Genomic DNA, 288,358 nt, shown 5'->3' on the forward strand with positions numbered 1-288,358 from the left:
AGGCCCGTGATTGCATTTGTGGGCCGCCAATGGGTGAGAGAGGGAGCTCCCTCACTCTGTAAACAAGCTAAATGCCACTGTCGTTATTGACCGCAGCATTTAACGGGTTAAACGGCTGCGATTTAAGTAAACTTCGATCACTACCATTGGAGCAGGAGCCGGGCTATCATCAGACAGCCGAGCACCCGCTCCAGCCTGCACGGGTCACCCGTGCAGGACTTAGACTAGGCTGCCGTGAAAATGTGGCGGCCTAGCCTAAGGCCCCTTAGTGACTGCCGTGAAAAGGCGTATGGTTGGTCACTAAGGAGTTAAATGTCCTGACAGTGTTAACATAGAAAGCATTTTTCCCCATATTGCAGATGGTGCTCCAAAATTACTTGATTTTTGTTATAAATTCAATTAATATTTTAGATAGATATTTATATTAACCATTGATGTAGTTATACACACTTAAAAGTTGGCTTCTAAGGGCGGGTTCACACATGGCGGAATTTCACTTAAATTCCGCTGCGGACACTCCGCAGCGTTATTCCGCAGCGGAGCCGTTTCTCCATTGACTTTCACTTTAATTTAGCAGTGTTCGTTTACACGATGCGTACAATTCCGCTGCGGAGCAGAGGCTGCGGAGCGGAATTTGGTGTCCGCAGCATGCTCTGTCTGTTGCGGAGCAGTGGCGGACTCATGGCGGAATTTCTCCATTGACTTCAATGGAGATTCAAAGTTCCGCAATGAAGTCCGCAGCTGTCATGCACATGTCATGTGTGCTGCGGATGCGTCTTGCTTTTTTAACTTGACATTTCTTCATTCTGGCTGGACCTATGTATTTCTAGGTCTACAGCCAGACTGAGGAAGTCAATGGGGCTCCCGTAATGACGGGAGCGTTGCTAGGAGACGTCAGTAAATAGTCACTGTCCAGGGTGCTGAAAGAGTTAAGCGATCGGCAGTAACTGTTTCTGCACCCGGGACAGTGACTACCGATCCCAATATACATGTATCTGTAAAAAAAAATGAAGTTCGTACTTACCGAGAACTCCCTGTTTCTGTCTCCAGTCCGGCCTCCCAGGATGACGTTTCAGTGTAAGTGACGGCTGCAGCCAATCACAGGCCAAGCACAGGCTGCAGCGGTCACATGGACTGGCGCGTCATCCAGGGAGGTCGGGCTGGATGCCGAAGGAGGGACGCGTCATAAAGACAACGGGCGGTAAGTATGAATTTCTTTTACTATCACTAGGGAAAGTGCTGTCCCTTCTCTCTATCCTGCACTGATAGGGAGAAGGGAAGCACTTTTCCCGCAGTCCGCAGCAGCTAGTCCGCATCAATTTTCTGCACATTTTGTGCAGATCCGCAGCCGTAATCCGCAACCCGGATTAGGTGCGGCATTGATGCGGACAGTTGCGGAGGAATTCCGCCATGTGTGGTCATGCCCTTACAGTTGGCTGCTGAAGGGGATATTTTTTACAGCAAAGCCTTTCCTAATAACTTAAACCTTGTTTTATTTTTTTGAAACCCTTTTGCTCACCTACATTCTTCTTATACCCTGGAATTTAAAAATGTATTTATCATGGCCAGAGAGCAAGTTCAGAGTCCAGCAGATGCAGCAATCACAAAAGATGATAATGGCGAAGCAAACAGGTGTGGATTAGCAGGCAACAACAGAAGCAAGATTGAAATGAAGTGCAAGAACAAAGCTTAAACTGGCCATACACATAAAATTATTTCTGGCAGATTTTGCTAAAATCCACCAATTATCTAATATTTATGGAAGCAGCCTGACTGTCCGCAGACGTCTGTCTACTGGAAACAAGAATGACCAAACTTGCCTGGTCGCTTGTCCCACCAGGAATTATGCAGTTTAGAAATCCCAAATTTCATATACCTATAAAAGGGACACTTGACTTAATAAAGGAGGGTCCTCTGTTTAGTTTTCTCATCTCTTGGCCAGCATGAAAAGTCTCTACAAAGAGCATCTGTCACTCTGGAGGACCTGTCCTGCATTACACAGACAACCCGTTAATTTGAATTTACTGTGTAATGCTTCATTTCCCCTGTGATGGCGCTACAGGGAAACTGAACACTTACTTAAAAGTTTCCTGACAGATAACAGCTGATCAATAGGGGACGACCCCTTTAAGCTTTGCTAGTAGTACACATGTATGCACAACACATCTGAGTAAGCATATTATGGCGGAGTCGGCTGACCACTAAGTTGTATGACTACCTTTAGAAATTAAGCCAGCTGGTGGAGCGAAACAGTCCTAGAACAAGGAGCCATTGGTATAATATAATACACTGGAACATGAGCTGTCCAGTATCCCATGTAGCTCAGCGGATAGGAGAGAAGCTACTTCTGTAGCAATTTAGCAGTCTTTCTATCAGTATACCAGAATCCTTTTCAATATCCGAGCTATTCAGATGTTTCCAATTTTATAATCATGTAGCAGCACAAACACTTTCGTTTTCTTTTTATTATTATTCTACTTCTGACTTCAAACCACTCCTCTGCTATCCCTAATCGTAATACTTATTTTACTTTTTTTTATATAATCCAGCCTCCAGCCACCATCTTGCTTACTGTAATCACTGTCTCCTTTAATGGCAGGAAACAGCTTGTAACGAAGAGCTAATATAGACCCACTAAAAGCAGAAACATAACTGTCTGTATGGTAATAATAATAATATGTCATTCGAAAGGGCCAGAAAATGACCTGGAAAAGTTCTCAGTGACAAAAGAAGATCCCATAGAACGAGGCAAATCTTCTGTTGTCACTCAATGATTATCTTGGCTGTTGTTATGCAAAACCCTAGGGAAATTCCAGCCGATATTTTATTATGGAGGGAGAAAAAGATACAATATATTCATGGGAATATTTGGCTTTTAACAGTTTTCATTTAATACATGTCCTGCTCTGTATCTACCATTTAAGAAATATTATATTCCGCTGCAAATATTTAAACATTGATTTCTACAATTTGTACCAGATGATGGTTAGTAGCAGAATGTTTTTCGTTATCCATTGACATTAAAAGTCTGTAGTTAAAGGCTATGTGCACCTTTGAAAACGTGTTTATTTATTGATTTTTAAATAAAAATGTGTATCAGTGTGATTGGTGCAACTTTCTAATTACTTTTTATTAAAAATTATTTTTCTTTTTTCAAATAATAATTGTAGACAGAGCAGCTGTATCTAGCGCTGAGACCTGAATCCTGCAGGTCAATGGCACTGACGGGTTCAGTGACAGCGGGTTCTGTGTGTCTCTGACACGTCGGTTCCACCTGTTATCGATCACATCTAAGTTATGAACTTAGATGTGATCGGTAACGGCTCGATACTACAGATTCAGCTCTCAGTGGTAGATACAGCTGCTCTGTATACAGGCTACAAAACAGCTGTATCACAAAAAGTAAATTACTGCCGCGATTTTTGCGGCATTACTCACTGCGTATTTCGGCCGTGGCCATTGTGCATCGCGGGCAAAAAACGCAGCGGAAAACGCTTTCTCTTCCTCCCGTTGATTTCAATGGGTGGCAGGAGGTGGAACCGCAGAAAGAGTAGGTTGCTTCTATTTCTCGCGAGCGGGAGGCCGTATCGGCCGTTTTTTGTGGCGCTGATTCATTTGCGGTTTCCGGGTCAAAATCAGCACAAAAATCTCTGTGTGAACTAACCCTTATACTTTCATAATTTTTCTGATTTATACTACATGAACCTAGACTAACATTTCTCTCCGACAAGAGGAACTGGATAGATGGCCGAGGGTTTTTCCTCTCCCTGCTGTATTGTTACAAACACACATATGCATAAGATTTTACAATGTAGTGAAACACACTGTAACCTGAAATAATAAGACACCAGCATTTTATGCATTTACTTTTTTTTTTTTAACTTTTATTAGAAACACTCAGGTAGAAAATAAAGAAAAGACATTTTCAAGACTCTCTGTGATTTTCATGCACACACAACTTTGCATAAACGCAGGCACCGCGCAAGGTATGCATGGGGTGAAGGGTGGAGGATCATTTTCAGACTCTCATAATAAATACATTGCAAACTGACCTTGGGAGGGGCACAGTTTGGGAACACACACCAAATAAAAACCAATAAGACATTTGTTTTTGTCAGTCAGCTTTGCAGCATAACATTTTTAAGGTACAAATGTAGCGGTACTTCTTACCACAAAGGTAATCAGTTAAAACAGTATTAACATGCAAGTGCTCCTGGAGGAGTCCAAGTGCTTGTGCAGTAACATTTCTACAATGAAGAGGTCGTTATAGGCTGGATCGACAGGAACTTTGTCTCTGGCATTTAACTGCTGCATTTTGTAACTGTAGCTACCAAATGTTTAATGTTTGCAATTTATGAAATTCCCATTGCCACAATTTTAGAACAGGCTTGATTCTCCAAAACTCCTTGTTGATGGGAAAATGGTAATGTATTTTTAGGAACTTCTGTATAAGTCTGATTATACATCCATTAGTTTGCCAGAGGTAGACTGACCTTACTGACCAATACAAAGCGGCAGAAATTAGTATGTCACAAGCATTCAGGCTCCGTATATGAGCATTTTATTTAACAAGGGCTTAATTGGTCCTTAGCGGTCTTAGAATTTGTTGTAGCAGAATTTCCCCAGGAGCCACACCACAATCTTGCCTATTTTTTCATATCTCCTCTATTCATATGTCACATGCCAAGTTAAGCAAGCACATCTGGTGCAGTTTAAAAAATATTTTTCTGTAAAATTACTTCTTAAAATTTGTACAAAAATCAATTTTGGGGTATTTTTAGGTGGTGAGGGAAAAAAAATACTTTTGCAAAATGTAAGCAAAACAGATCAATCAGATCAGAAATGGGAACTGTATGGCAGCATGAATGATCGAGCTACAGCTACAGTCCAGAGGAATACATAGAGTTGCATGCAAGTCAGCGCACTCCTGTGAACTGCAGCTGTCACTAGATAGTTCAAATTGAAAAATCTCTCTACAAAAAGTCTAGGTGTAGCCCTAGCTTTGCCTTGGACACTACATTTTACGTTTACATTTTTTTCTTTAAAAATAAATAAAAAATTATTTTTATCTTTCTTTAAATATATATTGATGCTATTTGGCCTTTTAGTCTAATAATTATGATTTCTACAAAATTGTTACAATCATCTCGATAAATGTACTTTAATTAGTCTATTACATTATACTCTTGCTCTTGTATGGGTCTCTTTTAGTTTCAGATATTTTAAGCCAGCAATTAAAATTGTATTTAAAACCAAATTATGGAACATATCAGAAATGAAACATTTGTTTAGCTTTGGGAAATTTTATGTAAAAAACAAATAAATCGCTACAATTAACAAGGGATCAGGCAAGACGAGAGGGTACAGAACAACTGTGCAGAAGTGCAAGAATATTTTCTTTTTTTAAATGAATGAGGGCACAAGTGAAAACTCTTGACTTAAACAACACAATAAGGAACAAAAATAACTTGTTTGTATCAAGTAGTAAGTAAAAAAATACTGAAATGCAATAAAACTGGCACACTCGAAATAGATGTGCTTATGTGAAATATAAACACAAGATCATTTAATTAATGTAAAAATCTAAACCAAGAATGAAAATTTATTAAAAAAAACAATGTCTTAAATCAATAAAATTGTATATTTTATCTGGACCAAAGTAACAAGTTATGATGTGTTCCTGATCCATTGCATGGACGGGAAGTTAATGTGCCAAGGTCTGTGGCTTATATAACATCTGCTTTTCTCCCGTCTGCGCCAGACGCGCTTCTCCGCCCCATGACGGGTCAACTAGTCACCCTGACTGATCCCGTTTTTTCAGTAGTGAGCGGCTTCTTATTTGACCAATAGTATGGCCCCTCCCATTGTTCAAGGGTAATCTCAATCAGTGCTGTCTATATAGCGTGGTTGCTGTAGCTGACGTATGTGGGTTTACTGGCCAGAGCTGTAAGAAAAACATAAAAATTTGCTTTGATTACTAAACCCACTCATGATCGCTGAATAAGGCCATGCAATAACATAACAGATGATCTCACATACATTGAAAAGACATGCAGTTTACAGTATTTGTTTACAGTCGGTGTCTACCATCAATCTTATATTTATTCATGTTGAAATAAGCAAAGTTGGTATGAAATTATTTTATTTCACTGAAGACACCCTTTACAGAAGTCACTGAAGTCATAAAAAAATCTAAAAAAATTAAATTTTTAAGTAATTCCAGGCCCACATTCTATGTTCTGTCCTTTAGTGCACACGTGTCAGAATTTATCCCATATTTCTATTTATGCAAGTATTTATAAAATTATGAGTAGAAAAAATGACTCGAAAATGTAAGCATCACCTATATAAGCCACAAGTATATTTCTGGATGCATTCATACTAGCATGTGTTTTAGACTGTTATGAAGGGATGTGTGAAGGGATGTTTTTTCTTTGCATTAGTTGTCCAGGCCATTCTGTATTAACTGCTGAAGACAAAAAACTTAAATAGTTGAAGGTATTCTACGAAATAAACTGCTAAATTATATCTGTGTTAGGCCCAATTCTTTCTAATCTGTTTATTAATGACCTTGTGGATGGGATTCAAAGTAAAATGTCAGTTTTTGCTGATGACACAAAACTTTGTAGGATACTTAAAACTCAGCTTGATTGTAAAATATTACAGTAAGACCTTGATAAGTTGGCTGCATGGGTAAAAAACCTGGCAGATGAAATTTAGTGTTGATAAATGTAAAGTAATGCACTTAGGCCGCAGTAATAGTATTAATACATATACAATACATGGAATAAAACTGTAGGATAATATTTTTGACAATCCGCTCCTGGCCTTGGCACAAAAACAAAAATGCATCAAAAATTGCCACAAAAACTGCTACGAAAACTGCATATGTGTTTCCAACCTTTCTCCTCTAAAACTGAAATTACCAAACAGATTCTGGAACGACACTTTCGTCCTAAAATTGTTAAAATGTCAAGGTTTGCCTTTAATGTAAGACCTACTTACTTAAATCAGATACATATATAATACATAAGCTACTGTATATGCAAAGTAAAATGGGCAGTCACAAAGAGCTGAAATTGCAAGTCAGAAAAGATATGCACAGGACTAAAAGGGATATAAATAAGTAAGTAATATGATAGCTTTCACAAAGGTGGCTTGTGGGTGCTGCAAATTTAAAAGGAGTATTCCTGAAATATGATTCAATGATAAATCAACCCGTCATGCCGTGAGTGGCATTAGTAGAGACAATTGTGACAGCCTGTAACATAGCAAATCGAACAATGCACTCAGATGCCACTTTTATACATGTGTCTCTAAGAGGTCATTCAGACGAGTGTGTTCCTCGTCTGTGTGCTGTCCGTTCAAATAACTGACAGCACACGGACCCATGCAAATCAATGGAGCTATTCGGACATGCATGGTTTTTCATGCAGCGTGTGTCCGTTGCGTGACACTCACTGCATGTCCTATATTAGTCCGTTTCTGCGGACCTCGTCGCCCATTGAAGTCTATGGGTGAGTGAAAAACACAGACAGCACACGGACGACATCCGTGTGCTGTCCATGTTTTGCACACATCAGTTGCTAGAGAAATAGAAAGAAAAAAAAGAAAGTGCTTGCCGAGGATAATCACAGATTTGAAAAACAGGTGCCATACGCAAAGCACACTGATGGCACACGGACATGAAATGCAGGAAATATGGTCCGTTTTTTACGCACGCAAATCGGACACGCTCGTGTGAATGTAGCCTTAATGTGCTCAATAACTTGCAACATACTTGCATACTACATAATGTGCTGGGCTGGGCTGCACGGGTCACCTCATTCCCAGTGGCATCGCCTACACCGGGCATCCAAGGCCCCGGGCGACTGCCATATTCAATTGTATCTGTGTCCGCAGGACGCAGATACAATTAAATACTATGGTGGAGCAAGGAGCTAGCTCCCTGCCCTGCCATTCACTAAGGCAATGGGACAGTATCCCTGCACACAGGGCCGCCATCAGGAATTTCAGGGCCCCCTACAGCTAAATTTTCGGGGCCCCCCTACCGTGGCACCGCCTGTTAACGGTACTCCGTCCAGCACTATATCATGGTACCCAGGGCCGCCATCAGGGGGGGGTATTAGGAGTACTGATGTGAGAGGCCCGGCCAAACCTAATTGAAAGGGGGGCCCGGCAAACTGCCGCGACTTGCCTTTGGTAGAAAAAAAACAGGCCCCTGCAATGGGGCCCGTTTTTTTCACCAAAAGAATGTCATGAGCTGCGGGCCCCCCTTTCAATTAGGTTTGGCCGGGCCTCTCACATCAGTACCCCTAATACCCCCCCTGATGGCGGCCCTGGGTAGCATGGGGGCCGTCAAACACCGCCGCCCGTGCGACCGATCATGCGCACCCGCAAACTCCCGCGCATGCGCACCGGCGACCGCCTGGAACCGCGCACCGAATTTTGACCTGCCCACACTATCTTGCCGCGTTTTTTGCCTGCGGCGATTGAGGACAGCAGACAGAAAACGCAGCGAAAAATGCATTTTCTGCCTCCCATTGATTTCGATGGGAGGTCAGAGGCGGAACCGCGGCAAGAAAGGACGTGCTGCTTTTTCTTTTTTCCGCGACTGGCTCCCATTGATTTCAGATTAAATCAATGGGAGGCGGTTTTGGAAGTTGTTTGGTGCTGATTCTGACGCAGTGTCCGAGTCAATATCAAGGCCCAAAAACTCTGTGAACTGGGCCTTATTGTTAGGGCTTATTCAGACGAACGTGTAATACATCCATGCAACGTGTGTGATTTTCACGCACCTCGCACGGACCTATGTTACTCTATGGGGCCGTTCAGACGGTCAGTGATTTTCACGCAGCGTGAGTCCGCTGCGTAAAACTCACGACATGTCCGATATTTGTGCATTGTTCGCACATCACGCACCCATTGAAGTCAATGGGTGCGTGAAAATCACGCCCAGCACTTCCGCAGCAGTATAAACTATGAATGAAAACAGAAAAGCACCACGTGCTACAAACAGAGTGTCATAATGATGGCGGCTGCGCGAAAATCACGCAGCCGCGCATCATACGCTGCTGACACACGGAGCTGTTATGGACCTTTTGCAAGCGCAAAACGCCACGTTTTTGCGCGTGCAAAAAGCACACGCTCGTGTAAATCCGGCCTTAGGGTAGGAACACACTAGGCATGAACGCTGCGGATTTTATGCAACACATTTTATTGTGGAAAATCCGCAGCGTATTACAGTCGCAGCCGAGTGGATGAGATATGAACAAATCTCATCCACACGCTGCAAAAATAATGGACCTGCAGTGCGGCTTTTGGCTTTTTAAGCCGCAGCGTGTCAATTTATGCTGTGGAATCGCTGCTCCTCTGTTGCGGAAATGCTGCGGTTCTGCCGCAAAAATCACACATGAGAAAAAAAAAAAAAGGCACTTTTTAAAATTTATAAAAAAGTTTAGACTTGCCCCGGCCGTAGTCCTGGTGACGCGATCCTCTATTCTTAGCGCAGCCCCGCCTCCTGTCATGACGTTTCATCCCATGTGACTGCTGCAGGTCACATGGTCTACAGCGTCATCCCAGGAGGCGGGGCTACGTTCAGAAGAGAGAGATGCGTCACCAGGACTACGGCCGGGGCAAGTCTAAACTTTTTTTTCCCTGCAGGATTCCCGCAGCGGACATGCCTCACCAAACCTGCGCCACTATTTGGTGCGGTTTTGCTGGCAGAATTCCCTGCGGCTACCGGGGCGGATAAGCTGTGTAGTTTTACTCAGCATATCCGCCTAGTGTGTCCCTTATGATGTCGCTCCTGGAGCTGCTGCCGGTCTCTAAATAGGCAATTGGTTCAGTAGAATTTGGAATTATTTTTTTTTGTGAACCAGCTTAAAAAAATACAAAACTTTTGTGTTAGGGCCTGTTCACATCACCGTTCGCTTCCGTTCCGTCTGAGGTTTCTGTCGGGTGAACCCCGCAACGGAAAGTGAAAGTGACAGCACAGCTTCCGTTTCAGTCACCATTGATCTCAATGGTGACGGAAACATCGCTAATGGTTTCCGTTCGTCACCATTCCGGCTGGTTTTCGGACGGAATCAATAGCGCAGTCGACTACGCTAATGGTGACGGAAACGGAAGCTGTGCTGTCACTTTCACTTTCCGTTGCGGGGTTCACCCGACAGAAACCTCAGACGGAACCCCGGAACGGAAGCGAACGGTGATGTGAACAGGCCCTAACACAAAAGTTTTGTATTTTTTTTAAGCTGGTTCCCAAAAAAAAATAATTCCAAATTCTACTGAACCAACTGCCTATTTAGAGACCGGCAGCAGCTCCAGGAGCGACATCATAAGGAACACACTAGGCGGATATGCGGAGTAAAACTACACAGCTTATCCCCCCCGGTAGCCGCAGGGAATTCTGCCAGCAAAACCGCACCAAATAGTGGCGCAGGTTTGGTGAGGCATGTCCGCTGCGGGAATCCTGCAGGGAAAAAAAAGTTTAGACTTGCCCCGGCCGTAGTCCTGGTGACGCGTCTCTCTCTTCTGAACGTAGCCCCGCCTCCTGGGATGACGCTGTAGACCATGTGACCGCTGCAGCAGTCACATGGGATGAAACGTCATGACAGGAGGCCGGGCTGCGCTAAGAATAGAGGATCGCGTCACCAGGACTACGGCCGGGGCAAGTCTAAACTTTTTATCAATTTAAAAAAGTACCTTTTTTTTTTCTCATTTGTGATTTTAGCGGCAGAACCGCAGCATTTCCGCAACAGAGGAGCAGCGATTCCACAGAATACATTGACACGCTGCGGCTTAAAAAGCCACACCGCAGGTCCATTATTTTTGCAGCGTGTGAATGAGATTTGTTTAAATCTCATCCACTCTGCTGCGACTGTAATACGCTGCGGATTATCCACAATAAAATGTGTTGCATAAAATCCGCAGCGTTCATGCCGAGTGTGTTCCTACCCTAAGGCCGGATTCACACGAGCATGTGCTTTTTGCACGCGCAAAAAACGTGGCGTTTTGCGCATGCAAAAGATCCATAACAGCTCCGTGTGTCAGCAGCGTATGATGCGCGGCTGCGTGATTTTTGCGCAGCCGCCATCATTATGACACTGTTGTATGTTTGTAGCTCGTGGTGCTTTTCTGTTTTCATTCATAGTTTATACTGCTGCGGAAGTGCTGGGCGGGATTTTCACGCACCCATTGACTTCAATGGGTGCGTGATGCGCGAACAATGCACAAATATAGGACATGTCGTGAGTTTTACGCAGCGGACACACGGACACACGCTGCGTGAAAATCACTGACAGTCCGCACGGCCCCATAGAGTAACATAGGTCCGTGCCAGGCGCGTGAAAATCACGCGCGTTGCACGGATGTATTCCACGTTCGTCTGAATAAGCCCTAACAATAAGGCCCAGTTCAGAGTTTTTGGGCCTTGATATTGACTCGGACACTGCGTCAGAATCAGCACCAAAAAACTTCCAAAACCGCCTCCCATTGATTTAATCTGAAATCAATGGGAGCCAGTCGCTGAAAAAAGAAAAAGCAGCACGTCCTTTCTTGCCGCGGTTCTGCCTCTGACCTCCCATCAAAATCAATGGGAGGCAGAAAATGCATTTTTCGCTGCATTTTTTGTCTGCTGTCCTCAATCGCCGCGAGCAAAAAACGCAGCAAAAAATCGCGGCAAGATAGTGTGGGCAGGTCAAAATCTGCCTCAAAATTCTTTAAGGAATTTTGAGGCAGATTTTTTTTTGCCTGCAAAATACTGTGTGAACAGGGCCATACATAAACAGCACTTTGAGATAATTTACTCACCGTGTCAGAAGAGCTGCTCCCACTCCAGGCCTCTTCAGGCGATGTCTTCCAGGCGAGGTCTTCGGTCCAGACGTCGAGTCCTTCACCTCCAGCCAGGCTCCAGGTAAGTTTTGTCCATGTGTGTCCGCGGCTGCGCGCGCTTCGTTCGCGGGTGCGCGCGCGGCCGATCGCGGGTGCGGGCGTTCGTGGGTGCGCGCTCGCGAGTGCGCATGCACGGGAGTTTCCTTGTGCGCGCGATCGGGTGCGCGCGCGCGGGCGGACTGTTTGACAGCCCCCCATGACGAGGGGAGGGGGCCCGCAGCACCAGCAGCAGCAGCAGCAGCTCACGACATTCTTTTGGTGAAAAAAACGGGCCCCATTACAGGCCCGTTTTTTCCTACCAAAAGAATGTTGCGGCAGTTGCCGGGCCCCCCTTTCAGTTAGGTTTGGCCGGGCCCCTCACACCACTACCCCTAATACCCCCCTGATGGCGGCCCTGCCTGCACAGGTCGGCGCGATGACGTTAATAGATCACGCGGTCCTATGCAAGGATACCGTCTCAAAGGCTGCTGAGGAGGCTGTGGAGCTGCTCTATTCATAGCGGGAATGGGGCTAGGTTAGTATAAGTTTTTTATTTGTTTGGTAGCTGTGTGTCACTATCTACAAGGGGGGCTGTGTGTCGCTATCTACAAGGGGGCTGTGTGTCGCTATCTACAAGGGGGGCTGTGTGAACTATTTACAAGGGGGTCTGTGTGGCACTAACTACAAGGGGGTATGTGTGGGTTTATCTACAGGGTGGTTGTGACACTATCTACAGGGGGGGTGTGGCACTATCTACAAGGGGGGCTATGTGGCTTATCTATAAGGGGGGATGTGTGGCACTATCTACAGGGGGGTCTGTTTGCCACTATCTACAAGGCGGGTGTGTGTGCCATAATTTACTAGGGGGGAGTGTGACAATATCTACAGGGGGGCTGTGTGGTGGGATCTAGGCGGCGGCACTATTTACAAGAGACGGCTGTTCATTATGTCACCATATAGTTTCATTAGCCTGACCTGACACTGACCTCTTTAATTTATTTTCTTTTAATTCATTGTTATTTTAATTATCTTATATATCTATATTTCTTGTAAAATATTTTTGAGTTCCATAAAAAATTTGAAATAAAAATGACACCTCATTGATTGGTAGAGAATGCAAACATAGCGAGAGGGAAGGAGATGACGGGAAAGACGTTGGGGGGGGAGGGGGTGGTGCGCCAAACTGAATCTTTGTCTCGGATGCAGGAGAACCTAGCTAGGCCTCCAGTTTCCATTACTACATCAAAGATGCTTGGTGTAGGGGCAGTTTTAGCATTCTATAATTCTTGCCCGGCGCTATATTATGGCCTAGATGTGTTGACTGTTTTGCCAAGCATTTATGAGAAAGCTAAAATCAACTTAGAATCTGTACTATAAGGGCATGACCACACATGGCGGAATTCCTCCGCAACTGTCCGCATCAATGCCGCACCTAATCCGGGTTGCGGATTACGGCTGCGGATCTGCACAAAATGTGCAGAAAATTGATGCGGACTAGCTGCTGCGGACTGCGGGAAAAGTGCTTCCCTTCTCCCTATCAGTGCAGGATAGAGAGAAGGGACAGCACTTTCCCTAGTGAAAGTAAAAGAAATTCATACTTACCGCCCGTTGTCTTTATGACGCGTCCCTCCTTCGGCATCCAGCCCGACCTCCCTGGATGACGCGCCAGTCCATGTGACCGCTGCAGCCTGTGCTTGGCCTGTGATTGGCTGCAGCCGTCACTTACACTGAAACGTCATCCTGGGAGGCCGGACTGGAGACAGAAACAGGGAGTTCTCGGTAAGTACGAACTTCATTTTTTTTTACAGATACATGTATATTGGGATCGGTAGTCACTGTCCCGGGTGCAGAAACAGTTACTGCCGATCGCTTAACTCTTTCAGCACCCTGGACAGTGACTATTTACAGACGTCTCCTAGCAACGCTCCCGTCATTACGGGAGCCCCATTGACTTCCTCAGTTTGGCTGTAGACCTAGAAATACATAGGTCCAGCCAGAATGAAGAAATGTCAAGTGAAAAAAGCAAGACGCATCCGCAGCACACATGACATGTGCATGACAGCTGCGGACTTCATGGCGGAACTTTGAATCTCCATTGAAGTCAATGGAGAAATTCCGCCATGAGTCCGCCACTGCTCCGCAACAGACAGAGCATGCTGCGGACACCAAATTCCGCTCCGCAGCCTATGCTCCGCAGCGGAATTGTACGCATCGTGTAAACGAACACTGCTAAATTAAAGTGAAAGTCAATGGAGAAACGGCTCCGCTGCGGATTAACGCTGCGGAGTGTCCGCAGCGGAATTTAAGTGAAATTCCGCCATGTGTGAACCCGCCCTTAAAATAACAGCTCATGCTGCTGTGTTCTGGGGAACAGTGACCAGGTTCCAGGAAGTGCAACAGAAGGTGGTAGTGGTATGTGGTAGTAGATTGTGGTTGTAAAGAAACATATGATGAACAATTATTATATTTATCTGTCATTAAACAAAAAAAGAAAAATGTCTCAAACGGACATAGAAGTTTATATGTGTTGGTCTGGGTTCTTAGACTGAGTTCTTCTATTAGACTACTGTAGGGGCTTTGCTTCCTCACCTCCTGTAAAAAATGTTTTCTCTATTCAGCCGTCTCAAGACTATAGCTCAAATACATGTTGTCCAACCTCTCTGAAGAGAGTCAGAAACTGTCATTTGAAGCAGCACAGTCAAAATCTCCTCTTATAAGGGTTGGCCACATAGCTTTATTTTAACCTTAGTGACTCTAATACAACAATGAATGTTACATTCTTAGAGTACCCACTTTTTTCTATTGTGTGAGCGTTGCTGAGAACAGGGGGGCAATGGATTTAAATAGTGCAGGATAGAAGCAATAGCCATCACACAACATCGTCAAGTAATCATGTCAGAATTTGAACTCTGATACTCCTGTGTCCAAAGAAGTAGCATTCACTCTTCTTATTGAGCTATTGATTATGCTGATGGACAGTGCCAATGCTGAATCTAGTGTCTAGCTTCTCTTGGTTCTTGCCTTGATTTCCTAATTAGTCTCCTCATTCTGTCTCCTATATAAGTCTGGCCCTGATTGTCAGTCTATTGAGCTTCCTGCCCTAGTCTAGTTCCTTGATGCCTCTTTACAAATTTATCTGTGTACTGAACTTGGACTGTTTCCTAACCACGTCTCTGCCTCACACTACAATCTGTTACCGCTTATCTGTGTGCTGAACTTGGACTGTTTCCTTACCACATCTCTGCCTCACATTACAACCTGTTGCCACTTATCTGTGTACCAAACCTGAACTGTTACTTGACTACTATTGTTAGCACCCACCAGTCTGATAATTTCAGCCAGACAGACTGGTTTGTCCATACTTCTCCTCACTCACAGCTGTGAACATACATGGAAGTCCATGTGCAGATCAGGTGACATTAATTATTATGTTTGGACCAATTAGTTTAATTAATAAAAAAGTGGCTATGTCTAATTATACCACATAAACTTCCCTATATCAACCTAACAAAACCCCTCACTCTATGCTCATTACTATTTTTATTATTACATGTCTACATTCCATCCTATAGTTCAAGCCAGAACCTCCAAACTGGATGGACTGGTAGCCCTCTTGCATAACTTCTTCTGTCTTGATGGGTAGAGCTTTCCTATCATGGTCTTTTCCAGGTTTGCATGATTGCTTGTGTCCACGGCAGATAAAGGTGTTGTCCAAAGATTAAATGTTATCCCCTTACCACAAGATAGGTTAAAACAAGCTGATCGTGGGGGTCCAACTGCTTGGACCCACACCGATCATAAGAACGGGGGTCATATTCATCCGAATAAATGGAGAGACAGGTTGCGCATGAGCACTGCCGCTCCATTCACTGTCTATGGGACAGAGCTCAGCTATCTCAGGCAGTGACACAGAGAATGGGACAACCCCTTTAAGTCTATTAGGAGATTAGACATGGTCCCTAAGACAGGAAGTGATGTTATTTGATTGACAAGTGCAGGTAGGAGGACACAATTTAAAGCAGAAGGGGGCATCACACAGTACAATGACTGCACTCATATAACATGGCATCTTGTATCTATTACATAAATCACAAATTACTTTGTCACTGAAGCTAGGCATTAATTCATCAGTACAGATTTATGTTAGAATTCTGGTGTTGTTTCCATCTCAATAGATTCTAATTCTAGGTGAAGAATAAGAGTGGGAATATTGAAAAAAACAAAATCATTTGTGAAGCAAATACTGCTCTACATACTGATTATTTCTTACACAGGACGGTGCGGAATCATAAAATGTTAATACATGGTAAAAGTGCAGCCTTTGCATTATTATGTTAAGAACATTGTGTGAATGTAATAAGCAGTATCAGGACCGAATATGTTTTATGCATGTACTTACCCTTTCACACCATGCACCTGCATACATTGAAGTGTGCTGGCAAAATATGCATCACTGCATTATGTTGCTTGGTAACATATATTACGCATACTTGGGTTATGAATCAATATAAAACATTTCTTTACAGTGATGGCGATAATGAATACACCGCATTGTGATAGGAATTGTGTGTTTGCGTTGAATGTTTTACATTCTGCTTGATGAAGCTTTGAAATGTGCAGAGTATGTGGAATCCATGCAGCGAACACCCCCAGGTTTCTGCAGGATGTCTAAGGCTGCAGCCTACGGGAGATGTCGCTTGACATTGAACCTGTGAATGAGAAGATGAATCCTGACAGCGTCATTAGCTGTATGCTGTGCTTTCTGAGCTTCGGCACCAGGAGGGGTTGGGGGTGCTATTGATATACAGCTGTTTATTTAAAAGATACGTGACCCAGACACAGTAACAAATCAGTGACAAGTATTTCTCAGTGGGTAGGCTAATCCTCTTTACCATTTTAGTCACATGTCTAGCTGTGGCTTTGTTAATTTAATGTCTTGGAGGCTTTTTTCTCATTCCTTGAACAAAGTGGTAGATTTTTGATTGACTAATAACCAAGTTTCTTTGACTTTCATGGATAAGATAATGTTTAGATTCTTTAATTGCATGTCATCCTGTAATGGATGTCTTTTGATAGCTGAAATAAATAAGTTATTTGATGCAACATGTTTAGTTCGTTCATAATATTACTTGCCTTGTGTCTCCATGCTGTCACACAGCTCAGTCTTGGCCTCACCATTTGGTCTGTAGCCTCCTTTTTGTGTGAATTTGTTGCTCATTGTTGCTGCAGTGACAACAGCCTTGAGGCTTCTTTTGCGCTTGGGGACATTCAGTTCTGGATGGAAAAGGATAACGTAGACCTTGGGCATGTAGAGCATACCTAAGGACACTGAGGCACTCAAACTCACTGAAATGGTCAGTGTTGTGGTCTGGATATGCATCTGTGGACAAAATTCAGATTTGAGTAAAATCATTCAGATTCAGTACTGCAGAACACACAATACAGATTTTCATGTAGTGAAACACTATTAGGCATTTCAATAGTTACATGCAGATACTGAAACTTGACTTTGAATATAAGAACACAACACTGCAACGTTGCTCATTTCTGTAAAGCTGGTCAACCTATATGGACGATTTTGTCGGCTGTGAATTGGCTCTATTCTTTTATGCAAATTACCTATAACTTAACAGACAGATAATCTGTTGCCAATGTTTCTAATGCTATCAGTAAAATGCAAAGTGGGACAATGGCTCAGTCTTGGGATAAGTTATATTCAAAGCTCAATACAACCATTGCTCACCATTCAAGCTTTAGCAAAAATAAACATATTAATATGTAACCATTGAACAGGCAATTTGGCTGCTTTTAAACACAGAGATTTCGGAAAAATTGCTGAACAATGAGATCAATGCCAATCTAAAACAAAAGAACAACAAAGCTATGAATATTAATAGACAATTTCTGTCAATAACTAAAGGTAATTATCCTTCCCAACTGGTGCAGGACCCAACTAGAGGGAGACTCCTATTGGGATAAAATATTAAACCAATAGACCTGACAGAATAACAAAAGTGAAGCTTACGGGGCACCTAGGAAGTAGTGACCATAACAAAATAAACTTCCACTTGTGATTCAATAGGATGTATTGTCGAGGAGCCACAAATACACTGAACTTCTGGAAGTCAAAGTTCAATCAACCTCATTGACTGGGGCATTGTCTTCAAAAATAAATGTAAAGATATTAAGTGGGTTATTTTTAAATTCTTTTTAAATGTTATTGTCAGAGATGTATACCTTATGAGAATAAAGTTGTTAGGAAAAGGAGAAAATCAATGTGAATAAATACAAATGAATTGGGGTAATAAATAATAAAAAGAAAACATTTAAACCACTGAAACAGGAATACAGTAAAGAAGCGCTAGAAAGCTAGAGAAAAAATATAAATTATGTAAAAAACACATACTGTATAGGCAGCGAACTTGGAGATAGGGAGACTCATTGCCAAAACTAACCCTAAAATGTTCTTCAATTATACAAATAATAAAAAGGCCCTTTAAAAAGTGTTGGCTCTTTAAAAAATAAAATAAAAAATAGTAAAAAAAAGAAGACATTGTGGAGGGTGATGAGGAAAAAGCACATTTATTACAAACAATTCTCTGCTGTTTTCACAGAGAAGAATGAAATGTCAGGTGAAATACAGAGGAGTAAAGTGAATTCTACATAAAATTTCACCTGTCTAACCCAGGAAGATGTGCAGCGCCGCTTAAAAAAAACCCTAAAATAGACAAATCACCGGGTCCAGATGGTATACACCCCCAAGTTCTAAGGGACTTAAGTTCAGTTATAAACAGACCATTATATCTGATATTTAAGAATTCTATAGTAGACGGGGGTTGTTTCACTTGACTGGTGCATAGCAAATGTGGTGTTAATATTGAAAAGGAGATCAAAAAGTGAGCCTGGAATCTATAGGTCTATAAGTTTAACCCATATTGTGGGTAAAAAGTTTGAAGGTTTTCTAAGATATGCTATCCTGTATCTCATTGACAATAAAGGTATAACCCCATATCAGCATGGGTTTATGAAGGATCGGTCCTGTCAAACTAATCTGACCAGCTTCTATGAGGAGGCAAGCTCTAGACTGGACTGGGGTAAGTCATTAGCTGTCACAAATCTTGATTTTTTTCAAAGCATTTGATACTGTGCCACATAAAAGATTGGTACATAAAATGGCGATTCTGGAACTGGGGGAAAAAGTGTGTCAGTGGGTAAGTAACTGGCTCAATCATAGTAAAAAGAGGGTGGTTATTGACGGTACATACTAAGATTGGGTCACCGTTACTAGTGGGGTACCACAGGGTCAGTATTGGGCCCTATGCTGATTGGAAGTTTTCATTTTTGCAGACAATAGTAAACTGTGTAAAGTAATTAAAGGCTATGTACGCCTTTGAAAGCTATATTTAAATTTTTTATTTTTTTTTTAAAGTGTGTCCGTTTGTTTGGTGCAACTTTGTAATTACTTTTTATTAAAAATTATTTTGACTTTTTTAGCAACAGCTGCTTTGTATCTGTAACGTCCATTGTTGCGGACCGTCGTTCAGACCTACCATCTGACGGCTCCGGCCATGGATGTCTGTGTTCTCGGCGGCATCTCCCTCCAGGGAGACACCGGAATTCACTTCCGGGGTCCTGTGACTGTTTCCCGCAGGGCGCGCGTGCCGACATGTGCATGGCCTTAAAGGGCCAGTACGCGTCCATTTGTCTGCTGGGCTATAAAAAGTGTTCTGCCCACTTGTTCCTTGCCTGAACGTTGTATACCTAAAGTTTGTCTTGCAAATGGTCTCCCAGTGTTTTCTAGTTCCCAGTGTTACACGTTCCTGCTGCCTGTACCCTGTATCACGTCCTATCGTGCCTCTGTGCCATCTACAGTGAAAGTGAAGTCGTGTCTTCCACTGCATCTACTGTGCCATCTACGGAGAAAGTCAAGTTGTGTCTCCGCCACTGTCTACATTGCCTCAGGTACCCTTTCTGGACTATAGACTTTGTTAAGGACCTAGTTGGCCAGCTGCTATCCCCATGTCGTGACAGTATGCTCAGTCCATGGACCCCGCTGGTCAATTCAAGGGCATGTCACCCTCCCAAGCCATGCAGGTGGACCTGCAAGTTCTGCAAGCACGACAGGATCAACTTCTTGTGGCAGTAGATCCATTCTCTGCTCCTATGCAACCTCCTCCGATCGACACTCCTGCTACACCACCTGGCAGCTCCAGTTCGGATCCTCGGTTCTCGCTGCCATTGCCACCTCGGTTCTATGGAGACGCAAGTTCGTGCAGGGGGTTTCTGAACCAATGCCATATCCACTTCACTCTGCACGCCTGAGCATTTCCTTCAGACGGAGCCAGGATCACCTTCATTATGTCTCTACTTGCTGGCAAGGCCCTGGCGTCGGTGAATCCAAACTGGGAACGACAGGGACCCGATACTTCCAGGGGTTCGTGCGGTTGTTCCGTACCGTATTCGAAGAGCCTTGACGAGTCTCGTCGGCAGCCACTGCTATCTTTAACCTTTGCCAGGAGGACGCCTCCGTGGGCGAATACACCATCCAGTTCCGGACCCTGGCAGGAGAATTGTCCTGGAACAATGAGGCCTTGGTAGCATCCTTCTGGGATGGCCTATCGCCTGAGATCAAGGACGAACTTGCTGCTCGAGATCTACCAGCTGCCTTGGATTACCTGATTCTACTTACTACTCGAGTGGACATTAGGCTCAGAGAGAGATCTCAAGAGGTTCGACAGGAGAGACGGCTTCCTAGACTGGCGCGCAACTTCCAGCAACCCCTCTTGCCTTCTTCTTCTGCTCCGCCCGAGGTTCCGATGTAGGTGTATCGGCTTAAACTGTCCATTCAAGAGAAACAGCGCAGGCGCACCTCTGGACTCTGTTTATATTGCGGCCTCGCTGGCCATGTCGTGCGTCTGTGTCCTCAGAAGCCAAAAAACCCCAATGCCTAGGATTGGTTGGAGGGACAACCCTGGGCGATACTGCATTTAATAGAGACCTCTCCTCCAAACTGTTCATTCCTGTGACGATCATCGCCGGCGAGAGACCCCATCCAGTCTCTGCCTACCTGGACTCTGGCGCTGCAGCCAATTTTATCTGACAAGACCTTGTGGATCTTCTTCAGTTGCCCACTGTTCTGCTGGAAAAGCCGTTGATCATTGCCTCGTTAGATGGACTGCCTTTGCCTCACCCAGTTTTTTCTGTGACCAAGCCGTTAAGACTCCAAGTGGGAGTTCTTCACTCTGAACTCATCTCCCTGTTTGTCCTGCAAAAGGCCGTCAACCCCGAGCTGCTGGGTTTGCCTTGGCTCCGTTTACACGCCCCAGTCCTGGATTGGAACACTGGAGAGGTTCTCCAGTGGGGTCCCAAGTGTCTCGACTGCTGTCTGGTGCATGTCCATCCGCCTCAGTCTCCTCCGCATCAGTAACTGGCAGGGTTGCCTCCTTATTACTCTCTGTTCTCAGATGTCTTCAACAAGAAGGAAGCAGAGACATTGCCTCCACATATGATTGCCCTAACGACTTGGTTCCTGAATCGTCCCCTCCTTGCAGTAGAGTATACCCTCTCTCCTTGCCTGAAACCCAGTCTATGTCAGCCTATATTAAGGAGAATCTGCAGAGGGGCTTCATACGTAAATCCTCAACCCCGGCCGGAGCCGGGTTTTTCTTTGTCAACAAGAAAGATGGATCCCTCCGACCCTGCATTGACTACCGAGGCCTCAACCAGATCACGATGAAGAACAGGTACCCATTGCCTTTGATTTCAGAAGTGTTTGATCACATACGGGAGGCAATTTGTTTTTCTAAACTAGACCTGCGGGGGGCTTGCAATCTAATCCGGATTCGTCAGGGTGACGAGTGGAAGACTGCATTTAATACACGTTATGGACACTACGAATATCTGGTCATGCCCTTTTTCAATGACATTTTTCGTGATCTCCTCTATGTCTGTGTCGTGGTGTATCTCGATGACATTTAGATTTTTTCCCCAGAACTTGTGACTCATCAGGGTCATGTCCGCCAGGTGTTGCTTCGATTAAGGGAGAACCATCTTTATGCCAAGCTGGAGAAGTGCTCCGATCAGGGTCTCAAAATGGACCCTGAGAAGGTAAGAGCTGTCCTGGAATGGCCACGCCCCCAAGGCTTAAGGGCCATATAACGCTTCCTGGGATTCGCCAACTTCTACCGGCTCTTCATTCCCAACTTCTCTTCATTGACAGCTCCCATCTACACCCTCACTAAAAAGGGCATGAATGCCAAGGTGTGGACTCCAGAAGCAGAAGTCGCATTTAAAACCTTAAAGAGGCTCTGTCACCACATTATAAGTGGCCTATATTGTACATGATATGCTCGGCGCTGTAATGTAGATTACAGTAGTGTTTTTTATTTAGAAAAACGATAATTTTTGACGGAGTTATGACCTATATTAGCTTTATGCTAATGAGCTTCTCAATGGACAACTGGACGTGTTTTACTATATGACCAAGTGGGCGTTGTACAGAGGAGTGTATGACGCTGACCAATCAGCGTCATACACTCCTCTCCATTCATTTACACTGCAGATAGTGATATAGCTATATCGCTATATGCAGTCATATAAACACACTATAATGCTTCTCATGTGTCATGACAATGAATATACATTACCTCCAGCCAGAACGTGATGTGTATTCATTCTCCTGACCACTTCTGTAGCGTCTCTGTGAGTTACAGCATAGCAGGTGTAGTCTTGCGAGATTATGCTGTAAGCTGTCATTCACAGCGAGATCTCGCTGTGCTGTGCTGTAAATCACAGAGACGCTACAGAAGTGGTCAGGATTCTGAATACACATCACGTCCTGGCTGGAAGTAATGTATATTCATTGTCAGGACACTGCAGTAATGTTAGTGTTTGTGTATGTGGCTGCACATAGCGATATAGCTATATCGCTATGTGCAGAGTGAATGAATGGAGAGAAGATTGGTCAGCGTCATACACTTCTCTCCACAACGCCCACTTGGTCATATAGTAAAACACGCTCAGTTGTCCATTGAGAAACTCATTAGCATAAAGCTAATATAGGTCATAACTCCGTAAAAAATGATCATGTTTCTAAATAAAAAAACACTGCTGTAATCTACATTACAGCGCCGATCATATCATGTACAATATAGGTCACTTATAATGTGGTGACAGAGCCTCTTTAAAAAAGGCCTTCATGTCTATTCTTCATCAGCTTGATGTATCCCTACAGTTTTCATTAGAGGTGGACGCTTCCTCTTTTGGTGCCGGTGCACTTTTGTTCCAGAGAGGTTCGAAAGGCAATGCTGTGGTATTTGGCTACTATTCTAAGCTGTTTTCTCCCGCAGAGCGCAACTACTCGATTGGGGATCGGGACTTACTGGCCATCAAGCTGGCCTTGCAGGAGTGGAGACACCTACTGGAAGGCGCAGCTCATCCTATCCTGGTTTTCACGGACCAGAAGAACCTGACCTATCTACAGACGGCTCAATGGCTGAATCCTCGCCAAGCCAGGTGGTCGTTGTTCTTTGCTCGGTTCCGGTTCAAGCTCCACTACTGACCTGCCGACAAGAGGGCCGATGCCTTGTCTAGGTCGTTTGAAACAGAGGACACTGTGGAGTCCCCATAGACTATTATTGATCCTTCCTGCATCTTCTCTGTTAACCCTCTGCAAGTAAGAGACATTCCTCCGGGAAGAACTTTTGTACGTCTGGCAGACAGAGGAAGGATCCTTCACTGGGGTCACAGTTCCAAGCTGGCAGGTCATGCGGGTGCCCATAAGACCCGAGACCTAAGTGCCTGTCAGTTCTGGTGGCCCATGCTGCCCAAAGACGTCATGGACTTTGTCTCCTCCAGTACGGTGTGCGCAGCAAACAAAGTTGCCCACTCCAGACCAGCCAGTCTGCTCCAACCACTGCCTGTGCCCAATGCCCCCTGGCAGCATGTTGCTATGGACGTTGTCACAGATCTGCCTCTCTCTGCGGGATGCACTGTGATCTGGGTGGTGGTGGTGGATCGATTTTGTAAAATGGCTCATTTTGTTCCCCTGACTGGTCTGCCTTCTGCTGCTCGACTGGCCGACCTCTTTGTTCAACACATCTTCCGTCTGCACAGCTTGCATTTGCATATTGTCTCGGATCAAGGGGCCCAGTTCACCTCGAAGTTCTGGAGAGCACTCTGCGGCCTCCTCGGTGTAAAGTTGGAATTCTCCTCGGCTTATCATCCTCAGTCCAATGGACTAGTCGAAAGGGTTAACCAGATTATGGAGAACTATCTGCGGCACTTTGTCTACAGACGGCATGATGACTGGGTGCAACTGCTCCCGTGGGCTGAGTTCTCCTATAATAACCATACTAGTGAGTCCACCACCTCCAGTCCGTTCTGCATTGTCTACGGCCAACATCCTCATATACCTATTTCTGTTTCTACTATGTCCCAGGTGCCTGCAGCTGACTCTACCTTCAGGTACTTTCTGCAGATATGGCAACAGACACGATCTTCTATTCTGCTGGCGGTGGACCACATGAAGAGAAAGGCAGACACTAGAAGACGAGAACCTCCCCAGTTTCTTCCTGGTATGAAGGTCTGGCTGTCTTCCAGGAATATCCGGCTGAGGGTGCCGTCTTGCAAGTTTGCTCCCAGGTTCCTCGGACCCTTCGAGATTCTGCTACAAATCAATCATCAATCCTGTGTCTTACAATATTCGGCTGCCTCCTACCCTCAAGATCCCTAACTCCTTCCATGTCTCCTTGCTGAAGCCTGTGGTCCTGAACCGATACTCCAGAACTCCTAGTTCCGCAGTGGCTCCTGGCGGCTCGTCAGGGACTCTCGAAGTGAGGGAGATCCTGGCCACCAAGAGAGTGGGAGGAAGGACGTTTTATTTGGTGGATTGGAGAGGATTTGGTCCAGAAGAGAGGTCTTGGGAGCCAGAGGAGAACATCGATGCCCCTGTTCTCGTGAAGAGATTTCCCTCCCGCTCTGGCCCCAAGAAGAGGGGGCGTAAGAGGGGGGAAACTGTAACGTCCATGGCTGCGGACTGTCATTCAGACTTACCATCTGACGGCTCTGGCCATGGACTTCTGTGTTCTCGGTGGCATCTCCCCACCATTATCTAGGGAGACACCAGCACTCACTTCTGGGTTCTGTGACTATTTCCCGCAGGCCGCACGGCCTTAAAGGGTGAGTATGCGTCCAATTGTCTATAACCAGTAATTAGCCCAGAATGCTGCTGGGCTATAAAAAGGGCTCTGCCCACTTGTTCCTTGCCTGAGCGTTGTTGTATGCCTAAAGTTTGTCTTGCAAATGGTCTCCCAGTGTTTGCTAGTTCCCAGTGTTATTCATTCCTGCTGCCTGTACCCTGTATCCCGTGCTATCGTGCCTCTGTGCCATCTACAGAGAAAGTCAAGTCGTGTCTTTCGCTGCATCTACTGTGCCATCTACGGAGAAAGTCAAGTTGTGTCTCCGCCACTGTCTACATTGCCTCAGGTACCCTTTCTGGACTATAGACTTTGTTTTGTACCTGGTTGGCCAGGTGCTATCCCGCTACGCGGTACGGCCCAGTGGGTCCACACCCCCGTCGTGACAGTATCCTGTACAAAGAGCAGATGTATCTTGCGCTGGGACCTGAATCTGTCAGGTTAGCAGGATCGACGGGTTCAGTGTCTCTGATCGAGCTGTTATCAATCACATCTAAGTTTAACACTGATAAATGTAAGGTTATGCACTTGGGAAAGGAAAATACATGTCACCATTACACACTAAATGGGAAAACACTGGGTAATACTGACATGGAAAAAGAATTAGGAATTTTAGTTAATAGTAAACTTAACTGTAGCAAACAGTGTCAGGCAGCTGCTTCCAAAGCAAATAAGATTATGGAGTGCATCAAAAAGGGCATAGATGCACATAGCAAGAACATAGTTCTACCACTTCTTAAATCTGTAGTCAGACCACACATGGAATATTGCATGAAGTTTTGGGAGCCAGTGCACAACAGAGAAAAGGTAGAGCGGGTTTAAATGCAGACATCTAAAGTAATGAATGAATTGGCGGACGACAGTACCCAGAAATATGATCAAAATTATGGTTATTTAGTTTAGAGAAAAGACGGCTTAAGTGTGACCTAATAACTATGTATAAATGTATCAAAGCTCAATACAGAGGTTTCTTCCATGGTCTATTCATAGGGCTCTAACTATAAGAATGGGACATCCTCTACGTCTAGAGGAAAAAAAGTTTCTACACAAACATAGAAGAGGATTTATATGTAGGAGGTATCCTCCAGCTCACCTTCGGCAGAATCGCGCTGCTAGCTGCGCCCAATATCGATGTGTCGGTACACGGTGCAATGGACGAACAGGAATACAAGGAAAAGGATCCAGCGCCAAAAATGTAGTAAACTTTTAAAAGGAAACTGAGTTCAAATTTTATTTGGAAAATATTTAAAAATAAGAACGACTGTCCAGGTGCAAGGGTGGATTGAGAGGTAAGCACGCTGCCTACGTGATTCAGACGACCACAGCGTCCCTAATCAAGCCATGATTAAGGACGATGTGGTCGTCTGAAACGCGTAGGCAGCGTGCTTAACTCTCAATCCACCCTTGCACCTGGACAGTCGTTCTTATTTTTAAAAATTTTCCAAATAAAATTGGAACTCAGTTTCCTTTTTAAAGTTTACTACATTTTTGGATCCTTTTCCTTGTATTCCTGTTCATAGAAGAGGATTCTTTACTGTAAGGTCAGTGAGACTATGGCACTTTCTGCTAGAGAAAGTTGCCATGCTGAATTAACTGAACGAGTTCAAAAGGAGACTGTGTAGCGGCCATCACTACCCGCTGTCGTATACTTACCGACGTCCTCTGCTCTTGGCTGGTGCCGCTCCCCTCCTTCGGTCACCAGAAGTCCTGACCTGGCTTCTGTGACTCCTAGTGCATGCATGCCAAATTCCACCCAGCTTTCCTGGTTATAAAAAGAGATTCTCCCATATTGCTCCTGTGTCGAAGCAATTAGGTTCTACACTAGCTTACTAGTTGTACCTTGCATTGTTGTATATTTGGATTACCTGTTACTGACCTCTTGCCTGAACTTTGATCATTCCTGACTTTCATTTTCGTTTTTTCCTCCCCACATTCCAAAAGCCATAACTTTTTTATTTTTACGTCTATATAGTCCTATGAGGGCTTGATTTTTGCGGAACAAGTTGTAGTTTTCAGTAGCACCATTTATTGTGCCATATAATGTATTAGGAAACAGGAAAAATTGTTTGTGGGGTAGAAAATGAAAAAAACAGCGATTCCTCCATTGTTTTTTGCGCGTCGTTTGTACGGAATTCACGGTGCAATTAAAACAGCATGTTAACTTTATTCTGTGGGTCAATACGATTATGGCGATACCAAATATATATAGTTTTTTTTATATTTTACTACTTTTACAAGTAAAAACCTAAGTGTAAAAAATAAAATTTATTTTGTGTCGCCAAATTCCGAGAGCCATAACTTTTTTATTGTTCCGTCGATTAAGTGGTATGAGGGCTTATTTTTTTGCGGGATAAGCTGTCGTTTTTAATGATACAATTTTGGGGTACATGCAACATTTTAATCACTTGTAATTTAATTTTTTGTAGGAGATGAGGTGACCACAAAATAGAGATTCTGCTGTTTACAATTTTTTTTTTTTTACGGTGTTCACTGTGCGGGTTAAATAATGAAATATTGTAATAGTTCAGACTTTTACGGACGCGGCGATACCAGTTATGTTTATTTATTATTTTTTTTTACTATGCTCTAGAGGGAAAATGGGAAAAGGTTTTTTTTTTTAACTTTTAATTGAAAAAAATTTTTACATAAAAAAACCCTTTATTTTACTCATTTTCACTTTTTTTATTAGTCCCCCTAGGGAACTTCAACCAGCGATCATTAGATCGCTTGCACGATATACTGCAATACGAATATATTACAGTATATTGTGATTCTGACAGTCATCTATTAAGCCCTGCCAATAGGCCCCCAGGCAGCCATAGCAACCATCGCCCCCCAGCGATTGCGTTGCGGGGGGTGTGATGAGCTGCTAGAGGGGCTCGCTCCCCTCTTTCTAACTATTTAAATGCTGCGGTCGCTACTGACCGCAGCATTTAACGAGTTAAACTAGCAAGATTGCGTTCGAGTGCGATGCCGCTCGTTACTCTGAAGTGTTGGCTGTAACAAACAGCCGACACCGGCATCGTATGGAGCGGGTTCACTTCATGAGCCCGTTCCATACTTCCCCTAGCCGACTTTGGCGTATGGATACGTCAAATGTCGGGAAGGGGTTAAAGGGTGAACACCTAGTTATTGTAACGTCTATGGCCACGGTCCGTCGTTCGGTCATTAACCTCGACGGCCGTGGCCATGGACATCTTACCTCGCTGCAGCGTCGTCCTCCTGTGAGGCACCGGCACTCATTTCCGTACTTCGAGTGTCTCCCTGGGCTATAAAAAGGGCTCTGTCCTCTTGCTCTTTGCCAGGGCGTTGTTTGTTACCCATCCTTTGTCGTGCTTATGGTCTCCCAGTGTCTTCCAGTTTCCCAGTGTACCTTGCTCCTATATCCCGTATTCTGTTTCCGTGCTACCTAGTTCTAGTGCCGTGCTGTGCTATTGCCGTGCAGTGCTACAGTCTACGCTTGATTTGCTACGCCTCACCTGACGAATTCCTGCCGCCTGGTCCTGGACGTGCCTGCCTCGCTACTGCCTCAGGTACCCTCACTGAACTAATTGAACTCTGTACTTACCTATTTGGCCAGCTGCCATCCCGCTACGCGGTACGGCCCAGTGGGTCCACACCCCGCATCGTGACAGTACGCTCTGGCCATGAACTCCGCTGGTCAATTCAAGGGCTTTGCACCCTCCCAAGCCATGCAGGCGGATCTGCTGGATCTCCGAGCTAGGCAAGATAAGCCCCTCGTTGCAGTGGACTCTATGGCGCAGCAGCTAGGGGCGCTAGTCACTTCTCTTCCTGACTCTATGCAAGTCCTTCAAGCCGATCCTCCTGTTACTCCTCCTGGCAGTTCCTGTCCGGATCCTCGGTTCTCGCTGCCATTGCCCTCTCGGTTCGATCGAGATGCCAGTGCTTGTCGGGGGTTTCTGAACCAATGCCACATTCATTTTACACTGCACTCTCGAGCATTTCCGTCAGATGGAGCCAAGATTGCATTCATCATATCCCTCCTGACTGGCAAGGCCCTGGCATGGGCTAATCCTATCTGGGAACATCAGGGACCCGAGACTCGAGATTTCCAAGAGTTTGTGCGAATATTCCGACCTTCGCCAAGGACACCTCCGTGGGCGAGTATACGATCCAGTTCCGAATTCTGGCAGGAGAGCTATCCTGGAACAATGAGGCCTTCGTGGCATCCTATTGGCATGGCCTGTCATCCGAGATCAAGGATGAACTGGCTGCTCGAGACCTGCCTTCTGCCTTGGACGACTTGATTCTGCTTGCCACTCGGGTAGACATAAGGCTGAGGGAAAGATCTCATGAGGTTCGTCAGGAGCGTCGGCGCCCTAGACTGGCGCCCAACTTTCAGCAACCCCTCTTGCCTGCTTCTATTGCTTTTCCCGAGGTCCCGATGCAAGTAGACCAACTAAAATTATCGGTCCAGGAGAAACAGCGCAGGCGCACCTCTGGACTTAGCTTATATTGTGGCCTCGCTGACCATGTAGTGTGTCTGTGTCCTCACAAGCCAAAAAACCCAGCGCCTAGTTTTGGTTGGAGACACAACCCTGGGCGTCAACACATTGAATCAAGAACGCTCTTCCAAACTATTCATTCCCGTAACCATCATTGCTGGTGAGAGGTCCCATCAGGTCTCCGCATATCTGGACTCCGGCTCTGCAGCCAACTTCGTCTGCCAGGACCTTGTGGATCTCCTACAGTTGCCTACTATCCCGCTTGAAAGGCCATTAATCGTTGCCTCGTGGAAGGACTGCCATTGCCTGACCCAGTTGTGTCCGTAACCAAACCCTTGAGACTCCAAGTGGGAGCCCTTCATGCTGAACTCGTCTCCCTGTTCGTCCTGTCCAAGGCCATCAACGCCGTGCTGCTGGGTTTGCCTTGGCTTTGTCTGCACGCCCCCGTCCAGGATTGGAACTCTGGAGAGGTCCTCCAGTGGGGCTCGAAGTGTCTTGACCGCTGTCTGGGCCATATTCAGTCACCACAGCCTGCTCCTCTTCAGTCTTTGACAGGGTTGCCTTCTTGTTTCTCCATGTTCTGCGATGTCTTCAATAAAAAGGAGGCTGAGACCTTGCCGCCACACCTGGCATATGACTGTCCGATCAACCTGGTTCCTGAATCGTCTCCTCCTCGTGGTAGAGTGTAACCTCTCTTCCTGCCATAGACCCAGTCCATGTCGGCCTAAATTAAGGAGAACCTGGAGAGGGGTTTAATTCGTAAATCCTCATCCCCGGCCGGAGCGGGGTTCTTCTTTGACTACCAAGGCCTAAACCAGATCACGGTGAAGAACAGGGCCTTTGATTTCTGAACTGTTTGATCGCATACGGGGGGCAAAAATTTTTTCTAAGCTAGACCTGCGGGGGGCCTACGATCTGATTCGGATTAGTCGAGGTGATGAATGGAAGACTGCCTTTAATACTCGTGATGGGCACTACGAATACTTAGTTATGCCCTTCGGCCTGTGTAACGCCCCCGCAGAATTTCAAGTATTTGTCAATTACATTTTTCGTGATCTCCTTTATGTTTGTGTTGTGGTGTATCTCTATGACATTTCGATTTTTTCCCCAGATCCAGTAACTCATCAGAGTCATGTCTGCCAGGTGTTGCTCTGTCTTAGAGAGAATCGCCTTTATGCCAAGTTGGAGAAGTGTGTTTTTGAGAAGTCTCTATCCTTCCTGGGCTATATTATCTCCGATCAGGGCCACAAGATGGACCCCCAGAAGATAAAGGCTGTCCTGGAGTGGCCACGCACCCAAGGCTTAAAGGAACAGTGTCATCACAAATAATTTTTTGATATGTTAAAGATGTTAGTGCTTTAATAAAAACGTTTATATTCATTTGTGTGTTTGTGTTTTACTGTTTCTTATTTTTACACTTTTTCTTCCCTATGGGGGCTGCCATTTTTTGTTCCATTTCTGTGTGTGTCGATTAACGACACACACAGACATGGAGTACGGCAGCCACAGTCCCATAGGGACTGTGAACGGCTCCCGTCCCATTCACGTCCGTGTACGGCGTCTGTGTGGGAACTGCGCATGCGCCGCTCCCACACAGTCCTATTCGAAATTGGCGCCGTCCGGCGCCATTTTCCTGTGGACCGGAAGTCGCGGCCGGACAGTAATATTACTACTTCCGGTCGCGGCTTCCGGACTTGTGCACATGGAACAGCGGCAGCAAAGGGAGCGGACGGGCCGGAGGGAGCCGCGGCGGCAGGAGCAGGTAAGAGATTTCAATGTATGTTAGTGTTTGTGTGTGTTTACTACTGTATGTAAACCTACTACACTGTGGGTTACCTCAAAAAATGGCGACACACAGTGTAGGAGGTTAAACCTTTCAAACCCCTCGTTTATCCCGGCACTAGCCAGGATAAAGGAGGGGGGGATGCTGATAGCTCACTAGAGCGAGAGCTTTTAACCCAATGTTGCAATGCTGCAATTTTGGGAACTAGCTCCATCTAGTGACCAAAAATGGGTAGTATTATAAATTAGAAAAAATTTATAATATTTCCTGACTCGCGAAAAAAATAAAAAAAATTTGAACAATGTTTAATCACCCACACACTAAATGTTTAAATTTTTAAAAAAAAACATGTTTTTCCGGCAACACCATGCCTTTAAGGGCCATACAACGCTTCCTAGGATTCGCCAACTTCTACCGACTGTTCATCCCCAACTTCTCATCTCTGACTGCTCCTATCTCCACCCTCACTAAGAAGGGTATGAATGCCAAGATGTGGACATCGGAGGCTGAAGCCGCATTTGAATCCTTAAAGAAAGCCTTCACGTCTGCCTCCATTCTGCACCATCCTGATGTATCCCTACAGTTTTCGTTAGAGGTGGACGCTTCCTCGGTTGGTGCTGGTGCACTGTTGTTCCAGAAAAGATCGAAAGGCAAGGCTGTGGTATGTGGCTACTATTCCAAGCTGTTTTCTTCCGCAGAGCGCAACTACTCGATTGGGGACCGGGAGTTACTGGCCATCAAGCTGGCTCTGCAGGAGTGGAGACATCTACTGGAAGGCGCGATTCATCCTATCCTGATCTTCACGGATCACAAGAATTTGACCTACCTACCTACAGACGGCCCAGCGGTTGAATCCTCGTCAAGCCAGGTGGTCGTTGTTCTTTGTTCGGTTTCGGTTCGAACTCCACTACCGACCCACCGACAAGAATGTGAAGGCCGATGCCTTGTCTAGATCTTTTGAAACCGAAGACGCCATGGAATCTCCACAGAATATTGTTGACCCATCCTGCATCTTCTCTGTGAATCCCCTGCAAGTTAGAGACATTCCTCCGGGTAGGACTTTTGTACGTCTGGCTGACCGAGGAAGAATTCTTCGCTGGGGTCACAGTTCTAAGCTGGCAGGTCATGCGGCTGCTCGTAAGACCCAAGATCTAATCACCCATCAGTTCTGGTGGCCCACGCTGCCCAAAGACGTTATGGACTTTGTCTCCTCTTGCACAGTATGTGCATCAAATAAAGTTGCTCACTCCAGACCTGCTGGCCTGCTCCAACCACTGCCTGTGCCCGTTGCCCCGTGGCAACATGTCGCTATGGACTTTGTCAAGGATCTTCCTTCTTCTGCGAGTTGCAGTGTGATCTGGGTGGTGGTGGATCGATTTTCCAAAATGGCTCACTCCATTCCGTTGACCGCTCTGCCGTCTGCTACGCGATTAGCTGACCTCTTCATACAACACATCTTCCGTCTGCACGGCTTGCCCCTGCATATTGTCTCGGACCGAGGGGTCCAGTTCACCTCAAAGTTTTGGAGAGCACTCTGCGGCCTCCTCGGTGTAAAATTGGACTTCTCTTCGGCCTATCATCCCCAGTCCAATGGGCAAGTTGAGAGAGTTAACCAGATTATGGAGAACTATCTACGTCACTTTGTTTCCAGGCGCCATGATGATTGGGTGCAGTTGCTCCCGTGGGCAGAGTTCTCTTATAACAATAACAACCACACCAGTGAGTCGACCACTTCCAGTCCATTCTCCATTGTCTACGGCCAACATCCTCGGATACCTCTTCCTGTTTCTACTATGTGGCAGGTGCCTGCAGCCGATTCTAACTTCAGGGACTTTCTACAGATATGGCAACAGACCCGATCTTCTATCCTGCTGGCAGTGGACCGCATGAAGAGAAAGGCAGATACAAGAAGACGGGCACCTCCGCAGTTCCTTCCAGGGACTAAAGTCAGGTTGTCTTCTAGGAATATTCGGCTGAAGGTGCCATCGTGCAAATTTGCTCGATTCCTCGGACCCTTTGAAATCCTGCTACAGATCAACCCGGTACACTACAAGCTGCGGCTGTCCCCTACCCTCAAGATTCCTAACTCCTTTCACGTCTCCTTGCTGAAACCCATGGTCCTGAACTGCTACTCCTAGCTCCACAGTGGCCCCTGGCGGCTCATCGGGGACTTTCGAAGAAAAGGAGATTCTGGCTACCAAGAAGGTGGGAGGAAGGACATTTAATTTAGTGGATTGGAGGGGGTTCGGCCCAGAGGAGAGGTCTTGGGAGCCAGAGGAGAACATCGATGCTCCTCTCCTCATGAGAGGTGGGATACTGTAATGTCTATGGCCATGGTCCGTCTTCGGTCGTTAACCTCGACAGCCGTGGCCATGGACATCTTACCTCGCTGCAGCGTTGTCCTCTTGTGAGGCGCCGGCACTTAAAGGGCCAGTGCGCACATTTTTGCAGAAAGTCTGCAATCTAGCCCAGGATGCCCTGGACTATAAAAATGGCTCTGTCCTCTTGCTCTTTGCCATAGTGTCTTTGCCATAGTTCTAGTGCCGTGCTGTGCTATTGCCGTGCTGTGCTACAGTCTACGCTTGATCTGCTTCACCTCTCCTGACGACTTTCCGCCGCCTGGTCCTGGATGTGCCTGCCTCTCTACTGCCTACGATTGCCTCAGGTACCCTCGCTGAACTAATTGAACTCTGTACTTACCTGTTTGGCCAGCTGCCATCCCGCTACGCGGTACGGCCCAGTGTCTCCACACCCCGCATCGTGACAGTTATCCCTTGGACTCTGTTTCCTAGTTTAGCACTATGCCCAATCCCTTAGCAACACAGGTGGTTCCAGACGATTCTCTGTTGGCTTCGTGACAGTCACTACTAAGTTATGGGCACTAGATTACTGTAGATGGGTTATTGATCCATGGATTTATTCTGATTGCCATATTGGAGTCGGGGAAATATTTTTCTCTAAAATGAGGAAATTGGCCTTGTGTGGGTTTTTTTCTCCTCTGGATCAACATTGAAGAATGATAAGCTGCACTGGATGGACGTATGTCTTTTTTTGGCTTTACAAACTTTGATATCATGATAATTAAATATTAACCCTTTAACTGCCATTGTGGTAGGAGTGGTTCTCAGTGGCCAATAACATACTTCAAAAGTGTTGCATTAAAATATTGCAACATGTAAAAGATAACTTTGGCTTTCCTTGGTACACTGTCACACTGAACTGTACCATATGATGTAACTCAGTCCAGTACAATACTAGAGTCACAAAAATCATGTCTGCAGATGCAGGTCATAATTTCACATCTGGTGTTACAGTTTATATGGGCACAAAAGGGTTTTTGTTATGCTATGGGTGGAGGTGGATTATTACAGTAGTATAATGTTCACAGTAATCCACATAGGCACAATTTACCATGGGTAACGCACATTGTACATCTCTTTGGTAGGGAGCTTGTCAGAGTACACTCTCTGCCAATTGTTCAAATTAAAATCTGCAGTCTGCAATAGGTATCACCATTTTCAGATTTAGTTGCAACATACCAAAGAAAGCTGTACCAAAGCTCGTACCAAAACACTATTAAATGACACATACATAAATAAGCAGAAATACACAAATCAAACACACACACGTGTGTGTGTGTGTGTGTGTGTGTGTGTGTGTGTGTGTGTGTGTGTGTGTGTGTCTGTTTGAACACACAGTGTTGCATTAAGGTAGGCATAATGGTAAACAACTGGTTGGTGCGTAAACAGTGTTTCAGGTGGAAAATGTATATGTAATCTCACAAATATGAAAATATTTGACATTTTTTCAAAAGTCACGACTTTTACCACAGCTTAATGTTGCAGAAAAGCAGTGATTTGTGTGAACCATTGGCTGTTACATTGACAATCGGCATACCGTCTCCGGGCAGGAAATATATGGGTTGGAAAGGAGGGGGAAGCGGGATCAGAGCCTTTTATTATCTAAATTTTTCTTTACAAATTCTCTGGTTTGCTGACAGATTTAATCACAAACTGGAGGTTTTATGCATTTTTGGCCACAAAAATATCACAATTTGATACAAAATTGTACTTTTACAATCTGTAGGGCCTCATGGCAGCTGTCATGCTTGATACGCTCGTAGTTATGACTATGTATGTGCCCTTTAACCAACAAATATTTTTTAGGACAATAAATGTATAGTACAAAAAATAATATGTATACTTTTTGGATGGATTTGTTATACAGATCGTTTAAAAGGTTGGTAAAGAGTTTGTATACAGATGTATTCAATTGGCCATAGTTTCACGAATACATGGGCTTTTTTTTTTATACAAGAAGTCAACTTTAAACGTATCTAAACATATTGTTAGGAAACACCTGTCTAGCTTCTGGGCGGTTCTTCTTTTACCTTGAACTTATCTCTCTTCTCTGTCCTTCTGACAATCAGCTGTAGTGTTTTATTTATACCTGTCTTTTCCCACCTGTTTTTGATTGTGAATTTTCCTATCTCCTTGTTTCTGATCAAGCTGCTGACTGCTCCTGCACTTCTATTTTCTGACCTCGTGTATACTGACCTCGGCTTGTCTCACGTTAAGCCTCTGTGCTCCTGGGTTGGTTTTGACCGTGGCTTGTCTGATTACCTCTACCCCATTTCTGGACTTTCAGTTAATCTATTGGCTGTCTGGTTTCCAGCTCAGGTTTGCCTGCATTGCACCTCTTATCCAAAACTACACTCTGTTAAGTCAACGTGGGTTCTAAGCAGCAAATTTCATCCCACCCTGCAGTCGGCTCTGGTGAACACGTTAGAGTAGCCTTAGACACTGTCGATCAGAGTGGTTACGGATTTGAGGTTGCGGGTTTACGTGCACGCTCTTTCCCGGCAGACTCCAGCAGCCTTGAGGTATCGCTCCACTTGCATTTCCATAACACATATACTGTGCAAACGTAAACGCCTTTGTTTGGATATGTCTGTAATTGGCCTCCATTTTTTTTTAAAAATACTTAACATCATTTTTTTTAAAGGTTTTCCACGGTTTTTAAAAAAAAGTGTAGCAGCCTACACTTTTCTGTACTTTCAATAAGGGGTATCCAGTCATAAACCTGCCCCATAGAAGCCTATGGATACTGTACATACTGCCAACTGCATGGCCAAATATTGTGTAAATAGAGCATTACAGAAACATCTGGCAGCGAAAAGAGGTCAATAAAATACACTAACAGACGACCATAAAATATACAATTCACTCATATACATGCACACTTGGTCAATGCACCGATGAGGAGAGGGGAATCACCCGTTGCCACACAATTCAGGGAGCAGCTTATTTCCTGTGGAGACAAAGTATTCGGTTGAAATCAAACATGCCCAATCTTACTTTCACTTGACTTCTGCTGTCAGGGGAGAGTTGTTAGGCCCCCATACATATTATATTGTCGTCAAATCTTGCCGAAATCAGCCGGTTTAGCCAAGTTTCATCTAGTGTGTATGGGCACCTTAAGACACTGCCATATACTCACTGACTTATCGTCTGTGAGAACAAAAGACTAAGCATCCGATAAATCTGATATGCCTGATCCCTCCTTCTTCGAATATCTGCTGACGAGGAATAGACAGAAGGCCTGCATACACATTAGATTGTAGGCCGATCCTGGTCATTCAGCGATCCTATTAAGCCGATGAGAGGTGGTCATACATGCATGTTGTATCTCTCTTTTAAAGTCTAAAGAAATCATTGGCTTGGCTGCTTCCATAACTTCTATAGACGTCTGTGGGATGGGTGCAGTAACCAATTTTTTTGCCATGCGGCCTCCACTAACCTTAATCCAAACCTGTAAACCTGTATGCAATAAAGGTTGTCTTTTGTTCAGATCTTGAGTTATTTGTATTAATATTACTGTATTATAGTCAAAGCAGCAGGCACTAAAGCACTGAACATGCTGAGCATACAGTGGTAGTGGTTTAAGCTCTCTGCACTTACTTATATAGTTCTGCTGCCAAATGGAAGGAGCATCCTGCAGTATCACTGAGAACAGGCTCAAAGTACAGCCAGTGCTTTCATTTATGATTATAATACAGTAAACTTAAGAGCTGTGCTGCCTGCTTCCCTTGGTAAAATAAAGAGAAACCAGCTGTTCTTAGGATTATAATGTAGTGACTTTAATAAGATTGCTCCTGCATTGAAAAATATTCTGCTCTTCATGATAGCAAAAGCTTCTGGCAACATTTGGGCAGAATAACTAATACGTTTTAGACAACTTAAACTTAGACAATGCAGTCAGAACATGCGACAAATTTATCACAGTAATGCATGCTGTTTGATAAATATGGCGCATCTAGCTAAACACTTTTCTCTTCTTTATGCCAACTCTTGAATGGCTTAGTTTACGCTGGTCTTGCACATGGCGACTTATCTCAAGCCATGCCTCTTTCTGATAGACCTTGCCCAATTTTGTCTAGGCTACGCATCCTTATCGAGCGAGGCACAAAAAGTATCTAAAAGAGTTAATAAATGTGGTGCACTGCATGTGCGCTAAAATTCTGGCTCAATTTGAGCCAGAATGTTGGTGCATTTTGAATTGTAAATCTGCCCTATTGTGTTTTATGTACCAGGTAGAAAGTTTTCTATGACCATTCATGCATAGTCACTTGGGGTAATAATGCCATGCATTACTAAAGTTCTAAAGGATGAATATGGCAATATGTGGCGGAATTGCTCTGGAATTCCGCTGCGGACACTCCCCAGCGGAAATCCGCATTGACCCGTTTCTCCATTGCCTTCCACGGCTTTTTAGTAGGGTTCGTTTGCACGTTGCGGACAATTCCGCTGCGGAGCATAGGCTGCGGTGTGGAATTTGGTGTCCGCAGCATACAATGGTTGTTGCGGACATGTGGCGGACTGTTTGCGGACTCATTGCGGAATTTCTCCATTGACTTCAATGGAGATTCAAAATTCCGCAATAAAGTCCGCAGATTTTATGTAGATGTTATGTGTGCTGCGGAGCGTATTGGTTTTACTAACATGACATTTCTTCATTCTGGCTGGACCTATGTATTTCTAGGTCTACAGCCAGACTGAGGAAGTCAATGGGGCTCCCGTAATTACGGGTGACTACGTGTGTGCACCCATAATTACGGGTGACTACGTGTGTGCACCCATAATTACGGGTGACTACGTGTGTGTACCCGTAATTACGGGAGCGTTGCTAGGCGATGTCAGTAAATAGTCACTGTCCAGGGTGCTGAAAGAGTTAAGCGATCGGCAGTAACTGTTTCTGCATCCTGAACAGTGACTACCGATCACAATATACATCAACCTGTAAAAAAAAATAGAAGTTCATACTTACCGATAACTCCTTGCTTCTTCCTCCAGTCCGGCTTCCCAGGATGACGTTTCAGTCTAAGTGACGGCTGCAGCCAATCACAGGCTGCAGCGGTCACATGGACTGCCACGTCATCCAGAGAGTTCGGGCTGGATGCCGAAAGAGGGACACGTCACCAAGACAACGGCCGGTAAGTATGAAATTCTTTTACTTTCACTAGGGAAAGTGCTGTCCCTTCTCTCTATTCTCCACTGATAGAGAGAAGGGAAGTACTTTCACCTCAATATGCAACGGCTAGTCCGCATCAATTTAATGCCCATTTTGGGCAGAGCCGCAACAGAATCTGCAACGCACATTCTGTGCGGCATTGATGCGGACAGTTGCGGAAGAAATACGCCACGTCTGGGCATGTCCTTAGAGAAAAAAAAGATGGGAATTTATAACTACTTTTAGGTGCAAGTGACACTTACTAAGTCACCACAAGATCAACACAGATGACCAGTGGATGGAGGCTAAAGTGCTCAATTACATAATATGGAAATTAAGCTACTTGACAAGAGGCAGGACACTGCATCAATAGACTATCAAGGACTGGACTTTGTACCAATGGGTCAGCAAGGATGATCCTCTAGATCAATAGGTGCTACTGTGCATTATATTTCACATGCTAAGAGGAAGGGGGAAAGGGATAGTTTGTGACATCAAGGAGCAAGGTAATAATTTGAAAGAGGACCGTAGTGTTAGCAATTCAGCATTAAAATGGATAAACAATGCAATTATGCGTGAATGATTTAACAATAACCATAAATAAAACAACTATTCATAACAATACGTTTGATCGTTAAATCACATTGCGAGTATGTCCAATCTGCTTTACAGTGAAATTTCATTGACAATAATAACATAATAGTTACACAAAACGGATCAACAGTCATTAAAACCAAGCACAAAAAAGTTTTAGTCAAAATACATATCCATTATCTTTATGTTCCCAGTTTCAAGCATGCCTTGAAGACTTATTTCTTCAAGGAGACTTATGTCACATAGTCCATGGCCCATAGCGAAACTGACCTGGTCACAAATGTCTACACTTTCTTCAACCAGCTACCCTTGTTGCATCCCTCTGCAGCTCTATTCATATTCCTCTTGCCAACATAGGGGGCAGGACCCCTGTACAAAATCAGCACCTTGTACCTATTGTGATAGTCCTCCCATTCCATTTAGATTGGAAGCTCATTAGTCAGAGACCTCTCTCCTTTTGTCTCATTGTTTGTTCATTTGTTGGTTTTATATAAATAAAGATTATTATTATTATTATTATGTAACCATCAGATGGCTAAGAATATAATTTTGTGTATATCACATTATTAACATTATTCATTCGATACTACTGTATTTTTTAATGAAATTATGAAATCACTAATGTTATATTAACAGGACAGTTAAAAAGGTTGTGTGATGGCTGTTGTTTTATCGGCTGTCACACGGTTAATTCAGAACAATGAAGTTCTATGGGTGTATTCACACAGCAGTTTTTTTAATGGCCTGTAAATACTGGCCATCAAAAAATACAGCATGTTCTATTTTCACGGCATGATGGCCACCATAGAAATCAATGGATCCGTTTTTAATGGCTGTTCTTCAGAAAACGATCCGTGTGACAGCCGTTAAAAACTAATCCTGACCCTCAGAAGGGCTCCGGCAGGAAACTAATGTCTTGGAAAAGCTCTTGACATCACTGTCTATAAATGGACAGTGATGTAATAGGCTTTGTAATGCGAGAATTCCCAGCCAGATTTGCGACAACGCTCTGGCCGGGGATTCCATTTATGAACAGTGACATTAGGGGCTTTGCCTTGGTCTCAGAGCTTTGGTAATGCTATGGTCGTGGATTCTGCTCCTAGTGACGTCAGGGGCTCCCCCAGTAAGAGCGTTGCCGACGCTCTGGCTGGGGATTTCCGCATATGAAAGCCCCTAATGTCACTGTCCATATATGGGGCTTCTAAGAGGAGCGGAATCCACGGCCAGAGAGTCGGCAACGCTCTGCCCATGGATTCCACTCCTGTGGTGCTTTCTACAGAGGGGTGGGGGGGTTTGGCGCTATCTACATGGGCACTGTGGCACTAAGTAGGTACTATATACAGGGGGCGCTGTGGCGGTATCTACATGGGAACTGTGTTTGGCACGATCTACATTGGCACTGTGGCACTATCTACATGGGCACTGCAGGGTTTTCAGGGCAAACAACCCTGAAACAGTCAGACAGCCAGGAAATTAAGTATAAAAAAAATATAACAACTAACAAACAGGGCTATATTAGCAACAACAAAAAAATATTGTATCCACATCCTTGTCTGCAGTCTTTATCAAACTACATTCTTTAAAAATCTCTTGGGAACAATACCTCATGCACAACATCTCAGAGACACAGATTAAAAACTCTGTTGAAGACTTCTTGAGCTAAATGATACATCTCTAAAACATCAAACCAATTAGCTCAAGAAACCAGCAGATGATTTTACTCCATTATAATAAGTCACAATAAATGTCAAAAATAAATGCTCATGACCAACAACAAAACCACACTGTTACATGCTTGTTATTTGCATGCACCACAATTATAAATAAAAAGACATGCATTAAATTGTGCCATCTTCTATTCTTTACCTTTTCAGCAGACTGAGCAGTGCCAAAGAAAATTGGAATGAAGGCCAGCCAAACAATGCAGGTTGTATACATGGTGAAACCAATAGGCTTTGCCTCGTTAAATGTCTCAGGAACTCCACGGGTTTTGATAGCATAAACAGTGCAGGTTACCATAAGAAGCATGCTGTAGCCCAAAAGGCAAATGAGGGAAAGGTCCGAAATATCACATTTGAGCACTCCTCGTGCAAGTTGTGGATCTGGTGTGCGCTGGTTCTCATAATCCACGACAGGTCGAGATGGGTCCACAAAAAACCATACAAGCACACCCAGTAATTGGACAGAAGAAAGACTAGCAGTAATTACTAGCTGGGAAGATGGGCTGATATATTTCGGAGCACTGACTGATCTTTTACCCTGTTCAAAAATACGGTAGATTCGGTTGGTTTTTGTGAGCAGTGCAGCATAGCTAATGCTCATTCCCAGTCCCAAAAAGACCCTTCGTAGTGAGCAGGTTCCATAACCAGGCTGGGCCACCATAATAAAAGTGTTGATATAACACAAGAAAATACCAGTGAGAAGGACATAACTTAGTTCTCGACCAGAGGCCTTAACAATAGGAGTATCATTGTATCTCATGAAAGTGCCCACCACTATCAGAGTTGCCAAAATGCCCAGCACAGCAAGAAGTAACGGCACTACAGCCCAAGGAGAACTCCACTCAAGCTTGATCACAGGAATGGAAGTGCAAAATGTATGGTTCTCATTTGGTCTCATGTGGATGGGACATCTCTTGCAGGTGTAGGCATCAAGTTGATACTGATAACCTTCACATTTTTCACAATGCCAACAGCAGGGCATTCCTTTTACCACCTTCTTCCGCTCACCTGGAAGGCAAGGCTGACTGCAGACAGAGGGGGGGATCAGAGGGAAGTGAGAAGAGGAAGGATGTGTACCCGGCCAGTGCATGCGATCAATCTTGCAGACAATGCAATGGTAAAGAAAGAGGAAACAAAAGAATAAGTTAGTGTATGAGTAAAATACTATGCATTCTTTGAAAATATAATAAAAAGCGTAAAAATTATAGAATAATAAGATACAATTATTAAGTCCTTACTGCATTGTAAAAAAAATTATACACATTATCTGTTTACATGTCATTGCTAAACATTTCACAAATTGTAGACTTCTCTATTAATTTGTACATCTAATACATTTGTAATGATTCTCTGCTACACTATCTAACCAAAAATATGTGGACATCATACCTACATGAGCTTGTTGAGGCAGTTATCAGGCACTGGTGGATTATTGGACGAGAAGGTCAGGCTCCCAATTGGTGTCACCAATTCATCCCAAAGGTTATTGATGGGATTTAGACAGTGCTCTGTGCAAACCACTCGAGTTCCACCACACCAAACTTGTCAAACCATGTTATTATGGACCTTTCTTTTTGCACAGGGGGACAGTAATGCTGGGACAGACAGAAAAAGGACCTTTCCCGAACTGTTGCCACAAAGTTGGAAGAATTAAATTGTCCTAAAGGTCTTTGTATGTTATAACATTATCCTTCACTGGAAATATTGGGCCTTAAAAATCAGCCCCAGACCAATATTCCTCCTCCACCAAATTTTACAATAGGCAAATTGCATTCCAGTAGGTAGCATTTTGCAGGCATTCACCAAACCAGCATTCGTCTATAAGACTGCCAGATAGTGAAACTTGTTTCATCACTCAAGAGAACATGTTTTCACTGCTCTGGAGAGCTTTACACAATTCCAGTTGAAGCAACTTGGCATTTGTGCATATGGCCATTTTAGGCATTATGCATGGTGTTCTTAGGCTTGTGTTCAGCTGCTCGACCTTAAAAACCAAATTCATGAAGCTGCAGATACACAGTTCTTTGCGGATGTCACTTCCAGAGGAAGTTTGGAACTCTATACTAACTGATGCAACAGAACTTAGGCGATTTTCATGCACCCCGCTCTGTGAGTTTGTGTGGTCTACCGATTCGTAGATGAGCTGTTGTTACTCCTAGAAAGGAAAGACCTAGCAGATCAGACATTTTGTGAACTCACTTGTGGCCTGACTTGTGGCGAAGGTGGCATCATAGGACAGTGCCACGTTTTAAAGTCACAAACCTTTTCAGTACAAACCATGCTACTAGCCGTGTTTGTCTATAGGCATTGCATGGCTTTTATGTACTTGTTTGCAATGGGTGTGTCTGAAACACCTGAACTCAATAAATAGGAGTGGTGTCCACATAATTGTGGCCATATAGTGTATTTCATGCCTTCTCCACAATTTAGCTAATACATCCCTTGACTTCTCTTACTTTAAGATGAAGATGATCCGCCCACTGTCCAATCACTTTGTATTCAGGGGTGCCATTGTGCATCTGGTACTGGTAGATTTCGTAGCGACCTGGAGCATCGCCATTCTCATTAAATGTTACTGGTGTGCCAGCAATTCCTGCAAAGTGATATCTGCTTGAGTTACAAGTAGTATGTGAGGAACAATAAATCCACATTGACATGTCAAGACACTGTGCAATATTTATGGTCACTGCAAGTTAAATACAATTATGTTTATTAACCTAACAATGTATCTTGTATAAAATCTCTCAGAATTTAAAATTTTTGTGACACTAGACTGATAAAACAGTCAATGCCTTTGCTAAACTGTATACAGTACATTCGGAAATTCTTCAGACCCTTTCACTTTTTTCCCATTTTGATATTCTGATGCCTGGTGTTAAAATAAAAAAAATATATGGTTTTTCCCCCATCATTCTGCACTTTATACTCCATAATGTAAAAGCCGAATTTTAGAATTCTGTGCAAATTTATTAAAACTGAAAAACTCAAACTTCGCATGGAAATAAGTATTCAGACCCTTTGCTATGACACTTGAACTTTAGCTCTTGGGGCCTCCCATTTCTCTAGATCATCTTTGTAATGTTTCTAGACCTTGATTGGAGTTCACCTGTGGTAAATTCATTTGATTGGACATGATTTGGAAGGACACACCCCGGTCTATATAAGGTCTCACAGCTGACAATGCATATCAGAGCAAAAAACAAGCCATGAGGAGGAAAGAACTGCCTGTAGAGCTCAAAGACAGGATTGGTGGAGGCACAGATCTGGAGATGGGTACAAAAAAATATATGCTGCACTGAAAGTTCCCAAGAGCACAGTGGCCTCCTTAAATGGGAAAAGTTTGGAACAACCAGGACTTTTCCTAGAGCTGTCCGCCCCACCAAACTAAGTAATCGGGGGAGAAGGGCCTTGGTAGGAGAGGTGACCAAGAACCCAATGTTCACTCTGGCTCAGCTCCAAAGATCTTGCGTGCAGACGGGTAAAACTTCCTTAAGGTCAACCATCAATTCAGCACTCCACCCATCTGGGCTTTATGGCAGAGTGGCCAGAAAGAAGTCTCTCATCAGTAAAAGACACATGAAAGCCGCCTGGAGTTTGCAAAAAAGCCCCTAAAGGACTCTCAGACTATGAGAAACAATATTCTGTGGTGTGATGAAACCGAGATTGAGATTTTGGCCTCAATTCTAAGTGTCATGTCTGGAGGAAACCAGGCACTGCTCATCACCAGCCCAATACCATCCCTACAGTGAAGCATGGTGATGGCAGCATCATGTTGTGGGGGTGTTTTTCAGTGTTTGGGACAGAGAGGCTGGTCAGGGTTGAGGTAAACATGAATGGAGAAAAGTACAGAGATACTCGTAATGAAAACCTGATCCAGAGTACTTTGGAGCTCTGACTGGGCCGAAGGTCTACCTTTCAACAAGACAATGACCCTAAGCACCCAGCCAAGTGTAAATGTGAATGTGATTGAGGGGCCCAGCCAGAGCCCTGACTTGAACCCAATTGAACATCTCTGGAGCCCATCCAACCTGACAGAGCTTGAGATGATCTGCAGAGAAGAATGGCAGAAAATCCCCAAATCCAGGTGTGCAAACCTTGTGGCATCATACCCAAGAAGACTGCAGGTGGTTATCACTGCCAAAGGTGCTTCAACTAAGTACTGAGTAAAGGGTCTGAATACTTATGTCAATGCAATATTTTAGTTTTTCCGTTTCAATAAACTAGCAAAGATTATTAAAATTCTGTTTTCACTTTGTCGTTATGGGGTATTGAGTGCAGAAAGATGGGGAAAAACTTTTTATTTTTTTTTATTTTAGCACAAGGCCTCAACATAACAAAATGTGAAAAAATGTTAATGACCTGAAGACTTTCCAAATGCATTGTATAGTTGTTGATGTACACATTTCAGTATCTTTGCCAAGACAAGATGACCACTTCACATGTAATTAAAACACTACTTAAAAGTGAAGGTTCACCTTTGCAACCATTTTTTTTATTGTTCCAATGCATTGAAAATGAAGCAACTTTGCAAATAGTCTTAATTAAAAAAGATATAATTTTGTGTCTACAGCTCCTATGCAGACTTATGTGTCTCCATGGTAAAAGAATACAAAGAAGCTTTGTGTAGTTTGATCTTGCAACTATACTCTCTTCCGTCTGTCCTCTACTTTATAAGGCAACGATGCAACATGACTTCATAATGGCGTCTGTTTGTAGTCTGTTACCATGAAAATACATAGGTCTGCATAGGAAATTTATATTTCTGATGCAATTTCTCAAGCATAAACAAACATTGCATATATGATTTAGTTGCGTTTACATCAACAATCACCAGTCAACATCTTAGGAGTGCATTCACACGATACAACAATTGTAAGATATAATCAGAAATGGTCATATTGTATGAAAAATCTGTACGTGTCAAGCCACCCTTAGTAACAATGCAATCTACCTGTCATAAATCAAAGAAGCTGTGGGTATTAAATCTGATTCGATTTACCCAATTGCTACATATTTTTCTTCTTGGACATAAGCCTCCAATACAACTCTGTCTTACTATACTAATTTATTTTAAAAGAGATTTAAAGAGGCTCTGTCACCACATTATAAGTGCCCTATCTCCTACATAATCTGATTGCCGCTGTAATGTAGATAAGTGTTTTTTATTTTGAAAAGCGATCATTTTTTAGCAAGTTATGAGCAATTTCAGATTTATGCTAATTAGTTTCTTAATAGACAACTGGGCATGTTTTTACTTTTTACCAACTGAGCGTTGTGGAGAGACGTGTATGACGCTGACCAATCAGTGACCAATTAGCGTCATACACTTCTCATTGTTCCAGCCCATTGTTACAGTGTGATTGTGCAGCGAAAGAAGCTAGGCTGAAACAATGAGAAGTGTATGACGCTGATTGGTCACTGATTGGTCAGCGTTATACACGTCTCTCCACAACGCCCAGTTGGTCAAAAAGTTAAATACGCCCAGTTGTCTATTAAGAAACTAATTAGTATAAATCTAAAATTGTTTATAACTTTGTCAAAAATGATCGTTTTTCAAAATAAAAACCACTGTTATCTACATTACAGCGCCGATAACATTACGTAGGAGATGGGGCACTTTTAATCTGGTGACAGAGCCTCTTTAACCCCTTAACGCACCATGACGTAACTGTACGTCATGGTGAGCAGTAATTTCGCGCACCTTGACGTACAGTTACGTCAGTGCTTTGACAGTTAACCGCCGCGCGGCGCTACACCGCAGCGGCGGTTAACTGTGCAGGGTGTCAGCCCTGCTCTCCCCGTTGCCGATCAGCGGCCTGTCGCCGCTGATATCGGCAGTTAATCCCTTAATTGCGGCGCTCGATTTTGAACGCCACAATTAAGGTCTTTAGCGCCGATCGGCAGCCCCCATGTGAAATCACGGGGGCTGGCGATGGTACCCATGGCAACCGGACGCCAGACAATGGCTTCCGGGTTGCCATGTACAGAAGCCTATGAGGACCACCCCGAGGGTGGTCGTCTTAGGCTTCCTGTCAGTGTGACTGTCACGTCACAATGACAGTTGAAATGCATTACACTACGTGTGTAGTGTAATGTATTCCAGCAGCGATCAGAGCTGCAAGTCTAAGTGTCCCCTAGTGGGACAAGTGAACAAAGTAAAAAAAAGAATAAAAATGTTTTAAAAAAAGTGTAAAAATAAAAGTTATAAGTGATATAAACAAGAACTGCTTTTTTTCCATAATAAGTCTTTCATTATAGGAAAAAAAATGAACACGTAAAAAAAAATTACACATATTTGGTATCACCGCGTTCGTAACGACCCCAACTATAAAACTATAATATTATTTTTCCCGCACAGTGAACGCCGCAAAAAAAATAAACGAAAAACTATGCCAGAATCACTATTTTTTGGTCACCACCCCTCACAAAATATGTAATAAAAAGTGATCAAAAAGTCGCATGTACGCCAAAATAGTACCGATACAAACTACAACCCGTCCCGCAAAAAACAAGCCCTTACACAGCTTTTTTGACTGAAAAATAAAAAAGTTATGGCTCTCAGAATACGGTGACAGAAAATACATTATTTTCTAAATAAGTTATTTTATTGCTCAAACGCTGCAAAACATAAAAAAACGTATATACAAATGGTATAGCCGTAATCGTAACGACCCGCAGAATAAAGTATAATAGTCATTTATAGCCCAGGGTAAACGCCGTCAAAAATAAATAAAAATCATTGTCAGAATTGATGGTTTTTGGTCACCTGGCTTGCCGAAAAATTTAATAAAAAGTGATCAACAAAATCGCATGTACCCCAAAATGGTACCAATGAAAATTACAGATTGTCCCGCAACAAATAAGCCCTCACACGGCTCCGGTGGTGAAAAAATAAAAAAAGTTCCGGCTCCCAGATTATGGCGATGCAAAATGTGCAGAGTGTTCCAAAAGCGGATAAGATCGGGCACCATTTATCAGTGCGACACCGGCCACATATCTGTGGATTATTATTAATTTACCCCATTATTATACCCTCTTATTATGCCCTGATGTACTCTGCCCAGCCTACATGTGCCCCAACATTATAAACTGAAATACCAGCAAAACGCCAGAGCTACTACAAAGCAAAATATGCGCTCCAAAAGCCAAATGGCGTCACTCCCTTCTGAGCCCTACAGCATGCCCAAACAGCCGTTTATGTCCACCGATATGGCATCGTACCAAAAAATGGTACCAATAAAAACGACAGCTCGTCCCGCAAAAAATAAGCCCCCACACCGCTCTATTGACAGAAAAATAAAAAAGTAGTGGTTCTTGGAAAGCGGGGAGGAAAAACGAAAAAGCAAAACATGAATCAGTTCGTAAAGGGTTAATTACTTTCTAATGAAAAAACATTTATGACCACATGTGGGGTATTGCCGTACTCGGGAGAAATTGCTTTACAAACGTTGGGGTGCATTTTCTCGTTTATCCTTTGTGAAATTGAAAAAATTCAACATTTTAGTGGAAATAATGTTGATATTAATTTTCACGGCCTAATTCTAATAAATTCTGCAAAAGACGTGTGGGGCCTAAATGCTCACTATACCCCTAGATAGATTCCTTAAGTGGTGTAGTTTCCCAAATGGGGTTACTTTTGGGGGGCTTCCACTGTTTCGGTCTCTCAGGGGCTTTGCAAATTCGACATGACACCCAAAAACATTCCAGCTAAATTTGAGCTCCAAAAGCCAAATAGCGCTCCTTCCCTTCTAAGCCCCGGTGTGGGTCCAAACAGTAGTTTATTACCACATATGGGGTATTTACGTAATCAGGAGAAATTGTTTTACAAATGTTGGGGCGCTTTTTCTCCTTTATTCCTTGTAAAAATTAAAAATGGCTACCTTTTTTCAGAAAAAAAGTAGATTTTCATCTTCACATACTAATTCAAATAAATTTAGCAAAAAAACTGTGGGTTCAAAATGCTAACTATACCCATAGATAAATTCCTTGAGGGGTATAGTTTCCAAAATGGGGTCACTTTTGGGGTGTTTCCACTGTTTTGGCAGCACAAGGCCTCCTCACACCTGACATTGTACCTAAAATATATTCTAATAAAATAGAGGCCCAAAATCCACTAGGTGCTCCTTTGCTTCTGAGGCTGGTGTTTCAGTCCATGACCGAACTAGGGCCACATGTGGGGTATTTCTAAAAACTGCAGAATCTGGGCAATAAATATTGAGTTGCATTTCTTGGGTAAAACCTTCTGTGGTACAGAAAAAATTTATTACAAATGAATTTTTGAAGAAAAAAAATGAAATTTTTAAATTTCACCTCTACTTTGCTTTAATTCCTGTGAAACGCCTAAAGGGCTAAAATACTTTGTGAATGCTGTTTTGAATACTTTGATGGGTGCAGTTTTCAAAATGGGGTGATTTATGGTGACTTTCTAATATATAAGGCACTCAAAGCCACTTCAGAACTGAACTGGTCCCTGAAAAAATAGCCTTTTGAAATTTTCTTGAAAATATGAGAAATTGCTGCTAAAGTTCTAAGCCTTGTGACGTCCTAGAGAAATAAAAGAATGTTCAAAAAATGACGCAAACATAAAGTAGACATATGGGAAATATAAACTAGTATGTATTTTGTGTGGTATTACTATCTGTTTTACAAGTAAATACATTAAAATTTAGAAAAATGCTAATTTTTGCTAATTTTCTCTAAATCTTGGCGTTTCTTACAAATAAATATTGAATTTAATGACAAAATTTTTTCAGTATCATAAAGTACAACATGTCACGAGAAAACAATCCCAGAATCGCTTGGATAGGTAAAAGCATTCTGGAGTTATTACCACATAAAGTGACACATGTCAGATTTGCAAAAATGGGGCTGGTCCTGAAGGCCAAAACAGGCTTAGACACTAAGGGGTTAAGTTGCTTAGTGATATTGACCAGGAAAGTGAATCACTATATTATGACTTCTATATAGATGCTATTCCAATCAAAGATGAACATTTTGGCCTGACTGACTAAATTTACATGTTGTATCTGGTTTCACCTCATGTGACTGTAATCTGAACTGATGAGCTCTGAAGACTATTTTATAGTCACTTGGTTATGACCTATTATAAGTAGTTCAGTCAGAAAAAAATCCCATAAATATTAAGTGAAAAAATGTGATATCTTGCAGTTCTGTTCACCCAGGTGTACTTATGTAATAAATCATTCTCTGATAGGATAACTTGGAAGCTTCTTGGCTGGATCTCCAGCTATGAAGACTTAAAGAGGCTCTGTCATCACATTATAAGTGGCCTATATTGTACATGATGTGATCGGCGCTGTAATGTAGATTACAGCAGTGTTCTTTATTTAGAAAAATGATCATTTTTGATGGAGTTATGACCTATATTAGATGTATGCTAATTACTTTCTTAATGGACAACTGGGGGTGTTTTACTTTTTGACCAAGTGGGCGTTGTGGAGAGAAGTGTATGACGCTGACCAATCAGCGTCATACACTTCTCTCCATTCATTTATTCAGCACATAGTGCTCTTATTACATCACTATGTGCAGCCACATAAATACACTATAACGTTACTCAAGTGTCCTGACAGTGAATATACATTACCTCCAGCCAGGACGTGATGTCTATTCAGAATCCTGACACTTCTGTAGAGTCTGTGTGATATTTACAGCAGGGCAAGCGTAATCTCGTTTTAAATGATAGGTTACATCGTAATCTCGCGAGATTACGCTTGCCTTGCTGTAAATCTCACACAAACGTTAGCGAAGTGTCAGGATTCTGAACAGACATCACATCCTGGCTGGAGGTGATGCCTATTCATTGTCAGGACACTTGAGTAACGTTAATGTGTGTGTATTAGGCTGCACATAGTGATCTAGCAAGATTACTATATGCTGTGTAAATGAATGGGGAGAAGTGTATGACGCTGATTGGTCACTGATTGGTCAGCATTATACACTTCCCTCCACAACGCCCACTTGGCCAAAAAGTAAAACACGCTCAGTTGTCCATTAAGAAACTCAAGCTAAAATAGGTGATAACTCCATCAAAAATGATCTACATTACAGCGCCAATCACATTATGTAGAAGATAGGCCACTTATAATGTGGTCCAGTATAAGGAAAAAAAAAAATCGGGGAAATCCAAGGGCGCAGCCGTATCCAGATAAAATTGTTTTTATTTTGTACATAGAACAACAACAAAAAGGATTGTGTTTCGAAGCCGTACCGGCCTCTTCGTCAGGTCAGAGTACAAGTGATTGTCCTACGAAAGCACACAGTTTATATAATCCAAAAAACAGATGACTACCGGGTTAAGTGAGAGGTCAGATTAAAAGGCGGGTTCAAACAGGTTGTTCTCAATGAAATAGGCCTGTTAACCCCTTATAAACTTGTATATATACATAAACACATATATATATGTATTGATAAATATCAACCAAGTTTATATAGAATTAAAAAATAGTAATAAAAGTTTATATATATACACAGAGAAAAAATTACATTAGAAATTGTTAAAACAATTGCATTCGAAAGAATATATCTAAAAGACATGGAGCATATACATATATATACACACACACATACGTCTATCTTAAAAAACACGTGAAAAGACTATCCAAAAAGATGTAACTTCCTATATGCGCTAATTGGAAATATACAAATAAATAAATAAATAAATGAATGCCTGGACATAAAAACAAATTAGTGCAGAAAATAAAAATGACATTAGGAATGATCACATCATATATCTATATCCACTATATAAAAAGACAAAACGTGTTATGTAATGGTCTACTTGAATTCATTCAGAAATGTCGGTTTTTGTGTTTTTAGTTTGAAGATGGTTTTACTATATACATTCAGACCTGTCAGTTTTAGTGTTTTTAATTTGTGGATAGAAAAATATATTGTGACAATCTGAGTAACTAAGGTCTAATCAATAGGGATAATGACTAGAAACAGCTCTCTTAAAATCACGGACAAAGACCATCCAAAAAGGAATATGAATGAGATACTCTATATATACACTGGATGAGAACATATAAGCACCTAAAAGAATACATATCTAGACATAGAAAAAAGTATTATGAAATTTATAAAGATATTTGGAAAGATCCCATTTCATGTCTACATACATTATATATGGAGCCAAAAAACTGCATTAAATAATGGTCTCATTGAGTTCGTTCAGACCTGCCGGTTTCAGTGTTTTTAATTTATAAATCCAAAATATTTCTTTTTTACAAAGAACGTTAAAACGGTCAGGGTAACTTACTGAGATCTGGTCGATTGGGGTGATAGTAAAACATGCAAAATTTCCCTCATGTGCTATAGTACAATGTCTGGAGACACTATGGAGCAAAAATTTATTTTTACAATTAAACCTATGTTTATTCAATCTACAATGTAGGGGCTGAATTGTCCTTCCTACATATTGAATACCACATATACAGTTTATAAGATAGATCACAAAGCTAGATCGACAGTTTAGCTTCGTTTCAATGTTAAATAATTTTTCTGTTTGGTGTGATCTAAAAGTATATGTTTTGTCCGTAATTGATTTACAACAAAGACATCTATTTTGTCCACATTTAAAGCTCCCCTTTTCTAATAGTGGGTCGTATAGTTGTATTTTTTGTGGTTGATTTATTTAAAGAATTTGAAGATTTCTCTAGGGTGGAATTACAACACCACATTGATGTAATTTTTCTTACGATTTATCTGTCAGAAAAAATATCTCCAAGGGGTTTACGCATGCCTTTTTCGTCCACCTTTAAGGACGACCCAATCTTTACCTCAGATTGGGAGTCCTTTATGGAGGAATGCACTAAGGGGATGATGAACCGTCTATTGATTAAGAGACAAACTCTATGTGAAACATTAACTATTAAAATAGAAAGCCTAATGGAATCATTAAAAGTATATTCTCTACATCATGACTTTCACACTATAAACCATAGGATTACTAATCGTATATTCAGACTAGAACAAGACCTCATTGAAAGAAAGGCTAATAAATTAGCAAGAGATAGATTGGACTATCTTTCCAATCAAATTAGAACCTGGAATGTACCCATAGTACAACCCCAAAAAGCAGAAACCCTGAAAAGTATTCAGCAACGGGTAATGCCTACTCTAATACCAAGTATAAATCACAATAAAAATAATAATGAGGAATTAAGAACAGCTTATAATAAATCCAATAGACTTTTTTTGAACAGCAAATATATTAGATCTAACAATAATAAAAAAATGCGACAACCTATGAATGAGCCTTTTATAAGACCCCATGGGGATACACCAAATAAGAAAGGTATGGGCAATAAAGATGTGATCTCCACCCCTATTCATGTTTTCAAAGAAACCAATGAACGAGCCAAGAGTTTTATATCAGATGGAGATATGGATTTATCGATATTAACCACGCATGACACCTCTAATGACCAACTATCTAATACTGTAATTAATACTGAAGACTTTAATGGGGAAATACTCTTCCTAGATAGCCCTGATCTGTCAAAAGTTACGACTACTATTGACAATACAAGAAAAGGTTCTACTATGTCAGTTCCATTTCTTACCCCGGCATTATGTGTCACACCTATAGGAGAGCGAAATCTCAGACCTGTAGAGAATATATTATCTCCCTCTTCCCCCTCTCCCTCCTCATCATCTTTTTTAGAGATACCACCTTGCCAAAATTCCCAACAGTTGGCTATAAGCGAATTTTTCCGCCCGAAAAAAAGAAAAAATCTTATAGAGGAACCAGGGGAGGCAAAAAGAAAAAGAGAGTAAAAGTCTCTTCGCCCCCCACCTCTGTGTTACCACTTGTATCAATTTTTAACCTTTCCGATTACATTTTAAACAAATCTGAAATTTCTCTCCTGGAAAAGGGTCTCGCTTTTTGCCCTACTTCTGGTATAAATGGGTTTGATGTATTTATTGATCTACATCGGTTCATTAGGAAATTAACATTAAAAAGATACTTCCAACTAACATCTTATAAATCACGGGTTGATAAAGACCAATCTGGTCTAGATAATATTCAACAGAATGAATCACCCCCTATCTTTAAACACACCAGTCTGAAAGCACCCTCAAAGTTCTATCCTGTAGCCCATCAGGGTAATTTTATCAATACTTTTTATCATCTAGTGGGTAGAGATTTGGAAGACGTAGAATCGCAATATCTTCCACATAAGAACAATTTATCTTATAGTGAAAAACAAGCTCTGAAGAACCTTAAAGCTAATACATCAATTGTAATAAGATCGGCAGACAAAGGTGGTGGCACAGTAATCCAGAATACGGTGGATTATTTTAATGAAGCTTCAAATATTCTATCGGACACAAATTATTATGTCTGTCTTGATTACAATCCCATCGAGAACATCATTAAAAATCTTAGATCACTGATAGATCAAGCTTTCTCAGATAGGGTTCTCAACAAGAATGAAAGGAAATACCTTACCCCACAAAACTCTAATCTACCATTTTATTACCACCTGCCAAAAATACACAAAGACCCCAACAATCCACCTGGTAGACCTATTATTTCTGGTATTCAGTCACCCACCTGTCATTTGTCTCATTATTTAGACCTGATTTTACAAAAATATGTCGTAAATCTGCCCAGTTTTTTGAAAGACTCAACACAGCTCATTAATGAACTGCGTTTAGTTTCACCGAAAAATAATCCACTTCTGATTACTTTGGACGTGAGTGCACTATATAGCAATATTGAGCACTCTTTAGGAATAAGAACCCTCAAAAATATGTTTGAAAAAGACAAAGATCTCCAACCAATTCAAATAAAATTTTACCTTGAGAGTATGGAATTCATTTTAAAAAATAATATTTTTTCGTTCGATAATAATATATACCATCAAGTTAAGGGCACAGCGATGGGCACCAGAGTAGCACCGAGCTACGCTAATATTTTTATGGGGGCTTTTGAAGACTTATTTATATGGAATCACCCATGGGCTAGGAAACATATTCTCTTATACAAAAGATATATAGACGATTTGATTTTTATATGGAATGGCGACCTGAGAAGTGCCACCAATTTTTGTAATTCATTAAATGAAAACCTATGGGGTATCAATTTCACCTATAATATTCAAGAAAAAGAAATTGACTATCTGGATTTGACAATTACCTATTCAGGTGACAAGTTTTTAACATGCAATTTTTTTAAGAAAGTGGACATTAATAGTTACTTAAATTTTAACAGTGGCCACTACTCGAAATGGCTCAAAAATATTCCATATAGCCAATATAAGAGAATTAGGAAAAACTGTACCCTTAGGTGTGATTTTAAAAAACAAAGCAAAATATTATACAAACGTTTTAAAGATAAAGGGTATCCAGATACACTATTAACCGATGCATATAAGAAAACCTCTGCATTGTCCCAAGAAGACTGCTTAATAAAATATACCAATAATGTACTAGAATATGGCAGTGTACCTAAAGAACAAAATGATGAGAAGAATCGAGATGATTTCGGTTTTAATTTTATTACACAATATAATACAGCGAATAAGAAAATAGGAGAGATATTAAAAAGGCATTGGCATATACTACAAAATGACCCGTTTTTACAAAAAACCTTACCTCCAAAACCACATGTAACGTTCAAAAGAGCTAGAACAATAAAAAATATTCTTGCTCCAAGTCGGGTGAATCTGTCTTTTTTAAAAGACTCGTCACAAAAAATACAACTATACGACCCACTATTAGAAAAGGGGAGCTTTAAATGTGGACAAAATAGATGTCTTTGTTGTAAATCAATTACGGACAAAACATATACTTTTAGATCACACCAAACAGAAAAATTATTTAACATTGAAACGAAGCTAAACTGTCGATCTAGCTTTGTGATCTATCTTATAAACTGTATATGTGGTATTCAATATGTAGGAAGGACAATTCAGCCCCTACATTGTAGATTGAATAAACATAGGTTTAATTGTAAAAATAAATTTTTGCTCCATAGTGTCTCCAGACATTGTACTATAGCACATGAGGGAAATTTTGCATGTTTTACTATCACCCCAATCGACCAGATCTCAGTAAGTTACCCTGACCGTTTTAACGTTCTTTGTAAAAAAGAAATATTTTGGATTTATAAATTAAAAACACTGAAACCGGCAGGTCTGAACGAACTCAATGAGACCATTATTTAATGCAGTTTTTTGGCTCCATATATAATGTATGTAGACATGAAATGGGATCTTTCCAAATATCTTTATAAATTTCATAATACTTTTTTCTATGTCTAGATATGTATTCTTTTAGGTGCTTATATGTTCTCATCCAGTGTATATATAGAGTATCTCATTCATATTCCTTTTTGGATGGTCTTTGTCCGTGATTTTAAGAGAGCTGTTTCTAGTCATTATCCCTATTGATTAGACCTTAGTTACTCAGATTGTCACAATATATTTTTCTATCCACAAATTAAAAACACTAAAACTGACAGGTCTGAATGTATATAGTAAAACCATCTTCAAACTAAAAACACAAAAACCGACATTTCTGAATGAATTCAAGTAGACCATTACATAACACGTTTTGTCTTTTTATATAGTGGATATAGATATATGATGTGATCATTCCTAATGTCATTTTTATTTTCTGCACTAATTTGTTTTTATGTCCAGGCATTCATTTATTTATTTATTTATTTGTATATTTCCAATTAGCGCATATAGGAAGTTACATCTTTTTGGATAGTCTTTTCACGTGTTTTTTAAGATAGACGTATGTGTGTGTGTATATATATGTATATGCTCCATGTCTTTTAGATATATTCTTTCGAATGCAATTGTTTTAACAATTTCTAATGTAATTTTTTCTCTGTGTATATATATACACTTTTATTACTATTTTTTAATTCTATATAAACTTGGTTGATATTTATCAATACATATATATATGTGTTTATGTATATATACAAGTTTATAAGGGGTTAACAGGCCTATTTCATTGAGAACAACCTGTTTGAACCCGCCTTTTAATCTGACCTCTCACTTAACCCGGTAGTCATCTGTTTTTTGGATTATATAAACTGTGTGCTTTCGTAGGACAATCACTTGTACTCTGACCTGACGAAGAGGCCGGTACGGCTTCGAAACACAATCCTTTTTGTTGTTGTTCTATGTACAAAATAAAAACAATTTTATCTGGATACGGCTGCGCCCTTGGATTTCCCCGATTTTTTTTTCCTTATACTGGATTTATTCAGCGGATATTGAACCTCAAATCTCCGGACTGGGAACTGTGGCTGCAACCGACTCTGACAGAGCTACCTCTGAATGCACGTGTGGGATGTTGTGCTCCTAGCATAACATCACCAGGTCAGTACCCTTGACCATATACATTTTTTCGTTATACATACAAATTCAGGCACGATGTGCGCTTTGTTTTTATCTTTATTTCCATAGCGTGATACTTATAATGTGGTGACAGAGCCTCTTTAAGTGGGCCTTGCATGGAACATTCCAAAGGTTTCTAAATTGAACAATGCTTCTAGGAGAGAATACCTCCATACATACGGAGCTCGACGGAGCATGCCACCATTTTCTTTCAGGTTGATATAGTAACCAACAGAGACAACCTCTATATGGCTTTGTATAAAAAGTGGAGATACAGAAAAGGAGTCATTCACCACTATATCAGCTCTATTACAGTTCCGTAAAAAAGGGAGCCACAATACAGCTATGAGCCCTAATAAATTTTTGAAAACAAAAATAAACCTAGTGCTTGAAATACTTGCTATTCAAATTTAACCAGAGAATACCGCACTTGAACTAGTCATAAAACAATCTGAAACTAGCAAATTTTAGCTGTCAAGTTTAAAAGGCTCTAAGCAGGAATGTCTTTCAAGTTATCTGGCTATTTTTGTGGTTGCCTATTGACCCCATCTTCTTTAGTGTTTTTGTTATATCTATACTCTGTGAAATTTCTACCGGTCTACACACTTCTTGTGTTCAAGTGTTTTAGAGTATCCACATACAGTATGTATGTCTGTGGCATTTGTAATCTACTTAAGTAATTACGTCTATTTGTCCTGTTTACCTGTCTATGAATTTGTCTGACTGACCCATTTATGTCTAGTTATGTAATCATCATAAGTGCCTGCCTGCCTACATTTATGTCTCTGTCCAATTTATTTATCTCGTTTTCTTTGCATACATCTGTACTTCCAGTACAACTATATCTGCCTCAGGGGTAGAACTAACAAGAGCAATATTTGGATCAAGCATTGTAAGGGGACTTACAATATCAATATATTACAACATCAATATTATTTTAGTTTCCTACAAGTTGGTAGGAACAGTTAATGGCCAATCAGGAATGAAAGATGGTGAATGACCTCGGGAAGCTTTACACAGGAGAATACGTACTTTGCATTAACTTCTGAAGAACACAGATATTGCACTTGCACATGTCTAAACATTTATACTAGCCCTAGTCATGTATTAGCTTATAGCAATCTGACATAGTTGTCTTTACCTGTAAAGTTGACATTACGAATGTACTTCAATAGTTCAGCGCCATCAACTGGGTCCATGCGACTGCATAATCCAACACTCCCAGGACACACAGCTTTGTGCATATTATGAAGAGCATGGGCCATTGCATACACTGCATCGATGACAAATTGTACCTTGCCTTCCTGTTCATATGCAGACCCCACACCAATTCTCTCCTGATCTGTGCAAAAGGGAACCATAAAAAAGTCACTTTTTTATTTCTGTGACATATGGAAAACCTAGACAATACATCTAAAGCCTATATATATATATATATATATATATATATATATATACAGATAGGTCCAGAATTATTTGGACAGTGACACAAGTTTTGCCATTTTAGCTGTCTACCAACACGTATTGAATATACAGTTATATAGTCAATATCGGCTTAAAATGAAGACTCACAGCATTAATTTCAGGCTATTCATATCCTAATTTGAGAAAGGGTTTAGGAATTACAGCACTTTAATATGTAGCTGCCTCTTTTTTAAGGGACCAAAGGTAATTGGACAGTTATCTCAAAAGCTATTTAATGGGGCTGCATGGGCCATTCCCTCGTTAATCCATCATCAATTAAGCAGGTGAAATATTTGGAGTTGATTCCAGGTGTGGCTTTTGCATTTGGAAGCTGTTGCTGTGAAGTGTCAAGATGAGATTATCACATTCTTGGACCTTGTGATAAGTAAGTCAGAGTCTGGCAAACTAAGGACGCAGATACATAGGAAACCAACTGCCACAAACACCCTGTTGAGGTGGGATATTTGGCATCCTAAACCCCTTCGTAAAGGGATTCCCCAGTGGCAGTATCTGCGCACTCTGAGAAATTGTACAGACTTCTCTGACTATCAAAGAGCAGCGTCAGAGCTGAAATGGAGGTTTAGGAGTAGGGGATACCCAGAGTGGGTCCTCAGAGATGTGCATCAGCATGCTCTCTCAACAAATAGGAATGACTTACTGAATCTAAGAGTTCGGGAGACCCAGGAAATGGGTGTAAGGATCATAGGGACCTATGATTCTCAACACCAGCAAGTTTGACGGATACTTAATACCTTCTGGGGGATTTTGAAAGCTGATCCAGATATAGGAGAACTGTTGGATGATGACATGGTTGCCAAGGGCCCCAACATTGACCTATCGCTGTGGGTCATGTAAAGCCTGTGAATTCATAACAGTAGGCAGGAGATTTTCTAACACGACCACAGGACGTGTGTATAAAAATTATGACTTTGTGAACTGTAAGATGAAAGGGATCATATATCTAATGACGTGTAGCTGCGGTATCCAATATGTGGGTACGACCATTAGGGAATTCCGCAGACGTGTCAGATACCATGTTAATGATATGGCAAAACAAGTGGAGACCCCAATTTTCCGTCTTATGTAGGAAAAGCATCAGAGCAATTCAAATCATCTGAGCTTTTTGGGGATCGAGAGGGTTCGTCCCCCACTGCGTGGTGAGAATTGGGACAAACGCATTTTGCAGAGGGAGGCACGTTGGATATTTGCCATGGGCACGGTTAAGCCAGTTGGACTCAATTACAATATTTACTTCACTTGTTTTCTTTAATAGCTCTATTGTCTGGGTGTTAATAAGGGTCAAAGGTGACTCTACCTGGCAGTTAATTTAGTTCATACTTGCCCAGAGGGTTTCCCCAATTGCTATATTGGTACATTTCAGTCTAATATTTATTCAACAGTTCCATGTTTCTCTTATCTATATCATAGAATAGTCACACTCTATCTGTTAAGTATTGCGGTGGATAAGGGTAGTCGATAGAGGACTTATCCATTACTGTTTTACTTTCTGGGTGATAGTTCCGAATATATCACTCTAATTTAAAAAGATAAATTGTCTTTTATGTCCCAGTTCTCTTTGTATTTGAGAGATTCATCTGGTTTTCTTTCATTCTCTGATCTAAAGTCCTTACTTGTGTCTTGTAGTGCGCTGCTACTTGTTGGCCGCTTTTAGTTCCCATAGTTATTTGATGCTTTGCGTCTATTGGTTGACCCAAGGGGGCAGAGTTTAGGACTAGCCCGCAGCAATGGACAAGTGTCATGTCGATGTGACGCTGTCTGATTGGGCAGTGAAAAGGGCTCGTTCTGCCCTGGGTGGGAGGGGCTAAAACTATAAATAGCCGGCATCTAACGGCGCGCATTGCGGTCAGACACCAGTGCCGTCACTGATATCTACACAACAGGCGGGCTTGATAGAAACACTGAGCTGTGTCTCAGCTACCCCTGTTGTGAATGAATTTACACCTCTGATGAAACATCCGAGTGATAGTAGGATGTAGAAACGTGTTAGATGTTCTACTAATGTTCTATTTTGTTTGACTCTTAACTACTATCCCAGGCAGGCATCAGTTACATTTGTTTTAACTCGATAGGGAAATTGTTAGTTTGTAACAGAAGGGTGTGCAGTGCTACAGCTGATTGCCCTCTGTTGCCACTCTATCCTGGTCGCGCTCTGCATGGCAGCCTGTTATCAGATATTTTGGCTAGTTTAGCCAAAACCCCAGGTTTTAATAAGTTGATTTAATAAAATATTTTTAAGCATTCTTATTCAAGCGGATTTATTTGAATTTACAAGTGGACGCAAAAGCCACTATCTTTGATATATATAAATTTTGTTCCCCAGCTAGAATGGCTGATTAAGGGCAGGTCATTTATTTTCTCTACAAGAGACCAATTTGTAATTGATTAATAGGGAAATATTCACTGCTATAATTTATCATTTAGGACATGGATTCAGAAGTTGGTGCAAATTAGACATTGGTTAGCTAATAAATTACTCAAGCATACTCATCAAGGAGTTGTTCAATCTTTTTAATACTATGTTTAATACAAAGTACTTATTGAAGATCTGTCAGGGCGAACAAAATCTATTCGTAACTTTTAGTTAGTGATGAAGTATATGCCCCCAAGGCTTGGGAACATTTACTTCTAATTTCACTACTAGTCCAGGTCGAAGAAATCTATTTCAACAATCTCAACATTTTTACAGGTTATATACATTCAAGGTACCTGAGGTCTACACCAGTTGACTGTTCCTATGTTTTACTTACTGGTGCACTTTTTTCCATGACCACCTCTGCGTAGTGCATTTCGGCTCAGTCTGCAGTGAAAATTGTCTTCCCAGAATTCAGCAAACCAGACATTCCTCCTATTATTATCTAGTGTCCGACTAGTAAAATACCGGTCAAACCCTATAATAAGTTGAAAACCAACACATAATAGTATATTAGAGGATAAAAAAGAAAGACCAAGAAACTTGGAAAAAGATTTATCATATAAGGCAAAATGTATGGGCACGTTAGTAAACCTCTGACTGAAGCCCGTCTGGGTAGTATAGTAACCGCTCCTTCTGCCACTTCCTCCTGCTGAAGTACTGGAGAGATCTTTGAACCCCAACTGTCAGAGCCAACCCACATGAAGTGTCCTGTTTGATTTGCCCGCTTAGCTGCTGCAAGCACCCGCCTGTGGAAAGTAACATATCAAAAGAAAAAGGAATATAAATAAGATTGGTAAATTAATTTCAACTACAAGGACCAATGTTACAAGGTGAAATCTATTCTAAAAATTACATTTAAAAAGTTTTTTCCCCCATGAGATTTTTGTCAAACTAATTGCCATAAGTCCCAAATCGTGGGGATCAGGTACCTATAGGAAGCGAAGAGGCTACATTCTCACTAGGGCCCTAAAGTCTGTGGGAGCCAAAAAGGTCCCACTGCTCATGAAGAGACTGATATTATAAATGACAAGTGATAGTTTGGGCCCTGTTTGACAGATTTTGTATTAGGGGCAAGGAGCTCTGAGTTACGCCTCTGACTGGACTGGCCCTTATTTTATCTATAATATAGATTTTATAATGACTTTCCTGAATACATAATTTTCAGTAAATTTTGAAATACCCACAATGTCTACCAAATTATTACTTCCCTAAGACTTAGTATAAAAATACACACAAATTGTGACTAAATTTGTTTATACAGTAATCTCAAAGTGTTTAGGCCTCATGCACACGGCTGTGCCCATAATCACCGTCCGTGATTATGGGCACGGCCGGCTGCTGGCAGCCGCCGACAGCCACCCGCATTTTCGACCCGTGATCCCAAATAAAGTATGGGAGTACGGTCCGTAAAAAGCAAAAGATAGGACATGTCCTATCTCTTGCGGAGGCTTTCTACGGCCCGGAAACCTTCCCGCAAATATACGGGAAGGTGTCCGTGGTCAATAGAAATGAATGGGTCCGTAATTGCGGACAGTAGTCTACAGTCGTGTGCATGGGACCTTAAAGTCCTTACTGGAATTTTCTGAAAATGTATCAGACATAACACACAACAGTTAAACCTCACAATGCAACAGCAGTTTTATTTGTGCGCACCTTTGTGCAACATTACATAGTTCAGAAATAGAAGTAATCCGTATGTCAGTAGTAAATTTTGAACAATTAAACAATTTAAATTGGAGTGTAAATTAGGAAGTGGGGAAATCTGGACAAACATCTCCTGGCTCAAGTACAAATAGTTTGAGATGGCCATCAATCAGCAGAAAGTTTTGTAGCTCATGTCTAACAACTCATGCACACTGTCACATGGAATTCTATGAGCCCATGCGAAACCTCTGTGTGTGTATGATTTTACATGGAGGCACACAGAGGTTTTTTCTCACAGTAAGAAAAAAATCACGAAAAAAAATTGTAGCATGATAACACCGAGGTACTTTCTCTTGGAATCATTGCTACTAGGGAAAAATATGGTGCCTCTATATGGGTTTATACGCACAGCATAAACTGATACAAAAAAATAATAATAATTAGAATATAGATGACATAGGAAATAACAACATGGGTTGAAGTAACAACTCTCCAAATTCCTTATGCGTCAGCTCACTTTTTGTTAACCAACAGCATTAACCTAATGAGAACACTTTTGTCAGCCGGCTTGAATAGTGAAGGTGTGACAAACAAGGTAAGCAAATCCTGACAATAATTAAACCTGTAAGGGTAGCACACAAAGGATCACACAGTGCTATATATAGAAGCTACAAGAGCATAGACAAATGTGTTATATAGGTGCCCTAGAAAAGATTTAGATGTAGAATTACAAAAATCTGAAAGACTATGATGATTCACCATCTCCTGCTGTCTATAAATTGTACTACAGCTGCTGTAATTTTTTCCCATCATCCACAATAGAAATTCATGGTTAGATTTTCAATATGCCTAAAGGGAATCTTAGATTAAACCGCGTTATAATTTTTAATCCAATTTTTTGGATGCTTCGGAATCCTGGTAAAGTAGGAGGTATAATTCAATGTAGACACTGGCAAATCAACAGAAGGATAAAATAATTACGGCACGCCAGCCACTTCAGTGCTGCTGACTGCTAATAACGCACCATGGAACTAATTTCCCTCCACGATACCACTCTATATAAATGTGTATAGTTTCAAATATATGAAGCCAAATGATACAATTAATATAGTAAAAAATATTTGATGCTCAAAAATTACAACTTTCAACACATGAATGGTTGGCATAGAATATAAATCATCATTTTTCACCTGATATCATCTTCACTTGCAAAAATGATGACAGCCCGGGCATTGGATGTCTCCAGAAGGCGCCGAATTATCTTATCAAATTCTCCTGCTTTTGGCTCTCGAGGAATTTTCACTGATTGTGCTACACACAAACCTCCTGTAAATACAAGGCAAATAACCTTTTTTTTTTATTGTGGTTTTGAAATTTACCATAATTGAACTAGAACACTAATAGACAATGCATTCTCATTTTCACTTCATTATGCTTTTTACATAATTAATAAAGGTGTTGATGGGTTTTTCCTTATTGAATCAGAGGTCAGCTGAAATCTCACATATTTACAGAACCTAATAATATGCATTTATTCTAAGAAACCCCAAACAAATATACAAAGTATCAGAAAAATAATTAAATTCAGTAAATTGCAGATATTGTGGATTCACTAAAATGATCCTATTTTAATTAGATTGGCCGAATCTAGCCAGTAGTCATTCTGAAATACTCTACCATGTAAATTAGTCTTAAAACCGGAGAATATAAGTTCTATTAGACAGTAAATGAGTGTCGATCAATATAGGGACGCGTCGAGACACGGAGCAAATATTGCTTACATGTAGGGACAAGCGATCTTTACTCGGATCGCTCATCAACATATGTTTTCATCACGTCGACAGCGCATCTCCCTGATTACACAGGGAGATGTGCTGCCGACAACGATGATTTTGAATTCTGCATAAAATAGCAGATCAGCCTATGAACGAGCATTTGCTCGTTCATTGGCTGATCGTTACCCTTAATACACAGGGCAATGATCAGGAACAAGCATTTATATGAACGCTCGTTTGTCCGATCATTGGCCCATGTAATAGGGCCTTAAGGAGTATATTACTTTCTATGCAGACAGTTGTTCTACTTGCAACATCTGAATTGTTCACTGGCAGCTATCTTACCATCCTCCCTGGATTTTTGGATAAATGCTTCTACTCCACTTTCACCGTAGCTGCCTTCAGATGCAAGCGTTGAAACATAACTCCACTTTAAGGCCTTGACAATATCCACCATGGTATGAGCTTGATAGGTGTCAGATGGAACCACTCGAGAAAAAAAGTCATATCGACTGTTGTCACTAAGCTCTGGAGCAGTGGAGGCATAGCTCACTTGTGGAATCTGAGGGGAATAGGAGATTAAGAAAGTGAAGATAATGTAACAATAATGATAGAAGGCAGGAGAATATAAGAAAGTAAGTAATGAAATAAGATCCGGGTAAATCGATCATACACAGAAACACTTTTACAATTGTCAATAATAATTGAGTTTAATTCAAAACTGAATTACCAACAAATGCGTAGAGATACTTCATGTAAATTCAGGATTCATGCTTTATATGTAGTATAAAAGTAACATTCCTTGACATATCTTAAAGAATAACTCTGCATTTACTGAGGGTTACCACATGGTATTTAAAATTGCTTCTAAGCAAAAGACTACAAACTGTCATGCTGTCAAAGGGTTGGTTTGTGGTCTGTTGCTTAGGAGCAAGTTAGCAACTGATAGAATTTTGCATGTGGCAACTTTCAACAAGAGGGGAGCTTTAAAGATAACCTGTCATGTAGAACATGATGTCTTATCTGCAGACAGCATTTTATTGAGCAGGAGGAGCTGAGCAGATCAATGTATAGTTGTATGCAAAAAGTAATTTAAAATAATCTGTAATTTATTCATTTAAATCCCTGCTCACTGTGTTCTAAAGAGTCCAGTGGGCGGTCTCAACTATTGACTGACAGCCTTCCCTGTCTGAAAACAGAAATAGCTGTCAATCATTGAGTACGACCACCCACTGGACTCTTATGTCCAGAGTTAGCATGGATTTTAATCAATAAATTACAGGTTATCCTGAATCTTTCTGCACAAAACAATATATCAATACTGTATTTAAAGGAGCCTCTGTTACTGTTAATTTTATGGCCTGATGAAGATGCTAGTCCAGCATTGAAACACGTAGCCTTATCCTAATAAACGTAATAATTATTATATCTTTTACCTGGACTTGGAATTATTACTGACCAGCAACGCCAATTTATGGTCCACTTTTGCCTACAAACCCTAAACCTCTATACCTGGCGGTAACAGTTTCTGTTGCCAGTTTGGACCGTGGCTGCCCCTGACCATACGGATTTTCGTACTTTGCTGACATCAGATTTGTGCATGAATTAGCACAACCATCATAGGTGAGCACATTACTGTTCTCATCTTTTAAACATCCCTCCTTAGGTGACCTGCACCATGTGGCATCGTGCATCTCCATTTTCTCGCTTTTAGATTAGAACTGTACCTTAGCAGATAATAATCTTATATAAAATAGTAATTCCTATACTGAAAGGCAGATTATGCATTTGCTTACATATGCAGGGATTGGTTCAAGAAAAAAATAGAACAGCTTTGTTTTTTTAAGCTTGTTAGGATATATAACTAAATAGGGACAGCCACCAAAGAACTGTACATAGTGCTGCACAGACTATCACTTCATTATCAATATATCTAAGGGCCCTTTTACACAGGCAAATTATAGGGAAAATGAGCGTTCATTGAATGCTCGTTCCCGATCATTGCACTGTGTAAACAGGGCAACGATCAGCCCATAAACGATCAAACGATCGTTCATCGACTGATAGTATCGTTTTAAATTCCTTAAATATTACCGTTGTCAGCAGCACATCTGACTGTGTAAACAGGGATACGTGCTGCTGCCATAATAAAAATGTATGGGGTTGAGCGATCGTAGTAATGAGCGCTCGTCGAGATACTAGCGCCTTCTGAAAGGAGTAAACGAGCGCCGATCAGCGAGCTGTCTCGTTGATCGTCGCTCGTTTACACGGCCCAGGTCAGCCCGTGTACGACCACATTAAGTGGCTAGTTATCCGGTTAATAAGTAATGTTATAGAAAACAAAAGAACTCAACAGGTCAGCACTACTCACAGTCCTCACTTATCCTGTGAGCGTGTATGTCTCTGGGGGTTAATATATAAAACAGATCACGGTGGTGATCAGCTAAAAGATAAATATCCAGCTATCCAACAATCCAGAGAAGAACGAAAAGCAAAAAGCAGCAACTCACCATCCTGTATTAAAATCCTTTTATTTCAGCTCCCAAAACATCCATGGACATGGGTGAGGGAGGATGCTCCCAGCAGGCAACAGCCTGTCTCGTGCAATAACACTTCCCCTGGCCAGATCAACTCGGACCAGGGGAGGTGTTATTGCATGAAATAGGCTGTTGCCTGCTGGGAAAATTCTCCCTCACCCCATGTCCATGGAGTTTTGTGAGCTGAAATAAAAGGATTTTAATGCAGGATGGTGAGTTGCCGCTTTTTGCTTTTCGTTCTTCTCTGGTTTGTTTGATTAAGTAATGTTACCCTGGTTTACAGATTTTTACAAAGCAGAGCTCTGATAACTGGTGGTGTACCTACGGTCGGCATGAGTGGGGGCAGACTGGGCACATGCCTAGGGCCCCTATCCCCAAACAAGCCCCCTGCTTTCAGCGCCACCACTGCTGTTTAACTGCCCGCCCGCCTGTCTGTCCGTGGAAGTACATCAGATTGCGAGAGAGAGAGAAGCAGTGGGCCCAGGCGCCGAGCTGCAACTCTCTCAAGCCGCGGGGCAGAGAGCCATTGGCTCACTGCCCTGCTGCTTACCCTTGTAGGCCACATGTGTAAGGTCTGTGGCCTACTAGAGGTCGGGAGGACGTCGGCGTCCCGGCACTGGTGACGCGATGACGCCACGACACCAGTGGCGCAACGATATCACGACACTGGGCTATGGAAGAGGACCTATCGTGGGAGCGGGGTTAAGAGGGTTTTTCTTTTATTGGCGCGAAAAGGCCTAACTACTAAATGGATGATGCAGAGGTGGCCTAACTAGTAAACGGAGGGCATAAGCGGGCCTAACTACTGCATGGAGGGCACAAGGGGCCTAACTAGTATACGGAGGTCACAAGGGGGATTAACTATTATATGGAGGGCACAAGGGGGCCTAACTACAATATAGAGGGCACAAGGGGACCTAACTACTGTATAGGGAGCACAAAGGGGCCTAACTATTATATGGAGGGTATAAGGGGGAATAACTACCATATAAAGGGCACAAGGCGCCTAACTACTGTATGGAGGGCACAAGGGGGCCTAACTACTATAAGGAGGTTGCAAGGAGGCCTTACCATTATATGGAGGACACAAGGGGGCCTAACTACTATATGGAGGGCACAAGAGGGCCTAACTACTACATGGAGGATGCAGAGGGGGCCTAACTACTACATGGAGGGCACAAGGGGGCCTAACTATTTTATGGAGGGCACAAGGGGGCCTAACTATTATTTGGAGGGCACAAGGGGGCTTAACTACTGTATGGAGGGCACAAGGGGGCCGAACTACTGTATGGAGGGCACAAGGGGGCCTAACTACTATAAGGAGAGTGTAAGGAGGCCTTACTATTAAATGGAGGGCATAAGGGGGCCTAACTACTAAATGGAGGGCATAAGAGGGGCTAACAAATATATGGAGGGTACAAGGGGGCCTAACTACAATATGGAGGGCAGAAGTGGGCCTAACTATTGTATGGATGGCACAAAGGGAATAACTACTATAAAAAACCCGTAAGGAGGCCTTACTATTATACGAAAGACACAAGGGGACCTAGCTACTATTTGGAGGGCACAAGAGGGTCTAACTACTACATGAAGGGGACAGAGGGGGCCTAACTACTACATGGAGAGCACAAAGGAGCCTAACTACTACATGGAGGGCACAAGGGGGCCTAACAAATATATTGAGGGCACAAGGGGGCCTAACAAATATATTGAGGGCACAAGGGGGCCTAACTACTATAAGGACGGCACAAGGGGGGGTCTAACAAATATATAGGGTGCACAAAGCTGCCTAACTACTATATGGAGGGCACAAAGGGGCCTAACTACTTTGGAGGGCACAAAGGGAGCCTAACTGCTGTATATGGACATAAGGGGCCCTAACTACTATATCAGAGCACCAAAATGATCTAAATACTATATTGTGATGCAAAGGGGGCCTAACTACTATATAGGGGCACCAAGGGACCATAACTGTTATATACCGGCACAAAGGGGGACCTAACTAACATGGGGACACAAAAGAGTCCTAAATATTTTATAGGGTACAAAGGGGACCTAACCACTATATAGGGGCACCAAAGGGGACCTAACTAACTTGGGGACACAAAGCTGTCCTAACTACTATATGGGAGCCCAAAGGGAGACCTAACTACTCTATGAGGACACAATGGAGGGCCTAACTACTAGGAAAGCATTCCTGTGTAGAGAGGGCATTATTACAGTGTGTGGGCACTATTATTGTGTCAAGCACAAAGGGGACACTATTACTCTGCTGGGGTACTATTAATGTGTGGGGCAACAAGAGTGGGCATTATTTCCATCTGGGGCACTATAAATGTGAGTTTTTTGCAGAGGATGGGGAATATGTGGGGAGGGTGCTGGAAAAGTGAGGAGCCAAAAACATTTGTGTCGCAAATTCTGCAGAGGCAATTAGTGGCTGGAAGAAGTTGCCATGGTGTTTTGGCCCAAATGAAGAAGAATAGGGAAAGTGAATGACTCCAATGTGAGAAGACGTCACCGGTGAGTCACTGTATATCCCTCTACTGTAATCACTTATATGGTCTACAGAGCGCCTGTATAGGACTGGTATCTGCCACTATATGGTCACTATATACTGGTAATGTTGATACTTGGTTTACTACACACGTTTTACTACACAATCAAGAGTGGTCGCATTATTTCTATATAGCTGAAGGGTGGGCCCCGAAAACACACATCTTCATACGTCCATGTGAATCCAGCCTTTAGGATGCAGAATTTAAAGTTGTATTAATAGTGTCTGGTTTATTTTCAATTTAATTTGTTTAATGTAATAATATATATATTTTCACATGAGCATATTTGTTTTCATTTACCGAATTGACTGAATGTGAGTATGTTGTTGGTGCAATATTTTATATTTTAAAATTTGGGGCCCTAATTGTAATTTTTTCCAGGGCCACACTTTGCCTAAAACAACATGTTAACTTTACTCTACGGTTTGATATGATTATCGCAATACCAAATAAAATAAAAATTCTGTTTTACCACTGATACACAGAAAAAAATATTTGTTAAAAAATAATTATTTTTTTGTCGCCACATTTTGAGAGCCATAACTCTTTTAATTTTCTCCTCGATTGAGAGGTATAAGGGTTTTTTTTTTACGTGGGGAAACTGTAGTTTTTATTGGTAACATTTTGGGGTAAATGCAACTTTTTGTACACTTTTTATTTCATTTTTCTGGGGAGCTAAGGTGACCAAAACAGCAATTCCGTCATTTTAATATATATATATTTTTTTACAACTTTCACCATGCGGCATAAATAACGTTATATTGTAATAGTTTGGATGGAGACGGGGCCTAAAAGGCTTCTGTAGCCGTCGGCAAGATGGCGCCGCCTCAGGAAATGAGCCGGCGTCATCAGCGGTAGATGTCAGCTGTATGTTACAGCTGAAATCGACCTGTAACAGCAAGAACCAGAATTAGCTCAGATCCCTGCCATTAACAACTTAAATACAGCGATCTAAAGTGTAAAAAAAAGTGAAAAAAAGTTGTAAAAAGTATAATAAAAGTTTAAAGTAATAAAATAAAACACAATCACCCTTTTTCCCTTATTGAAAAAGTGTAATGATGGGGGTAGGGAAACGGACAAGTGAGCCCTAATCCACCCACCACTCTGTCCCTGCCTACTTGCAACGACCTGCCCTAGGCGACGGGGTACAACTGGGCGGCGGTCCCTACGCTCAGTAAGTGCACGAGACAAACAGACAACGGAACACAAAGCTAAGGGAAATGGGGCAGTTGCCCACGGCGACACCGTGAGCAACAAGTGGTGAACGAGCCGAGTCAAACCAGGAGTGCACGAGGTACCAAACGCAGAGCAGGAGAGTAGTCAGTAAGCCGGGGTCAGTATGGAGCAGGATCAAATAGTCAGAAGCTGTAGCTGGGCCAGGAAACCACACAAGAAGAATCACAAGCAAAGGAGGAACAGGAAAGTCAGGTATAAATAGACAGAGGGCGGGAGCTAGCTCCGTCTGGCCAGGCTGCGATAGGCTCTCCCACTCCTAAGCCTGCCATCCTGAGTGGTGGAAGATGGAGTCAGTCTCAGAGACATAGACTCAGGTGCAGACTGATTACCTATGGGCGTATCCCCAGAAGTTGTGCCTGGCAGATCCTTTACAGTACCCCCCCTTTTATGAGGGCCACCGGACCCTTTCTAAGTGGACCTGGTTTATTGGGGAAACGAAGGTGGAACTTCCTGACCAATACCCCAGCGTGAACATCCCGGGCGGGTACCCAAGTCCTCTCCTCAGGCCCGTATCCTCTCCAATGGACCAGGGAGCCTTGGACCATCTTGCTGTCCACAATCTTGGCCACCTCGAATTCCACCCCCTCAGGGGTGAGAACGGGAACAGGAGGTTTCCTCGAGGGAGCCGAGGACGGGGAGCAGCGTTTAAGGAAGGAGGCATGAAACACGTTGTGTATTCGAAAAGATGGGGGCAACTCCAGTCGGAAGGAGACAGGATTGAGGACTTCAATGACCTTATACGGCCCAATAAACCGGGGAGCAAACTTCTTGGACGGGACCTTAAGGCGCAAGTTCCTAGACGATAACCACACCAGATCCCCGACCATAAACAAGGGGTTAGCAGAACGTCTTCTATCAGCCTGAGTTTTTTGTACGCTCTGGGACGCCTCTAGGTTCTTCTAAACCTGTGCCCAGACTGTGCACAGTTCCCGATGAACGACCTCTACCTCGGGATTGTTGGAACTACCAGGTGAAACGGAAGAGAACCGTGGATTAAACCCAAAATTACAGAAAAAAGGGGAGACCCCTGATGAGTTACTGACCCGGTTATTAAGGGAAAATTCGGCGAGGGGAATGAATGAGACCCAATCAAATTGACAGTCAGAGATAAAACACCTTAAATATTGTTCTAGAGATTGATTAGTCGTCTCAGTTTGGCCATTAGTTTCAGGATGGAAGGCAGAGGAGAAGGACAGATCAATCTCCAACTTTTTACAGAAGGTTCTCCAAAACAATGAAACAAATTGTACCCCTCTGTCCGAAACAATATTGACAGGGACCCCATGGAGACGCAGGATGTGTTTGACAAACAAGGTAGCTAACGTCTTGGCATTGGGTAGTTTCTTGAGGGGCACAAAGTGGCACATCTTACTGAAGCGATCTACTACAACCCACACCACCAACTTGCCTTGAGATGGAGGCAAATCGGTGATAAAATCCATGGAGATATGGGTCCAAGGTCTCTGGGGAATAGGCAAAGAATGTAGTAAGCCCGCTGGTCGGGACCTGGGAGTCTTGGACCTAGCACAAACCTCACAAGCGGCGACGTAGGCCTTAACGTCTTTAGGCAACCCAGGCCACCAATAGTTTCTGGCAATGAGGTGTTTGGTACCCAGGACGCCTGGATGACCAGATAGTGCGGAGTCATGATTTTCCCTAAGTACCCTTAGCCGGAATTGTAGGGGAACAAACAGCTTGTCCTCAGGAAGGTTCCCGGGAGCTGAACCTTGATCAGCCGCAATTTCAGAGACTAAATCAGAATCAATAGAAGAAATGATTATACCAGGAGGAAAAATACAAGCAGGATCTTCCTCCGAAGGAGGGCTGGCCATGAAGCTATGCGACAGTGCATCGGCCTTAATATTTTTAGACCCAGCCCTATAAGTAACCAAAAAGTTGAATCTGGTAAAAAATAGCGCCCATCGAGCTTGTCTCGGATTTAGCCTCCGGGCAGATTCTTGGAAAACCAGATTCTTGTGGTCGGTAAGGACCGTTACCTGGTGCCTAGCCCCCTCCAGGAAGTGGCACCACTCTTCAAATGCCCATTTAATGGCTAAGAGTTTGCGGTTGCCAATATCATAGTTACTCTCAGTGGGCGAAAACTTCCTGGAGAAGTAGGCACAGGGACGGAGATGGGTGAGGGACCTGGTACCCTGGGACAAGACAGCCCCCACTCCCACCTCGGATGCGTCAACTTCCACGATAAATGGCTCCATTTGGTTGGGCTGAACCAGCACCGGGGCCGAGATAAAGCACTTCTTAAGGACCTCAAAAGCCTGGACAGCCTCAGGAGTCCAGTGGAGGAGATCAGCACCTTTGCGAGTGAGGTCCGTAAGAGGCTTAGCGATGACCGAGAAGTTAGCAATAAATCTCCTGTAATAATTAGCGAACACCAAGAAACACTGTAAGGCCTTCAGGGAGGCAGGTTGGACCCATTCCGCCACAGCCTGGACCTTGGCGGGGTCCATGCGGAATTCATGAGGAGTGAGGATTTGACCCAAAAATGGTATCTCCTGTACCCCAAACACACATTTTTCGGTTTTCGCAAACAGTTTGTTTTCCCGAAGGACCTGGAGCACCTTCCTGACATGCTCAATGTGGGAGGACCAGTCCTTGGAAAACACCAGTATGTCATCAAGGTACACTACAAGAAATACCCCAAGGTAATCTCTTAAAATCACATTTATGAAATTCTGGAAGACCGCAGGAGCATTACACAACCCAAAAGGCATGACGAGGTATTCGAAATGACCTTCGGGCGTGTTAAACGCAGTCTTCCACTCATCCCCCTCTTTGATGCGGATAAGGTTATACGCCCCCCGTAGATCAAACTTAGAGAACCATTGGGCCCCCTGAACCTGATTAAAGAGATCAGGAATCAAAGGAAGGGGATACTGGTTCCTTACAGTGACCTTATTCAAGTTACGGTAGTCAATGCATGGCCTAAGACCACCATCCTTCTTCCCTACGAAGAAGAATCCAGCACCTACCGGAGAAGTAGAGGGGCGAATGTAACCCTTGGCCAGGCATTCCTGGATATACTCTCTCATGGTTCACGTTCGGAACAAGAAAGATTAAATATCCTACCCTTAGGGAGCTTAGTTCCTGGTACCAATTCGATAGCGCAATCGTATTCTCTATGAGGAGGTAACACTTCGGAGGCCTCCTTAGAGAAAACATCAGCGAAGTCCTGAACAAACTCAGGTAGCGTGTTCACCTCCTCAGGGGGAGAAATAGAATTAACAGAAAAGCATGACGTCAAGCATTCATTACCCCAATTGGTAAGCTCCCCAGTATTCCAGTCAAACGTGGGATTATGCAACTGCAACCAGGGAAGGCCTAAAACCAAATCGGACGATAATCCCTGCATCAACAGTACAGAGCACTGATCCAAATGCATGGAGCCAACAAGGAGTTCAAAAACAGGGGTATGCTGTGTAAAATCAACATTAGCAAGAGGAGTGGAGTCGATACCCACTACCGGGACAGGTTTAGGCAAATCAATCAAAGGCATAGCTAGAGACATAGCAAATTCCACAGACATGATATTAGCAGAAGACCCTGAATCCACGAAGGCACTGCCGGTAGCAGACCTACCACCAAAAGAGACCTGAAAGGGAAGCAAGATTTATTACGTTTCATATTTACGGGAAATACCTGTGCGCCCAAGTGACCTCCCCGATGATCACTTAGGCGCGGAAGTTTTCCGGCTGCTTATTCTTACGCCTAGGACAGGTGTTCACTTGATGCTTGTCATCCCCACAATAGAAGCAGAGACCATTTTTCCTGCAGAACTCTCTACGTTGTCGGGGGGACACGGAGGCCCCGAATTGCATAGGTACCTCCGAGTCTTCCGTGGAAGAGCGAAGCAACGGGACCTCGGGAGGCATCATGGGGGAGTCAGAGGGGAAAACACAAAAACATTCAAGTTGTCGTTCCCTGAGACGTCGGTCAAGTTGTACCGCTAACGCCATAACCTGGTCTAGGGAGTCAGAAGAGGGATAGCTAACTAGCAGGTCTTTCAGGGCGTTCGACAGACCCAACCTAAACTGGCACCTTAAGGCAGGGTCATTCCACCGAGAAGCTATGCACCACTTCCTAAAGTCAGAACAATACTCCTCAACAGGTCTCTTACCCTGACGTAAGGTCACCAGCTGACTCTCGGCAAAGGCAGTCCTGTCAGTCTCGTCAGTCTCCTCCGAGAAACGATCAACGGAGGAAAGTTCAGGGGCGTCAGGAGCCAAGGAGAAGGCCCACTCTTGGAGCCCTTCCTGGAGCCGGGACATAATTATACCCACCCGCTGGCTCTCAGAACCTGAGGAGTGAGGCTTTAAGCGAAAGTAAAGCCTACAACTCTCCCGAAAGGAGAGAAAAGTCCTCCGGTCCCCTGAGAACCGGTCAGGCAGCTTGAGGTGGGGTTCAAGAGGTGAGGTGAGGGGCACTACCATGGTAGCGTCAGGCTGGTTGACCCTCTGAGCCAGGGCCTGGACCTGTAGAGAGAGACCCTGCATTTGCTGTGCCAGGGTCTCAAGGGGGTCCATAGTAGTGACAGGGACCAAGGTAGACTAGGTATATGGGCTTGTGATTATGTAATGATGGGGGTAGGGAAACGGACAAGTGAGCCCTAATCCACCCACCACTCTGTCCCTGCCTACTTGCAACGACCCGCTCTAGGCGACGGGGTACAACTGGGCGGCGGTCCCTACGCTCAGTAAGTGCAGGAGACAAACAGACAAGGGAACACAAAGCTAAGGGAAATGGGGCAGTTGCCCACGGAGACACCGTGAGCAACAAGAGTGGTGAACGAGCCGAGTCAAGCCAGGAGTGCACGAGGTACCAAACACAGAGCAGGAGAGTAGTCAGTAAGCCGGGGTCAGTATGGAGCAGGATCAAATAGTCAGAAGCTGTAGCTGGGCCAGGAAACCACACAAGAAGAATCACAAGCAAAGGAGGAACAGGAAAGGCAGGTATAAATAGACAGAGGGCGGGAGCTAGCTCCGTCTGGCCAGGCTGCAATAGGCTCTCCCACTCCTAAGCCTGCCATCCTGAGTGGTGGAAGATGGAGTCAGTCTCAGAGACATAGACTCAGGTGCAGACTGATTACCTATGGGCGTATCCACAGAAGTTGTGCCTGGCAGATCCTTTACAAAAAGAAACAAAAAACATACATATTTGGTATCACCATGACCGTAACTGCCTGATCTATAAAAATATAATGTTATTTATTCCATGTGGTGAACGGCGTAAAAAAAATTGTAAAGAACAATGTCACAATTTCTGGTTTTTGGTCACTTTGCCCTACAAAAATTGAAATAAAAAGTGATCAAAAAGTGGAATTTGTATAAAAAAATGGTACCTATAAACACTAAAGCTCGTCTCGAAAAAAACAAGCCCTCATACAGCTCCGTCGATGAAAAAATTAAAAAATTATGGTTCCCACATGTCGACAGAAAAAAATACATTATTTTTACAAAAGTTATTTTATTGTAATGTCAGTGTAGGGAGACAGACTGGTGAGCCCAGTCCCTGCCTACTTGCATGGCCTGTCCTAGGCGACGGCGTACAACTGGGCGATGGTCCCTACGCTCAATAAGTGAACGACAGACAAACAGACAAGGGTACACAGAAGCTAAGGGAAATGGGGCTTTTGCCCACGGCAACACCGTGAGCAACAAGTGTAGTGAACGAGCCGAGTCAAACCAGGAGTGTACGAGGTACCAAACGCAGCGCAGGAGAGTAGGCAGTAAAGCCAGGGTCAATTTGAATCAGAGGTCAATAGTACTAGCAGGAACAGCAGAGCCAAGAAACCAGACAGAATCACAGGCAAAGGAAGAGCAGGAAATAAAGGTATAAATAGAACGAGGGCGGGAGCTAGCTCCGTCTGGCCAGGCTGTGATAGGTTCTCCCACTCCTCAGCCTACCAGCCTGAGTAGTAGCAGATCGAGTCACTCTATCAGACCTAGGAGCAGATGCAGACTGATTAGCCACGGGCGTCGACACAGAAGCTGTGTCTTGCAGATCCTTTACATTTATTGTGCAAAAAGTTGTAAAACATTTGATAAATTTGGTATCACCGGAATTGTACTGACCCACAGAATACACTTAACATTGAATTTATAAGGAATGGTGATTGCTGTATAAAAAAACGAAAAAAACTATGCTAGAATTAGTGTTTTTTGGTCACCTTGCCTCCCAAAAAATAGGATAAAAATTGATCAAAAAGTCGCATGTACCCCAAAATGGTACGAATAAAACAAAAACTCTTACCGCAAAAAAACAGCCCTCGTACCACTACGCCTATGAAAAAAAAAAGTTAAGGCTCCAATAAGTCAGGAAAGAAAAATATGCAGTTGTGCAGGCCCGAGGGGAACATTTCTCCTTTTTCAAGCAGCGATTTATCAAGGCCCTAAAATTAGGGAACCAGGAAGGGGAGGACTCAAACATATCTGCTGGAAGCGAGGGTGCCCGTATTATACCAGGACAACACTTTCCCAGCAAAATTCCCCAAACTGCAAAGGTGCAGAGTGTGTACCACAAGGGGGATAAGAAAGGACACCATTTATCAGTGCGACACTGGCCTGTGCAGAAAGGATTGTTTCACAGCGTAACACGCATCTATGGATTATTTTATTGTTTTTTTACCCCATTATTATACCACCTGACTATGCCCCTGATGTACTCTGCCCGGCTTAGATGTACCCCCACATTATAAACTAAAATACCAGTAATACCCCAAACAAAACTACTACCAAGCAAAATCCATACTCCAAAAGCCAAATGGCGCTGCCACCCTACTGAGCCCTACAGTGTGCCCAAACAGCTGTTTACTTCCACATATATGGCATCGCCATACCCGAGAGAACCATTATAACAATTTTTGGGGTGTGTGTCTCCAGTGGCCTAAGCTGGGCACAACATATTTGCCACTGAAATGGCATATCTGGGGAAAAATTGCAATTTTTACTTTGCACCATCCGCAGCGCATTCATTTATGTAAAAGACCTGTGGTGTCAAAATGCTCACTACACCCCTTAATAAATGCCTTGAGGGGTGTAGTTTCCAAAATGGGGTCACTTCTCAGGGGTTTCTTTTATTACTTCTCATCAGAGCCTCTGCAATTGGAAACCAATACTTTGTAAGTCGCCAAATTAGGCCTCAATTTTGCATGGTACTCTTTCACTCCTGAGCCCCGTCAAATGTCCAGGCAAAAGATTTGGCCACATGTAGAGTGTTTTTAAAACTGGGAAACATAGCATAAAAATTAGAGAGCTGTCTTGTTATGGTGGCACAAGCTGGGCACCACATATTGGCATATCTATGGAAAAATTCCCATTTTCACTCTGCAACATCGAGTGCACACTAATTACTGAAAAACACCTGCGGGGTTAACATGCTCACTACACCCCTAGGTGAATACCTTGAGGGGTGTAGTTTCCAAAATGGGGTCACTTCTGTGTGGTTTCCACTGTTTTGGTCCCACAGGGGCTTTGCAAATGCGACATAGCGCCCAGAAACTAATTCTGCAAAATCTGAGGCATACTGTTCATCAAAACAGCAGTTTATGACCATATACAGGGTATTGCCGGACTCGGGAGAAATTGCTTTACAAATGTTGGGGTGCTTTCTCTCCTTTATTTGTTGAGAAAATGAAAAATGTTAAGCTAAAGCTACGTCTTATTGGAGAAAAATTATTTTTTTCATTTTAACTGCCCCAATTCTAATAAAATCTTTGAAACACCTGTAGGGTCAAAATGCTCACTACACCCCTAGATGAATTCCTCAAGGGATGTAGTTTCGTAAATGGAGTCACTTTTGGGTAGTTTCCACTGTACTGGTACCTCAGTGGCTTTTTCTAAAGCGACATGGTGGCAAGAAACCAATCCAGCAAAATCTGTACTCCAAAAGCCAAGTGGCGCTCCTTCTCTTCTGAGCCTTGCTGTGAGCCCAAACAGCAGTATATGTCCACATATTGGGTATTTCTGTATTACAGAGAAGTTGCTTTACAAATAATTTTTTTTTCTTTATTCCTTGTGGACATTGTTGTTTTTTTTAGCTAATACTACATCTTACTGAAAAAAATTTAAATTTTTAATTTTCACGTCCAAATTCTAAAAAAAATCTATACAACACATGTGGGGTCAAAATGCTCACTACACACCTATGTGAATTCCTTGTGGGGGTAGTTTCCAAAATGGAGTATTTTTTGGGGTGTTTCCTTTGTTTTGGCATTTCAAGTCCTCTTCAATCCTGACATGGTGCCTAAAATATATTCTAATAAAAAGAAGGACTCAAAATCCACTAGGTGCTCCTTTGCTTCTGAGGCCGATGCTTCAGTGAATTAGCACACTAGGGCCACATGTGGGATATTTCTAAAAACTGCAGAAACTGGGCAATAAATATTGAGTTGTGTTTCTCTGTTAAAACCTGCTTTGCTACAGAAAAAAAATTGATTAAATACGAATTTCTGCAAAAACAAATAAAGCGGAAAAACTGTCTCGCAGGAAAAAGAAAGGACATGCCCTATCTTCGGGCGTTTACGCCTCTGACCTCCCATTGACATCAGTGGGAGGCAGAGAAAGCATATTTTGTAGCGTTTCTTGCCCGCGGCGCTCAATGGCCGCAGGCGAAAAGCGCCGCGAAAAACGCAGCGAAAATTGATGTGCAGGCAGAGCAAAATCTGCCTCAAAATCCCGAATGGGGATTTTGCCCGAACGGGGCAAAAAACTCTGTGTGAACCCAGCCTAATACTTCTACTAAGAAATGCTTGCGTTTTCCCTATCCAAATAATACAAAAATTTATAATGATAATATAACATAAAAAATATATACTTTTTTTTAATATATCAGCTATATTTTTGCACATAACGAGAAACCAAAAGCTAAACAGAACATTTGGCAATAAATTACACCCTACAAGAAATCAAAAACCGTGTTGGGATTCGAGACAGAGCTAATTATGGGACACATTCCTTTGTGTGTGTGTGTGTTGCGCAACACACACGTCAGTCTGTGAAAATGATGGGTTAGAGGATGTGTGCAGTGATTTCCCAGCACGTGACAAAACCTTTAGGGTAGGAACACACACAGCGTAAACACTGTGGATTTTCCACAATGGATAAATTGCGGAAAATCTGCATCGTATTACAGTAGCAGCAGTGTGGGTAAGATTTCAACAAATCTCGCCCCCACACTGCGGTAAATTTCCGCCCAAAAAAACACACACAAATTGACCGGCGGTGCGGTTACTTCAACCGCAGCACGTCAATTAATTCTGCGGATAGGCAACTCTAATGTTGCGGGTTTACCCATTGAATTCAATGGGGTGCTTAAACCCGCAACAAAGCAGTGTGTGTTGCGATATTTGCGGCGGAATCACAGCGATGCGCAGCAAAAATCGCAAGTAAGAAAAAAATAATAATAAAGTTATACTTACCCGGAGTTCCCTGCTTCTTCTCCAGTCTGATCTCCCGGGATGACGTTGCAGGTCGTTTGACCGCTGCAGCCAATCACAGGTTGCAGCGTCACATGGCCTGCAACGTCATCCCAGGAGGCCGGACTACGAGCCGAGAAGAGGGAGGGGGTAAGTATGAACGGGTTTTTTTAAATGAATTTTCCGGTGCCCCTTCGCAGCAGAAATTCCGCCTGAAAAACGCATCACAATGTGGTGCCATTCTCTAGACGGCATTCCCTGTGTTGTTCAGGGCGGATACGCTGCGCAGCTTAAGGCAGTGTATCTGCACTGAATACATTGTGTGTGTTCTTACCCTAAAACAGAGTTGTCGATCAAACTACAGTCCAAGCCATCTTCAGCTATTTACACTGTAAGCATTATGGGTAACACACCAATAATCAGAACCCAAAAAAAAAACTTTTTTTTTTTTTTAGCATTTGCTCAGTTGTCCTCTTTTACTATAGTGTGCACCTTTACATAAATCCACTTCTGGTAGCTGGAGATGATTTATTCATTATTTGCTGTTAAGCTATGGGTGGCAGTGGATGTAAAGTGGTGGATACACTTTAATTTGATACATACTAAGCAGTACTTTCATATCCATTATTTATGTGGCAACATTTTCCACAACAATTTATACATTGACATTATTCCCTCACTGTTGAGTTTATTCTGCCAACCAAACACACTACAGCCATTTGTTTTTATGAGATGCCTGTTACCATACATTGGTAGCTTCATAGCCTTGCTTTTGGCTTGGGATATTTGAGACATTTCCAAGATACAATACTGTGACTGCTTACACTAAAACCATCTTGCTAGATTTCTGATTCCTGATTTTTGTATTATTAGATTGCACTAAAAACCTGTACCAGAAAATATGTCTGCAATATATTCCTTAATATATTTCAGGAGTATGATACTGCAGTGTGCCATTTACCTACATAATGTGCAGTAATGTACTGGCTGAATAGTGAGAGCAGATTTAATGTATTCCCTTTGGTTTTGCACAGGATCTTGATAGGTTAATGTAATAGAGCTATCTATACACTCTTCAAAGTGCCTCATATACAGATGCTATATCCCTACAACAGCCTCACCACAAGTGTTCACATGAAATCTATAAAAGAATAAGGAGATAAATGAGACATTCAAAAGACCTTTACAAATGGCATAGTAGCAATAATTTTTTCACAGCAGTCTACCTACCAGATTATTATCTTTGCTTACATTTCTTCAATATTTCTTTGTATATTTAAAGACAAAATAAGGCATTACAGCAAATGTTATTCATAAAGAACTGTGTTACGTAAATGCCAGAGATGACAATACAGAAGAAGTAACTGTGTATTAAAGCAGAGAAATTGATACCATAATTGATGGCAAGAAACAAATACAAATTTGGGTGAAGGTACACAAATCTATCTGCAGATCTCCAACAAATCATGATGCCTATCTGCACATTGCAACCACCGCTCGTCTGTATCAAAATTCGAAGTTTGGTTCATTAGAACCACGGGGATCCGTTGTTCTTGTCCCTAGCTTGTGGCTTTTTTATAGCTATTTGAAATGGGCCTATGTTGGGTTTCTACACCACAATTGCTGTGTGGTGCTGTTATCTAAGAATCTGCCTTTTGGATATGACACTAGTTTTGACAATAAATAGGCGACATTCAACCACCCTATTTCCTACATTTCTAGTGATTAGCATATTTCAGCATGTCATATGAAATATTGTATTTACACAATGCTTGGACCCCCACCAATACAGACTTCTGACATGTCACTATGACATGTCAGACGTTTGTCAAACCTTTAGCTACACTTTAATTATAGTAAGTCTCATCTGTATATAACCCATTAATGACTACTCTTTGAATAAAGACTTTTGGCTAACTTTGTATCTAATCATTATCTGTGGATAAGGAATTATTATTCTTATAGTTATTTTTTTTCATCATAACTTGAAAGAACAAGAGAACCATGGGAGCAGAAAATTTCTGTTTTTATTCTGATTTCTATCTTGGTACATCTTTACCAGGCTACAGCTACAGCTTTCAGACGGGTTCCTTTAATATTTTGAAATACAAAGTTGTTAACATGCTGCCTTTTAATCTGACTATGATGATTGTACAAAAATGAAATTTGCGGGGGTGGGGGCATGGTTTAGACATGGCAGAGTGAGGGAGCTCCAGGAAAGCGGCTTTACACAAGGCTGATTATAGGCCGACTTTTGCCTACTTTTGATATGCCAAGAGGGAAGAAGGCCATGGTGAGATGCCCAGTTACCCCAATGAGCTCCCTGACGTGCTTTGTGAGCACATCGAAGGCAGAAGGCAGAAGCCCGCATCCCACAGAAAGCAGACATGGCAGCCACACCGACACTGAGTGGCATTTGGGCCGCAAGTCATTTACTCAGTCTGAATGGGACGACAAACCTGAAAACAATGGCTGCTTCCATCCAAAAGGTCAGAGACATTTCGTGGGGGAAGAGCCCAGTTCCTAAAACCAAAACCTAAAACCAAAAGTACAAATACAGTAGCAAAGCAAGGGGATGGCTACTAAAATAACTAGCCTCTCTGCCATGATGAGGATACATGATCACATGTTAAGTGAGATTTCTCTGCAGATAGATGACTTTGAGAACCGGGGACAGCGGAACAACATTAAAGTTCACGGCCTCACAGAATCAGTCAATGCAGATAATATTACCCAAGTTATCACTACATTATTCAATCATCTGCAGGGGCAGAAAGAGGATGCCTATTTGGAACCTGATAGAACGCCTTGGGTATTTGGAATACGGCAACAAGAGTGAAATTATCCGAGAGATGTGCACTTCTTCCAGAAAAAGAGATCACTATACAGTAAGCATGGGAATCCGGTCCTATACCATATGATGGATCATCTGTTATTCTATTACCCGACCTGTCCTGGCATACCTAAGCTATGAGAAGGATGGTGAAACCATTGCTGGAGAAGACACAAGAAAGTGGGACTACTTATAGCTGGGGACATCCCTTCCACATTATCCTGCGTAAAGATGGTAATGAATCTATGGCCCAGAAGATCTGCAGGAGGCATTTGTTTTCCTAGGGACAGCAGCAATACCCGTTCCTAATTGGACTATATCTAAAAAAAACAGTAACTAACACCTCATATAAAAGGAGAAAAACCATACAGAATACAAATTCTGTTGCCCCTGTTGGGTGTAATCATTAGAGGCAGTTGACATCGTATTAAAAGGAACTGACGTTCGTTTATTCCTATGACAAGTGGGACTGGCTTTAAATGAGAGGTTGCGAGTAACAGAGTGGATATCTACGAAGTTATTGTATAAATTTGAAAAAGGAAAGAAAAGAAAAGAAAAAAAAAAGTAACATGTAGGGCATTTAAGATAACATTTACTTTATGTCTGTTTTGCCACATAATGCCCTTGGACTATAAACAAAGAGCTGCTCTGTCGAATCTATGCTGGTACGCTTAAAATTTATACGAGTAAACTAAGGGTCCCTTTCAGTATCTTTGGCATTGCTATTTCTCTTTGTAAGCGGGACCAGACTGATTGTGTATCAACTTGTTTCAAAGAGAACATTCACTACCCATCTCTGATGCCCCTCAGTATGTTATGATGGTAGAGCAGGGGGTTATGGGGAAGTCATGTAAAGGAGGGGTATTTTAGTATCCTGTTATAGGATAAAAACTGTTAAACTGTTCCAGCTTATGTGTTGCAATATGGAGTAAAAGTGATGCATCATGGGATTAGTGTAAAGTTAATTATGTTCTCTTTATTTTTCCTTCCTGTTTTTGTTTTTTCTCTCTAGCAGGGTCTTGTCACACACACACACACACACACACACACACACGCACACACACACACACGCACACACACACACTTTCTTGGGGGGAAGTTATTCCGATCTTCGCTGCAGCACTTTGGACTAGGGGTGGACCTAACAAGAATGTGTTGAATATGTTCCCCCTTTTACGTTTATATCTTTCCCAGATCAGTGTTTACCATTGGGAGTTCACAGTCATCATTAACGTGGCGTTGTAATTACCACAGTGGTGATGTCGCGGCAGCCACGGTTGGGTTGTTACAATGATCACTATTTTGAGGATGGAATACATTTATTTTTTTATTACTTTTTGGGCTCACCCTGAGTTTTGACTAGGAACGCTGCTTTGAAGATTAAGGGGGTGTCTCTTAGGGGTTATAGAGTATGAAATACCCTCAAGTAGGTAACAACTACATGTTAATAGGATACTTCGGCTTTCTGTCCCTGTAAAATGTTGCTGCCTGTATGTTCTGGTAATCTGGGCTGTAAGAATATGTCATATGGTGGATACACTCTGGTGGAATTTGGGACATAAAACTAGGGTTCCATCAAGATGAGATGGCCCTATAGAAAAATATACAGATAAGAAACAGCACCGCTGGAGATTGACAGAAGGCTTTTGCAAACAATAGCGTTTTTTCTGCGCCCCCGCAGGATCTGGTAAGAGTAGGAGCTTACCTGCCCAAATTTGGGGTCACTTGTGGTCACTTCTTACATAGGTAAATTTAACTTGTGGGTTTGTTTTTCCTCTCTCATCCTCCCTTCTTTATCCCTCTTTCCATGGCGCTTGGTCCTCCTTTTAACTAAAATAAATTAGTGTAATTACTACAGTCTCCCTGAATGTCCAGGGACTGAATATCCCTGAGAAAAGATCCTTCCTGCTCCAGTTCCTCTAGAAAAATAGAGCATCTATCACCTTTTTGGAAAAAACTTATGTTCGTAGGGGCCAAGTCTCCAAACTTACTAATAAAAGGTTCTCAGATGCGTATCACAGTTGCTCAGTAGATACAAAATCAAAAGGAGTGTTGATTGCTCAATCATTACAATGGGAATACTTAGACAGATAGATGAACAGGGGCAATATATATATTTGTAAATACACTTAGCACATTAGGGTCAGTATATGCTCCAAATAGGGGACAACCAACCTTCCTGGACTATACTCCCCTGGAAAGTGGAGGATTTCTTGGAGGGAATGGTGATTTTGGGGGGGTCTCAACATGGCATTGTACCCGCTGTAGGACACCTCTTATCTTTCTTATGCTTTATGACGGAAAGCTAAACGTACACTATTAGAATTTGAATTAACGGACACATGACATGCCCTTGGCCCATCCGCAAGGGACTACACATTCTATTCGCACCCTCATAATAATTACTCACGTATCAATTATATATTGGCATATGCACTTATTACAATCAGCACATAGACCCGAACACTTTTTCAAATCACCCTTTGGTTAGTATAAAATTTTCTCTTCCAACAGCCCAGCTCGAGGATGAAAATGGCATCTCAATGAATGTCTAATCAAAGACCCAGTAGTGATTGGGGAGATCGAAGGGTAATTAAAGGAATTCTTTGAAAGAAATACAACACTAGACCTTTCCCCAACTACTATTTGAGAAGCCCATAAATGTTTTATTCATGGAATATTTATTAAGATTGGATCTCGCCTCAAGAAGGAAAGAAGCGCTCAGACTGCGGCCCTAATAGTACATATTCGGGAGATGGAATAAGAACTATGTAATCTGAGGGAAATACTTAAAGATATAACTCTTCTACAGGCTAAAATATCCTTAATGACGTGTCCTCGTAATTTTTTTAGAATCTGGGAACAAGCCTAGTAAAACATTAGCAAGGACCCTGAGGACTCAAAGAGTTAAATACTTTGTTCCATACGTTCAAGGCTGGTCAGACCAGAAGTTGTCAATGTCCAATCAGATAGCGGACCTATTTCGTACATACTATCACTCCCTGTAAATCTCAATCCCCTTATAAGAGATGATGCTCTGGAACAACAGAGTCAAAGTATAGATCAGTATTTGCTGCGATCTGGTCTGCCAAAATTACCCCAAGAGGATCTATCCGTCCTAGAAATGCCAATTTCACAGAACAAACTATATATAGCACTTAAGGAGTCCCAAAGGGGAAAGGCACCAGGCCCAGATAGGTTTACATTACAGTACTGTAGGGTAATTTGCTCAATATTACAGGGCAACCTTGTGGTAGCCTTTAATTCCATCACGACAGGTCATCTCCTTCCAAAGGACTCCTAAGGGCATGGCCCCACGTGGCGTATTTCTTCCGCAACTATCCGCATCAATGCCGCACAGAATCTGCGTTGCAGATTCTGTTGCGGATCTGCCCAAAATGTGCAGTAAATTGATGCGGACTGGCCGTTGCGTATTGAGGTGAAAGTACTTCCCTTCTCTCTATCAGTGCAGGATAGAGAGAAGGGACAGCACTTTCCCTAGTGAAAGTAAAAGAATTTCATACTTACCGGCCGTTGTCTTGGTGACGCGTCCCTCTTTTGGCATCCAGCCCGACCTCCCTGGATGACGCGGCAGTCCATGTGACCGCTGCAGCCTGTGATTGGCTGCAGCCGTCACTTAGACTGAAACGTCATCCTGGGAAGCCGGACTGGAGAAAGAAGCAGGGAGTTCTCGGTAAGTATGAACTTCTATTTTTTGTACAGGTTGATGTATATTGTGATCGGTAGTAACTGTCCAGGGTGCTGAAACAGTTACTGCCGATCGCTTAACTCTGGACAGTGACTATTTACTGACGTCGCCTAGCAACACTCCCATAATTACGGGTGCACACACGTAATCACCCGTAATTATGGGTGCACACACGTAGTCACCCGTAATTACGGGAGCCCCATTGACTTCCTCAGTCTGGCTGTAGACCTAGAAATACATAGGTCGAGCCAGAATGAAGAAATGTTATGTTAAAAAACCAATACGCTCCGCAGCACACATAACATGTACATGACATCTGCGGACTTCATTGCGGAATTTAGAATCTCCATTGAAGTCAATGGAGAACTTCCGCAATGAGTCCGCAACCAGTCCGCCACACGTCCGCAACATCCATTGTATGCTGCGGACACCAAATTCCGCACCGCGCCTATGCTCTGCAGCGGAATTTTCCGCATCGTCTAAACGAACCCTACTAAAAAGCAGTGGAAGGCAATGGAGAAACGGGTCCGCTGCGGATTAACGCTGCGGAGTGTCCGCAGCGGAATTCCAGAGCAATTCCGTCTCGTGGGGCTTTGCCCTTAAGGGTTCATATATTGGTAATCCCAAAGGAGGATAATGATCATTCGCAATACCCAAACTTTAGACCGACCTCCATTCTTAACGTCGATCTGAAACTATAAAATCTTAGATAAACGCCTTATCCCATTAGTACAACTTATTATACATAGAGACTAGATAGGATTTATCCCAACTAGGGAGGCAAGAGATAATACTATTAGAGCAATCAATGTTGCCCATTTTATTTCTACCTCAAGAACTCCAGACATTTTTCTATCCACCGATGCGGAAAAGGCAATAGATCGGGTAAATTGCGTTTTTTAAGATAAAACCTTGCGATATATAGGGACAGGTCCCATAATGTTATCCTGGGTAAATAGCCTATATTCACAACCTCAAGCACCAGTTAATATTAACGGAGTATTATTAGAGTAGTTTCCAATAAATAATGAAACACAACAGGGCTGTCCTCTCTCTCCTCTTATTTTCATACTTTGCCTAGAATCCCTGTTGTGTACCACACGACGTAATAAGGACATCTCAGAGATAATCATGAAAAAGGCCAAACATAAAGCGGCAGAATATGCGGATGATGTATTGATCTTCATTTCAAACCTGTTTATTTCGATTCCTAACCTTTTAGCTGAATTATCCAGATATGGTGCCATTTTTAATTATAAAATTTATGTACAAAAATCTGAGGCTCTGAATATCTCGCTATCCCAAAGAACAGTGGAAGCATTATCTGCGTCTTTCACGTCGTTTCGTTGGTCCTCCCCCTTAAGAAAATGTTTAGGTGTACACTTACACTTACGCCCCAAGTATCAGGTTTATACCAAACGTATTTCCCCCTACTCCTAACTGTAAGTAAGAGAGACTTGCACAGATGGGAGAAGGGCACGTTTAGCTGGTTTGGCTGTTGTGCGATATTTAGGATTAATATCCTCCCAAGGGTGTTATATTCGCTGCAAGCTTTGGCAGTTCACATACCCAGATTCTTCTTCTATAAATGCCCAGTCTTTCTCACTAAATTTATTTGGAATAATAAGTAACCCAGAATTGCCAAGACAATATTGTTTCAACCAAAGGAATCGGGGGGTATAGGCTTGCCAAATTTATATACATATTATTAGCCTCCCTCCTGCAAAAGTTGTGGTTGGCAACATTATGCAGAGACTAAAATATTGGTAAATATGGAGACATCTTTTGAGCTCCCGTTGACAGTATTACCTTGGTTAGACGGGATACCACAACCAGTAAATTTACACGCTACTATTACACCTACATTAACAATGGTAAAGGTGTTGTCCAGTCCTTAAAAATTGATGGTCTGTCCTCAGGATAGGCCATCAATAGCTGATCGTTCAGGGTCCAACTCCCGGGACTCCCGCCGATCAGCTGTTTTGAAGGCAGCGCTCGTACAAGGGATGCTTCTCCTTCATTTCTACTTGCTCACTGTTAATCGTCAACACACATGTAGCAGGTATTCATAGGTATTGCAGCCTTCTTCTCCCATTCACCTTGAAGAAGAAGGCTGCAATACCTGTGAATCGCTGCTACATCCGTGTCGACGATTCACAGTGAGCAAATAGAAATGAGGGGGAAGTAGCGCTCGTACAGTGTTGTTCAAAACAGCTGAACGTTGGGGGTCCCGGGAGTTTGACACCGACTCATCAGCTATTGATGGCCAATTTTTAGGGACTGGAAAACCCCTTTAATCAAAAGTTATTTATCCCCCCGCCCAACCCTGATGTTTCCAGTTTTGAAAAAAACAGCATTTACACCAGGGGTTAAAGATTGGATTTTTCACCAATGGTATGGCAATAGCAGATTTCGTGCTATGGATTTTATAGAGAACGGTCATTGGCAGTCTGTTTATGTATTAAACTCTGTTTTGGAACCATGTGTGTTGGGCTTCTGGAGATCAATTTAAAACCATCATTCTTGTGCTTCGCTAGCCCCTGCTATAGCCTATCTTTGCCCAAAAACACAAATGGAAGTACTATGTTCAGGAACGGGCCCTATTAGACACTCACTGTCTTTAATATATGCCATGTTGGGGTCCCCGAATTCTCAAGTCCGCCCTTCATTTATAAATAGGTGGGAGAGTGACTTATATGTATCTTTTTCTGAGACTCAGAGGGGAAGACTGCAGAAAATGGCCCATAGTTCCTTGATCTCAAGTCACATTCAAGAGCCAAGTTATAGAATACTCTCAAAGTGGTATCAACAAGTCCTGCAACATGTTGGCATTGTTATAAATCTGAAGGGACCATTTGGAATATTTTTGGGGAATGCTCTAAGTTATTATCTTGCTGGAGAGAGGTTTGTAGCAGGTTTTTCAGAGTACCCCATTCCTAATACACCAGGATTTTTCTTATTACATCATAGTGATAACCCAATGAAACATTATCAAAAATCTATGGTAAGACACCTGGTAAATGCTGCCAGACCTTGTATTCCAGTACTGTGGAAACAACTAGAACCTCCCTCTGTGAAGATGTGGTTTTAGAAAATAGATGAGCTGAAGCGGGTGGAGGATTTAGCATCTCAAATATATAATATTCAAGAGAGTTTTGAATAAATCTGGGAAAAATGGGCGGAATTTCAGCAAACGAATGAATACAAGAGGAGGATGGTATAGGGTCGGGCAGGTCGTTAGGTAGGGAGAGATAATTGATTCCTATAACAAACAGGCAATATTTTAAAGATTTTGTTTTTTATATGTCTTTGATAAATGTGTGCTCTTATTAGTAATTGTGTTGGTATTTTTTCTTTTTTTTGTAATAAGCATTTATAAGTAGATCATGTATGGTCCCTATGGAAGAGAGAAAGAAAAAAGAAAAAGTGGAAAATTATAAATGAAGACTTTAACAAAAATGAAATTTGCTTTAGTTTTATAAATAAAGTGCTAAAAACAGTTTTTCCAGGAGGAGCCCCACATGGACAGTGACACCGGGGCTTCTCCAGGAGCAGAATCCCCGGCCAGACCGTCAGCAATGCTTTGGCTGGGGGTTCCACTCCAGGACTACCCCTGACGTCACTGTCCATGTATGTCAAGTGCTACCCCGAGCACAGCGCTTAAAGTAGCGCTGTGCCCGGGGAATCCTCTACTAGTGGACAGTGAATGCTATAAACAGGAAGCTGACGGTTCCTTGCTTCAGCAATAGATTCAACTCTATCTGCCTCCTGTGGACGCAGATACGGTTGAAACGGGGACATAACCCCGGCCACCTGGGACAGCGGGACACCGCTGAATCCCGGATGGTTGGGATATATATATATATACATGTGTGTGTGTGTATATGTATGTATATATATATATATATATATATGTATATATAAAAAAAATAAATATATATATATATATGTGTACATATATATATATATATATATATATATATATATATATATATATATATATATATATATATATATGTGTATATATATATATATATATATATACACACACACTACCGTTCAAAAGTTTAGGGTCACTTAGAAATTTCCTTATTTTTGCAAGAACAGCACAGTTTTTTTCAATGAAGATAACATTAAATTAATCAGAAATACACTCTATACATTGTTAATGTGCTAAATGACTATTCTAGCTGCAAACGTCTGTTTTTTAATGCAATATCTACATAGGTGTATAGAGGCCCATTTTCAGCAACCATCACTCCAGTGTTCTAATGGTACAATGTGTTTGCTAACTGTGTTAGAAGGCTAATGGATGATTAGAAAACACTTCAAAACCCTTGTGCAATTATGTTAGCACCGCTGTAAACAGTTTTGCTGTTTAGAGGAGTTATAAAACTGACCTTCCTTTGAGCTAGTTGAGAATCTGGAGCATTACATTTGTGGGTTCGATTAAACTCTCAAAATGGCTAGAAAAAGAGAGCTTTCATGTGAAACTTGACAGTCTATTCTTGTTCTTAGAAATGAAGGCTATTCCATGCGAGAAATTGCCAAGAAACTGAAGATTTCCTACAACGGTGTGTACTACTCCCTCCAGAGGACAGCACAAACAGCCTCTATCCAGAGTACAAATAGAAGTGGGAGGCCCCGCTGCACAACTGAGCAACAAGACAAGTACATTAGAGTCTCTAGTTTGAGAAATAGACGCCTCACAGGTCCTCAACTGGCAGCTTCATTAAATAGTACCCGCAAAACGCCAGTGTCAACGTCTACAGTGAAGAGGCGACTCCGGGATGCTGGCCTTCAGGGCAGAGTGGCAAAGAAAAAGCCATATCTGAGACTGGCTAATAAAAGGAAAAGATTAATATGGGCAAAAGCACACAGACATTGGACAGAGGAAGATTGGAAAAAAGTGTTATGGACAGACGAATCGAAATTTGAGGTGTTTGGATCACACAGAAGAACATTTGTAAGATGCAGAACAACTGAAAAGATGCTGGAAGAGTGCCTGACGCCATCTGTCAAGCATGGTGGAGGTAATGTGATGGTCTGGGGTTGCTTTGGTGCTGGTAAAGTGGGAGATTTGTACAAGGTAAAAGGGATTTTGAATAAGGAAGGCTATCACTCCATTTTGCAACGCCATGCCATACCCTGTGGACAGCGCTTGATTGGAGCCAATTTCATCCTACAACAGGACAATGACCCAAAGCACACCTCCAAATTATGCAAGAACTATTTAGGGAAGAAGCAGGCAGCTGGTATTCTATCTGTAATGGAGTGGCCAGCGCAGTCACCAGATCTCAACCCCATAGAGCTGTTGTGGGAGCAGCTTGACCGTATGGTACGCAAGAAGTGCCCATCAAGCCAATCCAACTTGTGGGAGGGGCTTCTGGAAGCATGGGGTGAAATTTCTCCCGATTACCTCAGCAAATTAACAGCTAGAATGCCAAAGGTCTGCAATGCTGTAATTGCTGCAAATGGAGCATTCTTTGACGAAAGCAAAGTTTGAAGGAGAAAATTATTATTTCAAATAAAAATCATTATTTCTAACCTTGTCAATGTCTTGACTATATTTTCTAGTCATGTTGCAACTCATTTGATAAATATCAGTGTGAGTTTTCATGGAAAACACAAAATTGTCTAGGTGACACAAAACTTTTGAACGGTAGTATATATATATATATATATATATATATATATATATATAATATGATATATGAATATTATAATTTACTTTAGACCACCAGGATCATTAAATTGAAACTCTGGAATACAAAATACAAATTAAGCCTGGAGTTATGGTGCCTAGAATCCTACTAAAGCCTTACAGCAGAAATCTGGATTTGAGTGGTGTAAGGCTGGATTCACGCACAGCATTTTGCAGTGTTTTTGATGGCGTTTTTAATGGTGTTTTTTGTGTGTATTAGTGGTGCTTTTTTTGTGCGGATAGATGTTACATTAAAGTCTATAGTAAAATATCAAATGTAATACACATAACTGTGTTTTGGTTTGTGGCGTTCTTGAGGCAATTTTATGGTCAGTGGCATTTTTTTTTCCAATTGCAGTATGCTCTGGGTATGGAGTTTTTTTAAGCGATTTTCCAATAGGCTTCTCTATAGGACCTCAAACACTAAAAACGCCTTAAAAACGCATGTTACATAGCGTTTTTAGAAGCGTTTTTTGCTGCAGTTTAATGAAGGTGATCATACTGGACAACATATACTTGGGGTTTACTAGATACACATATTCACATTCACCATATCTGTGTAGCATTAAAGAATAAGTGTAGATGGTCCAGTAAGATATTAGTGTAACTATTGTTAAATATCAAATGTTATCTTATTGGGTCTGTATTTGGTCAACCTTAGCAGTTCCGTCTATTTAAAACACATGAAGGCCACTATCACACACACAGTTTTGATGCAGTTTTTTTGGACAGATTATGGCTTCGTTTTTTTAGCCAAAGCCAGAAGTGGATCCAATAGGAAGGAAAGGTTCAAAGAAAAGACTGATGCATCTCCTTTCTTTGGTGTCCACTTCTGTGTTTGGCTTAAAAAAAACTGATTCACAAACACTGCATCAAAATTGTGTGTGTATGATCCTGGCCAAAGACAGCATATAAATGTATTAAAATTACCATTAGTAAAAAATGAAGCATGGTGAGCTCCTGATTCTTGAAAATGAAGGTAAGGTCATAATCCTCTTAAAGTGAGAAGTTTAGAGCTTGGTATAAATTATCTTTAGCATTAGAATTTAACTGCTTAGACCAGAGTTTCCCAACCTTTTCAGGATCGAGGCACCCCTGGAAAAAAAAAACATTTCCTCAGGGCACCCCTACCAAAAATTGTTTACAAAACAACCAAAAAATGCTAAAAACAAGCACTACACTCTTAGGGTATGTTCACACTGTGTTTTTTGTAAGGTAGAAAAAAATATCTGCCTCAAAATTCCTTTAGAATTAGACATTTTGAATTGACAACGTTGTTTGACGCTTTTTTTTTCGCAATGTTTTTTTGCCCACATTTTTTTAAGCCATTGAAGCTAATGCAAAGAACGCAGGCAAAAAAAAATACTCCAAATGAGCGCCGTAGGTTTTTTCTGCTTCCTATTAATTTCAATGGGGGGGAGTCAGGGGCGGAAACCACCCAAAGACCATCAGGCCCCACTCACAGTAAAATACCCATCAGCCCCCACTCACAGTAAAATGACCATCAGCCCCCCTCACAGTAAAATGACCATCAGCTCCCGACTCACAGTAAAATGACCATCAGCCCCCACTCACAGTAAAATTGCCATCAGCCCCCACTCACAGTAAAATGACCATCAGCCCCCCTCACAGTAAAATGACCATCAGCCCCCACTCACAGTAAAATGACCATCAGCTCCCCACTCACAGTAAAATGACCATCAGCCCCCACTCACAGTAAAATGGCCATCAGCCCCCAGTCACAGTAAAATGGCCATCAGCCCCCACTCACAGTAAAATGACCATCAGCCCTTACTCACAGTAAAATGACCATCAGCCCCCACTCACAGTAAAATTACCATCAGCCCTTAACTCACAGTAAAATGGCCATCAGCCCCCACTCACAGTAAAATGACCGCCAGCCCCTCACTCACAGTAAAATGACCCTCCGCCCCCCCACTCACAGTGAAATGACCATCAGCCTCCTCCAGTAAAATGACCATCAGCACCCACTCTCACTAAAATGACCATCAGCCCCCCTCACAGTAAAATGACCATCAGCCCCTATCACAGTAAAGTGACCATCAGACCCCTCTAGTAAAGTAACCATCAACCCCCTCCAGTAAATTAACCATCAGCCTGACCATCAGCCTCAGCCCCCCCCCTGTAAAGTGACCATCAGCCTGATCATCAGCCTCAGTCCCCCCAGTAAAGTGACCATCAGCCTCAGTACCCCCAGTAAAGAGACCATAAGACCCCTTCAGTAAAGTGACCAACAGCCTCAGCTCCCCCCCAGTAAAGTGAGCATCAGCCTCAGCCCCCCCAGCAAAGAGACAATAAGCCCCCTCCAGTAAAGTGACCATCAGCCTCAGCCCCCCCGCAGTAAAGTGACCATCAGCCCCCTCCAGTAAAGTGACCATCAGCCCCCTCCAGTAAAGTGACCATCAGCCCCCTCCAGTAAAGTGACCATCAACCCCTCCAGTAAAGTAACCATCACCCTGATCATCAGCCTCAGCCCCCCCAGTAAAGTGACCATCAGCCTGACCATCATCCTCAGCCTCCCCCCCGTAAAGTGACCATCAGCCTGACCATCAGCCTCAGCCCCCCCAGTAAAGACACCATAAGCCCCCTCCAGTAAAGTGACCATCAGCCTCAGCCCCCTCCAGTAAAGTGACCATCAGTCCCCTTCAGTAAAGTGACCATCAGCCCCCTCCAGTAAAGTGACCATCAGCCACCTCCACTAAAATGACCATCAGTCCGCCTTCACAGTAAAATGACCATCAGCCCCCACTCACAGTAAAATGACCATCAGCCCCCCTTCACAGTAAAATGACCATCAGCCCGCCACTCACAGTAAAATGACCATCAGTCCCCATCACAGTAAAATGACCATCAGCCCCCACTCACAGTAAAATGACCATCAGCCCACCACACACAGCAAAATAACCATCATCCCCTCACTCAAAGTAAAATGACCATCAGCCCCTCTATTAAAAAGTGACCATCACAGACAGAAAGTGTGCTTACTCCTGGGGAAGGAATAAATAAAAAGGTATAAAAGGGGAGAACTACAAGTCCCAGCATGTCCAGGCTCTTATTATGGGATATCAGAGGACATTACAGGGAGGAGGTATAAGAGGAGAGAACAACTACCAGCATGTCCAGTCTTATTATGTGATATCAGAGGACATTACAAGGAGGAGGTATAAGAGGAGAGAACTACAACTTCCAGCATTCTCCTGGCTCCAGTTCTCAAACAACTGCTAACAAATTATGGAAAAAATACTTACCCTGCCCAGCGTTAATGGCTCCTCTCCCTCCGTCAGGCTCTTCTAGTGGGAAGTGGTGTGCGGTACTTGTAGCAGACGTGCGGGCGTTACGTCTGCTACAAGCATAGTTGGAGTAAGCATCGGGGGCAGAGCTTTTTTTGTAAAATTTTTGTTTTGCTGCTGTGGATGAGCGGAGTGTGGCGGCACCCCTGGACGGTTCTCGTGGCACCCCGGTTGGAAACCACTGTCTTAGACAATGGTTGTAGCCAACTATAATGAAACATTATGGAAGTTTTATCATATAAGTGATCTTCAGCAACACAGCTAACCTGCTGGAAGAATTGTTTTAGCTAATGCATCTAAGGGTCCTCCTACACAGCCCAATATGGGCCATGTAAATGAGCGCCAAACAATGATTTTTACTACGATTGCTCAACCTCATACATTTCTATCATGTTGGCAGCACACCTCCCGGTTTATACAGGGAGATGTGCTGCAGACAACAATATTTCTTGAAGCATAAACGATACAATCAGCTGACGAACAAGCGTTTCCTAGTTTGTCGGCTGATCGTTTCCCTGATCGGGTATGAGCGTTCACAAGAATGCCACTGCAGGGGTAACGGATAGCCATCTAAATATTACTCTGCAAAATCAGCTGTATGCCGGGCTCTTGGTAGCCATACTGCAGCATTCGGATTAAAGAGGTTGTCTGTGATGAGAAAATCTCTTTAGGCCAGGATCATAGAAACAGCTTTGATGCCATTTTTTGTGCAGTTTTTTAAGCCATAGCCAGAAGGGATTCAAAAGGGAAGAAATGTATATTAAAAAAAAAAAAAAATCTGATGCACCTCATTTCATTTTTGTCCACTCCTGTCACAAAAACTGCATCAAAACAGTGTGTGTGTGTGTGTGTGTGTGTGTGTGATCAGGGCCAGTATCAGCACCCGGCTAACCCAGGCAAGTGCCTGGCCCACTACCCTTCGGGGAGCCCACTCGGCCGCCGGGTGCTGACGCTGCCCTAATGGCTCCTCCAGGAGTGGAATCCCCGGCAAGAGTGTTGCCGACGGGATTCTGCTTCTAGGAGGAAGCCGCTGTTTAAGAGGCGGCGTAACTACCGATGTAGCAGCCATAGTGGCTGCTACGGGGCCTGCAGAATGAGGGGGCCCGTGCCGCCCGCCGTCATGGGCCCCCCCCCCAAGCCCAGTGGCCTTGCTTGACGCAGATACTATTGAATGCTATGGAAGTGCAGGGAGGCTCCCTACTCTGCTATTTACCAGGCTACAGACTCCTAAGCAGAGAGCTAATAGCGCTCCATCCGGGTCTCCAGCTCTGGGGTTGCCCATGACATCACTGTCCATATATGGACAGTGATGAATGTCCATATATGGACAGTGATTCCAGGAGGAGAGGAGTCCCAGGCAGAGCGCTAGTAGTGGCTTTGCCCAGGACATCGTCTCTGGGGAAACGTCTGACATCACTGTCCATATATTGACAGTGATGTCAGGAGCAGAGCAGTGTCCCAGGCAGAGTGCTAGTAGCGCTCTGTCTAGGACTTTGGCTTTGGTATTGCCCCTGACATTACTATCCATATATTGACAGTGATGTCAGGGGCTTCCCCAGAGCCGGAGTACTGGAGCAGTGCCTTTGCTAGCGCTCTGCCCGGGACTTCAGCTCTGCTCCAGAAATCACTATCCATATATGGACAGTGATGTCAGGAGCAGATCAAGAGTCCCAGGCATAGTGCTAGTAACGCTCTGCCCGGGACTATGGCTCTGGGGTTGACCTTGACATCACTGTCCATATATGGATAGTAACGTCAGGGGCTCCATCTGAAGCAGAATCCCCGGCCAGAGCGTTGACAATGCTCTGGTTGGGGATTCCACTCCTAGAGGGAGGGGGCCATGTGGCACTACCAGGGAGGGGGCTGTGTGGCACTACCAGGGTGGGGGGCTGTGTGGCACTACCTGGGGGAGGTGCTGTGTGGCGCTACTTGGGAGGGGGAGCTGTTTGGCACTACCTGGGAGAGGGGGCTGTGTGGCACTACCAGGGAGTGGGGCTGCGTGGCACTATCTACAGTGGGCACTAAATTGATGGGGGCACAAACAGGAGGCCTAATTTCTTTATGGGGGCATAAATAAGGCATATGGAGGCACAAAGTGACGTTTTCTGCCATTTTACTGCTGCCGTGAGTTCCCCTGCAAAGAGGCCCACTAAGTGAGTGCGCCCAAGGGCCCACATAAACCTGGAGCCGGCCCTGTGTGTGATCCTGGCCTTATGCAAGTTGTTTATCCAATTCTTTACTCATGTCACTCTTGATGTCTTTAAAAATACCATTATAATTCTGTATGTAATATTCTGTATTAATTACTAATACTTTAAGCTATTTTAGCTACATTTAAATTATTGGGGCAGATTTACTATTCAAAGTGAGCCAGAATTATGACGCACATGCCGTGCTCCACATTTATTAACTATTTTGGACTCTTTTTGTGCCACGTCCAACAAGTGGTGGGCATAGACGTAAAAGGGTAATGTTCTAGTGAAAATGGGTGTTGCTCAAACATGCCAATGTGTGCCAAAACTGCGCAAAAATTATGGCACAAAAAACTGGAGCAAACTAAGCCAACCAAGAGGTAGTATAACGAAGAGAAAAGTGTCTAACATGTCTAGCAAGATTTATCATATGTGCGGGTTAAATAATGTTATAATAGAATAGTTCCGACTTTTACGGACCCGGCGATACCAATTATAAAATTCATTTTTTCTACAGTACTAGAGGGGGAAATGGGAAAAGGTTTTCTTTTTATCTTTTAATATTTTTTTTGTACATTAAAAAAAACTTTCTTCAACTGCTTTTTACTTTTTTTTATTAGTCCCCTTATGGAACTTGAACTAGCTATTATTGGATCACTTGCACAATATACTGCAATACTTATGTATTTCAGTATATTGTGTTTTTTACCATCTTCTACTAAGCTACCTATGGAGCACAAAGATGGAAGGCATGGGGGACTTCATTAGGCCCCCAGGCTGCCATGTCAATCATTGACATCCTGGGATCATGTCACAGGGTAGGGGGGTGACAGGCTGTCGGAGGGGGCCACCCCTTCTTTCTACTGTCTTATATGTCACGGTCACTATTGATCGCGGCATCTAAGTGGGTTAATGGTCGTTGCAGTGTGGTGTCGGCTATATGTTACGTGACTTTCACAATCTACATTTTACCATGCTCACGAAGTTGTCAAAAACATCTCATATCAACATTGCAAAATTGCTTCATAAACTTCTTCTTTGCAGAACAGAAGAGGACATCTTGCAAGAATTCTGCTTGTCTTTCTATATAGTAGTCAGAAGTTATATGCCCCACTTTTAAATACCAGCCAGTTGGCCAATGACCTAATTCTAGCATGATAATATGATATAAAAATATACATGTATTTTCTGATTGGAAGGCTTGAATACATGAACATAGTTAATATTTTGGTAAAGGATGATGATTCTAATAAGTCTTGGTTGCTTTTGGCACACAGTCCCTACTATTTAGCTGTTGACATTACATTCGAGTGAAGTGTAGCAGTAATGAAATATAGAAATTATTGCTATTATATAATCATTTTTAATTTGATAAAGCAACAACATATTATGCAGCACTTTACAGAGAATTTATTAATCCCCTGTCCCACTACAGTTTACATTCCGACATAGTCACAAATCACGGACTGCAGTTCCTAAAGTTCGATAACTATAACAGATCCTTAGTTAAAGTATTATCTTTGTATAGACTTTTATTAGCCCCTCAGGTCGCAGCTACTTTGGGCCTTGAGGATGCAGTGATTTTTTTTTTCAGAATTTTTCGTCACTGCACTCGGAGGGTCATAACTTTAAAAATTTTCTGTCAGCGTAGCATTATGAGGGCTTGTTTTTTTGCAGGAGGAGTTGTATAGTTTTAATAAGACCATTGTGGGCCACATTATGTATTAACAAACTTTTATAAAAAAAATTTGGTGGAATGGAAAAAAAACACCATAGGTTTTTTGGGTTTCGTTTTTTACAGCAGTCACTGTGTGGCAAAAATGACATGTTAAATTTATTTTGCTGGTTGTTACAATAGTAGCGATACCAGAGTCATATATTTATTTTTTATGTTTTACTACTTTTGCACAAAACAAAACACTTATTTTTGTATCGCCACATTCTACTTCCAATTCCGTCCATTGCAGCGGGATGTCGACTGTATATTACAGCCGGAGCCCGCAGCCGAGTAATGGTACACCTATTTGTGAAAACTGGTTAAAAGAAAACATAATTGCATTGTGATATACAGAGAAAGAATATTTTACTTGATGTCAAGAGAGTCATGACATTAACCTGCTCAATGACAAATGTTTTACATTTTGCTGCGTCATGTAGCATTGTTATCTCTATCACTATTAGGCCGAGTTCACACGAAGCGGATATGCTGCGTAAAAGCACACAGTGCATCCACCCTGTGCGCCGCAGGGAATTCCGGCCGTAAAACCGCACCAAACTGTGGTGCAATTTTTCGCCCAGAATGTCCCTTGTGGAAAACTGCAGCACTTAGCCGGTGTACTAGCAGGCCGGCCTCCTGGGATGAGGTTTCATGCCAGGGGACCGCTGCGGCGGTGGTCACATGGGATTAAGCGGCATCCCAGGAGGCCGGCCCTCTGACGTCATCCCATGTCATCCCATGTGACTGCCGCTATAGCCTGTGATTGGCTGCAGCGGTCACATGGGATGAAACCTCATCCCAGGAGGCCGCACTTGAGGGATGAACACAGACTTCTGGGTAAGTATGAGATTTTTTTTTTCCTGGGATGCGTCTCCTGGGGAAAACCTGCAACAAATAAGCAGCGTTTTTTACGCAAATCCAATTGACATGCAGGTCAATTTCTGCGCGGTTTTTCCACTCAGTATTTACGCAGCGTGTGGATGAGATTTGTTTTATCTCATCCACTTTTCTACTACTGTATTTGCTGTGGATTTTCTGCAACTAATTTAGTTGCGGAAAAACCGCAGTTCTTTTTGAGGCAGATTTTGACCTGCCTGCCCGTTTTTCTCAGCGTTCTTTGGCTGTGACCATTGAGCACTGCGAGCAAAAAACGCAGCAAAAAACGCTTCCTCTGCCCCCCATTGATTTCACTGGGAGGTCAGAGACGGAACCGCGGGAAGAAAGAGCATGTTGCTTCAATCGGAGGCGACTTCGGACATTTTTTGACGCAGTTTCACGTCAAAAACGGCGAGAAATAACTCAGTTTGAACTAGGCCTTAGAGACCTTCTGACTCAGTATTGCTATAAGCCAGTGAGATCTAAGTTGAAACTTTCTTTGAAGTAATTTGTTATTGTGAAAATATTCATTTTGTCCAGTCATTTGTCCAACCTAGAATCCGTAGAGAATTCTGGCCAAAAAAAACGCAACAAATTGTGGTGCAGATTTTCTGCCAGAATCGCTGCTGCTGAAAGCAGAGCTGGGAAGAAAACCCAAAAACAATACTTACCTCAATGATGTTGCCATAGCGACACATCCCTCTGTTCTAGGTGCAGCCCGGCCTACTGTAATGATGCTGCCACCCATGTGACCGCTACAGCCTGTGATTGGCTGCAGCGGTCACATGGGATAAAACGTCATCTCAGGAGGCCGGTGTTAGGGATCTGCCAGGTACTTCATCTAGCTATACTCCTGGGATTAATCAATCCACACCTGAGGCCAGACCTGTTCGACTGACACCATCTCCCACCAACCAGGGTGGCAGGCTCAGGAGTGGGAGAGCCTATCGCGGCCTGGTCTGTCGGAGTTAGCTCCGCCCCCTGCCCTTTATTACCTGCCCTGTGCTCTCCCTCAGTGCTTGTAATTCTTTTGGATTCCTGGCCCCACTGCTGCTTGCTCCAGCCTGCTTCTGCCGTGCTTCTGCCTTGCTGCAGTTCTGCTTGACCTGCTTTGCTTTGCCCCTGGCTTGCTTCTGTCTCCGTGCCCGCTCGGGTGTACTCACTTCGTCCTGGTCCTGACTGTTCGTTCGCCGCACCGTTTCCTCGTGGCGTTCCGTGGCTACTGCCCCTTCCCTTGCGTGTTCCCTGTTTGTCTTCCTGTGCACTTAGCCAGCGTAGGGACCGCCGCCCAGTTGTACCTCGTCGCCTAGGGCGGGTCGTTGCAAGTAGGCAGGGACAGGGCGGTGGGTAGATTAGGGCTCACTTTCCCTTCACCTCCTTCCTGCCATTACATAATTACAAGCCCTTACCTAGTCTACCCTTTCTCCTACGCTGACGCTGTCATGGACCCCCTTGAGACCCTGACCCAGCAGATGCAGGGCCTCTCCCTACAGGTCCAGGCCCTGGCCCAAAGGGTCAATCAGGGTGACGCTGTTTTAGTAGTACCCCTCACCTCACCTCTAGAACCCGACCTCAAGTTACCTGACCGGTTTTCAGGGGACCGTAAGACGTTTCTCTCCTTCCGGGAGAGTTGCAGACTGTATTTCCGCCTAAAGCCCCACTCCTCAGGCTCCGAGAACCAGCGGGTGGGTATCATCATATCCCGACTCCAGGAAGGGCCCCAAGAGTGGGCCTTCTCCTTGGCTCCTGACGCCCCTGAACTTTCCTCTGTTGATCGTTTTTTCTCTGCCCTCGGACTCATTTACGACGAGACTGACAGGACTGCTTTAGCCGAGAGTCAGCTGGTGACCTTACGTCAGGGTAGGAGACCGGTTGAGGAATACTGTTCTGATTTTAGGAAGTGGTGCGTAGCTTCTCAGTGGAACGATCCGGCCCTAAGGTGCCAGTTTAGGTTAGGATTATCTGACGCCCTGAAGGATCTGCTGGTTAGCTACCCCTCGCCTGACTCCCTTGACCAGGTTATGGCCCTAGCAGTACGACTTGACCGACGTCTCAGGGAACGTCAGCTAGAACGCTTCAGTGTGCTCCCCTCTGACTTTTCTGCGATCCCCCCCGAGGTCCCGTCTCCTCGCCCCTCCACGGAGGACTCGGAGGTACCTATGCAACTCGGGGCCTCCATGTCCCCTCGACAACGTAGGGAGTTTCGCAGAATGAATGGTCTCTGCTTCTACTGTGGGGACGACAAGCATCTACTGAACACCTGTCCCAGGCGCAAGAATAAGAAGCCGGAAAACTTCCGCGCCTAAGTGATCATCGGGGAGGTCACTTGGGCGCACAGGTATTTCCCGTTAATGTGAAACGCAATAAAATTTTGCTTCCCTTTCAGGTCTCGTTTGCTGGCCGGGCTGCCACGGGCAGTGCTTTCGTGGATTCTGGCTCATCTGCTAATATCATGTCTGTGGAATTTGCTATGTCTCTAAAGATGCCTTTTATTGATTTACCTTATCCTATCCCTGTAGTAGGTATCGACTCAACCCCCCTTGCTAATGGTTATTTTACTCAGCATACTCCTGTTTTTGAACTCCTGGTTGGCTCCATGCATTTGGAGCAGTGCTCTGTACTGGTGATGCAGGGATTATCGTCTGATCTGGTTTTAGGCCTTCCCTGGTTGCAGTTGCATAATCCCACATTTGATTGGAATACTGGGGATCTCACCAAATGGGGTAATGAATGTCTTATATCATGTCTTTCTGTTAACTCTATTTCTCCCCGGGAGGAGGTAAACACGCTTCCTGAGTTTGTTCAGGACTTCGCCGATGTGTTTTCTAAGGAGGCCTCCGAGGTGTTGCCCCCCCATAGAGATTACGATTGCGCTATCGATTTGGTGCCTGGTGCCAAGCTTCCTAAGGGTAGGATATTTAATCTTTCATGTCCTGAACGTGAAGCTATGAGGGAGTATATCCAAGAATGCCTGGCCAAGGGTTTCATTCGCCCCTCGACTTCTCCTGTAGGTGCTGGCTTCTTCTTCGTGGGGAAGAAGGATGGTGGTCTTAGGCCGTGCATTGATTATCGTAACCTGAATAAGGTCACCGTAAGGAACCAGTACCCACTTCCTTTGATTCCGGATCTTTTTAATCAGGTTCAGGGAGCCCAATGGTTTTCTAAGTTCGATCTACGGGGGGCATATAACCTTATCCGCATCAAAGAGGGGGATGAGTGGAAAACTGCGTTCAACACACCCGAGGGTCATTTCGAATACCTGGTCATGCCCTTTGGGTTGTGTAATGCCCCTGCTGTGTTCCAGAATTTTATTAATGAAATCCTGAGAGAGTACCTGGGTAATTTTCTTGTTGTGTACCTTGATGACATACTGGTGTTTTCCAAGGACTGGTCCTCCCACGTGGAGCATGTCAGGAAGGTGCTCCAGGTCCTTCGGGAGAATAATCTGTTTGCTAAGACTGAAAAATGTGTCTTTGGGGTACAGGAGATACCATTTTTAGGGCAAATCCTCACTCCTCATGAATTCCGCATGGACCCTGCCAAGGTTCAGGCTGTGGCGGAATGGGTCCAACCTGCCTCCCTTAAGGCGTTACAGTGTTTTTTAGGGTTCGCCAACTATTACAGGAGATTTATTGCCAACTTCTCGGTCGTCGCTAAGCCTCTTACGGACCTTACCCGCAAGGGTGCCGATGTCCTCCATTGGCCCCCTGAGGCCGTCCAGGCCTTTGAGACTCTCAAGAAGTGCTTTATCTCGGCCCCCGTGCTGATTCAGCCCAACCAAGAGGAGCCATTTATTGTGGAGGTTGACGCTTCCGAGGTGGGAGTGGGGGCCGTCTTGTCCCAGGGTACCAGCTCCCTCACCCATCTCCGCCCCTGTGCTTACTTCTCTAGGAAGTTTTCGCCCACGGAGAGTAACTATGATATTGGCAACCGCGAACTTCTAGCCATTAAATGGGCTTTTGAGGAGTGGCGGCACTTCCTGGAGGGGGCCAGACACCAGGTAACGGTCCTTACGGATCACAAGAATCTGGTTTTCCTAGAATCGGCCCGGAGGCTTAATCCTAGACAAGCTCGGTGGGCACTATTCTTTACCAGATTTAATTTCTTGGTTACCTATAGGGCTGGGTCCAAGAATATTAAGGCTGACGCTCTGTCACGTAGTTTCATGGCCAATCCTCCTTCCGAGAAGGATCCTGCTTGTATTTTACCCCCTGGTATAATCGTCTCTGCCACGGATTCTGATTTAGCTTCTGATATCGCGGCTGATCAGGGTGCAGCTCCCGGGAACGTCCCTGGGGACAAACTGTTTGTTCCCCTGCAATACCGGCTGAGGGTACTCAGGGAAAACCATGACTCCGCTCTATCTGGTCATCCTGGCATCTTGGGCACCAAACACCTCATTACCAAAAACTATTGGTGGCCTGGGTTGCCTAAAGATGTTAGGGCTTACGTCGCCGCTTGTGAGGTTTGCGCTAGGTCCAAAACCCCTAGGTCCCGACCTGCGGGCCTACTACGTTCCTTGCCCATTCCCCAGAGACCTTGGACCCATATCTCCATGGATTTTATCACCGATTTGCCTCCATCTCAGGGCAAGTCGGTGGTGTGGGTGGTAGTCGACCGCTTCAGCAAGATGTGCCACTTTGTGCCCCTTAAGAAGCTACCTAACGCCAAGACGTTAGCTTCTTTGTTTGTGAAACACATCCTGCGTCTCCATGGGGCCCCAGTCAATATCGTTTCTGACAGAGGGGTACAATTTGTTTCCTTATTTTGGAGAGCTTTTTGTAAAAAGTTGGAGATTGATCTGTCCTTCTCCTCCGCCTTCCATCCCGAAACTAATGGCCAAACGGAAAGGACCAACCAATCCCTGGAACAATATTTAAGGTGCTTCATCTCTGACTGTCAATTCGATTGGGTCTCATTCCTTCCCCTTGCTGAATTTTCCCTGAATAACCGGGTCAGTAACTCGTCAGGGGTCTCCCCGTTTTTCTGTAATTTCGGGTTTAACCCAAGGTTCTCCTCCGTCTCCCCTGGTTGTTCCAATAATCCTGAGGTAGAGGAGGTTCATCGGGAACTGTGCACTGTCTGGGCCCAGGTTCAGAAGAACCTAGAGGCGTCCCAGAGCGCACAAAAGATTCAGGCGGATAGTAGACGTTCTGCTAACCCCCGGTTTGTCGTCGGGGATTTGGTCTGGTTGTCGTCCAGGAACTTGCGCCTTAAGGTCCCGTCCAGGAAGTTTGCTCCCCGATTTATTGGACCTTATAAGATCATTGAAGTCCTCAACCCTGTATCCTTCCGTCTGGAGCTCCCCCCATCCTTTCGCATACATGACGTCTTCCATGCCTCCCTCCTTAAACGCTGCTCCCCGTCCTGGTCCCCCTCGAGGATACCTCCTGTCCCCGTTCTCACCCCTGAGGGGGTGGAATTCGAGGTGGCCAAGATTATGGACAGTAGGATGGTCCAGGGCTCCCTCCAGTACCTGGTCCATTGGAGAGGATACGGGCCGGAGGAGAGGACTTGGGTACCTGCCCGTGATGTTCACGCTGGGGTATTGATCAGGAGGTTCCACCTCCTCTTCCCCACTAAACCGGGTCCCCTTAGTAAGGGTCCGGTGGCCCCTCATAAAAGGGGGAGTACTGTTAGGGATCTGCCAGGTACTTCATCTAGCTATACTCCTGGGATTAATCAATCCACACCTGAGGCCAGACCTGTTCGACTGACACCATCTCCCACCAACCAGGGTGGCAGGCTCAGGAGTGGGAGAGCCTATCGCGGCCTGGTCTGTCGGAGTTAGCTCCGCCCCCTGCCCTTTATTACCTGCCCTGTGCTCTCCCTCAGTGCTTGTAATTCTTTTGGATTCCTGGCCCCACTGCTGCTTGCTCCAGCCTGCTTCTGCCGTGCTTCTGCCTTGCTGCAGTTCTGCTTGACCTGCTTTGCTTTGCCCCTGGCTTGCTTCTGTCTCCGTGCCCGCTCGGGTGTACTCACTTCGTCCTGGTCCTGACTGTTCGTTCGCCGCACCGTTTCCTCGTGGCGTTCCGTGGCTACTGCCCCTTCCCTTGCGTGTTCCCTGTTTGTCTTCCTGTGCACTTAGCCAGCGTAGGGACCGCCGCCCAGTTGTACCTCGTCGCCTAGGGCGGGTCGTTGCAAGTAGGCAGGGACAGGGCGGTGGGTAGATTAGGGCTCACTTTCCCTTCACCTCCTTCCTGCCATTACAGCCGGCTACATGGAGTTCAGCCAGGAAAACAAGTCTCTATGACAACGTTACGGGGTAAGTACACACTTTTTTAGATTAAATTGAAACAAAAAAAGTATGTTGTTTTTCTTAGATTTGCGATTTTTGCCGCGGAATCACAACTTTTCCGCTGCAAAAATAACATTTGCTATTTGATGGGGCATTTACCTCCCCATTGAATTCAATGGAGAAAAACTGCAATAAAAGTGCAATGATTCTGCAGCATAAAGTAACATGCTGCGAATTAAAAAAAAACACACAGCATGTCAATTTATGAACATTTTCTCAGCAGATTTTTTCTGCAGCTTGTTGATGGGATTAGTTCAATATTCACTCTGCTGGTACCATAACACGCTGCAGATTTTCCGCAGAAAATTTTCAGAAAATCCGCAGCTAATCCGCCCACAGTGTGAACATCCCTTTAAGGTCATAGGCAACCAAATTATGAAAACACATTCAGAACAAAATGATTCAATGTGATAAATTGGTACATTATTGTTCAGTTGCTATAGTGCTAACGTTAAAACTGACAGATATAATGTTGTTTCATAATTTGTACTTTTCAGTATCTGTGTGCTCTTAAGGAGATTCTTAAAATAAAAGAATGTAAATTCTGTGACGTAGTGCTCTAGGATAGAAATACTTTAAGAGAAAATAGAGGGTGGTTTGAACATACTCAGATTGGGTCACCGTTACCAGTGGGGTAACTCAGGGTTCAGTATTGGATCCTGTTCTTTTTTCTGTATTTATTAATGACATTCTGGAGGGATTGCACTAGACGTTTTTGCAGATTATAGTAAACTGTATAAAGTAATGAACACAGAAGTGGACAGTATTATGTTACAAGTGGATTTGGATAAATTGGACCGTTGGCATAAAAGTGGTAATTGAGATCTAACACGGACACATTTAAGGTTATGCACTTGGGAAGAGGAAATACATGCCACCATGGGAAAACAACGGGTTAAATCCATGGGAGAATTGCGGCCCCATTCATCTCTATGGGCCCATGCACACGACCATGGTTTCCACGGTCCGTGCATGGCCCGGGAGCCCGCACCGCAGAAAGAACGGACATGCCTTATTACGGCCGTGTTCTGCGGTCCAGGCTCATTGAAAATAATGGCCGGGTCCATGTGCATGGCCCACGATTTGTGGGCGGCTCGCGGCTGACACTCCGCAGCCGTCCGACCCGAAAATCATGGCCGTGCACATGGCTACAGTCATGTGCATGAGACCTTAGGGATATTACGAACAAAAACAAATAGCAATAGAAGCTGCAGGTGTGCTCATCCAATAGGTTGTCCTGGGATCTGTAGTTCCTCAGTTAGAGTGTAGTCGGAAGAAGGGGGCTTGCAGGCAGGCAAGGATCCGATAAATAGAAGAGTTTTTGGAAGAAAATCCTCAGCACATCCACATTTGGAAAGATATAAAAAGGGATTATTACGACATAAATTAAAAGTCAATGGGACACAGGTGGGACGTGTTACTGCTAGCAATGTCGTAGTAAAGCTGTTTTTATATCTTTCCAAATGTGGATGTGCTGAGGATTTTCTTCCAAAAACTCTTCTCCTTAGGGATATTGGTCAACCCTAAACTTAACTGTAGCAACCAATGTCAGTCAGTTGCTGCCAAGTTAAATAAGATGATAGGATGTACCAGAAGGGGCACTGCTGTCCCAGCTTAGGGCTTCCCACCTGGAATATGCTTAGTGCGCTTTGCCACCTTGTGGTCATTGTTATATTTGCTTTATGTAAGTTATCTGTGGCTGTAATTTACTATTTGACTTTCTTTCTGTCACTCCTCCTGTTCTGTGAGGTCATATCCTGTGTCCTGCAGTCCTTCCTGTTTGCCAGATATGTATCACAAAGCTGAAGAGAGGATTTTCCTTTGAAGGTCCGGCCTCAGGGGTGTGCGACCTGTGCCACTGCACAGGGTGCATCACTCCAGCAGGTGGAAGGGGGCGCTGCGCTCTCTCCCTTCCCCTGCTTGTTTCAGAAGCGCCCGGGCTCGGCGACTCAGCAGCCACCTTTCCGCCCAGTCGCTTCTTCACTCAGTGTCGTCACTACTGCTGTAGCAGCCTTAGCGGCTGCTAGCGGCGGCACCTGGAATAAGTGCGCCCGTGCCGCCCGTCGGGACGGGGCTCCCATGACCGGCGGCGCTATCCCTGCTCTGCTATCTACTAGCGCCTCTGTAGCTCCCTGAAGGAGCGGAATACTCGTGGGCCTGGGATCCCACTACTGGACGGAGCGCTTGATATCTCTGTCCATATATGGACAGTGACATCAGGAGCAACTCCTGAAGTGGAATCCTCGTCCACAGCGTTGCCGACTCTGTGACCGGGGATTCCACTCCAGAAGAAAGGCCTTGATGTCACTGTCCATAAATGGACAGAGACATCACGGGCTTCTCCTGGAGTGAAATCCCCAACGCTGTGACCGGGCATTCCACTCCAAGAGAAGCCAGTAACGTCACTGTCCATAAATGGACACAGACGACAGGGGCTTCTCCTGAAGTGGAATCCCCAGTCACAGCATCGGCAACGCTGTGGATGGGGATTCCACTTTAGGAGTTGCCCCTGATGTCACTGTCCATATATGGACAGTGACATCAAGCGCTCCATCCAGGAGCGGAATCCCCGGCCACGGGGGGATTCTGCTCCTACAGGCAGCTACATTGGTGCTATCTACAGGAAAGAGGGTGTGCTATCTACAAGGGGGCTGTGGGCTGTGTGGTACTACCTACAGGGGGACTGTGTGGCACTACCTACAAGGGGGCTGTGTGGCACTACCTACAAGGGGGCTGTGTGGCACTACCTACCAGAGGGCTGCGTGGCACTACCTACCAAGGGGCAGTATGGCACTACCTACAAGGGGGCTGTGTCACTACCTACAGGGTGCTGTGTGGCACTACCTACAGGGGCTGTGTGGCACTATCTTCAGGGGATGTGTGGCACACTTTTTAGGGGGCTGTGTGGCACAACCTACAAGGGGGCTGTGTGGCACTACCTACAAGGGGGCTGTGTGGCACTACCTACAAGGGGGCTGTGTGGCACTACCTACCAGAGGGCTGCGTGGCACTACCTACCAAGGGGCAGTATGGCACTACCTACAAGGGGGCTGTGTCACTACCTACAGGGTGCTGTGTGGCACTACCTACAGGGGCTGTGTGGCACTATCTTCAGGGGACTGTGTGGCACTACCTACAATGGGGCTGTGTGGCACTACCTACAGAGGGCTGGATGGCACTACCTACAAGAGGCTGTGTGGCATTATCTACAAGGTGCTATGGGGCACTATCTACAGGGGGCTGTGTGACACTACCTACAAGGGGGCTGTGTGGCACTACCTACAATGGGCTGTGTGGCACTATCTAAAGGGGGAATCTGTGAGTGGCGGGCTGATAGTCATTTTACTGTGAGTGGTCGGCTGCTGGTCATTTTACTGTGAGTGGAGGGCTGCTGGTCATTTTACTGTGAGTGGGGGGGGGCTGATGGTTATTTTATTGTGAGAGGGGGATGATAATTATTTTACTGTGAGTGGGGGCCTGATGGTCATTTTACTGTGAGTGGGGGACTGATGGTCTTCAAGTGGTTTCCACCTCTGACCTCCAATTGAAATTAATAGGAGGGAGAAAATACCTGTGGCACTCGTTTGGTGCTTTTTGCCTGCGTCTTTTGCATTAGCTTCAACGGCTTAAAAAAAACGCAAAAAAAAGGTCAAACAACACTGTCAATTCCAGAAGGAATTTTGAGGCAGATTTTTTTTGCCTTACAAAAAACGCTGTGTGAACACACCCTACGAGTCTAATGCTTGTTATGTTCTGTCTTTCTCGAAACATTTTTGGTCGGGGTGCCCTGAGGAAATTTTATTTTTACAGTGGTGCCTCGAGTCCGAAAAGGTTGAGAAACTCTGTACTAGGCTACAGGATCACGCCGGCCTATGCAAGGATCCCATCGTGGAGCAGATCAGTTTGTCGTGGTAACGTGGCACTTAGGGGGCATAATACTGTGTCGGCACCATTAGAGGACAAAATACTGTGTCCTTGAAGGGGTTATAGTATATTATTAAATATTATTATTATACTTTATGGGGGGCACTAAAGGGCATTATACTGTGTCGGGCACTATATAGAGCATTATACTGTGGGGGGCATTATCCTTTTTTTATGGGGCATTTTTTTATGATGGGGTGAGGCGCCGAAAGATAATTTCGCACGAGGCGCCATCTATTATAAGGCTCTGTTCCTTTGACACCTATCACATCATTTTTCAATGTACATTTCAATAAACTACCTAAACGCATATCTATTGCATCTCCCTCACTGGATTTCTACATGCAACTGGTGTCGCTAAGGGAATGAGTATAGCGAGTTCACTATCTTCCATTGCTTGTACAAGAGATTGCCACTCACACTCATCAGACATTTCTCTCACGTAGATTGGTGGCAGAATAGGCACAGATGCACATGACGATAGCATAGTTTTACTAGTTTACATATCACTAGTCAGATCGCATATGAAATATTGTGTTTTGGGTACCAATGTACAAGAAAGACATACTAGACCTTGAATATCTTCCGGGGTGGGCAACCAAATAAATTAATAAGTATAAATATAGTTGACAGATTACAGTACCCAGAAAAATTATCAAAATTGGAGTATTTAATTTGGAAAATAGATGGCTAAGGGCTGACCTAATAACTATGTATAAATATTGAAGTGCCCATGGCCGCGCGCCGCCAGGTTCACTCACCTCATGATGGCCGCAGCCATGGATCAGTGAGCGCTGGCCCGCATCTCCTCCTTATGAGATACCAGAGCTCCCTTCGACTTCACTCAGCTGGGTCCCGTAGGGTACGCACACACGCTCGTGCCCACTCTTAAAGGGCCAGCGTGCGCACCTGAGTTAAAGTACCAAATTAGCCCATGAGCACCCTGGACTATAAGAAGGGCCCAGCCCCTTCCTGCATTACCTGAGCGTTGTTGTAATTTCCTATGTTCGTCTCTGCAAATGGTCCCTTAGTGTTTCCTAGTTCCCAGTGTTCCCGTTCCTGCTTCCTGTATCCTGTGTCCCACGCTATTCAGAACCAAGTGCCGTATAGAGTCGGAGTGGTGCTGCGCTGAGTAGAACGCCTCTCCTGTTACAACGTTCCTGGTGTCTGCCTGCTGCCAAAGTCTCATCCGAGCATGTCTTGCTGCTGTCCGAAGTTGCCACAGGTACACCTATTGAACTTTAGACTTTGACCTGTGTCCTGTTGGCCAGCTGCCATACCGTTAAGGCGGTACGGCCTTGTGGGTCCACGCACCCAAAGTGACAAATATATCAGTTTAAAGAGATCTCTCTCATGATCTATTTATAAGCAGGAATTTAACTATAAGGCTACGTTCATATGTAACGAATTTGCTGCAGATTTACTGTACGGATTTGCGAATTTGAACTAATCTCATCCACATGCTGTAGAAATTTCCTGCGCACAAATTTACCTGCAGTGCTAATTTTTACATCCGCAGCATGTCAATTTTTGCTGCAGAACGTGCATGGATTTGTTGTGGATTTTTCCTTATTAAATTCAATGGGGAAGAAGAAATCAAATCTTATTGTTAATTGTTAAAAAACCTTTAAAATAAAGAAAAACTATACTTACCGCCGGCGCTCCCATGGCATTGCTTCCTTGCTTCCCCGCTGGTCACCCAGCCTTAAGCTTTGACGTGTTATGTCTGCACTTGACACCTACAGCCAATTCTTTGGATGCTCTGCTGTTCTTCACAGGGAAAAGCGCATAATTTGTATCAGATTTGCTGCTGCGTATTTCTCTGTGGCTGTTAGCCGAGTTGCTGCGGAAAGTAATAGTAGGACTATGGAACTCTCTGCCAGAGGAAGTTTATTCATTGAAAGGTTTAAAAGGGGCCTAAAAGTTATGTGTACTAGATTGACAGAAATGAACCATTAGACAAGGGATTTTTTCAGAATGCCATATTTGGAGTCAGAACTTTTTTTTCCCAAGTTGAGAAAAATTGGCTTCTGTCTCATGGTGGTTTTTGCCTTCATCTTGCTCAACATTGCAGGAGATTGAACTTAATGAACGTCCTTACAGTGTCATAATATTCATGTTAACTTTTCCTTTAAATAATATCCATATTTTTACTTTAAGTGCCTCGCACAAATACGTAATATGTGCTGTCATTATGATGACATTAAAGGGGTTGTCCGAGATAAATTTTTATTTAAAAGTTAAACACACAATACACACATTAAATATTCCCTAATATACTTACCTGTGCAATCTTGCTTCTGTTCTCCGTTCTGGCAGCTCTTTTCTTCCGATCACCTGTCTTCTGACGTCACGTTTTCTTCCTCCTCCACTGTCGTGTCGTGTCCCGATCACATGGTCTCGCCCCAGCGAGACCTCGGATGGGATACGACACGTCACTGGAGACGTGTCGTTTCTGCGGGTGCCCGCCCAGCCTATGCAGCTTTTTTTCACTGTGAGCGCGCCTATGCGTGTTCACAATGAAAAAAGTGAAGAGGGACGGCACCTGCGGGAATGTCGGGTCTCCGGCTGTCAGTGACTGCCGGGGACCCGGAGGAGAAGATAGAAGCAGCTTTCGCTGCTTCTGTCTTCTCCGATGTCTTCTTACACAGCGTTCAATGAACGCTGTGTATAGGAATAGAGACAGCAGCAGCGGCGCTGTCTCTATTCTTCCCGGTGATCATGTGACTGGTCACATGATCACCGGGTACCGTTAGTGGCAGACTGCTGCTGGGTCTAATCAGACCCAGCACAGCCCTATTAGTGACAATCGTCACTATGAGAGGGCTGATTTCCCCTGTAACTGGGGCTGCTGTGCAGCTCCAGTTACAGTGGAAAAGATGGTGTAAAAAAAAATATATAATGTTCCCCAAAGGTCTTTTTTGACCTTTGAGGGACAGACCATAGTAATAAAAAAAATAGTAAAGTACAAAAAAAAATTAAATAATAAATACACATAAAATACCCCCCCAAAAAAAACCGTTCCCCCTGTCAATCATTTTTGTAACGCTAGCGCTGACCCAATTACCCTAATATAGACATGTAATATATAGAAATTTACGGTAGACAATGACGATCACAAATAAAAGGTCTATTTTAGGGTACAACTATGTTATTACCAAAAAAAATAGCTGAAACGTAAAAAAGCTTATTTTTTTACTATTTTCAAACTTTATGAATGAAAATTCTAAAATGGCAAAAAAGGTGTGTATAAAAACGATAAAAAATGAAACCTGCATTGTCTACGGAAAAAACGCCGCAAAAATAACGTCGTTAGCCCAAAAAATAAAAAAGTTATAGCCATTTAACTAACGCGTGCTAAAAATGGCTAAACGGTGCCCCGTCCTGAACTAGATAAGATCTTCTGGGGTCCTGTATCTAAGCCTACATTGTTAGGCTTAGATACAGGGTCTAACAAACAGTGTCACACATGGAGCCTGTATCTAAGCCTAACACAATGTAGGCTTAGATACAGGACCCCAGATGACATTCTTTTTATTCCTGTATAAGGGTATGTTCACACGGCCTATTTACGGACGTAATTCGAGCATATTAACCCCCGAATTACGTCCGAAATTACGGCTTGAAATCGTTGGCAAACATCTGCCCATTGAAAGCAATGGGCAGACGTTTGTCTGTTCACACGAGGCGTATATTTACGCGTCGCTGTCAAAAGACGGCGCGTAAATAGACGCCCGCGCCAAAGAAGTGTCATGTCACTTCTTCAGACGTAAATGGAGCCGTTTTCCATGGACTACATGGAAAACCAGCTACAGTTACGTCCGTAATGGACGCGGCGCTCAAGCGCCTGCACATGCCGTTACGGCTGAAACGACAGGGCTGTTTTCTCCTGAAAACAGCCCCGTAATTTCGGCCGTTACGGACGCTGCCGTGTGAACATACCCTAAGATTAGTGTTTTGGGGCCCTGTATCTAAGCCTAACATGTGGTATTCTTAGATACATGGCCCATGTGTGACACTGTCTGCTTGGGTAATGTTACTAAGGCTACCTTGTGGTAGGCTTAGATACATGGTCTAACAGTATCACACATGAGCAGTGTATCTAAGCATCCCTCTTTTTTTTTTTTTCTTAGTTATTAGGTGTTTTTTACAGGTTGGGTCCTTGGTACTACATCAAGTTCAAGGACTACTTCAATGACACCTTTTTTATTTTTAATAAAATCGTTAACCAGTGTTGTGTGTGTTATTTTATTACAATATTTTTTCTATGTCCTTCTCATTTATTTAAAAATTTATTATTAGTTCATTATTAATGGCCACTGTCTAACAGCGTCCATTAGTAAGGCTTCATGCACACTAGCGTGTGTATTTTCCGCGCGTGAAAAACTTGCGTCAATCCCATCCGTGTGTTTGCGTTAGGGCGGATTAACACGAACGTGCTATACGTCCGTGCAACCCACGTGGTATTCACGCGGGTCGCACAGACCTATGCAAGTCTATGGGGCAGTGCAGACAGTCCGTGAATTTTACGCAGCGTGAGTCCGCTGCGTAAACTTGCGACATGTTCTATATTTCTGCGTTTTTCGAGCATCACGCACCCATTGAAGTCAATAGGTGCGTGAAAATCAGGCGCACCCCATGGAAGCACTTCCGTGGGATGCGCGTGATTCGCGCAACAGCAGTAAAATAATGAATGTAAACAGAAAAGCACCACGTGCTACAAACATCCAGAGTGTCATAATGATGGTGGCTGCGCGAAAACCGCAGCTGCGCATCCGTATGAACATGACACGGAGCTGTCAAGTGCATTTTGCGCACGCAAAACGCCACCGTATTTGTGTGCGCAAAACGCACACGCTCGTTTAAATCCGCCCTTATGCATCAGTGTGCTTTTCGATTGTCATGTTTTATTCACGCACTCACAAAGCCAGCCCATTTTTTTCTTCTTTTTTACAACAAATTGCTGTGTAAATCACGCACCAAACACGTGTGTGCTGTTTGTGGTTTTCACGCATGCATTGACTTCAATGTGAGTGTAGGTGCATGATAACGCACCAATAGAGGACATGCAGTATGTTTCACGCAGCGGACTCTCGCTGCGTGAAAAGTCACACGTGTGAACGGCCCCATTGAAATAAATGGGTTGCGTGTGTTGTGCGTTTTTTCAAAGCACAGCACACAGACTTGATTCACGCTAGTGTAAATCGTGCCTAAGGCCCCATTCACACCACGTCGAAACCACGCACAGCACACGCGACCCATTTATTTCAATGGGGCCGTTTTCACGTAGCGAGAGTCCGCTGCGTGAAACATACTGCATGTCCTCTATTGGTGCGTTATCATGCACCTACACTCAAGTAGATGCATGCGTAAAAAACCACGCACCAAACAAGCGTGTTTGGTGCGTGATTTATGCTGCAATTTGTTGTAACAAGCATTAAAATCGAGCATTAAAACTGCCTTGAGGGAAAAAGAAGCGACATGCTCCATCTTCGGGCGTTTACGCCTCTGACCTCCCATTGACTTCAATGGGAGGCAGAGAAAGCGTATTTCGCGTTGTTTTATGCCTGCGGCGCTCAATTGCCGCGGGCGAAAAACGCCACGGAAAACGACGCAAAAAACGCAGCAAAAAAAGCCACAAATGCCGCAAAAAACAGACGCAAAAAAAAAACGCCGAAAAGGCTACTATAAATGCCGCGAAAAACATCACAAATAAAGCCGCGAAAAAAGCCCCAAACAAAGAGGCAAAGAACGCCACGAAAAACGACAGGGAAAACGACACGAAAGATGCAATGAAAAACGCAGAAAAAAAAACGCAAAAAAAAAAGACGCGAAAAACGATAAACGCCACGGAAAAAGCTGCGAAAAACATAGCGGAAAAAGACGCGAGAAACGCCGCAAACAGAGGCAAAGAACGCAGCGAAAATCAACTGGGAAAACGCCACGAAAGACGCAATGAAAAACGCAGCAAAAATAGGCGCAAACAACGACGCAAAAAAAGAAATGATAAACGACGTGAAAAAGGCTACGATAAACGCAATGGAAAACACAGCAAAAAACATCGCAAAAAAAGACGCAAACAAACAAGCAAAAAACGCCAAGATAAACGAAGCGAAAAACGCCCCGAACAAAGCGGCAAACAAATACGCAAACAGCGCACAAAAAACGCCGGGAAAAATGACGCAAAAATCAACGTGCAGGGAGAGGTAAATCTGCCGCAAACTTCAATACGGAATTTTGAGGCAGATATTCCTCTTGCAAAAAAACTCTGTGTGAACATGGCCTTAGTGGAGAGAGACATGAGATAGAAGAGGGTGGGCGAGGGTGAGGGTGGACACGAAGAGGTTTATAGACCTGAAAAGAGAAAGAAAACATAAATGTGAAAAACAGAATGGGGGGGGGGGTAACATTTGCTCATCATCCTTCAAGAATGTCAGCAAGGAGACAAGTCCAGTGAAGGAGGTCAGCGGGGAGGAGCAAGGACAGCTCACGTGAACTCTTGGAAGGTACGTGCACGCTCATTGCAGCCTGCAATGAGCGTGCACGGGAAAAAAGTTTCATAACAAGGAAAGATCAACAAACCAGACCTGAACTGCATGTAAACAAGCTGTGCTAAATTCAAAGAAGAAATGTGCTAAGTAGATTTTTTTTTAAAAATAATGCTTTATTTAGGTTGTCTGTATAAGGGGTAATGTATGACACAGTTTTTGAAAAAATGTTGGTATCTCGGACAACCCCTTTAATGCTCAGTAGGCTCTACAGAAAAAGCTTAGCCATCTTCTCTTATGCACTCCCAGTCAATACAGAAATAATGCAAGACAACCAAGGTCTTCTATTAAAGCCTTATTGTATCTCTTGAGTATGAAAGGCCCAAACTTCTATAAAAAAAAAAAAAAGATCTCATTTGTATTTTGAAAATTGCAATATTTAAAAATGCATGGCAAAAAAAACAAATAGGTAGATATACGGCAAAATGTATTCGTACGGATGGTAAATATAACAACCAGAAATGTAACCCTACATAGTTTACTTTAGAATATGTCATCAATAAGAGATCGTGGGTCTGCGGGACTTCCGCCACTCAGCTGACTAAAGGGGCTGCAGTAATCACTGCGGCCTCTTCAATGTTTACCAGGCACAGCGCCATACACATCCATTGCGGCTGTGACTGGTATTGATTTCCAGTCCTATTAGATACAATACCAGGACCAAGCCATGCTGTGTCATGCTTAATTTCTCCTGCAGCCTAAGGGCTCATTCAGACGAGCATGTAACTTGTTAGTGTGGCGGCTGTTAAAACAACGGCAGTCACACGGAAACATATATTTCAATGGGGCCGTTCACACAGCCGCTGTTTTAACAGAGCGTGTGAAGGGTACATGGAAAAATAATGAGAGGCGGTTTCGGACGTTTTTAACGCTCATTTCGACGTGGTTTTTGTGTCAAAATTAGCGTCTTAAAACTCATTGTGAACTGGGCCTAACAGCACAAAAAAACAGTATAAGCTTGGAAAACTCTAAGAATCGACATTGCTAGGGGTAAGAATGTAGAGTTATTAAACAGCTTTCATAACTCTGTGTGTATAAAAGAGTATAGAGAAGTTGATGTTGTAAAATTACTACTAAAAAAGACGCAGGTCCAGATGGATGACACCCAAGAGTTTTTAAAGAGCTACTTTACCACTCTTTCTAATACTCACATAAAGTCAATGGACTGGTGCAAAACCACGGTCAATGATTCCTACTCTGAATGGTCTACAGTTATAAGCAGTATATACCTTGGTTCAGTTTTAAAAGACTGTTTAACTTTAGATACGTAACATATATTCACATTTGTGTATTCATATATTTATATTTAGAGTACAGGAATAATAGCATTCTGACTGCCTTTGCAGAATATATCAAGCTGGCTATGAAAAATGCTTTTTTTTGGCATCCACATATGAAAAACATCCTGCAACTTAAAAATGGGATAATGTATAATCGAGAAAGATCTGGAGGTTCTTATAGATCATAGACTAAATAAGAGAATACAATGCCAATATGCTGCTTCAAAGGCAATCATTGTACTTTCATGTATTAAAAAGGGCATAGACTCTAAAATTAAAAGGGCTCTATATTGAGCTTTGCAAATCATTAGTGTGGCCTCACCTAAAATAGTTCAGTTCTGGACGCTTTATCTGGGGTTGGAGAAAGTGCAAAGTAGTGCAAACGTATGAAAATTTATAAGGGGCATGGAGAATCTTAGTTATTAACAAATACATTAATTTCATGTGATTGGGAAAGGGGAGAAAGGGGCATAGCAGTCGCACCTAGGCCCTGGTGCCTGAGGGAGCCCAATGGCCCCTCTGCCACATAAGAAGGCATTGGTATTATAGATATGGGGCCCTTGTTCAGATTTTGCATTGGGGCCTAAGAGATTTAAGTTACACCTATGGGAGGGAATTATCCCCATATACAAATATATAGCAAATTACAACAAAATATTGATGTAGGATCACCCCAAAATACAAGAGTCACCCTCTATGGCTAAAAAGAATGTCTTCAAAATTGAATGGGCAATAGTATGATTTGATTTCCTAAGTTTTTATTTACAAGTTGACTAATAAAATTCTATATGGATTCTTGTCATATTACATTAGTCTGGAAAGACAAGCTATTTGATTAAAAGAATGAGCGTTTACTCTATACACACATCAGAATTATACCGGATGTATTAGTTTGTCAATGTCATGTAATTTTTCTTGAAGTCATATGTCATAATTTTTCAAGTGCCAAGTGTAATGTATGGGAGCCAGAAATGATAGGTAATGAATGATGCATGATATATGATGAGAGTGATACATGATGCGTGAGTATTACTGTATCGCTTCTAAAATTGCTACCCCACATTATACTGTATTTCCAAACTCAAAAGTTTTTTTTAAGGCAATAAAATGTTGAGTAGTAATTTAACCACATAAAATGCAACACTTCATTGTTGCGGCAAAAAGTGGTACATAGTCTAATACAGGCAGTGCATCATCAGTTACCCACAGTACAGCAAAGTTAAGAATTTTCTACACAACAGTTTTGCTGGGTTTGCCAATAGTTATGCTTAATTTAACTATAAAGAAAGCCTCATGTAATGGAATAAGTTAATTATAATCTATCGAATACCATCAAGTGCCTCAGATAATCTAATGACAGCTGTGATTTTTATCCATTATTTTGCACCCCACAATTTATTTAAAAATATAGACGTGGAATGATTATAAACTGACAAAAATGTGACTTTAAAGGGGTTGTGCAGTCTCTAAAAATTGATGGCCTATCTCAGGATAGGCCATCAATTGCTAATGGGTCGGGGTCCGACTCCTTGGACCCCCGCCGGTAAGCTGTTTTGATGGGGGTACAGCCCTCGTACGAGCACTGCTTCCCCTTCATTTCGACTTGCTCACTGTGAATTGTCGACACAGATGTAGCAGCGATTCACAGTGTTACAGTCTTCTCACATTGAAGTGAATGGGAGTGGAAGGCTGTAATACTGTGAATTGCCGCTACATGTGTGTCGACGATTCACAGTGAGCAAGTAGAAATGAAAGGGAAGCAGCACTCAGGGCCGGCCTTAGGATAGATGGTGCACTGTGCGAAATTATCTTTCTGCGCCCCTCTCCCATCATTAAAAAAAATGCCCCATAAAAAATTATAATGCCCCTTTAGTGCCCCCATACAGTATATTAATAATATTTAATAATATATTACAATCCCTTCAAGGACACAGTATTTTGTCCTCTAATTGTGCCCACAGTATTATGCCACCTGTAGTACCCCTACACAGTATAATGTCTGCTTAGTGGCCCCCACACAGTATAGTGCCCCCCTGTAGATTTTGCCATACAGCCTCCCTGTAGGCAGTGCCATAATCCCCCACCTCCTCCTTGTAGATCCTGCCATACAGCCCCCCCACCTCCCCCTTGTAGACAGTGCCCCCAAACAAAAACAAAACTTGTACTCACCTAGGCCCCGGTCCCATGACGAACTGAGCTGCTCCACGACGGGATCCTGTAGCCTGGTACAGAGTTTCCCAACTTTTTTAGACTCGTGGCAGCACTGGAAAAATAAAATTTCCTCAGGGACCCTACCAAAAATTGTTTCGAGAAAGACAGAAACTGACAGCGTTGTTTGACCTTTTTTTTGTGTTTTTTCTTAAGCCGTTGAAGCAAATGCAAAAGACGCAGTTGGAGGTTAGAGGCGGAAACCACTTGAAGACCATCAGCCCCCACTCACAGTAAAATAACCATCAGCCCGCCACTCACAGTAAAATGACCATCAGCCCACCACTCACAGTTTCCCCCAGTAGGTAGCGCCACACAGCCCCTTGCAGGTAGCGCCACACAGCTCCCTGGTAGGGAGTGCCACACAGCCCCCTGGTTTGTAGTGCCACACAGTCCCCTGATTGGTAGTGCCACACAGCCCACTGGTTGGTAATGCCACACAGCCCCCTGGTTGGTAGTGCCACACAGCCACCCAGTTGGTAGTGCCACACAGCCCCCTGGTTGGTAGTGCCACACAGCCCACAGCCCCCTGGTTGGTAGTGCCACACAGGCCACAGCCCTCTGGTAGGTTGTGCCACACAGCCCACAGCCCCCTTGTAGATAGAAAAACCCCCCTTTCCTGTAGATAGTGCCACGATAGCTCCCTGAAGGAGCGGAATCCCTACGTGGCCGGGGATTCCGCTCCTGGAGCGCTCCTTGATGTGTCTGTCCATATATGGACAGTGACATCAGGGGAAACTCCTGAAGCGGAATCCCCATCCACAGCGTTTCCGACGCTGTGACCGGGGATTCCACTCCAGGAAAAGCTCCATTCGTCTTTGTCCATTTATGGACAATGACGTCATTGGCTTCTCCTGGAGTGGAATCCCCGGTTACGGTGTCTGCAATGCTGTGGATGGGGATTCCGCTGCAGGAGTTTCCCCTGATGTCACTGTCCATATATGGACAGAGACATCGAGGAGCGCTCCAGGAGAAGAATCCCCAGCCACATGGGGATTCTGCTCCTTCAGGGAGCTACAGTAGCGCTAATAGATAGCAGAGCAGGGAGATACCTCCCTGCTCTGCTATAGTGCCATCGCTACCGGTGTAGCAGCCGCAGCGGCTGCTAGCGGCGCCACCACCCTCATGCCCGGTGTCACCACTAGCAGCCGCTGTGTCTGCTACAGCTGTAGTAACGGACACTAAGTGAAGAAAGGCCCGGGTAGAGAGGCGACTGCTGAGTCGCCGGGCCCGGGTGTTTCTGAAACAAGCAGGGGAAGGGAGCCAGCGCAGTGCCCCCTTCCACCTGCTGGAGCTATGCGAAGGCACAGGTCGCACACCCCTAAGGCCGGCCCATGTCAGCACTCGTACGAGTGCTGCACCCCGTTCAAAATAGCTGATTGGCGGGGGCCGCCGGGAGTCGGACCCAGACCCATCAGCTAATAGGCCATCAATTTTTAAGGACTGAACAACCCCTTTAATTCACAGTTACAAAACAAAATGGTGTCTCATATGGGAAAAGAGCAAAGGTCTATAGAAGTCTAAAGCTAAATATACACATAAACGTCAGGTGAACCCAACAACTTCTGGACAACGATATTATGTGCATGGGGGCCTCCCGACTTTCCCTTATTGACAGATGTTGAGGGAAAGAGGGGTTGGGCGTGTAAGATACCAACATGCCCGATGCTTTGCTCCTGCAGGAGCAGCAGCCCTTCTGACAGCAGCTTGACCCCACCAAAAGCCGCGTGCATGTTTATAGTGTATGGCAGGCTTAACCCTGACTAATACTAACAAAGCCAAGCACATTAGATAGCTATTCTCCCTGACTTTCCCATACACATGCATGCTCGGCTCAGCAAACAAGCCAGGGGAATAGACCGCTACCACTGCCAGCCCCATACACATTACATAGCCCTTTCGGTTTTGTCGAAATCAAGCACCATTAGACATACACCAATAAGTGTTTGCTTCATGCTGTAGTGACTCCTGTTAAGATATGTAAACTCCCAGTGGGTTATCTTAAACTCCCTGGTAACCAAGTGAAATAACACTAATTTCTGTGATTCAGTGAGCTAGAGTCCACTGCCTGTGGGCCCAACGTTCATTCTGTTGTAAACTGGTGGTGAAATGTCTTGCCCCAGAATATCTAATACATAATACTGTGCGTAACCCACATGCTAAAAATAAAAAGTAGCTCATCACATCAAGCTTTTTATTTTTGTACCACTCTCAGCTGTAAGAAATTGGTGCAGGACAGAGGGAACAGTACTGCTCTCTAACAACAGTTCTTCCTAATAAACAGGATCCTGTCAGAATCTTCCTCAGGGTCCTCTTACACCGCCCGATATAGGCCGTGTAAACGAGCGCCGATCAACAAGACAACAACTGCTACTGTAATCCCTCAATTACAAGGAGCAATGTATGAGGACGAGCGATCATTACTACGATCGCTTGACCCCATACATATCTATCATGTCGGAAGCGCATCTCCCTGTTTACACAGGGAGATGTGCTGCCGACAACGATAATAGTTTCTGCTGCATAAATGATACAATCAGTGGATGAACGTTCATATAAACATTCGTTGCCTGATAATTGGGCCGTGTAAAAGGGCCTTAAAGGGGTTTTCCACCTTCTGACAATGGATGAACTATCCACCAGATAGGTCATTAGTGCATGATCTGTGGGGGTCCAACACCCGGGCCCCGCACAGATAAGCTGGTCCAGTGCCTTCGTGCACCGGATTTACAAGCAGGAAGCAGTTAGCTCTGGCCATGGAATAGCGGCCGCTATGCTATGTATGGAACCAACTGCTTCCGGGCTCCATACATAACATTATGTGCCACAACATCCGGTGCCCGCAGGCCACCGGAGCGGCTTATCGGTGCGGGGTCCGGGTGTCGGACCTGCACCGATGACATACTGATGACCTATCCGGTGGATCGGTCATCAGTTGTCAGAAGGTGGACAACCCCTTTAAGACAATTCTGAAGGCTTTCTAGGACAGAAGGACAGCACTTAAAATCTGGGACTATTTCACAAAAGTGAAGGCCTTGGAGGTTGAAAGGTGTGTTTTCTAGCCAACCTGCTTAGCTAGATGATACTAAAGGCATCTCTATGACAGTGCAATTGATATTATTGGAGTAATCAAAATCATTAAAATGCAAGCAAGTAGATTTGTCATAAAACAAGTATATACTGTGTTTATACTTCTACTGATATACCAGCAACTGTATAATGCCTTCATTATATATGTGTTTAATCCACTACCAGAAACTATTTTACAACGTACAGTGCCACAAAAGATAAAAATATTACACATTGTTCCATGTTTTCAACACTGGCAACTTTATGGATTTCTTGTTAGCCAGGACGATTATAATTTTTCCATTTTTTTAAATGTTCTCTGCAATGTCATAATTAGACCCTTCCTCAACAACCTACCCTCCAGATATTCTATGAAACCTTCAGCTTCCCCACCACTTTTCCATTTTAATTTCCTGTCACCAGATTAAGCCCTTCCCTTCATATTTTTCATTTCCGCTTTTTCCTCCCCACCTTCCAAAAGCTTTAACTTTTTTATTTTTTTGTTGATATAGTCATCTAAGGCCCCAGGCACACGACCTTGCCCATAATCACGGTCAGTGATTACAGGCACGGCCGGCTGCAGGCAGCCGTCCACATTTGCGGGTCCTGCTCATATTATAAAGTATGGGAGCATGGTCCGTAAAATAAAAAAATGGTTTCTACGGCATGGACACCTTCCCGTAAATATACGGGAAGGTGTCCGTTGGCCATAGAAATAAATGGGTCCGTAATTACGGACGAAATCTACTGTCATGTGTATGGGGCCTTAAGAGCTTTTTTTTGCTGGACAAGGTGTAGTTTTTCAAAGCACCATTTATTGTACCATATAGGGTACTGGGAAACTGGAAAAAATAGTGCATAATTTTTTTAAGTTTCATTACTGTTACAAGGAAAAAACGAACCGTTAAATATCAAATTTATTTTTCCGTCGATTGAGTGGTGTGAGGGCTTTGTTTTTTATGGGGCGAGCTGTAGTTTTTACTGATCACTTTTTATTCAATTTCTTGTGAGAGTGGAGTCAAACAAAAAAACAGCGAATCTGTCGTTTTAAATTTATATATTTACTTCGTTCACAATGGGGGTTAAATAATGTTATATTGTAATAGTTCAGACTTACAGACACTGCAATACCAACTAAGCAAATTCATGAAATTTTTTTAAATTCTTTTTATTACTTCACATCAGAGCCTCTGCAATTGTGAACCAATACTTTGTAAATCGCCAAATTAGGCCTCAATTTTACATGGTACTCTTTCACTCCTGAGCCCTGTCAAATGCCCAGGCAAAAGATTAGGGCCACATGTAGGGTGTTTCTAAAACCGGGAAACACAGCATAATAATTAGAGAGCTGTCTTGTTATGGTGGCACAAGCTGGGCACCACATATTGGCATATGGAAAAAATGCCATTTTCACTCTGCAACATCAAGTGCACACTAATTTCTGCAAAACACCTGCGGGGTTAACATGCTCACTACACGCCTAGGTGAATACCTTGAGGGGTGTAGTTTCCAAAATGGGGTCACTTCTGCGAGGTTTCTACTATTTTGGTCCCTCAGGAGCTTTGCAAATGTGACATAGCGACCAGAAACCAAATCCAGCAAAATCTGCGCTCCAAAAGCCAAATGCCGCTCGTTCCCTTCTGAGCCCTGCCATGTGCCCAAACAGCAGTTTATGACCACATATTGGGTATTGCCGAACTCGGGAGAAATTGCTTTACAAATGTTGGGGTTCTTTTTTTCCTTTATTTGTTGAGAAAATGAAAAACTTTGAGCTAAAGCTACGTCTTATTGAAGAACAGGGATTGTTTTTATTTTCACTGCCCAATTCTAATAAATTCTATGAAACACCTGTGGGGTAAAAATGCTCACTACACCCCTAGATGAATTCCTCAAGGGGTGTAGTTTCATAAATGGAGTCACTTTTTGAGCGTTTTCAATGTTTTGTCCCCTCTGGGGCTTGCAAATGCCACATGGCCTCCGCAAACCATTCCTGCTAAATGTGATCTCCAAAAGCCAAATAGCACTCTTTCCCTTCTAAGTCCTGCCGTGTGTACAAAAAGCCATTTTTGACCACATGTGGGGTAACGTTTTACTTGGGAGAAATTGCTTTACAAATTTTGTTGTGTTTTTTCCCCTTTTAGTCCTTGTGGAAATGAAAAAAAAAATAGCTAAACCTACATTCTCTTTGAAAAAATGTAGATTTTAATTTTTACAGCCTAATTCTAATAAATTCTACAAAAAAACCTGTGCGGTAAAAATGCTCAGTATACCTCTAGATAATTTCCTCAATGGGTGTAGTTTGTAAAATGGGGTCTCTTGCCGGGGGTTTCCACTGTTTTATCCCCTCAGGGGCTTTGCAAATCTGACATGGCCTCCGCAAAACATTCCTGCTAAATTTGAGTACCAAAAGCCTAGTAGCGCTCTTTCCCTTCTATTCCCTGCTGTGTGTACAAACAGCTGTTTATGACCACATATGGGATATTGTTTTACTCGGGGGAAATTGCTTTACAAATGTTGCAGTGCATTTTCCCCTTTAGTCCCTGTGGAAATGAAAAAACTGGCCTACTTCCAATAATTTCTGCAATAAACTTGTGTGGTCAAAATGCTCACTATACCCCTAGATCATTTCCTTGAGGTGTGTAGTTTCTCAAATGGTGTCACTTTTGGGAGATTTCCACTGTTTTGGCACCGCAAGAGCCCTTCAAACCTGACATGGTGCCTAAAATATATTCTAATAAAAATAAGGCCCCAAAATCCGCTAGGTGCTCCTTTGCTTCTGAGGCCTGTGCTTCAGTCCAGTAGCACACTCGGGCCACATGTGGGATATTTCCTCAAACTGAAGAATCTGGGCAATAAATATTGAGTTGCATTTCTCTGGTATAACTTTCTGTGTTACAAGAATAATGGATTAAAAATGAATTTCTGCAAAAACAAAATTACATTTGTAAATTTCACCTCTACATTGTTATAATTCCTGTGAAACGTCTAAAGGGTTAAGAAACTTTCTAAATGCTGTTTGCAATACTTTGAGGGGTGAAGTTTTTAACATGGGGTGACTTATCTGGGGTTTCTAATATATAAGACAAAGCCACTTCACAACTGAACTGGACCCTGCAAAAATAGCCTTTTGAAATTTCCTTGAAAATTTGAGAAATTGCTGCTAAAGTTCTAAGCCTTGTAACGTCCTAGAACAATAAAAGGATATTCAAAAAACGATGTAAATCTAAAGTAGATATATGGGGGATGTTAATTGGCAACAATTATGTGTGGTATAACTGCCTGTCTTACAATCAGGTACATTTAAATTTAGAATAATGCAAATTTTCGTAATTTTTCGCTACATTTTGGTGTTTTTCACAATTAAATACTGAACGTATTGAGCAAATTTTTCCGGTAACATAAAGTACAATGTGTCACGAGAAAACAGTCTCAGAATCGCTTTGATAGGTAAAAGCATTACGAAGTTATTACCAGATAAAGTGAAACATGTCGGATTTAAAAAATGAGGCTCTGTCAGGAAAGTCAAAAGTGGCCAAGGCGGGAAGGGGTTAAAGCCTTTTCAGGCCTGGTCATAAAGGGGTTAAACCCAGGGCAGGCCTTAGATTGGATGGCGCCCTGTGCGGGACCCTCTATTGCCGCCCCCTACACAAACCAAAAATCAACTACATATATAGACATGCACATACTGGAACATATATACTGTACATACATAAAGACAAATATTTAGACATACAGGCAAATATACATACACACATCTGGAATATATACATACAGGTAAATATATAGACGTACAAACACATATACACACACACACACACACACACACACACCGGCGGATAAATACACAGACAGGTACATATACAAATACATAAAAGGCACATATAATCAGATAATGTAGTAGATTTCACATGCAGTCCTATGTAACACCACAGATAACACACAGTGATAACTCTCTGAGTACAGATAATGTCGTAGATTTCACGTGCAGCCCTATGTAACACCCCAGATAACACACAGTAATAACTGAGTACAGATAATGTAGTAGATGTTACCTGCAGTCCTATGTAACACCACAGACAACACAGTGATAACTCTTGGAGGACAAATAATGTAGTAGATGTTACCTGCAGTCCTATGTAACACCACTGATAACACAGTGATAACTCTCTGAGTACAGATAATGTTGTAGATGATAACTATACACACAGACACATATAAACACACACAGAGGCATATATATATATATATATATATATATATAAGGGCAGCAGAGTATATAAGGGAAGCAGGGTATATAAAGGGCAGAGGGGTATATAAGGGGCAGCAGAGTATATAAGGGGCAGCAGGGTATATAGGGGACAGCAGGGTATATAAAGGGAAGCAGGGTATAAATGGGGCAGCAGGGTATATAAGGCTCAGCAGGGTATATATGGGCAGCAGGGTACATAAGGGGCAGAAGAGTAAATAAAGGCAGCAGCGTATATAGGGGGCAGCAGGGTATATAGGGGCTGCATGGTATATAGTGGGCTGCAGGGTATATAGGGGCAGCAAGGTATATAGGGGCAAGGTATATAGGGGCAGCAGGGTATATAGGGGCAGCAGAGTATATAAGGGGCAGCAGGGTATATAGGGGCAGCAAGGTATAAAGGGCAGCAGGGTATATAGGGGGCAGCAAGGTATATTGGGGCAGCAGGGTATATAGGGGTAGCAAGGTATATAAGGGGCAGCAGGGTATATAGGGGCAGCATATCTTCGTTTTATCTGTTCTACTTTAATATTGAACACACACTTTTACAAAGAGGCATAAACACATGCAGACACACACACACACACACACACACACACACACACACACACACACACACACACACACACTGTAACATATACACATACAAACACAAAGACACATGCTGTATACACACAGAGACACATACTGCATACACACAGAGACACATACTGTATACACACACAAATACACACACAGAGACACTTACCATCTCTCCTTGCTGACAGGATCCCAAAAATTTTGCAGGACAGGCTGTGGGCGGAGCTTCCTCCTCTTGTCTTGCTCCTCGGCTCTTATTTATTCCATGTGTGTGTAACTAAGAGCAGAGCACAGAGTAGAGGCAGAGCCCAGTGGTGCCCCCTACATGCTGGGAGGGTGCAGCGCCCTGTGCACTCGCACAGGTCACACACCCCTAGGGCCGGCCCTTGTTAAATCCCACTGGGGTAAGATGCGACAAATTTATTAAGATGCTCTCGCATCATAATAAATTTGTTGCAACTTCGTCTGTCCATGCGCCACAGAGTTAAATCCACACCAGCTACCAGCTTTCCGATATAATTAATGCCTGTTCTGGCGAAAATTATAGTAAATATGTTGGGCAGCGGATCTCCCCGCCCCTCCCACTTAGTCCTACCCACTTTTTCTAAAATTGTGCAATGAGTGGTGGAATGTGACAGTCGCAAATTATTGCGCAAATAAGGCAAGAAATATATGCATCTTTTTAACGCTAGTAAAGTCTTTCATAAACTCCTGCAGTATATTCAGAACGTGTCTCAGTTCATCAAAGCCTTAGTTAAGAGACCACTACATCTAAAAATCAAGGAAACATTTCAACCGTATAGACAAGCCAGTATTCACATCATCAACTCCACTACACATATGTATATCCTTCTAATTAATAGCCCCGGACACCCAATCCCATTTCTATCTGCAAATGTAATTAGATTAGAAACTATTAGTTTATTCAAATAGGCAATTAAGGTGGTTAAACAATGAAGTTAAACAAATTATCTAGAGGTCTGATATTAAATAAACTGTATTCTAAGATGTTTGCAGAACTTCATTAAAACACAGACTCCATTATCAGACCCAGGGGTAAGTTTCTGACATCAAGTGTTCTGTGTCGCATCATAAATATTATATTTAAAACTTGAATTTCAATAACCTTTTCAGCATTTTGTAAACTGGTACCAGGTTATTAACCTGGATGACCAATATCAGTGATTATCAAATGCTTAACGTGCAAAGAAGGCTTAGAACATTACACTATACAGGCATCTAGAGTGTATAACATCAGACTGCACAGAAAGCTAGCGCTTAGAACATTATACAGGACAAAAAGCTACCGCTTAGAACATTATACTGCACAGAAAGCTAGCGCATAGAACATTATACAGGACAGAAAGCTAGAGCTTAGAACATTATGCTGGGCAGAAAGCTAGCGCTTAGAACATTATACTGCATGGAAAGCTAGCGCTTAGAACATTACACTGGACAGAAAGCTACCACTTAGAACACTAGACTGCATAGAAAGCTGGCACTTAGAACATTACAATACACAGACATCTAGAGTGTATAACATCAGACTGCACAGAAAGTTAGCGCTTAGAACATTATACTGCACAGAAAGCTAGCGCTTAGAGCATTATACTGAACCGAAAGCTAGGACTTAGAACATTATTCTAGACAGAAATCTAGCGCTTAGAACATTAGACTGCATAGAAAGCTAGAGCTTAGAACATTATACTAGACAGAAAGCTAGCGCTTAGAACATTATACTGGATAGAAAGCAAGCACGTAAAACATTAGACTGCACATTATACTAGACAGAAAGCTAGCATTTAGAACATTATACTGGACAGAAAGCAAGCACGTAGAACATTCGACTGCATAGAAAGCTAGAGCTTAAAACATTATACTGCAAAGATACCTAGAGCTTAGAACAATAGACTGAGCAAATAGCAAGAGCTTAGAACATTATACTGCACAGAAACCTGGAGCTTAGAATATTATACTGCACAGAAAGGTAGAGCTTAGAAAAATAGACTGCACAGGAAGCTAGAGCTTAGAATATTATACTGCATAGACAGGTAGAGCTTAGAACAATAAACTGCACAGGAAGCTAGAGCTTAGCATATTACACTGCAAAGAAATCTAGCGCTTAGAACATTATACTGGACAGAAAGCAAGCATGTAGAACATTAGACTGCATAGAAAGCTAGAGCTTAGAACATTATACTGCAAGAAAAACCCTAGAGCTTAGAACATTATACTGCAAAGAAACCTAGAGCTTAGAACATTAGATTGCACAGAAAGCTAGAGCTTAGAAATTTAGTCTGGGTTCCACAGGGCGAATACACTGCGTAAAAATCATGCAGCATGTCCGACCTGGAACCGCAGTACATTCCGTCTGAAAAATCGCCATATTCTTACACCTTCCCTCCTCTGATGTCCGCCCTGGCCTCCCTAGATGACTTTACAGGCCATGTGACGCTGCAGCCTGTGATTGGCTGCAGCGGTAACATGGGATGCAACGTCATCCCAGGAGACTAGACTGCAGGAAGAAGGAGAGCGTTCTGGGTAAGTATGATTTTTTTTCCGCAGTTGCAATTTTTGCAGCGTAATAGCTATGAATACGCTGCAAAATTTGCAACACTGGGCTCTCTGTTGCGGGTTTTTCATCCCCATTGAATTCAATGGGAAAACCTGCAATGGAAAATCAACAAAAACGCAGCAATTGAATACAATTCCGCACCGCAGGTCAATTTATTAACATTTACGCTGCTGTGTTTTTCCGCAGCGTGGGCATGAGATTTTCTGAATCTCATCCACTTTGCTGCTACTGTAAATGCTGCGGAATTTCCACACACAATTCCGTTGCGGAAATTCCGCAGCATTTACGCTACGTGGGAACCTGGCCTTAGGCTGCAAAGAAAGCTAGAGCTTAGAACATTATACTTGTCAGAAAGCTAGAGCCTAGAACATCATACTGGACAGACAGCTAGAGCTTAGAACATTATACTGGGCAGAAAGCTAGAGCTTAGAACATTATACTGGACAGAAAGTTAGAGCTTAGAACATTATAATGGACAGAAAGCTAGAGCTTAGAACATTATACTAGACAGAAAGATAGAGCTTAGAACATTATAATGGACAAAAATCTAGAGCTTAGAACATTATACTGGTCGGAAAGCTAGAGCTTAGAACATTATACAGGACAGAAAGCTAGAGCTTAGAACATTATACTGGACAGAAAGCTAGGGCTTAGAACATTATACAGGACAGAAAGCTAGAGCTTGGAACATTATACTGGACAGAAAGCTAGGGCTTAGAACATTATACAGAACAGAAAGCTAGAGCTTAGAACATTATACAGGACAGAAAGCTAGAGCTTAGATCATTATACTGGACAGAAAGCTAGAGCTTAGAACATTATACAGGACAGAAAGCTACTGCTTAGAACATTATACTGGACAGAAAGTTAGAGCTTAGAACATTATAATGGACAGAAAGCTAGAGCTTAGAACATTATACTGGACAGAAAGATAGAGCTTAGAACATTATGCTGGGCAGAAATCTAGAGCTTAGAACATTATACTGGTCGGAAAGCTAGAGCTTAGAACATTATACAGGACAGAAAGCTAGAGCTTAGAATATTATACTGGACAGAAAGCTAGGGCTTAGAACATTATACAGAACAGAAAGCTAGAGCTTAGAACATTATACAGGACAGAAAGCTGGAGCTTAGAACATTATACAGGACATAAAGCTAGAGCTTAGAACATTATACAGGACAGAAAGCTAGAGCTTGGAACATTATACTGGACAGAAAGCTAGGGCTTAGAACATTATACAGAACAGAAAGCTAGAGCTTAGAACATTATACAGGACAGAAAGCTAGAGCTTAGAACATTATACAGGACAGAAAGCTAGAGCTTAGAACATTATACAGGACAGAAAGCTAGAGCTTAGATCATTATACTGGACAGAAAGCTAGAGCTTAGAACATTATACTGGGCAGAAAGCTAGAGCTTAGAACATTATACAGGACAGAAAGCTACTGCTTAGAACATTATACTGGACAGAAAGCTAGAGCTTAGAACATTATAATGGACAGAAAGCTAGAGCTTAGAACATTATACTGGACAGAAAGATAGAGCTTAGAACATTATAATGGACAAAAATCTAGAGCTTAGAACATTATACTGGTCGGAAAGCTAGAGCTTAGAACATTATACAGGACAGAAAGCTAGAGTTTAGAACATTATACTGGACAGAAAGCTAGGGCTTAGAACATTATACAGAACAGAAAGTTAGAGCTTAGAACATTATACAGGACAGAAAGCTGGAGCTTAGAACATTATACAGGACATAAAGCTAGAGCTTAGAACATTATACTGGACAGAAAGCTAGAGCTTGGAACATTATACAGGACAGAAAGCTAGGGCTTAGAACATTATACAGAACAGAAAGCTAGAGCTTAGAACATTATACAGGACAGAAAGCTAGAGCTTAGAACATTATACAGGACAGAAAGCTAGAGCTTAGAACATTATACAGGACAGAAAGCTAGAGCTTAGATCATTATACTGGACAGAAAGCTAGAGCTTAGAACATTATACTGGGCAGAAAGCTAGAGCTTAGAACATTATACAGGACAGAAAGCTACTGCTTAGAACATTATACTGGACAGAAAGCTAGAGCTTAGAACATTATAATGGACAGAAAGCTAGAGCTTAGAACATTATACTGGACAGAAAGATAGAGCTTAGAACATTATAATGGACAAAAATCTAGAGCTTAGAACATTATACTGGTCGGAAAGCTAGAGCTTAGAACATTATACAGGACAGAAAGCTAGAGCTTAGAACATTATACTGGATAGAAAGCTAGGGCTTAGAACATTATACAGAACAGAAAGCTAGAGCTTAGAACATTATACAAGACAGAAAGCTGGAGCTTAGAACATTATACTGGACAGAAAGATAGAGCTTAAAACATTATTTTGGGCAGAAAGCTAGGGCTTAGAACATTATACAGAACAGAAAGCTAGAGCTTAGAACATTATACAGGACAGAAAGCTAGAGCTTAGTACATTATACAGGACAGAAAGCTAGAGCTTAGTACATTATATTGGGCAAAAAGCTAGAGCTTAGAACATTATACTGGGCAGAAAGCTAGGGCTTAGAACATTATACAGTACAGAAAGCTAGAGCTTAGAACATTATACAGGACAGAAAGCTGGAGCTTAGAACATTATACAGGACATAAAGCTAGAGCTTAGAACATTATACATGACAGAAAGCTAGAGCTTGGAACATTATACTGGACAGAAAGCTAGGGCTTAGAACATTATACAGAACAGAAAGCTAGAGCTTAGAACATTATACAGGACAGAAAGCTAGAGCTTAGATCATTATACTGGACAGAAAGCTAGAGCTTAGAACATTATACAGGACAGAAAGCTACTGCTTAGAACATTATACTGGACAGAAAGTTAGAGCTTAGAACATTATAATGGACAGAAAGCTAGAGCTTAGAACATTATACAGGACAGAAAGCTACTGCTTAGAACATTATACTGGACAGAAAGTTAGAGCTTAGAACATTATAATGGACAAAAATCTAGAGCTTAGAACATTATACTGGTCGGAAAGCTAGAGCTTAGAACATTATACAGGACAGAAAGCTAGAGCTTAGAACATTATACTGGACAGAAAGCTAGGGCTTAGAACATTATACAGAACAGAAAGCTAGAGCTTAAAACATTATACAGGACAGAAAGCTGGAGCTTAGAACATTATACAGGACATAAAGCTAGAGCTTAGAACATTATACATGACAGAAAGCTAGAGCTTGGAACATTATACTGGACAGAAAGCTAGGGCTTAGAACATTATACAGAACAGAAAGCTAGAGCTTAGAACATTATACAGGACAGAAAGCTAGAGCTTAGATCATTATACTGGACAGAAAGCTAGAGCTTAGAACATTATACAGGACAGAAAGCTACTGCTTAGAACATTATACTGGACAGAAAGTTAGAGCTTAGAACATTATAATGGACAGAAAGCTAGAGCTTAGAACATTATACTGGACAGAAAGATAGAGCTTAGAACATTATACTGGACAGAAAGCTAGAGCTTAGAACATTATACTGGACAGAAAGCTAGGGCTTAGAACATTATACAGAACAGAAAGCTAGAGCTTAGAACATTATACAGGACAGAAAGCTAGAGCTTAGAACATTATACTGGACAGAAAGCTAGGGCTTAGAACATTATACAGAACAGAAAGCTAGAGCTTAGAACATTATACAGAACAGAAAGTTAGAGCTTAGAACATTATACAGGACAGAAAGCTGGAGCTTAGAACATTATACAGGACATAAAGCTAGAGCTTAGAACATTATACAGGACAGAAAGCTAGAGCTTGGAACATTATACAGGACAGAAAGCTAGGGCTTAGAACATTATACAGAACAGAAAGCTAGAGCTTAGAACATTATACAGGACAGAAAGCTAGAGCTTAGAACATTATACAGGACAGAAAGCTAGAGCTTAGAACATTATACAGGACAGAAAGCTAGATCTTAGATCATTATACTGGACAGAAAGCTAGAGCTTAGAACATTATACTGGGCAGAAAGCTAGAGCTTAGAACATTATACAGGACAGAAAGCTACTGCTTAGAACATTATACTGGACAGAAAGCTAGAGCTTAGAACATTATAATGGACAGAAAGCTAGAGCTTATAACATTATACTGGACAGAAAGATAGAGCTTAGAACATTATAATGGACAAAAATCTAGAGCTTAGAACATTATACTGGTCGGAAAGCTAGAGCTTAGAACATTATACAGGACAGAAAGCTAGAGCTTAGAACATTATACTGGATAGAAAGCTAGGGCTTAGAACATTATACAGAACAGAAAGCTAGAGCTTAGAACATTATACAAGACAGAAAGCTGGAGCTTAGAACATTATACTGGACAGAAAGATAGAGCTTAAAACATTATTTTGGGCAGAAAGCTAGGGCTTAGATCATTATACTGGACAGAAAGCTAGAGCTTAGAACATTATACAAGACAGAAAGCTGGAGCTTAGAACATTATACTGGACAGAAAGATAGAGCTTAAAACATTATTTTGGGCAGAAAGCTAGGGCTTAGATCATTATACTGGACAGAAAGCTAGAGCTTAGAACATTATACAGGACAGAAAGCTACTGCTTAGAACATTATACTGGACAGAAAGTTAGAGCTTAGAACATTATAATGGACAGAAAGCTAGAGCTTAGAACATTATACTGGACAGAAAGATAGAGCTTAGAACATTATAATGGACAAAAATCTAGAGCTTAGAACATTATACTGGTCGGAAAGCTAGAGCTTAGAACATTATACAGGACAGAAAGCTAGAGCTTAGAACATTATACTGGACAGAAAGCTAGGGCTTAGAACATTATACAGAACAGAAAGCTAGAGCTTAGAACATTATACAGGACAGAAAGCTGGAGCTTAGAACATTATACAGGACATAAAGCTAGAGCTTAGAACATTATACATGACAGAAAGCTAGAGCTTGGAACATTATACTGGACAGAAAGCTAGGGCTTAGAACATTATACAGAACAGAAAGCTAGAGCTTAGAACATTATACAGGACAGAAAGCTAGAGCTTAGATCATTATACTGGACAGAAAGCTAGAGCTTAGAACATTATACAGGACAGAAAGCTACTGCTTAGAACATTATACTGGACAGAAAGTTAGAGCTTAGAACATTATAATGGACAGAAAGCTAGAGCTTAGAACATTATACTGGACAGAAAGATAGAGCTTAGAACATTATAATGGACAAAAATCTAGAGCTTAGAACATTATACTGGTCGGAAAGCTAGAGCTTAGAACATTATACAGGACAGAAAGCTAGAGCTTAGAACATTATACTGGACAGAAAGCTAGGGCTTAGAACATTATACAGAACAGAAAGCTAGAGCTTAGAACATTATACAGGACAGAAAGCTGGAGCTTAGAACATTATACAGGACATAAAGCTAGAGCTTAGAACATTATACAGGACAGAAAGCTAGAGCTTGGAACATTATACTGGACAGAAAGCTAGGGCTTAGAACATTATACAGAACAGAAAGCTAGAGCTTAGAACATTATACAGGACAGAAAGCTAGAGCTTAGAACATTATACAGGACAGAAAGCTAGAGCTTAGAACATTATACAGGACAGAAAGCTAGAGCTTAGATCATTATACTGGACAGAAAGCTAGAGCTTAGAACATTATACTGGGCAGAAAGCTAGAGCTTAGAACATTATACAGGACAGAAAGCTACTGCTTAGAACATTATACTGGACAGAAAGCTAGAGCTTAGAACATTATAATGGACAGAAAGCTAGAGCTTAGAACATTATACTGGACAGAAAGATAGAGCTTAGAACATTATAATGGACAAAAATCTAGAGCTTAGAACATTATACTGGTCGGAAAGCTAGAGCTTAGAACATTATACAGGACAGAAAGCTAGAGTTTAGAACATTATACTGGACAGAAAGCTAGGGCTTAGAACATTATACAGAACAGAAAGTTAGAGCTTAGAACATTATACAGGACAGAAAGCTGGAGCTTAGAACATTATACAGGACATAAAGCTAGAGCTTAGAACATTATACAGGACAGAAAGCTAGAGCTTGGAACATTATACAGGACAGAAAGCTAGGGCTTAGAACATTATACAGAACAGAAAGCTAGAGCTTAGAACATTATACAGGACAGAAAGCTAGAGCTTAGAACATTATACAGGACAGAAAGCTAGAGCTTAGAACATTATACAGGACAGAAAGCTAGAGCTTAGATCATTATACTGGACAGAAAGCTAGAGCTTAGAACATTATACTGGGCAGAAAGCTAGAGCTTAGAACATTATACAGGACAGAAAGCTACTGCTTAGAACATTATACTGGACAGAAAGCTAGAGCTTAGAACATTATAATGGACAGAAAGCTAGAGCTTAGAACATTATACTGGACAGAAAGATAGAGCTTAGAACATTATAATGGACAAAAATCTAGAGCTTAGAACATTATACTGGTCGGAAAGCTAGAGCTTAGAACATTATACAGGACAGAAAGCTAGAGCTTAGAACATTATACTGGATAGAAAGCTAGGGCTTAGAACATTATACAGAACAGAAAGCTAGAGCTTAGAACATTATACAAGACAGAAAGCTGGAGCTTAGAACATTATACTGGACAGAAAGATAGAGCTTAAAACATTATTTTGGGCAGAAAGCTAGGGCTTAGAACATTATACAGAACAGAAAGCTAGAGCTTAGAACATTATACAGGACAGAAAGCTAGAGCTTAGTACATTATACAGGACAGAAAGCTAGAGCTTAGTACATTATATTGGGCAAAAAGCTAGAGCTTAGAACATTATACTGGGCAGAAAGCTAGGGCTTAGAACATTATACAGAACAGAAAGCTAGAGCTTAGAACATTATACAGGACAGAAAGCTGGAGCTTAGAACATTATACAGGACATAAAGCTAGAGCTTAGAACATTATACATGACAGAAAGCTAGAGCTTGGAACATTATACTGGACAGAAAGCTAGGGCTTAGAACATTATACAGAACAGAAAGCTAGAGCTTAGAACATTATACAGGACAGAAAGCTAGAGCTTAGATCATTATACTGGACAGAAAGCTAGAGCTTAGAACATTATACAGGACAGAAAGCTACTGCTTAGAACATTATACTGGACAGAAAGTTAGAGCTTAGAACATTATAATGGACAGAAAGCTAGAGCTTAGAACATTATACTGGACAGAAAGATAGAGCTTAGAACATTATAATGGACAAAAATCTAGAGCTTAGAACATTATACTGGTCGGAAAGCTAGAGCTTAGAACATTATACAGGACAGAAAGCTAGAGCTTAGAACATTATACTGGACAGAAAGCTAGGGCTTAGAACATTATACAGAACAGAAAGCTAGAGCTTAAAACATTATACAGGACAGAAAGCTGGAGCTTAGAACATTATACAGGACATAAAGCTAGAGCTTAGAACATTATACATGACAGAAAGCTAGAGCTTGGAACATTATACTGGACAGAAAGCTAGGGCTTAGAACATTATACAGAACAGAAAGCTAGAGCTTAGAACATTATACAGGACAGAAAGCTAGAGCTTAGATCATTATACTGGACAGAAAGCTAGAGCTTAGAACATTATACAGGACAGAAAGCTACTGCTTAGAACATTATACTGGACAGAAAGTTAGAGCTTAGAACATTATAATGGACAGAAAGCTAGAGCTTAGAACATTATACTGGACAGAAAGATAGAGCTTAGAACATTATACTGGACAGAAAGCTAGAGCTTAGAACATTATACTGGACAGAAAGCTAGGGCTTAGAACATTATACAGAACAGAAAGCTAGAGCTTAGAACATTATACAGGACAGAAAGCTAGAGCTTAGAACATTATACTGGACAGAAAGCTAGGGCTTAGAACATTATACAGAACAGAAAGCTAGAGCTTAGAACATTATACAGAACAGAAAGTTAGAGCTTAGAACATTATACAGGACAGAAAGCTGGAGCTTAGAACATTATACAGGACATAAAGCTAGAGCTTAGAACATTATACAGGACAGAAAGCTAGAGCTTGGAACATTATACAGGACAGAAAGCTAGGGCTTAGAACATTATACAGAACAGAAAGCTAGAGCTTAGAACATTATACAGGACAGAAAGCTAGAGCTTAGAACATTATACAGGACAGAAAGCTAGAGCTTAGAACATTATACAGGACAGAAAGCTAGATCTTAGATCATTATACTGGACAGAAAGCTAGAGCTTAGAACATTATACTGGGCAGAAAGCTAGAGCTTAGAACATTATACAGGACAGAAAGCTACTGCTTAGAACATTATACTGGACAGAAAGCTAGAGCTTAGAACATTATAATGGACAGAAAGCTAGAGCTTATAACATTATACTGGACAGAAAGATAGAGCTTAGAACATTATAATGGACAAAAATCTAGAGCTTAGAACATTATACTGGTCGGAAAGCTAGAGCTTAGAACATTATACAGGACAGAAAGCTAGAGCTTAGAACATTATACTGGATAGAAAGCTAGGGCTTAGAACATTATACAGAACAGAAAGCTAGAGCTTAGAACATTATACAAGACAGAAAGCTGGAGCTTAGAACATTATACTGGACAGAAAGATAGAGCTTAAAACATTATTTTGGGCAGAAAGCTAGGGCTTAGATCATTATACTGGACAGAAAGCTAGAGCTTAGAACATTATACAAGACAGAAAGCTGGAGCTTAGAACATTATACTGGACAGAAAGATAGAGCTTAAAACATTATTTTGGGCAGAAAGCTAGGGCTTAGATCATTATACTGGACAGAAAGCTAGAGCTTAGAACATTATACAGGACAGAAAGCTACTGCTTAGAACATTATACTGGACAGAAAGTTAGAGCTTAGAACATTATAATGGACAGAAAGCTAGAGCTTAGAACATTATACTGGACAGAAAGATAGAGCTTAGAACATTATAATGGACAAAAATCTAGAGCTTAGAACATTATACTGGTCGGAAAGCTAGAGCTTAGAACATTATACAGGACAGAAAGCTAGAGCTTAGAACATTATACTGGACAGAAAGCTAGGGCTTAGAACATTATACAGAACAGAAAGCTAGAGCTTAGAACATTATACAGGACAGAAAGCTGGAGCTTAGAACATTATACAGGACATAAAGCTAGAGCTTAGAACATTATACATGACAGAAAGCTAGAGCTTGGAACATTATACTGGACAGAAAGCTAGGGCTTAGAACATTATACAGAACAGAAAGCTAGAGCTTAGAACATTATACAGGACAGAAAGCTAGAGCTTAGATCATTATACTGGACAGAAAGCTAGAGCTTAGAACATTATACAGGACAGAAAGCTACTGCTTAGAACATTATACTGGACAGAAAGTTAGAGCTTAGAACATTATAATGGACAGAAAGCTAGAGCTTAGAACATTATACTGGACAGAAAGATAGAGCTTAGAACATTATAATGGACAAAAATCTAGAGCTTAGAACATTATACTGGTCGGAAAGCTAGAGCTTAGAACATTATACAGGACAGAAAGACAGAGCTTAGAACATTATACTGGACAGAAAGCTAGGGCTTAGAACATTATACAGAACAGAGAGCTAGAGCTTAGAACATTATACAGGACAGAAAGCTGGAGCTTAGAACATTATACAGGACATAAAGCTAGAGCTTAGAACATTATACAGGACAGAAAGCTAGAGCTTGGAACATTATACTGGACAGAAAGCTAGGGCTTAGAACATTATACAGAACAGAAAGCTAGAGCTTAGAACATTATACAGGACAGAAAGCTAGAGCTTAGAACATTATACAGGACAGAAAGCTAGAGCTTAGAACATTATACAGGACAGAAAGCTAGAGCTTAGATCATTATACTGGACAGAAAGCTAGAGCTTAGAACATTATACTGGGCAGAAAGCTAGAGCTTAGAACATTATACAGGACAGAAAGCTACTGCTTAGAACATTATACTGGACAGAAAGCTAGAGCTTAGAACATTATAATGGACAGAAAGCTAGAGCTTAGAACATTATACTGGACAGAAAGATAGAGCTTAGAACATTATAATGGACAAAAATCTAGAGCTTAGAACATTATACTGGTCGGAAAGCTAGAGCTTAGAACATTATACAGGACAGAAAGCTAGAGTTTAGAACATTATACTGGACAGAAAGCTAGGGCTTAGAACATTATACAGAACAGAAAGTTAGAGCTTAGAACATTATACAGGACAGAAAGCTGGAGCTTAGAACATTATACAGGACATAAAGCTAGAGCTTAGAACATTATACAGGACAGAAATCTAGAGCTTGGAACATTATACAGGACAGAAAGCTAGGGCTTAGAACATTATACAGAACAGAAAGCTAGAGCTTAGAACATTATACAGGACAGAAAGCTAGAGCTTAGAACATTATACAGGACAGAAAGCTAGAGCTTAGAACATTATACAGGACAGAAAGCTAGAGCTTAGATCATTATACTGGACAGAAAGCTAGAGCTTAGAACATTATACTGGGCAGAAAGCTAGAGCTTAGAACATTATACAGGACAGAAAGCTACTGCTTAGAACATTATACTGGACAGAAAGCTAGAGCTTAGAACATTATAATGGACAGAAAGCTAGAGCTTAGAACATTATACTGGACAGAAAGATAGAGCTTAGAACATTATAATGGACAAAAATCTAGAGCTTAGAACATTATACTGGTCGGAAAGCTAGAGCTTAGAACATTATACAGGACAGAAAGCTAGAGCTTAGAACATTATACTGGATAGAAAGCTAGGGCTTAGAACATTATACAGAACAGAAAGCTAGAGCTTAGAACATTATACAAGACAGAAAGCTAGAGCTTAGTACATTATACAGGACAGAAAGCTAGAGCTTAGTACATTATATTGGGCAAAAAGCTAGAGCTTAGAACATTATACTGGGCAGAAAGCTAGAGCTTAGAACATTATACAGGACAGAAAGCTGCTGCTTAGAACATTATACTGGACAGAAAGCTAGAGCTTAGAACATTATAATGGACAGAAAGCTAGAGCTTAGAACATTATACTGGACAGAAAGATAGAGCTTAGAACATTATAATGGACAAAAATCTAGAGCTTAGAACATTATACTGGTCGGAAAGCTAGAGCTTAGAACATTATACAGGACAGAAAGCTAGAGCTTAGAACATTATACTGGATAGAAAGCTAGGGCTTAGAACATTATACAGAACAGAAAGCTAGAGCTTAGAACATTATACAAGACAGAAAGCTGGAGCTTAGAACATTATACTGGACAGAAAGATAGAGCTTAAAACATTATTTTGGGCAGAAAGCTAGGGCTTAGAACATTATACAGAACAGAAAGCTAGAGCTTAGAACATTATACAGGACAGAAAGCTAGAGCTTAGATCATTATACTGGACAGAAAGCTAGAGCTTAGAACATTATACAGGACAGAAAGCTACTGCTTAGAACATTATACAGGACAGAAAGCTAGAGCTTAGTACATTATATTGGGCAAAAAGCTAGAGCTTAGAACATTATACTGGGCAGAAAGCTAGGGCTTAGAACATTATACAGGACAGAAAGCTAGAGCTTGGAACATTATACAGGACAGAAAGCTAGGGCTTAGAACATTATACAGAACAGAAAGCTAGAGCTTAGAACATTATACAGGACAGAAAGCTAGAGCTTAGAACATTATACAGGACAGAAAGCTAGAGCTTAGAACATTATACAGGACAGAAAGCTAGAGCTTAGATCATTATACTGGACAGAAAGCTAGAGCTTAGAACATTATACTGGGCAGAAAGCTAGAGCTTAGAACATTATACAGGACAGAAAGCTACTGCTTAGAACATTATACTGGACAGAAAGCTAGAGCTTAGAACATTATAATGGACAGAAAGCTAGAGCTTAGAACATTATACTGGACAGAAAGATAGAGCTTAGAACATTATAATGGACAAAAATCTAGAGCTTAGAACATTATACTGGTCGGAAAGCTAGAGCTTAGAACATTATACAGGACAGAAAGCTAGAGCTTAGAACATTATACTGGATAGAAAGCTAGGGCTTAGAACATTATACAGAACAGAAAGCTAGAGCTTAGAACATTATACAAGACAGAAAGCTGGAGCTTAGAACATTATACTGGACAGAAAGATAGAGCTTAAAACATTATTTTGGGCAGAAAGCTAGGGCTTAGAACATTATACAGAACAGAAAGCTAGAGCTTAGAACATTATACAGGACAGAAAGCTAGAGCTTAGTACATTATACAGGACAGAAAGCTAGAGCTTAGTACATTATATTGGGCAAAAAGCTAGAGCTTAGAACATTATACTGGGCAGAAAGCTAGGGCTTAGAACATTATACAGAACAGAAAGCTAGAGCTTAGAACATTATACAGGACAGAAAGCTGGAGCTTAGAACATTATACAGGACATAAAGCTAGAGCTTAGAACATTATACATGACAGAAAGCTAGAGCTTGGAACATTATACTGGACAGAAAGCTAGGGCTTAGAACATTATACAGAACAGAAAGCTAGAGCTTAGAACATTATACAGGACAGAAAGCTAGAGCTTAGATCATTATACTGGACAGAAAGCTAGAGCTTAGAACATTATACAGGACAGAAAGCTACTGCTTAGAACATTATACTGGACAGAAAGTTAGAGCTTAGAACATTATAATGGACAGAAAGCTAGAGCTTAGAACATTATACTGGACAGAAAGATAGAGCTTAGAACATTATAATGGACAAAAATCTAGAGCTTAGAACATTATACTGGTCGGAAAGCTAGAGCTTAGAACATTATACAGGACAGAAAGCTAGAGCTTAGAACATTATACTGGACAGAAAGCTAGGGCTTAGAACATTATACAGAACAGAAAGCTAGAGCTTAAAACATTATACAGGACAGAAAGCTGGAGCTTAGAACATTATACAGGACATAAAGCTAGAGCTTAGAACATTATACATGACAGAAAGCTAGAGCTTGGAACATTATACTGGACAGAAAGCTAGGGCTTAGAACATTATACAGAACAGAAAGCTAGAGCTTAGAACATTATACAGGACAGAAAGCTAGAGCTTAGATCATTATACTGGACAGAAAGCTAGAGCTTAGAACATTATACAGGACAGAAAGCTACTGCTTAGAACATTATACTGGACAGAAAGTTAGAGCTTAGAACATTATAATGGACAGAAAGCTAGAGCTTAGAACATTATACTGGACAGAAAGATAGAGCTTAGAACATTATACTGGACAGAAAGCTAGAGCTTAGAACATTATACTGGACAGAAAGCTAGGGCTTAGAACATTATACAGAACAGAAAGCTAGAGCTTAGAACATTATACAGGACAGAAAGCTAGAGCTTAGAACATTATACTGGACAGAAAGCTAGGGCTTAGAACATTATACAGAACAGAAAGCTAGAGCTTAGAACATTATACAGAACAGAAAGTTAGAGCTTAGAACATTATACAGGACAGAAAGCTGGAGCTTAGAACATTATACAGGACATAAAGCTAGAGCTTAGAACATTATACAGGACAGAAAGCTAGAGCTTGGAACATTATACAGGACAGAAAGCTAGGGCTTAGAACATTATACAGAACAGAAAGCTAGAGCTTAGAACATTATACAGGACAGAAAGCTAGAGCTTAGAACATTATACAGGACAGAAAGCTAGAGCTTAGAACATTATACAGGACAGAAAGCTAGATCTTAGATCATTATACTGGACAGAAAGCTAGAGCTTAGAACATTATACTGGGCAGAAAGCTAGAGCTTAGAACATTATACAGGACAGAAAGCTACTGCTTAGAACATTATACTGGACAGAAAGTTAGAGCTTAGAACATTATAATGGACAGAAAGCTAGAGCTTATAACATTATACTGGACAGAAAGATAGAGCTTAGAACATTATAATGGACAAAAATCTAGAGCTTAGAACATTATACTGGTCGGAAAGCTAGAGCTTAGAACATTATACAGGACAGAAAGCTAGAGCTTAGAACATTATACTGGATAGAAAGCTAGGGCTTAGAACATTATACAGAACAGAAAGCTAGAGCTTAGAACATTATACAAGACAGAAAGCTGGAGCTTAGAACATTATACTGGACAGAAAGATAGAGCTTAAAACATTATTTTGGGCAGAAAGCTAGGGCTTAGATCATTATACTGGACAGAAAGCTAGAGCTTAGAACATTATACAAGACAGAAAGCTGGAGCTTAGAACATTATACTGGACAGAAAGATAGAGCTTAAAACATTATTTTGGGCAGAAAGCTAGGGCTTAGATCATTATACTGGACAGAAAGCTAGAGCTTAGAACATTATACAGGACAGAAAGCTACTGCTTAGAACATTATACTGGACAGAAAGTTAGAGCTTAGAACATTATAATGGACAGAAAGCTAGAGCTTAGAACATTATACTGGACAGAAAGATAGAGCTTAGAACATTATAATGGACAAAAATCTAGAGCTTAGAACATTATACTGGTCGGAAAGCTAGAGCTTAGAACATTATACAGGACAGAAAGCTAGAGCTTAGAACATTATACTGGACAGAAAGCTAGGGCTTAGAACATTATACAGAACAGAAAGCTAGAGCTTAGAACATTATACAGGACAGAAAGCTGGAGCTTAGAACATTATACAGGACATAAAGCTAGAGCTTAGAACATTATACATGACAGAAAGCTAGAGCTTGGAACATTATACTGGACAGAAAGCTAGGGCTTAGAACATTATACAGAACAGAAAGCTAGAGCTTAGAACATTATACAGGACAGAAAGCTAGAGCTTAGATCATTATACTGGACAGAAAGCTAGAGCTTAGAACATTATACAGGACAGAAAGCTACTGCTTAGAACATTATACTGGACAGAAAGTTAGAGCTTAGAACATTATAATGGACAGAAAGCTAGAGCTTAGAACATTATACTGGACAGAAAGATAGAGCTTAGAACATTATAATGGACAAAAATCTAGAGCTTAGAACATTATACTGGTCGGAAAGCTAGAGCTTAGAACATTATACAGAACAGAAAGCTAGAGCTTAGAACATTATACTGGACAGAAAGCTAGGGCTTAGAACATTATACAGAACAGAGAGCTAGAGCTTAGAACATTATACAGGACAGAAAGCTGGAGCTTAGAACATTATACAGGACATAAAGCTAGAGCTTAGAACATTATACAGGACAGAAAGCTAGAGCTTGGAACATTATACTGGACAGAAAGCTAGGGCTTAGAACATTATACAGAACAGAAAGCTAGAGCTTAGAACATTATACAGGACAGAAAGCTAGAGCTTAGAACATTATACAGGACAGAAAGCTAGAGCTTAGAACATTATACAGGACAGAAAGCTAGAGCTTAGATCATTATACTGGACAGAAAGCTAGAGCTTAGAACATTATACTGGGCAGAAAGCTAGAGCTTAGAACATTATACAGGACAGAAAGCTACTGCTTAGAACATTATACTGGACAGAAAGCTAGAGCTTAGAACATTATAATGGACAGAAAGCTAGAGCTTAGAACATTATACTGGACAGAAAGATAGAGCTTAGAACATTATAATGGACAAAAATCTAGAGCTTAGAACATTATACTGGTCGGAAAGCTAGAGCTTAGAACATTATACAGGACAGAAAGCTAGAGCTTAGAACATTATACTGGATAGAAAGCTAGGGCTTAGAACATTATACAGAACAGAAAGCTAGAGCTTAGAACATTATACAAGACAGAAAGCTAGAGCTTAGTACATTATACAGGACAGAAAGCTAGAGCTTAGTACATTATATTGGGCAAAAAGCTAGAGCTTAGAACATTATACTGGGCAGAAAGCTAGAGCTTAGAACATTATACAGGACAGAAAGCTGCTGCTTAGAACATTATACTGGACAGAAAGCTAGAGCTTAGAACATTATAATGGACAGAAAGCTAGAGCTTAGAACATTATACTGGACAGAAAGATAGAGCTTAGAACATTATAATGGACAAAAATCTAGAGCTTAGAACATTATACTGGTCGGAAAGCTAGAGCTTAGAACATTATACAGGACAGAAAGCTAGAGCTTAGAACATTATACTGGATAGAAAGCTAGGGCTTAGAACATTATACAGAACAGAAAGCTAGAGCTTAGAACATTATACAAGACAGAAAGCTGGAGCTTAGAACATTATACTGGACAGAAAGATAGAGCTTAAAACATTATTTTGGGCAGAAAGCTAGGGCTTAGAACATTATACAGAACAGAAAGCTAGAGCTTAGAACATTATACAGGACAGAAAGCTAGAGCTTAGATCATTATACTGGACAGAAAGCTAGAGCTTAGAACATTATACAGGACAGAAAGCTACTGCTTAGAACATTATACAGGACAGAAAGCTAGAGCTTAGTACATTATATTGGGCAAAAAGCTAGAGCTTAGAACATTATACTGGGCAGAAAGCTAGGGCTTAGAACATTATACAGAACAGAAAGCTAGAGCTTAGAACATTATACAGGACAGAAAGCTGGAGCTTAGAACATTATACAGGACATAAAGCTAGAGCTTAGAACATTATACATGACAGAAAGCTAGAGCTTGGAACATTATACTGGACAGAAAGCTAGGGCTTAGAACATTATACAGAACAGAAAGCTAGAGCTTAGAACATTATACAGGACAGAAAGCTAGAGCTTAGATCATTATACTGGACAGAAAGCTAGAGCTTAGAACATTATACAGGACAGAAAGCTACTGCTTAGAACATTATACTGGACAGAAAGTTAGAGCTTAGAACATTATAATGGACAGAAAGCTAGAGCTTAGAACATTATACTGGACAGAAAGATAGAGCTTAGAACATTATAATGGACAAAAATCTAGAGCTTAGAACATTATACTGGTCGGAAAGCTAGAGCTTAGAACATTATACAGGACAGAAAGCTAGAGCTTAGAACATTATACTGGACAGAAAGCTAGGGCTTAGAACATTATACAGAACAGAAAGCTAGAGCTTAAAACATTATACAGGACAGAAAGCTGGAGCTTAGAACATTATACAGGACATAAAGCTAGAGCTTAGAACATTATACATGACAGAAAGCTAGAGCTTGGAACATTATACTGGACAGAAAGCTAGGGCTTAGAACATTATACAGAACAGAAAGCTAGAGCTTAGAACATTATACAGGACAGAAAGCTAGAGCTTAGATCATTATACTGGACAGAAAGCTAGAGCTTAGAACATTATACAGGACAGAAAGCTACTGCTTAGAACATTATACTGGACAGAAAGTTAGAGCTTAGAACATTATAATGGACAGAAAGCTAGAGCTTAGAACATTATACTGGACAGAAAGATAGAGCTTAGAACATTATACTGGACAGAAAGCTAGAGCTTAGAACATTATACTGGACAGAAAGCTAGGACTTAGAACATTATACAGAACAGAAAGCTAGAGCTTAGAACATTATACAGGACAGAAAGCTAGAGCTTAGAACATTATACTGGACAGAAAGCTAGGGCTTAGAACATTATACAGAACAGAAAGCTAGAGCTTAGAACATTATACAGAACAGAAAGTTAGAGCTTAGAACATTATACAGGACAGAAAGCTGGAGCTTAGAACATTATACAGGACATAAAGCTAGAGCTTAGAACATTATACAGGACAGAAAGCTAGAGCTTGGAACATTATACAGGACAGAAAGCTAGGGCTTAGAACATTATACAGAACAGAAAGCTAGAGCTTAGAACATTATACAGGACAGAAAGCTAGAGCTTAGAACATTATACAGGACAGAAAGCTAGAGCTTAGAACATTATACAGGACAGAAAGCTAGATCTTAGATCATTATACTGGACAGAAAGCTAGAGCTTAGAACATTATACTGGGCAGAAAGCTAGAGCTTAGAACATTATACAGGACAGAAAGCTACTGCTTAGAACATTATACTGGACAGAAAGCTAGAGCTTAGAACATTATAATGGACAGAAAGCTAGAGCTTATAACATTATACTGGACAGAAAGATAGAGCTTAGAACATTATAATGGACAAAAATCTAGAGCTTAGAACATTATACTGGTCGGAAAGCTAGAGCTTAGAACATTATACAGGACAGAAAGCTAGAGCTTAGAACATTATACTGGATAGAAAGCTAGGGCTTAGAACATTATACAGAACAGAAAGCTAGAGCTTAGAACATTATACAAGACAGAAAGCTGGAGCTTAGAACATTATACTGGACAGAAAGATAGAGCTTAAAACATTATTTTGGGCAGAAAGCTAGGGCTTAGATCATTATACTGGACAGAAAGCTAGAGCTTAGAACATTATACAAGACAGAAAGCTGGAGCTTAGAACATTATACTGGACAGAAAGCTAGAGCTTAGAACATTATACAGGACAGAAAGCTACTGCTTAGAACATTATACTGGACAGAAAGTTAGAGCTTAGAACATTATAATGGACAGAAAGCTAGAGCTTAGAACATTATACTGGACAGAAAGATAGAGCTTAGAACATTATAATGGACAAAAATCTAGAGCTTAGAACATTATACTGGTCGGAAAGCTAGAGCTTAGAACATTATACAGGACAGAAAGCTAGAGCTTAGAACATTATACTGGACAGAAAGCTAGGGCTTAGAACATTATACAGAACAGAAAGCTAGAGCTTAAAACATTATACAGGACAGAAAGCTGGAGCTTAGAACATTATACAGGACATAAAGCTAGAGCTTAGAACATTATACATGACAGAAAGCTAGAGCTTGGAACATTATACTGGACAGAAAGCTAGGGCTTAGAACATTATACAGAACAGAAAGCTAGAGCTTAGAACATTATACAGGACAGAAAGCTAGAGCTTAGATCATTATACTGGACAGAAAGCTAGAGCTTAGAACATTATACAGGACAGAAAGCTACTGCTTAGAACATTATACTGGACAGAAAGTTAGAGCTTAGAACATTATAATGGACAGAAAGCTAGAGCTTAGAACATTATACTGGACAGAAAGATAGAGCTTAGAACATTATACTGGACAGAAAGCTAGAGCTTAGAACATTATACTGGACAGAAAGCTAGGGCTTAGAACATTATACAGAACAGAAAGCTAGAGCTTAGAACATTATACAGGACAGAAAGCTAGAGCTTAGAACATTATACTGGACAGAAAGCTAGGGCTTAGAACATTATACAGAACAGAAAGCTAGAGCTTAGAACATTATACAGAACAGAAAGTTAGAGCTTAGAACATTATACAGGACAGAAAGCTGGAGCTTAGAACATTATACAGGACATAAAGCTAGAGCTTAGAACATTATACAGGACAGAAAGCTAGAGCTTGGAACATTATACAGGACAGAAAGCTAGGGCTTAGAACATTATACAGAACAGAAAGCTAGAGCTTAGAACATTATACAGGACAGAAAGCTAGAGCTTAGAACATTATACAGGACAGAAAGCTAGAGCTTAGAACATTATACAGGACAGAAAGCTAGATCTTAGATCATTATACTGGACAGAAAGCTAGAGCTTAGAACATTATACTGGGCAGAAAGCTAGAGCTTAGAACATTATACAGGACAGAAAGCTACTGCTTAGAACATTATACTGGACAGAAAGCTAGAGCTTAGAACATTATAATGGACAGAAAGCTAGAGCTTATAACATTATACTGGACAGAAAGATAGAGCTTAGAACATTATAATGGACAAAAATCTAGAGCTTAGAACATTATACTGGTCGGAAAGCTAGAGCTTAGAACATTATACAGGACAGAAAGCTAGAGCTTAGAACATTATACTGGATAGAAAGCTAGGGCTTAGAACATTATACAGAACAGAAAGCTAGAGCTTAGAACATTATACAAGACAGAAAGATGGAGCTTAGAACATTATACTGGACAGAAAGATAGAGCTTAAAACATTATTTTGGGCAGAAAGCTAGGGCTTAGATCATTATACTGGACAGAAAGCTAGAGCTTAGAACATTATACAAGACAGAAAGCTGGAGCTTAGAACATTATACTGGACAGAAAGATAGAGCTTAAAACATTATTTTGGGCAGAAAGCTAGGGCTTAGATCATTATACTGGACAGAAAGCTAGAGCTTAGAACATTATACAGTACAGAAAGCTACTGCTTAGAACATTATACTGGACAGAAAGTTAGAGCTTAGAACATTATAATGGACAGAAAGCTAGAGCTTAGAACATTATACTGGACAGAAAGATAGAGCTTAGAACATTATAATGGACAAAAATCTAGAGCTTAGAACATTATACTGGTCGGAAAGCTAGAGCTTAGAACATTATACAGGACAGAAAGCTAGAGCTTAGAACATTATACTGGACAGAAAGCTAGGGCTTAGAACATTATACAGAACAGAAAGCTAGAGCTTAGAACATTATACAGGACAGAAAGCTGGAGCTTAGAACATTATACAGGACATAAAGCTAGAGCTTAGAACATTATACATGACAGAAAGCTAGAGCTTGGAACATTATACTGGACAGAAAGCTAGGGCTTAGAACATTATACAGAACAGAAAGCTAGAGCTTAGAACATTATACAGGACAGAAAGCTAGAGCTTAGATCATTATACTGGACAGAAAGCTAGAGCTTAGAACATTATACAGGACAGAAAGCTACTGCTTAGAACATTATACTGGACAGAAAGTTAGAGCTTAGAACATTATAATGGACAGAAAGCTAGAGCTTAGAACATTATACTGGACAGAAAGATAGAGCTTAGAACATTATAATGGACAAAAATCTAGAGCTTAGAACATTATACTGGTCGGAAAGCTAGAGCTTAGAACATTATACAGGACAGAAAGCTAGAGCTTAGAACATTATACTGGACAGAAAGCTAGGGCTTAGAACATTATACAGAACAGAGAGCTAGAGCTTAGAACATTATACAGGACAGAAAGCTGGAGCTTAGAACATTATACAGGACATAAAGCTAGAGCTTAGAACATTATACAGGACAGAAAGCTAGAGCTTGGAACATTATACTGGACAGAAAGCTAGGGCTTAGAACATTATACAGAACAGAAAGCTAGAGCTTAGAACATTATACAGGACAGAAAGCTAGAGCTTAGAACATTATACAGGACAGAAAGCTAGAGCTTAGAACATTATACAGGACAGAAAGCTAGAGCTTAGATCATTATACTGGACAGAAAGCTAGAGCTTAGAACATTATACTGGGCAGAAAGCTAGAGCTTAGAACATTATACAGGACAGAAAGCTACTGCTTAGAACATTATACTGGACAGAAAGCTAGAGCTTAGAACATTATAATGGACAGAAAGCTAGAGCTTAGAACATTATACTGGACAGAAAGATAGAGCTTAGAACATTATAATGGACAAAAATCTAGAGCTTAGAACATTATACTGGTCGGAAAGCTAGAGCTTAGAACATTATACAGGACAGAAAGCTAGAGTTTAGAACATTATACTGGACAGAAAGCTAGGGCTTAGAACATTATACAGAACAGAAAGTTAGAGCTTAGAACATTATACAGGACAGAAAGCTGGAGCTTAGAACATTATACAGGACATAAAGCTAGAGCTTAGAACATTATACAGGACAGAAATCTAGAGCTTGGAACATTATACAGGACAGAAAGCTAGGGCTTAGAACATTATACAGAACAGAAAGCTAGAGCTTAGAACATTATACAGGACAGAAAGCTAGAGCTTAGAACATTATACAGGACAGAAAGCTAGAGCTTAGAACATTATACAGGACAGAAAGCTAGAGCTTAGATCATTATACTGGACAGAAAGCTAGAGCTTAGAACATTATACTGGGCAGAAAGCTAGAGCTTAGAACATTATACAGGACAGAAAGCTACTGCTTAGAACATTATACTGGACAGAAAGCTAGAGCTTAGAACATTATAATGGACAGAAAGCTAGAGCTTAGAACATTATACTGGACAGAAAGATAGAGCTTAGAACATTATAATGGACAAAAATCTAGAGCTTAGAACATTATACTGGTCGGAAAGCTAGAGCTTAGAACATTATACAGGACAGAAAGCTAGAGCTTAGAACATTATACTGGATAGAAAGCTAGGGCTTAGAACATTATACAGAACAGAAAGCTAGAGCTTAGAACATTATACAAGACAGAAAGCTAGAGCTTAGTACATTATACAGGACAGAAAGCTAGAGCTTAGTACATTATATTGGGCAAAAAGCTAGAGCTTAGAACATTATACTGGGCAGAAAGCTAGAGCTTAGAACATTATACAGGACAGAAAGCTGCTGCTTAGAACATTATACTGGACAGAAAGCTAGAGCTTAGAACATTATAATGGACAGAAAGCTAGAGCTTAGAACATTATACTGGACAGAAAGATAGAGCTTAGAACATTATAATGGACAAAAATCTAGAGCTTAGAACATTATACTGGTCGGAAAGCTAGAGCTTAGAACATTATACAGGACAGAAAGCTAGAGCTTAGAACATTATACTGGATAGAAAGCTAGGGCTTAGAACATTATACAGAACAGAAAGCTAGAGCTTAGAACATTATACAAGACAGAAAGCTGGAGCTTAGAACATTATACTGGACAGAAAGATAGAGCTTAAAACATTATTTTGGGCAGAAAGCTAGGGCTTAGAACATTATACAGAACAGAAAGCTAGAGCTTAGAACATTATACAGGACAGAAAGCTAGAGCTTAGATCATTATACTGGACAGAAAGCTAGAGCTTAGAACATTATACAGGACAGAAAGCTACTGCTTAGAACATTATACAGGACAGAAAGCTAGAGCTTAGTACATTATATTGGGCAAAAAGCTAGAGCTTAGAACATTATACTGGGCAGAAAGCTAGGGCTTAGAACATTATACAGAACAGAAAGCTAGAGCTTAGAACATTATACAGGACAGAAAGCTGGAGCTTAGAACATTATACAGGACATAAAGCTAGAGCTTAGAACATTATACATGACAGAAAGCTAGAGCTTGGAACATTATACTGGACAGAAAGCTAGGGCTTAGAACATTATACAGAACAGAAAGCTAGAGCTTAGAACATTATACAGGACAGAAAGCTAGAGCTTAGATCATTATACTGGACAGAAAGCTAGAGCTTAGAACATTATACAGGACAGAAAGCTACTGCTTAGAACATTATACTGGACAGAAAGTTAGAGCTTAGAACATTATAATGGACAGAAAGCTAGAGCTTAGAACATTATACTGGACAGAAAGATAGAGCTTAGAACATTATAATGGACAAAAATCTAGAGCTTAGAACATTATACTGGTCGGAAAGCTAGAGCTTAGAACATTATACAGGACAGAAAGCTAGAGCTTAGAACATTATACTGGACAGAAAGCTAGGGCTTAGAACATTATACAGAACAGAAAGCTAGAGCTTAAAACATTATACAGGACAGAAAGCTGGAGCTTAGAACATTATACAGGACATAAAGCTAGAGCTTAGAACATTATACATGACAGAAAGCTAGAGCTTGGAACATTATACTGGACAGAAAGCTAGGGCTTAGAACATTATACAGAACAGAAAGCTAGAGCTTAGAACATTATACAGGACAGAAAGCTAGAGCTTAGATCATTATACTGGACAGAAAGCTAGAGCTTAGAACATTATACAGGACAGAAAGCTACTGCTTAGAACATTATACTGGACAGAAAGTTAGAGCTTAGAACATTATAATGGACAGAAAGCTAGAGCTTAGAACATTATACTGGACAGAAAGATAGAGCTTAGAACATTATACTGGACAGAAAGCTAGAGCTTAGAACATTATACTGGACAGAAAGCTAGGGCTTAGAACATTATACAGAACAGAAAGCTAGAGCTTAGAACATTATACAGGACAGAAAGCTAGAGCTTAGAACATTATACTGGACAGAAAGCTAGGGCTTAGAACATTATACAGAACAGAAAGCTAGAGCTTAGAACATTATACAGAACAGAAAGTTAGAGCTTAGAACATTATACAGGACAGAAAGCTGGAGCTTAGAACATTATACAGGACATAAAGCTAGAGCTTAGAACATTATACAGGACAGAAAGCTAGAGCTTGGAACATTATACAGGACAGAAAGCTAGGGCTTAGAACATTATACAGAACAGAAAGCTAGAGCTTAGAACATTATACAGGACAGAAAGCTAGAGCTTAGAACATTATACAGGACAGAAAGCTAGAGCTTAGAACATTATACAGGACAGAAAGCTAGATCTTAGATCATTATACTGGACAGAAAGCTAGAGCTTAGAACATTATACTGGGCAGAAAGCTAGAGCTTAGAACATTATACAGGACAGAAAGCTACTGCTTAGAACATTATACTGGACAGAAAGCTAGAGCTTAGAACATTATAATGGACAGAAAGCTAGAGCTTATAACATTATTTTGGGCAGAAAGCTAGGGCTTAGATCATTATACTGGACAGAAAGCTAGAGCTTAGAACATTATACAAGACAGAAAGCTGGAGCTTAGAACATTATACTGGACAGAAAGATAGAGCTTAAAACATTATTTTGGGCAGAAAGCTAGGGCTTAGATCATTATACTGGACAGAAAGCTAGAGCTTAGAACATTATACAGGACAGAAAGCTACTGCTTAGAACATTATACTGGACAGAAAGTTAGAGCTTAGAACATTATAATGGACAGAAAGCTAGAGCTTAGAACATTATACTGGACAGAAAGATAGAGCTTAGAACATTATAATGGACAAAAATCTAGAGCTTAGAACATTATACTGGTCGGAAAGCTAGAGCTTAGAACATTATACAGGACAGAAAGCTAGAGCTTAGAACATTATACTGGACAGAAAGCTAGGGCTTAGAACATTATACAGAACAGAAAGCTAGAGCTTAGAACATTATACAGGACAGAAAGCTGGAGCTTAGAACATTATACAGGACATAAAGCTAGAGCTTAGAACATTATACATGACAGAAAGCTAGAGCTTGGAACATTATACTGGACAGAAAGCTAGGGCTTAGAACATTATACAGAACAGAAAGCTAGAGCTTAGAACATTATACAGGACAGAAAGCTAGAGCTTAGATCATTATACTGGACAGAAAGCTAGAGCTTAGAACATTATACAGGACAGAAAGCTACTGCTTAGAACATTATACTGGACAGAAAGTTAGAGCTTAGAACATTATAATGGACAGAAAGCTAGAGCTTAGAACATTATACTGGACAGAAAGATAGAGCTTAGAACATTATAATGGACAAAAATCTAGAGCTTAGAACATTATACTGGTCGGAAAGCTAGAGCTTAGAACATTATACAGGACAGAAAGCTAGAGCTTAGAACATTATACTGGACAGAAAGCTAGGGCTTAGAACATTATACAGAACAGAGAGCTAGAGCTTAGAACATTATACAGGACAGAAAGCTGGAGCTTAGAACATTATACAGGACATAAAGCTAGAGCTTAGAACATTATACAGGACAGAAAGCTAGAGCTTGGAACATTATACTGGACAGAAAGCTAGGGCTTAGAACATTATACAGAACAGAAAGCTAGAGCTTAGAACATTATACAGGACAGAAAGCTAGAGCTTAGAACATTATACAGGACAGAAAGCTAGAGCTTAGAACATTATACAGGACAGAAAGCTAGAGCTTAGATCATTATACTGGACAGAAAGCTAGAGCTTAGAACATTATACTGGGCAGAAAGCTAGAGCTTAGAACATTATACAGGACAGAAAGCTACTGCTTAGAACATTATACTGGACAGAAAGCTAGAGCTTAGAACATTATAATGGACAGAAAGCTAGAGCTTAGAACATTATACTGGACAGAAAGATAGAGCTTAGAACATTATAATGGACAAAAATCTAGAGCTTAGAACATTATACTGGTCGGAAAGCTAGAGCTTAGAACATTATACAGGACAGAAAGCTAGAGTTTAGAACATTATACTGGACAGAAAGCTAGGGCTTAGAACATTATACAGAACAGAAAGTTAGAGCTTAGAACATTATACAGGACAGAAAGCTGGAGCTTAGAACATTATACAGGACATAAAGCTAGAGCTTAGAACATTATACAGGACAGAAATCTAGAGCTTGGAACATTATACAGGACAGAAAGCTAGGGCTTAGAACATTATACAGAACAGAAAGCTAGAGCTTAGAACATTATACAGGACAGAAAGCTAGAGCTTAGAACATTATACAGGACAGAAAGCTAGAGCTTAGAACATTATACAGGACAGAAAGCTAGAGCTTAGATCATTATACTGGACAGAAAGCTAGAGCTTAGAACATTATACTGGGCAGAAAGCTAGAGCTTAGAACATTATACAGGACAGAAAGCTACTGCTTAGAACATTATACTGGACAGAAAGCTAGAGCTTAGAACATTATAATGGACAGAAAGCTAGAGCTTAGAACATTATACTGGACAGAAAGATAGAGCTTAGAACATTATAATGGACAAAAATCTAGAGCTTAGAACATTATACTGGTCGGAAAGCTAGAGCTTAGAACATTATACAGGACAGAAAGCTAGAGCTTAGAACATTATACTGGATAGAAAGCTAGGGCTTAGAACATTATACAGAACAGAAAGCTAGAGCTTAGAACATTATACAAGACAGAAAGCTAGAGCTTAGTACATTATACAGGACAGAAAGCTAGAGCTTAGTACATTATATTGGGCAAAAAGCTAGAGCTTAGAACATTATACTGGGCAGAAAGCTAGAGCTTAGAACATTATACAGGACAGAAAGCTGCTGCTTAGAACATTATACTGGACAGAAAGCTAGAGCTTAGAACATTATAATGGACAGAAAGCTAGAGCTTAGAACATTATACTGGACAGAAAGATAGAGCTTAGAACATTATAATGGACAAAAATCTAGAGCTTAGAACATTATACTGGTCGGAAAGCTAGAGCTTAGAACATTATACAGGACAGAAAGCTAGAGCTTAGAACATTATACTGGATAGAAAGCTAGGGCTTAGAACATTATACAGAACAGAAAGCTAGAGCTTAGAACATTATACAAGACAGAAAGCTGGAGCTTAGAACATTATACTGGACAGAAAGATAGAGCTTAAAACATTATTTTGGGCAGAAAGCTAGGGCTTAGAACATTATACAGAACAGAAAGCTAGAGCTTAGAACATTATACAGGACAGAAAGCTAGAGCTTAGATCATTATACTGGACAGAAAGCTAGAGCTTAGAACATTATACAGGACAGAAAGCTACTGCTTAGAACATTATACAGGACAGAAAGCTAGAGCTTAGTACATTATATTGGGCAAAAAGCTAGAGCTTAGAACATTATACTGGGCAGAAAGCTAGGGCTTAGAACATTATACAGAACAGAAAGCTAGAGCTTAGAACATTATACAGGACAGAAAGCTGGAGCTTAGAACATTATACAGGACATAAAGCTAGAGCTTAGAACATTATACATGACAGAAAGCTAGAGCTTGGAACATTATACTGGACAGAAAGCTAGGGCTTAGAACATTATACAGAACAGAAAGCTAGAGCTTAGAACATTATACAGGACAGAAAGCTAGAGCTTAGATCATTATACTGGACAGAAAGCTAGAGCTTAGAACATTATACAGGACAGAAAGCTACTGCTTAGAACATTATACTGGACAGAAAGTTAGAGCTTAGAACATTATAATGGACAGAAAGCTAGAGCTTAGAACATTATACTGGACAGAAAGATAGAGCTTAGAACATTATAATGGACAAAAATCTAGAGCTTAGAACATTATACTGGTCGGAAAGCTAGAGCTTAGAACATTATACAGGACAGAAAGCTAGAGCTTAGAACATTATACTGGACAGAAAGCTAGGGCTTAGAACATTATACAGAACAGAAAGCTAGAGCTTAAAACATTATACAGGACAGAAAGCTGGAGCTTAGAACATTATACAGGACATAAAGCTAGAGCTTAGAACATTATACATGACAGAAAGCTAGAGCTTGGAACATTATACTGGACAGAAAGCTAGGGCTTAGAACATTATACAGAACAGAAAGCTAGAGCTTAGAACATTATACAGGACAGAAAGCTAGAGCTTAGATCATTATACTGGACAGAAAGCTAGAGCTTAGAACATTATACAGGACAGAAAGCTACTGCTTAGAACATTATACTGGACAGAAAGTTAGAGCTTAGAACATTATAATGGACAGAAAGCTAGAGCTTAGAACATTATACTGGACAGAAAGATAGAGCTTAGAACATTATACTGGACAGAAAGCTAGAGCTTAGAACATTATACTGGACAGAAAGCTAGGGCTTAGAACATTATACAGAACAGAAAGCTAGAGCTTAGAACATTATACAGGACAGAAAGCTAGAGCTTAGAACATTATACTGGACAGAAAGCTAGGGCTTAGAACATTATACAGAACAGAAAGCTAGAGCTTAGAACATTATACAGAACAGAAAGTTAGAGCTTAGAACATTATACAGGACAGAAAGCTGGAGCTTAGAACATTATACAGGACATAAAGCTAGAGCTTAGAACATTATACAGGACAGAAAGCTAGAGCTTGGAACATTATACAGGACAGAAAGCTAGGGCTTAGAACATTATACAGAACAGAAAGCTAGAGCTTAGAACATTATACAGGACAGAAAGCTAGAGCTTAGAACATTATACAGGACAGAAAGCTAGAGCTTAGAACATTATACAGGACAGAAAGCTAGATCTTAGATCATTATACTGGACAGAAAGCTAGAGCTTAGAACATTATACTGGGCAGAAAGCTAGAGCTTAGAACATTATACAGGACAGAAAGCTACTGCTTAGAACATTATACTGGACAGAAAGCTAGAGCTTAGAACATTATAATGGACAGAAAGCTAGAGCTTATAACATTATACTGGACAGAAAGATAGAGCTTAGAACATTATAATGGACAAAAATCTAGAGCTTAGAACATTATACTGGTCGGAAAGCTAGAGCTTAGAACATTATACAGGACAGAAAGCTAGAGCTTAGAACATTATACTGGATAGAAAGCTAGGGCTTAGAACATTATACAGAACAGAAAGCTAGAGCTTAGAACATTATACAAGACAGAAAGCTGGAGCTTAGAACATTATACTGGACAGAAAGATAGAGCTTAAAACATTATTTTGGGCAGAAAGCTAGGGCTTAGATCATTATACTGGACAGAAAGCTAGAGCTTAGAACATTATACAAGACAGAAAGCTGGAGCTTAGAACATTATACTGGACAGAAAGATAGAGCTTAAAACATTATTTTGGGCAGAAAGCTAGGGCTTAGATCATTATACTGGACAGAAAGCTAGAGCTTAGAACATTATACAGGACAGAAAGCTACTGCTTAGAACATTATACTGGACAGAAAGTTAGAGCTTAGAACATTATAATGGACAGAAAGCTAGAGCTTAGAACATTATACTGGACAGAAAGATAGAGCTTAGAACATTATAATGGACAAAAATCTAGAGCTTAGAACATTATACTGGTCGGAAAGCTAGAGCTTAGAACATTATACAGGACAGAAAGCTAGAGCTTAGAACATTATACTGGACAGAAAGCTAGGGCTTAGAACATTATACAGAACAGAAAGCTAGAGCTTAGAACATTATACAGGACAGAAAGCTGGAGCTTAGAACATTATACAGGACATAAAGCTAGAGCTTAGAACATTATACATGACAGAAAGCTAGAGCTTGGAACATTATACTGGACAGAAAGCTAGGGCTTAGAACATTATACAGAACAGAAAGCTAGAGCTTAGAACATTATACAGGACAGAAAGCTAGAGCTTAGATCATTATACTGGACAGAAAGCTAGAGCTTAGAACATTATACAGGACAGAAAGCTACTGCTTAGAACATTATACTGGACAGAAAGTTAGAGCTTAGAACATTATAATGGACAGAAAGCTAGAGCTTAGAACATTATACTGGACAGAAAGATAGAGCTTAGAACATTATAATGGACAAAAATCTAGAGCTTAGAACATTATACTGGTCGGAAAGCTAGAGCTTAGAACATTATACAGGACAGAAAGCTAGAGCTTAGAACATTATACTGGACAGAAAGCTAGGGCTTAGAACATTATACAGAACAGAGAGCTAGAGCTTAGAACATTATACAGGACAGAAAGCTGGAGCTTAGAACATTATACAGGACATAAAGCTAGAGCTTAGAACATTATACAGGACAGAAAGCTAGAGCTTGGAACATTATACTGGACAGAAAGCTAGGGCTTAGAACATTATACAGAACAGAAAGCTAGAGCTTAGAACATTATACAGGACAGAAAGCTAGAGCTTAGAACATTATACAGGACAGAAAGCTAGAGCTTAGAACATTATACAGGACAGAAAGCTAGAGCTTAGATCATTATACTGGACAGAAAGCTAGAGCTTAGAACATTATACTGGGCAGAAAGCTAGAGCTTAGAACATTATACAGGACAGAAAGCTACTGCTTAGAACATTATACTGGACAGAAAGCTAGAGCTTAGAACATTATAATGGACAGAAAGCTAGAGCTTAGAACATTATACTGGACAGAAAGATAGAGCTTAGAACATTATAATGGACAAAAATCTAGAGCTTAGAACATTATACTGGTCGGAAAGCTAGAGCTTAGAACATTATACAGGACAGAAAGCTAGAGTTTAGAACATTATACTGGACAGAAAGCTAGGGCTTAGAACATTATACAGAACAGAAAGTTAGAGCTTAGAACATTATACAGGACAGAAAGCTGGAGCTTAGAACATTATACAGGACATAAAGCTAGAGCTTAGAACATTATACAGGACAGAAATCTAGAGCTTGGAACATTATACAGGACAGAAAGCTAGGGCTTAGAACATTATACAGAACAGAAAGCTAGAGCTTAGAACATTATACAGGACAGAAAGCTAGAGCTTAGAACATTATACAGGACAGAAAGCTAGAGCTTAGAACATTATACAGGACAGAAAGCTAGAGCTTAGATCATTATACTGGACAGAAAGCTAGAGCTTAGAACATTATACTGGGCAGAAAGCTAGAGCTTAGAACATTATACAGGACAGAAAGCTACTGCTTAGAACATTATACTGGACAGAAAGCTAGAGCTTAGAACATTATAATGGACAGAAAGCTAGAGCTTAGAACATTATACTGGACAGAAAGATAGAGCTTAGAACATTATAATGGACAAAAATCTAGAGCTTAGAACATTATACTGGTCGGAAAGCTAGAGCTTAGAACATTATACAGGACAGAAAGCTAGAGCTTAGAACATTATACTGGATAGAAAGCTAGGGCTTAGAACATTATACAGAACAGAAAGCTAGAGCTTAGAACATTATACAAGACAGAAAGCTAGAGCTTAGTACATTATACAGGACAGAAAGCTAGAGCTTAGTACATTATATTGGGCAAAAAGCTAGAGCTTAGAACATTATACTGGGCAGAAAGCTAGAGCTTAGAACATTATACAGGACAGAAAGCTGCTGCTTAGAACATTATACTGGACAGAAAGCTAGAGCTTAGAACATTATAATGGACAGAAAGCTAGAGCTTAGAACATTATACTGGACAGAAAGATAGAGCTTAGAACATTATTTTGTGCAGAAAGCTAGGGCTTAGAACATTATACAGAATAGAAAGCTAGAGCTTAGAACATTATACAGGACAGAAAGCTAGAGCTTAGTACATTATACAGGACAGAAAGCTAGAGCTTAGTACATTATATTGGGCAAAAAGCTAGGGCTTAGAACATTATACAGAACAGAAAGCTAGAGCTTAGAACATTATACAGGACAGAAAGCTAGAGCTTAGAACATTTTACTGGACAGAAAGCAAGCAGGTAGAACATTGGACTGCATAAAAGGTAGAGCCTGGAACATCATACTGCAGAGAAACCTAGAGCTTAAAATTGGGCTCATTCAGACGAGAGTGTATCTCGTCCGTGTGACGGACGTTAAAACAACGGACGTCACACGGACTCATGTATTTTAATGGGGCCGTTCACACTACTCTAGTCTATTGGGGGGTCAGTGACAACGCGTCCTGCACGGTTGTACCTCGGACGTGAAAAAATGCCGTTTTTTACGTCCGAGGTTGGCTACGTTCTTGTGAATGTAGCCTTATACTGGACAGAAAGCAAGCACTTAGAAACCAGATAAGCAATATTTCTATAACATACAGTATGTAATATAATGGTTCCATCAAATCCATTAGGTAACGCAATGTAGCCATTGTAGCCATGCTCTTATAGAGTTCCACATAGCAGTGCTGCACACATGCTTCATAGTGCACAGCAGAGCCACATTACAGACTGTACCAGACTGTTCTAACTGCTCATACAGTAAGTTGCAATGTTTCTTATAATGTAGTGTTCCAGCGATGTCAGCAAAAAACAGTCAGATCCTCTCTAATAATTGTATAATGAAATGTATGTAACCTTCTACTGTTTGCTGTCAGTGAATGGGAACATTTTTGTTTACAAATAGAGACTGAAAACCAATACTGACCTAATACTTCTCACAGATGAGATGTTTCTACAATCCTCTATTATCAAAATACATCATCAGCACAAATTTCTCTCCTTTGTTATTTTAACCCCTTCGCGTCGCAGCCACTTTTGGACTAAATGAGTCCCATTTTTAAAATCTGACATGTCATTTTATGTGGTAATAACTTTGAAGTTCTTTCACCTAGCCAAGCGATTCTGAGATTGTTTTCTCATGACAAATTTTACTTTATGTCAGGGGTAAAATTTGGTCGATAAATTCATTGCTTATTTGTGGAAAAACAACAAAATTTTGAGAAAAATTGCACAGAAAATAGTTACTAGTTCACATATCCCATATATCTACTTTATGTTTGCATCGTTTTTTGAACATCATTTTATTTTTCTAGGACGTTACATGGCTTATAAGTTTAGGAGCAATTTCTCACATTTTCAAGAAAATTTCAAAAGCCTATTTTTATAGGGTCCACTTCAGTTCTGAAGTAGTATTCAAAACCGCATTTAGAAAGTTTCTTAACCCTTTAGGCGAAACGCAAGAATTGAAGCAAAGGGGAGGGGAAATTTACAAATTTCATTTTTATTTTTTTTGCAGAAATTCAATTTGAATCCATTTTTTCTATAACACAGAGGGTTTTACTAGGAAAACACAACTCAATATTTATTGCACTATTGAGTTGTGTTTTCCTAGGATTATGCAGTTTTTAGAAATATCCCACATGTGGCCCTAGTCAGGTTTGAAGAGTTCTTCTGATGCCAAAACAAAGGAAATACCTAAAAAAGACCCCACAAGGAATTCATCTAGGGGTGTAGTGAGCATTTTGACCCCACAGGTGATCTATAGATTTTATTAGAATTGGGCAGCGAAAATGAAAAATGTTTTTTTTTTTTCCACTAAGACTTAGCTTTAGCTCAAAATGTTTCATTTTCTCATCAAATAAAGGAGAAAAAGCACCCTAACTTCTCCAGAGTACGTAAATACCCCATATGTGGTAATAAACTACTGTATGAATAGACAGCCGGGCTCAGAAGAGAAGGAGCACCATTTGGCTTTTGGAGCGCATATTTTGCTTGATTGGTTTCTCTGCACCATGTCATTTTTGCAAAGCCCCTAAGGTACCAGTACAGTGGAAATTTCCCAAAAGTGACTCCATTTGTCAAACTACACCCATTGAGAAATTTATCTAGTGGTAGAGTGAGCATTTTGACTCCACAGGTGTCTCATAGATTTTATTAGAAATTGGCAGTGAAAATGAAAAAATTGTTTTTTTCCGATAACACGTAACTGTAGTTTAACATTTTTCATTTTCTCAACAAATTAAGGAGAAAAAGCACCCCAACATTTGTAAAGCAACTTCTTCAGAGTACGGCAATACACCATATGCGGTCATAAACTGTTGTTTGGGTACACAGCAGGACTCAGAAGGGAAGGAGGTACTAGTACAGTAAAAATTCTCCAATGTGACCACATTTTTGAGACTTTACCCCTCAAGAAATTAAATTAGGGTTGTAATGAATATTTTGTCCCCCACAAGTGTTTTATAGATTTGATTAGAATTGGGCCATGAAAATTTAAATCTAAATTTTTTATAATAATATGTCGTTTTAGCTGAACATTTTTTCTTTTTACAAGGAATACAGAAGAAAAGACACCCCAAAATTTGTCCCGCAAGTTCTCCTGAGTAAGGTAATACCCCATATGTGGTCATAAACTGCTATTTTGACACACAGCAAGGCCCTAAGGGTATGTTCACACGTAGTCAACAAAAACGTCTGAAAATCCAGAGCTGTTTTCAAGGGAAAACAGACCCTGCTTTTCAGACGTTTTTTTACCAACTCGCATTTTTCGCGGCGTTTTCACACCGTTTTCGCTGCGTTTTTTACGTCCGTTTTTGGAGCTGTTTTCATTGGAGTCTATGAGAAAACAGCTCCAAAAACGTCCAAAGAAGTGTCCTGCACTTCTTTTGACGAGGCTGTATTTTTATGCGTCGTCGTTTGACAGCTGTCAAACGACGACGCGTAAATAACAGGTCGTCTGCACAGTACGTCGGCAAACCCATTCAAATGAATGGGCAGATGTTTGCCGACGTATTGGAGCCGTATTTTCAGACGTAAAACGAGGCATAATACGCCTCGTATACGTCTGAAATTTGGCCGTGTGAACATACCCTAAAGGGAAGGAGCGCCATTTGGTTTTTGGATTGGAGATTTTACAAGATTAGTTTTCGGACACCATGTTGCATTGTGCTGAGGTACCAGTACAGTGGAAAACCTCCAAAAATTACCTCATTTTGGAAACTACATCCCTCAACGAATTCATCTAGAAGCGTTGTGAGCGTTTTGACCCCACAAGTGTATTGCAAAAATGAGTACATAATAGATGTTGCAGATTGAAAATTGCCATATTTCACTGATATGCTATTTCAGTGCCGAATGTGTTGTGCCCAGCTTATGCTACTGGAGACATACACCCCATACATTTTGCTTTTAGAGTGCAGATTTTGCTTGGCAGTTGTTTTGTTTGGGGTTTTACTGGTGTTTCAGTTTATAATGTGGGTGCATATGTAAACTGGGCGGAATACATCAGGGTAGATGTAATCTGTGCAGCGTACATCAGGGTATATGTAAGCTGGGCAGAGTATATCAGGGTAGATGTAAGCTGGGCGGAGTACATAAGGGTAGATGTAATCTGTGCGGAGTACTTCAGGGTATATGTAAGCTGGGCAGAGTACATAAGGGTAGATGTAAGCTGGACTGAGTACATCAGGGCATAATAGGATGATGTAATAATGGGGTGAATGAATAATAAAATTAATAATCCATGGATTGGTGTGGTACGCTTTAAACCAATCCTTTATGCACAGGCCGGGTTTATTGGGTATTATACAGAATATCTGCGCTCCAGTATTGCCTAATCTTTGACTTCTTCACTAGTCCTATAAGCAGCACAAGGCCCTAAAGATTCCTCATCTCCGCTGCATCTACGGGGTCCACCTGTGGGGACCAGCAAATGATGATGTGGGGTATTTAGTGAAAAACTACTGGACCTAGAATATTAGTCTAGGCCGTCATTCAGCATAATTTTGCATCATTACGTTCTGAGAGTCATAGTGTTTTTATTTTTCCGTTGACGGAGCTGTGTGATGGCTTGTTTTTTGTGTAACGAGCTGTAATTTTTATTGGTTTCATTTTTGGGTACATGCAATTTTTTTTATCACGATTTATTCAATTTTTTGGGAGATGAGGAAACCAAAAAACAGCAATTCTAGCACGGTTTTTGCTTTTTATTTTTTTACAGCGTTCACAGTGCATTATAAACAACATGTTAACTTTATTCTGTGGGTCGATACGATTACAGCGATACCTATTTTATATAATTTTTTTTACTACTTTCCCACAATAAAAATACTCTTTTATACAAAAATCATGTTTTAGTGTCGCCATTTTCTGACAGCCATAACTTTTTTATTTTTCAGTTGATATCCCTGTGGGAGAGTTTGTTTTTTGCGTAACGAACTGTAGTTTCTATTTGTACTATTGGTATTTGCGACTTTTTGATACACTATTACATTTTTTTTAGAAAAGATAACCAAAAAAAGAAATGCTGTCATTGTATTTTATTTCATTTTTTTACGGTGTTCACCGTGCAGTAAAAATAACGTGATATTTTTATAGTTCAGGCCGTTCCAAACACGGCGATACCTATTATGTATAGTTTTTTTGTTTTGTTTTTTATAATTATAATTGACTTGATCAGGGAAACAGGGCAATTATTGATTTTATTAGTTAAAACTTTTTATTTCTTTATTTCTCTTAAAAAAAATGTTAACTTTTTTCCACTTTTTTTTTTCCACTTACGTTTGGACTTGAAGATCTGGTCTTCTGATCCCCGGTACAATGCACTGCACTACTTATGTAGTGCAGTGTATTGTAACTGTCATTCTTCAACTGACAGTTAAGCCTATTAGGTCCTGCCTTGGGCCGTACCTGGCTGACAAGGAAGCCGTTGCTAGGCTTCCTGGTTGCCATAGCAAACACAATCTCTCGTGTGGGGGTCCAGTGTGGTACATAGGGAGCATCCTACCTCTGTCAACCACTTAGATACGGCGGTCGCTATTGATTGCCGCATTTAAGGGGTTAAACGGCGGCGATTGGCGGTAACTGCAATCGTCACTGTTGCAGTGGAATTTCAGCTGTATATTACAGCTGACACCCACTCAAGATGAGGCGAGCACAGCTCCTGTGCCCGCTTCATCTACAGGGCGTGACTGTATGCCCTATTGCAGGAATGTACTGTTAATCAGGATGTATAGCCATGCCGATTTGCGGGAAGGGGTTAACTTTACTAATGTTTCTATCCTCCCAAAGTTCAGAATACAGAAAAAAAACCTGGATGGCTCCACAAGTATATCTATTTTATGTCACAGTTGTAATTTAGAAATCCGATTCAGTGACAAGGAAAATGTACTAACATTGTGACTTTTATCCCCATATAAGCTGATCCGGACATATGTATATGCATTGCCAGATAGAGGAGATTTGTGCTTCAAAAGAGTGAGGAGCTAAAGATGGCAGTCAGCAGAGGCGAGTTGTAGCTAAAAGAAAGTCTTCAATATGGTCTGGACCAGACTGAAAAGATGGGAAAGTAAATAGACAGATAGATGTCAGCCAGGAGTTATTGCATAGTTACATAGTTGATAAGGTTTAAAAAAGACACAGGTTGATCAAGTCCAAACTATAATCCTACCATGTTAATCCAGAGAAAGGCAAAACCCCCATGAGCTTGATGCCAATTGCCTCATTAGAGGAAATATTCCTTCTGACTCCAAATATGCAAATCAGAATAAATTCCGGGATCAACGTCCCATCTCCAGAATCTAGTACTCATAACCTGTAATATTATATTTTTCAAGGAAGGAATCAAGGCCCTTCATGAACTTGTTGAAAGAATCAACCATCACAACATCCTATGGCAGAGAGTTCCATAGTCTCACTGCTGTCACAGTAAAGAATCCCCGTCTGTGATGGCGGTGAAACCTTTTCTCCTCTAGACGTAGAGGATGCCCCCTTGTCCTTGTTACAGGCCTAAGTGTAAAAAGATCATTAGAAAGATCTCTGTAATATCCAATCATATATTTGTAAATTGTAATTAGATCGCCCCTAAGCCGTCTTTATTCTAAACTGAATAGCCCCAAGTTTAATAACCCTTCTTGGTACTGCAATCCACCCATTCCCTTAATTACCTTGGTCGCCCTTCTTTGCACCCATTCTAGTTCAGCCATGTCCTTCTTATACACAGGTGCCAAAAATTGTAAACCAATATTCACTAAGTCGTCAGAATAGTAATTTGTATAGAGGCAAAACTATGTTCTTGTCATGAGAATCTATACCTCTTTTGATGCATCCCATGATACTATTTGCCTTGATGGCAGCTGCCTGGCACTGGTTGTCAAAGTTAAGTTTATTGTTCACCAATATTCCGTAGTCTTTTTCAGTGGCAGTTTTACCCAGTGTTGTACAATTATGAATGAAATAATAAAATTTGTTACTTGGACCCAAGTGGATAAGCTTATAATTATCCACATTAAACTTCATTTGCCATTTCAAGCTTCCCCAAATACCTCTGAAATATTACATTATCTTCCTCTGTGTTGATTACTTTATAAAGTTTAGTATCATCTGCAAATATTGAAATTATACTCTGTAACCCTCTACAAGGTTACTAGATTTAATCCTTTATTAGACTATGCTTTGTACCTGAACAGTACTGCATTTCTTTGTTGTGCCTGCATCATAATAATGTTGTAATCACTGTATGATGGTATTATTCACTGGGAGTATGGCAGTGTTATTTAGTCACTGTATGGTGGCAGTATTGAGAGACTGTAAGGTGATATTATTCAGTCACAGTATGATGGTGTTATTCACTGAAAGCATAGCAGTGTTATTTAGTCATTCGATGTGACTGTAGTCTGGCATTATTCAGCCACTACATGCTGGTATTATTAACGCACTGTAGCATGGTATTATTCAGTCTTTGTATGGTGGTATTATTCACAGGCAGTATGACAGTGTTAGAAATTCTAATTATAATGACAGCTCTCAGTCCATACAGAAAATATTGTTTAGTAGTGTTTAATTCAAGAATGCTTAAAAAAGGCTGAGTGTCATGCATGTTGGATTGATTTGGATTAAACACCTTTATTAGGTTTTTTTGGCATTGATTTTGACGCGGAAATCGTGATGGAATAAATACCAAAAAAGGTCCGAAACCACCTTTTATTGATTTCAATGACTATAGGCGTGATTACGTCATCGCGCCGCTTCTGTGCTTCAAAGGCGCTGATTGACGGGGCAAGTCATTCTGCCCCGCCAATCAGCGTCATTGAACGACACATCGTTCAGCTCCAGAGACCTGCTCAGAAGAGAGCAGATCTGCATTGCCATCGGACTGCACGGGAACGGGATCATGTAAGTATGTAAAATTTTTTGTTTTTTCTAATAAAACGGTGAGTGGCATTATCTACAGCGGGGGCTCTATCTACAAGGGGGGGTCATCTATATGTGGGCCACTATATACATGGGGTGGTCTATATGTGGGGATGTGGGGCACTATCTACAGGGTGGTCTATATGTGGGCCACTATATACAGGGAAGTCTATATGTGGGAATGTGGGCCACTGTATACAGGGGGGTCTATATGTGGGCCACTATATACAGGGGGGGTCTATATGTGAGGATGTGGGCCACTATCTACAGGGGGGTCTATATGTGGGGATGTGGGCCACTATATACAGGGGGGTCTATATGTGGGCCACTATCTACAGGTGCGTCTATATGTGGGGATGTGGGGCACTATCTACAGGGGGTCTATATGTGGGGCACTATATACAGGGGGAGCTATATGTGAGACACTATACAGGGTTGGGCTATATGTAGAGCACTATCTATAGGGGAGCTTTTTTTTTTTAGGGCACTTTCTATAGTGGTGGGCTACTATATACAGGGGTGGGTTACCTGTGGGGTACTAGCTACAGGGTGGCTATATGTAGGGCACTGTCTACAGGGGTGGACTATATGTAGGACACTATATACAGGGGGAGCTATATGTGAGGCACTATCTACAGAGGTGGGCTATACGTAGAGCACTATCTATAGGGGAAGCTATATGTAGGGCAGCACGGTGGCTCAGTGATTAGTACTATTGCCTTGCAGCTCTGGAGTCCTTATGTGGGCACTATCTACAGAGGGCTGTATGTAGGGCACTAGCTACAGAGGCTCTATGGGGGTCACTATCTACAAGGGGCTATGGGGGTACTATCTACAGGGGGAACGGTGTGTGTGTGTGTGTGTGTGTGTGTGTGTGTGTGTGTGTGTGTGTGTGTGTGTGTGTGTGACAGTATATGGTACTATTATAATCAGGGACACAGTGTATGGCACTATTATAGTGAGAGGTGCAGTGTATGGCGCTTTATTATATCTAGAGGTGTTGAGAATTGTAACTTCGTTTATAGGTGCAGAAATGTTTTAAAAGTGAGAATCTGAAGACATCAGAGCGGAAAACTGCAGAAATGGGTCATGGCGGTAGAAATCCATCATAGAGGTCTGGACCGGAGGGAGAAGAAAAGAACTAGAATCTGAGACGTCACCGGTGCGTCACTTAATGTAAATGTTTATTCTGCCTCTAATCAGCACTGTAGTCACTGTATGATCTGCAGCGAGATGATGGGTGGTATGATTTTTTTTTTTGTGAAACAGCATCTCCCAGCATATCTTTACCATTGTTCAGGCCATTCTGGAAGCTGTAGTTTTACGCCGTACAAATCTATACGGCAGGGGTTGCACTAAATTGAGCTGTATTTGTTCTGGTACTGTACATATGTACTGATCTTGGTTCTGGTGTTGTATTTATGTACAGTGAAGGAAATAAGTATTGCTGATTTTGTAAGTTTGCCCACTGTCAAAGACATGAACAGTCTAGAATTTTTAGGATAGGTTAATTTTACCAGTGAGAGATAGTTTATTTTTTAAAAAAACCTCACATTGTCAAAATTATATATATTTATTTGCATTTTGCAGAGAAATAAGTATTTGATCCCTTTGGCAAACAAGACTTAATACTTGGTGGCAAAACCCTTGTTGGCAAGGACAGCGGTCAGACTTTTTGTAGTTGATGATAAGGTTTGCACACATGTTAGATGGAATTTTGGCCCACTCCTCTTTGCAGATCATCTGTAAATCATTAAGATTTCGAGGCTGTCGCTTGGCAACTCGGATTTTCAGCTCCCTCCATAAGTTTTCGATGGGATTAAGGTCTGGAGACTGGCTAGGCCACTCCATGACCTTAATGTGCTTCTTTTTTAGCCACTTCTTTGTTGCCTTGGCTGTATGTTTCGGGTCATTGTCATGCTGGAAGACCCAGCCACGAGCCATTTTTAATGTCCTGGTGGAGGGAAGGAGGTTGTCACTCAGGATTTGACGGTACATGGCTCCATCCATTCTCCCATTGATGCGGTGAAGTAGTCCTGTGCCCATAGCAGAGAAACACCCCCAAAACATAATGTTTCCACCTCCATGCTTGACAGTGGGGACGGTGTTCTTTGGGTTATAGGCAGCATTTCTCTTCCTCCAAACACGGCGAGTTGAGTTAATGCCAAAGAGCTCAATTTTAGTCTCATCTGACCACAGCACCTTCTACTAAGGGGGGCTGTGCTGCACTATCTACTAAGGGGGGGCTGTGTGGCACTATATACAAGGGAGGGGGCTGTGTGGCACTAAATACAGTGGGGGCTTTATGGCAATATCTACAGGGGGGCTTTATGGCACTATCTACAAGGGGGAGGTGGGGGCACTATCTACAAATGGTGTGTCACACTGTCTATAGGTGGGCTATATAGCACTGTCTACAGGGGGGCTGTATGGCACATTCTACAGGGGGCACTATTTATAAGGGGGGCTGCTTGCGGCAAGAGTTTGCTATGGGGCCCAGTCTTTCCTAGTTATGCCCCTGCCCGCAGCCATGGATCTGTGAGCGCTGGTCCCCATCTCCTTCCCAGGAGACGCCAGCGCTCACGTCCGCTCCGGTCCGATGTGTCACATAGGGTGCGCGCGCACGCTCGTACCTGCTCTTAAAGGGCCAGCGTGCCCACATGAAGAAAATCATCATCATCAACACATATGATTTCCTGGACTATAAGAAGACCCCAGCCCATCTGATCTTCGCCTGAGCCTTGTTAGTAATTCCCAAGTCTGTCTTGCAAATGGTCCTTAGTGTTTCCCGTTCCAGTTGTTACCCGTGCCCTGTTACCTGTTCCTGTATCCCGTCTTGTGTTCTTGCTCCTGTGCCTACTAGTTGGAGTCGTGTCTACTGCATCTGTGTCATCCGCCACGTCCTGTGTCATCTGCCAAGTCCAAAGGGATTTGTCACATCTGGCGCAACCTGCGGCACCTGCTGTCATCCGGCACGTCTGGCGTTACCTGCTGCACCCATCTCCATCCGTGCCAGAGCTGCGGCCACTGTCTGGACTATCCAGGTACCCTTGTGATGGACTTTGTGTTGCTGGGGTTCCCTGTTGTTTGGCCAGCTGCCTCCCTGCTACGGCGGTGCGGCCTAGTGGGTCCACATACCCTCACTCCATGACAGGTAGTATTAATCAGTCACTGTAAAGTGGTATTATTTAGTTACTGTATGATAGTATTATACAGTCACTATATTGTGGTATTATTCAGTCCCTGTATCATTGTTTTAGTAAGTTCCTGTATGATGGTATTATTAATTCACTGTATGGTGGTGTTATTCAGTTATTGTAGTTTGGTATTATTCAGTCCCTGTATGATGGTATTATTCATTCACTGTATGGTGGTGTTATTCAGTTGTTGTGGGTTGGTATTATTCAGTCACTATATGGTTGTATTATTCAGTCATTTCACTCATTGTATGGTAGTATTATTTAGTCACTGTATGATGGTATTATTCAGTTACTGTATAGTAGTATCATTCAGTTACTATATGATAGTATTATTCAATTGCTATATGGTGGTATTATTCAGTCCCTGTATCATTGTCTTATTAAGTCCCTGTATGATGGTATTATTCATTCACTGTATGGTGATAATATTCAGTTATTGTAAGTTGGTATTATTCAGTCACTGTATGATGGTATTATTCAGTCACTGTATAGTAGTATCATTCAGTTACTATATGATTGTATTATTCAGTCCCTGTAATGTGATATTGTTAAATTACTGTTTGATAATATTATTAAGTCACTGTATGGTAGTATTATTCACTCACTGTAGGTTGGTATTATTCGTTCACTGTATGGTAGTATTAATTTACTGTAGGTTGGTATTATTCATTGACTGCATAACTAACATATTATACTATTATCAATATATCCGAGTCTGTGATTTGGTGATATGACTAAAATTGTATGCTGTGTTCTGTGCAATGCTATGTACTACCCCACTCTATACACCATGTTCCAAATTATTATGCACATTGGATTTAAGTGTCATAAACATTTAATTATTAGTTTTTCAATTAAACTCATGGATGGTATTGTGTCTTAGGGCTCTTTGGATCATTGTAATCAATCTCAGACACCTGTGATAATTAGTTTGCCAGGTGTGCCCAATCAAAGGAAAACTACTTAAGAAGGATGTTCCACATTATTAGCAGGCCACAGGTTTCAAGCAATATGGGAAAGAAAAAGCATCTCTCTGCTGCCGAAAAGCGTGAAATAGTGTAATACCTTGGACAAGGTATGAAAACATTGGATATTTCAAGAAAACTTAAGCGTGATCATCGTACTGTGAAAAGATTTGTGGCTGATTCAGAGCACAGACGGGTTCGTTCAGATAAAGGCATAATGAGGAAGGTTTCTGCCAGACAAATTAATAGGATTAGGAGAGCAGCTGCTAAAATGCCATTGCAAAGCAGCAAACAGGTATTTGAAGCCACTGGTGCCTCTGGAGTCCCGCAAACCTCAAGGTGTAGGATCCTCCAGAGGTTTGCAAGTGTGCATAAAGCTATTATTCGGCCACCCCTAAACAATGCTCACAAGCAGAAACGGTTGCAGTGGGCTCAGAAATACATGAAGACTAATTTTCAAACCGTGTTGTTTACTGATGAGTGCCGTGCAACCCTGGATGGTCCAGATGGATGAAGTAGTAGTGGATGGTTGGTGAATGGCCACCATGTCCCAACAAGGCTGCGACGTCAGCAAGGAGGTGGCGGAGTCATGTTTTGGGCTAGAAACATGGGGAGAGAGCCTGTAGGCCCCTTTAGGGTCCCTGACAGTGTGAAAATGACCTCTGAAAAGTACGTAGAGTTTATGACTGACCACTTTCTTCCGTGGTACAAAAAGAAGAACCGTGCCTTCCGTAACAAAATTATCTTCATGCATGACAATGCACCATCTCATGCTGCAAAGAATACCTCTGTCTCATTTGCTGCTATGGGCATAAAAGGAGAGAAACTCATGGTGTGGCCCCCATGTTCCCCTGACCTCAACCCTATTGAGAAGCCTTGGAGCATCCTCAAACAAAATATCTATGAGGGTGGGAGGCAGTTCACATCAAAACAAAAGCTCTGGGAGGCTATTCTGACATCCTGCAAAGATATTCAAGCAGAAACTTTGCAAATACTCACAAATTCAATGGATTCAAGAATTGTGAAGGTGATATCAAAGAAGGGGTCCTATGTTAACATGTAACTTGGCCTGCTAAGTTTTTTTTGATTGAAAGAGCTTTTGATTTCTGTAAATATGACCTCCTGATGCTGCAAATTCAACAAATTACCATTTTAGTTCTCTTTACAACCTTTAAAATGTTTTGATCTTTGTTGTGCATAATAATTTGTGCATTTTGAGTTTTTTACTTCTAAAAAAAAATCAGTTATCATTAGGAGATTTGTTCAATAAAATTTGCATTATACTCCAACGGTTGATGGCTTGAAGATTATACTGACTGTCATTTGCATCGACTATTTAGGAAAATCAGCGAAAAATAACATTTGTATAATAATTTGGAATGCAGTGTAGAGCCCTAAAATACTAGCCCCTCCTCTTGCATAATATTGGATCGCCTGGTTATTATATGCTTGATCCTGTTCTTTTTGCACAGCAGGAAAAAATCAGAGACCTTTTTCTGGATCCTCAAGTTGTCACACACAGCCAAGTTCCAAGTTGTCCATGTGAAGTGCAGCCAGGGAGATAAAATGTGGTGCATACTGTAGGTATAAAACCTCTTTAAAAATGTCCATCACCCTTTTATCAAGAGAAAATATCCGTGATCACAACAGTGATAAATAAAATATCTGCTTTTTCCTCTATACAATGTTGTTCCACCAACTAAGGTCTTCAGAGTGATCTGCAGAAACTTGGAAACCAGACAAAACTTTATCTGTCTCTCTAAGAATTATGATCCCTGTTCTTATGTTACCTTATCACAGAATTACTTATTTCTAAATACCTGTAAAGAAAGATTTCAAAAAAATAAAAATATTTTCCTTTTGTAGTTACAAGGGTAAATACAATGAGTTGCATGTTATAAGATCTTGTTACCCAATGAACAGAAGCAATTCCATTTCCAATAAGTTAAAACTTGCCTTCTTTTGGCTATGTTCACACAAAGTTTTTTGCAGGCGAAATTTCTGCCTCAAAATTCAGTTTGGAAGTTTGAGGCAGATTTTCCTCTCCCTGCACGCCGATTTTCACTGCGTTTTTCGCCCGCAGCCATTGAGCGTCGCGGGCATAATACGCTGCGAAATCAATGTGAGGTCAGAGGCGTACCGCTCGCGGGAAAAAGACGCCTCCGCCTCCCATTGAAATTAATGAAAGGCATTTTCAGGCCGTTTTTGAAGAGTTATTTGGCGCGGTTTCCGCGTCAAAAAACTCATCAAAAAAGTCTATGTGAACATAGCCTTTATGTAGTTTGTTACTCCATTGTTTTGTGATGGCCCATCAGAAAAAATAATCACCTGAAAGGCATTCACTTTAAATTATATAAATAAACATGGACAACTTTACTTTTTCTGCCATGCTATGCAGTCCACATTGATTGATAATAAATATGGCAAACCCTACCTGGTACAGCCTCTATTTATATATTAACCTCTTACATACATTTGAAATATCTGTACGTCACAGTCGGTAGGGGGCGGGGAGTGTGGAGCAGACTCACGGGCTAAGCCTGCTTCATACGCCATGGGTGTTAGCAGTGTATTACAACTTTCACCCATCACTCACGTTCAGGATCAAAAATATAACCTATGAATACATGTTACATACATGGTTACATAGGTTGAAAAAAATAAACCGGTCTATCAAGTCCAACCTTTCTCAATAAATTTCACGCCTTTTATTACTTAAGTATAATCCTCATTGCCATTTGTCAGTAAATAAACATCTAGCCCTTTTTTTTTTAAATGCTGACATAGTATCTACCACCACTACCTCTTGGGGTAGAGCATTCCATAGAAGAATTACTCTAACTGTAAAGAACCATTTCCTATATGAAGGTCGTTTAAATAGTGAAAGCAGGATCTATACCGTTAGACAGACCCCGTTTTCACACTATAGTCCCCCCACGCGACGCAATTGCAAGGTGTCGATGGTTGTCATGGCAGCCTGGGGACCAATTGAGGTCCCCGGGTTTGAAATATCTGTGTTCCTATTAAGCATTTCAGTGTATTGTACCAACAATCAAATTATCTCTAGTTTAAGTTTAGTAGGGAGACTAAAAACATAAAAAATAGTTAACGTTTTTAACAAATGTACAAAAGAAGTAAATACAAAAATAAACAACACATTTTCCCATTTTTTTCCCTAAAGTAATGTAAAAAAATATATATACATATTTGGTATTGCCCTGTCCGTTAAATTCCAAACTATTTTAATACGCCATAAAAATAAAAAAAAGCCAGAACTTCAGTGTTTGTCACATTAGCTTAAAAAAAGGTACCGAAAAAGTGATCATAAACTCCTACGTTTCCCAAAAAGGTACTAATAAAAACAACAGCTCGCCCTACAAAAAACAATCCACCACACTGCTCTAACAACGGAAAAATAAAAAATTCATGGCTCTCAGAATATGGCGACACAAAACAAGTAATTTTTTTTAACAAATAGTTTTTTCTTTGTAAAAGTAGTAAATTATAAAAAAAAGATATAAATATGGTGTTGCCGTAATCGTATTAACTGGTAGAATAAAACTAAAGCTATTATCCGGGGACCAACATTTTATTTTAAATTGCTCTGCATTCATATTTTTATGTAAAATGAAGTCACTTACTAATGTACTTTAATTAAAAATTCGGTAATAAATGGTGCCGTTCAAACCCGGTGAATTGTTCCCGGAATTCCAGTAGCTTTTCTAATATTGACGACGCACCGACACGGCCCCACGTTACTGAGGACTTGCTTCCTGTGCTGTTCGTGTCGGTGTGTTATCAATGGCATGACAGCAAGGGGCTGTCACATTTCCTATTGCTGGAGCCCCCGGAAAGAGCTATCGCTTTTCTCGGGACTCCAGCACTGCTCCCGACATTTGACCAGTGACTTGAAGGGTTTCCTATAGCTGGAGTTACCGAGCAGAGCATCAGCTGATGCTCTGCCTGGGGACTCCAGCATTGCTGCCGTCACTGTCAGTATCCATATATGGACAGAAACGTCGGCAGCAGTAGGGGAGTCCCCAGGCAGAGCATCAGCTGATGCTCTGCTCGGGGACGCCACTACTGCTGCCGATGTCATGGTCCATATATGGACAGGGACTACAGTTGTTTCCTATCCCTGTGGTCCCCTAGAAAAGCACCAGCTGATGCTCTGCATGGGGACTCCCGTACTGCTGCCGATGACACTGTCCATATATGGACAGTGACTTCAGGGGTTTCCTATAGCTGGAGTTCCCGAGCAGAGCATCAGCTTATGCTCTGCTCGGGGACTCCAGTACTGCTGCCTACGTGACTGCCCATATATGGGCAGTGACAGTGACGTTGGCAGCAGTCCTGGAGTCCCCGGGCAGAACATCATATGATGCTCTGCTTGGGAACTCCAGCTATAGGAGACCCCTGAAGTTATTGACCAACTGTCAGGGAGCAGTGCTGGAGTCCCGAGCAAAGCGCTAGCTGATGCTCTGCTCGGAGACTCCAGCCATAGGAAATGTGCCCCTTGCCGTTATGCCATTGATAACACGCCGACATGAACACCACAGGCAGCAAGCCCTCAGTCACGTGGGGCCGTGTTGGCGCATCATCAATATTAGAAAAGCTACAGGAGTTCCGGGAACAATTCACCGGGTTTGAACGGCACCATTTAGTACCGAATTTTTAATTTAAGTACATCAGTAAGTCTATCTACAGGGGGGTTGTGAGTGGCCCTATCTACAGGGAGCTGTATCTGACGCTATGTACAGGGGGGGCTGTGTGTGGAGCTATGTACAGGGGGGCTGTGTGTGGCGCTATCTACAGGGGGCTGTGTGTGGCGCTAGCTACAGGGGGGCTGTGTTTGACGCTATCAACAGGGGGCTGTATCTGACGCTATCTACAGGGGGCTGTATCTGACGCTATCTACAGGGGGCTGTGTGTGGCGCTATCTACAGGGGGCTGTGTCTGGCACTATCTACAGGGGGGCTGTGTCTGGCGCTATCTACAGGGGGCTGTGTGTGGAGCTATCTACAGGGGGGCCGTGTGTGGAGCTATCTACAGGGGTGCCGTGTGTGGAGCTATCTACAGGGGTGCTGTGTGTGGAGCTATCTACAGGGTTGCTGTGTGTGGAGCTATCTATATGGGGGCTGTGTGTGGAGCTATCTACAGGGGGGCTGTGTGTGGAGCTATATACAGGGGGGCTGTGTCTGACGCTATGTGGAGGGGGCTGTGTGTGGAACAATCTACAGGGGGGCTCTGGTGGATGATTTTTCCATTGACCGGTAGCAGAGTTACACAACTGGAAAAAAAAAATCCCCATCATGTAACTCTGTTACCTGTCAATTGAAAAGTCATCCACCACAGGGTCTCCCTCTTGACTTTCATTGTTCTCAGCCTTTTGGTTTGTCCTGCAGCTGCTGCCGCCGTGATGAGCAAATGTTATACCCAAGTTAGAAAAAGTAACATAAAGACGACATAACCGGATCCATAATATCTGTGATATCCAGACAGTCTAGAGATCCGCAGTGAGAAAGTGTGCGTGTTATTTGCAGAAGGATCTGGCCGTGATTTGATGTGTTGATGCGGGATATTGGGTGTGGTTAGGGCGTGGCTTAAAATGTCCCTCTTTTCCGAATTCAAAAGTTGGGAGGTATGCTATTTGCGGCATGTCCAACATAAGGAAGCTTTGTTGTAAATGAGGTGAGTTTGTCACCAGGGCAGTCTGTCAGCGGATGCTTATCCTAATGATGACAGTTTTTAAATGGCAATGGGATTTTTGGTCATGTAACAATTATAGTAATAAAGTCTAAGGATGGAAAATTCATTGTAGAGGCAAAAATATATTAGAAATGTCTGCATTTGCCATTTTAAGATGAGAAAAAGCTGCGCCATGTAAAAATCTTAAAACACCTTAAACGTAATGGCAAATATGTGGTATTTTGTGTACTGCAAGAAAATAATATAAATGCATCTGTCCCCACTGATATGAGAGCTAAAGCATTATACTTGCCTGAAATCAATAATATAGGTATATGCATGCATCTGCTATTATGAAGATAACACATCACTTAACTTTGATCTAGTTCCCATTATTTGCTGCTAAAGTTCAGCTGGATGCAAGAAGGACGGCAAAAGGAATAGGAGATAAAAGGGTTTGACTAATGGTATACACCAAATAGTGAAACAAAAGGAAGGAGGTGTAGAAGGACAGATAAACAAATCCATTCTTGTTGTAGTAATAATACACCGTCAGCATAAACGGTCACATTTACACCGGTTTTGTGAAATATTTCCAGCCTCCAATATCTTATAGTGTCAGATTACACAACAAAATATTGTCTTATCCCTCATCTATTCCGTTTCTAACAACATTTACATAGCCGTCAATCAGAGACAGAGGCTGGTGTCATTGCAAAACACCGAAGCCTGAGGAATCCATGATAATCCAAAGCGAGATGTCTATTTAACTGAGTGATTTTTCAACTACGTGTTTTAACCCTTTAAATCCTCACCAACAAGCAACCACTTGTAAACTAGAATATGCAGAAAAATAATATTTAGCTAAATTTCCACTTCAATACATTACTAGATAGATACAGCAATGTGCTATCAGAAAAGCCCTTGGCAGCTTAAAAAGAGTGCAGATGCTCAATATAAAAATCCTCACATGTTCAGTCATATTGTATTAAAGTCTGGGACTAAGATACCAGAGACAAGAATCAACAGCCTTTTCTGGCCCAAAACGCATAACCTAAGCCAACGATTTCATAATACAAACACAAATATCTATCTGCAAAGGATCATTCATATAAAAGAAAAAAAACTGTTAATAGTGTAACCATTTTTGCTCATAGCAACCTCTTCGATTTGAGCTCTCATTTTTCCGAGACCTTATTCCTTCGCAATAGTCTTGATTAAACTAATCATAAGCGTTTTTGCTTTTTTTTTTTATTACTGGTTGTCAGGTGAAAGGAAGCTTTCAGATTCACTAATGGAAGTTGTCAAGCACAGTCAAGTATTGCCAAACACATTAGGATTTACAGAAGGATCCACCAACAATTATCTAATATCGCCAGTGACCCTGACTTGGACATAAGTGCAAGTTAAAAGTTTAATCTAACAATAAAAAACTGCTCAAATTTGTTTTAGATCATTTATAAAAAAATGTTCATGACGTTTCCACGTTTTAAGTCCAAGGGGTGTTCCTAGCCATTCAGTTACATGAGACGAATAGTGAAATTGCACCACAATGTGCACCATAGGGTGAGCAAGGAGGGTTGAAGACAGATAGCAAAGAAAAAAACAAAATAACATTTTACATTTCGGAAATATATTACATATATATACAAGTGTATAGGATTTATAGAAATCCTAGTCAAATGCTGTTAAGTTCTGCAGTGTATGGCTATGTTCAGACATGTCGGCTTTGCCATAGGCAAATCCAACACAAATTTATTACTGGATTAACGGCAGAAATCCAAAGTTTATCTCAAATTTCTGCCCATAATGTGCATTTTGATGTGTGGCAGATCATTAAATGTAGCTAATCCACATGTAGAAATCCGCCAGCCTTCCCCCACGTCAATAGATGACATATGACTTATTTACACAGAATTTAAATCCACGCTGAAAATTTCCATGATGTGTGCACAGAGATGCGGATTTCCCATTGAAGTCAATGGGAGGTGGATTTCACTCAGATTTCATGCGGATATCAGCATCCAAATCAATGTGAAATCTGGAGTGGTAAATGGTCCCTGCAGATAAATTACATACTTACCTACTCGCACTCACTATATTAACCTAATTTTAGATCTATATATGCTCATTCAGCATCATAGGAATGCACAGTCCATAAGAGTAAGCATTGAGAGAAGGTGGGAGAATTAGGAATGGTTGCCATGTTTTTAAATCTGTTCCCGACCACCCACTGTCTTTTGACAGCGGGTGACACGCGTCCGTAGTCTATTGCGACGCCTTTTGGCTTCGCTGTAGAAAAGGCTTATGAGCTCTCCAGTGAGCGCTCATTCCCTAAGCAAGAGCTGTTACTAACAGCTCTTGTACTTAGAGATGCCTGCTCAATACAGCTGGGATCGGAGGAAACTCCAACCCCAGCTGCTTAATCCTTTAGTCACCGTGGTCCTTGACCTCGGAATGATCGAAGGGGGCTTTGATTGGTTCACCGGAAACCCAGTGACATGATCGGAGACTGAAGGAACCTTCTGGAATCAGCCCTGGGGAGATAGAAAGGACCCCAGAGCTGTCTGTTCAGTATGCCTGCTTTTAGGGCACACTATGTGTTTCTTTAACAGCAGCATGTGTCATAGTGACAGTGTAATGTTTTAGCATACAGTAGTATGCTAATACATTATAAGTAAAACAGAAAGTTGTTAAAACGTGCTTAAAATAAAAAGTGTAACAAAAAAAAATTACATATAATAAGGAAATATCCACCAAAAAGTCATTATTTAGCATAAAATATATTTTATTACCCATACATTAGATAAAAACACAAAACCCTACACATATTAGGAATCTACACAACCGTAATAAAATGACAAATGAATTTGACAGGTTATTTAGCATGAAATGTCAATAGTATACAAAATAAACCAAAAAACAATGCTGAAAGCCACTTTTATATTCATGCAAAAATAAATTACATAGTAATTTATTAGAATCCAAAAATGCATAAGAAATAAAAAAAGGACTCATATAGCCACGTTAATGAAAAAATGAAAAAGTTAAGGCTGCTGAAAGGCAGAGATACAAAAAGGAAACATTTTAGCTGGTCATTAAAGACTTTTCAGGCTTGGTCATTAAGGGAGTTTTCCTATCAGGGACATTTATGACAGATCCTCAGGATATCAAGAGAAAACGTGTGCTGTTGTCCTACTATTTCTTTTAGATCCTCAGGGTATGTCATAGATGTCAGATAGATGGAGGTCCCACCTCTGGGAACCGCACCTATCTCTAGAATGGGGCCCCATAAACCTCGTTCTACCTTTCTGTGTTCCGGCTGAAGCGTGTGAGTCCCGACCATGAAGAAAAAACAAAGTAGCTCGCTGAGATAGGCTGTTTCCGTAAGTCCCATAAAATTGAATGGTAGTTACGGAAACAGCGTAGCTCGCTTGCTACGCTGTTTCCGTAACATCCTTTCACTACTATGGGACTTGCGGAAACAGCGTAGCTCAGAAAGCTACGCTGTTTTCTTCTTCATGGTCAGGAATCATAGTGTTCCTGTACTTACACAGGAAAATCCAATGTCAGACGACATGATTAGGGATAAAGTAAATTCTCCATTAAATGTCACCTGCTTAACCCAGCAACAAGTGCAGCGCCGCCTTACCCCCCCCACCCCCCCACCCACTAAAATAGACAAATCACCTGGTCCGGATGGTGTATACACCCCCGTGTTCTGCATGAATTAAGTACCGTGATAGACGAACCCTTATTTCTGATATTTAAGGATTCTATCATGACTAGGTCTGTTCCACAGGACTGGTGCATAGCAAATGTGGTGCCAATATTCAAAAAGGAAACTATAGGCCTGTAAGTTTAACCTCCATTGTGTGTAAAATATTTGAGGGTTTTCTAAGAGATGCTATTCTCAAGTATCTCAAAGAAAATAGACTGTTAACCTCATCACAATGGGGTATGAACGATCGGTTTTGTGAAACCAATCTGATCAGCTTCTATGAGGAGGTAAGGGCCTGTTCACATCAGCGTTGGCTTTCCGTTCCGGGGTTCCGTCGGAGGTTTCCGTCGAGGGTGAACCCCGCAACGGAAAGTCAAACTGAAACCACAGATTCCGTTTCCGTCACCATTGATATCAATGGTGACGGAAACATTGCTAATGGTTTCCGTTCGTCACCATTCCGGCAGGTTTCCGTTTTAATGACGGAATCAATAGCGGAGTCGACTGCGCTATTGATTCCATCGGAAACATGGAAACCTGCCAAAATGGTGACGAACGGAAACCATTAGCAATGTTTCCATCACCATTGATACCAATAGTGATGGAAACGGAAGCTGTGGTTTCAGTTTGACTTTCCGTTGCGAGGTTCACCCGACAGAAACCTCCGACGGAACCCCGGAATGGAAAGCAAACGGTGATGTGAACAGACCCTAAGTTCTAGACTGGACTTGGGTAAGGCTGTGGATGTGATGTATCTAGTATTTTCAAAAGAGTTTGAAATCCTGCCGCATAAAAGGTTGGTATAGAAAATGAAAATGCTGGGACTGGGGGAAAATTGTAATTTGGTTAACAACTGGCTCAGTGATAGAAAACAGAGGTTGGTTATTAATGGTACAGCCTCAAGGTGGGTCACAGTTACCAGTGGGGTTCCACAGGGGTCAGTATTGGGCCCTCTTCTTTTTAGTATGCTCATTAATGACCTTGTAGAGGTTTTACAGAATATAATTTCAGTATTTGCTCATGATACTAAGCTCTGTAAAGTAATCAACCCAGAGGAGGATAATGTAATACTACAGAGGGATTTGGGGAAGTTGTATGTGTGGGGAGAGAAATGGCAAATGAAGATAAATGTAAGGTTATGCACTTGGGCAGAGGAAACAGGTTTTACAATTATGCATTAAATTATAAAACACTGGGTAAAAATACTACTGGAAAAGATTTGGGGATAATGGTGGATAGTAGATTTAACTTTAGCAACCAGTGCCAGGCAGCTGCTGTCAAGGCAAATAAAATCATGGGATGCATCAAAAGAGGCATAGATGCTCATGACAAGAACATATTTTTGCCTTTATGCAAATCACTAGTCTGACCACACATGGAATATTGGGTACAATTTTAAGCACCTCTGTATAAGAAGGACATGGCTGAACTAGAACATGCGCAAAGAAAGGTGACCAAGGTAATTAAGGGAATGGGCAGATTGCAGTACCAAGAAAGGTTATTAAACTTGGGGTTATTCAGTTTAGAAAAAGACGGCTTAGGGGCGATCTAATTACAATTTACAAATCTATAATTGGGCAGTACAGAGATTTTTCTAGTGATCTTTTTACACCTTTTTACAACAATAACAATGGGGCATCCTCTACGTCTAGAGAAAAAAAGGTTTCACCACTATCACAGACGGGGATTCTTTAGGCCGGATTTACACGAGCGTCTTCGGTCCTTGATACACGGACCGTATGGCAGCAGTGTTCCCAGACCGAACGCACTCCTGGGAGCTGGGCTCCTATCATCATAGTTATCTTTGACGCTAGGAGTCCATGCCTCGCTTCGGGAAAACTGTCCCGTACTGAACACATGATTACAGTACGGGACAGTTTTCCAGCAGCGAGGCAGGGACTCCTAGCATCATAGATAACTATGACGATAAGAGCATGGCTCTCTGCAGTGTGTTCGGTCCGGGAAATACTGCTGGCAACAAGCTTGTGTGAATCCGGCCTTACTGTGAAAGCAGTGAGACTATGGAACTCTCTGCCACAGGATGTTGTGATGGTTGATTCTTTGAACAAGTTCATGAAGGGCCTTGATGCCTTTCTTTGAAAATATAGTATTACAGGTTATGAGTACTAGATTCTGGAAATGGGATGTTTATCCAGGGATTTATTCTGATTGCCACATATGGAGTAGGGAGATATTTCTCCCCTAATGAGGCAATTGGCATCAACCTTAATGGCGGTTTTGCCTTCCTCTGGATTAACATGGTAGGATTATAGGTTGGACTTGATGGACCTGTGTCTTTTCAACTTTATCAACTATGTAACTATGTCTTACCATCAATCAACCAGTAATTGTGAGCTCTGAAGTTCAATGGCTTAATCCCTTACATGCAATCTAATTGAAAGCAGGATTCTGATGACTGCTTTTGAGGTAGCAGCGGTCCTTTTACCTGCTGTGCCGCTATGCAGATGAACAGCTTGCACATATGGTATGTCTACTTCTGTCTTTGGCTTGCCCACATCTTTGAACTTTCTAGAAACACAAACTCCTGATACTGCTGGCCGCTTTAACAGCCTTACCGCTTTAAATAAAGCTAGCCTGCTGCCCCCTAATATCATGGCTGCTGCTCCAGTATTGTGCCTGCTACTTCCTACAATACTCTATAATGCTGTGGCTATAATGCTAACTATTCATTTTTAAAACGTTTTGCTACAGTGCAATAATGAATAGTGTCACACAGATAGTACTCCCAAAATGATTAGCGACAGGTACATAGTGCCCTCCAAAATAGTGTCATAAAGATAGTGTCCTCAAAAATAATAGTGCTACACATAAAACACACTAAAATACTATCACACATAGTGCTCCCCAAAAAGTGCCATACATAGTGTCTCCGAAAATTACCTAATATATAATAAGTGCCCTTGAACCTCAGCTGTTCCTGTTCCCATGATTCATGTAGCAGTGTAGGAATCTTCTGCCCTGCACTGTTTTGGAATGACACAGACAAGCATTATAATCACATTGGCTTGCGTCTAAAAAAGGACGTAGCCCCAGAATGGCGGGTCAAGGAATGTAGGGCTCCCTTGTAACAACTGGTGCAACTTTATTTATTCAATTGAAGATGCATCCTGGGGACACCAATACAATTGAACAGCTCTGGACTGGGACTAGAAAGCATCCCTGGCACACAAACCGCACCAGCCCACACACAAACCGCACCAGCCCACATATAATATCGCGCCCCATATAATATCGCGCCCCATACTTATCAAGGAAAATTAGCGGAGCACAAAGCACGCTGCTGATAAATTTGCTTTATTTGGTCACTCCCCTCACAAACCATATTAACACATCAAGGAAAATAAAAGTGGAACATAGCAAAACCTAATTGATGGTCAGGGACAGGCGTACACTAACAATATACAAACACCAAGATACCCAATCATACAGCCATACAGTGACAATATAGTGGTCAGATACCAGTTTTATAGAGGCAGTCTGCAGAGTATTATCACGCTGCAGACTATACAAGAAAATACAGCACTGATCAGACGCAGTGAGGGTATGTTCACACGGCCTATTTACGGACGTAATTCGGGCGTTTTTGCCCCGAATTACGTCTGAAAATAGCGCCTCAATAGCGCTGACAAACATCTGCCCATTGAAAGCAATGGGCAGACGTTTGTCTGTTCACACGAGGCGTATATTTACGCGCCGCTGTCAAATGACGGCGCGTAAATTGACGCCCGCGTAGAAGAAGTGACCTGTCACTTCTTTGGCCGTAATTGGAGCCGCTATTCATTGACTCCAATGAATAGCAGCGCTAATTACGGCCGTAATTGACGCGGCGTTCAAGCGCCTGCACATGCCGGTACGGCTGAAATTACGGGGATGTTTTCAGGCTGAAACATCCCCGTAATTTCAGCCGTTACGGACCCCCGCCGTGTGAACATACCCTTACAGGCAGAATACACAACAATTAAAGAAGATCTATCAGCTCTCCTGACCTGTTTTAGAAGATAGTTGTATTACCCATGAAATACCAGTTCTGGATCATCTTTTCTTAATACTCTGCATTGTGACATTCCTCTGTTATTCCTCCTGGAAATGTATGAATAAATTGATATATGGGTTTTACCCCTCTCCTTGTCAAAGGGCTGTGTACCTACACACTCTGACAATGTCAAATCATTGCTGAAAGTATTAGACTGTGTAGGGACACATTTGGTTAATGAATTGTACTCGTTGATGCTCTTGCAGTCACTTTCCTGTGAATCTACCTTCAGTCACTTTACTTGCCTGTACTCTCACCCACCATACACTAGACCTCTCCTTTCCGTGTTCCTCCCCCATTTAACACACTTAAAAGCGTTCTCACTAAAAAAAACATTAATCACCAATACGCTGCGGGTCCAACTGCTGGGACCTACAATGATCACGAGAAAAAGGATCCCGTTTCCCCTGTTTGAATGGAGCAGTGGTCACATGTGCGTACTACAGCTCTATTCATTTTATATAGGACTCAAGGAGACAGCCGAGATTTCTTCCTATTGTGCATAAGGAGAAAGCTTTCAGTCAGCTTCCCTTTAAAACTGTATAAAGATATAACGTGTCGCCGCAATCCTAACGTTGATGTTTGCTCAAAAAAAAAACAATGAAAAAAAAAATTTGCACACTGTCGTTTTTGGCTAAAGATGCACTCACTTTAAAAAGGTGCAAGTCATGACGTGTGCCAAATTTGTGCAAAAAAAATCTGACTTTTCTTGTCACTTGGCAAGGAAAGTTTTGGCGCCAATCTAAACCTGCTCTTAGCAAACGAAGATTTGATTTTCTGACTGTTGCTGTCCCAAATGTGTCACATTTAAGAGGAATTCACTTTCTAATAAATTTGCCGCAAATAACGCTCTCTCTTTTACTTAGACTGTTGGAAGATAAGATAAGTAAATGTGGGCCATTGTTTCTGAGTGAGCCATTGAAGTTTCCCAGTGCCAGAGTGCTAGATTCACAGGTGCCCCCACAATGCAAGCCAAACATGTCCCTTTGCTAGCCAGAGTGTGCCCACTATTAGCCACACATGACCCTATGCCAGCCACAGGTGCCCTCTCTAATGCCTGCCACACATGTTCCTTTGCTAGCCACAGTGCCCTCACTGTCAGCCACACAAAACCCATGCCAGGCACATGTGCCCCTATAATACCAGCCACAGATGTTACTTATAATAGCCATAGGAGCAAAAAGACTTTTATGACATCACAGTCACGTGACTCCCATCCCCCTTTTTCATTAGTTTAAATCATCATATAACTGTGATGTGTTTAATCCCTTAAAGAGGCTCTGTCACCAGATTTTGCAACCCCTATCTGCTATTGCATGTGATCGGCGCTGCAATGTAGATTACAGTAACGTTTTTATTTTTTAAAAACGAGCATTTTTGGCCAAGTTATGACCATTTTCGTATTTATGCAAATGAGGCTTGCAAAAGTACAACTGGGCATGTTGAAAAGTAAAAGTACAACTGGGCGTGTATTATGTGCGTACATCTGGGCGTTTTTACTACTTTTACTAGCTGGGCTTTCTGATGAGAAGTATCATCCATTTCTCTTCAGAACGCCCAGCTTCTGGCAGTGCAGATCTGTGACGTCACTCACAGGTCCTGCATCGTGTCGGCACCAGAGGCTACAGTTGATTCTGCAGCAGCATCAGCATTTGCAGGTAAGTAGCTACATCGACTTACCTGCAAACGTCGATGCTGCTGCAGAATCATCTGTAGCCTCTGGTGCCGACACGATGCAGGACCTGTGAGTGACGTCACAGCGTGATCTCTGGAGAACACAGCTGTGTCTGCACTGCCAGAAGCTGGGCGTTGTGAAGAGAAGTGGATGACACTTCTATACACAACGCCCAGCTAGTAAAAGTAGTAAACACGCCCCGATGTACGCACATAATACACGCCCAGTTGTACTTTTACTTTTCAACACGCCCAGTTGTACTTTTGCAAGCCTCATTTGCATAAATACGAAAATGGTCATAACTTGGCCAAAAATGCTCGTTTTTTAAAAATAAAAACGATACTGTAATCTACATTGCAGCGCCTATCTGCTGCAATAGCAGATAGGGGTTGCAAAATCTGGTGACAGAGCCTCTTTAACACAATGTCGCATACATGTACGTGACAGCCGTCAAGGAGTTGTATGGAGCGGGCTCACGGGCTTGGCGTGCTCCACACTGAGCAGGTGTCGGTTGTATGTTATAGCCACCACCTCACTGCAACAAGCGGAATCAAATATCACTGATTCCGCCCGTCTAACCCCTTAGCCCTTATATTCCGCGGTCAATAGAAACTGCGACATCTAAGCCTTTAGAAAAAGGGGGGCATCCCCCTCTGGCAACCCATTGGCCCCACCACAATGTGATTGGACGGTGCCGATGGTTCTTATGACAGCCTGGGGCCTAATGCAGGTCCCCAGGTCTGCTACGTATCTTTGTACTCCTATTAAGCCAAGAGGCAGGGCTTAATAGGAGCCTGTCAAAACCTCGAGAACCTGCAATACATTAGTATGTCAGTATATAGTGCAAGTGATCCAAAGATCGTTGGTTCACGTCCCTTACGGGGACTTATAGAAAAACAAAAAGCCGTTAAATAAAGTTTTTTGAATTTGCAAAACAGAATATTAACAGTTAAGAAAAATTATTTTCCCTGTTTTCCTAAAGTAATGTTAATTATTTTTTTCTAAATTAACATAACTGGTATCGCCACATCCGTAAAAGTCTAAACTATTACAATACAAAGTTATTTAACCGGCGCGGGGAACGCTGTAAAAACAAAAACAAAAAAACAATGGCGGAATTGCTGTTTTTTGCCCAGTTTTCCAGTACTCCAGAAGAGCAACTGGTACCGCAAAAATCTAGCCCTCATATGGCTATGTCAACATACAAATAAAAGTGTTCGGAGAAACTGAAATTTGGCTGCAGATGGAAGGGGTTAAGGTCCTGCTGGTCCTTCTAGGGAATAGGCTCAACCATTATCTAGAAGGGCAAAAAACAAAACAAAACAAAAAAAAAATCTGTTTTAGGTGCTGGGGTGACAGTGGGCTCCCCTGAGTATACTGTGTCTGTGTCCTTTCATTTCTAAGGTAGTTACATTTCTGAGGTAGTTATGAGAGGAATGCCTCCATTCTTTAGTTGTTGGCACTTGAATCCTGAAGAGTTTGGAGTTTAGAATTATAGGACTTGTAATTGGTCACTCATATTAATATCAATGGGAGGAAGGCCTCAGTTTTTTAGGTAGAAAACCTCTTGATTCCTGTGACAATTGCATTGTCCATAATTATAAAACAATATCCAAATGTTTGTCCTTTGGCACTAGATCTAGGGTACCACTAGGAAGAATGCCTCCATCAAATATCTAGTAATCCATGGATTATGGTACTGGTATTTTTGGTTTATGATACTATTGATAGGTATGCATCCATTTTAGCAAATGGATGCATACCTTTCAATATTGAGTATTTCATGAAACTCTTTAAATTTATTACATTCTTCAAAAGGGATTATGAACAATAAATAATTTCCCCGAAAGATCTATCTTTAATTATCCTATTAGCAGTCCATGGACACATTTTAAAGTCACAATTTGTCTGTTTTGTATGTGTTAGATACATTAACCCCTTCCTGACATTTGTCGTAAGTATACATCATGGAAAGCCAGTTCTTTCCCCGCAATTTGTCGTATACTTACGACAAATGGATGACACGGCTCAGAAGCAGAGTTCGTGCCATCATCCCCTGGGTGTCAGCTGGAGGCGGGGCCTGAAAGGTTTCCGTAGTCGGCGGCAAGATGGCGCCGGCTCAGGAGCTGAGTCAGCGTTGTCAGTGGTGCATGTCAGCTGCATGGTACAGCTGACACCCTCTTGTAATGGCAGGAACCGGAGCTAGCTCCGATCCCTGCACTTAACCCCTTAGATGCAGCGATTGAAAGCGATCACTGCATTTTAGTGGTTGGCAGCAAATCGGCAGCCCTGCATTCGATCGCACGGTTGCCGGGTGCTGCGATGGTAAAAGGAGGCCTAACAATGGCCTCCTGCTCTGCCATTATGTAAGGCGATTAGGCCCCTAATCGGTTTTCTGTCAATGAACTAGACTGACATCTAATACATTGCACTACATAGGTAGTGCAATGTATTAGAAAATAAGTTGGACCTTCAAGTCACCTACTGGGACTAAATCAAAGTGTAGAAAAAAAGTGAAGAAAAAGTTGTAAAAAATATAATAAAAGTTTCAAGTAATAAAATAAAACACAATTGCCCTTTTTTCCTTATCAAGTTCTTTATTATTGAAAAGAATAGATAAACCATACATATTTGGTATTGCCGCATCCATAACGGCCTGAACTATAAAAATATCATCTTATTTATTCCATGCAGTGAACGCCATAAAAAAAACCCTAAAAAACAATACCAGAATTTCTGTTTTTTAGTCACTTTGCCCTACAAAAATTTGAATGAAAACAGTCGCATGTATCCAAAAATGGTACCTATAAAAACTATAGCTTGTCTTGCAAAAAACAAGCCCTCATACAGCTACGTCGATGAAAAAATTAAAAAGTTATGGTTCTCACAGTATGTAGAATTTTATTGAACAAAAAGTTGTAAAACATAAAAAACTGCTATAAATTTGGTATCGCCAAAATCGTACTGACCCGCAGAGTAAAGTCAACATGTAGTTTATAACGCATGGTGAACGCATGGTGTAAAAAACTAAAAAACTATGCCAGTGTAATGATGGGGGTAAGGAAACAGACAAGTGAGCCCTAATCTACCCGCCACTCAGTCCCTGCCTACTTGCAACGACCCGCCCTAGGCGACGGGGTACAACTGGGCGACGGTCCCTACGCTCAATAAGTGCACGACAGACAAATAGACAAGGGTACACAGAAGCTAAGGGAAAAGGGGCAGTTGCCCATGGCAACACCGTGAGCACCAAGAGTGGTGAACGAGCCGAGTCAAACCAGGAGTGTACGAGGTACCAAACGCAGAGCAGGAGAGTAGTGAACAAGCCGAGTCAAACCAGGAGTGTACGAGGTACCAAACGCAGAGAAGGAGAGTAGTCAGTAAGCCAGGGTCAATATGAAGCAGGGTCAAATAGTTCAAGAAGCTGCAGCAGGGCCAGGAAACCAAATGAGAAGAATCACAAGCTAGGAGGAACAGGAAAGGCAGGTATAAATAGACAGAGGGCGGGAGCTAGCTCCGTCTGGCCAGGCTGTGATAGGCTCTCCCACTCCTAAGCCTGCCATCCTGAGTGGTGGAAGATAGAGTCAGTCTCACAGACATAGAAGCAGGTGCAGACTGATTACCTATGTGCGTAGACACAGAAGCTGTGCCTGGCAGATCCTTAACAGCCAGAGTTGCTGTTTTTTTGTCAAAAAGTCGTATGTACCCCAAATGGTACCAATAATAACTACAGCTCGTACTGCAAAAAAAGCAGCCATCATACCACTATGTCTATGAAAAAATTAAATTATTTAAGGCGCCAATAAGTCAGGAAATAAATCTATGCAGTTGTGCAGGCACGAGGGGAATATTTCTTCTGTTCAAAAGGCGATTTATCAAGGCCCTAAAATTGGGGAACTAGGAAGGGGAGGGCCCAAACATATCTGCTGGAAACGAGGGCACCCGTATTATACCTGGACAACACTTTCCCAGCAAAATTCCCCAAACTGCAAAGGTGCGGAGTGTGTAACAAAAGGGGGATAAGAAAGGACACCATTTATCAGTGCGACACTGGCCTGTGCAGAAAGGATTGCTTTACAGCATTACTACCAAGCAAAATCCACGCTTTAAAAGCCAAATGGCGCTCACTCCTTTCTGAGCCCTACACTGTGCCCAAACAGCTGTTTACGTCCACATACGTATATGGCATCGCCATACCCGGGAAAACCCTTTTAACAATTTTTGGGGTGTGTGTCTCCAGTGGCACAAACTGGGCACAACATAATAATAATAAACATCCATTCATAGTGTGAAGGAGGCATTAACCAGATGTTAACCAGAGTATACCAAGTGTTTTTATACAAAATAGGGAGAGTGCAGCAACAAGACAGGATGCTTTTAATGCTGTGATTTCAGAAATTGACAATGGATAGATGTTGAGAGTGAGTGTAAGAATACTACTGAATCAAAATGAAACAAATGGCTACATAGAAAAAAGTGACTTAAATTCCACCAAATGAGCAGAAAATAACAAGAATAAGCGAGATTGTAGAAGAGAAATAAAAGTGTGGAGAAAAGGGAGGTGGAGACAGCAGACGGAGAGGGTGAAAATAGCTGACAGTGAGTCACAAGAAATCACAGGATTTATTTTTTCCCTGATACAAGTTCAGAAAAAATTATGATCAGTGTTGGGCAGTGAGAGCTTTGCATTAAAACCTGTGACGGACCCATCCAATTAATCCCTAAATTTGATTTTATTGCAAAGCATGACCTGACTAGGAACATGAAGGGGGGTTTCAGTAATGGGCCCACCTTGTGTCTCACAAGTCAAGGATCATCTGAAGATGCGTGCTGCTTAGAAGAGCACCACATCCGTTGTTTTGACAATCATCGGCGTTCCAGAGATCAGACTAATTCCTATAAATATGCCATATGGGAATACATCTTGTGAGAGTAATAATATAAAATGTTATAAGTTACATAGTTATATAGGTCGGAAAAAGACACAGGTCCATCAAGTCCAACCTTTAATGTACATCATTAAATAAGAGAAAACCATTAACCATTTAAGAGATATGTAAAAGTTTTATGTGTAAAAATAGATCCTCCATTGTTTAAGTTCCGTATAGATAAGTCTCATGACAACTTATGAACAAACCATTCAATAGGCAAGATGTACGGATGAGTCGCATGGAGGCTTATCAAAGGGAGCATTGAATGACAGAATGTATATGATAGTCATAAGATCTTCCAGATATAATATTTTTAATGTGTAAACTGCGAAGCAAAGTTTTACTTTATATATATATATATATATATATATATATATATATATACACGTATACATATATATACGTACACATATATATATATAGCAGATATAAAAAATATATATATATATATATATATATATAAAAGGAAGGCTGGACATGTTAATCTTATGGTTGTCATTCTCTGATTGATTATTGTGTGTAACATAGGATATAAATAAAGATTCTGAAGCCATTCAGAGTCTCTGGTACAACAACATTGTCGTGTTCAGTCTCTCGGCCGGTCATATTTGTGAATCCTGGACAAATTCTGTTTAATAGAAAGGAACTCGGTTAGGAGCGGACTGACTACACTGACACTCTTCAATGTATTAAAAGAAAATATGTTCATCCATGCTTACTTCAAGGTAATTCTATCCCAGAGGCCTCATGCACATGGCGGTGTGGTGTGCAGGAGGCTGTAAGGCAGCACACGTCACAGCATTTCGGAGATAGTTTCCACATTGCTATTCAAATAAAACATGGCATGATTCGAATTCAAATGGAATCTGACAGAAAAATCATCTTTATAAGCCTCTGAATAAAATCACAGGCATATGGAGGTACAGTAAGACCCTATACACCTCAATGGGTGCTGTATTACAGCTCCGTACAACTTGGAGGTTGTATGAATCCGTAAAATTGTCATGTGAATAAGGCCTAATGGAGAACTGATATAATGGATAGGCATATATGACCATATTTGTCAAATTCTGCAGCTCAAAAAAGAATGATGCATTTTATCATGTGCTGCATGAAACCACAAGAGCAAAAAGGAGATAACAAGGAACTATTTTCAATTTAATAGCAAGACTGGGCCGACATTACACATGAATACAAATACTCAACAGACACACAGCACTCCCTCAACAAACAAATAAATTAAGGTCACGCTGTAAATGAAAAATATAAATTACATTGAGAGGTCTAATGCTAAAGTGTAAGGGTATGTTCACACGCAAACTTAAAAACGTCTGAAAATACGGAGCTGTTTTCAAGGGAAAACAGCTCCTGATTTTCAGATGTTTTTTAAGCCACTCGCGTTTTTTGTAGCGGTTTTACTGCGTATTTTACGGCCGTTTTTGAGGCTGTTTTCAATAGTCTATGAAAAATGGCTCCAAAAACATCCCAAGGAGTGACCTGCACTTTTTTCTTTTCAAAATGGCCGCGTAAAAAAACGGCCTATCGGAACAGAACACCGTTTTTCAATCAATGGGCAGATGTTTGGAGGCGTTCTGCTTCCGATTTTTTGGCCCTTTTTCAGGCGAAAATAGGCTGTGTGAACATACCCTCACTGTTACCATACCTTTCACAAGATCTTTCACCTCTTTAACAGACATTAACCCCTTCCCGCTCCTTGACGTACTATTACGTCATGTCAGCTGTATCGTTCGCGCTCCATGCCGTAATAGTACGTCTCGGGAGTAACGGCCGTTTCGGCCGTCCTCCCGACACATACAGGAGCTGTGACGCTGCTGTCTTGTTCAGCAGCTGTCACAGCTCCTACAGCGGGGACCGATCGCTGTGTCCCCGCTGATTAACCCCTTAAAAGCCGCGTTCTATAGAGATCGCGGCTTTTTAGGGGTTAAGCTGCCATCGCCGGCCTGCTACGCGATAGCGGCCGGCGATGGTGACTATGGCAACCGGACCCCAAACAATGGCGTCCGGCTATGCCATAGACGGAAGCCTAGTGGGTCCTGACAACGTCAGGACCCACTATGCTTGCTGTCAGTGAGTAGCTGACAGTTCTAATACACTGCACTACGCATGTAGTGCAGTGTATTAGAATAGCGATCAGGGCCTCCTGCCCTCATGTCCCCTAGTGGGACAAAGTAATAAAGTAAAAAAAAGTTAAAAAAAGATGTGTAAAAAAAAGAAAATAAAAGATTTAAAAGTATTAAAAGTAAAAATACCCCTTTTTCCCTTATCAGTCATTTATTATTAATAAAAATATATAAACAAACAAATAAACTATACATAATTGGTATCGCCGCGTCCGTAACGGCCTGAACTACAAAATTATTTCATTATTTATCCCGCACGGTGAACGCCGTAAAATAAAATAATAATAAACCGTACCAGAATCACAATTCTTTGGTCACTTCACCTCCCAAAAAATGGAATAAAAAGAGATCAAAAAGTCGCATGTACCTAAAAATGTTACTGATCGAAACTACAGTTCATTACGCAAAAAATAAGTCCTCGCACGGCTTTATTGATTGAAAAATAAAACAGTTATGGCTCTTAGAATAAGGTAACACAAAAAGTGAATGATTGTTTACAAAACGTATTTTATTGTGCAAACGCCATAAGACATAAAAAAAAACTATAAACATCTGGTATCGCCGTAATCGTATCGCCCCGCAGAATAAAGTGAATATGTCATTTATAGCGCATGGTGAACGCTGTAGAAAAAAAAGAATAAAAAAACAATAGTAGAATGACTGTTTTTTAGTCACCGCGCCACCTAAAAATAGAATAAAAACTGATCAAAAAGTCGCATGCACCCCAAGAAAACTACAATGCATTCCTTAAGGGGTCTAGTTTCCAAATTGGGGTCACTTTTGGGGGGTTCCCAATGTTTTGGCACCACCAGACCTCTTCAAACCGGACATGGTGCCTAATAAAAAAGAGGCCTCAAAATCCACTAGGTGCTCCTTTGCTTCGGAGGCCGGCGCTTCAGTCCATTACCGCCCGAGGGCCACATGTGGGATATTTCTCTAAACGGCAGAATCTGGGCAATACGTATTAAGTTGCGTTTCTCTGAGAAATCCTTTTGTGATATAAAAAAAAATGGTATAAATAGGATTTTCTGACAAAAAAAAATATGTAAACTTCACCTCTACTTTGCTCTAAATTTCTGTGAAACACCTAAAGGGTTCATAAACTTTCTACATGCTGTTGTGAATACTTTGAGGGGTCTAGTTTCTAAAATGGGGTGTTTGATAGGGGTTTCTAATATATGGGCCCCTCAAAGCAACTTCAGAACTGAACTGGAACCTAAAAAAAAAAAAAAAATGAGGCAATACTTCACTTCTCACATTATACTGATAATGAGCCGTGCCCACCCCGAGATGACCCCAGTTTTGACCGTTTGTATAAACGGAGACCCCTATTAGACCGTTCCAGTGCCCGGTTTTCCCAAGCATACACCCCCGAGAAGTGTATTTCTATTGATGAGTCCTTGGTACATTTTAAAGGGAGGGTTCAATTCCGCGAGTACCTGCCGGGTAAGAGGGCAAGGTATGGCGTGAAGATGTCTAAGCTGTGAGAGTGCATCAGGGTATACCTACAGGTTTAGGATATATGAAGGAAAGGCCACCCCCAAAACAAACTGCATCCTGGACTACAATAGGTACATGGGAGGGATGGACTTGTCAGATCAAATCCTGAAGCCCTACAGCGCCATGCGGTGTGGTATAAGAAGCTGGCCGTGCACATCATACAGATGGCTTTGTACAATGCGTACATGCTACGTCGATGTGCAGGCCAGACGGGAACTTTCCTGGAATTTCAAGAGGTGATTATCAAGAACCTAATCTTTAGGGACCAAGAAGGGGGGGCACCCAGTACTTCTGGAAGCGGGGACACACGCATCGTACCAGGGCAACACTTTCCAGGAGAAGTTCCCCAAACTGGCAAGAAGGGAAATAGTCAATAGAGGTGCAAAGTCTGCTATAAGAGGGCGATAAGGGATGACACAATATATCAATGTGACACGTGTCCCGAATAACCAGAGCTCTGTATGAAAGAGTGTATTAAAATGTATCATACATCCCTTGGTTTATAATTTACCCCAATTTTACTTACCCTGATGCACTCCGCACAGCTTATCCCCCCTCGTCTTTCCCCTCTGAGCCCTGCTGTGTGCCCAGGCAGCTGATAACAGCCACATGTAGGGTATTGCCATACCCGGGAGAACCCACATTACAGTTTATGGGGTGTAGGTCTCCGGTCAAAATGCTCACTACACCTCTAGATGAATGCCTTAAGGGTGTAGTTATTAAAACGGGGTCACTTCTTGCGAGTTTCAACTGTACTGGTACCTCAGGTGCTTCTGCATACATGACTTCGCACTAGAAAATCCCCAGTAGGCCAAATGGTGGTCCTTTCCTTCTGAGCCCTCCCATGGGCCCAAACGGCAGTTTATCACCACAAATGGGGTATTGCCGCACTCAGGACAAATTGGGCAACAAAATGGAGTATTTTATTTCTTGTGAAAATAAGAATTTTTGAGCTAAAATGACATATTATTGGAAAAAATATATATATTTTTAATTCCCAGCCCAATTCAAATAAGTTCTGTGAAGAAACTATGTGGTCTAAATGGTCACATTACCCATAAATGATTTCCTTGAGGGGTGTAGTTTCCAAAATGGGGTCACTTCTGGTGGGTTTCCATTGCTTTGATACCTCTGGGGCTCTGCAAATGCGACATGGCACCCGAAAACCAAACCAGCAAAATCTGTACTCCAAAGAACACACAGCGCTCCTTCCCTTCTGAGGCCTCCCATGGGCCCAAACGGCAGTTTATTGCCACAAATGGGGTATTGCTGCACTCAGGAGAAATTGGGCAACAAAATTGAGCATTTTGTTCCCTGTCAAAATAAGAAATTTTGATGAAATGTTTTCCAATAAGATGTAATTTTTTATTTTTTTAATGTCACAGCCCAATTGAAATAGGTGTGTGAAAAAACTGTGTGCTCAAAATGCTAACAACAACCATAAATGAATTCCTTGAGGGGTGTAGTTTCCAAAATGGGGTCACTTTTGGTGGGTTTCCATTGCTTTGATACCCCTGAGGCTCTGCAAATGCGACATGGCACCCGAAAACCAATCCAGCAAAATCTGGACTCCAACAAACATATAGCGCTCCTTTCCTTCTGAGCCCTCCCATGGGCCCAAACGGCAGTTTATCACCACAAATGGGGTATTGCCACACTAAGGACAAATTGGGCAACCAAATGGGGTATTTTGTTCCCTGTGAAAATAAGAAATTTTGATCACAAATGACATTTTATTGGAAAAAATGACATTTTTTTCATTTCACAGCCCAATTCAAATATGTGCTGTGAAAAAACTGTGCGGTCAAAATGGTAACAACAACCATAAATGAATTCCTCGAGGGGTGTAGTTTCCAAAATGGGGTCACTATTGGGGGATTCCTACTGTTTTGGCACCTCAACACCTCTCCAAACCCGGCATGCTGCCTAAAATATATTGTAATAAAAAAGTGGACTCAAAATGCACTAGGTGTTTCTTTGCTTCTAGGGCTTGTGTTTTAGTCCACGAGCGCAGTAGGGCCACATGTGGGACATTTCTAAAAACTGCAGAATCTGGACAATACATATTTAGTAGTGTTTCTCTGGTAAAACCTTCTGTGTTACAGAAAAAAAAATGAATAAAATTGAAATTCAGCAAGAAAAATGAAATTTGCAAATTTCACCTCCACTTTGCTTTAATTCCTGTGAAATGCCTGAAGGGTTAAAAAACTTTCTAAATGCTGTTTTGAATACTTTGAGGGGTCTAGTTTTTAAAATGGGGTGTTTTATCAGGGTTTCTAATACATAGGCCCCACAAAGCCACTTCAGAACTCAAGAGGTACCTTAAAAAAAAGGCATTTGAAATTTTCTTAAAAATATGAGAAATTGCTGTTTATGTTCTAAGCCTTGTAACGTCCAAGAAAAATAAAAGAATGTTCAAAAAACGATGCCAATCCAAAGTAGACATATGGGAAATGTGAACTAGTAACTATTTTGGGTGGTACAACCGTCTGTTTTACAAGCAGATGCATTTAAATTCAGAAAAATGCAATTTTTTCAAAATTTTCTCTAAATTTTGCAATTTTTCACCAATAAACACTGAATATATCGACCAAATTTTACCACGAACATGAAGCCCAATGTGTCACGAGAAAACAATCTCAGAATCGCTTGGGTAGGTTTCAGCATTCCGACGTTATTACCACATAAAGTGAAATATGTCAGATTTGAAAAATGGGCTCTGAGCCTTAAGGCCAAAACTAGGCTGCGTCCTTAAGGGGTTAATAGATGTCACTGCAGTGTAGATATGTGGTAAAACACTAATTCAGCTATCTATTCTAGCATTGGTAAATAATGAACGAACCACTAACGGCTGAATTCTAGTTTTCCCCATTTCAGTTGTTTAATTAAGACAAGGAATTTATTAATGGGAAAATTGATGTTCACGGTTTCCCTGATGACATAAGTAACACAGTTCAGAAAGTAATGACAATGACACAGAGGGCAATTTATGCACTGCAAAGTGGAAATCCAGGGCACACATGCTCACGTGTATAAATGCGTGTAAAAGCTTCTACTTTTATAATGAAATACATTCATTCAGGGAAACAGAAGTTTCTAAGAGTAGATTGGACAACTTATGTCCCTCAAGGAGAATTAGTTCGTAGAAAACTAATAAGAATATCAGAGGAAGGCAAAAGATCGAATAGGGCTCAATGATTTTGACAATGTAAGCCTTGTCTGGCCAGCACTGTAGTATTAGGCTAGTTCACACATGGCGTTTTGATGCAGTTTTTCACGCTTTTTTTTTTTTTCTCCGCAAAAATCAGTGATTAATGAGCTGCGGTACATGCTGATACACAGCAGCCAGCCGTCAATCGCCGCATAGAGCGACTGTGGAAGGTGGGGGTGCACTCCTCTCATGAATATAGTGGACTCAGAACTATAGTCCGGTTTATTCTTTGATTCCTCTTATTAGACAAACGGCACAACATATTTTTTGCACTGTTTTGTAATATGAGGGCGGACCTGTCCCTTATATAGGGCAGCATAGTCTGAAGACAGATCCGCTTTAAATGGCGGATATCAAAGAAACAGAATTAGTAAGGTTAAAAAGAAACATTATAAAAACATAAGTTCATTTAATCCAACCTATTACCTAGCAGTTCTGATCAAGAGGAAGATCCCAATGAGGGAGTTAGAAATTTTCATCATTTAACCCCTTAACGCTCAGTGACGTACTATTACGTCATGGAAAGCGCTCTGTTCGCGCTCCATGGCGGAATAGTACGTCTCGGGAGTAACGGCCGTTTCGGCCATCCTCCCGACACATACAGGAGCTGTGACAGCTGCTGTCTTGTTCAGCAGCTGTCACAGCTCCTACAGCGGGGACCGATCGCTGTGTCCCCGCTGATTAACCCCTTAAAAGCCGCGTTCTATAGAGATCGCGGCTTTTTAGGGGTTAAGCTGCCATCGCCGGCCTGCTACGCGATAGCGGCCGGCGATGGTGACTATGGCAACCGGACACCAAACAATGGCGTCCGGCTATGCCATAGACGGAAGCCTAGTGGGTCCTGACAACGTCAGGACCCACTATGCTTGCTGTCAGTGAGTAGCTGACAGTTCTAATACACTGCACTACGCATGTAGTGCAGTGTATTAGAATAGCGATCAGGGCCTCCTGTCCTCAAGTCCCCTAGTGGGACAAAGTAAAAAAGTTAAAAAAAAGTTAAAAAAAGATGTGTAAAAATAAGAAAATAAAAGATTTAAAAGTATTAAAAGTAAAACTCCCCCCTTTTCCCTTATCATTCATTTATTATTAATAAAAATATATAAACAAACAAATAAACTATACATAATTGGTATCGCCGCGTCCGTAACGGCCTGAACTACAAAATTTTTTCGTTATTTATCCCGCACGGTGAACGCCGTAAAAGAAAATAATAATAAACCGTCCCAGAATCACAATTGTTTGGTCACTTCACCTCGCAAAAAATGGAATAAAAAGAGATCAAAAAGTCGCATGTACCTAAAAATGGTATTGATGGAAACTACAGTTCGTTACGCAAAAAATAAGTCCTTGGACGGCTTTATTGATGGCAAAATAAAAACGTTATGGAACTTAGAATAAGGTAACACCAAAAGTGAGTGATTTATTACAAAACGTATTTTATTGTGCAAACGCCATAAGACATAAAAAAAACTATAAACATCTGGTATCGCCGTAATCGTATCGCCCCGCAGAATAAAGTGAATATGTCATTTATAGCGCACGGTGAACGATGTAAAAAAAATAGAATAAAAAAACAATAGTAGGATTGCTGTTTTTTAGTCACCACGCCACCTAAAAATAGAATAAAAACTGATCAAAAAGCCGCATGCACCCCAAGAAAACTACAATGAATTCCTCAAGGGGTTTAGTGTGCAAAATGGGGTCACTTTTGGGGGGTTTCCAATGTTTTGGCACCACAAGACCTCTTCAAACCGGACATGGTGCCTAATAAAAAAGAGGTCTCATAATCCACTGGATGCTCCTTTGCTTCGGAGGCCGGTGCTTCAGTCCATTACCGCACTAGGGCCACATGTGGGATATTTCTCAAAACTGCAGAATCTGGGCAATACGTATTAAGTTGCGTTTCTCTGATAAATCCTTTTGTGTTGTAAAAAAAATGGTATAAAGAGGATTTTCTGACAAAAAAAAAATATAAATTTCACACCTACTTTGCTCTAAATTTCTGTGAAACACCTAAAGGGTTCATACATTTTCTAAATGCTGTTGTGAATACTTTGAGGGGTCTAGTTTCTAAAATGGGGTGTTTGATTGAGGTTTCTAATATATGGGCCCCTCAAAGCAACTTCAGAACTGAACTGGAACCTAAAAAAATAAATAAATGAGGCAATACTTCGCTTCTTACATTATACTGATAATGAGCCGTGCCCACCCCGAGGTGACCCCAGTTTTGACCGTTTGTATAAACGGAGACCCCTATTAGACCGTTTCAGTGCCCGGTTTTCGCAAGCATTCACCCCCGAGACGTGTATTTCTATTGATGAGTCCCTGGTACATTTTAAAGGGAGGGTTCAATTCCGCGAGTACCTGCCGGGTAAGAGGGCAAGGTATGGCGTGAAGAAGTATAAGCTGCGAGAGTGCATCAGGGTATACCTACAAATTTAGGATATATGAAGGAAAGGCCACCCCCATACCAGACTGCTTCCTGGACTACAATAGGTACATGGGAGAGGTGGACTTGTCAGATCAAATCCTGAAGCCCTACAGCGCCATGCGGTGTGGTATAAGAAGCTGGCCGGGCACATCATACAGATGGCATTGTACAATGCGTACGTGCCACGTCGATGTGCAGGCCAGACGGGAACTTTCCTGGAATTTCAAGAGGTGATTATCAAGAACCTAATCTTTAGGGACCAAGAAGGGGGGCACCCAGTACTTCTGGAAGCGGGGCCACACGCATCGTACCAGGGCGGCAACACTTTCCAGGAGAAGTTCCCCAAACTGGCAAGAAGGGAAAAAGTCAAAAGAGGTGCAAAGTCTGCTATAAGGGATGACACAATATATCAATGTGACACGTGTCCCGAATAACCAGAGCTCTGTATGAAAGAGTGTTTTAAAATTTATCATACATCCCTTGGTTTATAATTTACCCCAATTTTACTTACCCTGATGCCCCCCGCACAGCTTATCCCCCCTCGTCTTTCCCCTCTGAGCCCTGCTGTGTGCCCAGGCAGCTGATAACAGCCACATGTGGCGTATTGCCGTACCCAGTAGAACCCACATTACAGTTTATGGGGTGTAGGTCTCCGGTCAAAATGCTCACTACACCTCCAGATGAATGCCTTAAGGGTGTCGTTTTTAAAACGGGGTCACTTCTTGTGGGTTTCAACTGTACTGGTACCTCAGGGGCTTCTGCATACATGACTTCACACTAGAAAATCCCCAGTAGGCCAAATGGTGGTCCTTTCCTTCTGAGCCCTCCCATGGGCCCAAACGGCAGTTTATCACCACAAATGGGGTATTGCGGCACTCAGAACAAATTGCGCAACAGAATGGGGTATTTTGTTTCTTGTGAAAATAAGACATTTTCAGCCAAAACTACATATTATTTGCAAAAATAATTTTGTTTTCATTCCTAGCCCAATTCAAATAAGTTCTGTGAAAAAACTATCAGGTCAAAATGGTCACAACACCCATAAATGAATTCCTTGAGGGGTGTAGTTTCCAAAATGGGGTCACTTCTGGTGGGTTTCTATTGCTTTGATACCTCTGGGGCTCTGCAAATGTGACATGGCACCCGAAAACCAATCCAGCAAAATCTGGACTCCAAAGAACAAATAGCACTCCTTTGCTTTTGAGCCCTTCCATGGGCCCAAACAGCAGTTTATCACCACAAATGGGGTATTGCCGCACTCAGGAAAAATTGGGCAACAAAATGGAGTATTTTATTTCTTGTGAAAATAAGAATTTTTGAGCTAAAATGACATATTATTGGAAAAAATATATATTTTTTTCATTCCCAGCCCAATTCAAATAAGTTATGTGAAGAAACTATTGGGTCTAAATGGTCACATTATCCATAAATGAATTCCTTGAGGGGTGTAGTTTCCAAAATGGGGTCACTTCTGGTGGGTTTCCATTGCTTTGATACCTCTGGGGCTCTGCAAATGTGACATGGCACCCGAAAACCAAACCAGCAAAATCTGCACTCCAAAGAACACACAGCGCTTCTTTCCTTCTGAGGCCTCCCATGAGCCCAAACGGCAGTTTATCACCACAAATGGGGTATTGCCACACTAAGGACAAATTGGGCAACAAAATGGGGTATTTTGTTCTCTGTGAAAATAACAAATTTTGATCACAAATGACATTTTATTGGAAAAAATGAATTTTTTTTCATTTCACAGCCCAATTCAAATACGTGCTGTGAAAAAACTGTGTGGTCAAAATGGTAACAACAACCATAAATGAATTCCTTGAGGGGTGTAGTTTCCAAAATGGGGTCGCTATTGGGGGATTCCTACTGTTTTGGCACCTCAACGCCTCTTCAAACCTGGCATGCTGCCTAAAGTATATTCTAATAAAAAAGAGGACTTAAAATGCACTAGGTGCTTCTTTGCTTCTATGGCTTGTGTTTTATTCCACGAGCGCAGTAGAGCCACATGTGGGACATTTCTAAAAACTGCAGAATCTGGACAATACATATTTAGTAGTGTTTCTCTGGTAAAACCTTATTTGTTACAGAAAAAAAAATGAATAAAATTGAAATTCAGCAAGAAAAATGAAATTTGTAAATTTCACCTCCCCTTTGCTTTAATTCCTGTGAAATGCCTGAAGGGTTAAAAAACTTTCTAAATGCTGTTTTGAATACTTTGAGGTGTCTAGTTTTTAAAATGGGGTGTTTTATCAGGGTTTCTAATTCATAAGCCCCTCAAAGCCACTTCAGAACTCAAGAGGTAACTTAAAAAAAAGGCTTTTGAAATTTTTAAAAAAATATGAGAAATTGCTGTTTATGTTCTAAGCCTTGTAACATCCAAGAAAAATAAAAGAATGTTCAAAAAACGATGCCAATCTAAAGTAGACATATGGGAAATGTGAACTAGTAACTATTTTGGGTGGTATAACCGTCTGTTTTACAAGCAGATGCATTTAAATTCAGAAAAATGCTATTTTTTCAAAATTTTCTCTACATTTTGCAATTTTTCACCAATAAACACTGAATATATCGACCAAATTTTACCACGAACATGAAGCCCAATGTGTCACGAGAAAACTATCTCAGAATCGCTTGGGTAGGTTTAAGCATTCCGACGTTATTACCACATAAAGTGAAATATGTCAGATTTTAAAAATGGGCTCTGAGCCTTAAGGCCAAAACTAGGCTGCGGCCTTAAGGGGTTAAGGGGGGAAAAAAATCTCCTTCCTTTCAATAAATATGGAAATTAGAATAAATCCCTGGTTTACCAACCCAATCCCTTATTAATTTTAATACCCTTCTTTGCGCTTCTTCCAACTCTCTCGGCAAGATGATTTTATGACTTCTTACCAAAATCGTCTACTTCTCTCTCCCTTCTATGGATACCACTGTTTGAGCGCAGTGCATGGTTGAGGAGGCGGGTATTGTACGGTACTGGCACTGTTTATTTGTACTATATCTGTACTATATTTGTACTATATATTTAACACTTATTCACTATTGGAATGGGCACTGAATGAACTGAATGAATCAACTGGCGTTGTAACTTTTTATATGGGCACCCTATACTCTTGAGCTTGTTGTGACTCTTTATATTGGCACTGTATATGCAGGTTGTTGTCTTCAATATTTATAGAGACATTGTACGCACTGGGCTCAGTAATCACCATTCATATGGACGCTATATGTACTGGGAGCAAGTCACTATTTTTGGGTACCCTATGCACTAGAAGCTGTAGTCACTATTTATGTGGCCACTGTATGCACTGGTATCTGTAGTCACTGTTTATGTGAGAACTCTTTGCACTGGGAACTGTAGTTACTAAGGGGTGAAATTGACAAATTATAACACCAAATGTATAGGCCAAATAACATATTTATAGCTCATATTTATTCATAACTCCCGCTAGTGGAGGCTAAAGGTGGACAGAATTTTTCATTCAGCTTTTGGTCTACACTGAGAATTTTGAGTTTTATATCAGAAAAACAGAGCACAGACAACTATAAAGATATAGCTAGAAAAACGGAAGCTGAACACCTCCAAACATCTGCCCATTGATTTCAATGGGAAAAACGGAGTTTCGTTCTGATGGGGCGTTTTTTCACGCAGCCGTTTGAAAAAACGGCATGTAAGAAAACACCCCGTAAAAAGAAGTGCATGTCACTTCTTGAGCCGTTTTTGGAGCCATTTTTCATTGTGTCAATAAAAAAACAGCTCCAAAAACGGCTGCAAAAAAACGCAGAAAAAAAACGTTTGATGCTTTAAAAAACAGCTGAAAATAAGAGGCTGTTTTTCCTTGCAAACAGCTCCATATTTTACAGCCGTTTTTCATTATTGTGTGGGAACATACCCTTAAAGAGATTTTTCTGAATAATTACTTTTTTAATGACATATTCACTGATCTTTAGAATAGGGTTGTCTGGTCACCATTCTTGACAGTGGCCATATGGTCCCTCTCATTATAGTCTTTACGGAGGCAAGGAATGGGGAATGGGCACCACCCTTCTCAGACCCCCACCGTTCTAACTTTTTTATGTATATGCCATGAAAGTTATTCTTCAGAAAAGCCCTTTACATTACTTCCTAACTATGTATTGATTATGAATTTGTTTTGCATTTCAGCAGTAGACTAAATCTGAGTTTCAAGCCAAGTAATAATGGGTTTAAAATTTCAAAACGAATACATGTCCCATGTCCTTCACTTATCTGATTAATTTAAGGCACAAAAGGAAACAAATCCCATAGTATTTTACTTAAGGCCTCATGCACACGACCATAGCCATGTGAACGACCGTGATTTTCAGGTCGACCGGCAGCGGACGGTCAGCCGCGAGCCGGCCACAAATCGCGTGCCATGCACATGGCCACGGCCATTATTTTCAATGAGCCTGGACCGCAGAACACGGCCATAATAAGGCATGCCCGTTCTTTCTGTGGTCCAGGCTCCCGGGCCATGCACGGACGGTGGAAACCAAGGTCGTGTGCATGGCCCCTTAGGAATGAATGGGGCCGCAATACTCCCGTGGATTTTGACCCCACAGGTTATTTGCTGAATTTAGTGTAATTAGGCTGTGAAAATGGAAACCTAGGTTTTTTTACTAAAATGTCGTTTTAGCTCTGATTTTTCCATTTTCACAATAAATAAATGAGAAAAAGCACCCCAACATTTGTAAAGCAACCTCTTCTGAGCACAGCAATACCCTATATGTGGTAATAAACTGCTGTTTGGACCCACGGCACGTCTTAGAAGGGAAAGAGCACCATTTGGCTTTTGGAGCTCAAATTTTTCTGGAAAGGTTTGCGGCGCCATGTCACATTTGCAAAGCGCCTGCGGAGCCAAAACATTAGACACCCCCCAAAAGTGACCCTTTTTGGAAACTACACCCTTAAAGAATCTATCTAGGTGTATAGTGAGCATTTAGACCCCACTGGTCTTTTGCAGAATTTATTGGAATTATGCAGTATAAATTAATATGAACATTTTTTCCACTAAAAATTGGATTGGTTTTTGGGCACCATGTCGCATTTGCAAAACCCCTGAGGTACCAGAGTACAGTGGAAGCCCCCAAGAAGTGACCCCATTTTGGAAACGACACCACTCAAGGCATTTATCATTTGCCTTAACATATGACAGGGCTCAGAAGTGAAAAGCACCATTCACATTTGAGGTCTATTTTGGTGATTTTCGCAGCATTGACCCACAATTGCAGGGCTCTGAGGTCAAATAGTAAAACAAACCCTCAAGTAGTGACCCCTATTTTGGAAATTACACCCCTTTAGGCATTTTGAGCATTTTGACCCCACATGTGTTTTTCATTAATAATTAATGCGAAGCGGATGGTGCAAAGTGAAAATTGCATTTTTCCGCTAATATGCAATTTTACTGAACAATATGTTATGCCTAGTTTGTGCCACCAAAGACACACACCTCGTAAACTGCTAAGCCAGGCTGGTATTTACAGGGATGATGGGGGTTATAAACAAGGATGATGGCTGGTACATACAGGAATGATGGGGGTTATATACGGGGATGATGGCTAGTATAAACAGGGATGATGGTGGTTATATATAGTGATCATGTCTGGACCAGCCATTATCTATGTATATAACCCCCATCATCCCTGTATACAATCCCATCATCACTATATATACCAGCCATCATTCCTGTATGTAATCCCCATCATCCCTATAAATAACAGCCATCATCCCTGTATATACCAGCCATCATCCATGTATATTCCAGCCATCATACCTGTATATAACCCCGATCATACCTATAAATACCAGCCTGGCTGGTATATATATGGATGATGGGGTTAATATACAGAAATGATGGCTGGTATATAAAGAGATGATGGTGGTTATATACGGGGATGATGGGGGTTATATGCAGGGATGATGGGTAGTCCACTGCATTAACCCCCATCATCCCTGTATATATCAATCATTATCCCTGTATACAACCTCATCATCCATTCATTATTGAGGAGGGGTGCTTGCTCACCCTCTTTTCTAACACGCAGGCTTCTTCTGCTCCTCTCTGGCGGGCAGCGTTAGAGGTGTGCTCTGCTCTAGCAGACGTGCTTAGAGTGCGGCACATCTGCTAGATTGAAGAGTATTGTGGTATTGTGGCATCAGGGCCCATTCTAGCTTTTCTGCTGCCTGAGGTGAAAATTGAAATAGCGCACCCCAGATTTTGATTGACATCCCTGTGGCATGCCCAGGGTGCCTGCCCAAGTAGTACAAGGCAATGGCACATTCGAGAAAGTTGGAGGAGACTGGTAGTGATGTATAACAGCCAGGGGGATGTCAATCGAGCATGGAAAGGTGGGTTTAGAGGCAAGACTATGTGACTCTTCAAGATAGCGGCACCGTTTTAAAAGTTGATTTTATAGATTTTGCTGCATCTGAAAAAAATGTTTGGAAATTTTGCCAGGTCATGTATTAACTCATGGTGGCGGTTAAAGAGGTTAAAACTACCTGACTGGTTCCCATTAAATATACAATGAACAGGAAATAATTCCATCTGCCCTGCAATTTTGTTATTATAAATATATCCTATATAATTACAGCTCCAAGCTCATACATATATACAGCATCAGAACCAAGCTTAGAATATTAATACAGCGTCAGAACCAAACTCTGACATATACGGCTCCAAAACCAAGCTCAATACAAATATACAGCACCAGAACCAACCTTTGTATATATATATATACAGCAACAGAACCAAGCTCATACATATATGCAGCACCAGAACCAAGCTCATACATATATACAGCACCAGAACAAAGCTCAATACATATATACAACACCAGAACACAGCTCAGTGGATCTGTGAGTGCTGGCCGGCATCTCCTTCCTAGGAGATGCCAGCACTCACTTATGCTCCACTCGGCACTGTCCAGTAGGCTGGTCAACCCAAGACCTTGATGACGACACAAGTCATGCCGCAGACATTCAAGACCTTCAGTCACGACAAGACCACCTCCTCCTGGCGGTGAACGCCACTGCACATCGGCTGGAAGCACAAGCCACAGTTGTCACCGCACCTATTCCTGCTGTTCCTCCTGCTACACCTCCTGTCAGTACCAGTGCCGACTCCCGATGCTCCCTGCTCCTACCTCCTTGCTATGATGGGGACACGAGGTCCTGCAGGGGATTTCTGAACCAGTGCAAGATCCACTTCAGACTACATGCAAAAGCCTTCTCCTCTGATGATGCAAGCATCGCCTTCATAATCTCTCTCCTTACTCGCAAAGCCCTGGCATGGGCGAATCCGCTTTGGGAACATCAGGGACCAGATACTCGTGACTTGCAGTATTTTTTACAGACTTTCTATATTTGAAGAACCTGGGAGAGTTTCCTCTGCTGCTTCATCCCTGCTGACCCTACACCAGAGAGACATCTCCGTGGGCGAGTATGCCATACAGTTCCGTACCCTGGCTGCAGAACTAACCTGGAACAACGAGGCCTTGGTAGCTACATTCTGGCAGGGACTGTCTTCTGGGATTAAAGATGAGCTTGCTGCTCGTGATCTACCACCTACCCTGGACGATCTCATTCTACTAACCACCCGGGTTGACATGAGGATCCGGGAGCGTTTCCAAGAGGTTCACCGGGAGAGAGGATTTCCTAGGCTGGATTTTACTTTCCAGCAATCCCTTCTGTCTTCTTTAGTCCTCCCACCAGAGGAGTATATGCAGGTGGACCAGGCCAAATTGTCTACCCAGGAGAAACAACGCAGATGCACTTCAGGACTTTGTCTGTATTGCGGCCTCGGAGGCCATGTTGTGCGTTTATGTCCCCAGAAGCCAAAAAGACCCCAGTGCCTAGGATTGGTCTTCTAAACTGACCATTCCTGTGAGCATAGTGTCTGGCGAGAAGACGCACCAGGTTTCTGTATATCTGGACTCAGGATCCGCGGCAAACTTCATCCGGCAAGACCTAGCGGATTATCTCCAGTTGCCCACCGTTCCTCTGGAAACGTCTTTGGTTGTTGCCTCAGTGAATGGTCTTCCTCTGCCTGATCCAATCGTGTCTGAAACCAAGGCACTGAGGCTCCAAGTTGGAGTCCTTCATACTGAACTGATTACCTTCCTAGTCTTGCCTAAAGCCATCAATCCGGTTCTACTAGGCCTGCCTTGACTCCGGCTGCATACTCCTGTCCTGGATTGGAGTTTTGGATAGGTTCTCCAATGGGGCCTGAAATGCTCCCACCACTGCCTGTTACAGATCCATCCCATCCAGCCTCCTCTGCCTTAGTCATTAGCGGGATTGCCTACTCATTTTTCTCAATTTGCAGACGGCTTCAGCAAAAAGGCGGCTGAGATGCTTCCTCCACACCAGTCTTACGACTGTCCGATTGAACTGGTTCCAAATGCTTCTCTTCCCCGTGGACGGGTATATCCTCTCCCCTTGCCAGAGACTCAATCCATGTCGGCCTATATCAAGGAGAATCTGGAGAGGGGTTTCATACGAAAGTCTTCCCCCCCGGCCGGGTTCTTCTTCATTACAAAGAAAGACGGATCTCTTCGACCCTGCATTGACTACCGTGGTCTCAACCAGATCACGGTCAAGAACAAATACCCGTTGCCACTAATATCCAAACTATTTGACCATACACGAGGAGCAAGGTTTTTTTCGTAACTAGACTTGCGTGGGGCTTACAATTTGATCCGAATACGTCAAGTTGACGAGTGGAAGACGGCATTTAACACCCGAAACGGGCACTACGAATACCTGGTGATGCCCTTCTGTCTATGCAATGCTCCAGCGGTCTTCCAGGAATTTGTCAATTATATCTTCCAAGATCTCCTCTATGTCTGTGTTGTGTTTTATCTCGGTGACATTTTTATTTTCTCTCCAGATCCGACGACTCATCGGAGGCATGTTTGTCAAGGGAGAAGTGCGTCTTTGAACAAAATTCTCTGCCCTTCCTGGGCTACATCATCTTGGATCAAGGTCTCAAGATGGACCCTGACAAGGTAAAGTCCGTCCTGGAATGGCCACGTCCTCAGGACCTGCAGTCCATACAGCGTTTTTTGAGATTCGCCAATTTCTACCGGCAGTTTATCCCAAACTTTTCATCACTGACGGCTCCCATCTCTACCCTTACCAAGAAGGGTGTTAACGCCAAAGTGTGGACTCTAGAGGCAGAATCTGCATTTTATAGCCTCAAGAAAGCCTTTACTTTAGCCTCGATCCTTCATCATCTTGACGTGTCTCGGCAGTTCTCATTGGAGGTGGATGCTTCTTCTGTTGGTGCAGGTGCACTTCTGTTCCAGAGGAGCTCCAAAGGAAAGGCAATAGTATGTGGCTATTATTCGAGACTTTTTTCCTCTTCAGAGCGCAACTACTCTATTGGGGATTGGGAGCTACTGGCCATCAAATTTGCTCTGGAGGAGTGGAGACATCTGCTAGAGGGCGCAACTCACCCCATCCTGATATACACCGACCACAAGAACATCACCTATCTCCAGTCGGCTTAATCGCTAAACCCCCATCAAGCCAGGTGGTCGCTGTTCTTCACCCGTTTCCAATTTGTGCTCCACTACCGTCCCGCTGACAAAAATGTGAGGGCCGATGCCCTGTCCAGGTAATTTGAGACGGATGACACGGTGGAGTCCCTTCAATGTATCAAAGTCTCGTCCTGCATTGTCACTGCCAATCCTTTGCAAGTTAGAAACATCCTTCCGGGGAGGACTTTTGTTCGGTTGGCAGACAGGAGAAGAATTCTCTGCTGGGGACACAGCTCTAAACTGGCTGGGCATGCTGGTGTTCATAAGAACCGAGACCTGATTACTCGTCATTTCTGGTGGCCCACGCTACCCAATGATGTTGTGGACTTTGTCTCTTCCTGCACGGTGTGTGCGTCTAACAAGGTTGCTCACTCCAAGCCTGCCAGCCTGCTCCAACCTCTGCCTGTACCCAATGCCCCCTGGCAGCACATTGCGATGGACTTTATCACAGACCTTCCTCCCTCAGCAGGATGCAACACTATCTGGGTGGTGGTGGATTGGTTCTCGAAGATGGCACATTTTATCCCGCTGCCCAGCCTTCCATCTGCTCCTCGACTAGCAAATCTCTTTATCCAGCACATCTTCCGTTTGAATGGCTTGCCCCTTCACATTGTGTCTGATCGGTGGGTTCAGTTCACCTCAAAATCCTTGAGAGCCCTCTGTAGACTCCTGGATGTGAAATTGGACTTTTCCTCAGCTTATCACCCCCAGTCCAATGGTCAAGTAGAGAGGGTTAACCAGATCATGGAGAATTATCTCCGCCACTTCATCTCAATGCTGACTGGGTACAGCTTCTTCCATGCGCCAAGTTCTGATATAACAATCACACAAGTGAGTCCACCACTTTCACACCATTCCACATTGTGTATGGTCAACATCCTAGAATCCCTCTTCCTGTGTCGGCTACATCTCAGGTACCTGCTGCTGATTCTGCATTTGGAGAATTTCTGTAAATCTGGCAACAGACCCGGTCCTGTATTCAACTACCAGTCGATTGCATGAAGCAAAAAGCGGATATAAAAAGGAGAGAGCCACCTCAGTAACTTCCAGGTACCAAAGTCTGGCTGTCCTCACGGAATATTCGTTTAAAGTTGCCTTCGTACAAGTTTGCTCCCAGGTTCCTCGGACCCTTTGAGCTACTACTACAGATAAACCCTGTCTCCTATAAGCTTCAGCTGCATCCTACCCTCAGAATCCCCAACACCTTTCATGTGTCACTCCTGAAACCGGTGGTCATGAACTGCTACAGTAAGACTCCTAGTCCCGCAGTTGCTCCCAGCGGGTCATCTGATGTGTTTGTGGTGAAGGAGATCCTGGACTGCAAGAGGGTAAGAGGAAGGACTTTCTATTTGGTGGGCTGGAGAGGGTTTGGTCCTGAGGAGAGGTCCTGGGGGCCAGAAGAGAACCTTAATGCCCCTACCCTAATTAAGAAATGTCTCTCTTTCCTGCTCTGGTCCCAACAAGAGGGGGCATAAGAGGGGGGATACTGTAGAGTCAGTACATATGTACAACATCAGAACCAAGCTTAGTATATAAATACAACACCAGAATCAAGCTCAATACTTATATACAAAACCAGAACAAAGCTCAATACATATACAACACCAGAACTAAGCTCAGTACATAAATGCAGCACCAGAACAAAGCTCAGTACATATATACAGCACCAGAACAAAACTCAGTACATAAATACAGAACCAGAAGAGAGCTCAGTACATATATACAGCACTAGAACCAAGCTCATAGATATAAACAACACCAGAACCAAACTTATTACATAAATGCAGCACCAGAACAAAGCTCAGTACATATATACAGCACCAGAACAAAACTCAGTACATAAATACAGAACCAGAAGAGAGCTCAGTACATATATACAGCACCAGAACCAAACTCAGTACATAAATACTGCATCAGAACTAAGCTCAGTACATATATACAGCTCCAGAACAGAGCTCAGCACATAAATACAGCACCAGAACCCAACTCAGTACATAAATACAGCCCCAGAACCAAACTCAGTACATAAATACAGCACCAGAACAAATCATACCACCCATCATCTCGCTACAGATCATACAGTGACTATAGTACCTATTAGAGGCAGAATAAATATTTACATTAAGTGACTCACCAGTGACGTCTTTTTAGATTCTAGTTATACTTTTTCTCTTTTCTTCTCCATCCGCTCCAGACCTCTATGACGACTTCTCCCAGCCACAGGCCATCCTTGCAGTTTGCTGCTCAGATGTCTTCAGCTTCTCACTTTTCAAACATTTTTGCACCTATAAACGAAGATAAAATTCTCATGGTGCCACACACTACGCCCCTAAATATAATAGTGTCATACACTGCACCTCTAATTATAAAAACTGTGTCCCTGATTATAATAACACCATACACTGTGTCCCTGATTATAATGGCACCATACACTGTGCTCCCTGTAGATAGTGCCCCCATAGAGCCCCCTGTAGATAGTGTCCCCCATAGACCCCCCTGTAGATAGTACCCACATACAAGCCCCTGTAGATAGTGCCCCACATATAGCCCCCCGTAGATAATGCACCACATATAGCCCCGTAGATAGCAATTTACATATAGCCCCCCTGTAGACTGCGCTCTACATATAGCCCCCTGTAGATCGCGCTCTACATATTGCCCCCTTGTAGATAGTGCCCCACATATAGCGCCCCCTATATATAGTGTGCCACATATAGCCCCCCTGTAGATAGTGCAATACATATAGCCCCTCATGTAGATAGTGTCACATACATAGCCTCCCCTGTAGATTGTGCCTCAAGTTTAGCTCCCCCCGTAGATAATGCCACTCACACTTTTAAGTGAAAAAAAAACAGCGTTATACCTTGATCCCGTCCCCGTGCCATCCTGTGTCAATGCAGGCCTGCTCTCTTATGAGCAGGCCGCTTGAAAGGCGCTGATTGGCATTGCAGATTGACTTACCCCACCAATGAGTGCTTATCAACAACGGAAGCGGCGTGATGACGTCATCGCACTGCTAGCGTCGTTGAAAGGTGCTGATTGGCAGGGCAAAATGACTTTCCCTGCCAATTAGCGCCTTTCAACAATGGAAGAGCTAGCATTGTTGAAAGGCGCTGATTGGCGGGGCGAGTCATTCTATCCTGCTAATCAGCGTCATTGTAAGGCGCTGAATGGTCGGGCTTGAAACGTGACCGGCCATTTAGCGCTTATGCATGTAGTTGTATCTGCGTCCTATAGATGTAGTTACAATTAGTGCAGGAGGGGGTGGCAGTGGCTGGTTTCAGTTGTGCCGCCGCTCCATCAGAGAGGTAGCAGGCCGCCCTGTGTGGCATGGTCGCGGTGGACCCCACCATCTCAGTTGCCCCGGGGCCAACGCTCACCCTGCCCCCTCACTACCTACGCCACTGTGTGGAAGTAAACAGCTGTTTGGGCACATTGTAGGGCTCAGTAGGGAGGCAACGCCATTTGGTTTTTGGAACGTAGATTTTGCTTGGTAGTTGTTCTGTTTGGGGTCTTAGTGGTATTTCAGTTTATGATGTGGGGGCATATGTAAGCTGTGCGGAGTACATCAGGGCATAATAAGAGGGTATAATAGTGGGGTAAATAAAGAATATTTCACAGATATGTGGCCAGTGTCGCACTGATAAATGAGGCACAATCTTATCCGCTTTTGGACATTCTGCACATTTTGTGTCTACATATTCTGAGAGCAAGGACTTTTTTATTTTATCGCCAACGGAGCGGTGTGAGAACTTATTTCTTGCGGGACAATCTGTAGTTTTCAGTGGTACAGTTTTGGGGTACATGTGATTTATTTGATCACTTTTTATTCCATTTATTGGCAAACAAGGTGACCAAGAAGCAGCAATTCTGCAATGATTTCTATTCTTTTTTTTTTTACAGTGTTCATTGTGGGCTAGAAATGACAATTTTACTTTATTTTGCGGGTCGATACGATTACGGCGATACCAAATTTATATTGTTTTTTTATGTTTTGCAGCGTTTTATTTTTCCGTCAAACAAGCTGTATAAGGGCTTATTCTTTGCGGGATGGGTTGTAGTTTTATTGGTACTGTTTTGGGGTGCAAGCGACTTTTTGATCACCTTTTATTCTATCTTTTGGAAGGGGTGGTGACGAAAAAATTGTGATTCTGGCATTGTTTTTTATTTTTATTTTTTGCAGTGTTCACCGTGCAGGGAAAAAAAACATTATATTTTTATATTGTGGGCTGTTACGAAGACGGTGATGCCAAATATGTGTACTTTTTTTACCGTTTTCATTTTTTTTCTATAGTAAAAATCTTATTCTAGGAAAAAAGGAGGTTATTGTTTTTATTAACTTGAAACTTTTATTTTTACACTTTTATTCAACTTTTTTTATAAACTTTTTTTTAACTTTTTGATTTGTCCGACTAGGGGATTTGAAGGCCTGCACCTCTGATCTTTACTCTAATACATTGCACTACCCATGTAGTGCAATGCATTAGAGCAGTCAGTCATTCACTGACGGCAAGCCTATTAGGTCCCATCTCTGGGTGGGGCCTAATAGGCTATCGTACGTGGCATCCTCACGATCACATTGTGTCGATGCTGATCGATAAAAACCACTTAGATGCCACGATCGCTTTTGATTGCGGCATCTAAATCGTTAATGGCAGGGATCGGAGCTAGCTCCATTCCCTGCTGTTACAGTACGGTGTCAGCTGTAACATGCAGCTGACACCCGAAGCTGATGTTGCAGGCTTAGCTTCCGACCCTGTGTCAACTTCCTTTTGCGGCCGGAAGCCTTTTAGGCCTTGCACTCCGGACGGGACATAGCAGGCTCCCGTACTTGGCAGACAGTAGGCCATTGTTAGGCCTCCGGTTAGCCAGAGCAGTCATCGAAACCCCGGGATCTGCAAGTAAACACCATAGAAGCAGCACTCGCTTTTGACCGCTGCATCTGATGGGTTAATCGGCCGGATCGGACACTAGCTCCGGTACAGGCCTTGAAGTAGTGATAGTGTTAAGCTATCACTCCTTTAAAAATGTGTCTGCAGATGTGCAACAGCAAATAACAGCATTTCTGGATTTTTGGTATGAAAATGTATTAATAGGATAACCCCTTTAAAGAGAGCCTTTCACTTGCCCATACATGTGCAGCGGAGTGCAGCATGTAATAGGCAGGGCTTCACAAACACGGTTTCACTTGAAATAATTTTTCTAACTTCCTTAGTTAATTACATATCGGTGCCGTTATATTTGGCGCCCGATATATAAATAAGCCCCTGAACTGTCAATGGGGCGTTTCTATCTAACTTAATGGCAAGAAGGCATGATGTCTTCGCTCTGACACTGTCCAATCAGCTACGCACAGTGTCAGGGCGGCTTGCGCTGTGTACCCTCCCGCGAGCACATACAGACTGGTGGTTTTGCAGAGAGCGCTCTGTCTGTGTGTGTTCTCACGGGAGGGAACACAGCGCAATCCACCCTGACACTGTACGTAGCTGATTGGACAGTGTCAGAGCGAAGAGATCACGCCCCCTTGCCATTTAGTTAAATAGAAACGCCCCATTGACAGTTCAGAGGCTTATTTACATATCGGGTGCCAAATATAACGGCACCAATATGTAAATAACGGAGGAAGATAGGAAAAAAATGTAAAGGGAGACAGTGTTTGTGAAGCCCGGCCCATTACATTCTGCACTCAGCTGCACATGTACAAATGGATGCCAAAAGGCATGAATCTACCCCATAGAAAGTTAAGAGAACATTACAGTATATATTTGTAAAGAAAAACAATTGTATGTAAAATATACATTTGAAAAATACATGGCAAACATGGTGTGAACTGGTTTTCATCTTTCTCCTTTATTGGCTTCAGTACATATTCTCCTCATGTAGCTGGACTCAAGAAGCAAGCTGACAGACACAGCAGACACCCTGGCATTGCATACTAATGACCTTCGGTTATTTTTTCAGGATTCAGGCTAGACCTTACTAGATTCGATGGCAGTAACTAAAAATGTAGGGCGGTTCTCTGCTTTATTAATCAATTGCAGTAATCATTTCCCGTAAATATTAGTATAGCGATTAGAATCACGAATAAACAGTAACATTTTCAAATCCATTGTAAAATTGTTAGCAGAATTCAGTCTAAGGTCCCATTCACATCATGTTTTTTTAGCTATGTTTAGCGTATACACTGAAAAATGTTCTCAACGTATACGTTAAACATAGGCTGTGATGCCTAACAGTGGAATCCATCACCATAGACTATTATAGGATACATTTAACATATACAACATGAAAAGCTATTTATTTAACGGATGCTTATGATGTATGCCATACAGTGGTATTATGTCACCAATAGACTTCCATGTGGAAAAAAAATGTGTGGTAGGGCCTGTTCAGATCTGCGTTGGCTTTCCGTTCCGGGGTTCCGTCGGATGTTTCCGTCGGATGAACCCCGCAACGGAAAGTCAAACTGAAACCACAGCTCCCGTTTCCATCACCATTGATATCAATGGTGACGGAAAGACTGCTAATGGATTCCGTTCGTCACCATTCCGGCAGGTTTCCGTTTTAACTACAGAATCAATAGCAGAGTCGACTGCGCTATTGATTCCGTCTGAAAAACGGACACCATTAGCAGTGTTTCCGTCACCATTGATATCAATGGTGATGCAAACGTAAGCTGTGGTTTCCGTTTGACCTTCCGTTGCGGGGTTCCACGACGGAAACCTCCGATGGAACCACAGAACGGAAAGCGAACGGTGATGTGAACAGGCCCGTGTATGTTTTTGCAGGATCCCATTGGATGGAATAGCATGGTCTAGTACGCTATTCCATTCCTATAAAAAAAAATATACTGATGTATACCAGCCCGATGGAGACGATAAGGAAATTCTTTTGGCCTTCGTCGTGATAATAGAGCCGCATGGACATGTTTAGCGTGTACGCCAGGGGCTTTCCCAGCATAGACGCAAAATGTACATTGCAACCGCGATGTGAACAGTGCCTTTGTTTATATTAACAAGAAAAAAAAAAGGCCAGTTCATAACAGGGAAGATCTCATATGAAGGAGGTACTCATTGTATGTGGTTGATTGGCTTAAATTAGTAAAGAAATGATAGTTCTTTCCAAATATTTTATACTATTCAACCATGTAGACTTAAATTACCACATTTCCCTGGCAAGGCTTCTTTGGAATGGTCTACCGATGTCTTTTTTTCTACAGTACTATATAGCTATGTAACTACAAAGTTAAGGTAACATTTTCCATTATGAAAGATACAGAATATATTGTGATATTAGTTCCTACAGTTTTATGTCACCTACTTTGGCGTTTTTCGGAAAGTAATAGTGGCAGCGGACAAATTTTTACAAATGATAGTCTTCTCTCAAATATCCAACCACATACGCCTTCAGAGATCCTCTTTTTAAAGTATCTATGGTTTGCGTATAATGTGTCTCTTTAATTTGCCTTGTCTGGCTAACTTTTATTTGACTTTGCCTAATACCAAAGGTTCATAACCTTTGTAATATGAAATATGCTTTGCAGAGTTTTATGGTTACAAAAGACAAGATGCTAGTCAGATGTTGCAATAGCTTCAGAAGATACAGTATTTCTCAAAGCTACTGCATTCATATACAGCTAAACAGAAGGCACAGGATGGTTCCATCATAGATATTGGGCTGCATGTAGTTTCTCCTACAGTCAAAATCTTATGAAGATATGGTTCTATTATGAAAGATGAAAAACTGTTAGCATGGGTAAGCAAACAATACATTATATTATCATATTATACATTTCTCAAATTTCATCACAAAGTATAGAAGCACATTTAGCTTTGACACACATTCTACAGGTATTAAGGTTGCTTTCAAGCTTATAGTCAGTGATACTGCTTCATTCTTTGTAACCAGAAAAAACATTATACATGGTACAGACATTCGTTGCACTAGATGTCCTGGAATATGTAGTTTCATATCTTCAAGGCTGAATACAGCGCTGTTGTTGCAGCCAATTTTTCTTAAAGATAGGGAGGATAATGGCCACAGTTCCTCCTTGCCAAATAGCAGCTACATACAGTATAATCTTGTACTGTATAACCCCACAAAGTAAAATGTCATTATAAAAACTTTTGTAAAAGAAAAAAACAAGGTCATGACATTTGTCTGATCTTTATTCATATAGTACTCAAATTGATTCCAAAGTACATTAGTAACACTCTTTATCAGTTCTGTCATTCTAAGTTTTTTCTACATTATTTAAAGAGGCTCTGTCACCAGATTTTGCAACCCCTATCTGCTATTGCAGCAGATAGGCGCTGCAATGTAGATTACAGTAACGTTTTTATTTTTAAAAAACGAGCATTTTTGGCCAAGTTATGACCATTTTTGTAATTATGCAAATGAGGCTTGCAAAAGTCCAAGTGGGCGTGTTTAAAAGTAAAAGTCCAAGTGGGCGTGTATTAGGTGCGTACATCGGGGCGTTTTTAATACTTTTACTAGCTGGGCGCTGTGAAGAGAAGTAACATCCTCTTCTCTTCAGAACGCCCAGCTTGTGACAGTGCAGATCTGTGACGTCACTCACAGGTCCTGCATCGTGACGGCCACATCGGCAGCAGAGGCTACAGTTGATTCTGCAGCAGCATCAGCGTTTGCAGGTAAGATCGACTTACCTGCAAACGCTGATGCTGCTGCAGAATCAACTGTAGCCTCTGGTGCCGATGTGGCCGTCACGATGCAGGACCTGTGAGTGACGTCACAGATCTGCACTGTCACAAGCTGGGCGTTCTGAAGAGAAGAGGATGTTACTTCTCATCAGAGCGCCCAGCTAGTGAAAGTATTAAAAACGCCCCGATGTACGCACCTAATACACGCCCACTTGGACTTTTACTTTTAAACACGCCCACTTGGACTTTTGCAAGCCTCATTTGCATAATTACAAAAATGGTCATAACTTGGCCAAAAAAGCTCGTTTTTTAAAAATAAAAACGTTACTGTAATCTACATTGCAGCGCCTATCTGCTGCAATAGCAGATAGGGGTTGCAAAATCTGGTGACAGAGCCTCTTTAAGCAATTTATTTTGACTTAGGCTAGGTTTAGGTTTGGGCACTTCGCTTGTCAAAAATATGCCAGGAAATGCTCCATGGACTTCTATATATGAACAGTGACGTCAGGGGCTGCTCCTAGAGTGTAATCCCCGGCCGCACTCTGGCCGAGGATTCCGGCTTCTCAAGGTTCCTAACGTCAGTGTCCATATATGGACAGTAATGTCAGAGTCTTTTCCAGGATCAGAGTCCCTGACCGGTGCGCTTGCGATGCTTTGTGCAGGGAATTCGGTATTGTAGCTACTGACATCACTGTCCATATATGGACAGTGTTGTCAGGAGCTTCCCTGGGTACACACTGTGGGATACTTCGCTCCCTTTTGTCAAAGGTATACGTGGGGACACTTCCCAATGTATACCTCTGACGGAAGGAAAAAAAGCTCTATGTGAACCAGGCCAAATTAACACTCATGTTCCTGAAAAAAAAAATGTTTAAAAAATTTAATATTGAAATAAATAAGTAAATAAATAATAAATATGTAAAATAATAAAATGCAACACTTGAAAGTCCAACACGCCCATTCTAACGATAAAAAGTGATTTGTATAATGGAGGCAGCCCAATATAAACAGCAAACATAAATGTATGTGTTCAGTAAATGTATGTATTCAACATCATTCTACACTTATTTTTTACCCTAGTTAATATACATAATCTACACTATGTACTATTCCTTCCAACTTGCTGTTTTATCGTTTATGATCCATATATATATATATATATATATATGTATATATATATATATATATAGATATATACAGTGAAGGAAATAAGTATTTGATCCCTTGCTGATTTTGTAAGTTTGCCCACTGCCAAAGACATAAACAGTCTAGAATTTTTAGGCTAGGTTAATTTTACCAGTGAGAGATAGATTATATTTAAAAAAAAACAGAAAATCACATAGTCAAAATTATATATATTTATTTGCATTGTGCACAGAGAAATAAGCATTTGATCCCCTACCAACCATTAAGAGTACAGCCTCCTCCAGACCAGTTACACGCTCCAAATCAACTTGGTGCCTGCATTAAAGACAGCTGTCTTAAATGGTCACCTGTATAAAAGACTCCTGTCCACAGACTCAATTAATCAGTCTGACTCTAACCTCTACAACATGGGCAAGACCAAAGAGCTTTCTAAGGATGTCAGGGACAAGATCATAGACCTGCACAAGGATGGAATGGGCTACAAACCATAAGTAAGACGCTGGGTGAGAAGGAGACAACTGTTGGTGCAATAGTAAGAAAATGGAAGACATACAAAATGACTGTCAATCAACATCGATCTGGGGCTCCATGCAAAATCTCACCTCGTGGGGTATCCTTGATCCTGAGAAAGGAGAGAGCTCAGCCGAAAACTACACGGGGGGAACTTGTTAATGATCTCAAGGCAGCTGGGACCACAGTCACCCAGAAAACCAATGGTAACACATTACGCCGTAATGGATTAAAATCCTGCAGTGCCCGCAAGGTCCCCCTGCTCAAGAAGGCACATGTACAGGCCTGTCTGAAGTTTGCAAATGAACATCTGAATGATTCTGAGAGTGATTGGGAGAAGGTACTGTGGTCAGATGAGACTAAAATCTCTTTGGCATTAACTCAACTCGCCGTGTTTGGAGGAAGAGAAATGCTGCCTATGACCCAAAGAACACTGTCCCCACTGTCAAGCATGGAGGTGGAAACATTATGTTTTGGGGGTGTTTCTCTGCTAAGGGCACAGGACTACTTCACCGCATCAATAGGAGAATGGATGGAGCCATGTACCGTCAAATCCTGAGTGACAACCTCCTTCCCTCCACCAGGACATTAAAAATAGCTCGTGGCTGGGACTTCCAGCACGACAATGACCCGAAACATACAGCTAAGGCAACAAAGGAGTGGCTCAAAAAGAAGCACATAAAGGTCATGGAGTGGCCTAGCCAGTCTCCAGACCTTAATCCCATCGAAAACTTATGGAGGGAGCTGAAGATCCGAGTTGCCAAGCGACAGCCTCGAAATCTTAATGATTTACAGATGATCTGCAAAGAGGAGTGGGCCAAAATTCCATCTAACATGTGTGCAAACCTCATCATCAACTACAAACAAACGTCTGACTGCTGTGCTTGCCAACAAGGGTTTTGCCACCAAGTATTAAGTCTTGTTTGCCCAAGGGATCAAATACTTATTTCTCTGTGCACAATGCAAATAAATATATATAATTTTGACAATGTGATTTTCTTTTTTTTTTTTTTATATATAATCTATCTCTCACTGGTAAAATTAACCTAGCCTAAAAATTCTAAACTGTTCATGTCTTTGACAGTGGGCAAACTTACAAAATCAGCAAGGGATCAAATACTTATTTCCTTCACTGTGTATATACAAATAATGAATAAAGTAATAATTCGACAATACAACTTTTCTGAGAAGATGTCATCGCTGCAGGCTCAGCATTTGTATTCTCTATTTATTGGGTTTGTCCCTCCATTGATAGTTCAGTAATTAATAGTCACTGCTTCGCTGTAGCACAGATGAATACAGCATTAACGTTCATCTAAATGTTGTTTCTTTCAAATAAATTCTACTGATTTGAAACAGTTCGGTCTGCACAAAGAACATAATCTTTCACAATTTTCTGAGAAATTGTACTTAAGAACTCGGGGAGTGAATGACAGGTGTGAGCTACAATTTGCCAGAAAGGGATTGAAGCTGTGTGTCACTTTATCTTTTTCTCCATTAGCTCTGCAGGTGATCTGTTGGGTACTAGAAGTGACACCTTTTTGCCACACTTACGATACATTCTTTTGTAGATTGTAACAATGAACAATAATGCAAAATCAATGCAGATAACACCAGACACCATTGACTGTAATTGCAATTGAACATGAAATGGCAACTATGATATCATCTGTAAAAAATTGTAGTATGTATTTGTAACATGCATCTGTCTTTCGGTGTCTCTATCTCCTTTTAGCCTGCCTTTCTTTTGCTGCCTTTCTTCTCTCTATTAATTATTTAATATAGGCTTCTCATGCTGCATTACTGCTTGTTAAGAGCTTCCCTAGAAAATCTAATTCTATCAGCACTTCAGGGGAATTCAGAGAGGAGACTACAGAACGAGAAAGAGGAAAATGGAGGTGGAGGAGAGAAGTAAAAATAAGAAGGATGTCAGGAAAGCATGAGAAAGAAAGCACTACATCAAAAGCGACAGATCAAGTAGAAAAAAATGGCTAACAGTTATAGAAATATCAGAGGTGGGACAAGAATACTAAAGGCATTATGTAATATACTATGGGAATAACAGAACAATAAATTGTAGGATTTCTTTTGAAACCCATAAAAAAGAAAAAATAGGAATAAAAGACAAAAATGATAAAAAGATAGATAGATAAGGAATAATAAATGACAGATAGCAAGGAACAATTTAGGAAAGCACCAAAAGAAAGCGATACAGAAAAAGAGAGATGTAGGAAGATCACCCACCTACTGTGTTCAGAGTATTAAGATCACCATTAAAATCCTATTAAGCCCATTAGAGTCTGCAGGAAATGTACTGAATTGTTTTTATTTTGCTTAGAGTTTCCTGAGCATACAAGGTCAGCTCACAGCAGATGATTTAACGGTAGCATAAATATTACCCATAAAAGAGTATTACATTCTTCTATTGCACCAAGTAACGCCCTGTCCAAAACAACTTCCAAAGTGGCAATTCTCAGAACAAATAATTGCAAGGATATATACCTGTTGAACATCTAAATTAGGTCCGGAGATAAATTGATGGCCCATTGGAATTATTGGATTGAGTACAAGCAGTGTTCTGTGCTATAAAATGGAACGGTTTGACAAAAGGTGGCAGAAAGTCCATAACACTTTTCATTGGTAACAATAAATTATCTTTAACACCTCTATTGTCATTTACAGGCAGTTGTTTCTGTGTGATAATACTATTATCAACGTTGCGTTACAAACAAATTTGTATAGAGAAGCTCTGCCTAAAATGTATTTAAATTCATTAATTAAAAGTTCACTCACCTTGAAAAGTCTCAGTATATTGGCCACCATGATGGAGACAGAGCTAGAAGATGCTCCGATGACTCCAACCACCCTCTCAGGCTGTGCAATTATAGGATTTCCACCACTCAAACACCGAACCTCTGCCCTATCCTTGTCTATAAGTGGCTGGACAAAGCTCAGAGACTGCTCTAGAGCATGTGTATCTCGAGAACAGGTATCCAGAATTCTTGCACCTAAGGTAATATTGGGCAAAAGGTCAGGATCAGCATTTATACGATCAAGGGCATACAGCATTGCTTCTAAACGATGTATTCCCTTCTCTTTCTTGAGTTCTCCACATGCTCTGCCATCACTTCCCCTCCCATGCACGGGGAAAAGACCTCCCAAAATGAGGTCGCCTTCTATCCGCACAGAATTCATATGTGGTGAACCCTTTGGTTTGGACCAACAAGTCCATGAACCTAGAAGTACCAACGTGCATACCATTACTGTAAACTTTGGCATATCCATAATGCAGGATTTTGGCAAACCAACAAAAGTTGTTCCTCTTTGAAATTCCACTCCACAGGCAAGTTATCCAGTGGTCTGCCTGATAAATTAAGATGCCAAGGCCATGATGCCATGCAGATATTGGTCATGAGACATCAGATATTCTAAAAGAAAAGACAACATGAAAATAGAGAGACATTAAAAAATGACACAGTGATCTTGACATCAGATACATTTCAGATAAATACCCCATCTTTATTTGCATGTGGATGTTTATAGTTTTAGGTATCCCCTTTTATGTTTTTACCAATTTGCCTGTATAACGGAAATATATGGTGACTGTAGTTTGCTTGTAGCATAATTGTCTTTACTACTTAATATTTTATATGATAATACAAAAGAAATACATTGAGATCGTATGTTACAGCATAACTAGCATTAACACAGCATTAGTAAGGGAGATAAGTCACCATAGTCTCAATATACTGTTTTACCCATAGAGTGGCATACTATACTCATTCTGGATAATCAACCATTATACATAAAAAGGGCTCTGCCTACTTGTTCCTTGCCTGAGCATTGTTGAATACCTAAAGTTTGTCTTGCAAATGGTCTCCCATGGTTTTCCAGTTCCCAGTGTTACCCGTTCCTGCTGCCTGTACCCTATATCCCATGCTACCGTGCCTCTGTGCCATCTACAGTGAAAGTCAAGTTGTGTCTTCCGCTGCATCTACTGTGCCATCTACAGTGAAAGTCAAGTCGTGTTTTCCGCTGCATCTACTATGCCATCTACAGTGAAAGTCAACTCGTGTCTTCCGCTGTATCTACTGTGCCATCTAGTGAAAGTCAAGTCGTGTCTTCCGCTGCATCTACCGTGCCATCTACAGTGAAAGTCAAGTTGTGTCACCGCTACTGTCTACATTGCCTCAGGTACCCTTTCTGGACTATAGTCATTGTTTTGTACCTAGTTGGCCAGCTGCTATCCCGCTACGCGGTACAGCCCAGTGGGTCCACACCCCGCGCCGTGACAAATATATTTCTCCATATTCTTTGTGGGATCTTATTTTGACTTGTTCCCTATTAATTATAATGTAATAATTGATCTCGCGAGAGATCACACAGTTTTGTCGTCCTTGTCCACCAAGAGCTGAAGAGGGAGAGTGTGCACGCACGCACAAATGTGTCACAGCGAAAAGTAACATGCCCCATGCCATTTACATGCCCCATTGACAGTTCAAGGGAGTATTTACATATCGGGCACCAAATATAACGGCACCGATATCTAAATAACGGAAGAGGATAGGAAGTGAGACAGTGTTTGTGAAGCCCTGCCTATTACATGCTGCACTCAGCTGCACATGTATGTGCAGGTGAAAGGTTCTCTTTAACTAATCTGTAAAGATTTATTTTTTCAAAATTGAGGATGTTAAAAGGGTACTGCCTATAATGGGGGAATATTAGAAAAATCCACAGAGAATAATCTAAGATTCATATATAATATCAGACTCAGTAACTAAAACAGTAGCACGGCTGCTAATACTAATCACGTAATCACCATATTAACAGGTAACATGAAATCTTTACATTTGCTAATCTTATAAATGCGAAATGAACCAATGCAATATGTCACACGTCTTAATGAAAACTCCTGACTTTGCTAAATTTACCCTTTTATTTGGGAATCAATGATCATAAGCAAAACTGTTTGACTATTTGGTAAAAACCATACTCATTAAAAAATATTTCAAAGTTCATAAAATAATTACCTTTTACCAGTTGCTATTATGTATATATTATATACAGACTAGATCTATAGTACAGGTAATAAACAGAAAAACTGTAACTAGTGATGGCACGATTTAGAGACAACCTTTATAAGTCCTATTATTACAAATATTTTTAAACAGCAATAAAAACAACCCCTTTTACAACCGAAGTCGGCCTGGAAATAGGATGATCACCGCAGTTTCGGCTTTAGAAACACACCAATGATAACTGCCATTCTGGCCTCTGCAGGAGAAATGAATGGTCGCCATGTAACGCATTGACGGATGGGGTGTGCCAGAGTAAGAGCTGCACTTTGTTAGTAACTCTCTGCTCCGGCTCTTAGCGGGAGGATCTCAAGCAGGGGGACCCCCTTCTATGATGTCCAAATGCCCTTATATGGCATATGGACAGGGGTTGTCTAAGTGAGAAGAAAAATGTAACATAATAAACAGATTTATGATGGATTTATTTTTATATATATATATATATATATATATATATATATATATATATATATATATATATATATATATATATATATATATGAATATGGATTTCCTCTATGTCACATTTGTTTCATTCACCCATTCACCCAATTTGAAGGGAAGCTCCATCTAGGTTTTCCATTGTAATTATATATTAGGGACCTCCTTACACTATTTGCTAAGCAGCGACCCAAATATGTCTATGTTGTTGCTTAGCAACATAGGCCACCATGTGCAGGTGACTCATCCATATCTCCATGCTCTTGTCAGCACTTCCATGACATTACCAGAGAAGAGGCAAGATGGCTGCTGCTCCCCAGCAATACAACAATCTCAGTGTGTGTTTTATCACTTTTGGAGGAGGGAAGCAGCAGAGATTTTCCTTGCTGAAGCTTTCGCTTCTTTGTATTTCTTTGAATTTAGTAAAAAATGTATAGGTAATATGTCTGTGAGAATAATTGCAGATGCAAACCCAACTAAGATGTAGTAAGAAGAATGTCAGCCCTCTCAACTTATCCTTTCAGTTTAAGTGAATGTTTTTCTTTAATAAGAATCAAACTTTTCAACTTTTTAGCTGTGTGCGTGCCTTTAGTTCTTCTGCTCCTATTTCGTTACAGGGTATATGCAATTCAATCTCACCCTTTTACTCCCCTTTTGCCTGGATCCCTTATTACCAATGCTTTCCCTTTTCATTATCTATCCTCTCCTTCTCATTTCCCCTCTGGCTCTCATTACAGATAATATTTCTTCTCTTTGTTAGCAGGGAGGGGCAGCTGCAGTTTCTGCCCTGTGGTCCCTGATTACAGTCCCAGCCTATAGAAAAGCAGTTTAGTTTACAATCTGCTTCTGACAGTACTCAGGACAAGATGAAGGTGCTGTGATAGCATTATGTGTTGAAGGGAGGGAGGTTTTCATTTTTCAGCTCTGGAGTAGCAGAGACAACTCTAAGGCAGGAAAGAGCTGACAGAGCCGTGTACATGAATACAATATAGGCACTGGCTGGGGACATTACGGAAAGCGACATAAAATGCAATGTATTCGGTTTATTTGTATTGAATTTATTACTGTGGTTTCAGGAGTTAAATGGCCTTTTTCTTGTCCTGAAGATCAATGGCCGCTAATAGAAATTAATGTCACTCATTCAGCACCATATTCTTATTGAATATTATACAAAATTGACTTGTACAATACTGAACATCAATGCCGAAGTAAGAGGTCAAAATGTTAGGCTGCTGCATTTAAAGCCTTTTTTTTCGTATGGGGAGATTTGATAATGTGTATAATGTCTATGTTACAAATAGTTGTACCTAGTGACTGCATAAGGGTTAAAAGCTCTGTGCTTTAGCTTCCTGGAAATTACAATGAAACTCTGTCTTTATCATCTCTCCGGGGATCAGAAAATAGGCTTTACCAAGGGGTGTCCAATTTGCGATCTATCTATCTATCTATTTATCTCATATCTATCTATCTCATATCTATCTATCTCATATCTATCTATCTCATATCTATCTATCTATCTATCTATCTATCTATCTATCTATCTATCTATCTATCTATCTATCTATCTATCTCATATCTATCTATCTATCTATCTATCTATCTATCTATCTATCTATCTATCTATCTATCTATCTATCTATCTATCTATCTATCTATCTATCTATCTATCTATCTATCTCATATCTATCTCATATCTATCTCATATCTATCTATCTATCTATCTATCTATCTATCTATCTATCTATCTATCTATCTATCTATCTATCTATCTATCTATCTATCTATCTATCTATCTATCTATCTATCTATCTATCTATCATCTATCTATCTATTATCTATCTATCTATTTATCTATCTATCATTCTCTTGAACTGCAATAAATAAGGAGACGGTATTAGAGCAACTTCTTAGCATTTTTATTGTTCTTATTTTATATGTATATGTAAATGTCTGAAAAGCAACATAGGTCAGTAATAATAGACTATTATGAGCAAAATCCACAGCCACTATATATGCAGGCAGATATACTGTCTTTATAAACTTGCAAATGCATACAGAATTGTGCTGAAAAATTAATATTTTTTTCTTTGTGCCTGTTAGGCACACGGTGCACACGGACATAGTATGGCTTGTACAACTTCTGAAATACATAGCCCTGACACGGCACCCATACAAGTTTACAACACCATACCATAGGTACATACAGTGGAGTTCCTACAGTTGTCAGAAAAAAAATTGTGGCATACTACATTGAATATGGTGTCATACAGCGACACACAGAGTGCCAACAACTCCAAAGCCTTGAGCCACTATAACTCTGTGTTCCTCCATAAGGCTCCGTGCACACAGCATTGCCATATGCATGATACCTATTAGGTGGAAGAACATTGTGAGGAACCTGGGAATATAACATTTCATTAAATTGAAATGGCAGGTGACTTAATAAACATGGCAGAAAGGGCATAGCCATAACCGCACACCAGCATGCTTCTTCTTGGCCACCACCAGACTTCATTTATTCATCTTTTGGCTGTTCATAGTGATAGGAATATATCTGTAGTCTTCAAAATTTAATCATGTACTAAAAATAATTGCCGAGTGTAGATGTAAAAAACAATAAAATTATAATTATTCCTAGATGACAGTTTGTTATCCATCAAAAAATAAATTGTCCTCATATGTACAAGTTGTAATAGTGTAAGGGTACTTTTACACGGCCCAACGTTGGACGTGTAAACGAGCGCCGGTCTACGAAACAGCTCATTGATCGGCGCTTGTTTGCTAATTTCACAATGAGCTAGTATGAGATTGAGCGCTCGTTAATACGATCACTCGTCCCCATACATTTCTATCATGTCAGCAGCACATCTCCCTATTTAGAGACCAAGATGTGCTGACGACAACAATAATATTTTGGTAATTTAAAACGATACAATCAGCCACTGAACGAACTCGTTTGCCTGTTCATCGGTTGATCCTTGCCCTGTTTACACAGGCCAGTTATAAGGAATGAGAATTCTGTGAACACTCGTTTGCCCGATAATTTGCCGATATAAAAGGGCCCTAAATGTCCATCTTCTGCTTGTAACTGATTTAATTATCATTAAGAGGTGATAAATAAAGATTGTGATGTGTAAACTGGTTGTAGACAGAATATAACTAACGGCTAAACAATTGGTTATCTGACAGCTAACTCCATCAAATCACACTTAATACATAATAAATCTAATTTCACATTATTCTGCACAAAACTGAACATACAAAGTTACACATAAAAACGACAACGTCTCATAGCAGAAAAAGAGAAACTTGATCCAGCGCTGCGTTTAAAAGGAGGTAATATTCCAACGTGTCTGCTACACGCCATGAGTAAGGACACGCGATTTGTCTGAAACGCGTAGGCCTGCTATCTGATGCATCCACCCCTTTGTATATGGACTTTTTAATATATTTGGAATAAAGTTGGAATATCACTTCCTTTTACACCCAGCGCTGGGTCAAGTTTCTCTTTTTCTGCTTTGATCTTCATCGTGTGCCGCCACGAGGATCCGTGCGCTGGCCGGGCTCGGACATAGGATCGTGAGCTGGAGGATTCCTCCCCCATTTACTTATACAACGTCTCATGTATTTTTAGATCTGTTTATACTTTTTTTAAGTAAATTGTATCATAAAGTACATACTTATCAGAGCCATTTAATCCGTTAGTGACCGCCCCATAGTGTTTTTACGGCGGTCACTAACGGGCTTTATTCCGATGCAGTAGCCTTTTTACGGCGCTGCATCGGAATAAGTAAACAGAGCAGGGAGCCGTGAAATGTCCCTGCTTTCAGCTACCAGAGGTAGCTGAGGGCTGGGGGCATCCCTGCTCTAACGGGTGAGATCTATATCAGCATCGTTCTCACCCATTTAACCCCTCAGATGCGGCGCTCAATAGCGAGCGCCGCATATGAGAGGTTTTGGAAAGAGGGAGGGAGCTCCCTCTCATCCCACCGGCACCCAGCGATAAGATCGCCGGGTGCTGGTGTCCTCTATGGCAGCCGGGGGGCCTAATAAAGGCTCCAAGGTCTGCCTGTAGTGTATGCCTGCTAAGTCATTTTGCATGGACAGGCATAATACACTGCAATACAGAAGTATTGCAGTGTATTATAAATGTGATTGGACGATCGCATAGTGAAGTCCCCTAGTGGGACTAGTAAAAAAGTAAAAAAAAAAATGTAATAAAAAGTGAAACAAAATATGAAAAACCCACATTTTCCCATTACAAACTTCTTTATTATTAAAAAAACACAAAATAAAGTAAAAAAAGTTACACATATTGAATATCGCCGCGTCCGTAACAACCTCAACTATAAAGTTATTACATCATTTAACCCGCACGGGGAACGTCGTAAAAAATAAAATAAAAAAACAATGCAAAAATTGCTGGTTTCGTTGAATCCTGCCTTAAAAAAAAGTGAAAGAAAGTGATCAAATAGTTGCATCTACACCCAAATGGTACCAATAAAAACTACAAGTCGTCCCGAAAAAGAAAAGCCCTGATACAACTGCATCGGCAAGAAAATAAAAAAGTTATGGCTCTTCAAATATGGAGACACAAAAACAAATAATTTTGAAAAAAGTTAACAAAAGTTAAAATCTATTAATCTATTAGATCTTCTAGCATTCTAGAAGTCTAAGTGTACAATGCACTGAACGCAACAAATCGTGCTACAACGTGGACATAGTAAGCTAGCCCATGATTTGTTGCATTCAGTGCACTGTACAATTAGACTTGTAGAATGCTAGAAGATCTAATAGATTGATTGCTGTAGGCCCCTGAAGATTTGCGGCAGAAATAGATAACAAAGAAACGCGTAAGGCTATTAGTGGGTAGGATAGGAATATAGGGTCTTAGCACTTGAACAATATTCCTTGTACCTAATTTGGATGTGCTGGACTTGGATTTAATTTATTTACCCTTTGCAGATCTCTATAGGTGTGGTTATTGGGCCCCACCTATATCTCTGATATTCTATGTCCAGTTTACAAACATATACAAAAACAAAGAAAAATATATAGCTACTAAGATACAAACTGGACATGAATATATGTGATATGTTAATTTTTTTTAGCATCATTACCTACCACACTAGATTCATTTATTTTGTGTAAATCAAAGTGCGAAAGCACTAGACACATATACTTGATACATTGTATCATTTATCTTATATAAGCTGACATATCTACGATACAAATATTGGTGGTGAAGCGTTGATTGCCATGTTATATATCCCTTAAACGACTCTGAAAATAATAATAACGACTCTGAAAATAATCGTAACTATTCATGTTGGGGAAAACTAACGGAAACTGAGAATTACTGACAGTGTGTTAAACAAAGTAAACCCAGAGTCCAACAAAAGTAAATAACGGAAAAAAATAATAATAACTATGAGGTCACACATCTACTCCTAAGAAAATTTGCCTACTAGGAATATGTATACCTTGTACCGGTCAACTAACAGAACAGGAAAAAAAAGATACACATTCTATACTAGAGAATACTACATGCAGGACGCATGGAACATGGAATCACAAGTACGATCAAAAGAACATATTATATTAGTAAGTCATGAATTTGGCAATAAAAATAAAAGAAGCATTCCCAGAGTCGACAATTATCACCTATCCACAGGATAGGTGATAGTTGTCCAATCGCTGGGGGCCCCAATGCTGGGACCCTTACTAATCGCAAGAAGAAGGAGGACATTGAATGGAGTGGCTGTCAAGCATGTGCGCTGCCGCTCTATTCAAAGTCTATGGGAATTACAGAAGCAGCAGAGTACAGCACTTGGCTGTTTCCATCAGTCACATAGACATTGAATGGAATGGCAAGCGCAAGCTCAACCACAGCTCCAGGCAAGCTCCTCCTCACTGCAGGGGGTGCTGTGAGCAGGAACGGTGGGTTTGTGACCCCTGTACTTGTGATCGGTGAGGATCACAGCAGTGGGGCCCCCAGCAATAAGACAATTATTAGCTGTGCTGTGGATAGGTGATAATTGTAGAATCTGGAACAACCCATTTAAATGTAGCCACAAAAAGATTTAAGCCAAATTGTAGATGCAGTGAGTTTACAGTGTTCAGCCATAACACTGATAGGTGGAGTGAAAAACATTGCTTATCTCATTACAATGGCACCTGTCAAGAGGTGGCATATATTAGGAAGTAGGTGAACAGTCAGTTCTTGAAGTTGTTGTGTTGGGAGCAGAATAAATGGGCAAGCGTAAGGATCTGAGCGACTTTCACAATGGCCAAATTATGATGCCTAGATGACTTTGTCGGAGAATCTCCAAAATGGCAAGTCTTGTGGAATATTCCTGGTATGCAGTGGTTAGTACCTACTCAAAAGTGGTCCAAAGCAGGATAACTGGTAAACCAGTGACAGGATCATGGGCGCTCAAGGCTAATTGATGTGCATGGGGAGTGAAGCAAAGACCATCTTGTCCAATCCCACAAATTGCTAAAGAAAAGTTGGCTATAATAGAAAGATGTCAGAACAAACAGTACATCGCATCATGCTGCATATGGAACTGCATAGCCACAGACTGATAAGAGTGCCCGGGCTGACCCCTGTCCACAGCCAGTGGCCTGGTCTGATGAATCACGTTTTCTTTTACATCATGTGGATTTGTGCGTTGCTTACCTGGGGAAGAGGTGGCACCGGGATGTGCTATGGGAAGAAGGCTAGAAGGCAGAAGCAGTGTGAGACCTGGGCGCCAAAACACCTTGTTCTATTCCTTGTTACAGGGTAGATACTATATGATCTATATCTTTCCCGCATAGCCTTGTTTACAGATCACAGGTAATAATGTTCTAGTGACAAATATATGGTCGCTATTATCAGTAATTTGCTTACAGGAAAATGCATGATAGGCACAAGACATGTCTCCCCAGCATCCTTCTTGCATAAATCACACAATGCACAAGTTGATGCTTCTGCATTAAGGACCACAACTCTAAAAAGAACTCTTTATATGCAATCGATAAACGATTAGTGGTTTGAAAAATCATTGCGCAGGATCTGTTGGATATTTTCATCATTGCGATCCTTAGTGGCAGCAGAGAGGCGTTTCCTCCCGTTTCGGTGGTGAGTGTATACAATACAGATTGTGCCACTGATAATGATATTTATGTGGCTCGATCAATCAAGATCAACAATAAATGGGAGTTTTATCTCTTGTGATTGATCTTTCTGTGCATTCACACTAGGCAAATATTGTTTTGATGACTTTGAAATTAATTGCGGCGATAATTGACCTTAAAGGGAATGTCCACTTTTAAAACCATTACATTTTCAAGTCGGCATCTTGGTAGAGGTTGGAACTCTGTTTTTCTCATACAGGGCTGTAAATCTTCATAGGTATATGGTTAAATTATAAATTTCTGTCTGTCAGCAGCCAATACTAGGGGTAGTTTAGGAGCTTATTGCTTAGTGTTTTATTATTAAGTTCAATGTATAAACAGCATGTAGTAATCTGCTAAACTCCCTCTAGTGGTGGCTGCCCACACAGAGCTCCAACCACGATAAAATTATATATTATAAGAAATTAATCTGAACAACATTTTGGACTAACTTAAATAAAATAATTTGTGTTTAAGGATGGAGTATTGCAATTTTTTCACTTGATTTCATTGACACATTACTAGCATCAGGCTGATACTGTGCACCTGCCAACATATCAGTGATGTCATGTGGTATTGCTTAATACTGAGGAGAATAGGTGTCTTGTATGAAAATTCATCTGATGTGATGAGTGATAAGAAACAAGGGACTTATTTTAGGTAAGTCACAAATAAAATTTCTGGTGGTAAGTAACTTGTTACATCTCCAGAAATGGGTTGAGATGTGTCAGTGTTTGATGACATTTTGAAAATATTGGAAAAATGGCTTTCCTTTCTATTCACTGGGTGCAGGTTTTCCAGCTTACAAACTACCCCTTTTAAACTAAGGCTTCATTCACATCTGCGTCAGGGTCCCGTTCTGATGTTCCGTCTGAGCTTTCCGTCAGAACAGAGCCCTGACTGACACTAACGGAAACCATAGGTTTCCACTTCCATCACCATTGATTTCAATGGTGACGGATTCGGTGCTAATGGCTTCAGTTTGTCTCCGTTGTGCAAGGGTTACGTCGTTTTGACGCTGATGTGAACGAAGCTTAAGTTGTACTAGTTAGCAGACATTGAGGAGGGCGAAAAAAGGGCATGCCCCATCAAGCAGCACATTCTCAAGTCTCTTGGTATAAGCAAAAGACAGATGGCATTTTATATGAAAACTAGAGCACAGAAGCAACCAATAAGTTTTCTTCATTTTCTGACCTGAAGATGAAGAAACAAACCTGGAATTGGTTACCATTTTGTCCCTAATGGCTTTTAAAAGGTCAGGAGACAGTAAATTCAGTGAACGAAATATATATGTTTCTGTTTATAATGGAAAAATAAATGTATGTAAAGGTGTCACACCAGCTAAATAGCAATTCAGAATAAGAAGTTATACTGGACACACACCTTGGTCTTCAATACTAACAAAAATAATATGTACACCTTTGCAACAATCTATAGTTTTAATTGCTCCAATGCATCTAAAATGAAAAACAAATTCTCTTTGCATATATTCTTGATAAAACATTCCCTATCATTTTGCGTATATTGCTCCTATGAAGAGCTATGTGTCTCTATGGTAACAGACTACAAACAAATTCTGCATAGTATGTTCTCTAAATTCCTGCTAACCTACCGAAAGTATGATAGTAAAAAGTAGGAAAAAGATGGAAGGAAGCATGACTGCAGGATTAGACTACACAGTTTGTGTATAGTCTGTTACCATGGAGGTGCATAGGTCTGCATAGGAGCTGTAAACACAAAATGATAAGGGATGTTTAATCAAGACCATTTGCAAAGTTACTTCATTTTTCATTTTTTCTTATGTGATCATTCCTTCTACAGTGTAGTAGTAATAGTATGATTATAAAGTGATTATAAAGTAACATACAGGAGAATCAGTGTCTACACATTTGTAAGCAACATTTGTTATTAGGCGACTAAGGACAATCTTCCATAGTTTCCAAGATGGCGGCTATCACTGTAACTTCTTGTCCCTGGTTACAGAAGGAAGAACATCTCTGGAGCACAAACTACTGTTCTAGCAAGTGAAATACTGTACAGACAGAAATATTTCTAACTTTTTTTTGGGATGTTTGTATGAATTATATATTCGTTGACCTGGTTTTGTTTCCCACTGCCATGGTAGAGAAACGCTAGTGGGAAATTGATGCAAGAACTGATCCAATGATTTCCTTTGGGAGCAGTTTTGGCATCTAATGCATCAGATGTGATGCAGGATATCTCCCTAACTAGCAGTTTGTAGTCTGTTAATAGGAAGACAATAAGGAAATACAACAGTATGGATAAATCTCAGCTACACTGAACCTTTCAATTAAAGGTAAAATCTAGTCAAAATGATGTACTGGTCATAGATACACAGAGAAGATCACAACTGATTTCCAAAATGAATGGGCTCTATAAAGAGCTTAAAACCCCTTGGGCACTGTTTATACATTTCTGTTACTAAACATCTGGTATACCATTCTAAGCAAGCTACCTTTGGTTTAAATGGCAGTGTGTTTATAATTTTGTCTCAGATTTCATGAATGTGGTCTTTCAAGCATCGGCGTAAAGCAATAAAATGCATGAGCACATAATATTTAACTCTTAAAGGAGTACAACACCTTTACCAACCCAATTTTTACTGGTGATCAGTTGATATTGCCCGGAAGATACATGATTGCTCCAGAGAGAGCCACTCTTTGCATCGACTCATCGTCAACTTTGATGCCCATGTGACCTAACACTGCTAACGTAAATAGGTTGTTCTAATGGAATAATCCGTTCATTGTTTACATGTCGTAATAACACTAATAGCTTTACAGTTTTTATTTTTTTAACTTCCAAAATAAAGTTTTCAACAGTGTGCTGACTTAAACATGACTGAGCAATACTCAGTTAAGAGGTCAAGCTATTGTGTACTTGATACAATCACAGGAATACCTTATGCAGTAAAAGCACCGTTGGTTAAGAATGCTCCCAGAATGCAATTTGTAGACATTTGCATTCCTTTCCCGTTCACACCACTAAACACAGCTCGCATGTAATTATCCACGTATAGGAATATCAAAAACTAGCATCTCTCGTAATCTACAGTCAGAGGATCAATCACTTGTACATTAAAGAGAGAAACAGTACTGTCTGAGTGTGTCCATGCAATCTGCTCTAAGTAGGCTACACTGCCAGCAGTTTTAGGTATAAATGCTGCTGCCTACAGGAACTTGCAATGAGAAAGGAAATGAAAATCAAAATGTGTTGCCAGTGCCCTTAAAAATAACAAATTGTTATTAAAAGTCAACAACTAATCCTCCTGTATACAAAATATTTTACAAGTCCTGTGTGGGAATATTCCTATAACGTGTAATGAGCTATTCATTCTGCATTCATCACAAGAGTCAGGAGTATATGCTATAATATGCATTTATCTTATGTGAATCAACACCTCTGCCAGTCACTTCCCCTTTAGTATTATTATTATTATTATTATTACTGTTGTTGTTTTTGTTGTTGTTGTTTTTTGTTTTTGTTGTTGTATATAATAATTATTATTATTATTGTTATATTATATACTGTTATAAAAAAAACTTGAGTTGTACCTTTGAGCTTATTTCAGGGATCTCAACAAATTATGCCTATATCACTTAAATAAGACATAATGGATGTTACCACACAGCAATAAATCTTAATTTTCAGCATGAAAAAACATACATTAGAGCAACTAACACATACAGCACTGAAATTGGTTGAAAGCTCTTCAGCACCTTTCATTCTGCACACAGTCCATATATCCCATCTCAAACACCAGCTTTAATATAGGTAAAATGTCACTTAGAGTAACCTGGCAAGTACTAACCTGGCAAGGAAAATAAATATTTATTGGCATTTCCCAATTGAGGTAATGTTGCTCTCCTACCTTTGGTAGTGTAACCCACCCCTTCCCCCTCCAACTAAAATGGATTTTTAATTGCCCACTGTATTCCAGCTACTATAAATCTCTACTGCAAGAGACAAGGTCTGATTTTAATCAAGACTTCTTGCTGTCAACCACAGACTGGAGAAGTCTGCCCTAAAGATGTTAAATGGGTGCAATTCAGAGGAGCAGATGAAAATATTTAACGCACAGGAAAACATAAAGGGGGGTGGAGGGTGTATAGGAGATGAGAGGGAGAGCTACATAAGAAGCTAGAGAGAAAGTAAAGGAACTAGACAGAGAGTGCATTGGATAAATATGATATATAGTGAGTAAAGACTGAACAGTATGGTTTCATGGAGAGGCAGAGCGCACTGAGGAACAAGCAGGTGACAAAAGACACTGGCAGATTTTGTAAAAGAAAAATGGCAGTTTAAAGTACAGTTATATAGGGTCACAATGCAGATAAGTAGGGTAGTAATGGAACTGAGTTTTTTCCCAATGATAGGAATAGAGAGACCAGCAGTCAGAAAGAATGGGTTTATATCGCTAGAGGAATGACACCTGCACTTGTATATGGAAAGATCAGAGTAGGACTGTAGATAGATGAGAGAGAGATAGAGAGAGAGATAGAGAGAGAGAGAGAGAGAGAGAGAGAGAGAGAGAGATATTAGATAGATAGATAGATAGATAGATAGATAGATAGATAGATAGATAGATAGATAGATAGATAGATAGATAGATAGATAGATAGATAGATAGATAGATAGATAGATAGATAGATAGATAGATAGATAGATAGATAGACCAGTCCATGACAAATAAGAGGTAAGCAAGTAACAGAGACTGCAGGTCTGACACAGGGGGTCAGATTTCAGAACCATGTAAAATAGGTGCATGTAGCAATGTTCCACATCCGAGCACACACACTATAAAGCATATCTGCATTTCTCACTCACAGCACAGGATAGCCACACACATCTCTTGAATTTCCCTTCCTTCTCTCAATTCCTTCTCACTTTCCAGGTTCTCCCTCCTTCCCTCTATGAGTTTTCAGGTAGTAAAGGATCCTATGATAATGGGATATGAGCAGCTTACATAGATACAATGCTTTCTTATGGCTCTTTAACTGTGTCCCAATCCTACATATTGAGTAATATCTGATTAGCCTTCCATAGGGATAACTCACCAGCGTTTGACTTTACAGACCATACTCTTCAGTGGTCATCTTCTGTAGGAGGGGGTGGAGAGACAGATGGATTTCCCCTTTTCCTGCAGCAGTTTAGGGGTTCTGCATAACCAGGAAGTATCTCCGTCCCCTGTGAGGATGCATAGTAGTCCAATCAAAGCAAGGCTGGACCAGTAATATATATCAACTGGCCATAGAGAAGAAATGGAAGTGACAGCCGCTTCCCTCGGGTCCCAGCAGAGGAAACGTTTTCCTATTGATGTGGAGCTCGCCTAGAGCCGGTGAGATGCCAGTTTCCTATAAGGAGCAGTCCTGTATGGAGATGTAGTGGAGCTGTCCGCAGAGCCAGTGCTGGAATGCTCCTCACTGCCTCTGACACTTTGATCAGTCTCCTGCTACTCACAGTGCACTCAATAGCTTGTTACTAGCATGTCCTCTGATATCTGGAGCTCCTGCACAGCTTACTGGTGTAGAACGGTAAAGGTCTTCTCCAGCTCCCCCACCCCCAGGAGAAGAAGGTTGTCTACAAACCACCGCTGCTCCCTCTGTGATCTAGAAGCACCCACCCTCCTCCTCCTCCTCCTCTAAGAAGGCAGGTCCTTCTCTTCCAAGCTTTACATTCCTCTACTCTTACACAACCACCCTTTGTCACCCCCTCCTCGCCAACTGCTTTTTCTCTACCTCTGGGATTGGATTAGTGACCTGTCCCATCTTCATGTTGCTGCCAAAATCTGACTGCCCTGAGCCCCATTGATCGCCAGTATGGCTGTGATTTAGATCTTGTGCCAGGATAAGTATGAGCTCCCATACACACTATGTGTTCTCTGCAGAGATCGCAGCTGCTCCTGTCACCTGTAGGGTGGGGGCAAACACAAGCTCAGTGCAGCTGATCACACGCTGAATTTCTCTTCTGGTGACAGACTGACTGATCGGGACCCCTGAGAGACAGGTGACAGCCGGGGGGCAGGGTGGATGTGTGGGAGGTAGAAAGAGACAGGTCCCGCCTGGCAGATAGCTGCTGCTGATTCAATGCTATGTGGTCAGGGAAGTCTCATCACTAGTTGTCACTGTATTCCAGCACATAAGCATTGAAAACATAAGCATGGTGTGGACACTACATTTGTGGAATACTCCTATAGGGAAAGCATTCAAGATGAACATGACTGCTTAGTTTTACCTGATCTGCTTATGCTTACAAAACATTCAGTATTTTCCTGGTTGATCTAGCATGAGATCAGAAAAGTATTAAAAAAAAAATGTTTGCAGGGTTATTTCGTTTACACAACAGTTGTCCAAGAATTTCCCTGCAAGGTATTATGGATGTGTATATATGTGTCTTCAACAACCATTAGGGCACATTCACACATAGCGGAATTGCTGTTGAATTCTGCTGCGGACAGTCCGCAGTGGAATTCTGCAGCAGCTGTTTTTTTCTATACATTTTGAGGAAACTTCGTTCAGACGTTGCAGAAAATAAGGGTATGTTCACACGCTAGCTGGCTTTTACGGCTGAAATGACAGCCTGTTTTCAGAAGAAAACAGCTGCGTCGTTTCAGCCGTAAATGCTCCTCCTCGTAATATACAAGGTGTCTGTGACGCTCGTATATCTTGAGCTGCACTTCATTGAGTTCAATGATGAACGGCTCAAATTACCTTGCAAAGAAGTGCCCTGCACTTCTTTGCCGAGGCAGTCAATTTACGCGTCGTCGTTTGACAGCTATCAAACGACGACGCGTAAATTACAGGTCGTCTGCACAATACGTCGGCAAACCCATTCAAATGAATGGGCAGATGTTTGCCGACGTATTGTAGCCCTATTTTCAGGCGTAAAATGAGGCATAATATGCCTCGTTTACGCCTGAAAATAGGTCGTGTGAACCCAGCCTTAGGGTATGTTCACACGCACTGTTTTCAGACGTAATTCGGGCGTTTTACGCCTACAAACATCTGCCCATTGCATTCAATGGGAATTACTATGTTCTGTTCCCACGAGCCTTTATTTTACGCATCTCTGTCAAAATACAGCGCGTAAAACGACGGCTCGTCAAAAGAAGTGCAGGACACTTCTTGGGACATTTTTGGAGGTGTTTTTAATTGACTAAATTCTCCAAAAACGGCCGTGAAAAACGCTGCGAAAATCGCAAGTGGCTTCAAAAACGTCTGAAAATCAGGAGCTGTTTTCCCTTGAAAACAGCTCCGTATTTTCAGATGTTTTTAGTCTATTGTGTGAACATACACTTACTGTAAAGGATCTGCCAGGCACAGCTTCGGGGTTAACGCCCATAGATAATCAGTCTGCACCTGAGTCTATGTCTGTGAGACTGACTCCATCTTCCACCACTCAGGGTGGCAGGCTTAGGAGTGGGAGAACCTATCACAGCCTGGCCAGACGGAGCTAGCTCCCACCCTCTGTCTATTTATGCCTGCCTTTCCTGTTCCTCCTTTGCTTGTGATTCTTCTCGTTTGGTTTCCTGGCCCTGCTGCAGCTTCATGTACCATTGTCCTTGCTTCATATTGACCCCGGCTTGCTGACTACTCTCCTGCTCTGCGTTTGGTACCTCGTACACTCCTGGTTTGACTCGGCTTGTTCACTACTCTTCTGCTCTGCGTTTGGCACCTCGTACTCTCCTGGTTTGACTCGGCTTGTTCACTTCTCTTGTTGCTCATGGTTTTGCCGTGGGCAACTGCCCCTTTCTCCCCCTAGCTCTGTGTACCCTTGTCTGTTTGTCTGTCGTGCACTTATTGAGCGTAGGGACCGTCGCCCAGTTGTACCCCGTCGCCTAGGGCGGGTCGTTGCAAGTAGGCAGGGACTGAGTGGTGGGTAGATTAGGGCTCACTTGTCTGTCTCCCCACCCCCGTCATTACACTTACTGTGCGGAAATCAGGCTGCGGTGCAGAATTTCCCCTCCACAGCATGCTCATAATGTTGCGGAGAAGAAGCGGAATTTCACTGCGAATTTCAGCCTTTGCAATGCAAAAACTGAAATCTGTGGCAAGTCCGCTGTGATATCTGCAACGTCTGAATTACCTGTCAAATATGCAAATGTTGCTGCAGATTCATTGCGTAATTGCCCCGAATCTGCACCAACATTTGCAGCGGAAAAATTCCACACCGTCTGACCATGCCCGAACACTAGATGAAAATACTATCAAATGAGAATATTTTTTTTTGTCTAGGGTCAGTTTAATGTCCTATCACAGTTCAACCAGTTACTGCTGCTACATACATCCTCCAAAGTGATTTCTCATATAGTGTTAAAAAAGAAACCTATATACTGGAAGACAATAGTCCACAATAGTGCATTAGTTGGGGTAAATGTCCACATTTTAACACCATGTGGTTTTCTCTGCTGAATAATATATATATATATATATATATATATCTTTAATAAGCTCTCCCTAGAGGTGGCTGCAAGCAGCCAGAATCTTATAATTTCACTCTATGCCTATGAAGAGAATTTGGAACTTTGTATCAGGAAAATACAGAGATCTGACCACTATAAAAATATATTATAAAATTAATCAATACATTATTTCAGCCCTAAAAATGATAAGGTGTTCACTTAAATCCTAACTCAATTAACATAGTATTGTCATAGGATCGTCACAGTTGTATAGATTAGGCTAAATATCCATATAAGCAGAGCTCCAGGCTAAAAAATAAATAAAATTAAAAAAATACTTGACGCGACTTTGGCTACTTATGGGCATTTTTAGACCAGCAGATATATGCCAGTAAACGAGCGCCGTTCGACGTAGCACGTCGATCGTTGCTCGTTTTGCTCCATTTACATAGAACGATCATTGAACTTTATAGGGACTAACTAGATCGTTCGTCCTTATACAGTTTGTATCATTGTCAACAATGATTTTAGGACCACATGAAAGATGAACCAACAAACGAGCGTTAGCTTGTTTGTCGGCTGATCGCTGGGCCCTTTTACACGAGCCAATGATTTGGAACAAGCGTTCCGTTCCTCGATCATCAACCCATGTAAAAGTGCCTTAAGGAGATAAATTAAAAGTTTTGGTTGCATTTGCGACCATTTTACTCGCTACCTGGAGTCCTGATAAGCATACTTACCTTGAATCCACTAAAATGTCAACACTCAATCCTGACACTTGCATACAATTGACAGTTGCATAAGGGTCCTCTTACACGACCCAACATGGGCCGTGTAAACGAGCACCGATCAACAAGACAGCTCGTTGATTGGTGCTCTTTTGCTCCTTTAACAAGGAGCTAGTATGGGAACAAGCGCTCGTTACTCCGATCGCTTGTCCCCATGCATCTGTATCATGTCGGCAGCTCATCTCCCTGTTTACACAGGGAGATGAGCTGCCAACAACGATAATTTCTAATGCTGCATAAAGGAGCAGATCAGCCGATGAAGGAGCACTTCCCCGTTCATCGGCTGATCGTTGCCTGATTAGACAGGGCAATGATTGGAAACGAGCGTTTATATGGACGCTCGTTTGCATGGTAATTGGCCCATGGAAAAGGGCCTTAAGACATGGATGTTGGTACTACTAGACTAATTTTTTCCACAGTAGACAATTCAAATTCACAATTTTGATGAATTAAAGGGATTGTCTTTATATATATATAAACTATTTTTTGCTACAAGAGTACAAGAGAGGAAAAAACTCATCACAGGGAGTCCTGCTGCTTGGAACCTGTGGTTCCCTAATCTGTTAGGGAACTTGACAGCCAAGTGTTCAATTCTCCTGCAGCACCACCACAAGGAAAATAAAAGCATTACACATTTCCTATTAAAATACATGTAATGCAAAGACATCTTGGATCCCCCAGAGGGAGAGATGCTCTTTGTTGCTGCCCTCCACTGTGGGTAATAAATGGGTTTCTGGAATAGGGAACCTCCCTGTACTGATTCAAAAATCCCTTATAGGGTATATGAAAATGGGTTTTATAAAACCAAACAACCCCTTTAAGCCATGTCAGCTTCATAAATAGCTGCAGTAATTGAATCAGTATCCTTATAATTCTCCACATTTGAAAAGGACTTTTATTGTTTTGTGAATTTTATAAATGGATGTTATCCTTTATTATAGAAAAAACGACTTCCTTAGCTGCACTTGTTGGTGTCTTTACACAATCAATTACTCATTATAAGAAACTTAAATGCGTACTTCTTAAGATATTTTTGATTTGCTGTTACTGTAATGCTGCTCTGTTTTCTGCATTTGTGTTGTGTGCTGTCAACACAAGTGAAGAATGAAATAATGTAAAATATTAAAGAAGAACATAAAATATTTTAGGCAGAGAGAGAGAGAAGTGAGGGATGTGGTGAGTAAGAGATGCAAGTGAAAAGATGAGAAAGGGTAAGAACATGAGAGAACACAGCAATCCAAAGACAGTCAATAAAGTGTGTGGTTCCTCTGCAAATTGCTTTAGTGCCCAAGGATGTCAGCCTAACAATGCCCTCCTGCATTTTCTCCTTAAAGGACTCAAACATAGAATTGTCTGGGCTAATTATGGGGGAACTTCCACTAATTATATAGTGCCAGGGGCAGTAGAGACTATAAGGGATGGAGAAAAAAAATGACAGGAGAAACGCCACAAAAAATGTGTTCACTGAGAGATCATTCCTGCAAGAGGCAAAAAAAAAGAAAGAAATCTCAAGTCAGGCTCAACCCCTTCATTGCCAGAGTCACATGGAGTAGGCTACGCTTTATTGACCCTGTCCGATATTTATATACAATATGTTCTGATCATTAAATATTCATAAAGTTGGAGAAGTAGAGAGGATAAATGGAGTGTGTTAGAAAGAGGGAGATAGAGAGAAAATGTTAGCCACAAGAAACTGAATAGGGAAATAAACACAGGTCTTACACTGATCATACACATAAAAGCTATGATTAACAACATGAAACAATGAGATTTCTTTAAATGAATCGATCATAATGTAACAAGTAATTCTGTATTAACTTAATCATTGACTCAGAATTAACAAACATTATGTAACATGTGCCAATAAGGGAAATATCATTAACAATCCCCAATGATTACACAACAACAATGTTCAATTCAAATCTTCTAACATGTCCATTCTTCATTTTTTATATATTTTCTTAAACGGTTCTAATCTATCAAGGGCCAGATGAGTAGACTAAGAGTAAATTAATGTCGGCAGATCCTTATTCTGCCAGGAGTTAAACCATGGACGAAAGTGGCAGTAGCTTCTCTCCACATTATTGAAAAAAGGCACACAATTGGCCGAGCCAAGTAGGCATGTTTATGGAGCGATTGATGGAGATAGCTCTGGGCAAAACAAGCATTCCCTCATCCATATTCTATCAGTCCTGATGTCACCGCTTGTTTGAAGATATAAGTAGGTGAGTCTTTTTTATTACAGTTGTTATTATTTTGTTTTACTTTTTTAATTTTACTGTGTCCCGAAAAGTTTTGAAAAAACACCTTTGAGGAGCATTATTAATAAATTATTTTGTTTACCCTACATTTTCTCCTGTAACTGAAGATGCAATAGCAGCCCCAATACAGGTGAAAACAGACTTTGTGAGATTTGTCGCGTTAGACAAAAGGACTGTCACTTCTTCTATTGCAGTGGTTCCCAAACTTTCTAAGGCCGGGACCCACTTTTGGCCGAGACTTTTGTTTGGGACCCCCCACTACCTCGTACTTAGCCCCATTTCGTATGATGTTTGTACCTAGCTCCATTCGAAAAATAAGTCCCTGTAACATCGATAACAGCGACAATTGTGTGGGCAGGGGATAGGGCGGGCTCAAGGTATCCTGCTGCTGTGCGTCGCTAAGGCCCAACTATGGCTGCTGATGGTGGGTTATGTGACCTGACCCATCTATTAGTGGCAAACAGAGCCATAGCTAGGGGTTTAGCACAGGGGGGTGAAATACATCTCAGTGGGCCCCAACCCAGTGGGCCTCCCACACAGTATAATGATCCGTTAGTAGCCCCCACACAGTATAATGCCCCTATAGCTACCCCCACAGTATAATGCCCTATAGTGCCTCCCCACAACGTATAATGCCCCCATAGCTGCCCCTACACACAGTATAATGACCCTTTAGTGCCCCCACCCAGTATAATGCCCGCCATTGCTGCCACCACACAGTATAATGCCCCACAGCTGCCCCTTCGCAATATAATACCCCCTTAGATGTCCCCACACAGTATAATGACCCTATAGCTGCCCCCATACAATATAATGCCCCTATAGCTGCCACCACTCAGAATAATACCCCTATAGCTGCCCCCACACAGTATAATGCTCTTGTAGCTGCACTTCCCACAGTATAATGCCCCCCATAGCTGCCCACACACAGTAAAATTCCCCCACAGCTGTCCCTATCTCCATAATCACCACCTCACAATATAATGCCCCACAGTTGCCCCCACACAGTATAATGCCCCCCATAGCTGCCACCTCACAAAATTATGCCCCACAGCTGCCCCACGCAGTATAATGCCCCCATAGCTGCCTCCACGAAGCTCCAATAGTGCCTAATAAAAATAATAAAATACACGCTCACCTATGCCCGTTCCCACAACGAGTGTAGGAGATCCTTCTGCTCCTATGGTCTGTACAGTGTGTCGCTTAGCGCAGACAGGCACAATGATGTCACTACTTCGCGCCTCTCTGCTCTGAGCCACTCACAGCTCAGCGCTCATGGCAAAGTGAATGCTGGAGCAAGGTGCTGTTACCTCCTGAGGAGGCAGATACGGTTGAAACCAGGACAACAGTGAGTGGTTTGCGACCCCACAGATGTCTTTACATGACCCCCCAAGGGGTCGTGACCCACAGTTTGGGAAACCATGATCTATTGTATACATAATAGTCATTGCATTGTGTATTTAACTGATCAAGATGGCAAAAATAAAATGTAAAAAAAAAATTATTCTCTCACTTCTAGATGTCTAGTTATAATAATCAGCCTTTACATTAGGCCTGGCTATTGGGAAAAAAACTAAAGAAAATAAAACAAAAAATACCATAATAAGGTGTTCTACCTTAAGAGCCTGTATAAATATGTCTTCATTTTTTTCCTCTGGTGGCAGATTTTGTTTTGAGTCGAGGTGTCCACCCAACTCCCAAAGCTTTGCTGGCCCTCCAGCAATCCAAAGTTCACCCGGAGTTTTCTTGCATGGCACTCCCGCAGCTTATTCATTGCTGTATGTTCCTAAGCGGCAGTTGTCATGGCCCGTCCTTAAACCTGTACAGGATACTAATTTTAGTGCACAAGCACATCGAGTTATTTCTTGTACAGGTTTCCGGGTGGGTCAACCGTTACTCTGGAACTGACCACACAGGAAGTCTATAGGAGCAACCTGCAATGCAAATTTGTGCATGATAGGAACACACTGGGGAAATATATTAAGACTATGCCAGTCTTAATACAAAGAGAACTCTAGTAAAATCTGCCTAATTTATTAAGAGGCGCACAGGGTGACCTGTAAGATAAACACCTCGCACACTTTTAAAAGTTCTAGAGATGGGGTAAAATGGCAAAACGTCACAAATATGCCGTGCACATAGTACACTCTCTGCCTATGCACAGCGTGTACTACTTCTAGGGAAGCAGCCGGAGTGCACAGAGAAGTGACAGGCTATACTGCGATAAGCTGGGCAACTGACTGAGGCGCCACACTAATTGCTAGCTGCTGGGGTGCACAGAACAGTGACAGACGATACTGCGTGCAGCTGGAGAACTGACTAAGACGCTCCACGGGAGTGGCTAAACGGACAAGGTTAGTAGTTTATTGCATCATTAGATATTTATCTGTGGATTGTTGCCAGTATTTTTTTTCAATACATCCATCACCTAGCGACAATACTGTACTTACGCGATGCCGTTTGCATTTCCCCGTCTCTCCTGTGCATTCTCTGCTTTCTCGGCAGTGGAAAAGCCGAGTACAAGAGAGAACCTTTTAACAGGAGCGGAATCAGTGCGCCGATAGTTCAAATAAAGATCCGACAATAACTCGGGATGCATATTTTTTTAATACTTCTGATGGAGAAAAGTATTAGCTTCAAATAATGAATAGTTTCGTTCATGGCACAACCCCTTTAAGGCTGCTTCTCTGTCCCTTTCTTATGCTTTAACTCTGCAGCTCTGTGTGCTCAGATTGGCTGCTGTGTAAAAGCATAAGCCCAGCACAAGCTTAACCAGGAAGTCAATGGGTGTTGAGATGATCCCCTTACGGAAACTATGTAATGATTATAAATTACAAGGAACAAAAACTCCAGTGAGAAAAAGAACAAGAGTGTGTGGTATTGTTCAGTGGGCGCCATAACACACATCCTTTAAACACCCTTTAAACATATCTGTAAGGCATACAAATCTATCCAAGGGCAAAGATGCTGATTTATAATTCCTAGAATCTAATTGATACAAAAAATGTACGAGATGAATGAAATACGGAAAATGTGCCAATTCAACAGAAATTTACAGAAATTTATTTGCACCCATTTAAGACAATGGAGGCTAAATATAAATCTATGTTATATGGAAGAAATACAGTTAAGTAATAGGGAAAAAGTGAAAATTGCAGATCAATGGTCCATTACCAACCTGTAAACATGCTCATCTTTGATTTAAAAAAATGATATCTTAAAAATAGAAAATAGAGCACAAAAATAATAAAAAAGTGGAAGAGCCGATCAACGTCTTGGTTATCTCTATGTTGTTTCATCTTCTATAATTCCTCTTGTTATTTGTAGTCTATTTTTATACATGTTTCCATTTGTACTTTTACATCACCTCCATGGCTCTATGGAGTAGGGTTTACAAAGCTACCACACAGTATATAACCATAAAGGATATGGTACAGTGGGATGAAAGGAACTAAAAAGCACTCTATTTAAATACTGTACCGTAATTCCTTTAGCTAATGAATGTCCAGCTCTATTTTCTACGACCCCTCAGTAATAAGCATACTCTAAGCTGTAAGAGGCTTACAGCACTTTGGGTACTGGTGAGGTGATCTGATGAATCCTTCATAGCTCATTTAGAATTTTGGGTTGGGCTGATCCGGGCTCATTGAAAATAATGGCCGCGGCCATGTGTACAGCCCGCGATTTGCGGGCGGCTCGCGGCTGTCACTCCGTGGCCGGCCGACCCGGAAATCGTGGCCGTGCACATGGCTACGGTCATGTTGCATGAGGCCTGAAGGTTATTGACCCCTTACCAACCAGTATTGCAATGACACACATTTTGTTTGAGGAGCATTTAGCAATTGCAATTTTTAAGGAGTATTGTATTTAACAAAAGGATGAGGGCCCCTTCTGGCCATGAGCCCTTGAGCACTGCCATAATGCCCAAATGGTCAGTCAAACACTGGTGCAGAGAAAGACTGATTCCCTACACAAAAGTTCTAGCAAATATAGTGTGTTTTTCTACAAAGGGGAGAGCTCTGGGTGAATGTCTTAGGAATCTTTGCAGTGCCTTTATAGAGAAATAAGAGAGAAGAGACCCTAATACAGCTTTTAGTGCCTAATGTATATTACTCTGAGTACTACTAGAAACAGAAACTGGATTAAATACATTCAGTCACCATTTCAGCAATGGATCACCAGAGCCTGGAAATATACAGAAAACAAAATGTATCACTGGGTCACCAGAGAAATAATTTTTCTTAGGATATATCATCAATGTATATTCAGTGCGCGTCTGGCCTTTGCGACCCACACCAATCATACCCACACCAATTCCTTTAGAGTGTTATCAAATGCAACGCTGCTCTCGTTTTTGTGTTGTGCCTGGTATTGCAGCTCAGTGCCATTAACGTGATTAGGGCTGAGCTGCTATATGAGACGCAGACCAGAGTGGCAGTGTGTCCAGTAAAATTCAAAGGGGTCCCAGTATTCCCATGATTGTATGTTATTTTTCTGTTATTATGATTTTCAGAACTTTACAGTAACAAATAAGAAGAGGGAAAACTTAACACATTAAACATAGACAAATATACAGTAGTGTACAATGTTGTCGTTTGTCAAAATAAAAATAAATATCTACAATAATTACATAAGAGTAATAACAGGGAGAGATCACTTTACCATATTCTAACAACAAGAGACAGTTATCAACTGTTCAAATGTTAATGTCTACTTCCTGAAAGACGAAAGTTGACCGTAATGTTTTACCATTACATACAGATCAGTAACCCATTAGGGAATCAGCTATTTTGGATCTTGAGGACGCTGCGTTTTTCTCGATTTCTCATCACTGCATTCCGAGGGCCATAACTTTAAAAAAAATTTGGTGTCGCCACATTCTGAGACGTAACTTTTTTTTCTGTCAACGGAGTTGTATTTTTTAAATGACTGCATTTTGGCATCCATATTAACTTTTTTGGCGGGGGATATAAAAGAAGACCATAGTTTTTTGTGTTTTTTTTGTATGTGGACTTCATATTTTTTAATAGAACTATTTAGGGATACATATATTTTATTTATTAACTTTCAACAAAAAAAAGCAATTCCGCTGTTGTTTTTTTTGCAGCTTTTTTTTACGGCTTTCATTGTGTGGTTTAAATAATGTTTTGACTTTATTATACGGGACCTTACGATCGCAGTGATACCATACATATATACAATTTCGATTTTTTTTTTAACACTTTTGCTAACTAAAACTTCTTTTTATGGAAAATAATGGTTTTATTTTATTTTGTACTGTGAACAATTCTTTTTTTCTAATAATCTTTTGTAAACTGGTATTAACCATTTTTTTAGTCCCACTAGGTGACCTCAAAATGCGATCTACTGATCTCTTAGATAATGCTTAGTCTACCAAAGTATTGCCTGTCAGTGTAAAACTGACAGTAGATTAGACCGTGCGTTAGGCATATACCCATCACAAGACTGGGGACACCGATGAGGTGGCAGAGAAAGTCCCCTAGATCGATTGCTAGATCGATTGTGATTGCTGCATTTAGGTGGTTTGTAGCACAATGGCATCCCCCTTGCAATCGAGGGGGTTTCCAATGGTTGTCATGGCAACCAGAGGCCGGACAAACGGCCTCCGGGTCTGCCATGTACGGAAGCCTATAGGGACCAGCCTCTGTGATGTCACACTGACAGTTGGAATACATTACACTACGTAGGTAGTGTAAAGTATTCTACCAACGATCAGTGCTGCAGGTCAAAAAAAAAGTGTAACAAGTAAAAAGAAGTGTAAAAATAAAAGTTATACGTTAAAAAAACAAACACTGCTTTTTTTCCTATAACAAGTATTTTATTATAGGGAAAAAATGAACACGTTAAAAAAAGTACACATATTTGGTATCACCGCATTCGTAACAACCCAAATTATAAAACTATAAAATTATTTTTCTCGCATTAAGAACGCTGCATGCAAACAAAATAAATAAAAAACAATGCCAGAATTGCTATTTTTTGGTCACCACCCCTCCCGTAATATAGAATAAAAAGTGATCAAATAGTGATCAACAATAGTAGCAAAAAAACTACAACCCGTCCAGCAAAAAACAAGCCCTTACACAGTTTTTTTGACTGAAAAATAAAAACCAAGTAACGGCTCTCTGAATATGGTGACACAAAAAAGAAATTATTTCATAAAAAAGTGATTTTGTTGTGCAAGCCCTGCAAAACATAAAAAAACTATATACATATGGTATCGCCGTAATTGTATCGACCCACAAAATAAAGTAAAATGTAATTTATAGCACACGGTGAACGCCGTAAGAAATAAAGAATTTAAAACGCTAAAATCGCTGTTTTTTGGTCACCTTAGCTCTAAAGAAAATGTAATAAAAAGTGTTCAAAAAGTTGTATGTACCAAAAAAATGGTATCAATAAAAACTACTGCTCGTCCCGCCAAAAAAAAAGCCCTCACACCGCTCAATCGACCAAAAAATAAAAATATTATGGCTCTCAGAATGTGTTGATACAAAACAAAGATTTTTTTTCTTTGTAAAAGTAGTAAAATATGTAAAACAATATATAAATGTGGCATCACCATAATTGTATTGAGATGCAGAATAAACTTAAGTTGTCGTTTTTACTGCACGGTGAAAGCCGTAAAAACTAAACCCAAAAAACAATGGGGGAATCTCAGTTTTTTCCAATGTCAGCCCGCAAAGAATTTTATTTTCAGTTTGTGTCAATAGAAACGACAACTCCTCCCACCAAAAATAAGACCTCACACCACTCTATTGACAGAAAAATAAAAAAAATAAAAAAGTTATGGCTCTTGGAAGGCGGAGAGTGAAAAACTAAAATGAAAAACCAAAAAAAGGAACAGTCCTGAAAGGGTTAATTAATTTCTAATAAAAAAACATTTATTACCACATGTGGGATATTGCCGTAGTCGGGAGAAATTGCTTTACAAATGTTGGGTGGCTTTTTCTCCTTTATCCCTTTTGAAAATGAAAAAAATGCAACATTTTTGTTGTCAAAAATGTTGATAATAATTTTCACGGCCTAATTCCACTAAGTTCTGCAAGAAAACTGTGGGATCAAAATGCTAACTATACACCTAGAAAAATTCCTTCAGGGGTGTAGCTTCCAAAATTGGGTCACTTTCGGTGGGATTTCCACTGCTTTGGTCCCTCCAGGGCTTTACAAATGCGACATGGCACAGAAAAACTTTCCTGCAAAATCTGCGCAACAAAATCAAAACGACGCTCCTTCCCTTCTGAGCCCTGCCGTGGGTCCAAACAGCAGTTTATTACCACATATGGGGTATTTTCGTAATCGAAAGAAGATGCTTTACAAATTTTGGGGTGGTTTTTATTCTTTATTTCTTGTAAAAATTAAAAAGGTCTACGTTTTTCAGATTTTCATTTTCTCAAAATAATTCCAATAAATTTAGCAAAAAACCTGTGGGGTCAAATGCTAACAATACCCCTAGATAAATTCCCTGAGGGGTGTAGTTTCCAAAATCGGATCACTTTTGGAGGTTTCCATTGTTTTGACACCACAGGACCTCCTCAAACCTGGCATTGTGCCTATAATATATATATAAAAAAAAAAAGGAGGCCCCAAAATCCACTAGGTGCTCCACTAGGTGCTCCATTGATTCTGAGGCCTGTGTTTCAGTCCATTAGGGACACTAGGGCCACATGTGGGATATTTCTAAAAACTGCAGAATCTGGGCAATAAATATTAAGTTGCGTTTCTCTGGTAAAACTTTCTGTGTTACAGAAAAAAATTTATTACTAATGAATTTCAGCAAAGAATATAAAATTTGTAAATTTCCCCTCTACTTTGCTTTATTTCCTGTGAAACGCCTAAAGGGTTAAGAAGAGTTAAGAAACTTTTTGAATATTGTTTTTAATACTTTGAGGGGTGTAGTTTTTAAAAATGTAGTTTTTAAAATGGTGTGATTTATTGAGACTTTCTACTATATAAGGCCCTCAAAGCCACTTCAGAACTGAACTGGTCCCTGAAAAAATAGCCTTTTGACATTTTCTGGAAAATGTGAGAAATTGCTACTAAAGTTCTAAACCTTCTCCACCACTGGATTAATCCTTACTATATACTTTATACCATTCAAAATGAACAGATCTAAGCATCAGTCTGCGGTTGACAAATTGAAAGACTTTGCTCGTGCTGAACAAGATGAGGACAGTTCCTCCCCACGTAAGATGAGATCCTCACAATCCAAGCATAGGGAGGATGACTCCCAATCACATAGTGAGGTGGACCCTGACTTTGAACCGGAACCCTCTCTCCGACAAGTTTCTATGCAACTTTTGACGGCCATAGATGCATGTAAAACATCTCTGATGGGTAAAATTGATGAGATTAAAATTGATGTTAGTTTACTCCGCCAGGACATGCATGGAAGAGTTGGAAGATAGACTCTCTCGGGTGGAGGATAGGGTTGGTCCTCTTGCTACTACCCTCGCTGCTACTACACGAAAGGCGGATGCTTGCCAATCTAAAACTGATGACATGGAGAATCGCCTACGCCGTAACAACTTAGGTATCATTGGCTTACCCGAATGGGTGGAGGGACTATCTCCTGAAACTTTTATTGAGCAATGGCTCAAAACTAATCTAGTGAGGCAGCCTTCTCCACTTGCTTTGTGGTTGAAAGGGCACATCGAGTCCCGGCTAAACTACCACCACCAGGCGCTCCACCGAGACCCTTCCTGGTCAAGCTGCTAAACTATCGAGATACAGCTCTATGCCAGGCCAGACTGAAATCTCCGTTGAAATTTAACAACTCTACCGTCTCAATTTTTCCTGACTTTTCGGCGGATCTCCAGAAGCAGCGCACCACCTTTACTGAGGTCAAGTGGAAATTTAAGAAGCGTAACATACTCTACTCTATGGCATACCCTTCGGATTGTCAGCGAGGGAAAAGTGATCTTTTTGTACAGCCCGTCGGAAGCTAATGACTGGCTGCAGAGGCATCCTCTATCGGTTTGATGAACTCTACTTGACTGCCCTACTTGGGGCTAATCACTTGGATTCCTGTGGTAGACTGAGATCCTGTCAATGGCGGATGTCACCTGGTGACATGATATACTTTTGAAGTTCACCCTTTTTAGTTTTTTTATTATGTCTGATCCACGGATAGTTACGCACTGTTTTACTTCATTTTTCTAACATCCCTTTTACCCCTCCATCTGTCAGCCTGTAACACCTAGTGAATGCTTTATTTGTAATCTTTGTGATTTTGATCTGACACATAAGAATGCTTTTCATATATGCTTAGCGGTGTCAGGTCGTATACCTGACTACTTGATTGTTAGGTATTCCCCGTTTTTACTTTTTGTGCCCTGAATGTTGGCCCTGTTCGTATCTTGCTATGGGATTGCCTTCAGGTCTATATTACATGTTATTATGTTAAGTTTTGTGGTTGTAACTACATTTGTCTATGACGTAAAATTTGACTGATTATATTTATGTGTCCTCATGCCTATTTCTCCTCCGCTTCTCTGACGCCCTCTTGTGGCAACTAACCTTCTATAAGATATTCCAGTTGCTGATGATATGGCAATGTCTTTGAACTGTATTTCGTGGAATGTACGTGGCCTAGGGACTGTATCTAAGCAAACCTCAGTTTTGTCCCATATCAGATGATCTAATCCTCATATAATTAGCTTGCAGGTAACACACCTTATTGATGATAAATCTGACTGTTTGAAGAAGTCGTGGAACCAGTGGGCATGTCATTCTTATCATACCACTTAATCTAGGGGAATCTCATTATTAATACATCGGTCTCTGCGCTGGAACCCCATATAAATCCGTAGAGATCCTGTAGGCAGATTCGTGTTTGCTTATGCTGAAATTTATACAAAACCCTATGTCATTTTGTGTATTTACAACCGACCGCAAGCGAGCACTTATGTTCTCCAAGCTGCAATTGTGTTTGCCCACCAGTTCCCTAATTCCTCTGTCTTATGTATGGGTGATTTTAATCAAGTTATGGACGTTACTATGGATCGCTTTTCACGAGGCGCTCACCCATCTTTGACACCTCCTACTCCGCTCAGCCAGCTGATGGATGGTGTGGGCTGGGTAGGTATGTGGAGATACCATCAGCCTCATGTTTTAGAATATACTTGCCATTTGGCTGGGAGGCATACTCTCTCTCGAGAATTGATTATGTTTTCTGTTCACCTAATTTATCATTGTATGTCTTTTCGGTCTCACATGATCGTAGAGGGATTTCAGACCATAGTGCCCTTATTGTTAAATTGGAATTTCCAGGCCGGCGCCTGTTGCCTACTTGGAAGTTACACCCATTCTGGCTGAAACAAATTGACCCCTCTGATCATATCCCAGATCAAACTAGTCAGTTTTTACAAATCCATGACCTTCCTATTTCACACGCCTTGAAATGGGACCCCTTTAAATCTTACTTTCATGGCTGTCTGCGATCCACGATATCCTATATTTAAAAAAACTACGGCCCACTCAGAAAGAGATATAGAAAACAGTTTAGCTGCTGCAGAGTCTCTCTATGTTTCTAACCCCTCAGAGGACAATAAGTCTGCTTGGTTGAGCTTATCTCGCTTATATCAACATCAACTTCAATTGAAAACTAAATGTAAACTCTTTTTTACAAAACAATATTATTTTGAAATGGGTAATCAATCTAGTCATTTATTAGCCCACTTAATCAAGCAGGAAAATGCTAATAGCTCCGTTTTAAAAATTAGAGACTCATCTGGCTTTATACTATTGAAGAGGGATGCCATTTCCACTGGATTTAGGGATTATTATGGCAATTTTTATATAGCTCTTCTACTGATTGTGATATGTCTGATGTCCTTGACTATCTGCATGATCTGACCTTCCCCACTTTAATGCATGAACAGGTCACATTACTCGATGCCTGTGGAGGAAGTCCAGGAAGCCATACGTGATATGGCGTCTAATAAGTCTCCTGGTCCTGATGGACTCCCTATTAAGATTTACAGAAGATATCAGGAACATATTCGTCTGCTATTGTTGGATACTCTTAATAAAGCTATGAAAGCCCAGTCTCTCCCCTCCACCTTTTATGATGCCTCTATCATAGTCCTATTAAAACCTGGTAAAGATCCAGAGTCTTATGGTTCGTATAGACCGATTTCCTTCGTTAATGTAGACTATAAAATCCTAACTAAAATACTTGCTAAACGGCTAAATCAGGTTATTTTGACGATTATACATCCGGATCAAACTGGGTTCATGCCTGGGAAGTCTACCACCATTAATATTAAGAATGTGCAAACCATCATACAAATGGGTAGAGCAAATAATTTGCCATGGGTTATAGCCTCATTGGATACCATGAAAGCATTTGACTCTGTTGAGTGGCCCATTTTATTAGCCTGCCTTGACCGTTTTGGCTTTGGACCCCAATTTATAGCCTGGACCCAACTGTTGTAGAAGTCTTTTAGGGCTAATGTAGTGGTAAATGGCATTCCCTCTGACTCCTTTCCCCTCGCCAGAGGAACGAGACAGGGTTGTCCCCTTTCACCAGTGTTGTTTGCGATAGCTATAGAGGTATATATAGCGATTTGTTTACGGTCTACCCCTACGATAAAGGGTGTGCAATGGAGGGAGACTACTAGTGTGGTGGGTTTGTATGCAGATGACATGGTCCTGTTTTTACGTAATCCTAATGAGTCCTTTGGCCTTACCGTCAATTTACTTGACACTTCCTCCAGGTTTTCAGGGTTAAAAGTGAATTGGCAAAAATCAGCTATAATGTATACAACCTCTAATCCAACTCCAGATCCGATAGAGTCACAATGTGGTTTGGCGGTAGTTTGCAAGTTTACGTATTTAGGCATAGTGATGGTCCTGGACCACAATGGTGTGACGGCCGAAACTATAGATCCGTTATTGACTCACATAAACTTGAAATTAAAGTTGTGGTCTAAATTATCATTGTCGATTGCTGGCCGGATCAATCTGATTTAGATGGTCATCCAACCTAAATGTCTATATATATTACAACATATGCCCGTTTCCGTCCCTCAATCATATTTCCGCTCTTTGAACTCCCTATTTATTAAATTAATCTGGGGCTCCTCTCGCTCTAAACTTAAACTGACTACCCTACAGCGCCCCAAAACAGATGGGGGAATGGCACTGTCTGACTTACACATTTATTACTTAGCGGGCCAATTGCGGGGCATTAGGGATTGGTTTTTGGGTGAACCTCTGTTGGACTCAACTAGATACCTGGCCTCTTTAGTGGCTGGAAACAGCCTTATTAGTTATTTAGAGTACCCTCATTTTACGCGATCTACAGCATTACTCCCCTTACATAAAGTAGCTTTGACAGCATGGCGCACTGCTAAAACCATGTTGCATTATAATGATATTCTTCCAGACATGACTTTATGGAATAATCCTACCTTGCTTTCCTACTTAGTATACCAGACTCGCACTTCTGGCAGGACTTAGGTGTAAGGAAGGATGGAGATGTCTTTGCTGAGGGCTCCTTTTTTACACTCATGCAGTTACAAGAGACTTACGACTTCCCTCACATACAATGGTATAGATACTTCCAGCTTCCAGCTTCGACATGCCATCCACTCTCAGTTTCCGCCCAACATTAGTATTAATCCTCTTATTGGTATTTTGAAGTCACAAGGACCTAAGTTCCTCATATAAGCACTATACAGTCATTTACTCTCTTCCAAGCTAACTTTGATGTCGTTGCCTGTTTTTAGATAGATGGTTGATGCAGATTCCAGATATTACCCCAGACGATAAACTTGCAGTGTTTAGTTCTCATATGTCGGTTTCCCCGGCAATTAATAATAAACTGATACAGCTTTATATTGTACATCAATCCTATTTAACCCCTACTAGACTGCATAAAATGGGTAGAATACCCACAACGGAATGTCACAGATGCCATCGTCTGGATGCAGATTTCTGCCATCTTATGTGGGACTGTCCATATATTTCTATCTTCTGGACGTTGGTATGTGACTTCCTCTCCTCCCTTTTACCGTCCCCTGTACCCACTTCCCCTAAGATTGCTTTACTCGGTATCTTGGATGAAGAGATTTGGCCGCACTTCATGCAAATTTTCTTGAAAGAAACCTTGTTTTTGGCTAGGAAGGCCATATCCATCCGCTGGATGGCAGATAAAACGCCCTCATTTGCACAGTGGAAGGATTTTGTAAATACAGTAGTAACCTACGAACGATTGATATACCAGCATAGGGGATGTCCGGATAAATTCTTTAAAATATGGGGCCCCTGGTTGGATACCTCTGAGACTTTTGGTGTGGAGGAACCTTAACTTCTGTTTTATGACACACGTCACTAACCTTATTCGGTTTACTGTTCTGACTATTGCCTACTCTCCTCATACTTAACGAAAAATAAATAATACAAAAGTTTTGAATGTTGCTGATTACTCCTTTCCCTTTTTTTTTCTGTATCCCATGTGATGTAACATGATTTAATTTATTTGTGCATCTGTGCTATATTATTGTTTGCCATTTCATCCTGTCTGCAACATTTTAAATAAAACAAATAAAAAAAAAAGTTGTAAACCTTGTAACGTCCTAGAAAAATAAAAGGACGTTCAAAAAATTATGCCAACAGAAAGTAGACATATTGGAAATGTTAAAAACACAAACAGAAAAAATGGGACATAGATATCATCAAAACCACAAAAAAGGCCATACTTACTAGGTAGGTGGGTGGGTGAAAACCCGTTCCCATCAGGACGCAGACGGGTCAAAGAATGCTGCAGAAGGAGTGTGCATTAAATAGTGATAGCCCCTCCCACTAGTCTTGACGGGAGTGGCAAACTAAGTGCTCAAAGGTGTGCAATAAATGAGTGTCAGTGTAGTGCTAGGGTGTGAATGGATGGTAAAAAATAAATATGTATGTATGAAAGTGTCAGAACTGTGTAATAATGTAATAAAAATAAATAAATAAATAAATAAATGTGATGAATAGGGGTCAGTGCTGTGAATAGTACATGGGGTGTCAGTACTATGTGTAATACGTGGAGGGATAATGTGCTGGTCGTCAGGCATGGCGTATATTGGAAATGTTAACTAGTAACTATCTTGTGTGGTATTACTATCTGTTTTACAAGCAGATGCATTTAAATTTAGAAAAATTCTAATTTTTGCAAATTTTCTCTACATTTTGGTGTTTTTCACAAATAAACATTGAATTTATCGACCACATTTTTCCACGGGGTTAAAGCTATTTACATTTAAATAGATAGTTATATTTTGTTTACAATGTTTAGAGAAATTGATGATCTACCAGGAGAGCTTAGCAAGTAACCATTCAGCCAGATAGCAAAGCATGGTATGGGACTCCACTCAAACATGACCTCCAACAGCAATGAGTTTGGAACAAGAAAAGCATATGATTACTTTGGTCTCCACTCTGTATCATGTTTCTTTTTATACTGCACTTGCATAAAGTGATGTCACAGTACAGTATTAATGCACACATTCATGTCACAGTTTGGAGGTAAAAGAGTATCCGGAGTATTTTTTCTCGATCATTTCCAGGTAAGGTTTTCTCTTTGTTTTGAGGTCAGGGGTGGGCATCAGAGTTGGATTTATAAATTAGATGGTTATAAGACATTGATTAATGTTATGAATTTATGCGAATTGAATATATAAATGTTCAATAAAAGAAAAAGTGAGGTCACAGAATACACACAGCAGGGGTGACCATGGGGCACCATAGTAAAACATAGAATGGGACTCCCTTTAATTTTTCCATTGCCCCCTTTCATCATCCATAGGTATCACTAACTGGACCTTAACTCTCTGTGGGGTGGACCCCCTTAATATTTTGGCCCCATAGCAGCTATTATACCTGCAAACATGGTAGTTACACCTATGATTTACTTTCATTCTATCAGCATAACCACTCAATAACAAAATGACAGTTTCACCTGAGAAGCTAATTCAAAAGTGACAGTATGGCAGCTGTTTTATCTTGTGACTTTGGCAAAATAAATAAATAAGAAATAAGGCTTTGTTCACATCTGCGTCAGGCTCCGACGGAACCCATGAACGGAGCCCTGATGCAGATGTGAACGAAGTGAATTTACAAACTTTTTTACTAATGCATGGCCTTTTTTCTGTTTGGGGTGGAAATCCCCTTTAATGGTACGCACTCTAATATGTAAAACTATGCATTTGGTTCTTTTTTTACAGAAAAACAGCTTAGCCCCTGTTGACAAAACAAGCATGCTCAGAGACATTAGATAGATAGATTGACAGACAGATAGACAGACAGACAGACAGACAGACAGACAGACAGACAGACAGACAGACAGACAGACAGACAGATAGACAGATAGATAGATAGATAGATAGATAGATAGATAGATAGATAGATAGATAGATAGATAGATAGATAGATAGATAGATAGATAGATAGATAGATAGATAGATAGATAGATAGATAGATAGATATAGATGATCATACATATTTCAATGCTGCCATCTAGTGGTGATTCCTAAAACGACATGATATGCAAAAGTACTACTGTATGGAAGGGAGAACACAGCGCCTCATGGAAGCACCAAATGGCAGAACATGAAGGGGATCTTGCCCTGTAATACAGACCAGGAGGAACTTTGTAAGGCACAATACAGAGTTAAAGCATGCAGCTTTGCCGTCTGCATGGACCTTAAGGCTACAAAACATGCATGTTCATCTAAACTAAAGTTTAAGTGCAAGGTTTAAAAATTATTAAATGATACAGCAAAAATCAGACTCCTAAAACTTGCCAAGGCTTTGTAGATCAGCATACCATCGAAAAACTCCATTCATGCTTCAGATGTGAAAAAAGTATTTCTGTCCATTGTTTCACTTCCGAGAAGACAACTCAATACTATAGGTCTGAAAAGAGATGTAAGGGCTTATTCAGACGAAGCTATATTAGTTTATGGGGCCGTGCAGACAATTGCGTGATTTTTAAGTAGCGTGAGTCCGCTGCGAAAAACACAGCAGGATGAGTTGTACTTACTTACTTACTTATACATTATCGTTTAATTTATATAAATTTTTATTTTGGCGAAAATGCAGGAAAAAAAGCAGTTCCGCTGTAGTTATAATATATTTTTTTTACACCATACACCGATCATTATAAATAATGTTATACATTTGTTGTACAGGTTGTTACGGTCGTGGCGATACCAAATATGTTTATATTATTTCATGTTTTGGGACTTATATTTTAAAAAGTTTATTTATTATAAAAAATGTGTGTTTTTGTGTATGTTTTTTTACTTTTTATTTATTTATTTATCATAAATTGTTTTTTACCTTCATTTTACTTTTTTTTTAATCCCATAAAGGAATTTTTTATTTTGATTTTTTTAACTGTAATGTACTGGCATAGATCTTTATGCCAGTACATTAGCCTGTGTACTGATAGTACACAGGCAGTTGTTAGGGCATACCTCAGTATGCCCTAACAAGCCCTAACAACAGGAAATATGTTCATACAGCCCTGGGGTCCTTCAATGGACCCTGGGCTGTCTGGCCGTACAAGTTATGGGCTTTGATTGTGTCACAGGGATTTTCTGTGACGCAATCAAAGTGCAGTCCCCCCTCCTTGAACGCCACAATCAGCTTTTATCACTCCATTCAAGGGGTTAACGACGGAGAGAGAATGTTTCTCTTCTCTCCGCTGTTAGAGCGGGGCCGTGGCTGTGTATTTCATCCGTTGCCCCACTCTCGATCGCGCGCAGAGACGGCTGTCACACAGAACGAGAATACTCGTCCTAATGCGCGAAGTACTCGCCGCTCAGGACGCGCATTCTCGTCCTGTGTCGGCAACAGGTTAATGTATCTGCTTGTAAAACAGATCATTATACCACACAAAATAGTTACTAATTAACATGTACCATATGTCTACTTTATGTTGGCAATGTTTTTTGAATGCCCTTTTATTTTTCTAGGACGTTACATGGCTTTGCTAGGCTTCCTGTTTGCCATAGCAACCATCAACACCCCGCGATTGCTCGTTGGAGGCCAATTGGATACAGAAGGAGCCCACTCGCTCTGTCAACCACTTAAATTCAGCGGTTGTTATTGACCGCTGCATTTAAGGGGTTAAACGGCGGCAATCAGAGATAATTGTGATCGCCGCCATTGCAGCAGTATGTCAGTTGCATATTACAGATGACACCCACTGTGGGCACATCTTCAGGATGGGACAGTACGCCCATTTGCGGTAAGTTAGCCTTAATATAGACGTACAGTCACGACCAATCGCATTCAGGGGATAACACAGAATTATATGTCGCGCCTTATGTCTCATCTGAACATTTGCTCTTATTGGCATTACAACATAAGGATTTCTATGTTAACTATGATGCTAGGAACCCGTCTCCCTGAACTGCGTTCGGTCCGGTAAATACTTCTGACATACCGTCCGTATATCATAGACCAAACACGGCCGTCTGAATGAGGCCTTAAAGGATTTTCATGTTCTCTCATTAATATATATTTTTCACTAAGGAAAGCCGGTGAAAAAAGTCTGCAACAGACAGTCTGATATAGATAACCAAAATTACATTATTTTCTGGACCAAACAATGGTCCACGTTTACTTATGCTGTCTAAGGCCTCATTTACACGAGCGTGTGCGTTTTGCGCACGCAAAAAAACGCTGCGTTTTGCGTGCGCAAAAGGCAATTGACAGCTCCGTGTGTCATCCGTGTATGATGCGCGGCTGCGTGATTTTCGCGCAGCCGCCATCATAGAGATGAGGTAGTCGACGCCCGTCACTGTCCAAGGTGCTGAAAGAGCTAACTGATCGGCAGTAACTCTTTCAGCACCCTCGACAGTGAATGCCGATCACAATCTACACCAACCTGTGAATAAAAAAAGACGTTCACACTTACCATGAACTGCCTGCTTCCTCCAGTCCGGTCTCCCGGCCGTTGCCTTGGTGACGCGTCCCTCTCTTGTCATCCGGCCCCACCTCCCAGGATGACGCGGCAGGCCATGAGACCGCTGCAGCCTGTGATTGGCTGCAGCCTGTGCTTGGCCTGTGATTGGCTGCAGCTGTCACTTGGCCTGAATTGTCATCCCGGGAGGTCGGACTGGAGGAAGAAGCCGGGAGTTATCGGTAAGTCAGAACTTCTTTTTTTTTTTTACACGTATATGTATATTGTGATCGAAAGTCACTGTCCATGGTGCTGAAACAGTTTAAGTCTTTCAGCACCGTGGGCAGTGACTGTCTCCTGACGTCGCGTACCCGAACATTTTTTGCCGGGTTCGGTTAAAACGAGTTCGGCCGAACCCGGTGAAGTTCGGTGCGCTCATCTCTAATTTGACACTCCGTTTGGATGTTTGTAACCAGAAAAGCACGTGGTGCTTTTCTGTTTACATTCAGGAGTTTGACAGCTCTTGCGTGATTTTCGCGCATGCAACGCAGGACCGTCAGTGTGGCATGCGTTGTTTTCACGCACCCATTGAAGTCAATGGGTGCGTGTTGCGTGAAAAACGCAAGAATATAGAACATGTCGTGAGTTTTACGCAACGCACTCACGCTGCGCAAAATTCACGCATCGTCTAAACAGCCCCATAGACTATTATAGGTGCGTACGACACGCGTGAAAAGCACGCGCGTCGCACGCGCGTATAATACGCTCGTGTAAATGAGGCCTAATAGTTAGATAGTGTAAACTTTTATCACAGTGGTGCATGCTGCATAATCATTTTGTTGCATCTTGCATGACCTGTTAGATACTTTTCTTTATACAACTTTTGTTTTGGCTTATTTTAAGCCAGAATTTGTGGCAGTTATTTGGCGCTTTTTTGGCTTATTTTATGCCAAACCCCTTTCCCGCTAAGCCACACCCTTACATTACACAAGAATGTTTGATCAGCACATTCGAACGAAATTAAAAAAAACTTGTATACAGGTACAAGTACGCCTGTGACTGCAAAAATATACACCAGAATATATCTACAGCACTCTGCAAACATCAATGTCACCAATGACCTCTTGAATCTATTCCCTATTCCTTATAGACTCTAAGCTTGTATGGGCAGTAACAGCCTGTCTTTTGTAATTGTTACAGTATTGTTGTATGTAAACTGCTACAGGACTGATGAAGCGATATATATATATATATATATATATATATATATATATATATATATATATATATATATATATATATATATATATATATAAAATACATAATAAGATGGACACAAACAATGGATGTGCTGCGAAAAATATTAGCCATGGTCCTAAATTTTCCCAATCAAATGTAACTTCATTAAGATTTGAAATCTGCAGTTTCTTTAAAGTGTTTTATCAGGTTTTAGCATTGATGGCTTATCCTTAGGACAGACCATCGATGTGTGATCAATAGGGGCCTAACAACTGGTCCCCCAAACGATCAGTAGAATAAAGTGACCTCGATGCCCACTGACGTACAGCCCCTACACTGCCCTGTCATTGTTTTGACACTAGTAAATCAGCGCTGGACGGTATTAGAGCTCTTTCTCAAAGTGAGATCTTTATCTTCTTGTAATGCTCGACTCAAGAAGATCATAAGGTATCATGGAACTACTGCAATATCTCACAATGAGAAAGATCTAATTTGACAGTGTCAAAGCACTGTAGAAAAACACACTATTTGTCTAAAGACGGCTGTAAGCGCCCAGTTGCCAATGTATGGCCTAAATAGCATACAATGCCCCACAACTAATGGGAGCAGTGCAACATATAGAAAAAAAAGATGCAGTAGGATTATGTGGACACAAGGAGTCAAGGAATGCTAACCCACAAACATGGCTTTTCGCTAATGGATAATATTTCAGTTATAAAAATCTTTTAAGGGGTATATATCCCCCTAATTTTATTTATTCAGCATGCAAGCTGCTACTAGTTGTTTTTTATTATGAAGTACATAATATATTTTATAAACATGGTTTTCACTTATTTTATTATAGAAGGATAATGTAATTAATGTAGTATAATTTGTAACACATTTAATGTGCTGTTTGTATAATTGACGTGCTTTTATTATTTATTTTTATGCATCATTTATATATGCAAATTCTTCTATTCAACAAATAAGATTTTTTTTCCATGTCTTTTGGTATGTATAAATGTTTTCTTTGTGATGCTTTTTATTGAACTACTTGGGGATGAGACCAGTTGAGTCTTGTAATGCATACTACTTTAAGGGCAAAGCCACACGTGGCGGAATTGCTCTTGAATTCCGCTGCGGACACTCCGCAGCGTTAATCTGCAGCGGAGCCGTTTCTCCATTGACTTCCACTTCTATTTAGTAGGGTTCGTTTAGACGAGGCTGAAAATTCCGCTGCGGAGCATAGGCTGCGGTGCGGAATTTGGTGTCCGCAGCATGCAATGGATGTTGCGGAGTTGTGGCGGACTGGTTGCGGACTCATGGCGGAATTTCTCCATTGACTTCAATGGAGATTCTAATTTCCGCAATGAAGTCCGCAGCTGTCATGCACATGTTATGTGTGCTGCGGATGCGTCTTGCTTTTTTGACATGACATTTCTTTATTTTGGCTGGACCTATGTATTTCTAGGTCTACAGCCAGACTGAGGAAGTCAATGGGGCTCCCGTAATTACGGGAGCGTTGCTAGGAGACGTCAGTAAATAGTCACTGTCCAGGGTGCTGAAAGAGTTAAGCGATCGGCAGTAACTGTTTCTGCACCCTGGACAGTGACTACCGATCCCAATATACAGCAACCTGTCAAAAAAATAGAAGTTCATACTTACCGAGAACTCCCTGCTTCTGTCTCCAGTCCGGCTTCCCAGGATGACGTTCCAGTCTAAGTGACGGCTGCAGCCAATCACAGGCTGCAGCGGTCACATGTACTGCCGCGTCATCCAGGGAAGTCGGGCTGGATGCCGAAAGAGGGACGCGTCACCAAGACAACGGCCGGTAAGTATGAAATTCGTTTACTTTAACTAGGGAAAGTGCTGGCCCTTCTCTCTATCCTGCACTGATAGAGAGAAGGGAAGCACCTTTACCGCAGTCCGCAGCAGCTAGTCCGCATCAATTTACTGCACATTTTGGGCAGATCCGCCGCAGAATCTGCAACGCAGATTCTGTGCGGCATTGATGCGGACAGTTGCGGAGGAAATCCGCCACGTGTGGGCATGCCCTAAAGAGGCTCTGTCACCAGATTATAAGTGCCCTGTCTCCTACATAATCTGATCGGCGCTGTAATGTAGATAACAGCAGTGGTTTTTATTTTGAAAAACGATCATTTTTGAGCAAGTTATGAGCAATTTTAGATTTAGTTTCTTAATGCCCAACTGGGCATGTTTTTACTTTTTATCAAGTGGGTGTTGTAAAGAGGTGTATGAGGCTGACCAATCAGTGACCAATCAGGCACATACTCATTGTTCCAGCCCAGCATGATCCACAGCACAGTGTGGTTATGCAGTGAAAGAAGCTGGGCTGGAACAATGAGAAGTGCAGGACACTGATTGGTCAGCCTCATACACTTCTTTACAACACCCACTTGGTCAAAAGTAAAAACACGCCCAGTTGGGCATTAAGAAACGAAATCTAAAATTGCTCATAACTTGCTCAAAAATGATCGTTTTTCAAAATAAAAACCACTGCTGTTATCTACATTACAGCGCCAATCACATTATGTAGGAGATAGGACACTTATAATCTGGTGACAGAGCCTCTTTAAATAAAAAATTTCTTCACATACCCGATTGGCTTATCTTCCTTGCCTCTGTATGGTCTTTTGATTCTTCTTATTTTGGAAAAGATGTTTATAAAAAAATATATATTTCTTCATAGAATGAATCTACAGGCATCTTGGTAATGATAGCTCCACTGAATTCACAGATCTTTTTTTCTTCCAAATTAATTGTTTCCAATCAGCAATTATGTCACTGGTCACAGGTTAATTATCTGAGCACGGTTGAATTTTATAAACGGTAGTGTTTAGTCCTAGAATCGCAAAACAAAATAAAGGGAGTGTTTCACTTTATTTTTCAAATAAGTAAAATACATATTGAAACATTTTTCGAATCTGTAATGCACACAACCGTGGTAATTTTGTGGACAGCAAAACGATGGATCCGTTCAGTTATGCACGATGGACGAGTCCATACCGCAAATTCGGACTGCAGAATGACTAATATCACGTATGTGTGCATAGGGCCATATAAATGATGGGGTCCGTGTGCTATTGGCAAAATTGCGTATAGCACACGGACATAAACCACAGTCGTTTGCATTAGGCGAAAGTCTTCTAAACATGCTTTTGTGATGTGTGTAGAGGTCACTGTGCAAGAAGGGGGTGTAGGTGAGCTGTTCTCATCATCTGTTGTCAGAGGAGTGATCCTCTGTTATCTACTTTATAATAGAGTGTTGTCTGTCATTGTAATCCTTCCCTCTGATGATAATGAAGTGACTGCTGTCCCTGCCCCAAGTGTACACAGCACAAGCTTAAAGGGAATGTGTCGCTAGAAAAAAAAATTTTTTTTATTAGTTAAACAGTTAGTGTATAGGTGATTAAACATTGTTCTTATTTTTTTTATTTTTTTCACGAGTCAGGAAATATTATAAATTAGATTCTAATTTATAACATTTCCCAGCGCTGGTCACTAGATGGAGCAATTCCCAAAATTGCTGCATTGCATGTGGTAAAGCAACCACATTGCTTTATGCTGCAAAATTTTAGAAAACACACTCGCTCTAGTGAGCTCTCAGATTCCCCACTCCCTTATCCTGGCTAGTGGCAGGAGAAAGGAGGGGATTGAACGGTCAAACCTCCTACACTGTGTGTCGCCATTTTTTGAGCTAACACACAGTGTAGTAGGTTAACATACAGTAGTAAACACACAGTAAAACACGTACATACACAGACCTAACTTACCTGCTCCTGCCGCCGCCGCTCCCTCCGGTCCGTCCGCTCCGTCTGCTATCTCCGCTCCAAGTGCACAAGTCCGGAAGCCGCGACCGGAAGTAGTAATCTTACTGTCCGGCCGCGACTTCCGGTCCACAAGAAAATGGCGCCGGACTTCGCACAGTTCAATTTGGACTGTGTGGGAGCGGCGCATGCGCCGTTCCCACACAGACAGCGTACAGCATAGTGGATGGAACGGGCCCCGTTCGCATTCACTATGGGACTGTATGTGCCGTATTCCATGTCTGTGTGTGTCGTTAATCGACACATACAGAGATGGAAAAAAAAATGGCAGCCCCCATGGACAAGAAAAAGTGAAAAAGTAAAAAAAAGTAAAACACAAACACACAAATAAATATTTTTTTTAAAAAATAAAACACTAAAAGCAAATTGATCTAGAATTTTTTTTTTTCGTGACACTGGTCCTTTAAAAGAAATGGAAGTGTAAAGGTCCTATTACATGGCCTTTCACAAGCAGCAATCATTGTTTATGTATGGGGACGGGGGCTCATTACTCCGATCGTTCGTCCCTATGATTTTCATCATGTCGGTAGCACATCCCCCTGTTTACACATGCTGCATAAAAGAGCAGATGATCATATGAACACTCATTTTCCCAATCATTGGCTATAGTAATAGGGCCTTTAGCCTATTGTGAGGGCTCAGAGACCTGTGTGAAAACTGGAATGAAAACTTGATTTAGGGCATGACCACACGTGGCGGATTTCCTCCGCAACTGTCCGCATCAATGCCGCACAGAATCTGCGTTGCAGATTCTGCTGCGGATCTGCACAAAATGTGCAGTAAATTGATGCGGACTAGCTGCTGCGGACTGCGGGAAAAGTGCTTCCCTTCTCCCTATCAGTGCAGGATAGAGAGAAGGGACAGCACTTTCCCTAGTGAAAGTAAACGAATTTCATACTTACCGGCCGTTGTCTTGGTGATGCGTCCCTCTTTCGGCATCCAGCCCGACCTCCCTGGATGACGCGGCAGTCCATGTGACCGCTGCAGCCTGTTATTGGCCTGTGATTGGCTGCAGCCGTCACTTAGACTGAAACGTCATCCTGGGAAGCCGGACTGGAGACAGAAGCAGGGAGTTCTCGGTAAGTATGAACTTATATTTTTTTACAGGTTGCTGTATATTGTGATCGGTAGTCACTGTCCAGGGTGCAGAAACAGTTACTGCCGATCGCTTAACTCTTTCAGCACCCTGGACAGTGACTATTTACTGACGTCTCCTAGCAACGCTCCCGTCATTACGGGAGCCCCATTGACTTCCTCAGTCTGGCTGTAGACCTAGAAATACATAGGTCCAGCCAGAATGAAGAAATGTCAAGTTAAAAAAGCAAGACGGATCCGCAGCACACATAACATGTGCATGACAGCTGCGGACTTCATTGCGGAAATTAGAATCTCCATTGAAGTCAATGGAGAAATTCCGCCATGAGTCCGCCACTGCTCCGCAACAGACAGAGCATGCTGCGGACACCAAATTCCGCTCCGCAGCCTATGCTCCGCAGCGGAATTTTACGCCTCGTCTAAACGAACACTGCTAAATTAAAGTGTAAGTCAATGGACAAACGGCTCCGCTGCGGATTAACGCTGCGGAGTGTCCGCAGCGGAATTTTAGTGAAATTCCGTCACGTGTGAACCCAGCCTTACAAAATTTTATTTCTGGTGATAGATTTGTGCCCTCTTTATTTCTGACACAAAAAGAAGGTACTTTCTGTCAACCATTCTAATTCTCAACTCTGTCTGTCAGCCAAACTTGGAGCCCACAGCCTCGGCCTCCATCTCTCAGCTCTCTCCGTATAACCAATTATTGTGACAACTTACCCACATCCCTCAGACCGTGTAGAGATATGCCTAATAGAGTCTATACCTGTGGTTCTTCTCTTGTGCAGGGAGGTATGTACATTGTCTAAATATTACAAATACTGATATACTGAAGAAATAGAGAGGCTTGGCGACAAGAGTAGTTTAGGAGGGGGAAAGCATTCACCTTGCAAACCTGTGAAAACCACACCATTTAAACAGCAAACTTCTCCAAGTAGAGATTGGGTGTATGGCAGGTCATGCACCCTCCCAAGTGTCCGTGCAGGTTCTTTATTGAAAACAAGCCAAACATTTGGAGACTCAACTGAAGAAGAGAACTCCTTGATCACAAAAGTAGAAGCTTGTTTTATATAAAGTTCTCCATCTTCACTACAGCTTCTCCTGCAAGATCCCATTTCTTTTGGACATTGTAATAAAGGTTATATATAGTCCCTGATAATCACTACAGACGGGGCTGACTCCAGGTTTATGTGTGCCCATGGGTGACACAGACTTAGTGTGCCTCTTTGCGGGAAAACTCACGGTGGCAGTAAAACGGCAGAAAACGGCAGTTTGTGCCCCCATATAGAACCCTGTGCACCCTCAGCCCGTCCATCCAGCCCTTTCCTGGTTATATCTGCTTCTGGGAAAGCTGGGTGACCACCATTACCCCTCCTACTGGAGTGTGTTTGGGGATGTGACTAATGAACCTCTCACACTCCAGTAGGAGGGGTAATGGTGGTCACCCAGCTTTCCCAGACCCCTGAACGGTAAATCTCTCTAGTTGTACTGAGACTGTTTGGGAATGTGACTAATGAACCTCTCAGTCTCAGCACAACAAGAGAGATTTATTGCTCAGGGGTCTGGGAAAGCTGGGTACCACACTAATCACCCAGCTTTCCCAGGACAGTTACATCATGTGCCCTTTATACAGTCTCCTGCACGACTACAGGTGGACCCGTCGGGGGGGGGGGGGGGGGCCGTCAGGTGGGGGGGCCCATCGGGGGGAGGGGCCATGGTGGGCGTGGCCGTCGGCGGGGGGCCGTTGGGGGGGCCATCGGGTGTCACGAGAGCAGCGGTCTGTGAGAAAGAGAGAGAGGGACAGACACAGACACACACCTTACCTAAAGTGCAGCTGGTCTTCATAATGGCGCCTGCTATCTCCCTACAAACAGCTGCTCTGCTGTGTGACTCTGACCTGCATCTGCGCAGTACAGAGTTAGAGAGCAGAAGCAATGGACGGGAGCCGTTGATTGAGCTCTATGCATTGTAGCTGCCGTATTCCATCTCTGTATGTGTCGTTAATCGACACATACAGAGATGAAAAAAATGGCAGCCCCCATAGAGAAGTAAAAGAAAGAAAAAAAGAAAAAGTACAACACAAAAACACAAATAAATAAAATTTATTTTAATGACATACTAAAAGCAATATTATATAAAAAAAAAAAATTTGTGACACCTTCCATTTAATCCATTTTTCTTTGTAACTCAGAAAGGTTTACCAGAAAAATGCAACTCAATATTTATTGCCCAGATTCTGCAGTTTTTAGAAATATCCCACATGTGGCCCTAGCATGCTAATGGACTGAGGCCCCGGCCTCAGAAGCAAAGGAGCTGGATTTTGGGGCCTTATTTTTATTAGAATTTATTTTAGGAACCATGTCAGGTTTGAAGGGCTCTTGCGGTGCCAAAACAGTGAAAATCCCCCAAAAGTTACCCCATTTAGGAAACTACACATCTCAAGGAAATTATCTAGGGGTATAGCGAGCATTTTGACCGCACAGGTTTTTTCCAGAAATTATTGGAAGTAGGCCGTGAAAATTAAAATCTACATTTTTTCAAAGAAAATGTAGGTTTAGCGATTTTTTTTCTCATTTCCACAAGTACTAAAGGAGAAAAAGCACTGCAAAATTTGTAAAGCAATTTCTCCCGAGTAAAACAATACCCCACACAGTGGCGTAACTACCGCCGTAGCAGCAGTAGCGGCTGCTACGGGGCCCGCGGCATGAGGGGGCCCGTGTCGCCCGCCGGCACGGGCCCCCACCATGGCCGGAGGCTCCGCTAGCAGCCGCTATGGCTGCTACAGCGGGACACCACTGAACACTACAGCAGAGCAGGGAGGTATCTCCCCGCTCTGCTATTAACTGGTTCCCGACCGCTGGCTGTATTTTTACGGCCAGCGGTCAGGGTCCTTAAAACCCGAGCTATAGACTTTCTACGGCTCGGGTTTTAACTTGCTGCCCGCGCGATCGGGCAGCTGAATGTCGGGTCTCCGGCTGTCAGTGACTGCCGGGGACCCTGAGGAGAGGATAGAAGCAGCTTTCGCTGCTTCTGTCTTCTCTGATCACTTGTACACAGCGCTGAATGCGCGCTGTGTACAGGAATAGAGACAGCAGCAGCGGCGACTGGTCACATGATCGCCGGGTGCCGTTAGTGGCAGGCTGCTGCTGGGTCTTACTAGACCCAGCACAGCCCTATTAGTGACAATCATCACTATGAGCTGGCTGATTTCCCCTGTAACTGGGGCTGCTGTGCAGCTCCAGTTACAGTGGAAAAACATGGTGTAAAAGAAAGAAAAAAAATATATAAAGTTCCCCAAAGGTCTTCTTTGACCTTTGAGGGACAGACCATAGTAATAAAAAAATAATAAAGTAAAGTGCAAAACAAATTTAAATAATAAATACACATAAAATACCCACCCCAAAAAAAAAACGTTCCCCCCCGCCAATCATTGTTGTAACGCTAGCGCTGACCCAATTACCCTAATATAGACATGTAATATATAACAATTTACGGTAGACAATGACGATCACAAATAAAAGGTCTATTTTAGGGTAAAACTATGTTATTACCAAAAAAAAAATAGCTGAAACGTAAAAAAGCTTATTAAAGGGGTGTATAAAAACGATAAAAAATGAAACCTGCATTGTCTACGGAAAAAAACGTCGCAAAAATCACGTCGTTAGCCCAACAAATAAAAAAGTTATAGCCATTTAACTAACACGTGCTAAAAATGGCTAAACGGTGTCTGGTCCTGAAGGCGCAAAATAGAGCAAAAGACATGTATCCCCTCTCCACAGGATCTCCACAGGATAGGGGATACATGTGTGATCGCTGGCATTGATAGGGAGAACGGGGGACTGAAAGTCCCCTGAAGTTCTCCATCACAAACCTCGGACTTCCGGGGTCTGTGTCGGCAGCTCCGTAGAAATGAATGGAGCGCCGGTCGTGCTTGTGCGCATGCGCGACTAGCGCTCCTTTCATTTTTATTGAGCTGCGCAGACGCCGGAAGTCAGAGGTTTGTGATGGAGAACTTCAGGGGACTTTCAGTCCCCCGTTCTCCCTATCACTGCCAGCGATCACTCATGTATCCCCTATCCTGTGGAGATCCTGTGGAGAGGGGATACATGTATTTTGTAGGACACACTGTAGGTCACATTTTTTTGGGAGGGGGGACGCTGTATGGCGTTCCCTCCAGGGGGGGAACGCTGTATGGCGTTCCCTACAGGGGGGGGGTGTATGGCGTTCCCTACAGGGGGGAGCTGTATGGTGGTCCCTACAGGGGTGCTGTATGGCGTTCTCTACGGGGGGGCTGTATGGCGTTCCCTACAGGGGGGGCTGTATGGCGTTCTCTACAGGGGGGGCTGTATGGCGTTCTCTGCAGGGGGCTGTATGGCGTTATCTACAGGGGGCTGTATGGCGTTCTCTACAGGGGGATGCATGGCGCTATCTACAGAGGGGGGCTGTATGGCGTTATCTACAGGTGGGGGCTGTAAAAAAGGCACTATCTACAAGGGGGGGGGTCGTGTGACACCCAGGGGAGGGGGGCCCCAGTCAAAAGTTTGCTATGGGGCCCAGTCTTTCCTAGTTACACCCCTGACCCCACATGTGGTAATAAACGGATGTTTGGACACACGGCAGGGCTTAGAAGTGATGGAGCGCCATTTGGCTTTTAGAGTTCACATTTAGCATGAATGGTTTGCGGAGGCTATGTCACATTTGCAAAGCCCCTGAGGGGACAAAACAGTGGAACCCCCCCCCACAAGTGACCCCATTTTGGAAACTACACCTATTGAGGCAATTATCTAGGGCTATAGTGAGTATTTTGACCGCACAGGTTTTTTGCAGAAATTGTTGGAATTAGGCCGTGAAAATGAAAATATATATTTTTTCAAAGAAAATGTAGGTTTAGATAGTTTTTTCTAATTTCCACAAAGACTAAAGGGGTAAAAGCACTGTAAAATTTGTAAACCAGTTTCTCCCGGGTAAAACAATACCCCACATGTGGTCATAAACGGCTGTTTGGACACACGGCAGGGCTTAGAAGGTAAAGAGCGCTATTTGGCTTTTGGAGATCACATTTAGCAGGAATGGTTTGCGGAGGCCATGTCGCATTTGCAAAGCCCTTGAGGGGACAAAACAATGAAAACGCCCAAAAAGTGACTAGATTTAGGAAACTACACCCCTTGAGGAATTCATTTAGGGGTGTAGTGAGCATTTTGACCCCACAGGTGTTTCATAGACTTTATTAGAATTGGGCAGTGAAAATAAAAACAATCCTTTTTCTTCAGCAAGACGTAGCTTTAGCTCAAAATGTTTCATTTTCTCAACAAAAAAGGAAAAAAAAGAACCCCTACATTTATAAAGCAATTTCTCCCGAGTATGGCAATACCCCATATGTGGTCATAAACTGATGTTTGAGCATACGGCAGGGCTCTGGAGAGAAGGAGCGCCATTTGGAGTGCAGATTTTGCTGGATTGGTTTCTGGGCGCCTGTGTGACCAAAACAGTGGAAACCCCCCAAAAGTGACCACATTTTGGAAACTACACCCCTCAATGAATTCACCTAGGGGTGTAGTGAGCATGTTAACCCTGAAAGTATTTGTAGAAATTAGTGTGCACTCGATGTTGCAGAGTGAAAATTGGATTTTTTTCCATAGATATGCCAATATGTGGTGCCCAGCTTGTGCCACCATAACAAGACAGCTCTCTAATTCTCGAATTATTATGCGGTGTTTCCCGGTTTTAGTAACACCCTACATGTGAGCCTAATCTTTTGCATGGACATTCGACCAGGCTCAGGAGTGAAAGAGTACCATGTAAAATTGAGGCCTAATTTGGCGATTTACAAAGTATTGGTTCACAATTGCAGAGGCTCAGATGTGAAATAATAAAAGAAATAAAAAAGAAAGTGACCCCATTTTGGAAACTACACCCCTCATGGCATTTATTAAGGGGTGTAGTGAGAATTTTCATCCCACAGGTCTTTTCCATAAATGAATGCGCTGCGGATGGTGCAAATTAAAAATTAATATTTTTCCCTAGATATGCCATTTTAGTGGCAAATATGTCGTGCCCAGCTTATGCCACTGGAGAGACACACCCCAAAAATTGTTAAAAGCGTTCTCCCAGGTATGGCGATGCCATATATGTGGAAGGAAACTGGTGCCTGGGCACGCTGTATGGTTCAGAGGGGAGGAAGCGCCATTTGGCTTTTGGAGAGCGGATTTTGCTTGGTAGTAGATTTGTTTGAGTATTGCTGGTGTTTCCGTTTATAATGTGGGGGTACATGTAAACTGCGGTAGCCATGAGGGCAGACTCCCACTGGTCATTTGTAATTGGTATAGATAAATCCGATTCCCACATCGTTTTAATATGAAGTAGATGATCTGAGGTTGGAGTATTCAGAATTTTGTAACATTTAGACAATCCCCTATCAGATCTATTCGAATAGATAAGCCATCTCTCCAAAGAGGATGGGGAGTGAAGGTCTAACGGGGGAGAAGGAAGTTTTTGCAGTGCATGTCTGACCTAAAGTTATTTGTAAAAATCCTTGTTAGGAATATTATACACCTCGTTCAACTCAGAGAACAGGGTGAAGTTATCATTATTCCATAATTTGTGAAGTTTATCCAAAGTTTTGTCCTTCCAGCTAGTAAGATCAAGATTAGGGATTGCAATTTCCAACACATCTAAGGAGCTATTATAAATGTTCATTTGAATTAGCTTTTTTTTGTGAGTAATAGTAGGCCATAAGGATATTATGGCTTGTATGGTAGACAAAAGAGATTGGGGTACATATTTTAAATCCGAAATAGCTAGTAGGAAATTTTTAAGATGCATAGTTTTCAGAGAATGCATTTCTATTTGAACTCATCGTTTAGTTTTATCATTAGACCACAACGGACGTAGTTGATCCAAAATAGCTGCTCTATAATATTGCAGTATGGAGGGACAGCCTGAACCTCCTAATTTTGGATGTAAATACATTATATCTGCTTTGATTCTGGCTTTCTTTTTGTTCCAAAGAAATCCTCATATTAAACTTTGAATTTGTTTTAGATACAATATAGGAATAAAGATTGGCATGTTACGAAATATATAAAGAATTTTAGGAAGAATTATCATTTTTACTGCCACAATTTTACCCAGCCACGATATGCCCTGTGTACAAAGATTGGCTATGTCTAGTTTGATTGTGTTCAATAAAGGGGAGAAGTTAGAGTTAAACAATTTTGAGGGAGGGAATGCAAGTTTAATTCCTAAGTAAGGGCATGACCACACGTGGCGGATTTCCTCCGCAACTGTCCGCATCAATGCCGCACAGAATCTGCGTTGCAGATTCTGCTGCGGATCTGCACAAAATGTGCAGTACATTGATGCGGACTAGCTGCTGCGGACTGCGGGAAAAGTGCTTCCCTTCTCCCTATCAGTGCAGGATAGAGAGAAGGGACAGCACTTTCCCTAGTGAAAGTAAACGATTTTCATACTTACCGGCCGTTGTCTTGGTGACGCGTCCCTCTTTCGGCATCCAGCCCGACCTCCCTGGATGACGCGCCAGTCCATGTGACCGCTGCAGCCTGTGCTTGGCCTGTGATTGGCTGCAGCCGTCACTTAGACTGAAACGTCATCCTGGGAGGCCGGACTGGAGACAGACGCAGGGAGTTCTCGGTAAGTATGAACTTATATATTTTTTTACAGATACATGTATATTGAGATCGGTAGTCACTGTCCCGGGTGCAGAAACAGTTACTGCCGATCGCTTAACTCTTTCAGCACCCTGGACAGTGACTATTTACAGACGTCTCCTAGCAACGCTCTCGTCATTACGGGAGCCCCATTGACTTCCTCAGTCTGGCTGTAGACCTAGAAATACATAGGTCCAGCCAGAATGAAGAAATGTCATGGTAGTAAAACCAATACGCTCCGCAGCACACATAAGATCTGCGGACTTCATTGCGGAATTTTGACTCTCCATTGAAGTCAATGGAGAAATTCCGCCATGAGTCCGCCACTGCTCCGCAACAGACAGAGCATGCTGCGGACACCAAATTCCGCTCCGCAGCCTATGCTCCGCAGCGGAATTTTACGCCTCGTCTAAACGAACACTGCTAAATTAAAGTGTAAGTCAATGGACAAACGGCTCCGCTGCGGATTAACGCTGCGGAGTGTCCGCAGCGGAATTTAAGTGAAATTCCGCCACGTGTGAACCCAGCCTAAGTCATTTCTGATTTAACCCAATTGAATTGGAATTTTTCTTCCAGGACCTGTTTTATTCTCTGGGGTATCCATAGATGAAGGATTTGGCTTTTGGATGTATTTATTTTGTAATATGAAACCCTGCTAAATTTTTCTATCAGCGAGACAGTCATTTGCAATGAGGATTCTGGATTGGAAAGAGCAATTATCACATCATCTGCAAATAAACCTATTCTGTGTTCTTCAGGACCTATTGAAATCCCAGAAAGATGAGGTGAAGATCTAATGGCTTGAGCAAAGGGTTCCATCAAAAGCGCAAAAAGAAGAGGGGACATGTGGCATCCCTGTCTGGTGCCATTTGTAATTTTTAAAGGTGTGGACATAAAACCAGAAGAGTATACAGTTGCAGTAAGTGATGAGTATAGGGAGAGTATTGCCGATAGAAAAGAACCTTTAACCCTTTCACGCCGCAGCCCTTTTTCAGATTTTCATTTTTGTTTTTCCCTTCCCACCTTCCAAAGGCCATAACGCCTTTATTTTTCCGTCGATATAGTACTATGAGGGCTTGATTTTTGCGGGACAAGTTGTAGTTTTTCGTAGCACCATTTATTTTGCAGTATAATGTACTAGGTAACGGAAAAAAAATTATTTGTGGGGTAGAAAATGAAAAAAACAGTGATTCCGCCATGGTTTTTTGCGCGCCATTTTTACGGAATTCACTGTACAATTAAAACAACATATTAATTTTATTCTATGGGTCAATACGATTATGCCGATACCAAATATGTGTAGGTTTTTCTATATTTTACTACTTTTACAAGTAAAAACCTAAGTGTAAAAAAGAAAATTTATTTTGTTTCGCCAAATTCCGAAAGCCGTAACGTCTTTATTTTTCCGTCGATTAAGTGGTATAAGGGCTTATTTTTTGCGGGATAAGCTGTAGTTTTTAATAATACCATTTTGGTGTAAATGTGACTCTTTGATCACTTTTTATTTCATTTTTTGTGGGAGATTAGGTGAACAAAAAATAGAGATTCTGGCGTTTACAATTTTGTTTTTTTTACGGCGTTCACCGTGCGGGTTAAATAATGATATATTGTGATAGTTCAGACTTTTACGGACGCGGCGATACCAATAAGGGTATGTGCACACACACTAATTACGTCCGTAATTGACGGACGTATTTCGGCCGCAAGTTCCGGACCGAACTCAGTGCAGGGAGCCGGGCTCCTAGCATCATACTTATGTACGATGCTAGGAGTCCCTGCCTCGCTGCCGGACAACTGTCCCGTACTGTAATCATGTTTTCAGTACGTGACAGTTGTCCTGCAGCGAGGCAGGGACTCCTAGCATCGTACATAAGTATGATGCTAGGAGCCCGGCTCCCTGCACTGTGTTCGGTCCGGTACTTGCGGCCGAAATACGTCCGTCAATTACGGACGTAATTAGTGTGTGTGCACATACCCTTATGTTTATTTATTTAATTTTTTACTATGCTCTAGTTGGAAAATGGGAAAAGGGGGGTTTTTTTAACTTTTAATATTTTAATTTTTTTTACACAAAAAAAAACAACTTTATTTAACTAATTTTTACATTTTTTTATTAGTCCCCCTAGGGGACTTCAACCAGCCATCGTTAGATCGCTTGCACGATATACTGCAATACTAATGTAATGCAGTATATCGTGATTCTGACAGTCTCCTATGAAGCCCTGCCGGAGGCAGAGCTTCTTAGGAGTACCAAGATGGCGGACCTGGGGGACTTCGTCAGACCCCCAGGCAGCCGTGTGAACCAACGGCTCCCCCCGATCTCGCCGCAGGGGGGCCGTTGAGACGTTACAGGGGGTCGCCCCCCTGTTTTTAGTAATTTAAATGCCGCGATCTCTATTGAACGCTGCATTTAACGGGTTAAACAAGCGGGATCGCGCTAAAGCTCGTAACCCGGAAGTGTCGGCTGTAACACACAGCCGACAGATTCGCTCTATGGAGCCCGTGAGCCCGCTCCATATTCCCCCACCCGGCGTGCGCCGTATATATACGGCGGATGTCGGGAAGGGGTTAAAACCAAATTTCTGTAAGACCAGTTTCAAATAGCCCCAGTGAACTCTGTCGAGGGCCTTCTCCGCGTCCAGAGATAGGAGCAGAGAAGGCTTCCCACGAGAATGCACAACATCGATTATATCAACAAATCTCAGTGTGCCATCTACGGCTTGACAACCTTTAATAAAGCCTACTTGGTCTGGGTGAACAATTGAGGGGAGAATGGATATGAGCCTGTTCGACATCAATTTAGCCATTATTTTAAGATCAGAATTTAATAGAGAGATTGGTCTGAAATTTGCCGGTGTATCTGGAGATTTCCCTTGTTTAGGAAGAGTGACAATTATTGCATGTAGCATTTCACTAGGAGTGCTGCCGGCAGACACAATAGTATTTAAACATTGTAATAGATAAGGAGATAGTATGTGAGAAAAATTTTTTGTAGTATTCATTCGGGAGACCGTCTGGTCCAGGAGATTTATTGAGTTTCAAAGATTTTACCACTTCTGTAATTTCCCTATCCAATAGGTCCCTGTTCAGAATTTTTAATTGGTCACTAGAAAGTGAAGGTAATGCCATTCCTTCCAAGAAGTCATTTATGCCCTCTAGTGAGGGTTGGGGAGTATTGGGATCGTCCTGTAAGTTGTATAAAGAGGAATAGTAGCTAGCAAATTCGTTAGCGATATCAAGGGGGTTAAGGAGTTTTTGTTTGTTTTTATCAAAAAGGTAAGGGATTCTGGATTTGGTAGCTTTTTTCTTTAACTTATTTGCCAAAAGTTTGGAAGCTTTGTTATTTTGCCAATAGTGTATCAGTTTAGATTTTCTAAGATGGAGTTCATAATTGTTTTGAAGAATAAGTTGTAATTGATGCCGAAGGGATTTGATTTCTTCAGTTAGTGTAGACGAAATGGTGGATTTGTTTTTGTTTTCTAAGGCTGGATTTACACGAGCGTGTGCGTTTTGCGCGCGCAAAAAAATGCAGCGTTTTTCACGCGCAAAAGGTACTTAACAGCTCCATGCGTCATCACCATATGATGTGTGGCTGCGTGATTTTCGCGCAGCCGCCATCATTATGATACTGTTTGTATGTTTGTAAATAGAAAAGCACGTGGTGCTTTTCTGTTTTCATTCATACTTTTTACTGCTCTTGCGCGAATCACGCGCGTCACACGGAAGTGCTTCCGTGTGGTGTGCGTGATTTTCACGCACCCATTGACTTCAGTGGGTGCGTGATGCGCGAGAAACGCAGAAATATAGGACATGTCGTGAGTTTTACGCAGCGGACACACGCTGCATAATAATCACTGACTGTCTGCACGGCCCCATAGACGAACAGAGGTCTGTGCGAGGCGCGTGAAGACCACGTGCATTGCACAGACGTATATCACATTTGTCTAAATAAGCCATAAGATTGCTAATTTATCTGAGAGTTCTTTGACCTTAGCCAATCTGTTACGTTTTTCTAGCGCTGCTATCTTAAGAAAATTACCTCTTATGACAGCCTTATGGGCACACCACAGAGTGGTTGTAGAAATGTTATCAACATTATTTAGTGAAAAATATTCAGAGAGCGCTTTTTCTATGACAGATACGTACACGTCATTATTAAGAAGGTAATTATTCAATCTCCAGGGAGATGTTGGAGGAGAGTTAAAGGATTCTTGAAATGTGATGGATGCCGGTGCATGATCTGACCACGTGATCGTATCAATTTTTGAGCATGATATTCTTTGCAATAACCATTTGTCCACTAGTATTAGATCTATACGAGAATATGTATTATGTGGATTAGAAAAAAATGTATAATCTTTTTCAGACGTATGATTAACTCTCCATGCATCGTATAATTCCTCCGTGTGTATTATGTTACGTAAGTCACAATTCTTGACTCCAGATTGAGGTGGGTTTCTGTCCAAGACAGGATCTATAGTCCTATTTAAGGGAAGGTGTCATGAATTTTTTATTTTTTTATCATATTGCTTTTAGTATGATAAAAAAAAAATACAATTTATTTATTTGTGTTCGTGTGTTCTACTTTTTCCTTTTTTTTTATTTTTACTTCTCTATGGGATATGCCATTTTTTTTTTCATCTCTGTATGTGTCCATTAACAACACATACAGAGATGGAATACGGCACATACAACCCCATAGAGAATGCGAACGGGAGCCGTTCCATTCACTACAGCGTACGTCGTCTGTGTGGGAACGGCGCATGCGCCGCTCCCACACAGACCAAAAGGAAGGTCTTTGGCAGAGCAAAATCCGGCGCCATTTTCTTGTGGACCGGAAGCCGCAGCCGGACAGTAAGATGACGACTTCTGGCCGTGGCTTCCGGCCATATGTTCAAGGAAGCAAAGGCGCAAGGAATAGGAGTGGAGGCGGCACATAAGACATATAATTACTAGATATCTACCATCTGGATCAGAGAAAATAGATGTCAATTGAAACGCAACAGTATCCCTGATAGCTATCAAAACTCCTTTTTTTTTTTTTTTTTCCATTGCATGGGAGTAAAAGACGTGTCGGAAATGTCTATTGTATATTCTGGGGGCATCTCTTTCATTTAAATGTGTTTCTTGGGCACAAATGAGATCACATTTTTGTTTGACACATTCCTTCCAAAACAGGGACCTCTTAAAAGGGCTATTAAGACCCTTAACATTCAAAGTGCATATCGTAATAACCATTGAAAGATTGTACACACGCTATAAAGGCATATCTGTGGGAATGACTTATGACATCACATTGCATAATGAAAATAAATCTAGCATATAAAACTTTCAAGTTTAAGTACAGTATTGCATATCTTAGAGAGTACCATGGGTTTAAAAAAAAAAGAAAAATAGAAATCTGAACATTTGAAAAACATCCCAAATAACTGAAAATTTTGGGTAAAGGAGTCTTGGTTCTAAGTGAACCCGTCTGGACATCCTAGAATAGTCACTTGACATCGGGGGGATTGAACGCTTTAGAACCGAGAAAATTAGGTTATTAACCCCTTCCCGCTATTGGGCGTAACTGTACGTCCGAAAACCAAGTGAGTTCCCGCAGACGGGCGTACAGTTACGCCCTGCAGATAAAGCGAGCACAGGAGCTGTGCGCGCTTTATCTTCAGCGGCTGTCAGCTGTTATACACAGCTGACATGCCGCTGCGATGGCTGTTACCGCCCATCGCAGCCATTTAACCCCTTCAATGCGGCTGTCAATGACGTCCGCCGCATTGAAGTGGTTGACAGAGGGAGGGAGCTCCCTCTGTAACCTCCGGGCCCCCCCGCGATGGATCGCGGGTGGCGATTGTTGCTATGGAAACCAGGAAGCCGTTACTAGGCTTCCTGGTTGCCAAGGTACGGTAGCCTATTAGGTCCTGCCCGAGGCAGGACCTAATACGCTAACTGTCAAATGAAGAATGACAGTTACAATACACTGCACTACATAAGTAGTGCAGTGCATCGTAGCGGGGATCAGAAGTCCAGATCTTCATGTCCCCAGGTCAGTGTAAAAGAAAAAGTGAAAAAAGTAAAAAAAAATGTGAAAGAAAAATAAATAAATAAAAGTTAATAAATAATAAATAAATAATAAAAACAACACTTGCCCTGTTTCCCTGATCAACTCCTTTATTATTAGAAAAAAAATGAAAAGATGAAAAAAAACTATACATAATAGGTATCGCCGCGTTCGGAACGGCCTGATCTATAAAAATATCACATTATTTTTACCGCACGGTGAACACCGTAAAAATTTTTAATAAAAAACAATGACCGCATTTTATTTTTTGTTCATTTTTTCTCAAAATTTTTTTAATAAAAAGTGATCAAAAAGTTGCAAGTAACGCAAAATGGTACCAATAGAAACTACAGTTTGCCACGCATAAAACAAACCCTCCCGCAGTGATATAAACTAAAAAATTAAAAAGTTATGGCTGTCAGAAAATGGCGACACTAAAACATGATTTTTTTAGAAAAGAGTATTTTTATTGTGGGAATGCAGTGAAACGTAAAAAAACGATATAAATTTGGTGTCGCTGTAATCGTATCGCCAGGCAGAATAAAGTTAACATGTTCTTTATACTGCACGGTGAACACTGTAAAAAAACAAAAAAAAAAGAAACGTGCTGGAATGGCTGTTTTTTGGTTTCCTCATCTCCCAAAAAATTGAATAAATAGTGATAAAAAAAATAATTCTAAATGACGGCCCAGACTCATTTTTAGGTCCAGTAGAATTTCACTAAATACCCCACATTGTCATTTGCTGGACCCCACAGGTGGACCCTGTAGATGCAGCGGAGATGAGGAAACTGTAGGGCCTTGTGCGGCTTATAGGGCTAGTGAAGAAGGCAAATATAAGGCAACACTGGAGCGCAGATATTTTGTATAATACCCGATAAACCCGGCCTGTGTATAAAACAATGGTTCAAAGCGTACCACACCAATCCATGGATTCTTCATTCTCCCCATTATTACATCATCCAATTATGACCTGTTGCACACCCAGTTTACATATGCCCTGATGTACTCCGCCCAGCTTACATATAGCCTGATGTACTCTGTCCAGATTACATATACCCTGATGTACTCCGCCCAGCTCACATATACCCTGATGTACTCCGCCCAGCTTACATATAGCCTGATGTACCCACACATATTACATATACCCTGATGTACTCCGCGCAGATTACATATACCCTGATATACTCCTCACAGCTTACATATACCCTGATGTACTCCGCACAGCTTACATATACCTTGATGTACCCGCACATATTACATATACCCTGATGTACTCCACAGATTACATATATCCTGATGTACTCCGCGCATATTACATATACCGTGATGTACTCCGCACAGCTTATATATACCCTGATGTACTCCACCCAGCTTACATATACCCTGATGTACTCCGCCCAGCTCACATATGCACCCACATTATAAGCTGAAATACCACTAATACACCAAGTAAAATCTGCGCTTCAAAAACCAAATGGTGGTCCAACTGAGCCTGGCAGTGTACCCAAACGGCAATTTATGGCCACATGTGGGGTATTACTGTATTCTGGAGAACCCGCTTAACAATTTATGGGATGTGTGTCTACGGTGGTACAAGCTGGGCACAACACATTGGGCGCTCAAATGGCATATTTGTGGAAAACAGCAATTTTCAATCTGCAACATCTATTGTTTACTCATTTTTGCAAAGCACTTGTGCGGTCAAAATGCTCACTACACCCCTAGATCAATTCTTTGAGGGATCTAGTTTCCAAAATGGGGTCATTTTTCGGGGGTACCACTGTACTGGTACTATAGCTCAATGCAACATGGTGTCAAAAACCTAATCTTATAAAATCTCCACTCCAAATACTAAATGGCGCTCCTTCCCTTTAGAGCCTTGCAGTGTGTCCAAATAGCAGTTTATGACCATGTGTGGGGTATTTCCCTACTCTGAAGAAGCTGCTTGACAAATGTTACGGTGCTTTTTCTCCTTTATCTGTTGAGAAAATGAAAAATTTTTAACTAATGCTGCGTCTTATTGGAAAATAATGTAATTTTTCATTTTCACTGCCCATTTCTAATAAAATATATGAGACACCTGTGGGGTTAAAATGCTCACTACACCCCTAGATGAATTCCTCAATGGGTGTATTTTGCCAAATGGAGTCACTTTTGGGAAGTTCCCACTGTACTGGTACCTAAGGGGCTTTGCAAAAGCGACATGGCGCAGAAAAACCAATCCAGCAAAATCTGCTCTCCAAAAGCCAAATGGCGCTCCTTCCCTT

The 288,358-nt window shown here is 41.6% G+C and overlaps 1 protein-coding gene across 2 annotated transcripts; it reads right to left on the minus strand.

Annotated features, from left to right (window-relative positions):
* Positions 1–3,899: 3,899 nt before the first annotated feature.
* Positions 3,900–242,787, minus strand: GRM4 (glutamate metabotropic receptor 4). Of its 2 annotated transcripts, XM_075853515.1 has the most exons (11): positions 241,894–242,783; positions 226,932–227,566; positions 65,194–65,410; positions 64,264–64,399; positions 62,021–62,175; positions 61,764–61,904; positions 58,673–58,873; positions 43,600–43,736; positions 41,289–42,242; positions 17,008–17,254; positions 3,900–5,944 (listed from the first exon to the last, which is right to left on the minus strand). In XM_075853515.1, the coding sequence occupies exons 2-11, from the start codon at positions 227,421–227,423 to the stop codon at positions 5,895–5,897; spliced, it is 2,730 nt and encodes a 909-aa protein (XP_075709630.1). In that variant the 5' UTR covers positions 227,424–227,566; positions 241,894–242,783; the 3' UTR covers positions 3,900–5,894. The 2 variants fall into 2 exon arrangements, with proteins under 2 accessions (XP_075709630.1, XP_075709631.1); XM_075853516.1 differs by lacking the exons at positions 3,900–5,944; positions 17,008–17,254; positions 41,289–42,242 and having other exon boundaries at positions 43,628–43,750; positions 241,894–242,787.
* Positions 242,788–288,358: the final 45,571 nt, after the last annotated feature.

Source organism: Rhinoderma darwinii, chromosome 2, assembly GCF_050947455.1.
Source record: "Rhinoderma darwinii isolate aRhiDar2 chromosome 2, aRhiDar2.hap1, whole genome shotgun sequence".
NCBI classification, from domain to species: Eukaryota; Metazoa; Chordata; class Amphibia; order Anura; family Rhinodermatidae; genus Rhinoderma; species Rhinoderma darwinii.

What these genes read in the sequence shown, in the direction of transcription:
- GRM4 (XM_075853515.1), bottom strand. Translation starts at nt 227,423, where the DNA reads ATGGATATGCCAAAGTTTACAGTAATGGTATGCACGTTGGTACTTCTA. An exon ending in TCGTAATGTCAACTTTACAG is followed by an intron (nt 43,737 to 58,672) that starts GTAAAGACAACT and finishes ATCACTTTGCAG; the next exon opens with GAATTGCTGGCACACCAGTA. An exon ending in CTGCTCAGTCTGCTGAAAAG is followed by an intron (nt 17,255 to 41,288) that starts GTAAAGAATAGA and finishes TTTTGTCCACAG; the next exon opens with ATGCATATCCAGACCACAAC.